Source organism: Molothrus aeneus, chromosome 2 (genome assembly GCF_037042795.1).
Source record: "Molothrus aeneus isolate 106 chromosome 2, BPBGC_Maene_1.0, whole genome shotgun sequence".
In the NCBI taxonomy this organism is placed as follows: Eukaryota; Metazoa; Chordata; class Aves; order Passeriformes; family Icteridae; genus Molothrus; species Molothrus aeneus.
In genome coordinates, this window is record NC_089647.1 from 91341344 (window position 1) to 91629701 (window position 288358).

The following is a 288358-nucleotide window of genomic DNA, read 5'->3' on the forward strand; positions in this document are numbered from 1 at the left end:
GAGCTTAAAAAAATTAAAATTGAAATAATTAATGGAGTTCACTGTGCTCATTCCCAGTAAATTAGATAGTAAATACAATGCAAATTGTATTTACTTACAGTAATACATGCAAACAAATACAATAAATACAATACATACTAAAGTACTTGGGCTGAATGTCATGATTAAAAACATGTTGCAGGTACTATTTGTTTTTATTTCATCCAACAGGAAATCTCCTGCTGGCTGTAATGAGAGCTTAGACACCTGCATTTAACACAAACAGCTGTAAGTACCTGTACCTGAACCTGAATTTGGCTTCTTGGATGATATTTTGAAGTTGAGTTTCCAAATACACAACTCCCACTTAATTCTGCTTATGCAGAGAAGAGGCAGAGAGGGAGAGGGGACTGGAAAAGTTCCTGGGACTAGAAACATGGTGTGCTTTGGTTTGCAGTATGTGAAGCAGGAATTTCAGTCATAGGTGCTCTGTGGGAAACACGATTCTCTAGGACAGAATTTTGGGCTGGGCACCAAGAAACAACTGAAATGAAACAATGAAGACTCACAGTAAAGGAAAGAAATTGTTTGGGATTGAAAAAAAAACCATCGACGTTCTTTAAAAATATTATTAGAGCATGTTAGTTTTGAGTACATCTGATGTGGTGGTAGAGAGAATAAATGGATTTGCAACCCATGAACACTATAAGAAGAGTGGTGTGACATGGCAGAAAGATGAAATGTCTGTGAACAGTAATGTAAAAGGTGAGGTGCAGGCAAATGTTCAAATGAACATTCATCAGATTTATAGGTCAATCCACATGAGAGGATGCCTGAACTCTATTGTGGATCAGTGAAATTTATTTTTATGCCACTCTAATTAACTTTCCTAACTCCCAAGCTGACATACTTTCATGTAACACCTGTAGTGTTCACATAGAGATGAGAAAACACATCAGTGACGAGTATTGTGGGATTTATAGTGCGTGCCAGCAGTAGCTTGGGCTTTCTGCACAACATCCATTTTTCTCCCTAAATCAGTAGAATTCCAAACTTAGTGTCTTGGCTCAATACCTGGATATAAAATTAATTACATCAGGATTGCTAAGTGTGCATCTCTGTGAAATGTAAGGGGAATGTAAATCTTCATAGACTGAAACAGTTAAAAGGTTAATAGTGTGGTTGGCAATTAACCTCATGGAAAACACAAGTAGCTTCTAGCAACAACTCTTAAACAATGAGTCAGGGTGGAGCCTCCTTGAATGAGAGGACTAGTTGCCAGTGAAATTAAGATGTATCTCAGCTTTCTGTATTTCAGTGTTCATACACATTTGGAAATAAAGTGTTGACAGATGGTTCTCACGAACTACCTCTGGATATATAAGATGCCAAAGTTAAGTGCATTATTCAGATAGGATAAGGAATAGTAATAGCAATAATAATAATAACAGATATGGAATTCAGATAGGATATAGAATATCCAGATACTCATAAACTCAGGATAATGGCGTATTTCCCAAAGTTGATTGAAGGCTATAATTATGGTTGATGCAGAACCAGTTCAGGAGGAGGTCAGAGTGAAATTTATCTTTTGAATATGGATAAGAATTTCCTTGGTGGCAGTGGTATTAGAATTTGAATAGCCATTCCCTTTCTATTTTAGCTTAAAATCTTTGGGTATGTATGAAAAAAGACCTTTTATCTTGTCAAGCCAAATTTTAGGACACAGGTAGTTTGCAATAAATTAACTGGGTTAAAAATTCCTTTTTTCCCCAATACCTTCAAATCACAATTTTTTATGAGAAAAACAAAATTTAGTGAGTCCCATGAGACCATGTACCCTTTTGAGACAGTTTGCATGAATGGATGTAGTAGGGAGAAGGTTAAATTCCCACACATGCCCAATTTCAGTAAAGAAAAGGATGGATGAGCTTACTTAGAGAGTAATTTGCTGAGAAAGAGGCCTGGGAAAAGCAGGATGAAGATGAGTGATTACGTCCTACACGAGATGGGGACACACAGAGTTTGTGTGTTTATGTACACATGATCAAGTACTTTTTGTGTAAAAGCAACCAAGGCACATAACCATTGTGGTGGTGACCACATTACTTCAGATCTGCTGGTTTGCCTGCTGAATATTCCTCTGAGAGAGTATGAAAAAGAGAGATCACTCTTGTTAAAATGCATGGAACTAAGTCTGCCCAATCATAAAAGGAATGGGGTTCTTTCCTTTCGGAATTAAGTATGGTATGTTACACAGACTTCTAGGGGAAAGGGAGGTACCCCAGTGTCACAGACACATTTTATGAAAAATCCTTTCCTTAGGATTTTTTCTCCTGAGAAGCTGAGAGGCCACAGGAACAAAATGTAAATAATAATTATCTGCTGCTGTGGAATGCAACAGGTGGATCTGTGATTGGTCTCATGTGGTTGTTTCTAATTGATGGCCAATCACAGTCCAGCTGTATTGGACTGTCTGGTCAGTCACAGGATTTTATTATGATTCCTTTCCTTTCCTTGCCAGCCTTCTGATGAAATCCCTTCTTCTATTCTTTTAGTATAGTTTTAATATATATCATAAAATAATAAACTAGCCTTCTGAAGCATGGAGTCAGATTCTCGTCTTTTCCCTTGTCCTGGGACCCCTGCAAACCGCCACACCCCAGCATGCCAGGTAAGAGGCAAGGGGAAATGTAAACGTGTATGCCATTTTCACCTATAGGGAGAACAAGAGTTGAATGGACAATAAAGTTTGAAATTTTAAAAGTTAAACTCCAGATGGACAATTCAAGAAAGGTGGATTCCAAATCATCTGCTGTGTGTGCCGCATTTGAGAAGAGAGAGAAGCCTGACTCATGTTCCAGTACAATCTACAGTCGAAGGATCTTCAGCTTTTTTCCATCTGGACCAGTTCCTTTCAGCACAATGATGCATGCATGCACAAACATGGCTTTTGTGCTAAACAAATGCAAAATTTGGACTTTCTAAGAAGACTTAAAAGCCAAGTGAATCCCAACTGTTACTGAGCTCTATCACTGCATCAGTGTTAAGCTTTGTGATGTTGTGCCTGAAAGCACACAGGAGGAGAAATATTTATTTCTGGGCTATAACTTAGAATGAAATTATACACACTACCTCCTCATAGCTGGCAATAAACAATTAGATTTCAACCTCATTAATACCACTTTCTCTAGCAATTTTGTTCATCCTAGAAGCAGCCTGTTCAGTACTTCCTAGAAAAATACTCTTATAGGCTGGCTACTTAGTTGAAAGTATTACCTGAAATAAAAATCAGCATACCATTTGATGGCTTGATCCATGGACCAGGATTTGTTTTCCTTCTCTTCTAGAGCCCAGTGTTTATTAGATAGCAAGATTCCAAGCTTTCAGATTTGGTTAACATTTCACCATGAAGAATCTTTACAAAAGATGTCTGAAATCTCAAGGTAAGTTGTTGATCTACTTTTAAAAAAAATATTTAAATTCCTTTGTTAGGAAGAAAAACAGACCAGTTTTTCTACATTAAATAAGAAACTCAGCAGTTCTCCCTGAAATAGGAAGCCTCTGAACCTAGCAGGACACTGCATCCTATGTATTTTTAAAAGCATAATGCACCATGAGATTTCTTAACCAGAATGAATAATGGAAAACAACAAGCTTTTGGTGGTTTAAAACTGAATACTGTTTGTCACTTTTAAATGGAAAACCAACAGTTAAATGATTAAGACTCAACATTATTAATTTACTGCAGACTTGACAGTTAACAAAGAAATGGCACATAGTGCCATTTTCTTTTAAAAAACCTTTTAAACCTAGATTGGGACATTAGGCACCTGATAAACTGATCTGTATAATGAAGGAAGTTAATGGATATATTTGGTTTTATCCCTATCTTATCACTTCCTAGTGTAAATGAAGCCTTTAAATGGGTATGGGTTTTGCTTTAGCATTTGAATAACATGAAAATTAATACACCTGTATGTGCAGTGGAAACACACAACAACAAAGCTTTTATAGAATAGTCAAATACTGTTTCTAAATTCCTGTAGAGTATCACTTGAGGAAATCAGAATATTTGAAAAACAAAACCAAGGAACTTCAGTCTGTCTCCAACCTACCTCACTTCACATCAAGATAACCTTCAGGAAAGATTTTATAGAGCACTGTTGCATGTATTGCAGAAAATATTGAGCCTTATAAAAGTCAATTTTCAATCAATTCTATAATGTAGCTTACTAAAAGAGCATATCTTAAAAGATAATGGAAAACACATGGTATTTGATTGAGAATGCTGTTTGTCACTTAAATTATTTTCTATCCTTTTTTCCTTTAAATAGGTAAACGTAATTTTATGTGCAAAATGAAGTTGTGTGGTAACATGTCTGTATGGGTATTGTGCTCTTCCTGAAATCCAGATACATCATCACTTTTTTTTTTTTTCAAAAACAGTTTCAATGTAATATTATATCTAATTCCAATCTATGCATTTTTTTCTTCTTTGCATGAATAAAGGGAAAAACATCTTCCATATTTACACAGCCCCTTCAAACTATCTTCTCTATGAGTTTATTGATAGAAACACAAAATTTCTTGATGAACAAAAGGGAGATGGGTACAACATTCTTGCATTGTTTAGATAAGAATCTCATATAAATACAAACCCATTCCTCTGAAACCTTTATTATGGGAAGTGCAAAATTAATATAGAAACTAAGGCCTAAGCATTCTACATATGCTCAGAGCAGCAGAAGGAGGGACCAAACCCGACACCCTGAACTGCTTTGTGGAGGCTGTCTGGGATACCTTCACCCTGATGGAGCCAATGTACTTTGGAGCCTATAATGGTTTTGAAACTGAAGGAAGTTGTGTAAAATTGTATCACCACATGAAATAAAATCATGGTCTTTCCATGCACTCAGCCTCTTCTGCAAGAATATATGAACACTGCTACCTAATCAGACGTCAGAACACATTGTTTTTTACTTTAGCTTCTTTAAATTCACAACATTGCAAAAGAAAAGAGAAATAGCTCTGTGTACCTTAACAGCAGAACTGCAAGGAAATGTAGCAGACTTTCTCATGTATAGCTTATGAGTTTACTTTGGAAAGAACTTTAGCACTTAATCTGTGCAGGAGAAACAAAGCTCTCCTGGACTAGCACCAATTTCTATTAGTTTTGGAACAACCCCCCATCCCCCAGCTCATGTTCCAGCCTTCTTTGAATTTCTTTTTGTTAATTTGCTGTTTTAGCTGGCTACACACACTCTGAAAATCATAGAATTACAGAACTGGTAAGGCTGGAAGGGACCTCTGGAGATCACCCAGTCCAACCCTTCTACCAAGGCAGTGTCACCTACACAAGGTGACACAGGAATGTGTCCAGGTGGGTTTTGAATGTCTCCAAAAAGAGAAACTCCACAAGCCCCTTGGCAGCCTGTTTAGTGCTCTGCCACTCTCAATGTAAAGAAGTTTTTCCCCATTCCCCATGTTGAAGAGAAACTTCTGCTGTTTCAGTTTAAGGCCACTGCACCTCATCCTGTCGCTGGGCACTGCTGAAAAGAGCCTGGCACCATCCTCTTGACATCCATCTTTGAGATATTTATATTGATGAGATCCCCTCTCAGTCTTCTCTTCTCTAGACTTCTCTTCTCTAGTCTAAACTTCTTCTTCTCTAGACTAACAGGCCCAGCTCCTGCAGTCTCTCATAAGAGAGATGCTCCAAGTCCCCTTTGTCATTTTTGTGGTGCTCTGCTGGACCCACTCCAGTATGAGAAATGAGCGTGAGAACAAACATATTCAATAACCAAATCAAACACTCATTCTGTTTTCTTTATATACTTACATTTTATTACAGACTAATATGAAACCATCTCATATTCATACTAGAATTACTGTAATTACTTGTGAGCAAACTTAAACCAGTCTTGAATGTTTATATTTATTGCAAGCAGATTTGTATCTCCTGCTTATATATTCTACATAAGGATCCAAAATGTGGCTGAATAGAAACAAGTTATATTTGTTTGTCTACAGAAATAAAAGTTAAAAACAGCACTGAAAAGAAACTTTACAGTAATGTATTCACACATTGACTCTTCAAATCAAATAAATGAAGTAGTATCGGATAATCTGAACATTAGATTTGAAGGCTGATTTATTTTCAAATAAATGCACCTAAAATTGTTCAATTAAAATGTGTCAGTACTTGGTGCTGATGACTACAGACATCTTTAATGTTTAAAGCACAGATAACTACCCCAGCCCCATACAGCAGCTTCCGCAGATTCTACTTTACATTAGATCGTGAAAGAACCTCTAAAATGCAAAGTGTACATAGCACAGAATTTATGTCCAAGACAATGCAGATTGAAATCCTGTGAATTTTCATAAGGTAAAAAATTAAAGCTATATAAACTGATTTTTTTGATTATTCTGCAAAGTAGAATCATGTAAGTTTTCACTTTTGTAGTACTTTCACAAATTTCCATTAAAGCTTTTTTAACAGAGACAGTAGCATGAGCACAAGGATCCCACTGGCTTCCAAAAGAAAAGTAGTGCAGTTCCTCAATTACGCTATTTTTTTCCTCTTATTTTTGCAAGCCAGTTGGTTCAAGACACACAGGCTAATGAAAGCAAGAAAGTAAACTGTAGCTTTTACATTAAGTGGCTGAACAAACAATTATTGTACATGGTAAAACAAAAAAGATCTTTTGCCACAAGCCACTGCAGGAATATATGAGCTTCTGTGGCCAAAAAGCTTGAAATACTTTCTAAGTCTTCACATACATTTGGTTAGTGCTTACCAGTTTCAAGACATTTATAGAAGCAGTTATGGAGACATTATGCTGTTAAAGCTGCAACAATTTAAATGAGGCAAGTTAGAAGGTTACATACATTTTTAGACTTTTCCTCTTTCTTTTTTTTCTTCATACATAAAAATCTGTCTCCTTTCAGTGTCCCACCCATAATAAAACACTCTAATGCATTTTGATCTAATTTCTACTTTTTCATCTTTTATATCTTTTGCAGTAAAACTCCCAAGTTAACATCTGCTGCAGTGGACTAGGTATACATGGCAATAGTAACAGGGACTGAAGCAAAAACACATCAAGTGAAGCCAAGTTGATGTTTTATGTTCATTTCATTAAACAGTCTATTTTAACAAACAAACAGCACCAACTTTTAAAGGTAAAAGTATTGCTAAATCAAAGCAGAAACTTCCATTTAAATTCAAGCATTCTTTCTCCTCCAAAAAATGACATGTTTAACTAAAATTTCTCAAATGTATACAGGTGTTTCAGCCTGAACAATGTTGTCAACAATATCTAAGTGCAGGGCTACATGAAGTTAGCAATGAACTGCTTTGTTAGTAGGCAGAACAGGAATGCAGCATTTTCAAAAATATCAAGCAAAATTTTCCTTATTTAAGGCTAAAAGATAGAACTCACAAAGTAAAAAAGCAGGAGGCTTTATAGAGTAAAAAAGCTAGCAGTTATAATATAGCACTGCAAGTACAGCGCTCTAATCGCTGCTACCAGAAATCCCAACAAAACATCAATAACTTGGGTGAGACTCATAGAGCAACTGACCTGTATTCTAATTTGACATTCATTAGAATTTCAACATTCAGCCACAACTCCATTCTAAGCTAAATTTAAGTGGCCAAAACTTATAGTTATAAAAAAAGCCTTCAAAACATATACTTAAAAAAAATAGAAATGGTGTGTTAACAAATGTATGCGTAAAACAGATTTATAAATAGCTACAGTATGAAAAATATTTCAGTGCAAAGGCAATTTTAAGATTTCTAAAAAATACATTACAAATAATTTGTTAACTACACACAAGAAATTTGTCACTGCTACTGGTATAAAATGTATACCCATATTAACTTCTTAAAAATATATACACCAGTGTTTTATGTAGGGGACGGTTTTAACTGACCAACATTCAAGTCTGCAATGGCAAGTATATGTACACACACACACATGTGTATGTATTTCAAAATGCTACTGCTATAAGGATGTTCTTTGAAACTTAAAAGTGCTATATGTCAAATGATAAAAAACCTTTATCTGTGGTGCTCACTGTTAGACTTTGTAAAATTCTGTTATCTTTGGTATACTGAAGATTTCATAACTCACTTTACAATCTCTGCTTGACCCAGGGCATTTTAATAATAAATCATTGTTTAATATGAAAACTACTCAGAATACTGCGAAGGACATTTCCTAGTAAGTTGATTTTTCATTTATTAAAAAAGTAAAGTAGTAAGTAAACTTACTTTGCCTCTGTTTTTTTCTTGTTAAAACACAAAAAGGGAAATTATTTTTCTCTGCCACCCTTGTCCACATGAAACACAACTAACAATGTCTTGGCCAGGTCTTCCAATAAATGCTGCAGGTCTGATTCCAAGTATTTTGTTTTCACACTGAAATACATTTTTAGTAATGTCCTCACAGAGGTATTGAATGAGGATGGCCATTAACCAGCTGTAACCACCAAGCTGAAATTGACTGAAATCGGATTACTGCTTCAGATATTTTTGCACCCCAAAATAAAACACTGGACTAACGAAACAACACAAGGATGCAGCTAAGAGTTGAATTACTGCAAGGTAACATAAATGTAGCAGAGAAAAGAGAAGTGCAAGTTGGCTGTCATTCTTAAGGGAATTCAAACAGAATCCTTGCAGTCATACTAGTTTCTCTATCCCACCTGTGGTTCAACTGTTTGTCAACAGTTGTGTGCCACCTCGTGGTTTGCCTGAAGAGCTAACAGCTGTGTGCTTTGTACTACATCTACCAAGCCCATTAGCCAGAATCTAACCATACACGCAGACAAAAAAAATCAAAATTAAGAGTATGAATCAAGATGGCAAAAGATACTCATCCAGAAAAACAGCTTTTCTTGTTTTAAGAAAAAAACCCAACAAACTGTCAAAAAAAGCTTAATATGTAATACTTTCTGCTATATGTATTTTACAATCATAGGGACAGGAAGTGAGAACACCAGGTAATGTGCATCTTTGACAAATTCAAAGATGTTTTGGGCAAAATGCTTACATTCAGTTTGTAAGTAAATACCAACACTGGCAATATTTACCTGTTTAACAGCCAACTTGACTTCATATTGTGTGTGCATACTCTACACAAGGATTGTTTTGCCTATCTTTCTACAGGGGAAAACTAACAGAAACCATACATAGCCCTGATTTGGCCACTTACAAGGAAGTGAACATTAGAGAGTGTTTCTTGAAAGCAGATTTGCACAGAGGAAACACCAGTTTGTTCTAAAGAAAGAGCAAAGAAAGAAAAAAGGACAGGGGAAAATCAGAAACAGCACTTGTTAAATATGCTTTAGGAGAATTTCATTTGAGATAACTGAGACAATTGCTCCTGGCTTAAAATTAAAACTGTTGATTTCAAAATGTAGGTCACTGACTAAAACTGCACTTCAAGTAACAAAGAAAATCACTAAAGATGACAGAAGTAGTAAATACACAGAAGTCTTGACACAGGACGAAGAGAATTTTTAGTGCTACCAGTCTCACAGTACCAGACTGTGCAGATTGTTCATTGCTCCAGTAGTTCAAAACATAAAAATAGGCCTATTGGCCTGGAAGGGTTCATACTTCTAGCTCTTGATCCTGTTTTCTCAACACTACCTCAGACAGCAAAAGCCACATATAGTTTAATATGTCTCTGTGACATGTCTGTTTCCTGAAAAAATAAATAAACAAAACCACAGTTTTTAAAGGCTTGACTTGGTGTTCTGTCATATGGACGTTTCCAAACCTGACCCACCGTAGTGGTAGCCTGCACTGGAACGCCAATGCTTATTTGAATAGCCAAAGACAGATGGAAGTACTGAATAATCAATGCCTTTCCACTGCGTAAACATCACTTTTTTAGAATGAGAATTAGACCTTCTTGCTGGGGAATTGCTGCAGTCACTGCTCCTGTATCTTGGGCTTTTCAGACAGGCAAGAGGTGTGAATTCTGAGATGTGCTCCCGACAGTGCCTTGATGCCTTCTGTTAAAGGGAAATAAAGAAACAAATACACAGTAAATAGACAATCTAGGAATCAAAAGTATGTAATTGTTTTCTTTTATAGGACCACTGTCCCCTTGGTATACTAACACCTTTCCCTAGATCACCACTCTGGTTATTTGATTCATGTCAAAGTATAATCCCTCATGTTGCTTTGCAATCAACCAGTTTCAACATGATTAGTTTTATACTAAGACTACAGAACCAGGCATGATTCTACACTTAACTTCTAAACCTGATAATGGGCTCTTCAGAGAAGACATGAAGACACAGAGGCCTGCCTTCAAAAGAAAGTGTTTTAGATCAAGGTTACGTTTCATTTTGGAATTTCTCCCGGTACATCTTTTTATCCCTGAACTTCTTATGTGTAATTTTAAGACAGGACAGATTCAAGCACTTTGCCTGGTAATTCCAAAGGGAGGAAATTCTTTACAGTCAGTTTGTGCTAACAGATGAAGTTTCCAGAGTTTAACGCACTTGCTTTCTACTTCTAAGCAGTGCTGAATTTTAGACTTGCTTAGGTTACGTGTAGCATCTATACAGGCAATTTATACTGTACATCTCAGTACTACCTTGGTCTAATTGCCCATTAAAATTTATCTTTCTCACATAATCACTCCACACTCTGGCAGAATCGGCACTTCCACTCAGGAAATGCTCAGGACTACAGAACACCACAGCTGCGTGACAAGAGCCTGGACGTGTGCACAAACTGAAATAAAACTAGCAAAGGCCTTTCCCCAATGAGTTTATTAAATTCTTTTCACTAAATGCACATATAATTTCCAGGTGTGGAGGTATGGAGGTTTTGTAATGGTATCTAACATATAAATGCATTATAAACATGGTTCAAAGCAATATTATTAATCAATCTCTCCATGAATGCTATATAAATCAATTAATCCTCTATCATTCCCTTCTTCCCTGTTAATCAGAACACAGTGATTTTGTCCTTTTGAACACCAAAAGAACAAAATCACAAAGTAAATATTAATGATATAGCTTACAGAACTTTGGCTGCAATGTAACATGACACTTTAATGACAATCACAAGCTTGAAACACTACTCTTGCATAACCTGGAGTAATCTGAAAGCTCTCTTAAAAACACTCTCTTGGAAAGGTGACAAACCTATCCTAAACTGCTCACCACAGTGAGGCCTGGGTTCTTTTAAACACATAGACCAAATAGCAACATTATTACATAAAAATCAGGTAACACATCAGCAGATTTGCTTTGGAAATGTAAGAGGGAGTAGTCATACAGTTTGGTAACTAATTTTCCTTTTCTTTGAGCTAGAAAGTAAAGCATTTTAGTTACCACAGATAGTTCTAAAAATAAAATGCTTTTTTCTACCCGTGGCTCCGAGACAAGAGCCTTTACCAAGCCTGAAGTTAGTCAAGAAGTTGGTTTTTTCTACTACTACTTGTGCAACAGTCATTTAAAGCAAATCAGCTACTTTAGCTACCTTCAGTTGCTTTAAAATCCTACAGCACACAGAGCACATGACATTTGTCCTTTTCACATACTGCTAACTTTGCACCTTCACTTAGCTCCTCGTGCTGCTTCTGGGGTCAGGAGAGCATGAAGGGACTGGAACAGTCATGGCATCCAGGTGAGAATCATTACAGTAAAGAGTCTGCCTTCTTACTTGTTTGTGTCATCAGTGGCATAGCAAGGAGATGACATAAAGCAGAGAACTTCATTCTGCTGGCCTTATGTTTGGGGAATTTAGTTCACCGCTTATGCTGCTGTCTCAGACATTCAGCTTAACTATCACACTTCTCTCTTCATCTGAGGCAGCAGCACAGCAATGCCCTGGTCTGTACAGAACACAGCACTGTGACACTGTGACACTGCCACATGCACAGCCCTGCTCTTCTGACCCAAGGTCCTATTCACAAGTGACTTGCTATGGTTATCTCCACATGTTACCATCTGCATTTAGTCTATATACGTACTCAAGAACATGAAAGATGATGGAGAAACTCCTCCTGGGTAAGAATTGCCTCTGACTTTATGTATTCTACACTGTGGTGCAATGTGAGTACACACTGCAATAATGAATGCAGCTCTTACAGAAGAAATGTCACACAACACCTATACATAATACAATGTATTTATATAGGACATGAATATGGGTATATTGATTTATTGGTTTGCTTTACATGATTAACTTTCTGAGACAAAAAGATCTTACCTGTGGCACGGAACATCTCTTGCAAGAACTAGGCTCTCCAAGTAAAACATAATGATTTTTTATCAATACTGATAAAGTACATCAAAAACTCTGGAGGAAACAGTTGATTTGTAAATAGCACCAAAAGAAATTAATCCAAATTGGCAACACGTACAGTACTTTTACCTAGCTTTGATCTAATTATGGCTCGGAAGGTGAAAGATTTCCTTCAAGAAGTGGCCCATCGCAGCTCGGCAGTGCATTTTGGCCTGTTTTATGTCTCATACTCTTCTGCAAGGATGAGGAAAAACAGTGAGACTCTTGATGAATACAAGAAATGTGAATGAATTGTACCATTTGGTAACTGTTATAGCAAAGTCCTGTAAAAGTGTTGGATTTTCTGACAGTCTTAAAAAGGAAAGGTTATCCAGTGTAAAACAAGGTTTCTATTTCTGGATCTTGAGATTAATCATTTGAGGGTGTTTTTAATTCCATTTCAAACTCTGTTAAAAATTTCTCTCAAAAGCACTAAACTGACTAAGTACTGTGTGCTCTGTGTCCTGCCCCTCTAACAATAACCTGCAGTGAATGGGAGAGGTGCCTGTGGTACAAATTGATCCTACACTAAGGAGTGGACATCCTGCTTCCCTACTCCCCAGAACAACTGGCCCACCAAGGGAGTGCCCCACATGGAGGTGATGGGGTGCTGCTCATCAAGGCTGACTTACAGCTTCATCATTACACTGTGGGCAGAGTGGGCCAGGGAGCTGCCAAGGAAACTTCTTCCACAGCATTCAAATATTGCAACAGCAAGATCCATTGCTTTGTTCCCTCAGAGGAGGAGCCTGACACGTGACAAGGCAGCAGTTTGCTGGTGAACACTTGTCTGAGCACCCAGGGCAGTTGTTCTACAGCAGCTAAGGCCATTGAGGAACAGAAGAATGATGAATCCCCAGAGAAGCTTCCCCAGGCAAAAGGACCACTTTGGGTTTCCCCAGGTGCAGCAAAGGGTCAAGATCTCATAACATGGCTGATGGCCCATGCTTGTGACTGAGTGAAAGCACAGTAAAAAATCATCAGTCAAAAACAAAGAGAAAAAGAAAAATATTTCTTTAAAAGGAATGAAAGTACAGGAGTCATTTACAGCTCAGAAACTAAACACCTGGTATTTCAGCTACCAAATACTTGGAATTGCTGAAATACTGTCAATCAAAATGAAAATTATAAAAATAGAAATAGGATCATTTAAATTGAATTTATATTTTCCCTAACAGAGTGCCTAAAATTCTGCTACTAATGAAAGAAGAATAAAGAAAAAATAACCAATGTAGATTGGCTATATAAAAAAAAATACCCTATTGCTTTTTAAAAGTAAAAGCTGAAAGAAACCTTGCAGCTGCACAGTCACCAGTTAAAGCACAAAATTCAGTTTGTGTCATTGAGCCAGAGTTGCAGAGACCACACGTATAAGAAATAAGCAGATTTTGACCAAAATTACCAAAAGGCAACAGATTCCTCCAAAGCTTTTGCAGAAATAATGTTGTAGCCCAAGAAAGACAACAGTTCCTATGTATATAATATTTATATCAATATCCATATACATGCACATATATATATATACACATATACTTGTAGGCACATATATGTATCTGTATGCACATATATGTCTGTATGTATGTATATATATATATATATTTATATTATATCACAGAAAAGCTCTCTGAAAAAACCCCAGAGCTATATGTGGAATGTTTAAAAACATCCAAATGTAATGATGGTAAACAATCGCTCACCATACACTGGAGTGACTCTCAAATGACTGAAAAATCTGGAAGTATAAGAACTGCTTCAAAGGCTTTATGCATTCTTATTGCCTGAGTAGAACCAATTTAGTAACCTGGGAAATGGTCACTAGTCCTATGTTTATCTTTTCAGTTGTTCCCAAAGCCCTTTTGTTATAAAGAAAGCAGTACATTTTAGGAATGCAGTACATTTTAAAATGGTTTTTTATAAGCTCAGTTCAAACCAATCCTAAGACACTTAAGAGACAATTTTAGTCAGAATTCTCAATAGTGAAAAAACCTCTATTTTCCCTCTGATTTATATTATTACAGTAAATTTTATTGACCATCTATTTTTGAGGGGGAACAAAGGAGAAAATACATTTTTATATCTTAACCACTTAAGAAAGAAAGATCTAAAATCTGCAATGGAAACTGACAGTCTCTGAATATTAAGTAAAAAACAGTTTTCTTGCAGACTGTAGGGGAAACAAGATTTACTAGCATTTCTTCTACTTTTATATTAAATAATGTCATGAACTTTCAGGCCTTGAGTTGTTTTCTTTCTAGAAAGAGCACAGAATTTCATAAAAGGGAACATAAGGAAAGCTCAGTTTCAAAATGCATGCTTGAAAAAGAAAAAAGCTGCATTTTCTAGCAGCAGAGAAGATACATTAATATATTCCAATGACTGCTTAAGTGTCACATTTCCAGTACCACATTTTCTGTATGATGCTAGCAACATCAGCCTAATCAGAATTATCACTTGTTTGTGTGGCCACTATTCTACTTATTCAGGTACAATGGAAACACAACAGGCATTCATCTACAGACAGACCAATGATTAAAATGGGGATATAAGAATTGTAGATTCCTGAGGCAGAAACATTCTGTAAAATGCAGCAAGAACAGTGACAAAAATTGATAGTGACAGTGATGGACTGTGACAACAATTCATACAATCTTTGAGATACTCAGAAAGAAAAAACTGTACTAAATTGTATTCCTCAAAATATAGTTGACGTGAATCACAAATGGAGATAATGAGTATGGTAAATAACTTCTGATGATTAACTTTATAAAGTCCTTTGAATGAAATGGCCAAGCATGCAGAAAGGCAGAAAAAAGTCACCTTTTGTTCCATTAGAAACTTAGACTGCTTGAAGTCTGAGAAAGCATAAAGATGGTGGACTGCTCAACAGAAAGGCACTGATGTTTAGTCTGATTTCCCCAGAAGATTGTAGGAAGCAACCGAGCACATCATTTATGTTTAAAGCAAGGTAGCAGTTATTTAGACATAGTGGATTGGAAGACAGGAAGAAACAAAGAGAGGGAAGAAGAAACACAAGCGATATAACTGGTTAAAAGTCACAGATCTTTGACTAAATATTAAAAAATGAATATTGTCAGTGTCGAGCCCAAAATCTGCTTTACTACTGATTCATTTTCCAGTACTAATATACAATGTCTGTAAGAAATGCTACAAAAACCTTTGGTAGGGGTTTTTATTTTCCTAGCTTGTTTCTTTACCTTAACCCTCACTCATTCTGTCTCTTTAGACTTTCAAATTAACTATTCAGAATCTGTCACAGACATCTTTTGTGAAAATCTTTTTCTTTAAGATTTTTTCCCTTCTGAGAAGTTGAAGCCTCAGAAACAAAATGTAAACAATGGTTATCTGCTGCTGTAGAATGCAACAGGTCCATCTGTGATTGGCCCATCTTGGATGTTTATAATTAATAGCCAATCAAGGCCAAGCTATCTCGGACAGAGTCTGGGAGAGCTGCCTTTTGTTTCATATCTTTGCTATTCTATTCTTAGCTAGCCTGCTGAAGAAACCTTTCCTTCTATTTTTCATTTTAGTATAGTTATAATGTAATATATATATATATATATATCATAAAATAATAAATCAAGCCTTCTAAACACAGAGTCAACATTCTCGTCTCTTGCCTCATCCAAGAACCCCTGTGAACACTGTCACAAGAATCTATACTGAGGTCAACTCCTTCCACAGGTAGTACATATGACATGTAAGATCTCTGAATGAAAAAACATTTTAAGTACTGATCTGCCTGGGAATGCTTTCCTGCTATTCTCTATTCTTTCCTGAAGTAAGGCACTATTACACCTGTATATTCTAGGAATACAAAACAGTGGCAGAGGGTTTTATATTTGCCACCGGGTATTTTATTTTCCTTGGTAGCGAAGCTCCTTTATTCCTTTCCTCTTAATGCAAAGAACCTTCTCAATTAAAGATCAAAATGGTACCTAATCCCTTTTGCTACTAGTAACTCATTCTTTTAACCTACTGGTGGCAGCTCAGGGGCTGAAAAAGTCAAGGGCAGTAACATTAAGTTTAAAGCTCAGCACACCTCTACTGTCCTTCACATTCTAACATATATAATATATAAAAGTTTACTGGGGTTAAAATACAGGAAACATTTTCTATTCATGTCCCCAGCATGGCACCATGGTTCCCACAGAACCTGGCTTCCACTTCACCCTTAGAAGAGATTGTCTATATTTACACAGTCATTTCTCCTTTTGGGCTGATCAGATGAAAGGAGAAAATAGATTTTAAAATACTCTTCCCATGGGTACAGCAAGGCATGTTTAAGTACAAATAATGGATCAGAACAGGCAAAATGTAAGTCAAAATATAAAAGAGGAAAAAACTATAAATAGGATATGAGTCAGTTTTAATACATGTGTTTTTGTAGCAGGCATCAGCATGTTATCAGATGTAAGTGCCTCTTATCTACCCTTTTGGAGATCCCAATCCCCTTGCCCTTCTTATCTCCTCAAATCAGAAATCTTGTTGAGCCATGTAGCTATTTCCCACCATCCTCATCAGCTGCTTTCCTTGTGGTTGCTGGTATGGAGGCACAAGTGTTGCTCCAGGATTTAGGTTAATGCCACCATGTAAATAACTGGCAGCATTTTTCACCATATTGCTCAGACACCACAGATGGGAGGGGAACCTCTGCTTTAATCTTATCTCTGACCTTGGCCTAGGTGATTAGACACTTGTAATACAAAAAATACCTAACTTCACAATGAAAAAGATTATTTACCTGGATTCTTTCTGTTGCTGTAGGCCACAACTCCCTGCATAAGACCTTCTTCAGAACATCTGGAAGAAGGCTGACAGTTATGAGCAGAATTATACCCAGCCACGCAGGACCACTGGACAGCATTTGCATGAACACGTAATACATCCTCTGATAATTGAGAAAAGGCCTGGGAGGAAAAAAGATAAAATAATGATTACATTTCAATACACAAAATAAAGGCTGACAGTATTAAATACAAGAATTATGCCAGTGGTGAAATACTTCAGGTTCAGTTTCCCAGTTTGTGGGAGTTCATCCATCCCAGTCTTCTCAATGGGAGCTGGTGCTAACCATGCACCATCTGGAGGTAACTACCTTCCTTTTGTCTTCCAGACTGCAGGAAATATCATGCTGTCCCCTCCCTGCCATAGTGTCTCTCCCTTGCAAAGATAAATTAAGTTCATTCTTAACATGTTTATTATTTTCCATGTACCCTTATCTTGCCCCAGGTATTTTCCACCTTTCTTCTTAGTGTCCCACCCACCATTGCCCTGATCTTTGCTAAGGCACACGCCTTTGTGTGTATCCTCAGACTAATCTTGTTAACCACACTTATTTTCATACCTCTCAGGCTCTCATAAGTATCTCTAATACTTTCATGTTATGCTCCCCTCCTATTCACCACGTACTTATCTAACCACACTATTAATACCTTCTCTTCCCAACCTCCTTGTATCCCATGCAGTTGGATGATCATTAAAATGCCAGCACTGTATGGTACTGGGAACCAGAGGCCACAATCACCGAGCCAAGATCAAGGGACAGTTTGGAGCAACACTGCAGTGTAAAACCAGTTGGGCAGTTTCCTGACGGTTTTCAAAATGTGATAGTATTTGCATACTAAAAAGCTAACTAAGCTGAAATTCATTTTTATCTACACACAGTCACATCTTTAACACATAGCAATGCTGGTTGGAAAACCATTGGGAAAATGTCACTTCTGCAAACTGACGCTGAAGAAACTGAGATCTGATATTACTAGAAAAAAGAGGCAGCTAAATATCCAAGGAGTTAAGAAGTAGTTACTCATTTGCAAAAGCCACACTAAATACAAATCCATTCTCTAAATTAAATGGCATCTTAATCACCAAGCAATAGTTTGCCCCCTCCTTCTCTAGTCCATCAAAATACTGTGAATACAAAGTAGAATTGTAGTTAACTACTAGCAGTAGTTAAAAAGATGGCCTTGTAACTGAGAGCGCTGCAAGTGTGAAGCAAAATTTCCATCTCCTGATGGCAATCAGGCACAATAAGGAACTGAACTTGTTCCAACTTATTTCCTTTCCAAAAATTTCAGTTTCAAGTCCTCAGAACTTTTAATAGCAAAACCCCCCAACACTTTAAATTGGGTATGCCCAAGAGTTATACTAATCCCTACAAAGCTTCTTACCAACACGAATAAGTAGGTGATCAGACACCTACAGTAACTCCACTTTGCTAAGTAAGGAGGCAAAACAATGAGCTCAAACACAGGACTCTTGGACATGCACATGACTTGGATATTGAGTTCTGCTCCCTGTCTCTAGTTTGACTGCTACAGCTAGCTTCCAAGCCCAGCAGGTAGGTGGGTAGTCATCTACTGCACAGACATGACCTATTTTGTGACATTTTGACTCAGAAAGGCAATGTCAGCTCCTTGAACCAATGCTTGGTTGGTTCAAGAAGCTTCTTGAAGCTTCTTGAAGCTTCAAGCAGCCCTTGGACTGCTTCTGACTGACACTACGAGATAAAACCCAGTGGTAGTCTGGGGTCTGATATTCTCCATGCGTTCTTCTTTAAGAAGATTTTAGCAGACATGCATTGATTGAAGAGCTGAGCAATCTAGTTAGCAATTATGATGTGTTTAAAATAGAGTTCTGCATTATATAAAGGCTAAATTTAATTCTGTGACAAGAAGGTGAAATATAACAACTTTATGTTTCTGAAACAACTTTTGCAATGCAATTAATATTACGGGTCATACCAAATAATTCCTCCCCAGAGTAGAGAAAAGACAATGTAGAATACCAGTGATCCCCAGATCACGAAGTGATTTATCCACGTCCAATAGTGTGTATCTATTGCAAGCTGAAAAAAAGATAATATATCATGTTATTACTATCTAGACACAACTGGAATTCCCAGCAGAAGATAAAAGAGAATTATACCCTTTGAAAATAGGGGAGAATTCTACACAGAAGTAGTTAAAAACATCTTTCAAGTTTGAGCACAGTTAAGAAGGCACAGATAGCAAACTCTCTATTCAAAGTAATAAAACAATGCATGATAATATAAACTAATATAAATAAGCAACAATTAAAAAACAAGTTTTAAGAAAGTTTCAGTGGATAAAATACAGCATACCTTACCTTAAATGTAACCGTGAATACAAGCACAGTAAACACCACTGTTCCAAAGGTCCAAGTTCCAAATATCTATAAAAAATAGTCCAAAGCAGTTATAGCCAATATTGTTCACTATGTTGTCAATTGTTCAGAGTAAACATCTTAAAGCTTAGTATTGCTTTGTACTATGACCTGACACTTGAGCAAAATGACTTCCTACATGATCTATCCAGTGCAAAGTGCTCTGGTTTCTTGCTCTGTGTGTACACACCTCAGATTTCAGACAGACAGAAAAAGACCACAACCAACATTCTGCTCTGAACTTGAAGTTCACACATATGTTTCCTAATAAAAATCAAGGGTAGCACAATTAACAAATTATTGAGATTGAAAAACAAACTGCAGTCATTTCATCAATCTTCTTGGATGCCATCTTTTTCCTGATTTCCCTTCTCTGTTGGATGTCCTTTGCATCCAACAATTTCTTGGAGATTCAACAGCGTGTTATACAGATAAGCATAAGAATATTATAACCATACAAGTACAAAAATGTCCACATATGTTTTAAGACGTTACCCTTTTAACTTGTGTTTGATTTTCTCCCCACTTGCATAATGACATAAAAACATCTCTGCTTTTCAGGTGGGCAGAAACGACCATTAATGCTGACAAGGGAAGAACTAGTGGTGAATATTGTCACAGAGGATTGCCTGGACTTCAGTAGCTACCAGATGACCAGGTTCAGGATCCAGAGAAATACTGGGAAAGTAAGCAACAGTTAGGATGCTGTATTTTAGAAGAGACTGTGTTTGATTCAGGGTATTGCACCCATGAAAGAGAAGTGTCCAAGAGATTCAAATTGCTTTGAAAGATAACTCTTGAGATCTCATGAACTCCCTTCTGCAGTTACAACTTCAGCAATGAGACAACTTCCACGCAGGCATGGAATTTCAGCAGAAGATCCACCTGGCAAAGCAGGATGTTACTACATGGATAAAAAGGCAAAATGGGAGCATTCAAGAGATGACAATGTGGGCAGGCAGCAAACAGCATAAAAGCAGAAGAACAAATCACATCTAAAACTCAGCTCTAACTAGGATTACTGAGGGGTGTTTAGTGGGACAGAAAAGATATTTACAGATATCCTTGCTTCAAAGGAAGAATGGAAGTCTGCTGATGGAGTGGTAGGACAACCTAGTGGAAAGTTTCAAAGAAAATGCTGAATTACTCAATACTCTGGATAATAGTCTTCACTAACAAACCTCCTCCTTGCATTTAGCAGCAAAGCTTGGGAATAAAGGAGCAGGCAACAGTGTGGGACCAACAGGTTGAGTTGTTTTTAAGAAGGAAAAGCAGTGGATGCAATGTATTTTGAATTTAACAAGGCATTTGACACTTGGACAGTAACGAAGCAGGGGTTGGCTAAATGGACTACTACTACAGTTTAAAACTGGTTGAACCACTGGACTCAAAAGTCCTTGATGGATGGTTAGCTTCTGGTAATCAGTCAACCACACTAGGAACAGCAACTGGGCTGGAAAATCATGGAATATCCCTGTCAGTAGCTGGATGGTGACAGAATATCATGAGCAAACTACCAGGTGGCATAAAAATAGAGAACAGCTGAAATAATGAATAACAGAGTTTCAATCCAGAGGGACCTGTGCTGATTTGAGAAGCAGGCTAACAGATACCTTATGGAATTAAATAAGGAGAAGTGCAAAGATTTACACCTATGATGGAGCAGTGACTGGCTGTGCAATGGCCCTGCTGAAAAGGAAGTTGCAGTGGGGTTATGTGGACTACAGGCTGAATACAAGCCTATACTGTGCTCTCTCTATAAATAAGGTAAACTGCACAGCAACTGGAAGGATCATGGCCCTTGATGAAAGGTTATTATTCCCATCTACTCAGCTACACTGAGGTTCAACCTGGAACACTGTGCTTGGTTTTGGGCCCCTCAGTTCATGAGTAATGTGAAAAAAATAAGAGATGATCAGTAGCCTGCAACTAAGGTGTTTACCAGCCTATGGCTCTTCTGCAAAGAGGGGTGGAGGAGCTTAGTCTGGTGAAGGGAAGGTTGAGAAACAATCTAGCAGCTGCCCACAAATGCCTGAAGAACTACAAAAATGAAGAACTGGAACAAATTCCTCTTCAGCAACAAGAAATATTCTGCTTAGGTATTGTGAGAAATTTTTCCACCATGAAGACAGAAGAACATTGGAATAGGTTGCCCTGGAAGGTTATGGAATCTGTATCTTCTTCAGAGATACTGAAATCCTGAAAAAGACTAGACAAAGCCTTCAGCAAATTAATTTTAATTAGCCCTGCACAGAGCAGTGAGTTGAACTGGATTATGTCCAATCTACACTTTTCTGTATGAGCTCACCCAATATTACATGGCAGGGTATCCATGTGGGAAGATGATCACATAAATATGCTCTATGTGAAAAACTTTGAATGAAGACTACAGCCAGCCACAGGACATAAATCAGTAGGAAGCTAGGCTAAGATAACGCAATCAACCAGGAATAGAAAAAAAATTAAAACAAACAAATGACTGGCCAAAAGATTCATTATTTTCAGTAACCATTTCACTCTTTTAAAACTACTGACTGTGTCACCAAGTCTATTGAACACTAGATAAAATTCAGAAAACCTTCATCATTTGGATCTTTTACTTTGATATGTAATAGGGTCATGCCATCATTATATTTTCTGTGATCTAAAAAGCCTGTGCAGTTAACACCAGACAGGAATCTGGATCAGCAACTTCCAATCATTCCATTTACCAACTTTCTTCTTGCAGATTCTCTTGTCATATGTAGCATCTCTCAGAGAACCTAATGTCAGTCTAAATTTCTGCACACTGAACAGATTTATCCATATTTGCAATAAAAGTTGCTAGATTAAATAAAGCATTTGAAACAACCTTCCCCTGTCTGTTTGTTAGGCTAGATAGAAAGCATTGCTCTGCAGTCAAATCCCTTATCCACCCATCTTACTGACTCAGAAAGTGAGGTCCCAGCACAGGGACAAGATCCATAAAACTGCTACTTTGGCACAGAGAAAGGTAAGCAAAGCAATACGGGAAGGTGTGAGTTACAAAGATTCACAATGTCTGTTAAACCCTGAATGTCTCAAGATACTACTCATGCCTTCAGGCAATGAATTGTTCTTCTGTAAGTCTGTTTATTAACATCTAGTTTATTAATAAGTATTTTCCTACGTTCTGCTCCCAGCCTATCCAAGACTTCACTTCCTCCTACTGTGATTTTATTTGTTGATCTTCCATGATCCAGTTCAGCATACTGCTCACCTATCTTCCTTCCTGTTGTTTTGTATTTCTCATTCAGTTATTCCTTTTAACTTAGCCTCTCTCAACCCAGCTTAATTGCATTTAATGTACTCTGTATTAAATGTGAAAATAAAGAAAATCACCCAGGAAATACATTTTATTATATGGGTAAACTAAGATGACATTTGCAATCTGCCACAACTTCTACAGTTCCTCCCTTTCTTCTTACCTTTCTTCTGTAGCTGGTTTCTGACTGTATGTTTTTGCAACACCAACCATGATGTCCTATCCATAGTGGAACACCATACACACAAAGCAGTATCACAAATTATTAACAATTTATAGGAGATAAATCTTTGGCATCTTAGTTTTGCTTACCAGAAAATGACCAAGGGAGGCATTTATGAAGTAGATCTCAGTGATTAGAAGTACACTTTTCCATTATTCTAGTAATATCATACTACAGGAAGAAAATAGTTTCAAACTAATTTCTAAACACTGAGAAACATTTTAGGGGGAATTGTGTTTGGAAGCAAGCTTAATGGTACGTTCATTTTAGTTTGACATTGTATGGGAAAGATCTTGACTTTAGTAATTTTTTACTAGTTTTGTAATAACAGTGATTAGTTCATTTGTGGGGGAAAAAAAATTCTAAATTTTTGCTTCAGTACCCATTTTAACAATCTGGAACCTGACTTGTATCACTACGTATCATTTAAGGCATTAGTGTTTCTGTCAGCTCTTTTATGTTCTTCACTGCTTTCCACCTTTCCCCTGTTCAATAATAACATTTGCAGTAGCAAACCTTTCAAACCTTCAAATTCTTCACTGACTTTTTCCAGATGTAGCATAATTAAAAAACTGGGAAATAACTATCAACACCTATTAGTATTCATTTGTGCATGAACTCATGTAAGTGTCTCTGACTATTCCTGAACACTAGAAATTTTCAAGCCTTTAAATCTAAAATTGCAGTTCAATATCTCTCAAGTTTTATACATAAACATAGGCATGCATCCTCAAAATAATGAAAAATTTTCTATCACAGACATTCAAGATTCAGAATGTCCCCTGAAGCAACACATTATCTTCAAGTGTTAACATGGGTATCTAGTTGTAGACTTCAACATTTGAAATTTGAGAATTAGGCATTAATCTGGCTTTAGAGCCTTAGAATTAGACTGAATGTGTGCAATGGAAGACAACTAGAATTTCAGAAAGGAACTGAGTCAGAATATTTGCAATACAAACTGTTTACAAAATTGGTACATGTATGGTAACTCTAATTTTCAGCACCATAAGTATATGGTGATGAAGAATTTTGAACATCTAACAGAGAGCATAATGGTACCACCAAAAAAAGCTATGGTGCAGTGTGTAGTTCTGTCTAGTGGAAGTTCACTGTGTCCTTAGGAAAAATGCTTTTTGACAAGTGTTCTCTCTCACACTAGAAGTTCATTTCCCTGACAGATGTCACAAAGGTGGTTTTTAATGGTATGTGAACACTCCATTTCTAGCAAATGTGCATGTTTCATACAGGCAACAAAATTGTGTTGAGTTTATTTTCTCTCTCACTTTGAGGACATTTCCTAAAGCCATTAAAGCACATTATAGCATAAACTGTAAAATATTTCTGTAGCAGAGAGCCAGCAACAAAACATAGGTTACAGAAAAGCATACAACAGAATAACAAAATGCAAGCAAGCAAAAAGCTTTTTTAAAGTTCATGGTTCTTTACCACACCTCATACACCTCAATACACATTGTATGAAGTTCCTTTTATTTTAAGTACTTATAGAGTAGCTATAAAGAACATTTCTAACTGTAGGCTTAAATGATATTTTACTGCTCTTTAACAGTTTAATTTAAGAACAGTGAAAGATGAAATGGATATCATGACAAATCCACAGTAGTCTTACCATGTGAGTGCTGGTTGTCATTAGCTGAGGATAGGAAGAGAAGCAAGTAGCAAAAAGAAAAAAGCACACAAATAAAATAGACCAAAATATCAATGGATAAAATAAATAAAATGCAAAAGTTCATAAAATTTGCATTCATGTGACTGCAAAGCAAGTAGAGATAGATTACTTTAAGCTGCTATATGTCAAAAAAATTAAACTATTAAAAAGCTTGTTACATTTAAGATCTTTTATGATCATTCATAACTACTCTACTAAGAGTGTTTTGATATGTTAAATAGATTATCATCAGATGCATGTTAAGTAAGAAATGGAAAAGTTACTGTATAAATTCAGAAGTAATACGTGGAATTTATGTTATATATTCCTCCTAATTAGTATACAATCCTATGTCTCTGCTTACTAATACACAGTATGGTTTATTGCATAGTTCAGATTTTACTAAACAGATAACCCATATATCCCACAGTAACTCACAAAAAAGTTATAATGAAATTTCTTTCATGAAATACCGAAGAAAACAATTAAAACTATGTTCATTTTGCAATTGGCATTAAAAAAATTACCACTGACAGATGAAATCCAACACTAACCTGTCCATTGCTGGTCACAACTGTGTTGTCTAACAAAAAATAGGCACCAAAGAAAAATACCACAGCATCAAACACTCCTAGGAATGTCCAATAAATAAATGCACGCCAGCGCAGCAAAGCATTCTTGGCAACATCTCTGTGTGAGACAAGAAACGTATTTATTATCAGCAGGTTTGAAAATCCCAGATAAATGGGATAATTCATACTGTTTCTTGAAAACCACAACATTTCCACATTACAACTGTCTACCACTTCAAATCTAACTCCTTCCTCAAAATGTCCTCTTTATTTATTTTTATTTAATTCCTACTAAACCCTTTTTACTGCTCCCTGTAATTCTGCTTATTTCAACAATGGCAAACTCCCTGTGCTGTACTCATTTACTTTTCAGTCTTTTTAGAGAAGGTATCTCTTTTCCAGTGCTTGCTGTGTATGTCATGATCCACTGCAGATATTAAATGGAAACACTAGAGGTCTCTGGAGACTTTGCTTTATTTCCCCTAGGATACTTTTACATGGACTATTGCAACAAAATAAAAAATTAACTTTATGTGGAATGTGAAACAAGGGGGTTGCAGTTGACTTGAAGCTTCAGGTCAAATAGAGTTTCTTGAATGTTTTTCCACAAAAAGGGAGGGATTTGTCAACAACAGAACTCTTCACTAGCATGCATTTTCTTACTACAAAAAATTTTAAATGTTACAACTTGAGTTCTTCTCCACAGAATGGGTATGTATCAACTTGGCATATAGTATAGAACACATCAGAGTAAATCAGGACATAGTTAAATGAAAACCCTGAGTTACAGAAACATTTACTACCAACCACTGCTTCCACCATATGAAATTTATAAAGACTGTCTGATGACCTTATAAAGTAATTTCTCCCCAGAAATTAACAATACAGACTGTAAACCCATATGTGGTCAACAATAGCCTCACCTGGCCCAGAAGAACTACTATTGCCCAAAACAGCTTAGCAATAGGCTCTCTTAGGTATCCAAACCCAGAAGTTTCTCACAAATAAGCTCTGCTAGCTTTCATAAACCAAAAAAAGGCTTCTGAACTACCATTTCTAAATTAAAAACATTCAAAACATCAAAGAGAAAATAAAAACATTACTGTTGAAGCTCAACATTTCTTGTATTCCTCTTCAATTTCATTGTTAAAAACATATCACTACATTGATTAACGTTTGGGCAGCTAATATTGCTTCTTTCAAAGAATGTTTTTTCTTTGATTATCTACTGTTACCCCTCCCTGAAATATACTGGCTTTGCAGCTACAAGGATCTAACTGGACACAGTTCTGTTCCTAATTTAGATGGCCAAATGCAGTTAATAAGCAAGAACTGTATTTCAAGTGGCTAAAAACCTAAACAAGTCAATCCCAATGCCCAGAAGTGAGTTAACAATGCAGAGGATAATGCTGGACACCTGCACAGGATACATACTCTGATACACTCTAACAATCTTTCAGAATAAAACATGTAAACGAGAAAAAAACAGCATGTTTTCTTTTTTAAAAATACTTCTGTTCTGCATGCTTCCTCCCCATGGTTGGAGGAAATAAAGAATTCTAAAATAAATCTCCTAACTTGATTTTGTTAAAGAGTGATTTCTGTTTTGCTCTCACTCCCTTTGTAGCAAATGCATGGTGTGGTTTGTAAATGTGCATATAAAACTACATGTTTATCTACTGTACTTTGTAGGCCATGCATGTGATCTTCAACCCTTCTGTTGCACTGTATCTGATGTTGATGTATCCTTGTGGTACAGAAATCCTGAGGACTTCCACTGTAACAGACACAGATCCCACAACCGAACAGTCAAACTTTGGAATACAAGTGTTTTAATTTTACCTGTACAAGGAAGGCTCTCTCTTGAGTGTCTCTGGACTGACATGTTGTTCCATTAGACTGTACAAGAGGATAGGAAGGGAGGTGAAGCTGATATTGTACAGTGTTAGATACGCAGTATCATATAAAGTCTGTAGATGGAAAAGAATTAAATCAACTACTTTTAATTTAAAATTATATCTTACTTTAAAATTAAATCCTCTGCATGAGACTTGATTTAAATGAATACATGAACTTCTGCAGGCAACCAAACCATTCCTTCAGAATGGAGGTAAATATCCCTGAACAGCTGCTAACTGATATAGGATAACTCTTCACTTGTATTCCTTTTACCTGGAGAAAAAAGATCAGCAGAAAAATCCATTTCATGGACCAGTCTGGTCCATATACTGGCCCCTCCTATTGTATCAGCTGTTAATACCAACTCCAAAGTACCCAAACTGAAGAGCACATTCCTTTAGAGGCAGAAATTCTTCTCTGACACCACATCCATGTATCTCACTTCTCTTTTATCTCCTCAATGTATATAAAACATGGAGATATTCAGAGAAGAAGGAAGAGCACTCCAGATGTTTTCCAGCTGTGTATGACTGCAATGAGCTTCGCAAACATCCCAAAGATGAAACATTCCACCAATGCGTCTTTGATGCTTCTTCTCACTGAGATGCTTTTTCACATATGTATCATCAGTGGTACCTTCAAACCTCCCATGCCACCCCACAAAGAGAGCTGTTTATTTCTCAAAACCTATTTGGTAATAATTTATTCTGGAAAAATTGCTATCAAAACCCCCTTTATAATTCAAAATTTTATTTATCACTTAAAAAGATAAAAATTGAGCTAAATTTTCATAACACATGCTTTCATATCCAAATCATAATAATGCTTTATAAAAACCTACAAAGCTTTCAGTGGTTGTTTGAAATGGAAACCAAAACAGAAGAAACAGTTTTGTCATTTTAACTCCTCCTGGGGCTTTCTTTCAACAAATTCAAAGCAATAGTACTATTTTCTCCCAATTAAAGCCAACTCTCACTCAATTTAATACTGAAAACATAAACCCTTTTCATCTAAATTCAGTCATTCATTCCTTTGTTTTTTGCTCCCTCATTCAGAAGAAGGAAGAGGTAGATCTTTTCTACACAAATTAGATGAGAGCAAGGGAGAAAGAAACAAAAATTTAGGAAGGCAAATACTGATCATCTCCTGAATGATGGCACTTTTCTGGTGAGCAACAGTTCACTTTTCCTCTATTTTTCAGTTTTTATATTTTCTTTTCAACTAATTGAATGCTGCTATTCATCTGAAATTTGTAATGCATAGCTGTTCGTACTAGAGAAGTTTATTGTTTATTGTACTAGTTTATTGTTTCATTTTCATTCTGGATTCTAAAAATGAGCAACTGATTCAATTACTCATCTTTCAGGATTTCCTCTATTCACATCCAGTAGGCTTAAATCTAACTGATTGTACATTTCCCACAGACATTTCACTTTGCACTGCCATTTCCAAATACTGTATTTCTGTATTCCTTGACTTTAACATTGCTTTTATGATAATTCATATAACTGACTTCTGTATCTTAAATGCAATTGCCACTGAATACCATAAGAACCAGAAGTGATGTTGTTCTTTGTAAATTAACACTAAATTCTCAGGAAGATCCTTTTTTTGTTACAAAAAAAAGCAAAAAAGATAATATTACATTGATGGAAAAAGATCAACTAACCTGTTGTGAAAACCCACAGAAGAACTGATATAAAAACTGAGGAAAAATGAAGCAGACATTCTGAAAAACAAAGTGACTGCTGTCAAGTGAAATGCAAGCACCAATTTATATACAAGGCTATAGATTTGTATATCATAGTTTTATAATGCTAACAATAGTAAGCATTGCAGGAACAGTAGACAAAACTACATATGTTAAATCCCAACAGTCACATCTTGCAGTAGTACTATTAGAAAAAAACCCACTTAAAATATTTTCAAGACAATCCTACAAGGCTACAGTTTGAAAATTGAAGGGCAGTAAAATTTGGGATCCAGGAATACAGTTCAGTTAAAGCAAAGCAAAAAAGGGACAATCTGCAGGAGGAGATAAACCATGAGAAGCAAGCATGGATGCTCATGGATTAGCATGGTTACCAGCAAAGCAACTGTAAGATGTTTCTAGCTGTAACCTCAAATGCCATCTTCTCCCAATTATACCTACAGTCAAACACCAGAACTCTGAATTACTTTGTGACAGTTCCTTTCTATAATCTTTCATTGCTTACCAAAAGAACTTGGACTGGATACCAACATTTTGAAATAACAAAACTCTCTAAATAGGTGGATGCTCACTATGAACTTTCTCCCCCTACACTATCCTAATGAATTTAGCATAACTTAATCTGCAGTGATGTCTAAGTTGTCAAATACTATTTCCAATGTGCTTTAAAAGTTCACTATAGAGACAACCTGGAAGGTACTGGAAATAAGCAAAACAGTCTGAGCTGGAATTTGCAGGATATGAAAAAATAAGTTAAGAATTTTGGTTTTAAATGTAACATCAATTACAGAATCTATCTATATAAAAGCTATTTCACTTCATGTTCAGAATAAAACCAATAATCCCACTTCAGCACTGCATCTGGTATTCAAGAAAATCTCTTTCTGGAACTGTTGCTGGTTTGTACCATTAGCTGGAAAAACTGTATATAGTCAGATATTACGATATAAGTTTTTGAGGTTTATGTAATTGGAATAAGCATTCTCCTACCTTATAAAAGAAGTATTGCACAAGTTCAGATATCCTAATGTAATAAAAATGCCCATGAACAAGCAACATTTTTTTCAAATGTTTAAATTTAGGTATTGCATAGTCACTGTTTCTTGCTGCTTGACGACCTTCTTTGCCAATGACTCCTTTAAAAAACAAAAAAGAGGTGAAGCTATTTACTAACTAAAGAACTATTAAAAAGATACAATTAATTGCAAAAGTATGTAATAATGCTATGGTACTGATGTAATGGGAGATCACGACTGTATCTCATACAATTCCTAGGATAAATGCACTAAAAGTTGTCTATAACACATATAAGCTGATTCTTTGAGATTGCCTAGTTTTAAGAAATGTATGGGTTTTGTAATTTCCCTTGAAATAATATTCTAATCAGCAGGCTTACCTATACCAACATGTGCTTCTAGAATCATACTGACATCATTGGCTCCATCACCAATTGCTAATGTGATAGGACGTTCTTTTGATAACTTAATCAACTTTACAATCTGGAAAAAAAATAGTGTTAGAAATTCTCCTCTGTAATGGTTTGCTTATTTTGCATAAGTATAACATTAAAAAAAATTTACCAAGATGGTTTAATAAGAAATTCTCTGAAGGAACACAAAAGCAACATTACTCAATGCAACAGTTAGGCATAAAGATCACCATTTCTTCATGTTACAAAGTATTTGCTCCCAACATTTTTAAATACTTCCAAACTACTTTGAGAGAGATGGGACAGGACAAAGGAAGAGCCAAAGAATGAAAGCCGTTGTTGAGATTGCTTAATGTTGTGTCAGTGCATCAATAAATTAAGAGGGTTCCAGAGACAGAGTGCATCATTTCAAACAAATCCTGAAATGAAAGACTAAAAACTTCTCTTTCTCATCTGTGTTGAACTTTTTTCCTACATTTAAGAAAATGTATTGGACTCTGTATACATATAAAAACTATTGACGTAAAAATTATCCAAAAATTTGACTCCAAATGTCTCCATTACAAGTTATCACCTCTGTAAATTTGGTACCAAGTAAGATGCAACTAAAAACTTCTACAAACCTCCAGATAGTTATAGTGCTGGCTAAATACATCTGTTAATGTGAATAAGGGTTACATATGCTGTACCTGCACACTGAGAAAAAGATATGACAAACTCAGAGAAAAAAGGAATGCATATTCCAGTACTTCTTTCCTTTAAAAGTTCTTCACCTATCTTGAGAGGTTTCAGTAATGGAAGGATATATTTTTACTTCATACAAACAACAAATGCAATATTCAGGTATACTTAAACATGGTAACGCACACACTTTTTGTCTGGATTCTTCTTGGCTTTCCACTTAGGTTAAAAACAGAGAAAAAATATCACTCTGCATTAATAAATAGGTTCTTATAGTGTCAAAAGAGTAGACCATACAAAGATTGTTAGGTTAAAAAGAGAGCAGTTAGTTCATTTATTAAATATGTTCATACTAGCATATACCAACCATAAAATTTGAATAATATGTAGCTAAATCAAATTCAGATGCACAGCTGGGTGCTGTTTTAGCAATACCATTATCTAAATTGCTTGCCAGCAGAAATTCTCCTCTCCATTTTTTTTTTTACATTTTTCCATTTTAGAAGATACAAAAATGAATGGTAGCATCTTAAGTTATCACAGTAAGTCATACAGTGTATTAACTTTCAGTATTTACGTATGTGCATCACCAACAAGCAATTACGAAACTAAACACAAACCTGTGCTTTTTGCAGAGGTGCCATTCGACAGCATAACACTGCAGTGCAGTTCCTGCAAATATTAAGAAAGATCTCTCTGTAGTTACCAGAGCTCCCATCGTGTCTTGGTTTCATTATTAATGATAATGCTGCTCCATCAATAATTAAACCATAATCTTGAGTATCAGCTGAAAGTCTGTTCGGAGATAAAATATAAACTAAGTGTCACTATAAAATTCTCAGACACATTTAAAATCTGGCAATAAGAATTATGTGAAAATCAATTAATGAAAAAATAATGAGTATAGAATACTGCAAAGTTAATACATTTCCAAAGGAAATTCCTAGTATAAGACTGATATTTACAACATCTTAAAAGTCTGGATTATGTTGAAAATACTCAGTGCTTCACCAGTTTGAATGCATAAATCTGATACCTCAGTGACTTGACCAGTGAGTGTAAGTGTATAATAAACGACTTTTCAGTTTGGTTTGAAAAGGTTCCAAGAACTGCAGTGAGGTAAACCAAGCTGCAGGAATGAATAAAGTTGATTTTGCAGCACACTCCATAACACAGAGGAAAAATAAGTTAAAGGCCTTTGTAACTCTGATGAGGAAATATTTTTTATTTACAGAAGTAAATGGTGCCTTGAAGGAAATGCCTAAAAGAAACCTGTTGGCCCAGATGGATAAAGCCAGCATCTACATCTAGAGTATAGATATTTTGCCTTTAGAGTAGTGGCTTAGTCAAATACAGGTTTACTTTTATTTGTAACACTAAAATAATTATTTAAGTTTCCTATAATATTACAATATATTCTCACCCATAAAATTCTATTAGCAGTATGCCTGTAGTTATTTGAGCATTGTTAGAAGTGTAACCACACTCACAGGAAGTAGTTTATTCACTACTTCATCATACACTGAACAATGGGGAAGATAAGATGATCTGAACTGCAAGAACCATTTCTCTGGCATCCAGACAAGTTATTTCAGAGCACCCTTGCATCTGCCTGCAGTACACAGCAGCCTCAGGCTCCAGGTCAACAGTGAATGTTGTATAAATGTACACTGCGGTTTATTTTTACTCTCTTTTCAGTGTTCCAAGGTTATATACGACCGTGCATGGGATTTCAACAACCATGGTTTCACCAACACCAGTGTTTGTGAGAAAAACACATATTTATTATTAGGTATTTTAGGCATCTCCATCTTTTTTTACTAGAACAGAAGCTATTTTTGACAAGTAAGATAAAATTCTGTAAACTACGTTTAATAACAGTTCCCAGATATTTTCACCACTTTGCTACCGTTGGCACAAATAGGGCAATGCCATTGAGGTACAATGATATCAAATGTAAAGGTATCATTATGAAGTTCAAGCAATGTACTGAATGTTTGGTGTATTATAGTGAAATATTTTTAGCCTGAATTTGAGCATATAGGTAGAATCCTGCTTTTACTATCTTAGTACTATTCTCTACCTCTGGAGATAAAGGCAAAAAAAATAAATCCAAAGAGCTTTAACATGTAGAATTTGGCATTGCACAAAAAGTTAAACAAACATGTTTGACCACACCTTGTAAGACCTGTGCTACTTAAACAAAATGGTACAGATGACATGGAGAAAAATTAGTTATTTAACTGAATATACAAATGTTCTTGATTAGATCAATGGGGTATAAATTGTAAGGAGAACTAAGAAAAATTACCTGGTCTAGAGATTTAAGCTGTAAGGCTATGAGTTATAGAAAATCTCTGCTAAAATAGTATCACAAATGCTTGTTAACTCATTGCTAATAGTTTTATGGTGGAAAAATTATTACAGTATCAGTTGTGATTTTTCTTTTAATAGTCAAAGTAGCACCAGAAATAAGATAAAGAACCATGACTGAAACCCTAAATTTATCTAAACAAGCTTATACTTAATTGCCGTACAATAATCCACACATTAGCAACAGAAACTGAAACATACTGTGGCTCTTAAGGTAATTGGTCATAATTTCATTGTTTGCAAAATGCCCAGAAGCCCATTTCTGGCATGAAAATCCAAGTTTTTCCTTACCCTGAGAAGGTATCCCTGGTTAAGCTGCCATTTTGTCTTATGACAGTTTTATTTAGGTCAAAAAGCACATCGTGTAAACTCTGCTCCTCAATTTTCTTTGTGGTTAGCTCAAGTATTTGTGTATTTCTTCTGAAGAGTTTGCAAGCGTAGCAAGTAGCTGCAGCAGTCTCCATTTTGTCTCCTGTCAGAACCCAAACTTTAATTCCTGCTTTCTGGAGTGCTTCAATAGTATCAGCAGCTTTTTCTTGTAGCCTGTAAAGCCAATTGACAACATACATTGATGGATAGCTTGGAAATGACAAAGGCCTTTATTGAAAGATTTTCATAAACAAATTAAAAGTTTCAATAGAAATTATCAGATCTAAGAATTTTCCCCAAAGTAGGACTCTAAAAATGTTCGGTGGACTACTGTTTGTTTTTGAATCTTTTTAAGACGTAAAGATTCTTCCTTCATTTCCTCAATACCCATTTTGTAGTTCTTCCCTCTGGAACTTTTGCCTATTAACTTGATCAATAAATTATTACACAGTTCAAATACACTGATTTTTGTACACTCAACTATTATTAGTTGCTCACTAGGTTATAAAGTTACCATGTGTAACTTTAGTAAGCTAAGTGTGTGGAATCAATTAAAATAAGGGGTTTCCCAAAAATTATCTAATGCAGAAAAAAAGTCTTCAATTACTTTGTCATCATCACTGAAGATAAGAAACAACGAAACTAACCGATCTTCAACAGCTGTAGCACCAAGTAATATAAAATCTGTTTCTATCTTCTCATACACTTCTGCCAATTTCTTATCCCGCTCCTGAAGGGCCAGCTTTGCACTCTGAAGCAGCTTCTGTACATCGCGATATTCTTCTGCTGAGAGCTTCTTATATGCAACACACAACGTTCGCAGTCCCTCCTAAAGAACGCAATCAAAAGAAACAAAATGCATTTTACAAAACTCTTCTTAGACTTCTTGCTGGTGTTTATGCTGGAGGATTTGAAAAAGGAACATCGTGAAGTGACTAAGTATAGACTAGTACAGTATAGTGTAGACTAGGATATGGTTCAGCTTACTTAATTCTGTTCTGCTCTAGAAGCAGTTACAACCTGATTGACCAACCTCAATCTCCAGAAGGTAAACAGCTCAGTGATCCAACTGGATATATGAGATTACAAGGGAAGGCAAACTCAAGATAAAGGTTTCTTTCCCTATGTGTATAATTAGGCAGGATGAGTTAGAATAAATAATAGTAATATAAATAGTAGCTCTGCAGAGTCTGATTTTGATGTTGTGCTGCAGCAGATCCACAGACAGGGAGCAAACATCACAAAGAGAACTGAAAGTGAAAATCCAACTGTACCATTTCAATCAAGTGAAAACTAGAATTTAGCTGTGGGTGTTGCAGACTGCATCAAACTTCTAGACTGAGTGATGAATAAGAAAGCAAGTATATAGATTGTGTAAGGTGAGGAGAAACCCATAAGGTTTTGCCACCTGAGTTATATATTGCTTCTCACAACACCATTTAACTGGCATTTCAGCTTCCTTAACTTTAATTCATCTGGTAAGTCTTTGTATAGTTACTTATTACCAAACCAAGAAGGACAATTATTAAAATATCTCCCTGCCTCTTGAAACTTAAAAAAGCAGGTGCCAGATATTTTCTTTGAGAGGCTTCTGTATATAGGAGCCAGTCCTATTTCCAATTATGCAGGATGAAAAAATAGGTGCTGGTCTGGATTTATTTCTTGACAGACACTGAATGGATATTATATGTAAATACTTTTCAATTTCATTAGCCTCTTTTACTTGCAATTGTCAGACAGCTGTCCCATAAAATGAAGCTTGGTAAAGCACTTTGAGAGCTTTTTGCTTCAAAACAAAAGCAGGTGACGCTGTAGCAGGTTTTTTTTTCACGTATCTGTAATAATACTTTGTTTTCAGTTTGAGTACTGGATGCCAGCAAATTATATTCTATGTAAGACTGGCAGTTGTCCTGCATTGCAATGAGTTCTGCATATTTTTAGATACAACAAAATTCAATACTTGACTACTCCAAATACTACTTTCAGGTAAAACCAAGTTCTAAATTTCTTTTGAAGATGATCAGCCAGTTCATAGCTGATTTTTAGCGAGCAAAAATATAAGATATTGATGATCACTCCACTGTCTCAGAGCTTGTAAAGCAATCAAAGGCAGCAAATCACAGTTGCTAAGGCTGGGGGCTGAAACTAGCAATAGTTTTTACAGAGATTTACTGTTTTTCACTTCTCTTCTATCCAAAAATTAATTCAAACCACATTAGTGAAATTGCCATACTAATGAGCTAACTGATGACCTCTGGTTTAACATACAGTTGGGCATATCTAATGTATTCATATTGCACCACAACTGACATTTGGAAGATGAGCTAGAGGACAGATGCAAATAAGGGAGTTACACAGACTGCTAGCCACAAAGCCTGAGTGAACCTTGGCATAGAATAACCTTGGTGCCTGTAAAAACAAATCTGTTAGCAGAAAATGCAGGAGGTCAGGACACTTAATTTCTTTTGGACACTGATATCATGTGAACAGATCAATAAAATGGAATCTTACCACTGCATTGCGTTGTACTCGGGATCGTACTTGGTCAATTTTACCTTCTTTAACCCTAGGAAATATGGAGGAATCTGCTCCCTTACAAAACAGAAATATATCACCTAAAAGAGACAGCATATGGAATTCAAAATGACCAAATATAATTTCTTCAAAAACCATCCAAATTAATAACTCTTCAAAATGTTTTCTTCCAACTTTTTGGTAACATTGTACTTATGCTAGTACCTGGTCCCTTATTTTACAAAGAAGGGCATACAGACTGTGTTTAATGCTTAACTCTGATAAATCTGAAACAAATTCAAGTGAGACAAAGAAATCAAACAGAATGTGACAGCCCTACCTGTTGGAGATTTAACAATTACACTCATTCGCCGTCTCACAGAATCAAAACTGAAAACCTCCAGTAATTCAAACCTGAAACAGAAACAGAAATATTTTTTACACAACTCTATTTTTTCCTATTCCTAAAGTGGTTGTTATGACTTCAAACACATAAATTAAACATTTCTTCTAACATGGAAGATTATGTTGAGTAACATGGAATATGAAACTAGTACAGAATGAAACAGCAGGCTGTAAATAATAAGTAAGGAAAGCCCTCAGCTCCCAGTTACTTGAAACAACTTGTGATGTCCCTAAGTACCCTCAGATGTATATATATGTATATGTCACTCAAATATAAGTAGAAGACTAGAAGCCTTGCAGCAGAGCACTGTACTGATTATAAAGTATGTTTCTATGTATAATACTTAGACATAGACTTAGAACTTGAAATGCATGCTTACACCCAAGTCTTTATTTTATATTTTTCTAGTTTTTATTATTCCTAATCTCCCAAAAGTGCTAACCTAATTCCATAATCTTGCTCAAATGTTTATAGATAATTTATTCAAGTGAAAAGAAAAATATTTCTTTTTACTGGTTTTATACTTGCCATTATTTCTATATTTGATTTTATCACATGTTCCTTTCCTTTTTAAGAGGAAAAATGAACACAAGCTCCTGCTGCACTGTTTTGGTTTAATCAGTTTACTTCTATCATTTACTCTCTTATCTATTTCTCCTAACTTAAGAGAGCCTCCCTTTTCCAGAGCAAACATAAACAATCCCATCATAAATCCCAACTTTTTCAGGATTCGTCTCTGTCCAAATCTGCATGTTTAATTAAATCACTCAGTCCTAAGTCTTTTTAACACCCTAGAACTCAGACCTGTGCAAAGCTACATCAGGCCTATGTCTACAAACTGTGATGCATTTGGGAGAAAATTCTCAATGATTACAGTGATTTCTTCTGAGTCACCAAATGATACTGACTCCAGTTCTTATGAGCTGAGCCTAAAAAGTCTCCATATTATCCTAAGAGGAGGTAAAGTTACAGCAGGGTTCCTATATTTGTGTCCAAGAGTCCCTGTGCAGTTGGCAGAGTACCCAAGCAGGAAGATTTGGATATACCAGAGACTTAACCAGCAGACATCTAGAGATGTGTAAGGTAAATTTTCAAGGGTATGCACATACCACAAAACAACTGTACTATTTCAATGTTATTGAAAATTTGACTCATATTTATGTTCCACAAAATTTATTCTACAGATATTACCCTCCTGTAAATTCCATGGATTATCTGTGAACAGCAAACTGGGTACACAGCATTTTCTATTAAGAATATACAAAACCATCAGGAACTATTAGATTAGGTCATGAATCTCACACCACACCTTCCTTGTCATACCAATATTTTATACTGCATATAATGTCAAAAAAGTGAAGGTAATTAAAATTACTTAATTTTCTTAATTTGTCTACTAAAATGCAAGGTTCTTGGCTTTCCTGACTTAGAAATTCATCTGTAAGGAAACAATGGTTTATTAAACGCATCAACAAAAACTCATCAGTCTATTTTGTTATCTTTTTAACCACTCACTTTTCTATGTTATTTTCCCGATTTAAGATCTCCATGTAATTTTCTTTCAGCCTTAGATAGGTGTAACCAAGTCTGTAAAATGAAACACAGAATAAGAGAATGAATGTAACAAATATATAATTATCCAGTTTAAGCATTGTCATAAGGATTTAAAACTAAGCCCACAACAAACCAACACCAAAATCCCAAATTGTTTTTAGTTTATTTTAGGCTATGAATATTCATGAATTCATGTTAAGAAAACAATCAGCTGTAGATTGGTGTTTGTTATTATGATTTTTGTTCTGAAAACAAATTTGAGATTCAGTGATTAGATCTGTAGTTTAGAAAAATATAATACCTAAGTACACACATACCTCTGTATTCCTTCAACTAAAGCAACTTCATCAGGTGATGATGATATATATATACAGGGTTTTCTTGGTACCTGGCTTTTCTTCAAACCATCTACGCTATCATCATCCTTTACCTGAACAGTGTGGCAGAGACAAAGAGCTCGGAAAAATAGTTCCTCTCTCTCCTGAGAAATAAAAGGAACGGCTGTCATTATGTGTTATCGCTTGAAAACTCTTCTTTCTCTTCTTTTTGGAGGTGATCCATATCACTGATTACTGCTGATTATTAATCAAACAAAGGCAGGCTCCTTGAGGGGGAGCCAGGTCTTTCTCTGTGGTAACCACACAATTGTGTCACAGCTGTTTGTACCCTTAGCATTTCCACACCAGTCAAGCTAATGATGCAAAAAACCCCCAGCGTGCATCTTCTACCTCCTCTGAATGCCTACATGCAGCTGAAGGTGTTTTTTCTTTACTTTTGCTTAAACTTTAACAACTTGTATTAATTACATACTAGTCAAGGTACCATTTAGAACTCCTGACCTCACACAGAAGGATGTAGTACCTGGAGCACAGGTCTTAGCAGGGCTTACAGATTTCAATCTCTTGAGCAGCTTGAACACCCTTCAGAACTAAATAAATTACTGAAGTGCACATACTTTGGCAGCCAAACACTTCTTATAAAATTTCAGATAGTTTAGTAATGACAGCTGCCACCAGAAAGAGATTTCTATTTCATGGATACCTGGGTGTGTTTTATCTTTATCTTTGTGCCTGAAACCTATTCTTCTGTGCTGTTAAATGCAAACTGTCTGTGACATTGTGATTCCAAGATAAAAACTCACCATACCTCGGGACCACATTCTGAGGGCCATGGGTGAGAGACATAAGGCTGCTAACCTACACCAACATATTTTAAGAGACCTCATTTTGTCACAGTGAAGGGTATGATATGAAGTGAGTGTGACTATGATACTGTACTGATGTAATAAAAAATACATTGTACTTTGGCTGTGATTATCCTGCCCATATACACCCTGCTCACCTGTTGGCATGTGAACACTCCCGAACTTTCAACTAATTTTCAACTTTCAACACAGCAAATAACCACAATACATACATGCTGTAGGTAGCACACTTCAGATGTGGCTAAATTAAGTCACATTTTAAAGTAATTTAATCTGATCATAAACCATTCTCTGGCCACATTTTCACTCAGTGATGACTAAGTAAGTGATTGCACGAAGCCCCCATTTTCCCCTTCGAGGATTTTCCTGTCTTGCTTTCTCTGTTGTAGCTAAGGTTAAATGGAAACCAGTTATCTGTGTCTGTAGCTATTAACCAGAGAAAGCTCTATATTTAGGTTTTGACTCAGCTTTACAAGTGCATTAAAATGAGAACCTTCCCATTAAGCCTTTAAATCTTACTCTTAACTAGGAAATTAAAATGTCTATGCAGTTATCTACTTTGATTAATAAAATTCAAGAATGTTGGATTTCTAACATTCCCTTTATCAGTACAGTTCCATTTTCATGTTTCATTGTAAAAAACCAAGAACATATAGAGAGTTATCATACCTTTCCACTACTTCCTGGAGATGAATCAATCATATCAATGCCTGTACAATCATGGAGGATTTGGCCATTGCAGATAACATGTGGTACGTAAACATGCCCTTCAATGCAACATTCTACAAATTCCATATTGTTCTCAGTTAATGTTCCTGTTTTATCTGTGAAGACATACTCAATCTGCAAACGAGCACAAAATAAAAACCGCAGGAATGTGAACAGAATTTTCCAATGTCTCCGAACAAAAACTCAGTTTATTACTGGGCTACACCTTCCTTTGAAAATCCTTATGCTCTTTCAGAAAAGGAAGACAACAATTTCTTTTGGCTGTTATCTTCATAGAAATATAGGCCCTGAAAGATTTTATCCTGTAAGAGTATCAAACAATCCTATCTTTTGCCTCATAACGGATGTAAATGATGTTTTTAACCTACTCCCACTCTCTCTCTAGGTCCTTTTTAGTTTTTAATGTCTTTCTTGCTGCAAGACAGATATTTATAGAAACAAAATGCATACAAATTTCATTTCCCAGGGATTATTATTTAATGCACATGCCTGGATGTGGATCAGTTACTGTCAGAACAGTCTTTAGGGTAGTATCAGAATTCCCCACTACAATTATGTTAGTTTAAATCAGGATTGTGGACACATACTGTTATACGCCTGGGCACTGTAATTGCCCTGGAAACACTCATTTTGTCTCAATATTGAATTTTTTATTAACTTCATCTTTTACAATGATCCCCAGTGCTTAAGTCTAACAAAATTAAAACTGAAACCAAAATCTGAACTATCAACTAGAAGAACTAGATTGGCTCAATTTTGGATCCTGGATGTAGGTATTGCATACATACTGCATGTCATATTTGATAAACTAAAAAATGAAGTAAGGTAAGGAACTAAACACTGAAAATAAGGCTATTATTTAGAATTTATCAGATTGTTTATGAAACTTCACCATTTATGCAGTGCACCGAGCAAACTAAAAACCAAATAAATTTTTGCTTAGTCTTCAAAAACATCATTAATTATGCACACTTTCCACTGAGATTGACTTTTATAATATGCACTAATCTGAAAAGGCAAATGCCAAATTTTATGGTGGCTTGTTATCTGTAGACAAAATTCCTGCAATTAAACTTTTTTCTGAGTGGATAGGATTTATATGGATTTTTTTCATCTCAACCCCTACATTCAGTTTCATCATTAAATTTACAAAATGCTATCAATCAAGTCATTCAGTGTGTTGCTTTGTCACTGTGTTTCCTCATGTTCAGACAGACCCTCCAGATTCAGGTTGTGCCCACTGCCTCTGGTCACCACTGAGAAAATCCTGGCTCTATCCTCTTAGTACCCTCCTGTTCAGGTATTTGTATAGATTGGTAAGATCTTCCCTGAACCTTCTTTCCTCCAGGCTGGACAGTCCCAGCTCTCTCTACCTGTCTTTGCATGAGCCATGGAAAGTCCAGTCCCTTGTCTGTCTTTGTGGTCCTTCACTAGGCTCCCTCCAGTACACTCCTGTGTCAGTACTGGGGAGCCCAGAGCTGGACACAGCACTCCAGGTGAGCCCTGCAGAGGGGTAGGATCACCTCCCCTGACCTGCTGGCAACACTTTGCCTAATGCAGCTCATGATACCCCTGGCCCTCTCTGCCATAGAGACACACTGCTGGCTCATGCTGAACTTGATTTCCATCAGGAGACACAGGTCCTTTCCTGCAAAGCTGCTTTCCAGCTGGATGGCCCCCAGTCACCCAAATCATTCATGATCAGGATGGGAGCCATACTGACCCCAGTGTACACTGCTAGATGCTGGCCTCCCACTGTGCACCCCTCTGAGCCTGGCTGTTCACCCCCTGCTCAATCCACCTCACTGTCTGCTCATCCAGGCTGTAAATGCTCTTTGAGGATCTTATTGGAGGCAATGTCAATTGTCTGCCATAATCATGAAATACCTGGTACCACCCTTAATTCAAATAGATATGTATCCTTAAAACCTTTATTACCTGTTTGACTAGAAAGAAATAAAACATCTTATTTATTTATTTGAAAAGCTTATGAAAGTATTTTTAACTGAGATCTTAAATATTTTCTCAAACAACATTTATCTGTATCTGTCTCAAGTTGATGATTTTCTTAAGACAGAACAGAATTTCTCTTCAAAAATGAGGCTGCCCATTGATCATTTTAATGGATGAAACTTGTGTCTGGAGATGCAGTGTCAGTCTAGTCAGACAAAAAGGGATTTTTTTTTTTTTGCATCTAACTTTTAATCTAAGGAAGCTAGATGCTTATATAATTTCCCTCTATAATCAATGGAGAAGAAGTGTTTATTCCTTAATACTACAGTAATACTGATTGAATTTCACTGACTGGGTGAGAAATCAGAATTTTTGATTCTGAAAACAAAAATATCTCCGATTTTATATTTAAATTTAATCAGCACTAAAGAAAATGCACATGTAGTTGCAAAAAACCTCAAAATAAAACAAAACTAAAAAACCTTGAAGCAGCAATCTTAAAATAAAAAATTACAGTAGAAACAGTTGGAAAAAAATATAATTCAATGAAATTTACCTGTCCCAACTCTTCATTGAGGTCAGAAGTGTTCACCAGTGGTCCTTCACCTGTACCCTCATCAAACATTTCCTCATCCCATGCAAGGAAATAAGAACCAAGAAATTTCTGCATTTCCACAGTGACATACATGGAGACAGGAATAATGTAGTTGAAAAGAACCATGAATGCAAGGAAATCTGTAAAAGCTTGAAGAAACTGACAAAGAAACAAGATGGAAATATTGATTTTTCATGTACCATTAAACACTGCAAGATTACTACACGTATTTACAAATCAGTTTTTTCAAATAACTTTTGAACAATAAGCAATGTCTTTCAAAGCTTGCAGTTCACAGCACAGGATGTAAACCTTCATGATTTTTAACATCACAACTGGCATGCAATAGAGTTTTTTCTTTGAAATTTGCATTTTTCTTTACAGATATACAGGTGCAGAATGCCATAACATAGCATTATTGTAAAGTTCTAGAGCAACTAATGAGCATGGTGAAGACTTTTTGGGGAACAAGGGAAACATTAACATGTACAATAAAAAAATACAAAAAAAATAGCATAGTTCCATAGCAACTCCTTCAAGGATTACCAAATTACATAACTTTCAGGCAGCATTTCATAAATAAATAAAGGGTTTCCCTTCCCTCTCTCAACACAAGCAAAATGTATGCACATAACCTGGCTCAATTTTTCAGTGGTGGAGACTTGGTGGAGTTACAGTCAACCTGCTGAGCAAGCTGAGACAGTGCTACTGGTGCTAATGGGAACTCTAGAAAGCCTGCCTAGCATGTGCTCCTCATGCATTTAGGATAAGGAAGCAAATTTTCCCTTAGTCTGACTGGGAGGATTTAGTGAAATAAATATTGTGCTTTCTGTAGGGCAGGGTTCAGCTCATTGCCTGGGATGCTCTGGGTATCCATTCAGGACAATGTCCTTTTTCCTGTAAGAACACCTGGCACTGGTGACTGATGCTCTCTGATGCCTCGAGCCCTCATAACAGAATAATATGAAACTAAGCTTATGAGGGGCATTTTCATGGAGATTCCCACAGTGGATTATTTTGACCATGTCTCTTACAGAACTGCCAATAGCTGTGGGATTCCTTCCAGCCCTTGTATTTCTCAGTGAGAGGTCAATTCTTTAGTAATTTATATAAATAACAGGCAGCTCCAAAACACTTTCATGAAGCTTTTTATATTAAACTAGAGATTTTCTCATCAGTTAAATTCACACATACAACTTAAGGGCAAAAATTTAACATACAAGCTTTCTACAAGTACACTATCACCACTGTCAGCAAAAAAGCATGACTGGTAAGTAAGCAGGCTGTATATACTTTTCAGCAGAATCTCTATTAAATAAGAGTTTTGGGAAACTTTCTTGGTATTATCATTTATTTCCATACCAAATTTCTTTTCTTTTCAGGCTCTGTTTTCTGATTGTACCATGGCTCATCACGAAATGGTTCACTCTGCCAGGCATACTTCAGAACAGTATTTATTACTGCTTTACTGACGAGAATACAGAGGTATACAACAAGAAATACATTCATTGATCTAAAAAAAAAAAAGGGCAAAATAAGAACCCCATTAGCATATAAACAACAGAGTTTATTAGAAAATGTTATACTCAGTCTGTTATACATCAATCTAATATTTGCTGCAAGTCTAACAATGCTAAGATGTTAAATAACTCTTCCAAAGTACTTTTCCAAAGAGGAATAATATTACTGCATTAAAATTTACAACTGCAGTATTTCCTATTTTTAAATTTCTATTTTTCCATTTTTATAGTTGTTTCCAAAATGTGTGTGACAAATTATCAAAACTAGAATATTAGTGAAAACAACAGTATAGACAGAATCATAACAGAACAACTCGGCTTGAATCTGCAGACCTTTTCATGCCACTTGGCTGAATCATTATAAGATCACTCACATAAGTACTTTTATAGAAATAAAAAAACTAAAAAAGAACATTTTGCTACACAGCTTTAATGTTATAACTCTAGGCAGATCTAAAAAAAGAGCAAGAACACTTTGCATTTAGGATTATATTTTCATTAGTGATGGGCATGAACTAAAAGCCATGGGTTTTACACCAATACCAATAGAAAGAGACACAACACCATTGCTCAGTCACTGTGTAAGAGAAAGGCTGTCAGCTGGTCAGTACATCTTGCCTCAATCAAAGACATCTTGTTTTTCACAAGGCTGGACACTTTACTCAGAGCTGATGATTTCAGATAGAGTAGGAATAGAAAATAGTAAGCAATCAATGTCAGCTCACTCCTTAAGGATAGCACTGTCATACTTTCCCGCCATGTATGTCTGTATGGAACTTGTTAATTTTAGCTATACCATGGAAAACATGTCACAGACAAGCACTGATACTGCAGCTGATCCAAAGTGAAGTGCATTAAAAAAGTTAATTTTACTGAATTCAAGACTTAATTGCAATGAAAAGCATTGAATGCTAGGATAATAAAAATTACAACCTTGGAAAACTGTCAGTACATGTACTCTAAACAGTGAAAGAAAAGTGAACAACAAAAAGTTATAGAACAACAAAACAGCATACATTACAGATCTAAGCATTAAATCAAAATGGCTTTATTTTTTGAACATCTAACAAGAATAATTTGGTATTGAGAACCTCATTTATACGGTGTTATGAGACTTGCATTATAAGTAAAAAAATAGTTAAAAATAAGCAAATTTAAAATCCCTCTACCTCTTTTCTTTCATTTAAATCAATGAAATATACACTTTCAGAGAAAAAAAATCTGATTTGCACCATTTAAACATGCAGCTTTCAAACCCCAAAATAAGTATTACATATTTTACTTCTCTACAGCAGAACGCTTCTGTGATTTTGATTGGTAATTTAATGCCATCTTGGTTTCCATGCCAGTGTAGATAGCAACACCTGAAATTAGACAATTTGTTTTACTAAAGATTGCACAGTGCAGTAACTTCAAAAGAGCACAATTCATAAGATTATTATACTCTGTCATTTCTTTAATTCTTTTGTCTGAAGTAAGAAACCACAGATTTGGATGACAACCCAAAATTAGAAATGGCTTAATTATCTTGGTACTTAGAAATTTTAAGCAGCATTTACATCCCATTCCAGTCACAATTTCCAATTGCTAAAGTAGTTCTACGTAACAATATTAAACACTATTAAAAAGTTGTAAAACAAGTGATGCAACAGAAATCATAAGCTCAGTAGTAACTGTAAGCTTGTAACCTTGTTTGGCGTTTGCTTATTACTTCAGGGTCCATTAAAGTAGTCAACAGAAATATTTACCAAAGATTTTTTCTGTGTTCTTTAAAGTGGCTCCTCTAAGAAGCAGATTTTCAGATCCTAATGGCCTGCAAAAGGTAAGTATTAGAAAATTTAAACATTTTGAGAAAACCATCAGGCCTTAGTGGAAGTTACATAAAACAGGAAATTTGTTTTACTAAAAACCTTTTAACAAATTACAAGGCATATTTAAATTTTTTAAGTGAAAATTAAAAATAGATAAATATATGCCTAAAATTAAGATCACAATTTCACAATTCAAGTCTTAAACCAATGCACCTAAACCCCATATATGTAGGTACCCAAATAAAGACTCACCATCCTAATTGCACAGTACTTATTTTTAAAAATATTAATTCAATTTTTTAGTCTTATATAAAATATAGTGTCCTGTGTGTTAGAACTTCTTAAGGACAATACAATCCTCCATTTTATTTTAAATAGCACACAAGATATTTTTGATACTTGCTGTAAACCTTTTTCAAAATGCCAATAAATATAGGTAAAATAATTTATTGAAGAGTACAGGAATTAATGTAAGGACCGGAATGAAGTTTAAATAATATTTTGGAACATGATATGTACACTAATCATCATATGAGTTCAAAGCCAAGGACTACTTTACAGACAGACTGCATGCTGAATTATCATTCTACCTATACAGCAATAAAAAAACCCAAGAAGTACATTCAGCGTTTCCCAATGTTATTTGAAGTGCACTTGTGGTACGAAACTCCCCCAAAAAATCAAGAAACTCCAAACAAACAGGGCCACAATGCTGATGTAAAACCTGAAACTACCTTCAAGAAACTAGGGGAACAATGTTACATGAATGACCCAGATCAATCAACAGTTTCCATAGCAGACTGAGACAGAAAATAACACATCTAAAGACACACTGAGGATAGGAAGGCACTTAGCCAGCATAGCACTGCCTAACTCCCCACATGCTGGGATCTAGGATACCACCCCAGCAAGCAGCTTTTCTCTCCTATTGCTTTGCCTCTTTGTGACCAGAATCAGAATAAAATCAGGTACAGCAAGGTGGATGTTGTCTCCCTTGAACACACAGAATTATGGACACTTTACACAGAAGTACAAACACACTCAGTAAAATTACAGTAAAAAAAATGACATGTTCAAACCCTTCAAAATTTAAGAAAAATGAAAAACACAAGTGATACTATTTATATTGTTTACTGCACTACCAAGATCTCACACTAATGGGGCAGTGTTGTACAAGTGCTGTCAAAATCCTATCAACATCATTTACAAACTAAGTACATTTCAGATAAAACTGAAGTTGAATAAAGACATTAAAATACTAAAGAGAAATATGATTAGAAGACAAAATATCAATTATTTATGAAACAGCAGTCTGGAATTTTCAAAGAGAAAAATATTTTATCATTGAAACATAGCAGCACAATGTTGGTGAACCAAAGGTAATTCTCATTATTAATACTTATTGAACTGTGAAATATTTAAATGTGTAGAAACTCTGGATTTCCCCACCTTGCAATAGGCTCATTCCTATCATGGTAAACATTTATTCGACCAACAAATCTGAAAGGGAAATATACAAGTAGTTTAACAGTACTGCTAATAGATTATTTAAGAAATATTTTCTAGAAAGTATGTATCACAGAGAACACTTTCCAACTGAACAGGCTCCAATTATCCAGAACATGAACAAGAATGTAAGAGATACATATAGATATACACTTAAAACAAGCGAATACAAAAATACATAGAATGGTAACTTGACATAAATTTTGCAAATAAAGAGGTGTAAAAAAAAGGGATAAATCTTCTAAGTAGACCCATGAAAAAGAAATAAAAAGTCTTATTCCCTAAACTACCTGAGATAAGTCAGTGCAATTACTATATTTTACAACAGCTAAAGCCTACAGCTAAATTAAAACCAAAGCAAACCAAAGCATATAGCCAGTAAGTAATTCTTCCCCATAGTATTTGTCAGTACATTTTATCTGTATGTGGTGGCTTGACCCTGAATAGCAGCTAAGCACCCATCAGCCTCTGCTCCTTCCCTCCCCAGCAGGATAGGGAACAGAATTGGAAGAGCAAAAGTAAGATCTTGACAGTTTAATAAGTGAAGGGAAAAAAACAAGTGACACAAAGGCAACTACTGACCACCTCCCATCAGCCTGCCAATGTCCAGTCAGTCTCCAGCTGCTTTGGAAGACTAACCCCTGGCCCTGGTTCTATTGCTGAGCATGACACTATATAGCACAGACCTCTGGTCATGGCACCAGACCCTCTGGTCAACTGAGGTCAGCTATCCTGGCTGTGTCCATCCCCAGCCTCTTGCCCACCCCCAGCCTATTTTCTGGAGGGGCAAAATGAGGAACAAAAAGTTCGACACTATAAAAATTTGGCAACGATAGCTAAAACCATGGTGTGCAATTAATGCTGTTGTGGTCTCAGAGCAACAACACTACATTACTCTGGCTGCTACGAAGGGAACTGACTTCATTCCAGCCATAATCAGTACACTGCATTTGCAATATACCACTGTCCAAGTGGATAACCTAATGCAAAGGGGATTAAGCTGGACATTAGGATTCTCAATTGTAGAGGAAACTCTGGGGAGCTGGTGAGCCTGCTACCCCAAAATGGAACCTCTGAGGGTCACAAGAGTGGTAACCTGTCTGCTGAGAGAACATACAACATGGTAGGACCACATCTGAAGACAATAATGTACAGTTGGTTACGATGCATCATGATACAAAATAACCTCGTGCCTTTGGAAAAGAAGATCCACCAGTGTGTTTTGTTGAGAAGTAAAATTTCAAGTTAAAATCAGCAGAGATACAAGCTGACTACCAATAAACATTTTCAGTATTTTGTGTCAACAGCTATCCCAAAGAATTTCACCACCTATAGTAGCATGAATTTCAACTTGCAGTCATTCACTTTGAGAACCAAGTATTTTAAAAAAGGATCCAGTAAGTGATAGACTTGATACTCTGAAGAACCAGTTCTCAAGCAGATTTCTAAACCAGCTTCTTAATCACCAAGATCACAGAAAAGAGATGCCTTCACACCTCAGAAATAAGCAATGTTTTTTCTGCATCTTCCAACAGTATTTGCTGCCAAAAGAGTGTATTTCAGCTTGACACCATATTGTTTTCTTTGTATTATTTCAGCTATTTTTTACTGTGGTAGAAAAAATAAGTGCTTTCCCAATGGCACAGGACTTCTTGTATTACTATTAAGAAACTTCAAAAGGGGCTTCTCAAGATTTCTCATTAGGTTTAGTAGAATTGTGTACAGTTCTTTTTGTAAAATACTGAGTGTTGTATGACTTTATGCAACTGTAGATATTTTTCTTCATGTTCTGCATTAAAGTGTTTTCCTAATCGTGATGGCTTCATGCTGTCATTAGCCAGTATTTCAAAGCCTGTGGTATGAGGCTCATGGTTAACAACAGCAGATGAAAATCTGTATTTCAAATAGTCTTGACAATTTAAATTTTTTGTTTGACATCCTTTCAGATCTGATTAGATTGACAGTGGCTTTACTTTGTAATGTGACTGATGAAGTTCTGTACCAGGACTACAAGTGCTTGTTATTTACTTACTGTGCATTTCTGCTAGACTGTTACTATTATCTTCAATCTGCAATATCTTTGCAAGAGTCTTTTTAAGCCACTTCAGCATTTTGTGAGTGTTATTTTAGTTAAAACTAGGTAATATAATCTCTAAATCCATTTAACTGGGTACACATAAATGACAATACTTTGCAATATGCTGAAAGCAAAGGAGTGAGTGCCACAGGCAACTTCTCCATATTGTGGAACACCCTCTTCCTCTGGAGAACCTCAAAATTGTGTGTGTGACACACAGAGGGGGTATGGGTGCCAATATCAAGACATGTACTAAGTATTAGTAAATCTTAACTTCTTCCTTATTTTTGTATTAAAAAAAAGAAACTGAAGTTCTAAAATTTTCACTACATTCCTCAGTGGACTGCTTTGTGCCATTCCCCTTTGGAAATCACTACCCCAGAGCACACCTAGGGAGCTACCTCCACAAAAGGAGTATGAATGGAAGACCTACCTGACTTCAAGCTCACTCTGGGGCTCACTCTAACCAGAGAGATGCAGCCAGTATCCTTTAATTATGACTTTTTATGATTTATTGCTCAGGTACCTTAAATGAAACAGGTAAGAATTATTGTCTTACTTATAAAGGTCAGGCTGAGGTTGTTCACATTCAATGGTAGCATGTAGTGCATCGATTTCCTGTTCATTGTGAAATGCCTTTGTGTCTTGAACAGCATAGTAAGTCTGGAATCAATAAAAACATGTAAATAAAATAAAAAAAGAACAGATATACAAGACATTAATCTGTACATACACTGCAGCTCAGCATGAAATCTACTAACTTATGTAAGAGCTCATAATTCAAATACAAAGCATCTCTAAATGCTCCTATTTTCTTAGATGGTCTTTTTACATGGTCTTTTTACATGGTCTTCTTACATGGTCTTTTCCAACGTTTTTTTTTAATGATTATACAGAAATGTGAAAGTACCTTGCAGTGTATTCATATATCAGGTCACTATGAAAGCATATAAGTACAAAACATTAGTGTATTACCACTGTAATCTGCATGCCTATATTGGACACAAACAAAATCACAAATTAATGTCTTAAAACTTTTCATAAAATAATATTACTTTAAGAGAAATGAAGTCAGATGGTAGAAACATAAATTACACAAATCAGTGTACCTGCTTACACATATAAGCATGAAGTCATATTGTTGTCTGTGTCAAAAAATAAAAGCAAACTTTGCCTTAGAAAGAAATAGAACATTTAATTACTTTCTGACTGGATTCACCATCCAAACTAGTTGTTGTAACAAAACATGTTCCATCTCCTCTACTACTCGATAGGAATATTAAATCACATGGGAATGTTTCATTTTCTTTTACCATTACAATATCTCCAACCTAAGGAAAAAACACAAGAAAATAAAATGCATGTATGTAGCAGCCCCAATTTCATATTTCCTAGATTAACATAAATATTTTGAAAATTCAGCAGTTTTTATTTACACCACCATTTTACTACAAGAGTAAAGAACTACAGAGATATCTCTGAAAAACTGAATTATACCTTGTAGAATTACTGATATCTACTGTTTCTGGCTTTCCTCTCAGGATAACCACCCTGCTAGTACTATCTTATTAAGTTTTGCAACATTATTTGAGAGATGGAAGATATTATACTTGTTTTAAGACTAAATGCAACAAAACTGTTTCAAAAACAGCAGGGGAAATGGACTACTCTTAGACACAGCTGAAAAAGTGTCAGAAAAAGCCAGCAATTTAATCTGCTGCTGAAAACAGGATCCATTTTTTAGCAGAATTTTTGACTAGAAGTCCATCCTATTTTTATCCATGTTTAAAGGTGAGAAAAATAATTTTTATTCATGGAAACATAGGCAATATTTTACAGCACATTGGAATGTTACAACAGAACAGCCAACCAATTACAAGTTCAAAATATTCATGCAAATCATTCAAGAAAAATTAGTTTTCTACATTTCTAGAGATTAAACAAGTGGCAAAGACATATTCCATGTTCTAAGAATATCAGGGATTTAGTAAAAATCCCATAAAAAATACATAATTTTTGCAATTTTTCATGTAGGACAACATCTGTTCAATATACTTCTATGTCATAATTTATTATAATAAGAACCAGCTTAATCATTGCTTGTTATATCCCTATAAAGCTAAACTCCCCTATTCTTGCAGTTCGCAGGAGTCACTTAATCCCAGTTAAGCAAAACAGTCTGATAAAAATCAGCAATAGCAACATCTAAAAATAAAATTTCAGCATTATAAAAAATGAGATTTATTTAATTGTAGATATGAAAAAGGCTTTTTTTTTCTTAACCAATAGCAATGAAAAATTGCAGATTGTACACATGGCACAGGAGAACACAAACTCTAAGCATATCTGCAACAATCAGGTATGAAATTCTCATTTTCCTCAATCCAAACCAAATACAAGTACTAGTACATAGCATCTTAATACAATTGAAAAGCTGTTCCAGTATTTGCCAGTATGTCAGCTAAGGATGCAAAGGGGACAGGGACAGCTTCATTCTGGTGGAAAGCGACAGGACCGGAGGCAGTGGGCACAACCTGGAAGGTGGGAGGGTCCACCTCCTTCTCATCGTGGCTGAGCACTGGAACAGCTGCCCAAGGGAGGCAGTGGAGTCCCCATCCTTGGAGAGACTTGAAACCTGTCTGGAGAGGATCCCGAGCAAACAGCTCTTGGTGGCCCTGCTGGAGCTGGGGGCTGGACCAGAAAACCTCCAGTAAAATGAAGTAGAGCCACTGTCAATGCCAACCTCAACCATTCTCTGATTGTGTGAAAAAGAACTCCTCTTTTAGCAATCCTTTTTTTCCTTCTTTATAATGAAGTGTCCTCAGGCTTTAGGTGCAGAGGGGCCTACTTTTTACAACCTAGTCTGTTTTCTCATGTAACATAGATCTGAGAATTTCACCCATTTACAAATAGACACAGATATCCCTTTCTATGCAAATGTTTTCAAGGTCTGTCTCTCCTATCATTTAGTCACTCAATATACACCCTTATGAAAGGTAATAAACAGGGGAGAAATAAGGAAAATATGGGTGACATATTAACCACTAAAATTCAAAATCTAGTTGCATGGTGCTTGACTGTTTTTGTTTGGTATATTTAACCGGTTAGTTAACATACCTGAAATTCTCAAGCATGTGATGTCCTAATTTTTTTTTATTACTAGGAAGCCCCAGGCAGAAGCTATCACACTCAAATGGAAGGTCACAGCAGAAAGGCTGTGAACACTGTTGATACACTTATGCCCAAAAACAGCAGAGCAGAAAAAGACGTCCAAACAAACATATTAAAAAAAAAATTCCAAACAAATATCTATCAAATTTTTTGAATTCCAAAGAAAATAATGTTAAGAGGTTAATCTGCTCTCAAAAAAAAAAAAAAAAACAAGCAGCAAAAAATAATTTCTGAAAATATGCTAAAAGGGGAATGTAGCAGCATTCACAAGATCAATGGAGAGATTGTGATTTGATGGGTTTTGAGAAAATATTTCGAATGTGTTTTGTCTGCACATATGCATATCTCTATACATAGCACTGACCATCACAATCTGAATTAAATAAATTATTAATGTGCATAATAGTAATTATAGCCCATCCCAAAGAGTGTTAAGGCCAGGTGAAATAAGGCTCTGAACAACCTGGTCTAGGGCAATGTGTCCCTGCCCATGGCACAGGGATTGGAACTAGGTGATCTTTAAGGGCCCTACCAACCCAAAGCATCCTATGATTCTGTGATAATCACAGTGGACAGAAAATAGAGAAAAGATAAATCATGACAGAAATTCCAAGTTAAAAATGGAAAATAAAAGTAACATTTATGGAAGGAGTTAGTTAATGCCAGTTAAGCAAAATAGCCTGATAAAAACCAGTAATAGTAGCATCTAAAAATAAAATTTTAGAATTATGTTAATAAATGAGATTTATCTAATCTCATTCGGAATTTAATTTTGTAATTTTATAAAAATATTAATTAATTTTATAAAAATATTTTATTCAGAAACATAAAAGTAAAAATTAGTATGCAGTATCTAATCATTAAATGCAATAAATGCTGCATCATCACAGTACATATTTGCATAACTTGTTTTATGTGTGAAGTGTACAAGAAGGGTGAAGTAAAATCTGACTCACAAAACCTGTTAAGTCATAGTTACTTACTCTTAATTTTCGGCTTTGCTTTCTAACCAGTTTTCCATGCTGAATGAAATGAACAGGGCAATGATTTATTGCATTGTCAGCTTTATGTCTCAGCCAATCTTCATAACCCTATAAAAGAGTGAAATGGAATGATACAGTGATGCACATTTGGCTATAAAGACACAGAATAGCTCTAGCTTGTAAGAAAAATTTTAAGAATTATTCTTGATCACTGTAAGGGAAAAAATATTCTCACTAGAACAAATGAAATTGTGATCCATTTCAGTACTAGAGCTGTGCTGGATATGTATGAAAAAGAGCATTCATGGTTACAATTAGTCAAACAAAACCATGTATTTCAATAAAGACATCTGGATGAATAAGGGTTTCAAAAGTGTACAACAGTTTCTGTATGTAAGTGATTATCTCCTGCTCATGCTCTCTTGACTGAAGTAAGTGCACAGTACTCATAAAAGCAGTTGTCAAGAAGGTGGTAGTGTATATAATATATATTTTGGAAGTAATATATTTTGGTAGTAAGAGATTTTGGAAGAATGGGACTTCATACTGTAAGATGATAGACATGACATGACAAAAGGTTATCGTATTTGATGACTGTCTTACATTTAAGCCAAACCTTTTAACCCTATATACAATATACAGTTATGAACAATTTTGTTTTGAGAAACTTTGCAGAGTACCCTATTTTAGTGCACAATTACCCTATGAATTTGTGTTTTATACAAGCAGACAAACTAAAGGATAGGGAATCTGCAACTTTCTATTGAAAAGGTCCTGCCACCATACAACAAAGATGGCATTGACAAAGTCATCAGTGGTTAAGAGACGGAAAATACCACTTGTAGTCCACAGCATTTTTAGATCTAACTCCCTTGAGCACATTTGAAAATTCAATGCAGAACAAAAGTATCACTACCTTGGATGCTCTCAAAAATAATTTGGGAATGTATAGAGACTTTATAACTTTAGTGTAATATACTTCCAGGGGTTGGTACAGCTTCTCAAGAAGGTCCCAAAATGTACACAAGTTGTTGGGAAGAAAAATCAAGGAAATACACAGAACTGCAGTACCAGGCACAGCCTGTCATAACCCAGGCTTTGGTAGGTCCCTACTTAAAAGTGTAACATCTAAAATCTTAAGAGTGGGAAAGTCACACTAGACTTGCATACTTGCATGTATCACAACTTTTGCTCAACAAGAAGTGCTGAATTTAAGTATAGAATATACTCAATTATGCATAGTTACCACTGTAAAGAAAGAGAAACAGAACTCTCTATAGCTTCTTTGAAGACTCATGAAGTCTGCATTTAGCATAAAGAATGTGAAGGCAGTAAGTTATCTATTAAGGGACAACTGAAACTATCCTCTGTTTTGGGACCTTCTGGGGTGGCGTTAGCTTTCTTCACAACAGTCCTGTGCTGCTGTGCTTTGTACTTGGGGCTAACCCAGTCTTTTTCACACCCCAGTGTTTTGGCTACTACTGAAGAGTGTCAACATCAAGGCTTTCTCTTTAACCTTCTCCCAGAGCAGACCAGCAGGCTATGGCGGGTAAGAGGCTGGGAGGGGGCACTGCTTGGGCAGCAAACCCAAACTGACCTAACTCTCTCTTTGGTTTTACTTTGCTCCCTCCATTGCTCACCTGTTTGATAGCTGTGACAGTGATGACAAACAGAAGTGGAAGTCCACTTGTAACTGGACTAGTAGGTGTATCAATAATTAACTGCAACAAAAAGAACAAGTATTTTCTGGTTATATTTTTGTGAATGTTAGCAGTCAATCTTCCAATTAAGATCTTTCAAGCAATTCCCTCAATATGTTAAAAGACATCAAGGAATTTTAATCGAAAAAAACAGTACTTCAATAAAATTTTAAAAATGTGTACTATACTGGTAAATATTTGAAAACTGGATTCTGTGAGAAGATACAATACTGTAGTTAGATCACATTAATAGCAGATGTTAATGCCTTGTAAAAATATTTGCCAGCAAGACTTTAGAGAAGTATTAGACTGGAAAGCTGCAGCTTTGGAAGCAAAATTATGGAGCACCATTAGAAATTAGCATGGCATTGGCTTTACATGTTATACAATAGAACTGTTCTTATGCACACAAAAAGTAAATTCTGAAATATTGAGCTAGGGCTTCTGCAAATATAAACAAAGAGGCAGAATTCACAGAGGGAGTGCAAATGACAAAATCTAAGTTGTGCTGAGAATCTGCACTGCTTTTTTTCTACAGAATCTGGTCTGCAAAGTAATACAGCTCTTCACTTAGTAAGATTTTTATTATTTAACACAATAAGTGACTGTGACAGGTTCAGAATTAAGACACCTATAAAGCAGCACACTAGATATTCATGGAACTCATTTCAAAAGCAAGTATTTATGTACCTCCCTAAGCAAGCATCATATCAATACCTATTATAATAGTTCTGACAAGCTTTGATCACAGTACACTTGGAAAACTGTGATCAAGACATTATTTTGTTATAAAATATAGTATTTTTGCAGAACAAAGAAAACTTTGTCATCAACAGAATTTATAGTAACAGTTTTACTGATCTGGATGTTTATTACAAAATAAAAACTACAGACATTCTTTTCAATTTTTCAAGACATAGGTCTTGCCGTCCAGCTAGTGTGGCTGTCGAATTCTCTTCAGATTAATTTCACATTGACAACCTGGAAGTTAAATAAAACCCCTTTTGTCACATCATCAGTGTATAAAAGGCTTTCTAGGTGCAACCATTTACCTCCATGGTCATCAAAATCAGGTAATTTTAAAACTTTTTTCAACTTCTTCCTATTTTAGAAAGAGCACAGAACTTACTGTGAAATGGGGAGCACTTACCTGAACAAGGAAAATGATGAGAAAATAGAAGTTAGCTATTCTTCTGAATTGCTCAAACAAATTTTTTGGTATAAAGTTCCAAAACGTGTACTGAAAACAAATGCACAGATTATGAACGTTTGTGAAGTAAATATTATTCACATTCAATTTTATAATTCGCATTTCAAGATTAAACTAAAGAAGCAGGAGTGGTTTTGTTACTTCGTTCAATAATTTACTGAATTTTAATCTTAATCGACAATCATGCATTCTTACAATAGTATTGTTTTCCTGAACTGTGATAATCTTTGTACTAGGGATTGTAATAATTTTTTAACTAGCAACAATACTTGTCCAGAGTATGCTAGTTATGGAATGGTTTATTTAAAGCTGTTAATGCATTTTAAAAGCACCTTAATAATTTCAAAGAGCACTTTTAATTCACTTTTATGTTGTGTTCATGACCCGAGATAGGTGGCACTGAGAGCTAACTACACAGTAATAGCAAGACAACCAAATAAAAGCCGTCAGCTCTTTTCTTCCTTGGCAGGGACTAAAATACTCCTCAAGATAAACTACAGTGGTGAATAAGAGTAAGTGGCTGCATATTTCTGTACTGATCTTCCAAATTACCCTAAGTGTTGCAAAATGACATAGGAAACAGTACATAAAGCTGCAAACAGTAAATGTGAAAACTTCAAATGTAAAAAGTTATGTAAAAGTGATAAAGGACCTTAACATCATCTAGTCCCCATCCCCTGCCCTGCAGCAGGTTCAACTAAAGTGCTTTTACACAGCTCACTTTGTAGCTCCAGCAAAACATTGCAAGGATTGCTTATTGGAACACATGTTAAAAAATGTCAGCTAAAATTGTGTGAAAAGGTTTGAAAAATGGCTTGAGAAAAGTAGCATTGCATCATCTTATTATCTAAATTATCCTTTGACACATAATAAAATGACAACTCCAATAAAACTTTCATTTCAAACAAGATGGGGTAAGAAGCTTATCCTAATTTATTTGCTCTGTTACAAATGTGCCTTGTCTCCTCTTGGCAGATTGCACTTATACTTGCTGATAACCAAATTATTCCATGAGCTAGACATCTTCTGAATTTGGCCCTGAAGGCAAAGACAGAGCTCCAGAAGTAAAGTACTCTTATTACATCTACAGACAAAAAGTATCCAGGATAAATATGCTTTAAACGTACATGAAATCCCATCATATACAGCAATCTTTGTACTTCTTGGGTGTTAAAGCCTGAACGTGTGCAAGACATAGGAATGAAATGTTCTTCTCCTATTGTGTGCCAAAAATTGGTATCTATCTTAAATATGCCCTAAGTTACCACTTAATCCTGCATAATAGCTAGTTCAGTATTAAATCACCTGTGAGCAAGCCAAAACTCAGGCATGCAGACATGCAACAGCTAGAAAATCAAGTGTTCTAGTCTTGCAATCAGAACACTTTTCATCAGACAGGAATGTAGTTTGCACTATTCATTATCCAGCTACATGGAATTTTCGGAGACAATGAGTTAGACTTGATTATTTTTCCTTGCACTACCAATGCTGATCATTCAAAACTACTATTATGATAGATGACCGTATGGATTCTATTCAATGACAATAATTGCATATTTTCATCATTATCAGGTAAGTTAGCTCTGTTTTTTAATTATATCCATTTATTTTTTTAAGAATGCCTGCCTGCTGGGAAAGAAAAGTGAAAAACAGTTGTTTCCATTTTTCTGTTTAGCTCCCTTGATAGAGCTACTTTGATAGAAATACTATTTTTTCCATGGTAAAGGGTCTTCTGACCATTAAAAGTTAAATGATTTACACAAGTCCCCCAAATCACCATTCATTAAATAAAAATGTAATCTCTTATGTAATAACTTCTACTTCAAATCTCCTAGAGGGTTTTTGATGAAACATCTGGTAATAGCATTTTACTGTTGGACTAGCTATTTAAAGTATCTGATTGAGAAATCAAGTAAATCAATTAAATCAACAATCCATAAAAAGGTTGATCACCTTTAGCCTTAGTATCCAATTCTCCTCATATTCCAACCTTAGTTCACTCCTTTCCCTGCAAGCTGTGGTCTACCACAGCTCCACCTTTGATCAGAAACTCTCTTAGATTAATAAAAGTGAATTACATGGGAACAAATCACTTTAATGGTTGAGAAGTGCTTCCTGAAATGGATGCTTCTTTAACACAGACTACTTCTTAAAACTTTATTTTCAATCTGACAAATTTTTAGCACTTTGCGACTCTGGGTTTCAGGCATACTAAGTATGTCATTATTCTGCCCATTCATCTTCAACAGAGAAGTAATGATTTTTGCAGTTTAGGCAAGAAAGAACACTAAGATGTCTAGACAGACCTTCCCCTACCCAAGCCATCAGTAGCTCAGAGCAGTATTTACAGATGGGCAAGTAATGTTTAATCAACATAATCAATCCTCAGAGAAGCAACCGAGAGGCTGCCACTCAGAACAAGATTTATCTCATGACTGCTGCATTCAAGGCAGTTTCTCTACCCTAGCTAGGCAGGAACAAAACAAAAAAATTTAAAGCAAAGTCATTCAAACTGACCTTATTAAATCCATCAGATTACTCTGCTGAGAGTCAGTACTATCATCTCTCTCCTTCAGATAATTTCTAGTCATGTTCTTTGTAAACTCTTAAAAAGTGGTTTGTGTATATTTACTTTTTTTTCCACTATAATTCACTTGAATGATATAAGTTTATCCAAACAGTTAAACACTATTTAGATGAGCTTTCGAGTTGGAGATGGCTTAAATGATCTTTTCCAAATGCTACAGAAGACCCACAGGCCAGAGCGCATGGGTGTTTTGTGCTTACAGGAGGTAACACATCAGACACAAAGTAGTAGTAGTAGTAGTTATGCATCCAGCCAAAAGGAGAACACATGGTGCCAACAGATGCATCTGAAGCACTGTGCAAGAGTCTGTAAGATAAATCTGGTGTCAAAACAGCATCATGCGAGTAGATTTTCTTCCCATTTATAATTGCAGTAGCTGCAGTGCTGATGTATTTCTGCACTCATGAGCACATCCATAGTATTCCCGCCCATGCCCCTGGCTCCATCTTGCTCTTTACTGATACCATCTTGCTTTCAGCACCTCCAAAGTCAGCCACACAAATTCCAAAATGTAAAATACAGTGTTCTTGACACCATACTTTGACCTTTCCATTTGGTATCCACATGCCAGAATTTTGGCTCGTATTCAAGCTTCTCTTTCCACCCTAAGAGGTAGATATTTTCTTAAGTAAAAGGAGAGTTTCTTAAGTAATCACTTTACATCAAAAGCTGAAGCTGTAAGAAAAAGCACTTCATACTGAGTTTTGTCAACACCTCAGTTTCTTACAGATTATTTGTTTTAAATAGTCACCACCTCTCTTCTAACATACCCTGATTTCACTCTTTTCACTGCTTCTTGTAAATGTTTAAAACTACTACAATAAAAACATCTACTATATTGGTTTAGCCCTGGTTTGTAGACATCTTCCTATGATAATTCTCATCCCTTCTACAAAACAAAATCTATCCTGAGGATAATAAAATCAGGGTAGTATAAAGAAAAGCTGATCTTGCATTGATTTGTGTCCATGGTGACTTCAGTATTTTTAATGAACATATTTTTATATCAATTACCAATAAACAAGACATGCTTAAAGCTGCAGTTTAAAAATTAGATTGCAGGCATGTGTGCATACCATGGAATGGTTTCGGTGGAAAAGGACATTGAAGATCTTCTCAAGCATCCAGCCCCAATCCCCCTGCCATGGGCAGAGACACGTTCCACTTGACCAGGCCGCTCCAAGCCCCATCCAAACCAACCTTGAACGCTTCCAGAGATGCAGCATCTACAACTTCTCTGGATAACCTGTTCCAGTGCCTCACCTTCTTCAAGGTAAATCTAAACCAGCCCTCTATTAAGCTTCAAGCCCTTCTCCCTTGTCCTGTCACTTAACAGCCTTGTAAAAAGTCCCTCTGCAGCTTTTTTGTAGTCTTCTTTTAGTACTGAAAATAACACTTTGTATATAACACCACCTTACAAAGTATTATATTACTAAAATGACATAAATATTACATATATTATATATGTATAGGTAACCCTCTTCAATAGAATGGCTGAAAAAGGTCTGATCAAAAGTTTCATAGCTTCTTTAAAGTTAATTTTATTTATTGAAAAATTACTTTTTTTTTTTTTTTGAAACATGATTTGTCTATCTATATAGAGAATTGCTACAGAAAACTACTGCAAAAGGTATAAAAAAACCCAGGAAATCAGTAATTATCTGAAATCATATGAAGTGAGCTGAGAGTATGCCTTGTCCAACTCAAGTGACTTGCTTATAAACACACAGGAAGTCTACAGCATAACTCACCTGTGTTCTTTAATGTATTAAATTAATATGAAGACTTTGACTCAAAGCAAAAAAGAATACAGACTTCTGTGCTTATATGCTACGCAACAGAACTGGAATATTTTGAAAAGTGTTGTGCCGTATTTATGACAATTTGGAACGAATGCAGAAAGACACAGCAATAGTATTAAGACACAACAAAAGTATTAACATATGCACCATCTGCACAGTGTTTATCACTCCACTGAGAGAGGGACTCCAGTTTCTCCACATCACAAGGTCATTCACAACACAAGGATCAGTGAAAGCTCTGCTACATGTAGGGCTTTTACAAGGGAATAACAACCACCAGTACGTTAGAGACAGTGCAAAAATGAAACTGATTTAGGGAAGTTATATCAAATGGCACACTTGATAAACCAAGATACATATTTTGGCATAGCATTCCTTAAAACCAGTTGCTGATAAAACAGGATTTTTATTACAAACTAGTCTATCTTTAGTAGTCTCTGTTCAGCAACTCCTAGTCTTATCAAATAGAGGCTATTAACTCCAGGAACTCCTCTGACAAAGAAATCCTCCAGCATTTGTAATTATGTAATTGTAATTTTAAAAATGAAAAAAAAAAAAACCTTACAGCAAGGATGACTGACTGAAAACAGAAATCACAGAGAAGAATACTAGGAAAACAGAATAAAGAGCATGTGAGACTAAGGAAGCTTGACTTTCTCACTTGTAAAGAGAGAAGAATTACACCTGTTTCCCCTGGCATTAGGTTTGGATCTGTTGTTTTCCTTCCTTCTTCTGCTTCTCTTTTGCAACATGAACACTCCACACTGTTATAAAAACTTAAAAAGCTCTGTTAGGAGCAGTACCAGAGCCAAAGATAAAATATTGCTAATAACCCTGGACTGAGCCATGGGAAGGGTAAATGGCTTCTCCTGGGAACATAAGAGAGGTTGCAAAGAGCCTCTGACCTGGAAATCCCATGCTGAGCAGCATCATCAAGAGCAAAGAAGAGTTTTTCCTTGCTCTCTCTAGGCACTGACAGTTATCCCCAGAAGGAAATTGTATTATTGTGCCTGGAAGAAGTGCACACTCATCCACTCCCATCACAGCTCAGGTACTGAAATCCCTCAGCTGGCCCCTTGGAGAGTACAACTGATTCAGAGGCATTTCAGCTTTACTGCCAGCCAAGTCCATTTACTCTTCTCATCTCTAACAGCTCCTGCCCTGCTCAGTGTTTGGCAGGGCTGGGCACACCTAACCCTTCAGCCCTTGCAGCATGGGATCTGACCTCCTGCTTCCCCCAGTGTGGCTGGGAGGCAGGGCATTACCCAGGCAGAAATGGAGAGCTCTGTGTTCCAGCTGCATTCAGGGCAGATCAGTAAAAGGCACACACGACACTCCCTGCTTCAGTCCCTGTCCCATACACATCTCTGCCTACCCACCCTCTCTGCCCCCCCAGGGTATGCTACACAATCATTTATTGGCTTCACAAACACATGACCATGCCTCTATCCACTGTGGGTTTTGGACACTCTTCTGGCTTTCAAATATTGCTCAGGGCTGTGTTTGAACTCCCCATTTTGAAACTGCTATGTCATGGCCCTAGAGAGGGCAGACAAAGGCTTCCAGTTGCGAAGCAGCACCTTGGAAAGTGTGGGACAGTCTAGGTTTCTGCTGGGTTCCAAGTGGCTCATCTTGATAGAGGTGGTTTAGTATTTCCTTAAGCTTCAATAAGTATTAATATTTGTTCTAAATGTGGCAACAAAATGAAAAATCATACCAGACCCAGTCTTTGTGTGTTTTTACGAGTAAGTGCTGCAGGGAAGAGGTACAGTACAAGGGCATGAATTTCTGCTGAAAGAAAGGAATATTTCAACATCATCTGCTGAAACATGTCAGAATTACTTAACTTGATTAAACTATTAGTCACTGTGATTAATTGTGAGTCATCTCAATCAGATTAGCACTGAAGGTAGCTAAGTTTTGCCTTGCAATGTATAGGATTCCCAAAACACAGCATTATTGTCTCAGGGCACTATCACAGAAATCAATGTTTGGATCAGTATTTAATGAAAAGTCCTCAAGAAACAGACAGACAACTGAAGACTGTATTATTTGTGCAGCAATACCAGTATCACTTCTGATCCATGAATACATCATACAGCATTACAAAGTAGGAAATAACAGTGGTCCAGGTGTCCCACCTGAGTTCAACTGATTGCTTTTCTATAAAGAAGAACAGGAAATAAAGCTACAGCACAAATGAGCACTTTGTAATTTCATGTATAATTTAATTAGAGTGACATCACTTTAGGGCAAATTCTCCAAGTAATAGTTCTGCATACATTGTAGAGTCAATCTTGCATTTCATGCAAGAGTCATATCCCACTACTCTTCAGTATCATCTTCCAGGAGCATAAGCCCTCCTGCCTCCAGCTCTGTTGGTGACCCAGGCATAAGTGGGTTCTGTAGCTGCAAAATTTCTCTTTATTACATTATGACAGTAAAAGTCTGCAGCTGGACAGGACCACCGAGGCAAAATACTGTGTGTTGATTATCCACAGACTGAAATGAAGAGTAAAAGCCTTTGTAAGTCTCCTTAACCCAACTGCTCTATGGGTGGTATGGGGGGAAATCTGTTCTCTTACCTAAACTTCGTGGAATTTCTAATTTTGCCAGGTGTCTCTGACACACAAAGTTCTCTTGGCTCTCATTAAACAGGTTACTCCTATCCAGGAATTTTTGAAATCTTTGGCTCTTTCTTGTGGTTCTTCCTTTATGGGTTTGGTTTTTTTTTTTGGAGGGGGTTGGTGGGTTTTTTTTTCCAAAAGTGATAAGCAGCTATAATTAAACATGTTCTTCTGAACTCCATATTGTTGGTTCAAAAAAGATGTTATTTTCAATACAATTTTTCCCTCTGTTCAAGAGAAATGTATGCATTCAATCAGTCTTCAATTCATTGTTTCCAGTAGAACAAGAAATGCAAATCCCTACTTTGTCAACAAATTAGGTCCTTGAAGCATAGCAATTCTAGAAAAGTATTAGATTAACTTCAGGAAAAGGGAATTTGGATATTGAAATCTAAAGCTAAAAAAATCATCATGTCACTACATAAATCCATAGTTTGTTATGTACTGAATGGTCTGTGTGTGATTCTACTGGTTTGGGAAAAGGGACAGACCAAATCAGTGGAGTAGCTTTTACATAAACAGTTATTGAACAGGCTCAGGCTCTTCCTCCTGGAAAGGAAATATGGTGGAAGACCACCAAGAGAAACAAGATTATAAACAGGGGATAACTGTAATCCAAATCCTTGAATCTGAAAATTACTAACTCAAATTAGCAGGAAGTTTGAAAATGAAGGCTCATAGTTTCTTTTGGCAAACATTTCTACAGTTGAACTGTTCTTCATTCTGAGAATTCACATGGGCTTAAAAGGTATTGAAGGGATTCACAGAGAAGAAATTAGACCACTAAATACACAATCATATTCTCAGCACAATAACCTGAAGCCTGAACCTTAAGGAAGTTTTGTACTAAAACTTTTATAATTTATCATTTTGTTTTTCAAAAAGTAAAATCATGTTTCAGAAGTAAAATAGGTTGTTTCACACCAAGTTTTGGTAGCTGCTACGCCTCCCTAGTTTAACTTAGTTTCCATTTAATTTGTAAATTCACCAAAAAAGTAAATAGTATCAAAATATGAATATTTTTTTCTGAAAAAGGCAAGCCACCTCCCTGCAAATTCAATTACTTTCTTTCTTCTACGTTTGAAACATTGGAATTTTTCTACTAGCTGATATTTTTCCACACTGCAGCACTGTCATGTGACAAATTCAATCAAGGGTACGTAACAGCCACTTCAAAGGCCAGCACCCAAGGCAGCTGAAGCAGCTGAAAGTTAAATCAACAAAAGGATACATGTTATAAAGGTCACTGCCTGTAGAAGGTAAAAGGAACAGCATGCACAATCCAAAAGACATGAGTTTTTGTCTTTTACTACTTCAGCATACACCTTTTGCAATACATTGTTAATATCGCAATTGAATTAACACATCAAACCAGTAGAACGCTTTTGTCTAGGCAAGGTCTTCCCTGTATCATTTTCCATCATCAGGAATGTATCATTAGGCAGACAGAGCATTAACCACATTCCACAGTGACACTGCAATCACACAGAATCACACACACTGCAATGTACATGAACTATCCCTCTGCACTTGAATCAAAGCATTACCTTGCTGACACCAGGAAGCCTCTGGTGAAGCATAGCAAAGTGTACCTTTGGAAGGACCAGTAAAGTCTAAGGTTCACACTACTGAAGGTGATGTCTTTTTCAGGGCATTATGACATGACATTTTTAGTAAAGCAGCATACAGACAGACAAATTGATGCCATTTCCTCATGCTTTTCAACTATCCTTTTTAGAAACTCAGCTTGTCTTAAATTGGTAAAGTCTGTACTTGGAAGTTTAGAGTTTCTCATCCTTGAAGAGCAATCACAGACCTTCTTACATAAGCACTAAACACCTATAAAAGCCCAGCTGAAAGTTACTGTCTTTCTTGCTGATGAAAGGGGAAGGAAGTATCCTTCATGGTTGAGGTAACGCTATACAGTGTGCTTGTGAGCATGTACCTTTACTCTAACAATTATGGATTTGTCATCTTAATTTTGCACATTTGAGCATTTAATAGAAATGTAATGTCTGGATTCCCCACACTGTAAGAGGTGCCCCCTCTGAGGGTTCATAAGCAAGGGACAAGGACAGGTGAAAGAGGAAGAGGAAGCAGCTCACAGAACCAGAATGAATGCTAGTCAAGCCACAACAGTGCCTTATTCAGCTTGTCTGGGATGGAGCGTGGGAATAACAGAGTTCACTTGAAAGGGACAGCACAGGAAGGACTCATATACAGGCAACAGCTTTCATCAAACAGCTTTCAGCAGTCTGAGGAACTCTTCAATATTACAAAGCATTTACATGAATCCTGTTCCCTCCTGAAATATCACCACTGTATTTACTTCCACAAAGACAACCTACATTTTATTTTTTAAATGAGGCCAGTTTAATCAATAAACAGAAAATTTGAGAAACATCTTATATATATAAAATGTACTTCCACTAATACTTTTTGTTTATGAAAGGTTATTTACAGATACAGTTCACAGCTAAATAGTTTAACATTTAAATATTTAACTGAATATGCTGTAAATCCAAATAAAAATATAGTAAAGTCTCTGGCCTGAACTGGTTGAAGTCATATATGTTCACTAATTGTTGGCAAGGATTCCTTAGTTCAACACATGTTTAAGTCATACTTTAAAAATCTCACTCTGCAAAGCAAAGCAACTTTTTACTTCCACTAACTTAATATGTCAAAACATAGTTGAACAGGATGTTTTTATTTCAATACAACTATCAGCAGTAACTTCAATGGCTTTATTTACCTACATCTCAAATGCAATTTAAAAAATATCACAGGAATACAAAAATTTGCATTAAGTGTGTTTACTCTTCCATAATTCAAAAGACAATACAAACCAATGTGTAGAGCACAGGATTTGCCACTGTACCAGTCTGACTGTACTTCATCTGCCTTAGCATTCAAGCATTCTATCTAAAGATGCCTAAATACTACACTCTGCTTAGTACACTTTCTTTGAATGAAGTATGGTAAGAAGGTAGCAAATAGAAAATCTCACATGAGAACTGACACACCATTTGTGAAAAGTCTGGCTTTCATGATGTTAATGGCTGGCAAGTGTTCAGGTCCACAAGGGTAATCATTCAGTTCCTTGAAATCACAATGCTACCAAGGTTCTGAAAACTGCTGAGGATTTGAGACACTACTCAAAAACAAATTCTGAGTAATGGAGATATAATTTTGATTATTTTGTATTAGCTGAAGGTGTGAGCTCATGAAGATTAAAATCTAAGTATATTGCAAACTTGGGAGTTCTTGAGTTGTTAGCCATACATCACCTGCAAGCATTCAAATTTCTATAATTTCTATGCCGCTGCAGTAAAAACCTTTGGCTAAAGAAAGCCAGCTGGAAAGCACCAACATGCCAACTGCTCACAAAAAGCTGCTGGAGCTTATGGAAGTTAAAACTTACTAATTGAGTTAAGGGACAACTAGAAGATTTCTAAACAGCACAAATGTATTACACTGCCAAGACTTTAAGTATGATGCACTTTCATGTGAATGAAGAAGACTGTTGACAAAATCCCACAGGAACATTAGGAGCTTTTGAAAGGAATGACACGGTAGAGAGAGTATGATGAATCTAAGTGCTCAACAAATTAAATTATTTCTAGTACTTTGAGGTATTGCTTTTGAGTACAAAGGATGCAGTCTTTCTTTAGGAAGATTTTATTTACTCCAGGATTGCCTCAAATGAGAATTGTTGTTTTTCTTTGCTGAAAAGCTCATTATTACTCAAAGACTGTACTATACTAGGTACTACAGTAAACATGGGAGAAATTATTCTATTTCTATTCATTTTAGAGACAAATTAGCAATTAGGTTTTCCAGAAGAAATCTGAGACATCTTCATTTTACCTTTGCTGGTTGTGGAAAGGAAAAATATACAGGAAGCCTAGGAAAAATCTTGAAAAAAATAAACAGAAATAATAACTTCAGCTGATTTATCTAAATGAGTGAAAGAAAATATTGGTACCTTTGATGAGACTATTCTATTATCTGGAAACCTCTGTGGAATGTATGCTTCAGCGCCTGGAGGTGGCTCACGATGCCCAACATAAATAGTCCGACTGTCCACCCAATTCTCTTCTCCAGCACACTAGGGGAGAAACAAAGAGTTACTGTGTCAGTTCACTCAGGATTTCTGCAGTAACATGAGTCACACATTGAAACTAACCACATGCCTGACCCTCTACACATACACAGCCAGCAGCACATGACCCCTCACACTTTTCTGTATCAGCTCAAGATCACCAGAAGACCCAAAGCCAAGTCAAATGTCAAAACTCTGCCTTAACTGCACTTCACTGTCCCACAATGCAGTGAAAGAGCATCCATGAAAATCACTGTTCTGACTCTGTTTATAACTGAAAAAAGGGTGAATTGTTTAAGACCCTCAGTCAAATTAGGTACTTAGTATTTATACATTTTTTACTCTTTTCACCACTAATAAAAATCTGTGTTAATCAAAATATTTTAATATATGACAAATTCTTCACATTTTTGAGACTAGCCAGCCATAGCTCAGAATTTCATTTGCAGCAAAGTGAAACTGTTCTCCTGAAATACTAGTAGTAATCATTTCTCCACACATGAACAAGTTTAGATACTCTTAAGTTGCCAGGAAAAGACCTCAGCTTGTCAACTCAGAGCACTTCCTCTTCTATGAAAGCTGTAGGAAAAAAAAGTAGGTGTGCCAAATTTTCACATTCACATCCAACTCTACTGCACCTACAGCTTCCCCAAAATTACTATTTCTGTGTTCTATTAACTGTAAAAAAAGTACTTACACAAAACCAAAATAACCAATTTTTAAAATTTAGAAGTAAATTTTTTGAGGACATAGATTATAAAACTACCATCCCTTAGTCAACAGTCTAATTCACACCTACCTTATGAAAAACATTTTTGAAGCACAGAACACATCCCTAACACTTGGAGAGGCCCTGGCATCAGCAACTTTAACATCATCCATCATATGGTAAAATCTGGAGTAATTTAAATATGTCATAAATTAAGCTCAAAACCTCTGCTCTATTTTGCACTGAGGCATTTACACATTATTTCATTAAGCATATTAGAGAGAAGCTTCTTTTCTGCAACCTCAACAGCTACATGGTACTTAGTACATTAAATACGTCCTGAAAGTGCTCCTGGGCACCGGTGCTTGTCTGCCTCTAGAGGTGACCTGTCAGACTGACACTGAGCAAACTAACTCCAAACAAACAGTGTGACTTCAGCAGTTTACACAGCCAAGGCATCATTCTCCACAGCAGCTGGATGCTCCTGTGCAGTTCTTGACAGAGTTTAGTCATACAGACAAGGTTCCTTCTTTTCTAGCTAGTCTTCATGTCAAGAGGTCCATTTACTTTACTAGTACGCACTTGGCCATTAAGCCTAAAACAAAATTTAGTTCTCAAACTTGAACATTCACCCTAACATTTTTTTCATCAATTCACATCTGTGATTTTTTCACTGCCCTTAAGTGCAACACAGCCAAAGATCATTTTCTACATAATTTATTGGGAATAGACATATAAAATCTTGCAATACTCTGCAGGTTTGGAGCAGTTAAGCTAATAAAACAATTATCTCTGTGATGTGCATGACTTTCTCGAGGTTGGAGAGAACATCAAAAATATAAAAAGAAAACCTATTGGACACAGACTATTAACCACAAAATAGCTGAGTAGAAGTCATCAAGTAAAATGTAAAGTGAAGTAGAAGGATTAAAGAAAAGTAACTTCTGCCATCCCAGAAGTAGATACTAGAAGCAGACACAAAGGACCCAAAATCATTACTTGATTCTTACACAACAGAAAAATGAAGGCATTATGTTCAGAAGACACCAAAGGACAAATTTCAATACTAGGCATAAAATTAAAGCCAAAAGTAAACCCCACTTCTTTCTTATGTGTTATTCAACTTCCAGTAACTTGAAAGAGTCACTTAATACATTATATGAAGCTGTTCACAAAGGAAGTAAAGATGACAGCCCCTCCTAAGACATACCAATAGCCCAGGCAGGACTTGTGCTAAGCCCTGTAACTGCCCCTAGCTCAGTGGGAGTGCACACACATTTCTCCCATGCCACAGCTAGCACAGGCTCAAAACTAGGACGTGGGTCAGTATAAAAATTGCATTGATTTTCCAGTCAGACAACTTCTCCCTTACCACCAAGTGGACTTGTCAAAAGTCAAGTGTCATTCAGCCCATTCCTGAAGGCCAGATAACATGCTTTGAGCAAGCCAAAGCATTTTGGAAGGAAGTAAAGCATGTTTCTATATTCCACCTTACTTCTATGGCAATAACAAAACATGGTATCTTTACCATTTTATCAGTACACAGTCCTTTTTTTAGCTTGTCAGTGCACTAAATGTACAATGCACAGAAATTATCTACTGACACTTGCATCACTTAATACTCCTAGAAATACAAGGGAATGTGAGATATTCCTGTAAAATACATCAAATTGTACATTTTTTCATTAGGAAGGACATGCTAGAATAAACACAGCACAAAGATCACTCCTGATAAGTGAAGTGCCTAAGTACAGAGATGATTACCTAAACTGCTAATGGGAATGCCACATATACTTCAAAAACCAAGAAGAAATCCCTCAGCTTCTGCTTTCCTCTACAGAGGCCCAGATTGAAAATTTATCTCACAATTATTATGAATCAGTCCAAACAGCATGACAACACTCTTAGCTCAAAAAAGCACTTTTTAAAGTTTCACCGCATACATTGAGTCTTCATCATGACTCGGTTAAAACAGGCCTCCAAAATTACCTATGGACCTGGGAAGATGGAGCTCTAAACAGCACCCTCCTGCCATTACTGCCAGTATTTACAGGTCTGATAGCCCTGGAGTACTGTGTCAACACTAAGGAAGCCAACAGCTCTGGAGTTTGTGTCCCTAAAGCAAGGCATTACTTTAAGCATCAATATAAAATAAAAGACAATCTCTTTATTAGCTTAATTTCATCTGGTTTTATCACAGATTATTGATAAATTTACCACAAATGTATAAAACCATATCTAACTTAAATTATCTGCTAGCACAGAACATTTTTTCTATTTCACTATCTTAATACGTTACAGAAAATAAATGCACTTTACCAACCTAATTCAACAACTTTAAACTTCCAAGACCACACCTAGTACAAGTGTAAAAAACTAAGCATGGGAGAGTAAGGCTCTCTTTGCCAGTGAAGCAGAACTGCAATACACAAAATCAGATGCACTGCTCAATATGGCAAGACTTGTGTGAAGCAGAAAAAGATACCTTTAGAAAAACAGCACTTGAAGCCAGGACATGGGCCACATAGAGAAATCAAACTACAGCAACTGAATGTCCTGTAATGCCAACCTCCAAAGCCAAACACCCTGATCTGACAGTTTTTAGTGTTCTGGCATTACAACTTAGAGAATGTCACCAGAGTCACTGAAAAAAGCAGTCTGATGCCACTGCCAGAAGAACAAACTACAAACCACATTAACTTCTTTTGTTAAGTTCCACTGCTTAAGCCCATTAAGAATATGTCCAAGAAACCATAAATATACCTTAGCATTATCTGCTTCTATTTATAGTATAAAGCTCAATGTACTGAGACCTAGTTTTAGTGGCACATCAATGAAATGTTACATAGCTTTCACTCTTTCAAGCAGTGTCAGCAACCATGAAAGCAAAGACCAGCAAAAGACGAAGGCACAGAGACAGAAACAGTTAAACTCTTAAGGTAAAAATCCTGTTAAGTATTTCTGCAGCTTATTTTTTTCTTCTTTAGAAAAATCAAACTGAAACTAGCTTGAGATTCATCTTCATGCTAGTTTCAGTAATTTTTATCTAGATTTCATTTAAACAAATGTATTGCCTGAAAAGACAAGGGGCTTGGTATTTAAGGGGTGACAGCAAAAAGATGATAGAAGATGCTAGTGGTATCTGGAAAAGTAACTTGACTTTGAAAGATCCCAAGTCTTTCCCCCTATTTTTAGTAAAGAGATTTAACATATGATTTTGAAATCGGTGGAAACACTGAGTGACACTTCCTGACTCTCCACCTGAACTATTAACTCAGGTATAATTAACAGCAACAATCTTCAGTATTTTATTTTCTCTCCAAATAACATAAATACAAACACTATTCAAATAAGTTAATATGCACTAAGTATAGCTAAAAACTCAATCAATCTGCCCTGGCCAAGCTCAAAGTACATTTCATTGAACAGTATTCTCTTCTACTGTTTTCTAAAAGCTTTTTGATTAAAAGGTATAGTGCACTCTAAGCACAGATTTGACAGCAACAAATTCTAAGCATCAGCTATAGCCTTGCTCATCCAGGCTGTGACTCCTTTCCTCCACACAGAAGTACTTGACACCAATAGAGGCAGACTTTCCTAACAGCCTGGTGTTTTACTGAATCGCGAATATTTGATGTCAATTAAGCAATTAGCACCACTGTTAAAGCTGCACACTGAACACACAGCTGCTCAACCACTTTGGAGTTTTAGGATAACAGATACTTCCAAGCCATTATCACTCAGAATCTCCAGGAAGAACTGATAGTGCACAGTGTGAAAAAACATTCACGCATTACAACAGCTCTGCACTAAAGGCTCTCAGTTTCCAATTTTTCATTCAGTGAAGAGAAACAACTTCAATATCTCAAAGCTGTAATTCACTAAAGTGAAGAGAAAAAAAAATTGTTTTCCTTTTGAATACTGTAAGGAACCTATCCTCATCATGCAGTATTTACCAAGCCATGAGACCATGTAATCTCATCTTTGTCTCTGTCAAAAGTTCTGAGTACCTGCTCTTTTACTCTTGACACCTTCTGCAGGAATAGGTGCAGCCATCTTCTTTCACAAACAATGGCACAGAGTACAGATTGAAAAGTACACATCTTTCCTAATCCAGTCCTTTTAAGTGTAGATTTGATCTATAGATAACAAAAATCTATCTAAAGAAATAATAATTTTAAATAATCTACATTTCCTAAAGTTGCTAACCAGTAAAATAGATTAAGTTTTAAGTAGTCCACTTTTGCAAAAAAAAAATCTCTAATTTGTATGTATGTATTTGTGGAGATAAAGGGTGAAATTCTCATCCATTTAAAGGATCTCAATTAAATTTCAAATGATAGGCCAACTCACAAACACCTATAGAGAGAGCACTTAAGCTCTATATTTTGTGCACAGCATTATACCACCCCTTCCTATGAATTTGCCAAGCTCAGAATGAAGAGTATAACGTTGAAAGCTGTTCACAATATGTTTTGCATGAATATAGAGTAGCGCAGATAAAAGAACCATTATAATGATCTGATAAATACCCTATCAGGTTTTATATTTGGAAAAAGGACTACCTCAATATGAGACATTGTAAACAGAAGGGAAATTATTTCATTCACTTACAAGTCATGGACATTTGCCACTAAATAACTAATTTAATGGAACACCGAAATGCAGCTCTTCAGATGCAACCACAAAAAGAAACGCCCAAAAACCCAACCAAACAAAAAAAAAACCCAGAACAACTCTCTCCCAGAAACTTCTATAACTAATTAACACATTTCCTATGGGTCACCCAAAATAGCATCTGTTGCCACAGAATATTATTTAATTTGAGCAAATGAATTTTAAAACCTTGGATGAGGATTTTTGTCAGAAATAACATTTGAAATTAAAACTCTCGCCAATCAATTGCCTACAAGTCACAGAATATTGGACCTAAGTATATGCAGAGGAAAAAGAAATAAGATATTAACATTCTTTAACTGCAAATATGTTATTTTATTTATGACTCTCAGGGAGAAGATGTGATTAGAAGCATAGGCAGGTACTTCTTTACTACAGAAAATGGTGCCAGGCCCACAAGTTTCCCAACCAAGCCATATTCTCCACTACTTGGTGCATCCTGGTTTTCTGATCTTTCTTTCCACCTCCTGCAAGGGTCTTGTGTATGCAGACAGAAGGGGAAATGGATTTTAGTAATAGGCTGAAATAAGTTTTTGTGACATTTTTGAAGAGGAAATGGAAAAGTATGATGACAAAATGAGGCAAAGTTCTGTAAATCACATCTGTTAGAACAGACATTGTCACAACAGAAAACATTCCAGTTTCCGTAAAACACCTAACATTTCTATGTGTGTCCCTAATAAAAATTTTATTTCAGCCTTCCAGTTCATGTCTCCTTGAGCATCATACTTAGAGTAAAACATTTCTGAAGCTATCCTCATAAAACTATATTCCAGTTGTGTCACATGAGCTGGCACTGGGACACTGCAATATAGCACTCTGAAGACAGTCTAATTCTCCTTTCTGATTTCCAGTTTGGAACATAATTTTTATCTAAATTCCCCATACTCTGTACTTTGAATGGGTGAATAATTTGACCTCCTGGATGACAAAGCCAGTGATCTGTGTTCCTCCTAAAAAGGGTTACAATAATTCTTTGTTTCACATACATAAAAACTCACCTCAGCTACTCAAAGACAGATTTTTTTCTAAGCAGTCAATTTAATTTCCAAATGCTGCTGACATATTGGCTGGTTAGGTATAGCTATTTCTGATGCCTGTGCTTTCTCTGCAGGTGAATCTGTAGTTTCCCTGTTTCTTTCCATGGAAAGTAACAATAAAAGTGAGAGAGACAGAAGTCTCCTATTCCATCCTAATATACAATCTTCATCTTGTTTCATGGAATCACTTCAATAATGGTAAGAAAGGAGATCTGTGATGTACATGAGTTACTGGGCATCAGGAAAAATGCTTTTTTTCCTGCACTTTTCCTTCCTGTCAATGTACCAGTTTTGACACATTTTTACCCTTGCTGCCAGTGGGACAGGGACACTGTGTGCTTCCTGCTCCTCTGCCCAGGTCCGCTCAAGGACTGCCTCTACATGGAAATCCTTTCAAGGGTCTCACTTGCAATTAGAAAGGCAAATGAGAAAAAAACTACACTACAAAGTGCAATGGTAAGAGAAACTAGAAGGCAAAGTGTCACGTAAGACACAGTATATTTGACAGCCTTAGTACTTAAATTAATTAAAAATCAAGTTTATTTCTAAGTAGTTCCAGACAAACATCTGAAATTAAGCTTTGCAGAGGAAATTTACAGCTTCCTTAGGTGCCAAGAAAAGCCGTAAAAGAAGAGCAATTTCATTTTTTTAAGGCAAGTGAAGGCCACTAAGTTCTATATGCAGTGCCAGTCACTCAGAGTATCCACAAAGATGTTTTCAAGAGAGTTGTATAGATACTTCAGAATGCAGATTTTTTTCTTTTACTCTTTGTTGCCAATAGTTCCTTCTGTTTGCAGTAATCCAACAAGAAAAAGAATCTAAAGCAATCAAATTTTCAGGGCAGAACATGTTAATTTTTTTTACATCATATTTACAGATTCTAAAGAAACAGGATGATGGAGGGAAGGAAGCAGCAGATTGCTTTCATTCATTCAAAAATAAGTAATAAACCTACAGATATGCCACACCAGTTCTTTTCTTTTAAATTAACATTTTTAATTATTAAGTAACTAAGTTATTAAGAAAAATCAAGCAAGAATACCTGTTTTGATTTTTTTCCAAGGAACAACATAATGCATATGGAGATGGTATGCATCAGCAAGATTTACAAGATCAGATGCAATGAAATCCATTCCTAAACAGTATTCTTACAGGAGCTTCAGATGATTCAAAAAGAAATTGTACCCTAAAAATATGCTTTATATCTAGAACAGTAAATTACCATCAGACATGGTCAGAACTAGCCAGAGAGACACCACCTTCCACTAGGATTTTACCAAACAAAAGGGGAAGGGTCAAATTTCCCATCTGAATTCCATGACAAAGATAATTAAATATAGTCCACATATTTTACCATATATTTGACCCTTCCCCTTTTGTTTGCTAAAATCCTTCTGCATTCTTCTTTATACTTAGTAAAAGGGCTGTGAAAATGCCTCATCTACATGTTTACTTCAACAATTTAAAGACCAGCAAACTGTGGATGAAAAAATAAAAAGGATAGTTAATCATTGCACTCTGCATTCTACTGACACACAGCTGAGCAGCAGACCTCTACTCCTATTTTTACTACAAAAATATAATGTAGTTTTGATGTCAAGAAAACACCTCCTCCCATTGTTAACCTTTGTCATCACATTTAAATCCGTAAAACATGCTCACTGCCAAGTAGCAACTACTCACTACCTTAATGGTCAGTGCCTGTTAGACTTCAAAATTATTTTCATTCCTAAATGGATATAGAGCTAGTGAAGCTATGATTCTAGTAGACAGAAGATCTTGTATTATATTATGATTATGACAGCTGTCCTGGGTTGTAAGATATGTATTCTATTTGCCATCTGTTAGAGGTGGGGCAGTTATCTTCTGTTAATTGGGCAGTTCTCTTAATCTCTTCCACAAACCAATCCTCCTTCCAGGAGATATCTTCTGTTAATGGACCATTGAGTGTCACTGCATGACTGATAAAATTACATAATCTCATTGTGAGATGCCCAGGGGGAGAAGCCAAGCATTCCTTCCTGGATACAATCCCAGATTTGGAACACCAGAGCAACCTTTTCCCCCTGGATTGCCAGAGGGGCAGCTGTCTTCTCCACTGGATTCCCAAAACAAGATCAGGCCCATCTACACCACCACAGGACCTCCAGAGGAAAACTCCACCCTTCTACAGGATCACTGCTTCAACAGAACCACACCTGGAACTGCAGGAGCACTGCAGCCACCATTTAATCAGACTGCTGCCACCACCCTGACCCAGGGAGTCAGGTGATACTCTGATCCTGTTCCTTCATTTCCACGCTTTTTGTTGCACATCAGCACCAAATCTGATGTTATGCAAGTTCAGCTTGGTGAACACACAGACACTTTGATAGAAGGAAGGACCCTAATTACAGATGGCTATAAGGTTAATGAAACATTTATTTGGAGCTATTTCAAACACTTTCAATGTACTTCTAACTCTTACATATACAACAGTGTTCAAGTACAGCTCACTTTTATATTCAAGGAATATACAATTTTAGGCTATTACTTCTACCTATATTGCAAAGCAATGCCACATGTTGAAGTACTTCAGGGGAAAAAACATAAGTTGATTCAGGTAAGAGGTCACAAACTATTTTACAATTTTACCTCCTAACACATAGGTGTTATTGATGAAATGCCACATTCATCCTCATGCATAATAGTGAAGATCTTTTAAATTTTCCCAAAATTAGCAGGCATCAGGATCATAAATCTGACTTCAGATAAAGTCTACATAGATGAAAGACAAAAATTTTAAACTTATAAAATGACACAAAGGACATTCAGTAGCTTTGAGTGTTCACATCAGGAGTATGAGTAAACCTACTTATGATGCATAAGCACTTTATGACACCAATAGCCACAAGATTTTAGAACCCCTTTTGTTTTCACTGCACTTAAGGAATGTGAATTCCACTAAGATTAAACATTACTTTACAACTCTTTTGATGCAGTGAACTCTTTAATATTTACTTTTACTCTCAAAGAATGGATTTAAAGACTTGCAACTGAACAATCTGAAGTACAATAAACATTTCACAACGCTGTACTTTTACAAACATCAAAAGACTTCAAGAAATTCTACAGTAATCAGTCAAATATTTACAAAAAATAAACTTTACTAGCATTTGCTATTAGCTGTGTTTTAGAAGTTAGATATTAATAAAAAATATTTTTACATTAGAGCTATTTCTTTTGTCATATATAGTCACATATAGAATAAGATATATATAACATGTAAAAATTCATTACAATATTGACTGCTTAGTTAGAAGCTAGTTGCCAATTGCTAGTTAAAAAAAAACCTAACTAGAAAGTCCAGAATATCTGTTATACAAGTAATTAAATCACAAACTTGACAAATCAAAATAGTGAATGCTTAGCATTTAAAACAGTGAAAATGAAGGTTTATAACTAAACACTTTGGGAACTGAAGTCAGAGCAACTCCAGTATCTAACTAATCCCTGAACAAGCAGGACACCAGAACTCAAGGACAGACTTTCAGTTTTTATCATCTTAAACAGTTCAGTGGAGACAGGGTGAATTTTAAACCAGGATATCATTAATAATTCAGAGGAAATTTGTGATACAGCAAAGGTGAGGAACATTTAAAAAAAAACACTTTCTCAACAAATAGTCAATCAGCTGTAAGTTACAACAAGTTGATCTATAATGAACAGCCACCCTGAGTAAACATTTCATACCTATAAAATACTACTAATTACAGCATTAATAATAGCCAGAGAACTCAAAGTATTGCCAACACAGTACACCCAACACATCTAAGTCAAGCTCCAGTATACTAAGCACAATATGCAAGACCATCTTGGTCAGAAGCAAAGGTGGTTCAAATTGTTTTATTTTAGCAAAACTATAGCTACTTCCCACTTTAAAATGTTACTATGAGACTTTTATCAGTATAATTATACAATAAGGGAGATGTTATTTTAAGCTTTCAGTGATGCATACACCTCCTTTTATTTATATGTGGAAGACAAAATGTCCACACTGCACTTCAATATATCAAAACTGCTCTGTGTCCGTCATGCAGAAAAGGAAAGGGATTTGTAAAGAAAGATTTTTCTATCAAGTCTAGAACTGTACTGTAGGTTGAGATAATATATTTTGACTTGCAACGCTTGTGATAATAAAGGCAAAGGAGGTTATGCAGGTTTGTCTGGGATGAGAAGTGTAATCTCAACCTCCACATGTCTGTCATTCAGTGATACAGAGAAGAGGTTTAACAACCTTTTGGTGCTGCTGGTTACTACACAGCAGCAAAAGCATACATAAAAACCTAAGAGAAGTCACTGACTTTTAGGCTTTGATTTACTGCTGTGACTTCTTTGATGTAGGAAGGGATGGAGGCGAATAGTTACAATACATCATCCCCTAAAAACAACTTGTGATGGGATAGTTGCTTTTTGCCATAAAACTACCTCAGGACTCTAGAATCTAAGAACAATCACCATTTTTTCCTCCTAGACAAACATACTCCACAACATCAACTAATATCTTGAATAATCTTCCTGAAGAAATGTTTCTCAGACTTCAAAGGCTGACCTGCCATTCCTTTGCTTTTCAATGATGAGCAAAAGAAAAAAGCCAAGAAAAAAACCTAAATAAATTTTCTTCTCAGTAAAAGGAGTCTCTGTACCCCACATTTTGGGAAATGCAAACAGAAATAAGCTCCCAGTACAAGCTGGCTGGAATGACTTCCATTTAGCAAATTTGAAAAAGCATACGTATACCTAAGGGCATCACAGGCCCTACAGCTCCTTCAGAAACCAAGCTGAATAAAGCCAGCTCTTGGATAGCCTGTATGACAGATTATCTTAGAGGAAAAACCCAAAAAATTAATAATTCACCTTTATAATAGAAGAATAACACCTGAGAGATATTACTTCAAGTATCTGAAAAAGTATCAAAAAAGTACTGAACCAGAATCATCAGGATTATCTATTTTGATCTGCTGTGTATGACAGGCAGAACCTGCAAAGTGAAATAGCTAAATAATCATAAAAAGCATATTTGCTAACAATTATTTTTGTTTCAAATGAATACACATACTTAAGAAATGGAGATACTACAACAGCAAAGGAAATATTTTTAATAGATTTTCCCTAGTGCTCTTTTTGAAAACAGTCCAATAGACAAATGCTCTTTTAAAGTTTCAGCTTTCATGCTTAATAAAACTAATTCCCAGAAAACAGCATGCCCCCTCATGTGTCTTTTCCTGTTGGACTAGAAATTCCTGTAATCAGTCCAAGTGAAAAAAAACCCCAAAGTGAAAACTCTCAGTTGCTGCAAAATTAGGCTGGGAAAAAGAATGGGGACTATTAAACTAGCTTGTCATACTGTGGTGGTTTTTTTTTACATTAGTGTGGAGGAAATAAGAATTATAAAGTGAATATCCAATGCTGTTATTATACTGGAACATATATGCCAAATATTGCTTCTTTCAAAAGTATACAGCAGTTCTATACTTTGTAATCATTTGATACTATCTACAAATACGGATGTGTGAATCAGATTTGACTGACTCCAAAGTTCAATGAACCATAAAACTGCCCATATTCTGAGCAGAGGTTTAGATCAAATAACTTCCAGGTATCAGCTGGTTGCATAAACTGAAAGACAAATGCTTAGAATTCAGTGATTTTAGGAAAGGCAATTCTATGCTCTCTCTAAACTGGCTAACATGAGGTCATTGATTACCTGGCCAATTTCAGTCCCAACTGTGTTTGTAAACAAAAGTCTGTTTCAGGCTGTTTTTGTAAAAAAAAGCCTAACCGTTCATGACATTTATTCTATTAGGTAATTCTTTACCTTAAACCTTTAAAAATGCTGAAAGCCAAAGGCAATCCCTAAATCAAATCAGAAATCCTTGTTCTAGACTAACTTCTTTGTTCCCCCCAAAATGCAGTAAAATGACAAGATTCTAGAAATCCTACGTCACCCATAGACAGAAATACAGACTGTTAATGAATGAGGCATGTTTGATTTCTGCAGAAGAGCACGTGACCAGTTTTGTAAAATCCACATTTCCAAATGTGTTTTGACATGAGGCACTCTTCAGGACATGTATCCTACAGGCAGGATCGGCTGTCCTGTAGGCAACAAAAATGGGGCAAGACACCAAAAGGATAGTGCCAGAAATAAAACTTCAGGTGATAGCCCAAGGAGCATTACTACAAACGAGATAAGTAATCCTTGGCAGTGCCCTGGTTGGCAGTACAATGTCTTACAGGAGTTATTTCTGTCCACTTCCTAATACTTTCCTTTTTTCCCCTCCTCTAAAAATAAGAACAAACAATCCATAAGTAAGAGAATTTCAGGAGGGGAAAGTAATTTACTTTTGCCATCTAGAAACAATTAATCTTTCTTGGTTATAGAAGGCATGCCATTAGACAATTCCTTAGAAATAAAATACAACCACATTTAATAAAGACAGAGGGAATATCAGGCATAGACCACAACTTGAATCATCATAGAAGACACAGTACAAACAGAAAAGGAAACTCAACATTTTTTCCTATAAATAAGCAGTTATGACTAAAATCAAGGAAAGCAGAAAATATTTTCACATTTATTTTACTTTTTAGAATATGACTGCATCTGAGGTCTTGCCACAGCAGCCATATCAGTTACCATATCCTACAAGAACACCCCTGGAAGCAAATAGCTACTGTAAGTCTAGTGCAGAGCAAGATTGGGAGCCTACCAGTTAATCTGTTCGTTTTTTTCGAGTACACATGGCTCCTAACAGGTCAATTATACACTGTACATTGAATTCAAATGGACCAAGTGTTCTGATAAGAGGAGATAATGACTTACTTTGTTTCTTAATGTAAGTTGATTATGTGCTTATGCAAGAGGCTATCCAGTGGCAGATGGAACGTTTTACTTCAGCTGAGCCACAACTTCTCCTCTGTGAGGGCACTGTGAGGTGGAAATGGCACTGGACCCACCATTAGAAGGAAAGCAATGTTGACACCAGTTTGACAAGCTCTGGCACATGCAAGGAGTAAAGATATTATGCTTCTAATTCTTCACAAGTGAGTCAAATCTGCTATTGTTAAGAAAGCTTGTAACTTTTAAGGAGATCTATTATGGACAATATTCAAATAGTCAAGGACCCTGGGGTTTAAATGGGGGTTTTTGTTGTTGGTTTTTGTTTGGATTTTCTTTTTTCAGTGAAGATACAACATTACAAAAGGAAGAAAACTGAGTTCAACTGCAAACTTCTAGCAACAAAAGCTCCAGATGCCTTTGTGAGGACACTAGCAGAAAGCTATTAAACAGATAATGGTTTCGTTTGCAGTTTGGGTAAATTTTTACATTTAGAGAAAGAGTAAAAGGCAAGTATAGAAGCTATGCCAAAATGTATTTGCACTTAACATAAATCCTTTCCAATGAGAAGTGCTGAAGTCCTATGAAAAAATCCCATCAGAAAACTACAGCTCCAAATCATCTTAATATACTATAAAAATACTTCCTGGAGACAAATTCAGATTTCATTTGCACACACACCATACACATACTCAGCATCCTCTCTTGACTCATAGTTCTAAGCTCTATTTCAAAGGTACAAACAGCCACAACCACCATGATGTTATTCATATACAATAATTGAAATCTTGAGTGAAAACAAAGCAAGTACTGTAAAATCTGAGTACATACATTAAATCATCTGTATTAGAACCTATATCATCCCTCCCATATACTCTATACCATAAAATGATGCCTCAGCTCTACATAAAACCAAAAGTGTGTCCTTGTAACAAGTAATGCTAACATTGCACTGTTAATGGAGAGGAAAAACAAAACAATAAATTGCATGTTTTCACTTGTTCCAATGAAGCTATTGTGAAAAGAAAGGCTTGCTAACTCACAAAAAGTGAGTTGTAACTCACAAAAAAAGTTACAATGATCTAGTGTCCCTGTAAGGACTGTACTAATACTCTTTGTAAGCTGCTTAGATTTTCTTAGTAGTAATTATTTTTACAAGGCACTTTGCTATAAGTCTGTAAACACAGTATCAAACTTAGCTGGTTTAGAAAACCTTGACTTTGGTACTTGGGGAGTAACTAGTGTTTCACTCAAGACCAACAAAAAAAAAATACAATGTCTCTAAAACAGCACTGCGTCCAACTGATGAAGCTGCTTACTTCAGCTCTACTAAGAGCACAGAGGTTATAATCACATTTTCTACTTTGCCTTATTGCAGAAAAAAACCCTACAGTACCACCTTCTCAGAGAGCTCTTCTACACTTGTTCAGGGAATTAAATACAATGAACTTCAGAAAGTGTTTTCTCTTTGTATGTGTGTGCAAAGGGAAGTGAGCTAGACCATGGAGGTGAGAGGGACAAATGCCATAAAGCTGGAAAATTTCTATCACCTAACAAATACTCATGCCTTCCAATTAATGCTTAAGTAAGTAATTCTCCCTCTCCTTGTCTTTGTTTGTCAGTGTTGGAGAGAGAGCAATAAAAAACCAGATTTCTTACAATGTAGATAGCAGAACAAGGAAGAAATAGCATACTGGTTTTGTTCTTAGTGGTGTATAGTAATCTGCCTAATCCTAATGTTTCCATTTTAATTTTACATACTTGCAGTAAGTGAAATATTATTTATACATATTTTTGTGCTTTATTTATACACAGATATGAAACTGGACACATGGAAAAGGATTTTCCTTAAATGTGATGTTAGCTGGAAACCTTATAGGTAAAACAAAAATTCCAGTTCTTAAATGTTTTGGTTTCAGCTCTGTTTCCTTTTTAATCCCTCACTTGAGTATCAACATCCTCATTGATGTCTCTACTGTGGAAGTCTAGGCATTTCTAAATATTATAAAGTCTAATTCAACATTAGATTTAACAAATATTCAATAGTTAGGAATACTCATGAAAAAACATGGTTTTGTCTTGATGTTTTATGAGGTACAAGCTTGGTGTACCTCAGGTAGATCCTAGAGAGGAAGGGACACCAAAGGCCACACCACAACCCTTCCAGCCCTCCAGAAAATACCTACACTTCATATTTCTTTCTTAATTATTCATAATGGGTTTTGTTAAGCAAATTAAACAGAAGACTGTCTGGTAAAATAGGTGAATAGCCAGCAAGCAGAGGGGTACGTACTGAAGGGGTTAGGCTTACTTAATAGGGGGCAAAACCTTTGTGATCTGTAAAGATACTGGAATCCATAAGGCTCTTTCGTACTTACAATATAAAAATGAAAGCAATTGTAGATGATAGGAACTGCTAAAAAAAGAAAAATTAAAAAAGGGAAGGAGCATGGAGGAAGTCCGTACAGGCCAAAGGAGTGGAAAACAAGCAGCACACTACGGCACTGGCCCAAGGAGGCCGGGATGAACCCACCTGGGGATGAAGCTCCAGGCACGGGGCACGAAGGGAGCCACTCATCATGGCACCGCCGGGCCGGCCCCTCGGGGACCGCCGCGAGGCCCTGTCCCTGAGGGACATGGTGGCAGCACCAGAGGGAAGGCAGAGCTGGCTGGAAGCGCAGGGCAGGAGCCGCGGGCACTGCCAGGCCTGCGCAGGAGGGTCCCCAGAGGCCGGGCAGCACTGAGAGAGGGCAGGCTCTGCCCAACAGCAGAGGCACACACAGGTAAAGCTGCTATGGTTTGCTCCCAAATGGCTGCAGAGCCCCCGCTGCAAGGCCGAGCAGACCAACCTCACAAGGGACCATCCACACACCCTAAGCGTTCACATTCCACTGACAGAAGTTTTTGAAGTGCACGCACGTGGTTGAAGGAATTTGATTCACATAATACTCACATTTCATATTTTCTTACATTAAACATATTTTTCCAAACAACTTATTTTGAAAGTCTAGCAAAACCAAACCCTGCCGTACCCACACAGCTGCCACCACACTTAGCAGAGCTCCTAAAATCGGGTCTGACAGACAAAGTGGAACATCACTGACGTTTCCAGTCCCCAGGGCCACCACAGTGGCCACTACTTTACAGTGTCAGAATGCCATGATTTGGCAGAGTCTGCTGAAATCCTGGCCTTGACCCCACTTAAGGAGGAGCTAATCCTTGTTTGGTAGCCCCAAGCACACAAGTAACTTAGTCACCATTGCCTCAAACATATGACAGATACCAGTGTACAAGCACATTCATTTCATAAAGTCTCTCTCAGGGAAAAAAAAAAAGACATGGAAAAATTGCATCTTCAGTACAAAACTGCTGGCACACAATAAAATTCACCCGTGTCACAGCAGAGCCACCTTAGTGGCCTTTCTGTGGCTTCTGGCCATATGGTAATGCTATCACCACCAGAAGGGTTGAGCAACACAAATCAAGCTGCTTACTCCATACTTTGCAAGATTAAGATAAGTATCAGCTAAGAAAGCGTCTTCGCCACATCTCCATAAGATGCAAACAAGGAATTTCTAAAAAAAAAAATACAGCACTGAAGAGAATGAATTTCAGATTTTATTTATAGGCATGGAGATAGCAAATTCATCTACCAGAGAACGTCTCATCTAGTGAAGCACCAAAAAAATCCCAGTGAGACAACCCGTACAAAAACACTGATTTGCAGTCAGTGGGGATGCAGTCTTGTAGAATGATTGTCACAACAACCTCTTGCTGCTGAGAGACACAGAAGTATCTTCCCCTTTGCTATTCTGATCTTCTGAACACAGGTATTTTCCTGTATTCAATTCCTGGTATGACTTCATCTCAGGGATATTTTCTCTAAATTATGTATTCTGTTAAAACTGAGTTTATACAGAGTTATACAGGATAGACTAAAAACAATCTAGTCCCTTAATGCTACCCTGTTAACCTCTTTATCAGTGTTTTCAGTTCCAAGTTTTTTCAATACTGTGGATCAGTTCACACCACTGAATCAGTTAAACTATCAGTACTGTATAAGAGAACAGGAAACAATGCAGCCCCTTCTCAGCACCTGAAAAAGACAATGCCAATACTAGCTGTTGCACTGATTTAACCATTTTTTATTTCCTATCCTAAAACTGAGGGAAAATCAGCACCTACTAAACTTGGAAAAGTCCTTTCCTTTAAGGAGAATCACAGTTAAGGCAACTGACAACTGTACAATTTGGTTTGCATCTTTAAAGCAATACATTTAAACTGTACTTATAGCCATTTAAAAATTCTTTGCACTACTCTTCAACCACCTTTGTTTTTTGTACTGGTACTCAAATTTCCACAAGCAAATGAACTCCCTTGATTAAGGCTTGAAGGTGGTCTGGAATTGTGTTAAGTACTACGCAGCTAACTGTGAATAACATCTTTGATCATATTGCAAGAATCTCGTCTCTCTCCCATTTTATACAGAGCCAACATATGGCCAGCTTTCTGATTTGGTCTCTTCAACATTAGCTAAGTAGTTCCAGTGTCTCTGAAATGATCACACATCAGAAGATCTAAGAACACATTTATTCTTTTGAAATGCCTCCAAAAAGGCTATTCCTCCTTTATTGCTATCTTGTCATTATTGGTTCGTGCCATTTCCTTTAAAAATGAGTGGCTCTAATGTTATTGATTTAACAAGTTCCACTCCAGGGAGCTTACATTAAATTCAGTCAAATGACGTAATGTATTGGATTGTCCCATCATCTTAGTTCAAAAATTCTCTAGGTTATAGAACAAAGCTAGGCTAAGAAAAGAAATCACCTTGGCAATTCCTTGGAATTAATAAATAAATTAGAAGGTCCATACTTTCCCTTCAAGTTACAGCAAGTAATAAGTCAATACACATCAAATCTATTACTTTAATTATTTTTCCCATTCTCCTGTATGTCAATAAGAGAGCAGATCACAGCTCTAATTACAGCAATTACTTCCAGTGATGCCAATAAGATCAAATCAAAGTTATGTGAAGCTGTTTTAAGGATGTTATTACTACTTTTCCAAGACCCAAATTTGAAAAATCAATTTGGAGACATCTGTTTTGCAACATTTTAAAACTCACATCCTCTCCTGACACTTGCTTTGTTCCAGCTCTCTAAAAATGGTCAGCTTTTTCTTTAAACATCTCTAGAATGACATTCAATACCAATATCCCAGGATAACAGGTCAGCACTGTGTCTTGTGGGCCAAATACAATAACAAAGGTGCTTTCACACACAAGCTGTTGCTTTTTCCTTTCAGAAAAATAGAACAGAAGAAAAAAAAGCACTATAAGGTATTTCACTTTGCTAGGAATGACATTAATACACAAGGTAATTCTTTACAGGTGTTTTCTATGATCATTTAACACATCAATTCTGAGCTCTAGTAATTACTGTGAGAGTGGCAAACACATGGTACCTTGTTTAATCCTAGGAAAAAACCAATTTCATCATCACTTAGGTCTGCCAAAGTGAACTTTCCTGTGTTACTCCCAGACAGAGCCAAGAACCAACACTACATGTCAGTTTCTGGCATTTAAAAAAAATAATTTGTTGAGCTCAGCCTATTACAAATGCTTCCTTCAATATAAAACCAAACTATCAACTGAAGTGAAATGAAAAGTCAAAACAAAACAGGAAGAGAACTATACATGCTGAGCAAGTAAACCTCAGAGCAAGATCTAAAGGTTCCTGAGCTCGGGCTCTAGAGAATTTGAGTAGATCAATTTCCAAGGTCAGAAGACCTTCAATATCCAACTTTCAAGCATAAACAGAAATCCATCAGAAAAACGCAAAGGGGGAAAGGTCGTCTGGTCACAGATTTCTACAAAAACACTGCTAACCTTGTAAATTTCAGAAGAGTGACGGATTTTGTTAAACTATGTCTTATGCTGCCTGGTAAATCCTGTCTGCTCAATGTGTCTATTTCTACACAAAGCTTTGAAGGTTGTGAACACATTAGGCATAACAAACATATTTGAAGTTGACAAAACGTGGGTAATCTTTATAATCCATTGAGAATTAAGACCTACCATACATAGGGAGAAGGGCACGTTAGGTCATGCTTCCCTAAGCCCTATTTGGCTTGTTCCTATAAGCTGGAAAAGAGGAACAACAAAGAAAAGCCCAAGGCACAAAAAGCCTCAAGCACAGAAGAAATGTTTGCCTTCCACTTACCAGCATCACTTCTGACTTCTACTAGGAATTATATACTACTAGACAAAATTAAATCTGATATTGTTCTTCACTGAAACTTACTGTAAAGCCAGTCAATGACACAATATTCATCCTCATTCCTCCCCGGACCAGAAGTCATCGGAATGACTTACCTATGTAACACCATTTCCACAAATCAAATCTGCATAGGCAACTTTCCAGTGCACATCGCCAAAGGCATAAAACAAGCCATCTAACTGATATGTTTTCTGTGCCACATCTAAGTTATCAAGCTAAACAGACAAAAATCAAGTAATTTTAGGATAAACAGTGACTTGACAGCCACTTTATCATCACCAAAACCTTCCTTTTATGTAGGACACATACCAATCAGCAAAACTACTTCACTCTAGAAGTCAGGTATTCAAGGCCTTCAGAAATCCTACCCATCTCAATTTGCTTACATAAAATAAACAATTACCACATCAGCTTCCCTCCATCATTACTTTTCTCTACACAACATGTGGTTACTCCTAACTAACAATCTTCATTTAAACATGGCATAAACAAGCAAAAAAAAAAAGTCCTATAAGATTCTCTCAATATGCCTAACCCAACCCATACTGATACAAAGCAATCTGCATCTCCGATTTTTCCTGCTATATACATGAATAAATTCCTCCCTCCCTCAGTTAAACTACTAACTCTGAAGCAGTAGACATAGCCAGTAATCAAAAATTTTTACACTGTAGCAACTGACGTTGATATATTTGTGATACTATAGAAAAAGCAATGTTCCTTCTGAGAAGCTTTGCTACCATTCCATGCCCCACCATCCTTCACTCACAACACTGTAGCTTGCTTTATGAGTCCAAAAGGCACAAGACTGTCCTATTTCAAGATACGTGCAACTGTTATTTTATTGTGTATACAGTATTTCTGAAATATTGCTCCAATTAGAAAACTAAGCAAGTTTCTACCCCTACACTCTATGTTGACACAAAATAAAAATGCTTAGTTATAAAACTATGCTGGCTTTCTTTTTCTTGGGAAAGCAAAGTACTTCCAATTACAAACTTCAGTTTCTGTGTTCTGCTAACAAGAGATTAGAAGTTAACAATGCACCAAATGTTACAGAAAGTAAGATTTACTTACTGGAACAAACAAGACATCTACTAATATCCACTAATATTAAAGCCTCAAAAAAAATCTGCAAAAAGAAGAGAAGCAATCTACTGATCTGCAAATTCCAAATACTGCAGGTTTTACTCTAGGCATCACAAAGGAAAACTTGAACCAGATTATCATATTGCATATAGTGCTGTCAAGTTAAAAAAAAAAAAGAAAATCAGGGTTTCAGTTTCCTATACAGTTTTATTCCTAACTGCATTCAAAACAACTCGATCTAAACAACTATGATGGGAATGATACAGAATTATTCTAGAAGAAAATGCCTTTGTTAATTGAAATGGTTCCTCTTCCACGAAGGAAAATTAAGTCATAGCATAAGCTGTTATGTCACCCAGATATAATAAAACAAGCAGCATCCTCTTATGCAATGTGTCTCCTGCTCCACCTTTCACACAGTTTACATTGCCACAACCTGGATATATGGAAGGGGAAATAAAACAAACACCATAACCTAATAGAAAAGTAGTTTCTTTTAAGACTGTAAGACATATGCCAAGATCTTTAAATACTTCTTGTAGTTCCAGCTCTGTTTTCTCAAGGCTGCCATACGTGAGAACTCTTTTTCCCTAAAATGTATCAACATTTTAATAAGATCCTTCTCTGCTGATCCACTCTTTATGTTACCCATTTCAGCCATGAAAAGTTGCTTTCTGTTGTCTTCCTCCTGGGAAAACATTTTTCACATTCATACTGACAAAATACTTCCATCAAAAAATCAAGTCTCACACTGTGCTCTTGAAACTAAGCTGGCTCATCCTGTTCTTTGCTGACATGCAATTCTAACAAAAGGAAAAAAGATCTGATCATAAACACGCCTTACCTTGAGAACCTTCCCAACTGAGATCGGCGTGAGTCAACACAAAAGTAGCTTTTAGGCTATTCTGTATTAAAGAATAACACAACCATGGTCTAGGTCCAAGATCAACCCAGCAGCAGGACCACACACTGCAATGCAGCTCAACGTGTTATTTCTGTAACAGGCCCCCAAAAATGATGAATAATGTTACATGGCCTAGTGTGTAGGGAAATGTGTGTATGTAGGCAGGGTGGTGTTGATACTCACAGAGATTCTGAAGTCTGGTATCTTTTCCTTTGAACCAGAACAAAAGACATACATATATACAATATCATGCAGTGCTGGGTTAGGGTTGGACTTGACAATCTCGGCTACCATTTTCAACCTAACCCATTTTATGATTCCATTGTCCTACACTGTACTACAGGGAACCAAATAAAATTCAGAGTAGAACGACAAATCTGCTTTTTTGTGGGGAAGTGCCAGATAATGAAAGCATGGAAGCTGCAACGTGCCTGGATGACACTCAGCACAGCAAGCACGCAGCCTGGCCAGTAAAGCAAAGCAAACCTGCAGCTTGGACAGGTCTAAGGCCTGGGCAAAGTGAGGATCACCCACACCATTGTACAGAAACAACCCCAAGAGAGTTTTACAGAACAGTGGTAAATTTTGATGACAACACAAAACTGGACACCAAAAGAGGACTGGGATATTGTACTAGAACACCTTGAGAACGGTAGTAAAAAAAGCAGTAGAATTTAATCAGAGTACAAGCTGAAGCACCTCTAAGGACTAAAAGCAAAAGCTGTGGCTATAAACTGGCAGCTGGGAGAGGGCCAGAGGATGGGTCTGTAGAGAAAGAAATGTACTGATAACATTTTACAGGGCATGGGTGGCATCTAAAAAAAAAAAGTACTATTCTGGCCTTCCTTATTTTATAAAAGATCAATCTAAATCAAACCAGGCACACAGCAGGTCTGTATCAATAATCAGAGACCCATTGTGATGAGAAGAACCTAACCCTTCTTTGTCTAGGAAAACCTAGGAATACATTACATTTAAGTGTGAAAAATGAGTTTTCCTCTAAAATACAAATTAATAAAAAGGAATCAGTACTAACCAAATGTTTGGCTCATGAAGAGATATCCACCAATTATCTGTTAAGTTTGATTGAAAATGAAGATTCCAAATAAAGCAGTGAAATTTTGATTGTTTGTAGAGGTGGTTTTTGGAAGCCAAGTAAGAAAAATTTTCCAATGGGAAAAAAGTTCTAACAACTCTTCAACTTGGCAAACTGATGACACAAATGCTGGCAGGCTGCCTGGCATATGGAACTTTATATGAAAGAGTAAAAGCCAAAAGGCATCTGGGAGAGGGAAGGTACTGCTCATCATTTGCTCACAAAAACATGATCTCTCATTGAGATTTTTTTTAAGTCACCACCAATCTGCATATTTCTTCCACTGTTAAATGTGTTAACATTCCAAAAAAAGTTAAATCCTAAGATATTGTTCATTATAGAAACATACTCACTTAAAATAATACAAGACTTTATTTTACCAAGTCTACACAGAGTATTTCAGAACAGGGCTTAGAAAAACATCACCTGCCATCTGCTCTACTGGAAAGTTTCTAACAACCTAACATTGCTAATTGCTTATCTAGTCTACACTTAAAATGTTCTTCCACTCCAGAAAACTTTCTGCTGACAAACATGACAAGACAGATGACTACACCTGTACATGTGTATTTATTGGACATATATATATAGTGCAGCCAACAGAACTGGCAATAGTCAGAACTGAAAACTAATGCAGTTGCCAAACAAATGGAAGAAGCTCAGACTTTGCTTATTTCAATTATCTAAGGCTAGCAGCCTGTAGCCTCAAAGCTGAAGATCACTACACCTACGTTAACAAAACCTCAACACTAAGAAATAGAATAGCCTTTTCTAATTGCTATGGATCAGCTCTGGAAACAAAACTAGCAAAATACTTTAGGGGAACAGTACAATCCTAAAATGCTCAAGCCTTCAACCTGCAGTACAATAACTACAGTCATTAAAATATCACTGCCTACCATTGAGGATACTCCACTGGGATAAGAGCCACCACAGCTAAATTTAACCTTTTTATAGAGATTATTTTTAAGCTTCTGGGTAAGTGGCAGTATTTAACTGAACAACAGAGCACCAAGTAAAAAAATCAAGTCCAAATGGCATGGCCATTCTTTGCTTAAACAAAAACCTGTCCATAAGGTATCAGCAGACTCCTGTGCAAGAAAACAGTGCCTGAAACTGGGAGTATCCCCATAGTATTATATGGGGATGACTTATGATGTCAGAAGTCTCATGAACATCCTCTTTAATTACACTTACACTGTAATTATCTTAGTTTTGCAATAAGATTTCTACAAAACATATTTAGGGCTAAAAAGGTGATGAACTAGAAGCAACATGCAATCAATCATCACTGTCTGTAAGGCAATCTGTTCTTCCCTCCCAATTCCCTGTTAATAGCATCCATAGCCTACAACACAGGTAAGTGAAGCAACTTCTGTTCTCACTTCACTATCATCAAGTCAACATTATGTCATAGTGTCAGCACAGACAAAGTCATCTTGCTGCTGACTACAGAGCTGCTGCCCCAAGATACAGAAAAGGAATAAGAAGCTGAGACCAATTCCATAGAAGTATCTTCTGCCTCAGAAGGTGATGGTGCTTCTTGAAAGTACTTTGTGTGTGCTGTACTCACTGAATTTTTTAAGTATAACAGATCATTCTGATGAAGGAAACCACAGCAAAAAAATGGTACAGCTGTCTAAACTTCCTAAGCTATGGCTAATGGACAGCCATCTACTTCAGCCTTGGAATGACCCATAATATTGTATGACAACCCCCCAAATACTATTTAACATATTCAACTTCCCACGAAAGTCTCCACTATAATAATGGCCTAACGGTAAGCAAGAGATATAACCAGTGTGCTAGAAATATTTATAGCTGGCTTCGAATAACAGAATCCCTACAGCTGAAAAGGACCTCCAAGATCAGAGTCCAACACCTTTGAGCACCATCTTGTCAACCAGACCACAGCACTAAGTGCCACATCAAGTTGTTTCATGGCTTCTAACAGTGTTTGACTCACAGACCAAACAGCAGCTATCTAGTGGCTGCAGGTAGTTAGAGCTGAAGTTTTAGTGAGGCCTAAACTTCAGAACCACACTTGGTAACTGCTAACAGAATCACAGCTAAGCATCCTTGATGGCTCCCTGGGTATAAGGAGCCCCAGACTGCCAAAGCTGACCTGTGTTCAACAGTGCAAGGCAGACAACTCTTGGGTCATAGGAAATGAGGGACAAAAGGGACAGGAGATGAAGAAATGTGAGTTTACACCAAAGGATTACCTAACATGAGGTTGACTGCACACAGTCTCTGTAAAGCAGCTGTGTCAGAATTTGTCTTGATGTAAAAATGAGGTTTTAAACTCTAGCTTAACTGCAAACACATGTATGAAGGCACCCAGACTCCTGGCACAGTACTAACACATATGACAAAGGCAGCTGGGAAGAGAGCAAAACTACACAATTTACTGTGAGGACATGGCAATAAATATAAAAATTATCTCAACACATTTCTACAGAAGCTTATTTAGTACTCAGACAAAGTTCACAAAATCTTGCCTGATATAGGCACTGTAAAGCACTCTTCAGACATGACTGTTCACCAGAGACAGACATCAGAGGAAAGAATTTCACTCTTCTGAAACAAGAAGAAATAGATGTGACATTCAAATCTAACTTCAACAAAATACATTCTGAGCAAAGAAAATAGGTTAGCATGTGCACAGGAACAAAAATACATCATGTGTAGAAAGACAAAAGAATTAATATCGAGGAAGAGAATAATCTCAGGAGGTCCCGAGCATAAGAAGATCAGTATATTCTCATTTTCCACACAACTCCTGAGCCCTTCCAGGCAACACTAATATCTGCAAGACAGCACCATATAGCTGAGTACAAGAAGCAAGAGAGGCTGGAAGGAAGAGGGAAAAAAATTATAAAGGAAAAGAGGAGCCATGAAAATGAAAACAGCAAGTAGGCAGAAGTCCTCTGAAAAGACATGTTTTTTCTGAAACAAATCTGACACACTTCCATGTCACTAAAATGAAGTTCCTGGTAAATATGATTCCACATTCAAAAGGGAGCTACACACAAAACAAATAGAGAAGCTATTCTATTCCTGACAGAAATCCATTTAAGAAAGATGTGCTCTACCAGCAAATTGCTAAGCGGCATTGACACTCAAACAATACACAGATCAGGCACTTATTTCATACTTCATCAGCATCTCTAAGATGATCTGTCATTTTCCATAGGCATTTTCTGTTTTGTGGAAATAAGGATGTAACATGATTTTTGCCACAACTGGAGAGCTTTTTCTTTTCTAAGCACTGATACGAATACTGCAATCCACTTGTACAGATTTTTCTGTACCTACTTTTAAAAACAAGCCCTATAAGTTCCCCAAATAATCTGAAACCATGTTCTTTTCACACATTAGAGAATAATGATTTTAGCTTTGAGATTATATTCTCTAACTGGGAAATACTAATCCTTCTATGAACTACACAATTCTCCAGACAATTTCTGCTGCACTAGAATGAGCAAAACATCATGCAAACCTCCTTCCTCCAATAATAGAGCCACCTAAACTTGACAGAATCACCAAGACTTAGTCATAAAAAGAAAAAAAGGGAAATCTGAACCTTGTCCTTACAGGAAGATATTTCAGGTTTAAATCTCAACTGTTCAATGTATCTAGAGTCTTCAGGAAAAAAATCCCAAACATTAAGAAAGCAAAAACTGACAAACCCCAACTTTTCAGGAAGTATATCAGACTTCACCTCCTCATACTAGTCCTTCTGTTCAAATAATTGAGTAGCCAGTGACCCACATTACACAGCATCAGCTGGTTTAACAATACTTAAGTAGAAAAAGGGTTTAAGTAGCTTAGTATGTAAACCACAAAAAAGATAGATAAAATGAACAGAAGCAATTTAGTGGTCATGTTTCAGTACATGGTCAGACTTAGAATTCATATTTTTTTTATTTTGCTGAGTTTTATGTTTTATTTGCTAAGTATTTAAACAGATTTGGGCATTTCCAAAAAAATGAGGCATTATCAGGGGTTGATTAAATCAAGTATTTTGCCTAGAGACAACACTGGCATGTGCAAACAAATTGCAAATGAAGTCAAATATTTTTACCTTTAGAGAAATTATTTTCAATGGTCATAGTCCCTAAAGGAGAACCTGTTCCATCCCTCTGCAGACCTAATCCTGTCATAGCTCATTTCCACATGAATTCTTGCACAAACTAACATCTTCCTATAAGAATAATTTTTGAAGCTGTAATTGCAGAATAACAATGAGCTCTTGAACTTACACCCAGAAATACCCGTAAATCTTTTCTGCAATATAAACAACCAAGACTAACATTGCAAAACTTCATCCGAAAAAATCTGGATCTGGTATGAATTAGACTGTTTTAAACTGGAGCTTAAAAATTCCTTTCTACAGGAAGCCTTGAAGAAATTCTGTAAGCTCAAAGTCTTAAGAGCAGTGCTGTGGCAGTACTGTTCTTCAAAACGCTCCAGAAGCCCAATCATGACTACTAACAGGAAACCTTTGACAGGCTTTTATAAAAGCTGATCTTCACAAGAGTCCACAAAAAGTTTTACTTGAGATGGCTTCATTTTTAGTTTGCTTAATATTCAGGTGACTTTCACTATTAAGATATAGAGTCCAGTACATCAGTCATTAAGAGGAGAGAGTAGTCAATTCTCTTCTCCATACACAAAATTTGACTCTTCTCTCTGTTCAACAAAAATTTAAGTGAAGAAAACAGGTATACAACATTAACAGACATCCAATTTAACAACATTAGGTCAGAAAATTATACTACCATTTAAAAAAAATGCAAGATCAAAAGTCCAGGTTTTACTGCTAGATGTTTTATTCTACATGGAGAAAAACTAGTATTTCACAGAATTTCAGATGATCCTCAGTTCTAGTAGATTCAAGGATACCAGAAGTCTCAGCTACAATTTTTTCTCCTGTTTTTGAGGACAAAACCCACAATCTTTCAAAAGCAGTTGTCTTATGATACAATTTATAACTCAGTAAATAAAAAAAATTCTCAATTTCTATCTATCTATTTCCCTTTGTAATTCTGTAGTATGTGTCTCAGCATAAAGTTTTGCAATAACCAAAAAACCCACCACCACCACCACCCACTGTGCAAAACCAGAGTAATGTTATAGCTAGACTGTCTCTGACACGGTAAAACTTCAGAGCTTTTTCCCCCCTCCCCCCTCACTTAAAAGTGACCCCCATTTTATCTCCCTTTCTACACTTCACTAAAAACTGTTGAGAAATTTCTATTAGCGATTTGGGGAAATGAAAGGCAGGGTTAATAACCTCAGTCCTTTACATCAAATTTAAAATGAAAATTAGTCCTAGCAGCTTACACTGGATGATCAGTTTTTTTCTTCTACTACCCATAATACCTGACAGCAATTTAAGTAGGTGGTCATCAACCACCACAGCTCACAAGGAGGCAGCTATTCTGCTAGTCCATTAGGTGAGTCACTCAGGGGTGACACACAGGAATATTCTGGTAACTGAATTTTTAACACCTGCATTCTTCACAAAAGCAGCAGTGCTTCAGCCATCAACCTGACCCAGAAACACTCACCAAGGTCTCTGAAGAGGAGACCAGAGCTGCTACTTTGGGCCTGGAGGAAGGTGAGTAAATTAAAGCTGCTCCTGTTTTAAAGAGTCACTACTGCTTCTCCTGAAGTAGATAATCAGGGCTGTAGGTGATTAATACCTCTATTAACAAAGTTGTTTTTCAGGTTTCAAAGTTCACATGCCCAAGTTAGTCGACATTTGTATTCCCATATGTAGTTAATAGAAACCCAAATTTCCTAAGTTTTACACAGGACACAATCACTCAGAGACAGCAGAATTACAGGCATTCCACATGACAGCCTTGAAGAGTCAGCTGTATTTGCAGTGCTTTATTTTTTTATATTTAGCATTAATTCTTAAACTGATCAGGACTCTTCTCTAAGGTCTTCTGTGATCTTTTCTATAAAATCTCCTCTGCAAAGCATCTTTTAGTATCATACAGTAATCCATATAATGGAAATTATCTTGCAATAAAGTGGTGGGACTTGCTAGAGAACAGGGAAAAAAAAAAGGCAGAGAGACACATCCTTTGGGTCCCTTTTCCAGAAGAAGCTCATGTTTCATTTTCACCCACAAACTCTCCTCTTACTGCTCAATCCTGTTTAGCCTTCTCTCAAACAGAAGCCAGGCCACGGTGATTATCCCAGTCACCGTTAGGAGTTTTACTCATGGACAGGAACCACAGACAGATACAGCATACCAAGGAAGAACAATAATGACCTTTTCTGTTCTACTTCCTATCCCTTTCCTAAACACTTCTGCCTTCAACGTTTATACCTTGAAAGAATTGACCAAAAAACCAATAACATTTCTGCCAAAAGTTCACAACTAACTAGGATTCTGTTAAAGCAGACATAGAACCAGAACTGTGTTCATCCTCTTCCTGCAGTAGGTATTACATTACAATTAGCAGATACGAAATCCCAGCAGCTATTTATTTTCCAGTATCTGTTTATTTTGAAATTCTTCTGTAACATCTCACAACTAACTTTGGACTGTGTCATTTTTATTCCTAGCTGAATGTCAGCACACTTTGTTCCTTTGTCTAGAATATGTATGAATTTGCTGAGGGCACGTATCCTTGAAGATCCCATTGGAAAGACCTCTGTGGAAATTGATCATTTAGTCTTACATTTTTCTCATCTTCTGGTCAGTTATTAATACAACAGGAGGTAGTTTCTCTTAATCCACAGCAGCTGATTTCCTTTAAAAGCCTTTGGCAGGAGGTCTTGTCAAAAGCTTTTTATAAATCGAAGTGCATTACACCAGCAATATACTTACTGCTCTCCCTCCCTGCACCCTCCAAAGATTCTAACTGCTTCATGATGCATGACTTCTAGCTAAAAAGGGCCTTTTTTTCTTTTCAACTTGATGTGTTTAAAAATTTTTTATGGTACTCTACTTTCTTAAAGCAGTCAGTTCCTAGGTCACTGTGGTATCATGTCTGCAGCTTCCATTCTTCTGGTACACACAGCCTGTTGTAAGTGATGGATTACATACTTCTAACAAAAAAACTAGATACTTACATGTCTGAGATATTTTACACCTTGACTAAGTTTTAAATGGTTTGCATGATATACTATTCATTTATACTGATTTCCTCTCAACACATTAATTAAAAAGATCTTGTTGACCCATGCCTGTAAGAAATTCTTCAATCTGAGAATTCATGTAGAGTCTTCTAATAGTGAACACTTTGCAAAAAACTCTTGTGGCTTGTCTGCTGTAACTGCACCTTCTGTAAGAATTCCCTGATGTGCTGGCCACTGAACAGACTACAGCCTTCCTCACATTCTCCCCACTGTCAGTGATGTCAGTAAGGATCTTGGGCTTTTAATTTTAAACCTGCCATTCTTCAAATAGTTCTGCTCTTTGAAGGATTACTACCATTAGCTTTTTTCGTTCTATTTAACCTGTTGAGTTTGGGTTTTATTTAATTTCCTGAAAATTATGTTACTTCCAAATCTCCTATCTGCTGTCCTGACATGCAAGCCTCACCTTCACAGCTCTGCCTCTTCATTTCTCCTTACTTGGCTTCACTGAGTTGGAGGCTTGACTTAGGTTTTGGAAGGAGAAGAATCAGGCCTATTAAAAATTTGGGAGCACTTTTGTTTATACAGGAATGCCACTTACCAATACAACACAGGTAATTTTCTCAAGATAACTGCCAAGTAACATCTCAGATCAGACTTCCTCCATTGCCTAAGATAAACATTGCCTCTTAGTGCATTAAGGTAGATGATCAAAAACCATCCTCAACAGCTGAAATAAGTATTGTCTCCATCACATTCAGTAGTAAGATTTGTTTCTCCACGGTTCTGAGTAAATGAACTGTACTACTTTTACCAAAACTTCTGCCTTTTGTTTTTTTTTTCCATGCCTTCTAGCATTTTTGTAATTTTCAGTGTTCTGATTAAGTGCCTAAACAGCACAGCTACACTATCAGTCAACAAAATAGCAACCGTATTAACCCCCTTCTCCCTTTAAGATGTATTTCAATCCATTTAAACTAATATATCTTACTTTATCCCATTTTCCTTAATAATATAGCATCTTTCTACTAAAGCAACTCATCTGTAATGCAATTCCTACATATTCACACCTGGATACTGCAGTCTCTTTGCTTATCTCTCTTCCATCAAATTTCTCAAAGCACTTCTAGCATGAGTAAGCTCATTTTAAAATAGTTATTTCAGTCTACTACATTCTTCAAAAGGCACACAGCACTTCAGTAAAGGCACACAAGATCCCATGCTTTATCAACCTGTCTGTTTTTATATATCATTTCACATACCATTGAAGAGGACTTAATTTGGTAGCACGTTAAAATTCAGAAAAGACGCAACAAGAAAAAAGGGACAGAAGTACTTTCCTTGGCCCTTCATCACTCAGTGAAATACTATCCAAATAAAACCCTTTTCTTCTACAGCTTTCAGTTCAAGAAATGATAAAAAATTTATTACAATAAAGCTAGTATACTTTTTAAATTTCACTACAGATTGACAACAGGCAGTGTGCATCTCCAAGGCCAGGGACTAAAAAGGAACCCTTGCATTTTTAATTCACCTGCCCATTCCTACACATCCCAGTAGTTCTCCACTGAAAAACCTTTTAGCCCCTCTGCCAGTTCCTGGGAGGTCTAACAGCTCACCACCATCACACAGCAATCCTGCTTCTCAAATACTGCCCTATGAGAGCCCCTTCTCAGGCACATCCTTCATGAACTATTGCAGTGCCACCACCAGCTCACTACACCCAAGCACTCTGCATTCATCTTCTCTGACACTACCAGACTGAGAATGAGAATGCCTAAAAAGCTTGCTGCCCACCTGAAGCATATCTTTTGCTCAGAATTGGCTTCTTTCAGCTTCCCTTTTCTATCATCATTACTTAACCCTTCTCACTGGCAAGTGAGACACCTGCCTGCACATTGGTCTGTATGAACTTCTTGGGCTCTGGAAATTACTTAACAGCATGGCAATAATACAACCTGACTACTACAGTTCAGCAGTGGATTTGGCAGTGTAAGGTTCATCACTGGACTCTGTGATCTTTTCCAGCCTAAATGATTCTGTCATCTCACATCTTATCATAATAGTCCTGAGAAAACCAGACTTGGCTGAAACAAAACAGCAGACAAAGCTACCTACACTGCCAGTAGGTGTTAACAAATGCCCCAAGTTCAGCAAGAATACAGCAGCTGGCAACCCTCACTTATGGTCTCAAACTGATTTTGGTTCAGATGCTCTCTGGGTGGGAGAGGCTTTCTACATATTTAAATATATGCTGCCAATAAAAATGTTACCACACAGCCAATTACTGGCATTCTATTTATTAACACATCAAATTGAACTACAGTGCAACCTTTACATTCTGTTAGACATTTCTGATGTAGCTCCTAGCTGTCAAAGTCTGATGCCTTTTGTTGCCTCCTCTTGAAATGTCAAAGTTTCATAACCTGCAGCTATTCTGTCACTTCATCTGACTTTGTATATGAAATAAATGTAGTGGGCATCAGATCACTGAATTTGGCCTGCTTGAAGGGTGAAAAATTTAAGTCACAGCTTAGGAACAAAGTAATATAATGTGGCAGCCTCTTATTAATAGCATGAAAGGAAGTAGAGCATGGAATAGCTTTCTTATTACACCAAAAAATGACATATTAGATTACAGTATGCTCATTTTATGTCAGATTATATAGTCATTGCTCCTAGAAGGACACAGAATTAGAGTCTTTGTCTAGTTTTTTAAGCATGATAATTTCTCCAAGAGTTTGGAGGCTTCTTGGTTTTATTGTTTTCAAAACTATCATGACTAGCAAACTACCTTTAATAAAAATGCTGTTAAAAAAAAGTACATAAGTACATTTTTTACTCACAGTTTTTAATTTTTGTTCTATTTCAACTCTCTTGGGATTAGAAGAAATACTAGAGTATCTAAAGGTACAGAAAGCAATCAAACAAACCCTCAACCTCAAAATTAGAGGAGTTTCTTTGCTATTCTGACGCTGTTCAACCCTGCCAGTCTCTGCTTTGCTCAAAGCAACATCTTCGCTCCTCTCTTCTATGGGAAAAACACCTTTGTAAGCATAGCTGGTGATACACACACTTCATCATGCCCCAGCATGTAAAACCTGCATTTGAGCTAGTGAAATCATGAAGTCACAAGAAAAGAAGTGAAGTCTTAGCACTACCTAAAAGATGAGTAAAGCCAGAGAGACTGCTCACCAGCCCTGCACAGTACCCACACAGAAGCAGCAGAGGACTGCTCCCCCACCCAGGGCAGACTCCTTTCCTGTAGGCACTACAATTAAAACAACAAATCGGATGACTCAGGTGCTCACCTAGTAGGGAGGTGTCTTAAGGAAATCCAGAAGCCCAAAGATATGCTGCTCCCCCAAATAAAAACAGCTAAAAAGTAGTAGCTTGAATTTGCTTTCATTTGTTAGTTAAAATCAACTACTTGATTTTGAAGGAGGAAAAACTTAGTTATTATCCATACCAGCATTCTCTGCTTTTACCAGTTTTTTTCCACATGACATTACAACTGAGCTGTGCATTACCTTCTCCCCAACCCCAAACAGGTATCACATGCAGGTCTCTGAGTATAGTTGAAGAAGACAGACAAATAATGAGTGAGATTAGAATGGTGTAGTAACGTTGATACACTGATGCAAATGCAATAACAATTAGAGTATCACATCACTTACCTTTGCAAACCTTGGGAGTCAAAGCTAGACATCCTATGCCTGAACTGTGTTACATGCCTGAGCCTTTCAAAGAAAGTGACAGCAGTAAACATGAGAAATGAGGATACTTGCAGCTGATCTGAGATCTCAACCCAAACACACTAAGTAATTTTACAACATTATGTAAAGATGTGTCTTTTCTTAACTTGTCTTTTAAGTACAGACTTCTCAAAACCAACATCTGGATAATTGCTGAATGGAAATCAGGTAGGGAGAAATTGTTAGCAGGCAAATAACTGCATAGAGCTTTTCACTGCCACCAGAGCTCCACCCACCCTGCAGCACACCAGCCACTTGTGCCAGTCCTCTCCATAGGGAGACCACCTGCTGCTGCCCTGCACAACAGATGGTGCTGAAAGATTAAAACCTCCATTTTAGGTTATCAGTTCTATCAGAAAGCCTAGTCTTACTGAGAGCATTCACTAGATAAATTCTAGTTTTCACTGTCACCACTATGTTTGAGGGACCCTGGCTAGGCTGTTTATCCTATCTAGGACTCTCTGTACACATTGCATATGAAAAAAACTCCTCCAGCTCAACCAGATCTGGAAACAGAGACAGCAATTCTCTGGCCTTTATTTCCTTGCTAAGTTGTCAAGCATGCCCAGTGCTGACCTAGCTAATCTCCCAAGGTCAAAATTACAAGAATTCTTGAATGTATTAAATGATTTACATATTGAACTGGGGTGGGGCACTACACATGTCTGTTTGTACAAAGCTTTTAATTCATCTGATATCAACTGTATAATGGCTGGTCCTCCTACAAACCCAGCACAAAGAGCTAAATAGCTGCCTTCTTATAACTCAGGCTACGAACTTTGACACAGTCAGAACGCCAAAATAAAGTTTAATAACCTTGTTTTGTAACAAAATTACAATTGCTACCTAAATATCTAACAATTTTATTCTCTTAGTTCCTCTATTCTTCAAGGTCTCTTGGAAAAATAAAGTTAGTTAGTTGCATGCCATTTTCAGCTCTAAGATGCCCAGGTGACCTGATGTAATAACTCAATCTTTGCCTTTGTCATTTACTCTCAAGATTTAAACCAGTATAAAACTTGTTCTTGAGAAGTATACCTGCATGCTGCCTCATTGAATGTCCTTCCTTCATTTTTGGTTTCTTAGATTTGTCTTAGACCAAAAAAGAAAAATTGAGAACAACTCAGACAGACCCAAAAATTTCAATGAACAAATGTTTACTTGCCACTGGGAGACACTCCTCAAGCTCCACTTTCTCAGTAACAGGCCTGATGACTGGAGAAATGAGAGCAAGACTTTTCCCTGGAAGCAGACCCAGCTGGTGTATAACAGCAGTTAAAAGGAAGGATGCTTCACAGACAGCATCGCTGCTGGGGAACACAAATGCAAGGCCATTCCATAGGACATTAGAAAGCTGTGCCAGTAATGGAGAGAGTGAAGCTGCTTTCCACAATGCATAACAGCAGCACACAGGATGCTTTACAATATGAAAGCTTCAAACATGCACACACAAGAAGCAGACTTGATATCAGAGGCACATCCTGAAATGTCAAAAGGGATTTCTTTTTATTTTTTTTTAAATACACAGAAGCAGGGTAACATCTATATGTACCATCACAATACATTTTGAGGGATTTATCCTCTAAGATTAAAACACAGCGGCTTTTTTCCTAAGTGTACTAAAAGGGCGGTAACTGCCAAGGAAGGAAGTCACCAAAACTCCATTCTAAGCTCAAATAATTTACTTAACCATACTTGAGCAACTTTATACCTCTTACTAAATGACATGGTAGTTCACAATGCTAGCAGATTTGGAAAATACAAAGGAGTAGAAAACTTGTATCGATTTTAGAAAATATTTTCTTTACAAAGGCAATGCTTTCTTCCTTCCTTCCTAATTTATATCCATGTCTACTGTAGCAATATCAGTCCAAGAATCACATTACTCCAGGTCATCAATGTTATAAATATGGCACTGTAGCAAGGAGTCATTAATATCTGAGCCCCTACTGATTGGGCTTTTATCATATATTGCTGTAGTAGTAGAGGAGCCTAATGTTAGCACTGCGGTAAATGGCAATATTGCTAATCAAGAGAACAAAACACACAACATCAGGGAGGCATCCTCCAGACTGTGCTGCAACAGGAGCCTTCATGGACTTCTCCAGAAACAACAAGAAAAACAATCCTTACTTTTCTTAGTTTCTCACACTTCCTGGTGCCCCAATACTCTCCTGACTCCTCAGTTTCAGAAAGAGTTCTCTTCATGCAGGGAACAGCACCTCTCACTAAGGGTCCTAACAAGCAACCCATGGAAATGGGTCCAAGCATTCTCTTGGGTTTAGCTCTTAAATGTCCACTTAAGCTGATTAACACTGCCAAGTATTTAATTCTTCCACCATTTTAAATAGGTGAAGTACAAAATTGAAGTCCAAGTCCATATGCTCCGATAAACAACTCTTTTGCACCATTTGTAACATTTTGCTCCCTCCCTGCTTCCCTTCCATACTCAAGGGTAAGTCTTCACTTACCTACCACTTTTCCATGACTGTTTTTATTATATCAGAACTGGTAAATGCATGACCCACAGCAGAACACAGAAAGCATGCAGAGCTGTCAAGGACAACACAAGTCTGCATGCACCTGCAACTAGTCAAAAATATTCAAGAGTACTAAGAAGTACAACAGCATTTGCTAAATGGACAATACTCTTTATAGCTTGAAAGCATGCCTTGCTGATTATTAACCATTTTGGAACAATCTACCTTATTACCCTTTCTCTAGGATACTCTTTTAATCAGAAAGCTATCTAAACTGGTAACTTTAACTCCTTGAAATAAGAAGGGGGGAAACATAGCAAGAACAGTACTTTATTTCAGTGTTCCTTTCTTACCATCACCTTACACAAAAAAGAAAACTCGTAAAACCCCGCACTAACAAAAACCACAAATAAACAATCAAACAAAAAACCAACAAACGCCCAACAAAAAACCCCCAAAGGTTCCACTGAAAGAAGAGCATATTCTGAAGTTATTCTATACATAAGTAGAAAACCTAGTGGGATTTATGTTTGGCTCAATATCATGAGAGTTTCAACACTTCATTCTCTACAAGCAAACCCATTTTGGCGCTCTGAAGAACCACAAGCATACACCAAGTTATGCTTTAACAAAAACAACCCACTTAAGGTCTTAAGTCAGATAATTTCTGACTTAGTTTACCAGGTGATAAATAGGCTTTGAGGCAGTCCTGAACAGAAAGGCTCTTACAGAAGAGATAAGGCTTTTCCCCCAAACTAAAGGAAATAACCAGCCTTCCTACAAAAGCACCAAACTAATACAGTATGCTAAAAGCCAGGAAGAGGTCCCAAAATTCAGACAAGGACAGCAGAGAACTGCAAACATTTGCCTATAAAAGACTCTTCAGCATGAAATCCAGGAAAGAAACAGGTTCCTCAGAAGCACAGACACAGAAGCAGAAAAACCCAAATGTGGATTCAACCAGACATGAGTGAGCTCTGTGGCTCATTGCAAAACAGCCAAAATTGGCTGTTTCTTTGTTAAAGCCATTTGCTTTTTCTGCAGGAGACATGGGAAGCAACATTAAAAAAAATGCATGCAAAGCAAAACCAAACATTTTAGCATTTGGGAAAGGGAGAAATTATTTCAGAATCAAAACTGGTGAATTCAAATAAGACACATGGAAAGGGCTACTTAGAGGAATATGGAGACTTTGAACAGCTCTCACATTTCATTTTCTCCTCTGAACACCTACATCCTTGGTATCTGCAATATACAATTTGTTTCCACAAGAAGTTTTATATATTTATATACACATACATGAACTCACAGTATTCAATTACATCTCTATTGCCCCAAAAAGAATCAGCTTAAAATAAATTGTCTAATTCATGAATGTTTTAGAACACAAAAAGCCCGCTTACTCTCTCCAGGCCCACTAGTATTAACCTGCACACATCTACTAGCATGTCTTTCACTAGAGGTACAGCATGCACAACTGCAGAAAGTTAACTCACAGGCTCCATTTCAATCCCCCCAAAGACATCAAGGCATTTTAAAGCAAACCACAGTAGATTTACGCCAAACACTAGTGCTTTTAAAAATCCCAATCATTAAAGCCTTTTTAATGTTGCAATAGCATATTTGGTAACATTTAGAAACATTTATAAAGACCACCTTATACTCTAAAATTAAAAAAATAAATCAGTAGCAAGGATTCATCTATCTTGCCCAAACTAAAAAAATAACATGCTCATAAAAAAAACCAGAGTAATTATCAGCATTTTCAGGGATGGCATTATTTGAACACAAATATGTTTGTGCCTTGAACTACTTTTTTAAAAGCTCACCTTCTACAGAAGTGGAATACAGCTAGCCAGATATAAGCACACAAAAAGGGCTTTAGAATGGGTTTATTTTAACAGAAAACAGAGGAAGAGAGAACTGCAAACCCACTGTGATGCAATATAAAAGTAGGACCTGCTTTTTTTATGAAGCATAACTTCAATGGGTTCTACTTTGAATCTCTTCCCTCATTTTTAAAGAAGTGAGTTTGGATAATTTATATTAAAAGTTGCTTAAGATACTCATATGTTTTTAAATATAACAATGTGTTTTCACTCCAGAAACACTCAAGCTTATAAAACACAACTTAGTTTCTAGTTTGGAGCATAATAAGCAAAAAATAAAAGTAATACTAGGAAGTAAAAGAAAATCCCAACATCAAAAGTAAACTGCAAAGTTGAGGTATGTTAAAAAGCACGTTTGAACTTTTCACTTTAAAGAAGTATTATTCCTCTCATGCACAGCCCTTATTTGTTTGCCAGGCAATCTTGCTCTTTTTTTTTTTTTAATGCTCTAAAACCTACAGGAGCTTCTCACCAGATCAGCATTACATTTAAAGGTCTACAGTGAGCTGGGTAAAGGCCATCTCAGCACATGTCTCCCATCATTAGCACAGACTCAGTTTTGAAATAAATATTTATTATCTCTGAAAAGAGCTGTGGTCCCCAGGGAAAACAAACAAACAAAAAACCCAACAACCAAACACTCACAATGAAACCAAACACCTGTGAAAATGACAATGCTGAAAGAAAGCTCCCTCTTTCCAGAGAGCTAACTCCTCAAATAGTGCCCCCTTACTGTGAAATCCCAGTAAGCCCCTACTTCAGAATATTCAGAAATTTTTCACATTTCTCCTCTATTTTAACACTCATTCCACACATCAGAAATCAAACAGTGATAGTGAGGGAGGGGAGAAGGGACAGATACAGGGTGTCTCAACTGACTGAACACACCATGACTTGCACTTGAAGTTTTATGCACAGAGGGATACCACACTGGGTTCTTCTTTTTTTCCTTGTGTAACAACTTCAGTCTCCTTTACCTTCAACACCTCACTACTTCTGTTCACTTCTTCCCTAGTCATTTTTGCATTTCAACAAAGAGGAAAGGATACTTCTTGCATGTTTCCTTAGATGCTCAAAGCATCAACCAGAGCTGCTTCACTTTCTTTCCTCTTACACTGAAGTTACAGATATACCAATAGTAATTTCTCTTGTGATACTAGTAAAACACAAGGGAAATTCACGTTCCCATGAGAGTTGATAGACATGTCTGCCATCTTAAAAAATATTTTTTAGCACATGTGACAGTGCCATTATTAAGACTTTAAAACAAACAGTTCATGCTTTTCAGATAAAGGGTTACAAAGCAAGGTCTCCAAAAATCAAGTTAGCTGAAGTATGGAGTGACAGGATAATTTCCATCATCCAACCTGTAGTAGAGCTACCATCTTGGATGAGGATATATACCTCACAGTCATAAAAGTAGGATTACTTAGGTTTTTATCATGCTTAAAACCCACCCCTGTAATTTATGTCTTAACTAAACTGAGTCCTTTACTCCTGCCATCTACATATAATAAAGCAAACAAACCATATCTCCTTATGTGCAGCATTTCATAAATAATTTAAAATGGCAACTTCACTTCCTTTAGATCAGAACTTAGCCCACTGAGAGCAAGAAATCTTTACTATTCTTATTAAATATTTACTATATGGCTGTTCTGGCATCCTCACAAAAACCACCGCATACAAATGTTATGCATTAGAAAAATACAAAAGCTACATTTAAAACATTTAAAAGATGCTGGCAAGTGCACAATAGCTGGGAAATGCAAACAAAGCTGACAGCCTAACTTTCACTGCTGATTCTTTCCAGGACAAAAAGCAGCCTCATGAGACAGCTTAACCCTTTGCTTTAAGGTCAACAATGCATGTTTTCCACAAAATGGTCATTTGTCACCACCTGAAAAAAAAAATTAAGAAAACATTTCCAGTGAGGCAAAAAGACAGCCAATGCTTTTGCAAGCTTTCCACTGGTGTGTGTTACAGACCTAGAAAGGTCACAACTGTTTACCAGCTCCATGCATGCAATGAAAGTATCCATCCTCCTCTGCCAGCAACAGTTCTATCTTCAGAACAGCAAACCTAACAAACCAAACTAGGTGTGTTACATCTACAAAAAAAGCCCTAAGATGAAGAATGCAGGAGCCTTAACATAACACAGCTTCCTCAAAAGCCCATCCCCTGTCACCCAAGGAACCTTTCAGCTTACACTAAATCTGTTTTTTCACCATTGCCTTGGTCATAGTCGCATGTGTCAAGACAACAGGCACACAGAGCAATAATGAGACCCAGCAATCCCACTGCAACTTCCAGATTTATTGCAATCAAGGAGATGCATCTTGCACTGCAGCAACAACCACAATTCCTGGGGTCTGGCAGGCCTCAGCACACACTGCAATGCAACCATTTTTCCCCCTGAGTCTCTAGTAAGAGGAGAAAGGAACAAGCTTCCCTCAGGCTCTTGCTGTCTCTATAAAACTGCAACCAGACAGCTTTATGTATCACTGCTCCTGCAAACCATGTGCCTGTAAGAACAAAATTCCAGATTTTATTTGAAGTGACCCAACAGCAACCAGTGTCCTCACAAAAGCTTCCCAGCCTAAGCATCAGATCATTATTTAGATAACCCAGCCTAAGCATCAGATCATTATTTAGATAACCCAAAATGTAAACCAGACCTGGACTGACCAAAATAATGCTGGTTGGGAATGTTTTCAGGTGGTTCTCCCAGGTACAGAACTTGCTTCACAGCTAGGAGGCCAGTCAAAGCTCCAAAGCCTCAAGACAACAAGGCACCTATTTCAAAAGACACCTTTATTTTCCAACTCCTTCTAGCAACAAGCAGCCAGACTGCAACACTGACCATCCTGCAATCCATTTCTCTGAAGGCACAGGGTGAGCACCCTAACATTTCCCCTTCGTACAGAATGAAGTAGCCCTGAGCTACCATAAGCTAAACCCTACTGTGCTCTGCACCAGCTTTCAATCCTCTTGTGCTGCCAGGCTGAATTGCCACTTTCAAATGCATCAATCAGATACACACTAAATTAGGAACTGCACTTCTTCCTAGCACAGCCTGCCAAGACAGCTGCAGCACTGTTTTCTGTACTAATGACTTGGAAGGTACTAAAATAAAGTTCTGGCACTGATGTCCACTAAAAGAAGGTACTCCTGTCATTACAGGAGATAGCTATCATTGTTTTTCTTTTTAATGTAAGAGTATCATGCAAAAATATATTTAGTAACCTAGTGTGGCATAATCCTTTCAGTCATACACTAGCTCAGTTTGAGGGAGATAACAAAAGCAGGCTTTGTTGGCTGTAGTTTTCCAAACACCCAAAGCAGTGGGATCTTCAAAGGAAGCAAGGGTCAATTAATCCTTCCTGTGTAAGGCCCCACAGTGCAGCAGCTGATCTGGTCAGCTGGGGATCACATGAGCCAGAGCAGACTGTGGGAAGGGGGAGCCCCTGTTCCTGTTAGGCCATGAGAACTCATCTGGAGTTCACTGTGTTCCTTCCTGTAACCTCTCAGTAGGGATGCACACAAGGAGACAGACAAGGTGGGCAAAGAACTGCAGAGAGACACTCCTGGCACAATCTGAGATCAAGGAGGATAATAACTGTGGAACAATGAACCAGGAAATCTGAGCAGAAAAGGACCTTGAAGAAAGCCTTTATAGAAGAAATAGGAATCATAGTAAGATTACCTGAAACAGTACCAAAGGGAAATTGAGCTACTGGACTAAAATGCATCTGGACAAAGATTAATTCACTATTCTGACACAGTACATGGAGAAACAGAGCATCCTGAACCATCTGCAGAGGAAGCAAAAGCTGGACAAACAGAGCTTTAGCAAGCCAAGTGAGGCTGTTAGATGCCTTCCAGAGCAAGGGCTGTATACTTTCTGGAATCTATTCTGAGCTTAGGCTCAGTATTAACCCTTTTCGGGAATGCCTCCAGCATTTTAAGGCTAATGGAAACATCCATAAACTGTGCAAAATAAGACCAGATGTTTTAACACAATTGCTAATAATAATAAACATTTTTAGCAAAAACGGTTTTATGTAAACAGATTGTGCTGGAGTCAGCCTTTCCAGGGAGTGACACGAATTCTTCAAAAGTCTACTCCAAAGAGGGGAAGAAAAATCTTCTTCCTGGAACAGTCTACCAAAACTTCCAGATCCTCTTTTAGAACATGCCTCTTAAGAATGCATCCCAATTCAAAACACTTCACAGGAGCAGGTAGATTCATTATGCCCTTTTTTTTAAAGAGTAAACTCAAATCAGAAGCAGGAAAGCTGGCCTAATTTGCCAATTTAGTGGTCAATTTCTAAATGAAAGTTCAATAAAGCTTCAACTGACCACATAAGTGGAGAAGAGAGAAGTATTTATAGCCTGGTCTCTGTCAGCCACCAGCTCAGAAACCACAGAAGGACACATTGCAACACGTGACTTCAAGCACATGATATCAAGTCAGGATGCTCAAGTTTCTCTTTCAGTCAAGGACTCCCACTCTTCTATGGAATATTCTTTTGCCATTCTTATCTCTTTAATATTTTAAAGCAGACATAGAAACCCACTGCATTAACCCAAATTATTTTAAGAGAATATGTCAACTGCACTGAAATCAAGGAGGTTTTACATTCATATTTTCCTTCCTAATAGTCAAATACTCTTCACCACCTTTTCCTCAATTTAAGGCCTGAGACCCTTTCCAAAACTTGTAATCTCTTAACCCAGTAAGAAGTCTTTCAAGAACAGCTTACTGCTACATGCCCATTACCACAATCCAGTATTTTTTTCTATATTAATGGCATTGCATAAGTAACTCCATAACAAGGTCTAGAGTTGATGCCATTTTCTATCTTCTTTTTACCATTCCCACACTCCCAAAACTAAACACATGTAGTTTCAGCACCTAAATGGAGCTCCAGAGTAACTCCTCAGAGCACATGCACCCATCAAGTGCTCCATGGTGACAACGATCTTGTCATGAAAGCTGAGACAGGCCAGCTTAAGTCTCAAGGGCACAAGCATTTTCACACTATTTGTTACTAATTAAAGTCTAGTAGCTTTTCTTTTCCAGCCTCTCAGGTCACACTTACACAACAGCAGCTTCCAAATTAAGTTATAGGCATGTAGCTCTCAAAGGGCTTCCCATCCACAGCTCCCTCTCCACTCAGCTACTCACCATCATCCTTTTTCAGGCTAGAACTTCTTAGATATTATGAGCATCTGAATTAAGGTGCATGAATCAGACAGCTTAACACTTAGTACTCTGAGAAAAATCCATTTTGTAAGGAAAAAGCTTTTGTAATAGGCACATGAGTTAAAGAGAATAGGGAAGGAGGACAACCATGTACAGGCTGACTGCAATAATTTTTCTTTGACTAGAAGAATAGGAACCAGGAGAAATACCTCAGCCTGGTCAGGTGCACAGCTATGAAAGCCTCAGTTCCACCTACAGTCGTTTTCCCTGAGCAGATAAACACAGTGAAGTTGTAGTGATCTTAAAGCACAAATGCACCACACAGTCCAATTGCTGCTGTGGAGCCTCTGGGTTATCACTTAAGGGTGTTATGCAGCTTTATCCACAAAGCCTGTTTTAAACTTTAGGGTGTCCTATTCCTACCACAGGCTCAGAGATTAAAACCAAGATGGCTGCAAAAGAGGCAAGAGTATTTTTTCATTTAAATTAAGCAGAAGTCGCTAGTTCTTGTTTTAGAATTAGAGCAATGCAGGTTAGAAGGGATGTCTCCAGATCATCTTGTCACTTTTTATTGAAAGAGAGTTAGAAAGCATGAAGCCTTTTCAGACTAGCCTGATACTAACAATTTTTTTGTTGCTTGTTTCAGCAATGCCGAGTTTAAGTAAATATTTTCAGAATTAATTCATTCCAAATATTGTTAGTGAAATAGATTGTGTACACCTTGTCTTCATGCAAAGAAAACCTTGATTTTTAAGCATCTGACACTGGTCTTCATATTAAACCAAAGATACCAGTCTCCCACAGCTGCCTGTGCTATAGATTCTCATAATCTTGAAGTATTCCTGCACTGGCATCCTTATTTCTATAAAACATCTTCTCATAAACACAGGAGGAAACATTAGGCATTTCAGGGCTGTTCCATTTCCCCCACACATCATCATATGTTTTGACTGCACTTAAAACTTAAGGAAGGTCAAACCACATGACACAAGTGCTGCAAGACCATACACATCAGCAAGTTAGTCTGGGGAGAAAAAGGTGGAGTTATTTCCCAGTTGGTTTAATTTTCAGTAACATTCTCTCCAGTATGTAGTCCCCCACATACTTCTCCTCATTCTATAAGTCCTCAAGCTTCTTGACATTTACACAAACTGTTAACTCCCACCCCTCTCCCAATTACTTCTTTTCTGATGCCAGCTGCTACTCACAAAACAAGGCAGCATTCCATGGATGTCAGCATCTTGCCAAATCAGCCCCTGACTCATCAGTCAGCACTCAGGGATGTCACCCAGTCAGAAGCACTACTAGAACTCTGGCACTTGGCACACTCCTTCCCTCCCAGCCAAACTTGCTACTGCTTCACCCATTTCAGCTTCAAACCCAGAGGAACAGGAATGCCTCTCCAGGAATGCACCCACACACAGTCACGGCCCAGTGGTTTGTCACTCAGCAAAGTGAAACAGATGTCTCTATGAACGAGCCAACAGCACATCCCAAGAGGAAAAAAAAGCACAGACCTGTGTGTGCAGCCAGAGTCCCTTCTGTCAGCTCTTGCAAGGCTCCAGGAGCTATACACCACTGCCTCAGCTTGCTTAATGCTTCTGCTTTGGTCTTTTCCACATACTGCAGGAAACTGAAGGAAAGTGCAGACCACACCTTTAATCAGTTTTAGGAAGAAGTGACAAGATGCAGCTGCCTGCAGCCAGCAGCCCCACAAACATGCTTCTTCACTCCTGTACTGACCTAAGTGCCCAGTGCCAGGTGAGAAGCTCCCTGTGCTCCAGTCCACAGCGCTGCAAAGACCACATTGCTCCTTTTCCACTCCACACCTCTGAGACATAACTATGAATTTGACAGTGCAGTAGCACTTTTCCCCTTTATTATAGGCTGTCAAAGATCAGCTACAAACCACATAACCAAGCAGCTGCTATTCTGCAGCAAGAAATAGTCATTATAAGCAGAATTAAGTGGTCTGACTGTGGGCAGAGGGAGAAAGCAAGAAAAGCCACTGTAGCCACAGCTCTCTTCATAGAAAGCAGGCAGGCACAACTTCCCAAGGATATTTCCTAGGAACTGCAGCCAGGAACCTCAGAGAAAGAGAAAACAATTCTTATCTCTATTCTATGCTCCTGTTGTTTTTGCACATGTAGAATGTGTTAGCAAGATCACCTGCAGTGATTTGTCAATTGGATTCTGCTGAGGATTGTTTTGTTTCCTTGGCCAATCACTCAAAGCTGGGTCCTGGCTGTCTTGAGACAGTCACAAGTTTTCTTTAGTATGTAATTTAGTATAGTATAGTGTCTCTTTAATATAGTATAGTATAATGTAATATAATATAGTTTAATAAAGCAATTGTTCAGCATTCTGGATCAATGGAGTCAGATGCCAATCATTCCCTATGTTGGGGGCACCCTGTTTTTACTATATGCCACTGCCTTACCAGCCTTAAAGATCTGCAAGTATTTGCAGTTCTCTCAGAGACTCAACCATTACCACAACTCAAGCAAACATTGCTTGGCTTTTGTCACCATTTTTAACATTTAAGGAAGCAAATGCCTGTGTAAAAGCATTATTATTTTAATCTTAAAATACCTTAGAGTTTGCAAGAAAATAGCAAAGGAATACTGATATTTTAATTCTACATGCCCAGCAGAAATCTAGTCTCAAGTAATTTTTTTAAACTTCTTATATATATATATGTTGCCATAAAAGGGCTTTAAACAAGTTACAGCAACTATCACTAGCAGAATAAAAATGCTCAAGGTAACCTCTCCACTTCTTAGGAAGCAAGTCAGAGGCTTAAGAACCTTCCTTTAAGACAAAAAGACAAGCCTTCTAAATTTGAGACCTCCTGGGCTCAAAGAGGCAGGACATGCAAAACCACAATCCAGACTGCCCTTTATTAAGCTGTCTTTATACCTGCCTGTGTTCACTGTGCACTGCTTCACAAAAGCATGTGAAGCTCTCCTATTGCTTCTGTGTCATTACAGCCAACAGCATGGAAACATAACCTCCTTATGTCAGAGAAAAGCTTACAGCATCAAGAAGTCAACATATTCATATTCATGAATCAGCTTAAAGCCATCATGCCATTCTGGGCTAAGCAGAGAGCTTTTTTTCCCATTTTTCTCTTCATTTCTTCCCTCTTAGTGCCAATACACAGGCACCTCCTATCAAATTAGGCCATCTGGTCACTTGACAGCTGTAAATAGCAAGCAGTCAGTTAACATTGTTCAGGAGATTAACAATACCACAGCATTTGCAGGTGAAGTTAAAACAACCCTGTGGGTTAGTTTTGTGCTGTCTTTTTGGTTTTTAATCTTAGAAGATGAAAGAATTGTGTACTTGTGCTCAATAATTGCCATTAAACAAATTTCTTAGCCTAGCTTTAGCCCACCTGCCCCCATCCTCCCCACTATGGTATTAACAACCAACAATATATTCAACTAGATATGTATCTGCTGTACCAACAGCATAGAAAGAGCTTAAAGTCAAAAATAAAGGGGATTTGTTTAGAACTCTGAAAATTGCTTGTTTAAGGTAGTCAGGAATTGAAAATCTGATTACTTCTAGTTAAAAAGCATAAAAACACTAAATATTTTTTAAAAAGAATCAGTATAAGAAATTTTAAAATCTATATACTATATTTCAAACATTAAATTAACTTGATAATTTTTTAATACTTAAGGTTACCCAAGAAATCTTTTCTTTATTACTACTTTTTTTCTTGGCCTATGTGAGCAAGAAGTTTGATTTATCAGAGCCAAGCTTTCCAAAGTTCATACTGATGGTGAGGAGACTAGAATATGAAAGATTAAGGTAACTCTGAACATCATGGTTACTATTAGTGTAACTCCACAGGAAAAAAAAAACAAAAAGGAACTACACAATTTAATAGAAAGATGTTTACTGTAACACACACATAACACACCAATAAATAAAAGCTATGTCAGTGTATTCAATGTTTGCAGAAAAAGTGTTGAGTACTAAACTAAAGAACTAACATTAATCTATCAAAATCTGATTAGAGTCTAAGGAGTCTTTTCAACCAAAGCACAGTCTCTAGCCTGAACTTACAGTACACTTCTGCAAATATCAGCATAAAAGTTTACTTTTTTAGCCACGAGTCAGTCAATAAACTGGTTTAAGCCTACATATACTGTAACCTCTTTCATACTTATTGTATTTCACATAATAAGAGTGTATATCTACACAGGCACATTTTATAGTAAGATTAAATTGAAACCTGGTTTTTAAGAACTTTCATGCAGTTAAATTTTAAATAATGTCTTCCCCCTCTGAAAAAGTACTCACTGAATAAGCAGATGTCAAATTCCCCAACAGCATTTCCTCCACATTCCCAAAATTCATCCAGCAACTGGCATGCCCTCTATGATTACAGCCTCAAGCCCAAGCCATAGGCAAAGACACCAGATACATTTCAAGAGAACCCAATTCTCCTTGAAGTGAGCTTTGGGATCCCAGAGCCCAACACTCCTCTCATTCCTGAACCATGGATAATGCCAGCCTGGGAAATTAGAGTTTATTCCACTCACAGTCACCTCAAGAATAAAGACCAAGTAAATAGACTTCAGCTTTTTCTCAACAACCCTTCTTCAGATATATTACCAACCCAAAAAATAGGATTAGATTTGAGTCTCTGGTGTTCTGCAGGAAATAATCATTAAGAACCTATGAGTTTCAGTAACCTACCTACAACTACTATTAATGAAATTAAGACTTCAAGTGCAATTTCTCAGAGACAGTGTCATTCAACTGCCTTCTTTGTAGCTTCACAGGATACTATCCATGTTTCATGGAAGGCAACCAGTTCCATCATTTACAGTATAAAATTACAAGCCAAACTTCTCAAAAATACACACAGACATTTTTCCTTCACATTAATCCTTATACTGTCTTAGGCACATCATATATGTTCCAGTAACAGTAGCTTTTTTCAGTTTTATTTTCTAATGACCTCTTGACAAATATAGAAGTGTCTTGCTAGCCATCAAATGCCACTGCTGATTCAGATTCATCTCAAGAGATGCTACTTACAATGAATATAACCAGCATAAATAATTTCTGCAAACAGCTCATTAATAGGACTTTGAAAAGAAGGGAATAACTATGTAAAATGCTAAGCATGAACTACAAGTTACTAATGCAATTCAGATAACAAAAAATCCATTTTGGTTCATCTGCATGTCTACTCCACAGTGTAAATTTGAAAAAAATTTAGAGAGACAAAAAAATCTACTGGGCAAACAGCTCAGTATTCCCTCCCTCTCCCCAGTCCATCCATACAATTATCTCCCAACAAGTACTTCATACACAAGGTTTGTTTTCTGCATACAACTATTTTGATTATTAACATTAATTTTGCAAAACTTTAAGGGCACAACAGCAGATGTTCTTTTCAGAGGATTTCACAACATCCCATCTTAATGGTGAAGCAGAGGAAGAGCCTAATTGTCCTTAATCCTCTATTCAAAATAGGTTAGATGAAATCCTCTTTGGACTGAAGCAAAGAGATTAGAGAGTGTCACCAGGAAAAAGAAACACTATTCCCCCTCACCGTGGCCTGTATCTAGATGAGCTTAATGATTAATGAAGGAAACAGATTCTCCTATTTCAAAAAGGGAAATTAGTCTACAGGGAAGAGCAAAAAGAAAAGGAAAAATGTTTCTATGAAATCTTCAAATTGTTATGCTTCCATGCTAGTAGTAACAACACGGATGCTGTAAGTAAGAAGCACACCAAAACATACTTTCCCAGTATGCCCCAGTAATCAGAAAAGAGCACATAGGAAGACCTTTTTTTTTAATACCAATATACATCTGTATCCCTGGAAAATCCTGGCATAATTTTTGACATTGCTAAATGAATAGCACGCGATTTAAGGAAGCACATGTACACCCATCTGCACATGAATGCATACAAATGCAGATGGAGAAATAAAGAGGGAAATAGATGGTATCATGAGAAGCAATGCAGAACACGTGGGTAACAAGACAGAAACAACGCCAAAACACAGTCATTACAAGCTTGTGTTCACACCCAGTTTTCTTCTGGTGACACAGTAATTTTGTTACCTGGAAGCACTAAACTACCCTTACAACTTCTTGCTACAGGAAAGGTGGACTATACTCTTATCCCTGTCCCAAGAAAGGATGAATGCACATAGAAATTAACATCCAGAAGCAGAAAGATATCTAGGTGATTTATCATTTATCTTCTGTGATGTTCCAAACAAAAAACTACCGGGCCACCAGCCCATCTCCTCAGTCTCCTAGAACAATCCAAGCTAGGCTGCCAGTTTATTCCTAAAAAGAGGGCATTTTTTAATATAGTATCACAAATACTCAATACTTTCACAATTACAATCAAAGTTAAATTGAAAAAAAAAAACCAACAAATGAAACAGTTCTAATGACAACTCAAGAGTCTGTGCCACAGGCTTCTCAGAGTCATTACTGAGAGGGAAGAAAAACAGCTTGTATACATATGATATAGAATAAGAATTCCTGGTTTGCCTTGTCTACCTGCAGCTGTTGCCATGGTAATTATAGCAGAGAAGATAATAGCATTCCAGTGTCATTTTACTTCACAGCTCAGGATGAACTTCTGCTGAAATGTTCCTCAACAACTATAAAAATAATACATTATCCTGTGTAATGGCAAGCCACTTGAATAACCAGAATTATTCTGGAAAAAATATCATCTGTCTAAAAGACTTGTAGGAGCAGAGGTATGTTACCTTGCTCAAACAACAACAACAAAAAAAAGCCCAACAAAAAACCAAAGAAAAAAACCAGTAAAGTTGAATCCAGTTGCATAACAGGTTCTAAAACATCTGCTCAGTCTTCTCTGTGACAGTTTTCTCTTGTTTCTGCTCCCTGACACACCTGCACATGACATGCAGCAGGCATCCCACAGTAAATCCTGCTGGAGCACCTCAGAAACCACAATGGGTTTCCAGTCATACTTCAACCTAGTTAAATGGACTAAGTTTTATTACATCCATCTCAAGACCACAAAAGTAGCTGGCCATGATATTTGTGGAATACTTCACTTGTCAGCCCAGTCACCATTTTCTGAGTGCTGTATGACCACTACTGTAGGACAGAAGAAAAAGAATCAATGAGAAATGGTGATCTGAGATGTTAAGCTATAAACATGTTACTTTGGTACTTTGTCCTCTTCCATTCCCAAAAATAATTTTCAAAAGGCTTCCTGCTTGCAGAACTGATACTCAGTGGTGCTTGAGAAAACACAAAAAAGCAGAACAATACTAAACTTTTTTTAAGCCAAACAACATGTTATCAAGAGACAAAAGCAACTATATGGTTCTCATTTCAGGATTTTTGATGCTAAAGAAAGATCAAAACTTCTTGATCTATTTTAAGTCACTGAAACAGTTCTACAATTTAGATGCTCCAAAAGCAGTGTTTTCTACTATCATAGAACATCTGATGAGTGCAGATGAGTAATATTTTGTAGTCAATAGCAACCAGCATGTAATATGTACACTGACTTCCTGTAAGTTAACTGTTTTACATACACAATGTCCTACTTTCATTTGTTTATTCTCAAAAGAAAAAGGAAATTATGTTTTTCTTGTGTAAATTAGTGAATTGATGGAGTGGAGGGGGAGGGGAAAAAACAAAGCTCATGCAATTCTCCATGTTTATTGCCCTTCAGCAATAAATAACTGATGGGGGAAGGGAGGGAAGGGAGAATATCTGGGTGCTTTTTGAGCATCAGATAATACTGATACATCTCTAGAGTACATTACAAGCCAGAATGAACACAAGACTCACTACCAGTCTGAAGAGCGAAATTTGCAGGAGTGCTGAATTCTGTCAGCCACATTCAACAAAATTAACTTAAGTAAAGCTTTGAAACTTTGCCCTTTTTAAATAAATTGCTGAAAAGTCAGCAGGAAGCATTCCATACAGATAACCACCCCCCCAAAAAAATAAGAGAAAAAGGCAATTAGGCAAATAAAGCAATGGTGCTTAGGGAAACAGGGATTCAAAAGTTACTTGTGCTGTTTGATGCCCTCTGTTGAACCTTCCACAGCAGGAAGAACTGGTACCTGCAGTGAAGCAGAGCTGAGAGATGGGAAGCATCTCAAGTTTCAAAAAAACATTGTGACACACAGACTTGCACAAGAGATAACAAAAATGGATTACATACCAGGAATAGACACAAACCCCTAAGAGCTGCAAGTTACAACTGCTGACCCATGAATACATATATAGATCCTACAGAGAGCTTCTTTTGTACACTCAACACAGCCAGCAGACAAAGTCTGTCATATATATGTGTTTATATACAGCTTAAAACAGCTTCAGATTTTGTCAAATTATATCTCTGAACTTACAAACAAAACATAACAATGCTTTTGACTTACTTGCCTAGGAAGAAAACTGCTTAACAGGAACGTTGACTAAGAACAGCACCAGTTTAATACTCATCTGCAAGACTGCAAAGGAGGCTGAATAAACTCAGAAGCAAAAGCAAGAACCAAACACCCTCAAATGAATTAACTAAATTTAGACTAAATTTAAAGAACAATAGGTGATCTGAAACACTTGACAAATGGACTGTCCTTTAAGACACAAATGACTATAAAGCACCATGGCTTACAATTTCACCAACTTTCCAGTCAAAGCAGTTATCAACCTCTACTGCAAAGTAAGATAAATAAATAAACTCAAGTTCAATATTAATTTATATCTACCAAGACTACATACACAAGTAAAAGACTTAGGAAATCCAATTAGAAAACAGTTTTAGAGTTATAATGCAAATCAAAGGCAACAAAATCATCTAAGTCAATGACAAAAAGTCACAGGCTGTCATGAAACTTAGTTAAGAACTTGCTAAAAATCCCTACCATAACTTCCTGGCTAGTCAAGTGTCTTTTCAAACTACAATTAAAGTTGACCCACTTCTACAAAAGTGAAAAATAGAGCATCCACTTGTACACTCAATTTGTTCCAGCCTCCCAAAAAAAGAGATTTTTTGCACAACTAATAGGCCAGCAGCTCCCCAGAGACCAAAGCTGTAGTAAATCCCTGCTCCTTCTGGAAACGCATCTTACCTGCTACTACCTTCATTTAGAGATACTTACACAGGTAACAAATACTTAAAATCCAGATTTGTAATCCTAAAGTAACAGGAGAACCTGAAAGGGGAGAAGCAGTAACGTAGCAAGATCTCTAAATATACTACATAACACAGGCAAAACTCATCAGTAATACAGACCTCTGACCCAGCAGCATTTACTGTACAACCTAAAGCCATCAACCTGGGCAGGGGCTTTTAGTGTCCAGGGCCAGCTGTCTTACAGATACAGAACAGACTGTCACCATAGGCAGCAAGATGTTCAGCAACCATTTAGTGTCCAAAAGGCATATGCTAAAGGGCAACATCTTCCCAGATTGCCCAGATACAGTCAAATCAACAGTATTCAGGAATATCCAAATCCATGTTCAGCTATGAACAGCTACAAAAGACATATGCCCATGTTTTATTAAGGAAAGGGTTCATTTGGTGAAAGATGTCACCAAAATTTAAAATAATTTAAATATTATTAACCAACTTTTGACTGTGATGGGGAGAGACTGCAGAAGTCATATCATCAGCAAAAAATAAGTGATCAGAGAAAACTAAAGCAGCTGCATTAACACAGGCAGAACAGATCACCTAATGATATCCACAGTGTCCCAAATAATTTAACTACAAAACAGAAGCTAATCTTGTATGGAGGCAGTTTTAATTGCCATCATATGCTTGCTTTTTCCCCTAAATGTGTATTAAGTGTACTGCTTAATATTAAGCTAACAAGTTTCTCTTGTTACTAAGCAGGTTCTGCATGACACTTACAAGATACCCCGTGCTAATTCTGTATTCTCTGGCTGTGCAGCTGCCCTCCCTGGGGTAGCACATATCCTCTGGGGAATCCAGGGAGAAGACAGCAAAGTGTTTTGTCTGATGCAAAAGCAACATCCACAAAAAAGGTTCTATTTTTATAAAGTATGTGACAAAAAGTATAGTCCCACCTAGTAATGTTCATATTATCCACACACAGTCATTATTTCCATTATTTGGGAAATAATTTTTTGGTGTTAAAATTTATCTTATTTATCTTAAAGTAGAAGACTTACTTATTCAGGTCCTATGATTCCATGTAGAAGCAAAGCTGTAAATTAGGGTGTTTCTATTTTGTTACTTAAAGATGCCTCTAATATAGATCATACACATTCTAAAGCAGTAAAATATACAGATTTACCTCAATAGACACAAATAAGAAAATTACAATGCTGCTTATCAGCTTCCAAAGGATTTGGAAAACTGAACTTCATGTCAGCTGTACTGCAGTGAAACAAACACTTTTTCCATAACAAAGTTATTTTCCACCATCAGTCCTGTAAATTGAGTAAGGCTGCAGTCATGGTTACAGGAAGCAAAAGGTGAAGTGAAAAGAACCCAAAATTTGCAGGATGAACCCAAAATTTGCAGGATGATCTTAAGAGGCAGAACAAAAGAATGCCAATTTAAAAATTTAGTAAGATAAAGACAATTCCCTCTGTCCTTCTAGGAGACTACAACATCTCCTGGTGAAGAGATATGAAGTACAATATGACTAGCATGCTGAACATATACCTTATTCAACCCCCATCACTAAACTCTTCAATGCCTTGAAGATATAAAAAGGACACTCAATGCAGGTAAAACAGCAAATACTTGAAAATGCTAACCAGGAAGCTGACAGCACCCAGTCATTGCTACTCTTCCACAGGGCCTTGGAAATTTGTGCACTGATTTTGTACTGCTTCAGGACAGAAACTGTCCAGTAAAGGAAAGAGAAATGGGAGGGAACTTCCCAATCACAACAAACCCATACTTTTATGTCCTACAACAAACAGGACCAAGAAAGAAAATTAATGACACAGAACTATTGGAAACCATCCTATTAGCAGTCTCCATTAGTACATCACATCCCAACTGTTTGTTTTCCTGAGATCATACCATAAAAGCTCCCAGCTAACCCGGCTGCAGCAGCCAAGGTTTTCAGCATAATCCAGAGACCAGTCTTTCTCGAGGAAGGACCTGAAGCTGAACAAGTCCAGGAGACTTGCAGAACAAAGATTCATAGTTCTAAGACCCTGATCATGAAACAGTTTTTGTATTGACTTTAACCAAAGCTAACTTTGGAATAAACACAAGATGTAACTATCCACTCCAGCTCTCCCACAGAAGTCTCTGCCTTGTCTCCCTTATTAAAAGCAGTCTGGAAAGTGGCAAGCACATCTACATCTGTGTGCCTGGCTGGTGCACATGGAGCTTTGGTGAACAGCTCTGGAGTGATGCACCTGACATGTACATCTGCTACTCATGCAGAGCAGTCAGTTTCAGGCCCAGTAGTCAAACTAGTACTTTTCATTTTCACTGCTGAAGATGCACAAAAGTAGTTGAACCATGGAGGTACAAAAGAAAAATAGACAAGAAAAACCATGCAACACAAACATAAGGTTGCCAGACCTCAACAGTCTTATTGAAATGAACACAAATTTACTTAGAGCACTGTTGCGGTGTGAAGCAATATCCTGTTTCATCTTTCCCAGTCCCTCAGGTGTGCCAACCTCTCCCTTCCCCTCCCCCTTGCCCCCTTGCTAAGTGCTGTCCATCAATCTTAACATTCCAGCAAGGGCGGTGTCTGGTTGGTGAAGTTCAAAAGATGCCTCTCAGCCCTGGGGTCATTGGCCAGTCCAGGTGTCATTGTCCCCTGAGACTCCTACCCTTCCACCTGGTTGGTGGCACACCTACCCCTTCCCCTCCCCCTTTCCCCGGGCTTAAAAAGACAGGGACCATGCGGTCTTTATTCTGTTGGAGCTGTTACAAGATTCAGAGATCTGTGACCCTGGAATAAAACTCTGGATTAAATCCTACAGCAGAATCCGTCTCCTTTTCCTTTACCTCGCCTAAAGCCTTTCCACCAGAGGTAAACCTGAGTTCCTGCTCGCCTGGACTTGTTCCAAGTGCCAGCTGCAACATACAGCCAGCCAGGGGTGTCTCTGGGGTGAAACCACCTCAGCTGCCGCCTCTGGTCAGGCAGCAAGGGCCAGGCACGTTCCATCCGGTAATATTGGGATCATATTCCAATAGAGCACCTTTTCCTTAAAATTACCCTTCAGTGGAAGAAAGGTTTCAAAGTTAAGACACTGAGCAAAAGCAAAATAACAAGAAGCAACAGGTGAAAATAGACAAGGCAGCATGGACCATCCTAGGCAATTACCCAGGCACAGCCTGTCAGCATACTCACAGTACAGAAGGTAGTGTGACCAAGGCAATAGGAAGCCTTCTTCACATGGGATATAATAATGTTTCATTTATCTTTTAGACTGCTGCCTTAGTCTCATCAGCAGTGCAGGAGAGTAGTGACAGTCCACAACTCAAGAGCTCAAGCCCCTTACTTTCAACATACTGTCTTCTCTTCCATATTTGATGCTTAAGCCCACCTTGGAAGAGGTCACCAACAACGCTATGCACAAGAGATTTAACAGTGTGCTTGCTCTGTGCAAAACGACCATGCCATTTGTACAGGCTCCAAAAGTGAGCAAACACAAAGGAAGAAATCTTAAACTAAATCCAACAGTCATATCAGCACTGACAGATCTCTACACCCAAAGTGATCCTCCCTCTTTCCAAAGAGACCTCAGTACAACTCACCTGGTCTTTACATCCATAGAGACCATTCTCTTATACCTCATCATTATTGTTGCTACATATTATTTGGAGTATTCTCTTCCTTTTCTTAGGACCACTTTCTAAAGATCCATACACACATAGCTGATTTTAATATTCTTCTCTCTACTCTCTCCTCATCCCACCGATATCCTACTGCAAACCGGAAGAAAAAAGAGCAACAATTTTCATCTCTGCTACTTTTCTTCATTTATACTTCAAAAAGACAGACTTCAGCCAGTATTAGGTGGACACAGCTCTTGTCACACACAAAACTAAGTGCACTTACTCTAAGTGAAAAAACTCGAGTGCTCTGACCAAGGCAAAAGTACTTCTGGCATAGGAAGAAAAGTTATTTGTACTTGAAAATTCGTATTCTATCTCCCTGTCTTTTAAAAATTACTTCTATGCCCAAAAGCAGGAATTTGCCATGTCCTAGTACAAGGTCCCCATGCCTTGTACAACCCCACACTTACAGGCATCCTGCTAATCTACTTAAACCATTATCCTGAGCACTTATTAGGGTTGCATGGAACTGGAGCAGCACTCAGTGACGCACCTGAGCCTACACTTGGACCCCACTCTAACGCGCTGCCCAGTTGCTCTCTCGGGCGATGCGGATGGGTTTTCACACTCTGACCAACAAGCCACATCTGCCCTCTTTCCCCGGAGCACTCTCAAGTCTGACGTGTTTGAATCTTACTACGCACACCTAAAAAAACTTGGGACCGTTCGTCATATATACCATTCGTCAGTATACTTAAACTGGACAATTCCACCAAAAAAAAAGTCGCTTGACGGAAACAATATAAGGAAGAGAAAGGTAATAAACAAACCAAAAGAAAACACATTAAAAGAAAAAAGCAGCTGGAGAGCGGGAGGTTTTATTTGCCCTGCCAACTACGTATCGCAGTAGCCTGTGAATTACAGCGCTCTGAACTCAGGTCAAGCACTGAGGTTCAGCGAAGGACAGTCCCGTGGGGCGGGCGGGCTGCGGGGAGCGCACGGCACCCGCCGCCGCTGCATCCCCGTTTGCACCGGGCATCACGTGCGGCGGCCCCGAGGCTCCCCGGCCGCCGAGCCGGTCACGAGACCGCCCAACTCCTGGACCGAGCCCTTCCTGCGAGCCCGGGGCCACGGCGGGGGCTGCCGCCCGCGCCCGGGGTGGAGCGGCACCGGCGGTACTCACGTATCGGCTCACGAGGGTCCGCAGGAGGCTGCAATCCATGGCGGGCGGGCGGCTCAGGACGGCGCCGCCGAGTGCTCGCCGGTGCCGCCGGGCTCCCTGGCTCGCCTCCTCACTCGCCACATGCAGAGAGCCGCGCTCGCCCCGCCGGACCCGCTGTGACGCCGGCCCGGCGCTCGCCGCCGTCCCCCGGCTATGCCATGTGCTCGCCGCCGCCGCTGCGGCGCGTCGCCCCGCGGCCCCGCATGCCCCCCGTCGCTGCTGCTGCCGCCGCCACTGGAGTCCCGCCGAGGGCAGGCGGAGGGGACTGCCGGTAAAGCTCTCCCTCTCCCGCCCCCGCCCGCTGCACTCTGCCCGCTGCACTCTGCCCGCCGCGCGCGCCGCCCAGGGCTTTATCCGGCGGGCGGGGCCGGGGCCGCCCCCGCGCCGCTCCCCCCGCCCTTCCCCGCTCCCGGCGCGCGCGCGCGGGCCCGCCTGGTACCGGCCCGGCCCCCGCCCGGCGCGCGCCGCTCTGATCGCGCCGGGCGGCCGCGGCGGCGCGCACGTCACGCGCGCGGGCGCGCGCGCCGGCGGCCGTGCCCGCTCCCCGTCCCGTCCAGTCCCGCGCGCGGCTCCCGGAGCGGCCGGTACCGGCTCCGGGCGGGGGGAGGCGGGAAACCTGCCCATGCCTGGGAATGGGCTGGGAACACTGGGGTGAGCCAGTGCATTGTACTGGGAGCACCGGAGGGAGTGAAACTGGGCGGGAGGGGAAAACACAGGGAGAAGCCAAAGAGTAGCATTGGGTGCGCTGGGAGGAAACTGGGAGCACTGGTGGAGAGCGAGGGAGTGGCACTTGGGTAGTGGGAGTGGCACTGGGGGCGCTGGGGGTAGCCACGAAGCGATACTGGAAGAACTGGGATGGCATGAGAGCACGGAATGGAAACCAGGAATGATGCTGGGAGCGAATTGGGAACACTAAGGGGAGTTAGTGAATGATGCTGGGAGTACTCGTAACTGTAGAATGGATTGGGTTGGATTGGAAAGGACCTTAAAGATGGATCTCATTCCAACCCCTCCGCTATGGGCACGGGAACCTGGGGGGACGGGGGTGGAGCCGGGGAATGTTGCTGGGGCCACTAGGGCGAGTCGGGAAATGACACTGGGACTACTGGGAGGAAACTGGGAGCAGTGGAGGGAGACGATGAGCGATACTGGGCGGGCACGGGAGCGCTGCGGAGCGACAGGCAGGGCCAGTGGGTGCTCCCTGCGCCCCGCCTTCACCCGCGCCGCCCCGGGCAGCGGGGAGCGGCCGCCGCGCCCTTCCGGGGCGGGGGTGCCCGCGGCAGGACGGCGCCGACCCCCGCCCGCCCCGGCGCCTCCCGGGGACGCTGCCCCGCCGCGCCTGCTCCCGCTCGGCCGCGGGACCGAGCTGTGCCGGAGGCGAGCCCCGCTCCGGCCCCAGGGGCGGCAGCGCTGGGGCGCAGCACGGCGCGAACAGCCGGGACCGGCCCCGCTTGCAGAGCGCGGCAGGAGCAGATTAGGAAACCTCTGTGCGGTACAACGCACACATCACAGCCCTGCTGAGCCCGCAAACTGTAGAAACTACTTGGGGATAGGTAAAGGGAGAAGCAGAACTCGGCAAAAAACGCACACGAAGGAGAAGTAGAAGCGTATCATTATTCCCTTTTTTTTTTTTTATCTAGATGCCTAAGACAACACCTTTTAGGTATTTAGGCCTTTGTTTTCTTCAGCTGTTGTTTGTTCATGCCATTCATACCGAGGAACTCACTCAAGTTAGCAGGAATTTTGTACGCAGTCTCAGATTACAACTTCATATAAAACAAAGGCTCTAAACCAAATACTCTCTCAATAACTAAATGAAACTTACTAATTTTATAAAAGTCAATCTTTTACTAAAAAAGTCGATTTTAACAAAATCAGAATTGTATGCTTATGAAAATCCGTTCCTTTCTTTGGCAGCAATCACATAAGCTGTCCCTTATTGTCTAGTTCACGGCTGAAACAATGAAGTTTTTGCTTATTTTGGCTTTTGTTTTGTCACTATTACATAGCTCTCTGGACACCATCAAATATTTTACCACAAAGAACGCACAAATTTCTAGTACAACAAACACATAGAAAAAATAGAAACTGAACTATTTGAGATCATTACATAAATACTAACAGAAAGAACATATGACTGTTTCTTTACAGGTCACCTTTAATGTAGGTGCATTTTATAAATTCAGCAGTTTTTATTGCTGGTTAGATTGCAAAATGTATCATTTAATGCACACTAAGTGCAGTGTGGTCAAACTAATGTTGCTGTTAAAACTCTAAAGGGACGGTCTAAACCCCAATTTTCATCTTGGTTACGACTAATAATTTATATTTATTTTGCGGCACCTCCCATTTTCATGCTCCTATTTACAGACCTAACACTTCTGTGACATAGGTTTCTGTACTTGCATTTCAGCTTCAAGAACTCATCACTGAAATTGAAAGGTGAAAATAAAAAAAAGATCCATTAAATAACAGGAGTTTTTCTCAAAATTAGCAATTCTGCATGAATTAACACAAAACTTCTTTATTTTCTGTTTATTTACAAGAACACTTACATATTAAAATAATATTATGTGTGCATGTCATCGGTCTTCAGGAAACTAGTTTATTATCAAGTAAAAACTACAGAAGAACTTCATGAACATAAAGTGATAGTTTCAAAACAAACAGATTGCAAAGCTGTAACAGGAAATTGTTTCCATTTAATGTACTTCTCTGTCTAGCTATTCCAATTTCAAAGAACTTACAGAATATTCATATTTTGTAATATTTTCTCAAGTTATTCAGCTTTTATTCAAACAGTACTATTTAGTCAATCCAGTCTTTTTAATGACATTGCTTCTTGCCTGGGTTTGGAGCGAAAGCAAATTTTCAAATTATGCAGAAAGTTGTTTTCTAAAGCTTTCTTTTAATACTCTCAGTAGTTTCTTTCATCCAGGTGCCACAATCTTTTTTTTTTCCATTTCATTGAGTGTCCCTGTGTGCCATGCCCACATTACTTGGTGCACCTCACAGAGCATCTCTGAAGGGAAGGAATGTCACCTGCTGAGCTGGGAACAGTTGACAATGGTTCACTTCTGAGCATGAGCATCATGGAGATATTTCTGAGCTCCTTGCTGTCTCCTCAGCTTAGGTAACCAAGGTGGGGCTGCAAGAAGCATTTTCCTCAGATCCACAGTCTGGAAGCAACTCATAGGTGTAGGCTGGCTGCATTCCCTGAGGTGAAAAGGGGACCAAAAAGCTCCTGTCCTCACTGAGTCTTTCAGTCCAGGGCAGAGGACACACAGACACAGCCATTTCCAGGCTGCTGCTCAAGCAAAGCTGAGCCATTTTTCTGCCTTCCCTACACTGCCAGGAAAAAGAGAGAAAATGAGCACATCTGGGTTCTGGGCACATGAAATCCCATCCTATATTTGTGCCCATCTGGGCACAAAAGGCACCTAATTGTGCAGCCCAGAGGCCAGCACTGGTAGGACACTGAAAGTTGGCACAGGACCTTGCCAACTGAGCTGTGGTTGTGCAGGGAGGGCTGCACAGCACACACATTTGACTTTTGGAGTGGCAAGCATCTCCAGGGTCAGTGGGCAACTGAGGAGGGTGTTGAGGTCACACTTTTAGACTTAGGTACATCAAATCTGCCTAAGTCAGGCTTAAGGTGCCTGAGTCCTTTATTGGATCTATCCTAAAGTGACCTGCTGAAGGTCACGTTGTGACTTAGCAGTCAAGCCAAATGAGGAGCCTTGATCTTATTGGTCATGGATCTGTTCTGCCTGTTATGCAATGTTTCACTTTTAAGCAATTTATTAAACTAATCATCTTTGTCTTTGAATATGCCATCACATTTATTTCACTCCTCATTTCTCATTTTAAAAATTCCTAAAATTACCTGTATGATGTATTTTCTAAATTTCTTATGTCTTTTCTGACTGCAGATTTGACGTCCTATTCCATTGCTCTCTGTTTCTCCTACCTATTCTTCTGATGGATTCCTTGTGATCTGTTACTGGCCTTTCAGGATTTTCCTACCTTCCCAGCTGAATTACCACATTGTCTAGATATTACTACTTAACACAGAATCTCACACCTCTTCTGATTTACTTACTGTGTCAGTACAGCTCTGCTTGAAACATCCCACTCATTGTATAATAGCATTAGAAATCAAGGTGAATACATTAGTGTGCAATAGATGTACTTTTCTTATGTACAGATGTATCTTCTGTTACTTTTAAACCCTTATTAAGTCACTCCATTTCATCATTGCAGTGAAAATGTTGAGACTGGTCCAAGGGCAGCAGCTCACTACATGCTGGATTCTCTTCTTGAGGCAGTAATAGATATTTTGCAGTTTAGTCCACCTTGATTTTGGAAGGTGGGAAGGCAGGATTTAAAGCTGGGCTCCAATAATGTGCCACAGTTCTCACAAGCATGCTGGTGATACAATATAAATGGGTAACACGGTAGACATCAGAATTTTTGTTCTAGATTTTAGTTTAACATCTGTTTAGGCTCCTGCTTCCTACTATGGTAGTGACTATTTACCTCTAGTAGTTCTGGCCAAAGTTACTAAATACTTCCTGGAAAAACTGTGTGTCGGTGATAAGAGATAACTCGGGCATGTGTGAGAATAGTGTGAGGAGTGGGAAATGGCAGAGATTGAAAAGCTGTTAATTGTATGCAGCTTACCTGCTTGAGAAACTGGTATGTGCTCTGAGTGAAATTGTTTATCCTGCAGTGTTCCTGGCTTTTCCCCTATATCACTTTGTAATTGTGTCTCTCCATCTATTATATTTCTGAAGAGTTAATGAAAAGAACAATTTCTCATTTTTGGGTCACCATATATTTAAACTAGTAAATTGGTACTAAAAAGAGAAATTATTCCCTCAATGAACAGATGTTTATGTTTTGATCTACTGAAATAATATTTTTTCAGATCCTTCTAAATATTGTTTGTGAAAACAGATACCAACAATAATTCTGAAATATGCTTTATGTTAAAAACATTTCACAGCCTGGAGTTTGTGACAGATGTACTTCATTTGAAGAATATAATTAACAGTTACAATGGTATTCTGACAACTTACCTGCCCAGGACAGATAACAAATTGAAGGTAAAGACAAAGCAAGTAAAATGACCAGCATCAAACTGCTCTGATAATGATTTTAGTAGAAGTAGAGTAGCCCAAAGGACAGAGGGAGACTCAAAAAAGTGCTGGACATTGAAGATCACTTCACTCTTGCTTGACTTTGTTTGTCTAGATCTTTTTTTTTGTTTGTTTTTCCAGAAAACATGTATGTGAAAAAGAGACACATTTCTGGCTCTTTGACCTATCTGTTTCTAACCTCTGGCAATAATGCATAACTTCTCTTCTAAAACCTAAATGCACTGTCATTGTGACAACATATAATTCCCACATCCTTGCTAACAAAGGTGACCTTTGTTAAATAGTTTCTTAACAAAATCCTCTAAAAGAACAGAGGGTTCTAAACAGATGCAATCAAACAAATGCACATCAGTTGAAATAATTTGGCTGCCATCTTCTGCCAGCTCAGGCAGTCAATTGCAGTTACAACCAAGATTTGTTCATCTGCTTTACCTGATGCAAGAGATCCAGTCCCTGGCTGCTGCAAAGTTATCCTCTTCATCAGGAAAGGCACAGGAATCAGGAATATCTTACTATTCCTGAGACAGAGCAGTCACATGGACCATTTGGAAGACTTGCCCCATCACTGTGGAACTGTATGAAACTCATTAAGAGGAAGCCCAGCCTCCAGCAGAGGAAGCTTCTCCTGGGATGCAGTGCTGTTGGCTGCTATGGTTACTAATGTGATTTTCCATTTACTTCCTTGTTCACTCACCTGCTTTCTCATTCAAACACCACGCACAAGTACCTCCAGAGATATTTGTTGTTGGAATAGTGACAAACCTCATTAGTGGCAGCCATGCGCAATCAAAGAGGAAAAAGATACAAGTGATCAGCAAATAAACAGAAGAAAGGAAAGTGCTGGAATCTATGGGTATTGTGAATAATATTCTGTCCTTGCTGCTTTGTGAACTTTGTGTTCTCTTCACTTTGGATTTGCATTAATGTTAGTCTTGCCTTATGTCTCTATTTTACACCTCAGTGCTTCGATCCAGCAGAAGCTCCCCACAGTCAGACTCCTGTGACTGTAGAGCTGAGTGCAGCATCAGGATTTAGAGGAGCAAAACACTGTGGTTTATTTTTGGTATCTTAAAGGGACAAGCACATTATTTTGCTGTTTTATTTTGGTAGCACTTCACAGGTCTTCCCAAAGGTGTTCCCACCTTTACATACATTTTTTCCACCTTTTACACTTTTCTGTTCAGACAGTCCAACTGTATAGTAGTCCTACACTATGAAACTGTCAAATTGCAAATAAATTGAATGTCTTGAGGCTATTTCCCCCTGCCCTCCTACCCAAGTATCAAGAAAAAAAAAAGATAACTTTTTTTAAAGTGTGAAAATTCCTGTCATTTTCCATGGTAATCACCAGATAGACTAGGTACTACTAATATTTATCAGAACGCACTTCCAGGTTAGAAAATACTTTTTGAAAATTCTTTAAAGCCTAAAAGCAAGCAGCTGGTCCTCCAAAAGGGTAGTAAATAACAATAATAACAATAATAACAATAATAACAATAATAACAATATCACTTTCTGACTACTTTAATGTCATCTGTAAAATTACTTTTGTTTTGATGTAGCATTCAATCGAAGCTGGAAGAAATCGTTTAGTGGTTTGCTCTTTCCCACCAAATAAGGCACTAAATATAGCAATATCAGCATTCTGGGCTTCAAAAAAAGCTGTGGTTCATGTTTCTCAAGAATATCTGCTTTTTCTCCTGACTGTGTTCAATTTGTTTTATAACTGTTTATTTAGGAAGCATGAGTAACTGCAAATCAATACATAAAGTACCAGAAATATTAAACATTACAAAAACGAGCTTTTCACTTAGATAATAATGATGCAGTCATACAGTCATCAGATTTTCCAGTTTGAGAGTTACTGCTAGCTGGAGGACAAATTCTTAAGAAAGGGACACAGCACTGCAGCCTAGGGCATTCTGACTTGTCCCACTGCCCATGTACCTTTGTATCATTCTCTCTTCCCTTCCCTTTTTGTTATTCTTGGAAGCTGCATGCTCAAAGGCTGGGAGTGGACACGGTGGTGGAGTGGTGGTGGCAGGAGAATGTCCAAAATAGAGTCCTTTCTTCACCCCTTCATGCCTCCTGATGACCCCCCAGGCAGTAGGGATGGAAGTAGGATGTCTGCAGTCCATTATTTTTCCTGTAGGTAAATCCCAGGTGACAGTGACACAGACTGCACCTCTTTCATTTCCATTGTCCAAAAAGCATCAGCATTTCCTCTCAGATTAGCAAAAATATTAAGTATTCCAATATATATTTTCAAAGTAATTTTTGGCCATGTGTTCAGTATTAATGGTCTATACATGGTTTTTTCATCTGCTTGTAGCAAGTATCAAAAGTGCTTTTATGGTGACAGCTTATTCAATTGAGAAATAGTTCTTTAAGATGCTGCTAAAAGTAAGTTTTCCCTTACTGCAGCTCTGTCTCATCTCCTTGAGCACTGCAGAGGCTGAGCATGATGAGCATTTGGTGGACTGGGAATCTTGCTGTGAGGGAACATAGTGGGACTTAGCATTTTGTAGATGGATTCAATGAAGTGTGTGAGATCCCCGAAGCTTTCAACCATGGCAACATTCAATTCCATCATGTCACTTGCTGTGAAACGTGTAATGGCCACAGCCATTGCTCTTTTTTTCATGTAAGAGTTTGCCTGTAATTTTTAATATAGTTGCTGTTACAAGTTTGTTCCAATTGACATTTATATATTAAGAAAAATTGCTTTAGTTAAGCAGGTAATAATTCCAGGAAGAATGTTTCCTCCTGACAGAGATGTATTATCACAAACCTTTACATCTTTACCAAAGGGCTCATAAAGATATAAATTAGTTGCATAAAAGAGCAAAAATAAAAATTATATTAGCATTTTCATTGTCTTATCTTTCCAGAACATAGCCTATTATATTGTAAAATACCTCTATATTATATGTAATTACAGAAGTTTCAATTCCATATTCTCCTTTAACATTCCACACATTTAAATCCTCTAGAGGGAAGCGGGAAAGGGAGCCACACTTTTATAGAGACTGGTATTCTCTGTGGACAGATGTATAAATTGGCAAATTTGACTCTGGTCTGCGTAAGTTTTGTAAGCATGACAAAATTTCTGTAGCTTGCTGAGTGTGGAGGCAGATTTTGGTGACTATGAAAGTAGCTTGCCCACTGACACTGTGTGCTTTTGCTCTACTGCAAGTTTGGTTTTTTCCTGTGTCTTTATTTCATGTAATGGCCCTAAGGATTGCTTGCTGCACAGAAAAGGAGTAATAAGCAATAGTGATGGCATCCATGCCTTGCCATGATGCTTCCCAAAGCTGTCAGTTCTGAAAGGAAGCCCACCTGACTTACAGCAGAGTAGGAAGGAAAGGGAATCAACATCTACACAGGGTAAAAAGGCTGGTGGGGAAAAGATTTTATCAAGAGTCTGTAGTTTGCAAAGCAGCAGTCTTTCCTGAGATGTTCAGTCTGTGCACACTGAGGTGGCTTGTTCTGAGGAAGCTCATGTTTCCATGTAAGTGGTCCCAAGTTCTGGTCAGGCAAATCAAAGCTCTTCCTGGCTTTGTGTTCTCACCTGAAAAGCCTGTTTGCTGGAGTAGGCTGTCGTGGCAAGGGACATCAGTTACCACCTTGTCAACAGGTCCAGCCTCTGCTGGACCCAGGCACAAGCTGCTAACAGAGGGTTTGACTGACTTTCTAGTGTCCAGAAATGTGGGACAGAAAAAAATATCCTTAGCTGGGAATTAATCCAGGGGAACCAAAGTTTAGTAGTAGTGAACTTACAGTGGAGATGGATAATACACCAGAAACCATTTAAGAGGGATCTATGAGTAGTAAGCTAACTACTAGGAGTAAGTGCCACCAACACTATTTGGTACTCTATAAATAGACATGACTACTAGGGCAGTCCTGCAGCAGCCATTCAGTGTTGACTGATTTTAAGACAGTTAAAGCTGCTGTTGCTTTGCCCCATTTTGATGCTACAGGTTCTGCAAAGCTGGCTGGTGCTGGAAAGGAAGGGCCAAAAATATGTGACAAGTGCATGGTTGGGATCTTCTACAACTAATGCTTTATTATCCCCAGGTGAAAGGAGAGAATAAAAACTGACCTTTTGAGTATGCCTCTTCCCTTTGCTTCCTAAAATAATTGTTTACTGCCTAAAATTAGGCCACCATTACAAATGATCTTCAGTGTTACTGCAGAAAGATCAATATGCTGAATTTTCCTATACATGGAGATGGAGCTGTGATTCAAAGCCACGTAAAGCAGGAGTTTTGTCCCAAGTGGCACAGGCCTGCCCTGATGCATCTGAACTGGGGAGTGCATGTGCCTGTGTGACATTTTTAGAATGAGTCCTATAATGGGAATTGATTTATAGCTGGATAGGGGAGAGTTTGTTTGTTTTCATTGTGCTGTTGAAATTGAGTTCTACAATTAGCAACTACTTTGCCTCCTCTATACTGAGAAGCACATGAGCAAAGGGGAATTTCAAATTTTTGCCTTAGTTTTCCATACTGCTCAGAGAGGGGAGTAAGGGAAATGTCAGTTTTTCCACTCCTCCTTGCTGTGGGTGTAAGGGAAATGTCAGTTTTTCCACTCTTCCCTGCTATGCCCTTCCTCCTGCTTTGGAAAGAGAAGGTGGCTCGGGTTAATCATCAAAGGCAAGATATTAAGAGCCCAGTAAAGGGAGAAGAGATTTATGAAGGCTTCCATGCTTTAAGGTCACGAGTCAGGGATTCATTCCTTGAAATACTTAGCCCTTAGACTGCCTTCCCATCTTTGCTGGCTACTGTGCAGTTCCATTGACATTGGTGGGCTGGCACGCGGCTAACAGATGAATTTGCTCCTAATGACCATCACACTGAATCAATCTGAATGGCTTCTTGCATTTCTGCAGAGCTCTTTTGAGCTTGAGGGGTGGTGACAGTGAAGACAGAAACAAAGTCTTATGAAAACATTTGACCAAGTCTTGGGCAACTGCTAGCCAGAAAGAAGAGAGATGAGGGAAAGGGAGTAGAGACCAAAGGTGGGTAGCTCTTATCAATTAATTTCTGACATAATTATTTATAAATATGTACATGGCCACATGCACACAAACTCCTTTTTTCTGTTTAACAGCATGACTACAGTGAGGCCTTTTAGTACCAGTCACTGTATACACACACTCACACACACACACACACACACACACACACACACACACACACACACAGAGTAATACAAAATCATGGTACCTTTCTAATAATGGATAGCATTTCTAATATGACACATGACATATTTGTATATATAGCACATACACAGGATGATGCAATGCAGATACGTATGAATTACACTCTTTGTAGAGATGAACTTGCTGCTAAAAAAGAATTGGAATACAGAAGCTGAAACTGCATTACTACAGTGTATTACATATCCCTTAAGTGTTACAGTTATGGGACATAAAAGCTAATTTTAGTGAAGAAGCAGCATATGTTGTCTGAGTTCCATGAGTAGATTGCTGCCAGTATGCTTTATGCTAGTGAGCCTAAAGAGAATTTGGATGGTCCCATTACAGCTCTGTAGTTTTAGAAAAGCTCTTAATGGCACTGAAACCCTGGATAATAAAAGCATTTGTTAAGTCATAGACTTTCTATTCAGTCTCATACCCAGCGAGCAAAAGAAGGCTGTGGGAATACTATGTTACACTCAGAAAAATTTTAAAAGCAAACAAACAACATTTTATCTCACAATTGTGCATCTGCTGGTATCAGGATATATTTAGCTGTGTTTATGCAGAAAGTAAACAGGTAATTGGACTTCAATGAGAATCATTGATGCGATTTTTTTTAAGAAACTTTATTTTACAGTGAAAGCCTTGTTGGGCATTTTTTACTGCATGAAATTGGAAACTGCTTGAAATATGAGTATTGACTTGGTTTATTCCTGTGTTCATCACATAAACAAAATGCTATAAAATAACTTTACTAAATAATGCAAGAAAAGAACATTTCGTAATAAAACTCATCTTCAAAGACCTACAGAACTACTGAGGTGCTGCATATGCATATAATGTTTTAGAAATGCACTAGAAAGCCTTGTCTAGAAGCCTGGATGTTTATTTAATATTAATTGGTGGAAAAATATGAAAGAGTAGATAGTGAGATCCCCCCCTACTTCCATTACACATTCATGGTGCTCTTATTCCAATACACAAACATTACTTGAAATAGATACTACTTATTGCAGCCTTTACTCAAGTATTCTTTTTGCTGAGAAGAACATAATTGCGCTTCCTTTTTGCCCAGCAATTTTCCTTTTGTGATATAATGATATGGTTCTGCATAGTGTCCTGCACTGTACAGGGTTTCCAGGTGTTTCAGTCACTGCTGACAAAACCTGTCTCTTTTTTATACAGCCTCTTATGTTGGTCAGGAAAAGGTGAAGACAATGAACTTTCTGCCATGACTAAGGTTAAAAAAGTGCTTTCTGATGAAACATCCTTTCCTTTTTCAATAAGCTTAAATGTTACTCTTCCTATGCTGATAGGCTGCCAAGGCTTTTATTAAAAGCTGGAAAATTTGGCATGTTTTCCCCTTAGACCTGAGTGGATTGCTCATACATCTGATGCAGGCACATATGAGGCAATTGATTGATCGTGCTTGAGGTTTTTGTGCCCTTGACATTTATATCTTAAAAATCAAAGCAGCCTGGAACTGCACAGCACATTGCAAACAGGAGGAGTATCCCTGCAGCCTTCAGCTACTTAGCATTGGTTCCCTGGTAAGGAGTGTAGAAAGTAGCTGTAAAGCAGAATAATAGTGCTCTTTTCACTAAGATGTCATATTTAGAACCCTGAACGTGTGTTCTTTGTAATAAGTAGGTATCAACAATATAATAATTTGATGTCTGTAACACTTGCGTTACTTTTGTTGTGATTTGAATCCAGGGCAGGATTCAGCACCAGCCTGACAAGGGTGAGGTAGGGGGCTCCAGTTGTAGCAGCTACAGAATATACCCAATACCATGCTAATTATTTTTTAGCTTCTGTTCAACAGGTGAAGAAATTTTTAGACTGTCCTGAACTACAATGGTAGACTGAAATGGCAGGGGGAGGGGAAGTTAGGGGCAATCAGATGTGTCAAAATGGCTTGTTTCCTCTAATTCTATCCAGTAAAAGTTGTCTTTTGTATCAGCAAAATAATCTGAAATGTTAAGTAACAAGAAAGGAGACCCCAGAAATTCCTCAAAACATTATTTTGGTCCTATTTGTGGAAAAGGGCTATAAAAAATCTGTCTCCACAGTAGACAGAGGAATGGAATAACTTTCTAGGATGCTCTTAGTGCTTACAGCTCTTAGAAGCATTACAGAGCCAGGAATGCAAGCTCAATGAAACTTTTGGACAGATTTAGAGAATCACTTAGCAAATGTAAATCTCTGATGAAAGGAAACAATAAGAAGGGAAGAACAGTTTTCTGGCATCTAGGAGGCACTTCATTCCCTGGAAAAATGATTCTTTGTGTTAATATGATTTATAGGATGCTATCATGATTGATTATGCTGGAAAATCTGATACTAAAGTTGTGAAGATTCTCATGTGAAAGGAAGAGGCCAAAATGAATCTCTATATTGGGGATAATAAAAAATGCAAGAGTCAGCTCAAGCACGATCAATCTAGGAATACTGATGGAATTTTATTAATCCTGCATGGTGTTGCCAGTGCAGAAAGAGCATGGCTGGAAAGCTGCCCAGTGGAAAAGGACCTGGGGGTGCTGGTGGCAGCAGCTGAACATGAGCCAGCAGTGCCCAGGTGGCCAAGAAAGCCAATGGCATCCTGGCCTGTGTCAGCAATAGTGATCCCAGCAGGAGCAGGGCAGGGATTGTCCCCCTGTACTCAGCACTGCTGAGGCCACACCAAAAATCCTGTGCTCAGTTCTGGCCCCCCCCTGCAGGAAAGACACTGAGGGGCTGGAGAGTGTCCAGAGAAGGGCAATGGAGCTGGGGAAGGGTCTGGAGCACAAGGCTGGTGAGGAACATCTGAGGGAGCTGAGGTTGTTCAGCCTGGAGAAAAGGAGGCTCAGAGGGGACCTTATCACTCTCTACAACAACTGATAGGAGGCTGTAGCCAGGTGGGGGTCACCCTCTCCTCCAAGGCAGCCAGCAATAGGACAAGAGGAAATGGCCTCAAGTTGCACCAGGGGAGGTTTAGATTGAATATTAGAAAAAATTCCTTCACTGAAAGGGTTGTCAAGCACTGGAACAGGCTGCCCAGGGTGTTCAAAAGATGTATACAAAAGAGGTACGGATGTGGCACTTGGGACACAGCTTAGTGGGGAAGTTGGCAGTGCTGGGTTAATGGTTGGGCTCAATGATCTTAAAGGGATTTTCCAACACAAATGCCTCTATGCCTCTGAGTATTAAGGGACTGTTTTCTTCAAGGTAACATTTTGTAGTGTTTCATGTGGGGTCCACAAGTCCAGATGTACCAAACCCACAAATTTTGGTTGTGCTCCATGTATATAGTTTCAGCTATATCTGACTAAAATTAGATCATTGAATTCAGTTCAGAAATTTCTGCCTGTTCACCCAAACTACAGTGGGTGTCATGAAACCAATTTAAAAATATGCTTGTAGTACCATCAAAATGAGGGTATCTTCCCTGTTCTGCATACTACTGAAGTTTTCCTTTTTTTTTTCCCTGTAATTCAAACTTTTGTTACTTTTCTACATCATTCCTCTCTCAGTTGGGTACGATTTTATATAGTTACCAGTTTTCCATTGATGTCATACAGGACAGAAAGTCTTCAAGAAAGCCAGGGTAATAATCCCTGCCTGGAATTTAATGAGATTTATATGTTCTTTTGCAGTTCGGCTTAAACAAGTAACAATTTTTAAAGTATTCTTTACCATAGCTAAATATGCCTGGTTTAAATAAATAAACCCAAAAAACTACTAATGAAATTACTAGCCTCATTGTGGGTTAATGCTCTTCCAGTTAGTTGCTTTTCTTTGCTGGTTTCCATTGATAGGGAGGCAATTTGTTTATGTGCTAGGAAAGCTGATTGTGTTTCCCAGACAGAGCAGGAGGAGGCTCTGAAAGAGGTAGGAAATGTGTGGACCAGAAGGATCCCCACATGGGAAAATACCTATGACCTGTGCAAGATCTTCATTAGTTTAAATTCTGTCTCTCTAACATACTTCCTTGCCCTCCATTACTTATAAATGCTGAAGGTGGTGTGCACTGCTGTGTTATCATCCAAAGAAAAGGGAACTGGAGGAATGAGATATGTATAGAGAGGCTGGAGTCACTGAGATTGAGCATGGGAACAGCAGCCTGAAGCCTAGCCAGAGAGATGGAGAATCATGGACTGTAGCCAGTGAAGGCTACAGGTACTCAGGAGAGGTCACAGTTGTATTTAACCTAGCACTCGTGAGAGCCAGAATCTCTCCTTTTCTTCATCTGTTCCCTTACAGACAATTCAGAAGGAGTAATTCTGTAAATGAGTGCCTGAACAAGCAGGACCAGGATCTGCTATTTCCTGCAAAGCTCCAGCATAACACAGAAGGAAACCAGACACACCTCTGCACACTAATTCAAGTCCCACTTGAAGAAATTTTTAAAGCAAATCACCTAGACACTCCACCAAGCAGAGGAGGTCTAAAGCATTTATATCCTAGCCATTGCCCTTCTGTGGCTAAGTTTATTCTGTCAGTTCATATCTAGTTAAACTATGAAAGAAAATCAAACACTGTTGCTTCAAAGGCAGAGTGAGCTTGATACTACCTGGTATGTCAAGCCAGAATAGCTGACATGCAAATTAGGATCCAAAGCATTCATTCTTTTATGCTCAGCCAGGTGCTGGCAAGATCAAAGGGACTCCTAAAACCTTTGAATTTGTTGAAGGGAAATTGGGGAATTTGGAGCTTACAGAAGGGCAGAGAGGACCCTAAGTAGCAAATACAGGCATATTTTTTCTCACCCAAATGATATCTCTTGGTCAACATTGCATTAGTGAAATTCTGAAGAATCTCTGATTGACATCTTTGATATGGTGATGAGGTCTCTTACAGTTCATCTTCAAAATTATTCAGAGTATAAAGGACTGGGATAAAAGGGCCTTTGAATACTGTAGGCCATAAGCTTTTTCCTTTGGCTGAGACTAGAAGTCCTAGGGAATCTGAATACTAAGCTTGAAAATTCCCTTAAAGACTATTTTCTAAAATTGATAGCCCATCAAGAAAAATACCCAGGGAAGTAAGATAGATATTTCTGATTATTTGTTTATTTTGTTATTTCTGTAATAGAAAATTAGATTTTTTTAACCACCTCCTCAAGTGACATGGAGCTCAGTACAGGTGTATTTTGCTCAGTTTCCTCTAAACTAACAAGATTTTCAGTTTTTTAATAAACATTGTCTTGAGCAAAAAACTTATACTCTTGGAATTTGGATTTATAAGTAGAACAGTTTCAGGAGTGAAACAGCACTAAATTTCTAACAGACCTTAAACATTAAATCCTAAACCTTAGATGCTAAACCTCAGTGTCTTCCAGTGGGTGTTAAACAAGACAGCAATGACAAAAAGTGCTTTCTCTTCAGTATCTTGTTACAAGCACATGGGCTAAAGGATGTAATTAAAGGTTTAACCACCATTAACACATGGTATCATACTAAAAACACAATCAAGAATGCATTGGAATTGGCTAGCCTGCTTAGCTTTTTCTCTCTTAGCAGTGTCAACAAGAGCATCAGACCTGTTCAGCCTTGGGAAGAGACACCTGAGAGGGGACTCTGTCAGTGTCTGTCAGTGTCTGAAGGGAGGTGTCAGAGGATGGAGCCGGGCTCTGCTCACGGGTGCCAAGCAATGGGACAAGAGGCAGTGAGCAGAAACTGAGGCACAGGAAGTTCCACCTGAACATGAGGAAGAACTTCCTTACTGTGTGGGTGACCATGCACTGGAACAGGTTGCCCAGAGAGGCTGTGGAGTCTCCCTCACTGGAAATAATCTGGATGCAATCCTGTGCTCTGTGCTCTGGGATGATCCTGCTGGAGCAGGGAGGTTGGACCAGGTGACCACTGTGATCCCTTCTAACCAGACCCATTCTGTGACTCTGTGATTCTGTAACATCAGGCTCTTCTGTAGCTGCCTAAGAATAGGCTTTTACTGGAAAAATCGATAAATGGTAACCAATAGTTTTCATCCAAATCTGCATTATATAAATTCTTACATAACGTGCAGGGACTAAAAAAATATAGGAAATTCAACGCCTTCCTAAAATATTTGTCCCTTCTATCTATAAAAAGAAAGTTTAATAGTTCACTCTTTTTTATACCATTGCCTGTAATATATTTTGTCTTTCTTGTCATAAAACAGCACTGTGAGGCAGAAGTACTTTCTCCTTGCTTGCCAAAGGGATCTGAGAACACACATCTGTGGTGCATTTTGTGTGTTGTTTTATGTCTTGATTTTACTTCAGATTTTCCAAATGCAGTGTACACCATGGCATGAAATTTAGGAGTGCTATTTGACTTACATTCCAGTGTCTGCACTGTAAGAATTTTCACTAGAACAAAGTGAGCCCCTGCTGTAGTCAATGAAGACCTAAGCACTGCAGGCAGGGAGTTCAGGGAGGCTGTCAGATGTGTTTCCCTGTGTCCATGTGCAGACATTTCCACTGTAGACACCTACTGGGGGAACCCCAAGTGCTACATAACCCCAGGTTATATCAGCGGGATATGCCGGTACCTCTGCATCCTGGATGATTCCATGACAATATCCAGCAACAGCCCTTCTCACAGACATGTCAGCCAAGGAGTGTGTGACTGGTGTGGAGTTGCAGTGGCCCTGTACCCCATGTGGCATGGACAGCTGGGCTCTGTAGGTCTCTGGAGCCCATGCAGCCTCATCCTTCAATCAAGGTGGTCATGGACCAGCTACTGAGTGAGGCAGATAGGGAACAAAAGTCTGTCAGGAAATATTCTGGCTGTTATCCCACCCTCTGTCCTATGGGATAATACAGATAAAAACAGTATGATTCAGACCAGATCCCATGGGAGTCAGGCACTGAACTCTTGTGGGATTTTATCTCCATGTGAATTATTAAAGGTTATAGAGAAAGTCTTTGAGGCAGAATATAAACAAACTCTGGTATGCCAAATTTTAGGCTAATGTTTTACATCTAAATAATCCATCTTGATATGTCTAATGATTATTTTTATTTTTATTTTTTAAATAATCATATTATTATTTTTTTTCTTAAGTGCATTAATTTAAAACACTTCTATGAGATATAGAAATAAATTTGAACTGGCTGTTAACTCTTTACATCTGTTTTCATTGAACCAGAAATAACTTTGAATTCTGCCATTTTATTAAGGAGCACTGACATGTCACAAAAGAAGAGACAGAGTGGTGTTACATGTACTTTGTGCCTCTGAGGAAAGGTGCTAAATTTGCTCAGTCTAGGAAAACCAGGCAACATATTGTATGCTGGACTTAGCACAGGTAGACAGAAAGAGGGTATGCCTGTGACTCAGGTTGGGAGGGGTATGGAAACATGACTGTGATGGGATGTGTGCATTCAGTGCAGTCAAGGATGACACAGGTGTTTCATGAAGTTTAGTTTATATATGTTAAATCATGAAAGGCAGATGTAAAAAAAGCTTTAGAATGTGCAGGGATGTGTAGATAGATGGTTACTTTATATAATCTGTGTTCCCCAGTGTTTCACAGCACCTTGGGTGCCTTCCCCTCTCTATTACTAAGGGTCTCCTGTTAGCCCTTGTGGACGATGCCCTTCCTCCCAGGGTGTCCCACAGACTCAGGCCTTTTCCCTTGCTGGCCCCACAGGGTTGTTGTCCCGCTGTTACTGCCACAGCCTCACCCCAGCAGGCACAGGGCTGTGGTGGTGGTGGTGGTGGCTCTCCTGAGGAGTGACCAGCAGTGCCAGACCCTTCCCTCTGCTGTCTCCTGTCTCTGCTGACCCGAGGAGACCCCGAGGGAGTGCACAGAGCAGTCAGCTCAGAGCACTCCCTGCCCACCCCAATCACGCTGACATTGTCCACAGCACAGCAAATGTGACGGGCCTGGGCAGGGCCGAGGTCACCCGGGGCATCCCCGCAGGACAGGGGGATGGCGGCAGTACCAGCTGCCCAGGGCACGGGGCTCATCGGACGATCTGCCTTCCCTCCTCTTCTCAGCTGGGTTTTGGTTTTTTTTCTCTTTTTCCTCCTCTCTGCTCTTCCCAAAAAGTAACACAACATGAGAAATACTGTAAGCCACCAGCTGTGAGTAATTGCCCCTGACAACACTACTTTGTGCAGGTGACTCTGTCTCAGCATCTTCTGTGCAACAAATGTAGCCTTGGTCAGAGCTTTTTTCTTTGATCACAATGCATTTAATGATATTGAGGTTGATATTAATGTTATTGATGCCATAATTATTGAGAGTGAAAAATGTTGCTTTTAAATCTCTTAAAATATTCTTTTATTTTTTCCTCCTGCACCTTTACATAAAAGCATCCCTGCTCTCACAATCAAGTCTAACAGATTTTGGTACAGGGGAAAAGACTGTCTTCACTTAACTCTAGGAGCATGGACCTCCCTGTCTTCAATTATGGAAGAGATGTATTTATGGAATATGTAAAATCTGTTATTCCCTGCGTTGTTTGCCTGGCTGATATTAGAAGACCAAGTCTATCATATTTGCATTCCTGGCATTCCTTCAGAAGAAGCTGAATCCCAAATGGGTACAAACCTCCAGGGTAAGTATAGGTTAAAGCCATTTTCAAAGTAACTTCACGCTGTCAGTGCTGATTTTTCTACTTACTTAAGAAGTCAATAGATATTTAGATCACTGAAGATTGTATTTAAAATCAGTGTCATGTGGTGGAAGCTCTATAATATGCATAACAGGAAATTGCCAAAGAGTCTTAGACTAAGGCATCTTGATTTTATCTTCTATGTTAACTGTGATTTTTTAATAGAGAATATTTATATTTTTGCTATAGGAATGTGTAATCTAGGCCATTATAAAGGCTGAAACCAACCATATTTCAGATGGATAAGGTTATTTTCCTAATATTTGAAAATTATTACATTTGAAAATATATAATGTTATATGTAATAGAGTAGAAATAATCACATCTCTTGTTATATAATGTCAGCTAGTTTTGTATCTAATATCAAATACAATTATTCAATAAAGTCACATCAGTCCTGTACTATCAAATATATGCTGACATTTGAGAGAATGGTGGGGTTTTTAAGGACAAATAAACATGATTATTTGGAATATTGTTTTTAGTAAGATAAAAAGATTTAATTCCTCATCCAAGAAAATTTTTCTTTTCTAGGATATATTTTGAGAACTTGTCATACTAATTGAAAAGACAACACAATGACAAAGGCAACAAAAATAATACTTTTATGCAAAAATTTAATAAAATTATTCAAGTTTTTTATTCTGTCCATTACAGCTCATACACCACTGCCTAGCATAAATAATATTTCTTACACATCTGTGTCAGTTAAAAATATCTAAGAATTATGAAAGCTATGTCAAACTGGTGAAACTTTTGGAGCCTGCTAATTCATTTTATATAATGATGCAATGATGATGGACAACTTGACTGTGCATTTTAACTAAATACTCATTTTTACTACTAATTCATATGAATATCCATTTCAGCCTTTAAAGGACACTACTGTGTAGAACAAAATTTCAAATATTTGCTGTACTGTAACTGTCTTTTAAGGAGACTTTTTCATCTTGCATTTTAAATTATGCTAAATGTCAGTGTATAGCTGGTATTTACCACTTCAGCCTTTTTTCCTAATATAAATTTATTTACTATTGTTTAGCTGGTATTTACCACTTTAACTTTTTTCCCTAATATAAATTTTGTTTACCTTTGTTTTATCATACACATATATGTTGTGTATCAAGCTGCATACAATCATACAGGTTTATGATCTAGATATTTGTATGTCACATACATAAAGTTGGTTTACATCACTTCAAGTCACTCCCTGATTTAAGGCATTCTCCATATGCTGTGAGTTACTGCACCTTCATGACATCCCAGGGCAACTTTTATTTCCTTGCACTGAGAAACTCCTCCAATGTTGATCATCTTAAACAGTAACACAATCCAATAAAAATTCTGTAAATCCTTGCACCTCTTAGAGGTAAGACTGTGCTACTCCAGAATGTAATCAAGCCACAGAATCATAGAATATTTTAGGTTAGAAAAGATACTTTTAAAAGTTCATAGATTTCAACCATTAACTCAGCACTGCCAAGTTCATGACTAAACCATGTACCTAAGTGCCATATCTACATGTCCTTTAAGTGCAAGTGATTGCAAGCTTGATTTAAAGTTGAACACAAATCATGCTGGAGTTATAATAGCATACCTGCTCTATACACCTCATGTCACAGAAACATCTGTACTGACTTTTACAATGCCTTTGAGTGAAGGTGAATAGGAAATCATAGATATAATGTAAGAGGAGGAATTAAATTAAATGTTCAAGACATAGCTCTGCTTGAAACCATTTAACACCTGCTACTAATGACAGCCACCACTAATCTTGTTAATTATTTTATATTCACATGATATGGTTCTCTTTTCCCCTCTTACACATTTTCTCTGTTTAGTACATGAATAAATCTGATTAACATAATTTGAGCACTCAAACAGCACTTTTCAGGATCAGAAGCCCTGTGCAAGAAATGTTGACTTTCTATGGCAACAGGGCCAAAAGGGGTTTTCTCTTCTTTGTTAGAACTTTTAGGTGCAAGAGTTACCATAGTAACACTTATGGTCACCTTCATTTCAGTTCAATAAATTCAGTGATGTGCATTCAGTTTGCTGATATGGAATTGTAAAACTATGAAACAACCCTGTAAAATGAATATGTGGTTTTTTTTTTAAAACATGGATGCTTTGCTACTCATAAATTGAGAGTTAAACCCTAGATAAAGAACTGAATTTTAAGATATAATGATGGGCCAACTGGACCCGATTTGCACAAGTGATTAAATGTAGTTTTTCAAAGTCCAAATTATCTCCTTGAATTAATCAGTATTTGGCTAAACTTTTATCATTAGAATATGGTTTTAGAGGAAAAACAGAATGTGTTTTACCTTGTTCCTGGTACAGAGTGGACAGTGGTCTGTAAAATTGCCACATAATGTACTTTTTTCCTTTGAAATATTTTCCACACTGAAAATATTCCAAACTAAGAAGTTTTTAAAAGTATGCAGTTATGCAGATATCTATAGTGGACAGCTGGTACTTTTAACTATGTTTCTAGGTAGGAGTAGATGAGCAACAAGAAGACATCCAGCTCTTATAAAATCTTGCTGGGGTTCCACAGACTCCTGTGGAAGTTGAGAGCTAGAACCTGCAGTTCTGCTATTCCTTCAGAAAAAGGTTAAAAGTATTTAACCTGAGGAAACTCCTGCAGGTAATGACTCCCATGGCAGAATTTTTCCTTTAGTGGAAAAGAACAACCTGGTCCTTTGGGGAATTTCCACCTTGTCTTACAAGTAATCTGTGCTGAGTTGACAACTTCTTTCACCACATTTACAATAATGTTAAATAAGTTCATTCTCAAAGTGGAATTGTACTGGTGTTAAGCTGAGTTAACCTTGATGGAGTACAATATTAAAATATTGCACATTTAGGAATTATTGTTAGCTCACGTTTTAAGACAGAAAATTAAAATCACTGGTAGATTAGAAGAACTATGCAAGATGCATTATATTTTCCTTTAGGTTCTAATAATAAAATACAGTTATTCTCACTGATAGGCTTGTTGTGAGTATTTCTAGACTGAGGTAAGTAGTTCTGAGTAATGTAACTCCCCTAGAGTAGTGTGGGTGTGTGTGTTCACGTGGCCAGGACAGGAAGGAATACATAATTCAGAAAGGGATTTAATGTGTTGTCTTTCAAAATACATAGGATAGATATATGTTCTTTCAAAATCCTGTCATAATAGTCATGTGAAGGTGTTCAAAATTAATTTAATGCAATATTTTTCAATCGGGTTCAGACTTGTAGAAGCTGGAGCAGGACATTTTCATTGTGTATGAGTAATTCTCATTCTAAATGAATGGAATGTGGATCAGTGTTTCCATATTAAGAGATGTCTCTGCCACAGCTCATCTTTTCCATCAATAATAGATACCTGTCACCCCTGGCAGTTAAGAAATCCTAACTGGTACTGACTGTTTCAGATGTATTTCAAAATGAGACTTAAGCAAAGGTTCTTCTGTTGGCAGTTTGAATCATTATTTGACTTTACTCAATTTGCAGATGCAAGTAGGCATGTTATAAATACACATGCATTTTTACATCATGCTTTATTAATTCTTTAAGTTAGAGATTGTCTGTTCATATCTGTCAGAGGTAGATTTATTGGGATGGGCTACAGGACTTTTAAATCTTTTCTTCTCATAGCCTACCCCATTAGTACCATCAGCCTTCATCATGATAGTGGAAAAAATACCTGTACATCATTTCATGGCAGTTAAATCCTATCCATTGCAGTGCCTTGATTTACTCAAATATTTTTAATTTTCAATTAAAACCTAACGGTACTTCACCCAATCTTGTCTTAGCTCTGAAAAGACAAAAGCATGACTGTAGTTTACCAGCTAAGCAGTTTGTAGGAATCCCAGAAATACATTTATATGTGCTTGACATAGTGTGTTGTTGTTTTCACTATGCTGGATGTCTTGCTCCAAGGTTATTTTCTAAAGAATTGCCAGCAATGCAAACATACAATTAACAATCAGTTTTGCAAGCATTTTTGCTGCTCTTGGATCAACCCAGCCCCTAATCAGGGCTGTCAGTGAGCAGCAAGGGCCAAGTTGCAGAAGACAAACATCTGTAAGGACAGGAATGCAAGAGGGGACTCCAGGACACTTGTCTGTCTTAAGAGGTATTCCTTTCAGGAGGACTAGGTCACAGCAGAATTTTAATCAAACATAATGTCCCATATCCATCCTTTGCATAAGGGATAAAAACTATGCTCAAACACATGGAGTTGATGCAGGATTAAATGTAGACTGTGAAACAACACGAGGTAGAGTCCCAGTGCCATAAAATGTTAAAATCAGTTAGTGTGGTATGTAGCTAGAGTCTTTGTGGCAGCAGCTGTACATTCCCAGGAAAATGGCCAAGGACTTTATATAAAGATGGCTCTTGACTATGTGAATCAGATGAGAAGCTCTTCCTAGCAGTAAATAAACTTGCTCATCTTGTGTCTGAGTCATCAAAACTGGTCTGTCCATGACTTCTAATTAAAGGTCTTTTAATTCTTTGTCCATGTTCTTGCCTACTTTTCCTATTAGTGAAACATAACAAGTATATACAAATAGTTAAAATAATGGAGTAATACATATCCAGAAAAAATGTATTTCTATTTTTACAGGGAGAATCTGAAGAAATAATTCCTTCCTGAACTTTTACCTGCAATGGTAATGTTACTATTAAGTTTTTTTGCTTTTTATCCTGCATGCAGACAATGGCTGTTCAGAACATGAAAATTTCAGACCTTAAAATAACATTTCACCTATGTTATTCAGCACAACAGTCTGAAAATTCACATAAGAAGAAGTACATTTCTAGTGATGTGGAATGCTGACACATTTTTGCTATGGGTTAGAATGCGTGTCAAAAGAAAGGTCTGGGAAAGACAAAGGCTGTTGTGCTTTTTGATTTCTGAGAAATTAAATTATTAATCAATCCACACTTTTATATACTGATGTATGTAAAAGATTAACGTACCTCAATTGTAGAGATTAAGGAGAGAGACCATAAATCTTGTGATAGTAGCTGATGAATGTCTAAAAGGACATATTCCCCAAGCACCTTGCAGATCTCAAGACTAAGACAAGGACACAGTCTTTTACGAAAGGGAATTAAAATGTTCCTCTGTTTTCTGCCTGCTTCTCCAATTGGAAGTCAAAGATGTTTTTCAGCCAGAAAGTCTTTGCCTGCAGGGGAATAGAAGATTACAAACCTGTTTTGTTATGAATAGCCTATGCAAAAAACCACATGCATTTGCTAAAATTTCTGAAAATAAATGGGAATGGATTATTGTAACTATCCATTTAAATTTGTTTTGTCACGATCGCATCATGAACAACAGAACATTGCAGCGGAAACATACACACAGCAGATTGCCCAAATTCATAGCAGGTCTAGTTTGGGATGTGAGCAGTGCTCAGCCTGTGGGAAGAGGGAATGTTGCTGCCGAAGCTCCCTGGGATAACTCCTGTGCTGTCAGACAGAGCAGCCACACCCCTGTGAGAGCTCTACTGGTGTGCTTGCAGCTGTTTCTCAGTGCATGCAATGCATTCTCTGCACAGTTCTTCCAGCACAGAGCTACACCTGACATCATCGCCACAGAGGCTTCTTGGGACAGAATTCCTGTCAAGAATCTTAGGAAAGGGTTTACTTGCAATCAGCTGATATGAGAATATAATAAATGATTACTTGCAGCAGGCAAGTAATTCATTATGGAAGTGTAATGGGAAAAGAAAATGGTATTTGTGAAGAGAAACTATGTATTAAATTTTGATGGTTCTTTATTGTCAGATGCTTAAAAATTAAAATATTAAAGTATAAAATCAAAGTATATTAATTAATCATTTTATCAATTAATTACTATTAATTAATTACTATTAAATTATAAAATTAAATTTTTTAATTGGAGGTGTTGCCTTTGACTGTGTTTTTGTGGTTTTTCCAGTTATCGTTAAGCTATGTTTTTTAAGTATAGGAAATATCATTAAAATATTGTTTAAAATTATTATAGATTTAATTTTGTGCATCACTGTGGTGAAAGTGTGGTTCTATCTATACTAACAGGCAGTCTTTTGGTAAAGACTCGGGGTATTAAAATCATTGCTTCTGGATATATACTTTTAAAAAAAGAGCTTGGCAAACCAGGCATCACAAAGAGTTAGATTACGAGTGCATACTGGGGCCTGTCTGTGGTGTGGTCTGGGCTATATGGGAAGCATGTGCCCATAGTGTGGAGCTCTGAGTTCAGACACCACTGGATGTGGGCAGATTTCAGTAAGATAGCTAAATAGTTTCTCCTCCTTTATGTCTGTTCCACTTCTTTGTGGAACAGGGCTTGTATTTCCATGATAAGGGGAAGTAAAGAGCCTAAAAGTGCCTTTAAAATTTCATGGGCTGCAGGTGGAGAAGGTGTCTGAGGTGTCTGTATTCCTTTGTGAAATGTGTGTCACTAGACAAAAGGGAGGAAGCAACTGAAAACCAAATGAGGTCTGGAGTCATGCACAACCTTTGTTCCCCCCTCTGCTACAGGCCAGATAGATCCTATTTCAAATATTATTAAACTCAAACTGAGCTTCTGGAAAGTGATATTGGGGAAGAATATATTTTATGGGTAAAAGTGCTGTAGAATACAAGTAAGGAGAACGTGACTGTGAAGAGCAGTGGGAGTGTTTTTATGTCATCTAAGTTTGAAACAGGAGAACACGATAGACTGCTGAAAGCAACTCCAGCAATGCAATATCCAGTATCTGGAGAACAAAATCCTTTTGTTTCCTGACCTCGGCCTCATCAAACAAACCAAGAGAAGTGTTATTGAGCTGGAGGAATCTGTTTACTGGAACAAATACTGAAGCTCTATGCTGGCATCTTAGAGCACAAAAGATGTTGGAACAGAACAGTACTATTCAGGAAAAGAGAAGCAGCAATCATGCACAGCTGACAACAAAACAGAAAATGAACTACAAAGTAAACTCTGTCAATAGTTTTGTTTCCTTTGTTTAGCTGACAGCTGTACCTAAAATTGATCTCAGTTACACTGACATAAGATGTTTTAAAGACCCTTTAAGTGACATCTACATTTAATTCTGTTTGAAATTTTCAAGTTAAATCTGCTTGTGCCTTCAAAAATGCATGATCAGATTGAGTGAATAAGTGAAAAATATCTATGCAAAATTAATGTCAGTTTTCTGTATTGTAGAGTAAATGAAGCTAACTGTTGTTTAGTGCATTCTTGTAATGAGCTCTGGAAGCTCCTGATCAGCTTGCTGTAATATCAAAGACATTGTTTAGTGTTTGTGCTTTGTTTTCTCTACCAAACAGCATTCAGTATATGAATATTCTTTTACTCTCTATCTTGATGTACATTCTCTGGTATATGTGACTAATCATCTAAACTATGTACTTTACTTCTTGGATGATATGCTTTAAAAATGGGGAAAACATAGTGTATAGCAAACAATGCATTTTTATATTACATTAATTGTATTAATTTCTTTATTTTTATTAAGCTTTATGATTTTCCTGCAATTTATGGCTACTTTTGAATACTTATGGATTACTGTAAGTCATAGCAGACAACTGAATTCTCTATTTTTTTATTTAAAACCACTTCTATTATTAGTAAAAATATAAATATATTAATTTAATTATGATTTTACAAGTTACATTCCAATATATTTTATCAGGATTATTAATGTTTCTAAGAAGTATGTACAAAAAGACATGAGACAGAAAGAAATTTTTTAATAATGGCCCAAAAGTTATAAAATGCACTTCTGGTTTTTATCTTTAGGAAAAAAAAATTGCTATAAATGACAAGATGAAACATCATCTGAAAGCAAAGAGTGAACTACACACACCAAAAAATCACCGACTTCAACAAAACATGTGCAATAACTCCTACGACCCTTCCTCACACCTGCAGAGAAGAGTTGGGTAAGCAGCTGAATCTTGCAGGGTGTCCCGAAGGTCATCGCCTCAACCTCAGGCTCTTGTGCAGCACAGCAGTGAAAGCAGGTGTCCTGAACACCTCCTCTTGTTCTCCCAAGGGTGACATTGTGCCTTTTGGATTTGACTTAGTTCCTCTGGCATGCTTGACAGTGTCATGTCCTCTCATGCACTTGTGGGATTTGTTCATCTAGGATTAAAAACTAAAATTGATTATCTGTAGCTCCTCTGCGGCTCCCCAAAGGACTAGGACATGATATCTAATGGACTCAAGGGATCAAACCAGTCTAAACAGCAAGTCATTTTATCAGGAATCTAAGAAAAGAGATGTAGGTGTACAGTTCTGTGTTTTCTACAGTTAGATCTGACTTCTGCAATCCCATTTTCAGTGTCTGGATCTGAACATCCTCTTGCTACTTAAATTCTGAATGTTATTGTCTCTCCTGACCAGCATTGATATCCCGAGCTGAAATCTCATATATCTGCCGAAACACCCCTGATAATTTGTTGGATTCTGAACAAATTTTAATTCTACAAAATTTATTTTTGTGTTTGTTCTCTTTTCACAACCTCCCCCACTGCTACAGAGTTCTGTTATTCTGGAGTATGCATGGCAAAAGAATGGAATGGCAGATGGGGCTGCTCCATATTTAATGCCTTCAGGGAGAAGAACACAAGGGCATGCAGAGCACATGTGTGGTCCAACAGCAGTCTGTCAAGGCAAACCCTCAGAAATGTGCCCCAAGAGTGAGAGTCACAGAGACAGAACAGCTCAAACCACACTCCTCTGGTGCAAGAAAGCTTCTGCTCTCATATGAATTTATGAAGCACTCAGTCTGATATTTTGTAAGTCAGAGATTTTGCTCAGAAGGCTGGGGAAGTTTTGGATGAGAAAATATGAAGAGGGGTACCATCACCTCCTGTTACTCTGGGACATGATAGAGTGGAGGGCACTAACAGTACAAAAACTAGATCCTAGCTGGTTTGAATCTTAGAAACTGTACCTCATGTGATCTCTGTGCTCATTTACAGAGACACTGAGAGTAGCGCATTTTGTATAATTAACTGCTTTATTATGTTCATGTATTCCTTATTCCCAGGTGGTGTTGTATTGCTTAGTGATCACCACAAAATCTGTCTTTTGCCTTAAAAGCAGTGATTTGGCTGGAAGGACTGGGTAATGCAGAACCCTGAGCAAGCTGTACAGGTGGAAGATCTTCCCTTTTCCAATATACTCCTTTCCAAACTTTGGAGCAGTCTCACTGAACTTGGACCTGGACCTCAGTCTGCTCTGTCTGGCAAGCTTCACTGGCTGTAAGAAATGAATGGGACTTAGCCATGAAGGGATGACGTATTCCTCCCTTAGATGAACAATTGTAGAAAGGAAAGAAAGGCATCTGTCTGCTGCACCACACGTTTTTTTTAACACCTGAAATGATTAAGTGCAAACCTGCAGAACTGAATTGCTGCTGTGGCTTTTGCCCGAGCAAAAGTGGAAAAGCTTAGGGAAGAGCCCATGCCCTGTGGTGTGCATAGGGAAGTCAGTTTGGTTTCTGGGCAAGTCTGGACTGTCTCAAGAGTGTGCACAAACACCACAGTGGGCAGAAAGCAGGAATATGTGTTGAACAATGAATACATCCTGGGACAGCAAGGCAGAACTGAACAGCCCTCTTTTCCCAAGCAAGAGCTGCAGTCTACATTCAAACAAGGATACCATAGAGGTCCTTTATTAACCAGGGGGTACGTGCTCTTCTCTTCGTCCCTGCCGATATGCAGTTATCCCTGCAGTCAGCTGATGAGGTGGCTGATGACGGCGGTCGCAGGGCAGAGCCACCGAGCCCGTGCCCGGCCGGGCTCTCACCCGCAGGGCACCGAGCGAGCGAGCGCGGCCGGGGAGCGGCGGCTGCGGTTCTGAGCCTCTGCAGTGACACCTGCCGCCCGCTCCGGGCACCGCCGCGCCGCGCAAACCCCCCGCTCCACAAAGCGCTCTGATCTTCTGCCTCTAAGTGCTCTGAAGACCCAGAAGAACGGCCTCCGCACTGATAACTTCAGTTGGATATTCCAAATAAATCTGCTTTCATGCTCGTATGCCATTATCCTTATTACAAAACTGATAGCAACACTACCAACTTTACTGTTCTGTGCTGACTAGTAGCAGAAGCAGGTTTATAGCACAGCTTACTGATAAGATGCTGTGTCAAGCAGAGAAAAGGATTCTTTGAGATCAAACCTGAGCTCTGACTTGTTTTACTGTTGTTCTGCTCTTCATAGTAGCAGAATATTAGATTCAGACTCTGGTGCTTGTTTTACTAAATGTCATGTCTCAGCATTTGTGTTTTACTTGTCTCATTTCTGCTGTGGTACTCTTGTGTTCTCAGGTTGCAGTTGTTCAATAGCATCCTCTGAAGCTAACACAGATAGAAATATAACCTGGAGAAATCTCTCTGGGGGAGATTTCTCCCAACAGTCTATAACTTGTTCTTACCATGCAGCCAAATTACCTAATTTTTAAAATTAAACCACATTGTAGAAGACCAACTTAGTCTTATCAGAAGTCCAGAGTTTGCTGATTGTTTTCTCTTTCCATCGTTTTCAGCTGAGAGTTGTAGTTTTAAACATGTTAACTTTCTCTAGACAACTTTTCCCATTTCCAAACAATAAGAAATTTATCTTTGAAATTGAATAGAGGAATAAAATGACAGAAAATTTATGATTACCAGATGCACACAATGTATTAGCTAAGCTGGTACTTATTAACATAGATAGTTCCCTTATTCTATTAATTTTACATGAAGATATGTGGAGTCTGTCATCTGGAATTAGAACTACATTGACATACAACACCCAGAGTCACTTCTGACAAGATTAAGCCTCCAAGTTTCCCAACCCCATACTTGAACAAGCTTTGGGCATCCAATAGCCTCCTCCTTGTGCCCCTCTTTCCATGTAGAGGTAAGCAACATGTGGGGCCTCTCTGTGAGCAGTGCTGCACCCCCAAGTAAACAGTAAAAATTGTGAAGCCCTCTCACAATAAACATGACTACTTTTCCCTTAGGCAAATATAATTAGGCAAATATAAGTAGGCAATAATACTAAGGTGCCCATAACTGAATTTAGATGCCTCACATTATATTAGGCAATTGAGGAAAATTGATGATATTCATCTAACACTGATTTTTCAAGCATTAACTTGTATAAGGTTTGTTGTTGAAATTCTTCCTCTATTCAGTGGAGCAGACTGTGTTGGAATGACTCAGTGTGATGTTTTCCATCTTAATGGTTTGATAAACAGCTCTGTCTGGTTTGTGTTGTGTTTCTGTCCAGCAGAGGAAGTGACTGGGAAATGAAATGAACCTGCACAGTTTCCTGGGCTAGACTCTGCTTTGTTTGCTTATTTGATCACATATTTAGTTGTCTCATAGCGTCCCTATAAAGAAGAGCAATAATGCTCACCATGCAGTTCTCTAAGAAATCAGAAACAATGGAAGGAAAATTTTACTTCTTTAGATTGCCAACAGCTCATTTTGGAAAAAAAGATATTACTAAACAAGATTATTAGAAGACTTTTACACAAAGATTATGCCACTGTTATTATACTCTCTCCCTCATAAAGCAATAATGATAACTGTAATCATAATCCAGTGAATTCCAATTTTCATGAGAAAAAGTATTCTTTCTGAATTATCTGGAACACATTGTTCACTATTTTTTCTTATATTGAGTATAAGTGGTTTTTCTGACTTTTAACTCCATATTGGCTCTAGAAAGATAATAATGACTTCTTTCTTCAGGAGGTTGGAGAATCCTGAACAATCTGTTAACAAATATATGCTGCTGTTGTGCCTTTGAGAGAAGTGCTGAATGTATACCCCTATCTTTAAATAGAAACCAGTCAAAGGATAATTGCAGCATTTAAAAACACTGAGAGCATTCTAAGTAGGAAGGAACAATAGTTCTGTAGTTAAAGTATAAGAAAAAGAGAATATCTGCATTATATTCCTGAACTGGGCAGATTTTTTTCCTTATAACCTTGGGCAAAATGCTTCACCTCTGCCTGTCTACATTTCCATATTTCATTCTGTATAAAATGGGGATTATAACCCTTTTCTGCCTCGGAGAATACTAAAAATATATGTGCGGGGACAGACATCCTGAGATGGAAGGTGTTATCTGACATTATAAATGGAAACACAGGATATGGCTACACAGGCTCTCAGTTTAGAGCTGATCTAATCACACAGAGGAAACCCAAGAAATAGAGTCAACAAACCTCATTCTCAAAGGCTCCAGTTACTACCTGATTGTATCACTCGTGTGTATTTATTTCTGTCCCTGGGAGCCTGATTCTCCTAGAATATGCTTTTAACTTCAGGAGGGAGGAAGTGTTGAGATTAGTTTCTAACCCACTAGATTTTATATTTAAGAAGTCTTTGAACAGTATAACACATAAGAAGTTACCTACATAAAAACTACCCTGCCTCAGGCCAATGAAATGCTTCTGCACACAGGAACCTAATGTGATTCCCCTGCTAAAGTACACACCTAAGAACTGGCAAATCTTTGCAGCTCCAGTGCTGCTCCTTTTGTCCCTCAACTGCTGGCAGTTCAATGCTGGTAGTAATTGGCTGTACTTGGAAATTCTACAGTTTCCTCTAATCCGAGCATCTGGGAGCACGTAATGTAGGCTTGGGTTCACAGACATGATTTACAAGCCTAAAACCCACCAATGCTTTAACAGCAATAGGGGCATATATTCCTACATGCCTTTATAAATTCAAGCCTTAAAAGTCACTTGCTCAGGCCTATTTATTGCACCTCTTAACCTAATCAAATATGGTAGTTTTTTAACCAGGCATAGAAAAATTATTCAACAGTTTAATGCAGGAAACAGAAAAATGCCATATCCACTAATATAGGTATTAGTGGATAATATAGGTAATATAGGTATTAGTGGGATAATACCTATATAGGTATTAGTGGGATAATAACCATCAGGCTAGAATGTGATAGGCAGGAACACTAGGAATTGTTCTTATTTTCTTAAGGAGGCTATGGATTGAAGTTTGCTTGTTTTTCCTTAAAAATATATATAGTTATATACAGACTCCTCCCAATAGTGTGAATGAAGTCAGTAATCTTCAAGAACTGTAATGAAAAAAGTTCAGGCTGGTATGAAGTGGACTTGAGGAGATGGATAATCAGCTTCATAAATACAAAGAGTTCACTAAAGTGAGTTGCAATTTTTCTTCCAATGTTTGTAGGAAGATGAAGTTCAAGATGTATTCTGCAGGGCATATTGTTACCTTGACAGTCATTTTTGTCTGGAAGTATGGTACACATTGTTAAGAAGTGACTAATTGCTGTACTGCAGGAAAGAAAATTAAAATGCTTCCTTCTATTTTTAAAACTTCCTTCTATTTATATTTAATACAGCTAGGGACACAGCTAGTACATCATTTTCTTTACTAGCTCATTGGAAATGAAAAAATGAGCATCAGGATAAACTCTCCAAACACTGAGAGGACAGCAGAAAAATCAATAAACACTCTAAAAAGCATTATAGAGTGAAATCTTCAGACTGACTCCTTAAAGAGTACACCGTCAGAAAACTGCCTAAATACAGCTAGCTCAGGTACAATCACAAGATGACATTTGCTTATCAGTTCATGAATATTTTTGATATTTAAAACAAAAGCACATGGTTGGTTCCTCCGTTGGTTCGTCCTTTGCCAACAGGTTACTTTCTCTTCTTCCTTCTGATGTAAGGAAAAACCCAAATCTTGTCCTTGAGGCTTTCAGCTCACATGGACACGATGAGTTGCTACTGGAATGAGAAATATATGCCTGGGGAAATGAGTAAACAAAGTAAGGTTCTTAAAATAAAATAATACTGTAAAACCCCCAACTCTGACTTTATTGCTTTAAAGTGAAATAAACAGCCACCAAAAAAAAAAAAATCTGAAAATGCCAATTATTTTGTCATTCCTGCTTGTATAGTATCACAATGCTTTGTAGAGCTTTATTATTGACTTATGCTGTATTTAATGAGTTATGCTTGCCTAGTGATATTATCACATTTATAGAAATAATATCCTTACAAATACATTAGCACATCTTTTTTTACTGGTTTGCTACATTCTATTTTTTTATTCTTATTTTGACAGTTTCCCCACACACACCTTTTTCTAGGGCGGATAAAGATAAAAAATTTTTGCTTTAAATACTGAAGCCAGATATGGTCAAAACTCCTATTGAAAAGCTGATGATCTATTAAAAATGAAATATATATATTTAGAAATATTAACTCAGTTTTATTACAGGGCTTCATTCTGGGCTCCCTTCCAAAATTATTGCTCTGATTTTTAAAATTAAATAATTGTCATAAAGTTGCTTTAACTTTCAAAAATATTTTGACAGTATTTTAGGGAGTTTTGACAAAATAGAAGTGTTCTTGCAAAATATTTGTATGGAATCACTTGCTGGCAGAAGATGATTTGATGTGATTTTTTTAATGAAACATCATATATGTAACATGACTGTGATATGACAGCACAGGACTAAGAAAATGTCAGGTAGTTTTACTGAGCTTGTTGGAATCTTTTTGCTGGCTGCAGCTACATGGTTCTTTGGAAAGATGTATAATGGTGTCTACCCCTGTGGGATCAATAGCATTTAATATGTAGTGGGCTTCAATGTGCATCTGTCTATCTTCCTGTTGGAAAGGAATTCTGTTTATGACTAAAGAGTACAGGAAAAAAATGAAACTTCTCAGATAGCCAAAGCACCAGCAGAAGAAAGACAACTGTCCCAAGATGCAAAACATCAATACTACTTCCATTTTATAGGAGAGGAGGATTATTAATCTAGATAATTAATATTATTCATCTAGATCCTGCCCCTCTACTCAGCCCTAGTGAGGCTCATCTGGAGCGCTGTGTCCAGTTCTGGGCTCCTCAGAACTAGAGAGACATGGAGCTCCTGGAGCAGGTCCAGCAGAGGGCTTCAGAGAGGTTACAGACTGGAGTATCTCTCTTGTGAGGAAAGGCTGAGGGAGCTGGGGCTGTTCAGCCTTGGGAAGAGACACCTGAGAGGGGATTCTGTCAATGTCTGTCAGTGTCTGAAGGGAGGTGTCAGAGGATGGAGCCGGGCTCTGCTCACGGGTGCCAAGCAATGGGACAAGAGGCAATGGGCAAAAACTGAGGCACAGGAAGTTCCACCTGAACATGAGCAAGAACTTCCTTACTGTGTGGGTGACCATGCACTGGAGCTGGTGGCTCAGAGAGGATGTGGAGTCTCCCTCACTGGAGATATTGAAGAACTGCCTGGACACAATCCTGTGCCAAATGATCCAGGATGACCCTGCTTGAGCAGGGAGGTTGGACCAGATGACCACTTCCACCCTGACCCATTCTGTGATTCTATGATCGAAAACTGTTATTATAAGTATTGAATAAAAATCCCAAAGAAAAAAATTAAAATGTTCTTTGTTTTGCTCTAATATAGCTTAAATCATAATTTCTGGCCTCTCTTTAAGTATTGGGAAACACAAGTTTCTTTTTTGATAGAATAACACCGATTCAGTAGACTTTCTGTAAGTATATGAAAGTTACATTACATTCCATAATGTACTCAGGCTCCTGAGTCAACAGGGGAACAGCTGAAGTGAAGGATTTGAAAATGGAGAGGTGGTAGTAATATTGTGACAGTCACAACAAATAGGCTGCAATGCAGAACTAACATGAGCAGGAGGGTTAAACTGGATTAAACGCTCTCTTCATCTGAGCCCCACTTGTGCACAGGGACATGCATCTGAAACTGAGTCACAGAACATAATCCTAAAACATATGGCCTTTCAAAAATGAGATCTGTTTAATACCCTTTTAATGCTGCAGACTCAGCATAGCAGGGCTCTAGGCCATTATGAGATTGCCTATGTGGAAAATACATGCTTAGGGGCAGAAGCCACATGGTGCTGGAGCCAGAAGAGGCCCAGCTGCTGTACTTCCAGGGCTGCCATATGCTAACTAAGGCACACACAGTATCCATCCCTATTTCCAGCCACTCTAATTCTTAACATTGGCTACATGACACATAAAGAAGTCTGTCCAGCTCATTGAAATGCTGGAGGTGTAAAAAATTATTCCCTACTGATTTTGGTGTGCCCCATGAACAGCAAGAGCTGTCTAAGGTATTGTGCCCTGTAGGCATAACCAAAGAAGAGTTCACAAAACCAGCACAATTAACCTTTAGGTTTTTTATAAGGATAATTTTTTTTTTGCTTAGTACTGTTGATTAGATTTAGATGATTTAAGATTAAAAGGGACAATGATACCCTGCAGACTGATCTTGTGCAGAATGGAACTGCAACTCAGTAGCTCCCATGTCAGTTCCTATCTGGTCACTAGGCCTGTACCAGAAGGGTGATTTAAAATGTTTCAGATATGAATAAAGTGCCATGATTTTAAACATCTATCTCTAGTGAGTGAATATCCTTATTGAATTAAAACTGTCATTTGTTTCTAGCCTTACTTTGGCAAGCTTCAGCTTCCACCTCCTGCTGGATCTCATTGCATGTTCTTTCATTATAAAGCTATTTACTATCAGAAATACGATCTTTAAGTAGCAGATCTGAAACACAAGTCCCTTTAACCTTCTAAGGATGAACTGATTTTCTTGTAAGACACTATCATAATTTTGAAAGCACACATTTAACTCTGCTAACTGATGAACGTTCTGTACTGTGAGAAATCTGAGCAGCAATATAACTTTTTTTTTATTGTCGAATGCTGAGAGACCAAGCAGCAAGGTGAACCAAGCTTATAGCTATATAGTAAGAAAATAGTTTATATTTTTTCTTTCTCATTGGTAATGAGATTTTTTAAGCTGATTTAAGCAATCATACTTGTACCAGAGTTGGTAAAACCACAATAAGCTGCATGTGCTAGCAACCTGCTTTATCAGAATTAGCATTTCTAAACAGGATTTTAGGATTCATTCTTTCCATTACAAAAAAAAGCAAGGAGGTCTGTGAGGAGTGACACAAACGAAGCTTAGTTTCTCTCCATTTTCCATCCCTCTTGTCTCTTTCTGACTACTTTCCACATTATTTCCAGAGTTCTCTGTCCCTTCAGTTCTTAAATCATCCATCCATCAGGCTGGGCAAGCAAAGCTGGTACTGTAAGTGGCTCAGAGCTAGGATGTGTCTACCTGCCCAGGGTGTGTGCACACCAATGAGCTCCTTTGCTAAGGGCAAACACAGCAGAGAGATCTAAGTTCTTACCTTTCTTTTCAAGGGGGGACTGACTTAGGCCTTAGTACTCTCAGCTGCTGAATTCCATTAAATTTTACTAAAATCCTTAAGAACTCTATCCCTCTGCTGAATTTGTTTAAACTTGATGATGAGATCCAGGAGCTATGAGGAGGCACTGACATACAGAATAACTGCATTAAGCCTCATTTCCTTAGGAAAAAGAGACTAGAAATGAGAGAATACATTGTCAGTAATGTAACAGAATGGCTGGCTATCACACTTCTTCAGAAGCATAACACAGCATGCTGAATTTGAAAAGCTTAGGTTTGTGTTTGTACTGCTGCTTGCAGGAGGCCTGAGTGCACCCATTTCAATGGCACATTCTCATCGTGCTGCTCTGTAATGTGTTCTGATTTCAGACCAGCGACACAATTGCCTTAGTTAAAATGAACTAGTGTGACCAGTAAGTAATATCCACTTAAAAGCAGTAACAGGATATTTGTGAGTGACTGGATTCCCTTGGAATGTTAAGGTTTTATAAAGGAATACCACTTCCAGATATAATTGCCAAAGTTATTTTTTTGCCTCATGTGAGAACCATATTTGCTGCTTGCTAGATTAACACCTTCCATGGTGGAATCTAAATCTGAAGTGACTAGCAGCAGTGGTGAGTCACCAGCCCTTTGTAGCAGAACTGTGTTTGCTTTGGGCAGAAAAATGGAACAGAGACTCTTCTGCTGTTCAGTACAAAAAAAAAAATAAAGCTCACAACATCTTTGAAGTCTTTACTTCAGAACTATGAAAAATTGAGCTTACAACCCATATTTACATGGGATAAAGTTATTAGTTTGGGGTCATATTTTACTTCTCAAAAAAAAAGAAGTAAAAGAATCTAAACAATGTATCACGAAGAACTGAAGAGTTATAGTGTGAGTGATGAGACTATGAAGGTTTCTACTAGAATATTCCAAGCAATGACTTGCCACACATCCTTAATGTGTTTCAGTTCTTGGCTTGTCACTGTGATTTGTTTCTAGCAGTAATGCTAGCAATGAGCTGATGTTTACATCTGTAATGTTCCCATAATGAAAGGCCATGTGTACGTGCCTATAGAAAGCATACAAACAAAATTGTGGCTATGGAGACAATGAAGCCAACTGGAGCTGTCAGAAAACCATGTGCTGCACAGCAGGAATGAATTTGTCCATGGCCAGCAGTGCACCAAGCCCACCCGGCTGCTGCTGCTGCAGCATTTCCAATCACCCCGAACAGGTTATGCAAGGGTAATAACTATTTCCTATGTATGTATTTTGGGCTGGACACAGCATGAATTTACTGAAGAGATGGAACTCAGACACCTGGTAACATCAGAGTCTGTGTTAGGGGTGACAAGCCTGCGGAGCAGTGTGGTCACCAATTGTTGTGGTGTTGTGAGGGTCCCCAGGACGAGGTGAGAGATAAGAATCTGACTCCCAAGTTCTCAGAAGGCTGATTTATTATTATATTATATTATATTATATTATATTATATTATATTATATTATATTATATTATATTATATTATATTATATATTAGAAGAAAATTATATACTAAAACTATACTCAAGAAAAAGGAGACATCAGAAGGCTAGACAAGAATGAATAATAAAAACCCATGCCAGACTCAGAGAGTCCGACACAGCTGGCTGTGATTGGTTATTGAATTAAAACAATTCACATTGAACCAATCAAAGATGCACCTGTTGGTAAACAATCTCCAGACCACATTGTGAAGCAATCAGATAATTATTTACATTTCTTTTCTGAGGCTTCTCAGGAGAAAAATCCTGGCAAAGGGATTTTTCAGAAAATATCATGGTGACAGAGCAGGTCCCAGGCAGCAGCACGGACCAGCTGTGACTGTGCTGTCCCTGGTCCCCAGGCTGCCCCACAGCCAGAGCCCAGGCCCTCTGCAGGGACTGAGGACAGCCAGCTGCACGGCAGGACATGCTCACGTGGGTGCAGCATCCTCACACATTTTTCCAGACCCACCCTGCTTCATCATCACTTCGTGTGGAAAAGCCACAAATGAGCCTTGATCCCCAAGGCAGCACATCACAGAAGTGCAGCCACCCCAGGGCCCGCTCTTCTCTGGGGGCAGTAAGTGAACCTGACCTGCCCATAATTAATTCACCGTGTACAATTACTTCTAGGGAGTTTGGGGGCAAAAGCCTTAGATACCTGTGAGATCTTCAAATTTAGTCAGGAAATTTCTAATAAAAATTCCTAACAAGGTGAAAATCCTCATCTTAAACCATTTGTGTAGTTATCCCGCTTTGAATGTAAAACATAAGGTAGTGATGTAATTGGGCAAAATCAAATGGGTAAATAACAAAAAATAATTGAGTTTCAACAATCTAATGGTTGTTTCTGCATGTATGTTCCCTCAGTTGGTACTTCAGAATTTTTGTTCTTGGCTGTGTTCCTTTTCAGCACTTGTGAGGATGTCTGTACTTACAGCTAATGTGAGATTGTTGCAAAATATGGAATATGTAAATATTTCTGAAGAAAGTGTGTTCTCTGATGTTTGATATTTGTATACTTTCAAGCCTAAACGACAACAAGAAAAGGAGATTTAATCTGTGAAACATAGAGCAACTAAAAAGCTGTAAGTGATGTCCAGGTGTTAGAAAGACAAATTAGTTGTTGGAAGAATTGCTTTGTAAAGGCTTAGGGCTCGATATGTTTCAATGACCTCAGACCAGGGGGACGTTAACAAAACTTGAGACAAAGGATATACCACTGATGGTGGACACAAAGAATGCAGAATTTAGATGTCACAAGGACATCTAGCAGAACTTTCAAGATCAAGAAGTAAATAACAAAGCCAATTCAGCAACTGTGCTGAAATCAGGTCTGACTGGGTTAAAAAGTAATTCTGACAGGACGAGATTGTGACCCGACTCGCGGGCACTGACTCAAAAGAAGATAAAGAATGGGAACGTGGACTAATAACGATGAGAAGCAATGGAATCATTAATAGAAGATAGAATACTAATTAGGAAGAGAACTACATAACTTGTAGCCAATAAATACTAATTCTTTTGTTTACTAAAATGTATAATGAGTAAAAAGTTTTGATAGTTGGGATGCTGGCTTTGTGAATCTGCCACCCAGCACCCCTTTCAGCCGAGAACTGTAAATAAATCAAATACCTCGACTCTGTGCGTATTGTGCTCTAGCACACCAAGGAAAGAACCTATTTTGGCAAGAGAATTACTCTGCATCCGTGTTTACATTGTGCAGCCCCACGTTTGAAGCCCTCTGTCAGCACTCCATCAAGGACTTTTTCGCTCCTGCCCGCCAAGGCCTGAGGAGGCCTCCACCTCCTGCACTCGGCAGAAGAGCCGTGTTGCAGTGAATGTGTGCATTGATGGAACATGATTTCAGAGCCCCTGGGGCTGGCTGAGAGCCGTTCCCGGGCACGGAGGTGCCGGTACCGGGCCAAGTCCCGCCGGCCGCTCCCGCCCCGGGCCTGCCCGCGGGGGCGGTGCCAGCCCCGGAACCGCCGCGCGGGGCATTGTGGGTGGGTGCGCGGCCGCGGCTGCGGCTTTCGGCGGGTCCCGTGAAAATGGCGCCGTAGGCGGGAGCGGGAGGTGCCGCCTGCTCCCTGCGCCGCCGACCGGGCGGCGCGTCCTCGCCCCCTCCTTCCCTCCGCCGTGCTCCGGCTCTGCCGCCCGCTCCCGGCCCCCGCGCCACCTCCTGCCTCCCGCGCGGCGATGGCGACTCCGGACCAAAAATCGCCCAACGTTCTGCTGCAGAGCCTGTGCTGCCGCATCCTGGGCAAGAGCGAAGGTAACGGCGTCCCCCCTCCATTCCCCCGCCGGCAGCGCTCGGAGCCCGCGGGGGCTGCTCCGGCAGGGCTGGAGAGGTGCCGGGCCCCTCGTCAGGGAGCGTCGGGGGCCTCCCGGCCCGGGGGCGGCAGCCCGGGCAGTGCTGAGGGGCCGGCCGGGCACGGCAGCGGCCCTGCGAGCCGGAGCCCTGCGGCGGGAGGCGGCCGGACACGGCTCCGTGCCCTCCTCCTCCGGCTCCCCCGGGGCGTTTGGCCGGCCCCTGAAGGCGCTCTCCTCTTCGGGGAGCGGGGCACCGGTGCCGGGGTGTTTGGGCGAAACGGGGCTCCGTGTACGGGCTGAGGAACCTCCGCCTCCCGCCGGTGCCCGCTCGAGTGGAGCCATTGACGTGCGCCAGGTCCGCTACAGGTCTCGGTGTGTTGGTGCTGCTGTGAGCCTCCAGCAGGGGAATGAATCTCTTGTCTGTTTGCGTAAGTTTCTCCCTTGCAGTCAAGGCGAAGACTGTTTTTAGTAGGTAGTCGGAGGGGTGGAAAGGAAGGCATGCATCTGCTGAGTCTCCTTTTTAAGTTGCTCTGTTTATCAGCATGGCTCACTAGAGAAACTCATGCAGAAGCTCTTAATCCATCTTTTTTCTTGAATGAGAGATTACTTTCTCCCTTACTTGTAATGGCTGTTAAGTCCCTTATTCTTTTCTCTCTCCATGCCCCTTTCTTCTGACAAATCCCTTTAGATATTTCCAGGATAGTACCTAACTTTTGAGCACTACTTGTAAAAAATTTTTAGAACATGGCCTACATGTGGATTATTGCTATCTTAGAAATCTAGAAAGTGTGTAACAAGGTGCAGATATATATGTTGTCTGTTTCTCAGACTTTGTTTCCATCTGTTGCAGACAGCATGTCATGGTCTCACACCCCATCTTTGTCTCTCAGCTGGAGAGCTATGGGTTTAATGGATGAACTGTTTGGTGAATGAGAAACTGAAACTGGCAGCATGGCCACATCCAAAGTTGTAGTCACTGTCTCAATGCCAAAATGAAGATCAGTAGGAAGTGGTGTCCCTCAGAAGTCTGTATTGGGATTGACAATGATCAATATCTTTATTAATAACATAGACAGTGGGCTTGAGAGTGCCTTTGGAAGGTTTGCAGATGACAGCAAGCTGAGCAGTTCAGGTGATGTGCTGAGGGAAGGGAGTGCCATGCAGAGAGACCTTGACAGGCTTGAGAAACACACCTGTGTGAACCTCAAGGTTCTGCCCCTGGGTCAGGGCAATCCCCAATATCTGTAGAGAGTGGGGGATGAGTGGATTGAGTGCAGTCCTGCAGGGAAGGACATGGGGAGTGGATGAAAAATTGGACATAAGGCAGTAATGTGCATCCTGGAAGGTCAGCATATTCTGAGCTCCTTAAAAAGAAGCAAGGACAGCAGGTAGAGAGCAGTGATTCTTCCCTCACTGCTCTGCTTTTGTGAGACCCCATCTGCAGTACTGTATCCAGCTCTGGGGTCCCCAGTTCTGAAAGGATGTGGATGTATTAGAGCAGGTCCAGAGGAGGGCCATGGAAATGGTGAGAGGAATGGAGCACCTCTCCTCCAAAGCCGGTCTGAGAGAGTTGGGGTTGTTGAGCCTGGGGATGGCTCCGCTCAGAGATCTCACTGTGGCCTTCCAGTCCTTAGAGAGGGCTTATAAGAAAGACGTGTTTTACCAAGGCCTAAAGTGACAGAACAAGGGGTAATGGCTTTAAACAATTACAGAGTATGTTTAGATTGGACACAGAGAAGGAAGTTTTTACAGTTGGCGTTGTGAAGCACTGGAACAGGTTGCTCAGAGGAGTTGTGAATCCCATCCCTGGAAGTGTTCAAGACCAGATTTGAATGGGGTTTTGAACAACCTGATCAAGTGAAACATGTCCCTGCCCATGTCAGAAGTGGACTAGATGGTCTTTGAAGGTCCCATCCAGCCCAAACCATTTTGTGATTCTGTGATTCATCTGAGAACCTTGGTAAAGTCGGTAGGAAATTGGAATCTTTGTCTTCACTGAACTGTTGAGTAGGGACTCCTTCACAGAAAACACTCCATGTAACTCTTAAGATATTAAGGGTGTTTTTCAATCCAAATAATTCTATGATCAACAGCTGTTGATTGCTGTGTTTTGTTTCTCAAAATCTTTTCTTTCTCCATTGCATTTTTAAGTCTTCTGCAAGGCAGTATTTTTTTCCAGAATCTATAGTATTTCTGTATCAGAAATTCCTGTTATAAGATTTTATCAGGATATAGCAAATTTCTCCTCTTCTCCTATGTCCACCAAATCAGCAGTAGCTTCTAGACTGTTTAATTCTTCTTGTGTTCTTCTATTACCACGTGTTTCTTGTAGCAGGTGTTTTAACTATTTCAAAGGGTACTTCACGTCAGACTACAATTCTAAGGTGCTCTTCTAGCTCTAGTTTTAAAGCTCTTTCTTGCCTTTAGCATTCTTTGGAAACTTTTTTTTCTGATACAATTGGTGTGTGTTCTTGTTTAAGAGTATTTCAAACATTTGCTACCAGAAATCTCAAATTATTGTATTAGTTACTAGTTCTATTTCCAAAAACAAATTTTAAGAAAATGGGGAAATAAATTACATTGCTATAGTGGATGCATTTTCAAGGACATTATTTCTATAATGTCTAGTCCTGTTTTTTTCATGACTCTTTTTTATATTTGGAATCTAATCTAAACTCAATCTAAGCTTGTTTCTTAGTGTTATCTAGGTCTGTGATACTTTGAAAAGTTAAACAGAGCATGAGAACAGAAATGGAACCTTCTGAGTATCAGCTGAAGTATGAGTATTGAGGTGAGATGGCTCACTTGTAGCAACTTATTATCTAGCTGTTTTTTGAAGTCATAGTGTCGATACCTCTCTGTATCTCCTGACTGGAATAATAATTTTATTTACAAGCAGTATGTGCAAAAACATGGAAGAGATCTGGGTATTTTTATGTTTTTAAAATGTTGAACCTGTTTATGTGTGTTGGGATTCTGATAATGTAACTATAATCCTTTCTGTGTTTAACTAATGAAGGTGGAAATTTTGGCCAAAATCACAGTAAGTTTCTGTGTGCAACCTGTAGTCTGCTCGTCTGCGCACTTGAGGATTATCTGAGGACTTCTTTGAAGTGACAGCTAAAAAAAACCTGGGTTGTCTGCCACATTTATCACCCATGTTTTTATGCATATGACAGATGGGAAGCCTGTTCTTACCCTGCTCTTTATTCCTTTGTTAGGAGGGATGCTAGCACTGAAACTTCAGCCTTCTGAGACAGGATTTCCCTTGGAGCAGTCAACTGAAATACATGTGTTAGCTCAGCTATAGACTTCAAATGCAGAGACTGATAAATCAAAAATTCTGTCGAAGTCTCAGTCATGAAACCTGTGTAGTGGTTTTTTCCCCCACCCCCTTGATATCTATGTCCAAGGAATACATAAAAGGCAATGAAAGATTTTTGTTAGCATTAGCATCCTCTGTGTTGAGGAAGATGCATGTATCTGAAGGCGGTAAGGAACCCACTGGACAAGCTGTTTAGCATCTTGTTGTTTTTCAGTGTAATTCCTGTTCCTTTCAGCACAGGATAAGTTTGAAGTCATGTATTAGTGTGTGGTTAGTGGTTCATGTGCAGCTTCTCTGCCCCTTGTGTATGGTAAAGTTAGGCTGCTTTGTATATGCACATTCTCTTTTTTGAAGCAAACTTTGCAAGTGTTATTAGTTTAGTCTTTGGAAAGTAATTTATGATGTTAAAGTACTCCTACGGAGTTTAGGGACAAAAAACCTTAGACACTTAAGAGATCTTTAAATTTAGTAGAGAAATCTCTACTAGCAATTCAAAACAGGAAGCTGAAAACATCCATCTTAAACCACTTGTGTAGTTAACCTGCTGTGAATGTGAAATAAAGGTGCTGATGAAATTAAGTGAAATTTAATTGGTAAATAATGAAGGGATTGATGTTCGATGATTTAATGGTTGTTCCTGCCTGTGCATTCCCTGAGTTTCTACTTGAGAATTTTTGTTCTCCCTTTGTTCCTTGCCAGCACTTATGTGTTGCTTTGTTTGTGAGGAAGCTGCAGCTGGAGGAGGAGATGAAGGGTTCTGTTTTTATAACGTTTATGTGGTAATTGTTCACTTTAGGCTAAGGTGGGCTTACTCTCCTTCCAAGTCTACATTGTGCAGTCCCTGGCCTGAAGTCTTGCATAAACTCTCATCAAGGAATTTTTTGCTTCTGCCTGTGATGGCCTTAGAAGACTTCCACCTTCTCTGCTAGTTAAAGATTTATGTTGAAGTGAATTTGTGGTTTGATGGACTATGACTTCAGGCTCTCAGTGGTGGAGCCATCTTCTCTCTCTTCTCCCTTTTGGGATCATCCCCTAAGTGGAGGTCTTGCTTTGTTTCCAGAATCACTCAGCTGCATAGGCCTAGTTACTGGGATTTGTTTTGCAAAAGAGTTCTGCCTCTGAGAAATTCATTACAAGGTCTGCTGAGTTATGTGGAAGAGCTGTTTAGGTGTTTGTTTGTTTTGGTTTTTTAAAAATTATCTGCCTGAACTTTTCTTTTCCTAAAACTAGTGTTTGAAAGCTTTCTGTTGCTGTGCTCTAGCCAGTCCTCAAGGAGAGGCATCAAGTTTTGTGTGGTGCTGTGGTTCTGCAGTCAGCCACTGGGATTAGTTTGGAGTCTCTGCCCCTGCAGGTGGAGCTGCTGCTGACCTCTCTCTTCCACATGTTCTCATAATGTCTAAGAATTACTGCATGGCTTTATATTATCTTCTGTGTTTTTCCAGGCTATCCACTCATTTTTATACTTACACCTGATCTTGCAGGGGGCTTGCTCACCTGTGCAGTAGTTTCTATAATTTTCTTTTCCTCCCCTGTGTATGCTCCAGCAGTTATACAGGGTCACATGCCCCTGTTTGGACAGTGATTTTAGTCCTTCTGACAAAGAACTTCTTGCTCTTAGCTGTCTTTCACAAACCTCCTGGTAATCTTAAAACTCTAAGAACTCTTAGTGCCTCCAATGGAAACAAATGGTATTGCTGTAAATATTCAAGCTAAATCTATTTGAGTTTGAAAGCTAAGCAGATATTTGTGTGCCAAAGTACTATTGGAGGTGTGCATGCTCTAGAAAGTTAAGTAGTATTTCAGTCATTGGGGAGCAGTTTGCTACCTGAAGTCCATACTGTGGCCTCAATTTAATCTCTAGAGTGTCAGGGGCAGTTTGTTATTGCTATTTGATTTTGGTGTTTTAAACTCTGAATTATTGGAGTAGATGTTAAAATTTCATGTCTGGGGAAAAGCATAGTCTTCATTCAAAAGGTCATATGGAGGGAGTTTTACCTATGCTGATAACAGAGCAGATGGGAGTTTGCAAAAGAGGCAAAAATTCCCAGTGAAGGAAAGTTCTGAAAAGATTATGACAGAGTTGTTGATAGTCCAGTGGGACAGTAGTCAAATCTGTTTACTAGCAATGCAACAAGAGCCAGCCATATTAACAGAATTTAAAAATACTTATGTTTCCTGTGCTGTGCATCAAAGTTTGTGGACAACTTCTAAGTAAGGAAAGATAAGGGAGTGTGTGTGGCTTGGGCTTTATTTTGTGCTTTGTTGATTTATTTTCCTTTGTGGGAAAGGAGTCTGGAGAGTAGCAAAACAATTCATTAACAATAAATTTAAAATGCTTCAACTAAAAATTTTCATCAACAGAAGAGAAGTTTAAGATAGTTGACTAAATCAGAAGACTGATGTAAAATTAATTTTTTTCAGTAATACTTTATAGAGTCATAGAAAGGCTTCATTTGGAAGGTACCCTAAAGGTCATCTAGTTCCAACCCTGCTGCCATGGGATGGGACACCTGCCACTATACCAGGTTGCTCAGAACCCATCCAACATGGCCTTGAACACTTTCAGGACAGGACATCCACAACTTCTCTTGGCAGTCTGCTGTAGTGTCTCACCATCCTCACTGTAAAAAAATTTCTACCTAGCATGGTGTCTAAATGTCTCCTTTTTTATTTTAAAATTGTTTCTTCTCCTTGTCCTATTACTATCTGTCTATGCAAGAAGTTGCTCTCCCTCTTTTTTATAATCCCCTTTAAGTACTGGAAGGCCACAATAAGGTCTCTGCACAGAGCTTTCTCTTCTCCTGGCTGAACAACCCCAGCTCTCTCAGCCTGGCTCCACAGGAGAGGTGCTCCAGCCCTTTGACCATCTTTGTGACCTCCAGCGGACCTGCTCCTAACAGGTCCAAGTCTTTTTGTGCTGGGCACCCCCAAGCTGGATGCAGCACTGCAGGTGGGATCTCATGAGGCCACAGTAAAAGAGAGAATCACCTCCCTTGACCTCCTGGCCACCTTTCTTCTGATGCAAGCCAAGATGGGTATCAGGCCTTCTGGGCTGCAAGCGCACATTGCTGCCTCATGTCCAGCTTTGCATCCATGAGAACTCCCAAGTCCTTCCACAGGGCTGCTCTCAATGGCTTCTGCCTGTCTGCAGTTGTGTCTGGGATTGCCTCAACCCAGTGCAGCACCTTGCATGTTATAACCAGGCTGGGCCTAGAACTGCACATTTCAAACCCCGTGTTTTCTACTGGAACAGGCAGTTTTGCTCACAATGCTCATAGATTCTCCTCAAGAACAAAACAGTAGTGCTAATGGCTTTTGAGATGAGTCTTCTAGTTTATCATTATATGCAGTGTTACTGCAATTGCCCTTTTCCCCAGGTAATATTTCATAGTAGTGTAGAACATCTGATATGAGTAAAACAGAGGAGATACAGCAGCGTTGCTGTCTTGGCAAACATCCTATGTACTCATGGTATGTCTGAGAAGGTGAAAAGTTTTACAGCTTTTCTTCCTGGCTCAATTTTGCAACAAACACTGTTAGAGGAAAGAAATTTGTTGTTTGGGTTTTTTTTTCTTTAATATGTGTTTTTTGGCAGCATCTGTATCTGAAGTAGTTTGCAGCAATAATTTTTCCCTGGTTGGCACCATTCCTACAGCACTGAATGCAGTTTAGAGTGTAATTGTTTCATAATAATTTTGTATTTGTGTTTAAGGAAAATGGTTGTCTGGGATCATGGACAGCTGTCTGGAGAGTTTGCTAATCTTTGAACTCATTCAAGGAGGAAAGAAACTGGTTTAGCTAAACTTTGTTTAGCATGATCCTATAGTTTAGAAGTTGTTTATAGATATATTTAAATAACCAAATGTCTTCTTTTCAGGAAACAATTTCTCACAATGATTTGGAAAAACAGTTTCAATTACTACTTAGGTTTTTCAGGATTTCTCCCTGCCTGCTTTTGGAAACTTAACTGACCAATAACCAACCTTATGTAAAGAAATATGTAAGACTATAAAGTGAATTTCAATTCACTTCCCTGAAATTATAGGTAATGCTAGAAGCTTCTTTATAGCAAAACCTTGCTGAATTTCAGCAGGTCCTCTGAAATGCTGCCTTCTTGCAAGTAATAATTGGCTAATTATCTCTTTGTCTTGTGAACTTTTCCTTGAAATTTTATCGTTAGTCCAATTTCTCCTTGCTTTCTTTACAACCAGACTCTTTCTATGCATTGCTTCTGTGTATCTTTTTTCATGTGCTATGCTTGTATTTTCTTCAGCTTTAAAGTGCTGTTACCTGGCTTTTGAAGTAATTCAATTCTAATTCTGCATTGTAGGAAAGTTTGAATGGCTGTGTGGAATATAGATCTTTGAAGGATTGATGGGTTGCTTTGTTCAAAGGAGACAGTTTTAAAATTTTCATATTTTTTCTTGTGATTCACAAGTGACAGTTCTCTGTTCAGCTGTGTGGCTGCTTATCAGTCATTAATTGTGTGTGTATTCCTTAAGGGATCTAGTCTGAGGAGAAGTGGCTGTCTCTGTCTGCTCTGATCAGACCTCTGAAAATCAATGATCAATGTTGTTTTACCCCTTTAGCCTTCAGACAGCTGCATCAGATATATTGAGCTTGCTGTTATGTAACAGAGTCATGCTGTAATCATTTTCTGACGAAGGATGTTCAAATAGATAGATGGCTGTATATTTAAAGTATGTCTGCTGTCATAATGAGGATTCTTTGAGGAGGGAAGCAATTAGATGTGCCTGGTAGTTATAAGCTGTGTGAAATTTTATTGTACTGACACATCTGCATTTAGTTATGTTTAATCACTTTAGGTACTGAAGTTATTTTATGAATTTATGAGAAATAATCTGCTGAAGAAACACCCACAGCAGGGAATTTTGTTTGTAAAAAGGAAGCTGGACTTAATATGAATAAAACATGAAAATCTGAATTAAATAAAATAGAAAACCAGTCTTGCTACAGAGCTGTTGAATTGCTGGTGCAAATCAGCAATGTATAAAGAACAGACAATTTTCCATGTTTTCAGTAGTGCAACAGGTTAAAAAGCAGGATTTGTTGGATGGAATTGTAGTCTTTCAACTAGAGATCTTTCTCAGATGCCTTGTTAGGGCAGTATGGAAAAGGCTATACTAAGTTTCAGTGCTTTAACTAGTCTTGCTATGGTTGCTGTTGAAATAGAAGGTTGTTACAGAAGGTAACAGATTTTCCTTAAAACTTCCCCATTACAGGAAAAACTTACCCTTTTCCTATCTGCTGCCAAGTACATAGTTGAGGAATTAATGGAACATATGCTGTTTGGGATAACTTAGTGCCAGTATTTGACTTTAATTCGCCATGCAGAATACTTTTTGAAATCTTGGGTTCTGTTATGACATGCATTAAACTTAAGAATTACACAGAAATGCTTCCTCATACTTAACTCTTCACACCTAGTTCATTGGTAACTGGACTATTAAATTTTTCTATTTGTCTTTTCAAAACCTTATTGCAGTTGAAAGGTTGCTTAGGCTAACAGTAGAGGAGGCATTTGTCATGGACATTTGTGACCTTACAGTAATAGTGGCATTTTCTTCTCTGACAATAGAACAATACTCTTGTTCCTTCTGTAGGCCAGTATTGTCAAATACTGTTAAATGTTAATGATTTTGTCTGAGCAGACTTTTCCTGATTGTGTGAGGTATTTCTTTGTGTGAATTGGTTAATGCTTGCTGTTCTATAGTTACATTCTGATGGAGTTGGACCAGTGGATGACATTTACAGTACATGACAGTATAAAATGGACATTCAGGAAGAATGTAGAGCATTCAAACACAATCTAGTACATTGTGATTTTCAAATCTCAAACCTCTTTCCCTAAGTTTTTGAAGATTTTAATGCAATTAATCAATATTTGACTCCTAGTATCTCCAAGGCGACTTTTTTTCTAATTGCAGACATTAGTTAATTAGTTAAGAGATGATAAATGCTTAAAATATTCTAATCTTCTAGTGGTACTTTACCTTACTGCATTTTTCTGTTCCTTTTCTACATATTTGTCCTGACCAGCATCCTTGGCTGAACCTTTGCTGCATTACTTGGCAGTTTTCCCTGAGAGCTGATTGCTGAACTGACTATATAAAACACAGGAGGATGTGATGCATTTGCCCACTTGATTGTTATGTACAGAACAGACAACATCCAGCATTGCTTAGATGGGTTTCTTTCCCAAAGTAAAAAGATTCAAGTGTGGCAAGCACACTTGGACATATTCTTGTGTTATTACCTTTTTTCTTGTGTTATTACAGTTGTTTCTAGATAAGGATTAAAAATCTGTCTGACCTTTTATGAGGGCACTTGACGTGTCTGTAGGCTTCTTGTTTGATTTTCAGGTTGATAAATGGGAATATGACTATGCTGTAGAAGCATTAATACTGACCTGGCCCTGTCTTGGTGTTACCAGACTGTTAGTTTTCCCAGAAAGCAAGATACTTGCACTAAAACAGTGCTGTTTAACAACAAGATTAAAACCAGAATTACTGCATTGGGAAGAAGCAGTGGAAGGAGGTCACTGATTTGTGACCTCTGTGTTAGTATACACATTATTCATGAGGGTGTGATGCTGATATCTCTGAGCTGGCTTTGAACCAAATGGTGAAGCCATTCAAACTGTTTTAAACAAAACCAAACCTAGATGCAAACTGGTAAAAGCACTGTTGTGGATATCTGAGTGAAGATCCACGGGTAGGTGATGAACATGAGTGTATTGCTGTGGTGTGTGAGCTGAACTGTGTGTCTGTGCCAGGTCCCACAGCATTTCTGTCCATGGGGAGGGGCAGAGCCAGTTAAATGTGCACATGCTCTCTAGTAACTGGGTAGACCTCCTAAGTGTCTCTTTCAGCTCAGAATAGGAAGGGCTTACTTACAAAGTTTGGTGCAGTTATTTGTGGAGTGTGTACAGGTGAGTGGGTTTGAAATATCACATTAATACTATGATAAACTGGACTTTACTGCCCTCTGGTTAGAAGTGGGCCTGAGAATTGCAGCACAACGTTATCAGATCTAAGCCGGGTATGTTTTTGCTGCTTTCAGACGTAGCAATTCAATCTCATGTCTCACTTTTTTTAAAATTAGTTTTAATAGAACTGTAGCATTCTACTTAACTGACAGAATTTTCTTTTTCTTTCAGCTGATGCAGCCCAACAGTTTCAGTATGCCGTGAGAGTTATTGGAAGCAATTTTGCTCCCACTGTTGAGCGTGATGAATTTCTTGTAGCGGAGAAAATCAAGAAAGAACGTAAGTGCATCTTGTTCCTTTCTTAGAAACACAAAGTTCTTTTTGAAGTTAATCAGGTTATTTCTGTTGAAAGGGGACAACTCTGCCTCACAGATAGTTATCTAATCTATTATTAATGCTTTCTTCCTGAAAATCTCATGATGTAAATGCCATTAATTTCCTAGTAAATATTCCTGAGTGGCTATTTGTATTCACAGCTCAGATTTTTCTGAATACTCAACTTAAACTTTCCTTGCTGCTTTGTATCTTAGCCACTGTGAAGACAAAGAGCAATTAATACTGCACTCCATTCACCTCAATAGTACTTGGAAATTATGAATTCATAGTTCTTCTTAGAAGAGTAAAAGACTGATATTTTTGAGATGTGCACTTCAGGAATATTGCATGTTGGCACAATTAACTTCATGAGCACCTGTGTGAAACTTGCTGAATGAGCATCCTGGGATGGAATGGCTTGTGACTTACCTGACTTGCCTTCAGTTTCTCTACAAGTTTTCTGCCACCACCTTCTTAAATCAAAATCAGACCATGACTTTGTAAGGGATGTTGCATTTCCATTCCATTGTGCTCTCTGCTGCTCTGAGTCATGTGTTGCACTGTGTGTATCCAAAGGGGGTGTGATGAATTCTTCTTGAAAAGCCCAATACTGCTTTCAGCAGATTCTGCTGCGCAGTAGCATGTCCAGAAACAATTACTTGAATTGTACTAATGAAATTAAAACTTGATATTTGAGCTTTGAATATTCAGAGATTGAATTAGGGTAACTGACGTCAGTGGTTATAACTGGTTTAAGGTCCATGTGTATTTTTTGCTAATGCAGAGCTTCCGTGACTTGCTGACAGACAAATAAGCCTTTTAGAATTCCTCTAGCTACAACTCCAAAACACTGAAATCTGCAATATATACTTTCTGCCATACTTTGGCTACTTTGTAGACAGCACAGCATGTATTCCTTGGGCCTGTTGCCAATTTTCTGAAGAGGGCTGTCTCTCTCATCCTCCTCCCCAACTTCAGCTGGATACATGTCCATCCAATTTTACATTTATTTTGGAGATACTATACAAGTAATGCCTTTCTTGGCAAAGTGTACTTACCAGTGACATTTGATGCTAATTAACATTTCTAACACTTAATACCTATTTTTCTTATCGCTGAAGTTTCTTCAGATGTCTTTGTCCCGGTTTTCTTTTAACATGACTCTTGCTGATGCAACATAGCTTTTTAAGAATTCTTAGTTGGAAGATGTGTCTCCTCTGAGAAGGTACATCTGTAACTGGCATTGATTTGAGACTATTATTTTTGTAATACATGAGAGTTGTGTGACCCTCGAATTCTGCCTGACTTGCAGTAAATGGCATTACTACTTTTTTCCTTGATTTTATTGCCTAAAATAGAAACAATTACACTCTAGTTTTGGAGCAATCACATGTAGTTTTTATAACATTCTTTAATGATTATCTACTTTTAATTGTGTCTTCAGTCCCTTAGGTCCCTAAATCTACTGAATGGCAGACTAGACTTTAGCAGGACAAAAAATGTATATTTTGATTGAGTTAAGAAAAGCAGGTACTTGTATTGAATCACTTGCATTGCAAGAATTCTTAGGGCTGGAATGCAGATAAGATGAAAACAGTGTTTAAGTAAATACAATGAAACAGTCCAGCATCATGAAGCTTTCTTGTTTGCATTTTATAATTTACCTCAAGTATATGTTAAGACATGACTGTTACACTTCTTTCAAATTTTTAATCTACTTTTTCTTTTTTAATAGTTGTGCGACAAAGAAGGGAAGCAGATGCTGCTTTGTTTTCAGAACTCTACAGAAAGCTCGGTTCACAGGTAGTTTAATAAATGTGTAAAGAGTAAAGAAACTGAAAGCACTCATAAGCATCCTTCTCATGTTAGAGTTGTTTTGGAGAGTGCTCAGGTCATGAACAGTATTTTTTCTGGGAGGATGGTTAAATATTTGAACAGCTTGCCTTGGAAAGTTGTGGAGTCTTCATCCTTAGAGACAAATCAAAACCTGACTGGACATAGTCATGGGCAACCTGCTGTAGATGACCCAGCTTTGAACAGGGGGTTTGGACCAGACAACTTCTAGAGATGCCTCTCAACCCTAGCTCTGTTTTTAGTATTTGATTCAAGTTATTATGAAGAGGTACTTCATATGAAGAAAGGGACTCTATAAAAATAAAGGGATCATTTTATATGTAAAACTGATGAATTTTCTCATAATTTATTTTAAAGAAATGCCTTGCAGTGTATTGATTTTACTAATCTAATATTCTCACACATCTGAATATTTAAGTGTTCCAGGTCTTTTAATGTTGAAGGTTAAGTGTTTGCTGACTTGGATGGCTCTAACACCAGTGTTAATCAAAGAACACTGCGTGCCAATATTCTGACTAAAGATGTTAGTGTGTGGAAAACCTTTAACATGATAATGCTAAGAATAAGATTACAAAAAAGGTATTCTGTGGGGAGTATGACTAGACAGAACTTGGTTTTCTTCCTCCCCTCTTCCATACTTGACTCACCCTTTACTTTGTTAGTGTTTGGACTCGTTACTGAGTAAGTTGTCCTGGTTTCAGTATCCTGTGGGTTTGTGTATGAATTGCACTGCTTTGTACAGCAGAGCACTGATCTGCAGACAGCTCTTAATACAGACTTTGTGTAACGTGTCTGTAGCTTATGTACTGTATTGCCATTTGGCAAGCAAAGTGATGCAGAGCATGATGACTAATCTTTGGAACAAAATGCCTTGCCTGTGTTATATGTTTGCTTATTCTTCTGAATGTAATGCAAGCTATCTCCTGGTATTTTACTCCCTCCTCAAACATTTAAGATTCTTCTAACCTTTTTTTTTTTCCTCTGCTAGCATCTTGTGTATGTGAAATAGTATAATGGCTTCTTTAAAATTCACACAACCAATTATTATTCAGTCTGCTGTTAGGTTTATTACTAATGGTGTACAATCATTTCCTTTTCCTATAAGCATAGGGAAGGGCTTAAAAGGATATATGTTTTCTGAATCAATGAGGCTCTTCTTCCAACATTTATCTTGAAAGCAATTGGGAGGGAAAAAAAGTGCAGGTGAATCTGTTTTAACTTTGTTTCATCTATTACTCCAAACAGGAAAGGAGGTCAGTGCTTATTTTTATGGCAGCCTGCCAGTTGAGCAAACCACTTTTCTTGAAGCACTTGGATTTATTCTATCCTGGCCAGTAGAAGAAGCAGTTGCTGCTCCTTTTTCACCACTTGTTTATCGGTTGCTGTATTAGTTACTTGCAGCAGATGCAGTACCTCTACTTGTTGCTTGTTCTTGAGATTAAAGCAGAAGATAATACAAGTGTGCTCTACATAATAATATAGAATGTCTCCTTTTATATAAAAATATAGAGCTTTAGTAAATTGTGTTGCTTCGTAAGGGATGGAATCTGTGTTGAATCTTGATATGACTCAAGTTTGCTTTATATTCAGCATTGCTCAGTATTGTAGATCATAGGCTGATCAATATTGTGAGGGAATTTGTATAATTTTCTTTGACTCAGCCTAATGTCCATTATAAGGTTCTATGTCCCTGGTAAATTCAGGTGCAAGTGTTAGTGTCATAGGACTATGGAGTAGCATATCTAGGAACATGCATATTTAAAATAAATCATTTTAGTGCTTGCTTTCATTTTAAAGTACTCTGTAGCTTGGGCTTTAGCTGAAGTTGGACAGCTTTCTGCTGAGATCTAAAACTGCAGACAGTCTTATTCTAAAAGTCTGTGTGTGTCTGTTTGCTAAAGACTATATTGTGTATTCCTCAAGTTTCATATTAACAATATCTCTGTCTTAAGTTATTAAAAAATTGGTACCTATCTTAAATGGCATTTAAAGTAACAGAAATCAAAACCCTCACTTTTGAGGCCACCCTGTAAAGGAGAGTGGAGGGGAGAAAGGAGAAAAGATAGTTCCTTGCTTAGAACTTCACTAAGAGTTTTCCTTTTTCACATTTAGGTTAAATTAATGGCTGCATCTGAGATGTTTTAAGTGGTGAGAGTGTGTGGGAATGCTGGTAACAGTTCAACTCTGTATAAGCATCATTCTTAGTAGCTATGAATTTTAAATTCAGCCTGCTTGCTGATCTCAGAGCAGGTGAGAATTCATGATTTGAACACAGTGGAAAAAATTCATAAAATTAGCAATACAGAGGCTGCACTGCACATTGCCAATTTATTAAAAATATGGCTCTGAGTTAGTCTTATTTATCTGGAAAGTTTATTTACATGCATAGTTGGATAATTAAGAAGAGTTTTGTTCTTATCAAGAGTTGAACTTTATGTTTGTCTTCATTTTTCTTTGAAGGGCATTTTGAAAAACAAATGGTCAATACTCTACCTCCTGCTTAGCCTTAGTGAAGATCCACGTAAACAGTCTAACAAGGTAGGTGAGGATACTTTTGTTGCTTCTGAGAAAGAGGAAATGTATGTCACTTGTTTTAGATGTCTTCAAGAATCATTATCCAGACTTGAGCAATACTTCAAGGTTGTTTTCATGATACCTGTATGTGAGGCTGAAAGGAAGAAAACACTTGTTAAGTATCTGTAATATTTGGTGTAGTTTTCTGACACTACATAAATATAAAAATATGAGCTGTCCAACATGTGCAACTGAAGCTGTCCAAAGGAGCATCCAGTGCATTAGATGGGTGGTGTTTATGTTTACTTTCTGCTTGGTGGTGTGATGTCTGCTCATGTGATAATGAGTTTTAAATGGAGTAGGGAAAGCAAAATGCAGTTGCAGTGCTGCTGGCACCAAAGTGCTTTTTGCAGCTATTGCTAATGATGATTTGCAGGCAAAAAGAAGTTGTGTTGCTAAAATACTGTTGCTCACTGTAAGGCACTTTTTTGTCATGATAATTGCATCAGCAAATTTTTCTTTGCGCAAACATGGTCTTCAAATATTTCTTGTGTTGTTGATATTACACTTCTATTAACTGAAGATGTAACTTAAAGCAATTCCCACATCTTTTTTTTTTTTATTATTCCTCCCTTTTCAAATCCTTTTTTTTTTCAGGTGTCAAGTTATCCCACGCTTTTTGCTCAAGCATTGCCACGGGATGCTCACTCAACCCCTTATTACTATGCCAGGCCTCAGACCCTTCCACTGAATTACCAAGACCGCAGTGCTCAGTCTGCCCAGAGTTCCTGCAGCATGGGGAGCAGTGGGATCAGCAGCATCAGCCTCTATGCCCTAAATGGGCCAACTCCAACTCCACAGTCACTCATTCCAGGGTAAATTTCACCTTACAGATAGGTTTGGAGAAGACTTGCATTTTTTCTTTCCTTCATCCTCTGTTTTTGTATGCCATTGGAAATTCCACTTTGGGTGAAGAGAAACTAAGTTCTGAGCTGAGCAGTTCAGAATATCAGGTGCTGGCATATGACCATATGAAGCCATAAATGGCTGTCCAAATGTGTCCATTTTTAATCACTGTCTTCTTGTCTCCTAATTTTCTTTCCCGCCCCCAACAGTTGTGAAACAAACATGAAATCACAAGATGCATTTTCAGAAAGGATCAAAGCTTTTTTTTTTGAGTTGAAGACATATTTTTTTAGTAGAGTGTGTTTGACAGGAATTATTAAATTCATATTATGGAATTAGTGCTGTCAGAACTGAATTTTATTGTTATTAATAGGCTTTACAAATACAAGTACTGCAGGAGTGATAAGATGATGTAGTTCAACATTCTGGAAGTGGAGGCATGGTAAAAAGCAGTATTTCATCCCTGGACTTTAGATAGGAGACTTGGGGCTCTTGTGGGATCTTGGAAAGATCCCCTGAGAGGCTGCCCTGGAGGAAAGAGGGATTAAGGAGAGAACAGACTAGGATACTTCTGTTTGAAGGGAGCTACAATGATCATCGGGTTCAATGCTGGACTAGAATGAAGGTTGGTATTCAAGGATCACCTCCCTCAAGCTTAAGAAAGAAATGGGCAAGGAGGAATTAAAAGTAGCAGGAGCCCTACATGGAGAAACAAGTTGTTTCTGACAAAACTCAGATATAAAAAAGTGTACAAAATATGGAAGCAGGGCCAGGTGCAAAGGAGCACCAGGGGCAGAGTGGCTGCAATGAAATCCTAAACTGACCTAGAGGTTCATCTGTCAAGGTGCATGAAGGGAAACAGCAGCTGTTTCTGCAACTACATAAGCAGTTAAGGAAGGCTAGAGAAAACACAGGCCCCTATTCAAGGGGCATGGACTTAGGTGGCAGATATGGAAAAGGTGGAGGTACTTGGTGCTTGCTTTGTCTTTGTGCTGGTAAAGTCAGTGCAGGACACTGAGACCCTTGGGAAAGTCTTTGTTCTGAAAGCATGTCCAGACATGTGATGGACAAGAAGGGGGGGACTAGGAGTAGTCAGCACAGAATTCAGAAAGGCATGCTTGACCAGTCTTGCAGCTTTCTATGATGAGATGACTGACTTGATGAACAAGGGGAAAGCATGCCTTTGGTTGCTTATGGTTGCTTATTTCAACCTTGCTAAGACTTTTAATGCTGTCTACCTGTGACAGCCTTATTGACAGACTTAATAAAATATGGACTAGGTAAGGTGACAGTGAGGTGAACTGAACCTGCTAGACTCAAAAGGATTATCATCAGTGGCACAAAAGTCCAGTTGGAACCCCAGTCCCTAATGGTATAACCAGAAGCTGCATCCTTCATCCCACCTGATGGCACAGAGTGGGTCTTTGGCATCTTTGCAGATGATATAAAGCTGAGAGGAGTGGTTGTTAAAGGAGGTTGTTAACCTGCTTCTCAGAGGGATTCAGTGGGCTGCAGAAACAGGCTCACAGGAACCTGCTGAAGTTCAGAGTCCTGTACCTGGGAAGGAATAAGTCCATGCATCAGTACATACTGTATGCTGACTGACTGCAAAGCAGCTTTGCAGAAAATGTCCTGGGATTCCTGGTAGGCACCAAGTTGAACATGAGAGTGCAATGTGTGGTGAAGAAGACTAAGAGCCTCCTGGGTTGTATTGTGAGGGACATCACCAGAAGGGTGAGAGAAATAAAACTTCTCACTGCTCAGTACTGATGAGGACATCTGAAATGCTGGGTCCAGTTATAGTACAAAGAAAAGATATAGACAGGCTGGAAGAAGGAGTCTGGGGAAAGAAGCCCAAAACTATTTAAGGGGTTGAGGCATCTGTCATGTGAGGGGAAGCTGAGTCAGACCTGGAGTTGTTCAGCCTGGAGAAGAAAATTCTTGATTACATCTTACCTATGTAATGGTATGACAAGGGGCATAAGAAGACTGAGCTAGACTGTATTGGGTCAGGGAAAGAACAAGTGGTAACTGGCATAATATATGAGTTGTGAATCACAGATAATCAAAAAGGAAAAAAGCCCACATTTTTGCATTAAGATGGGGATGTATGTTTGAGTAGGGGCATATTGTGAAACACTGACATGGGTTGCCCAGAGAGGTTGTGTAGTCTCTGTGCTTGAAAATATTAAAAATATGACTTGAGCAATGTACCAGCTAGCCTTCTGTAGTTGATCTGCTTTGATCAGAAGGCTTGTAGGAGGTGATCTCCAGAGGTCACTTCTAGCCTCAATCATTGTGTAATACTGATACAATATAGAAAGATATGTCAGTGAGGTTATTTCTTATATCTGCTTGCTTAAAAATATCAGCAGAACCTACCCTCTTTTTGGCATATTCTTGTTCTGACCTGCTCATACTGTTCCATTTTATTGCAATTTCACTGTGCTCTTTAGTCCTGTAGTCTGTGAGCTGAAGAACCCAAATAAAATCTTTCTATAGGTTTCATTCCTCCTGAACTTCTCTTTGTACCCGTTTTTCTTTTTTTCTAGAGTTATGTTCTTTTGAACAGCCAAAATTCAGTGCTATACTCTGAGGCCTTACTAATGCTAAACAAAGCAGAGCTCAGTCTTCAGCACTGAGGCCAGTTGTTCTCAGGATAGGTGGCCTCCTGGGCTGGCAGATGTGGACAGGGAGCAGGATGGATCTACTGTAATCTAGGAGGGAGAAGTTACTGACCTGTTGACCCACTTAGATGCTCACAAGTGTGTGGGACTAGATGGCTCTCCAAGATCCTGTCCATCATTTAATCAGCCCTGGCTAACCAGGGAGGTCCTGGACAACTGGAGCTTGACCAATGTGACGTTTTTTCACAGTTAAGACTTTCTTTGTGAGAAAAATTGACAAGTTTGAAAGGCAGTGAAATTGGAACTTGCCTGGATAGTCCCTCCTTGATTACATCTTCAGGCACTTGGTACAAACTATCCAAAAGAGTAGAGTAGCTGGAAAATGAGCTTTCTTCTCTTTCTCTATTTTCTTTTAGTTCTTTGACGTGTAACTACATCTTCAGTTAATAATAAAACTTAAATATTTAGGTTCCTCTTCTATGACTATGTTTATTATGTTTATAGTACCTTTACTTTTAACCTATTTCAGTATAATTACACATTTCATCACAGTTCATCTTTGATATAAAATCATGTATGTCAAACTTACACTTCCCTTTTCTACAATTGGGGGCCTTTTTTGAAAGTGTAGGCTTACAGGAAAAAATAAATTGCTTTTGTGTTCTCTACCCTTTTTTAAGGTTCTGTTATTAAATCACCACTACCCCTCTCCAACAAAACATCTGCAAAAAACTTGGGGCATCTTTCAAAATTGATGTCATTCCACTCTATGTAATGGGTATAGAATGAAAGTTTTTAAAGGTGTTTTTCCCTTTTATCCTTGTAGACAATCCTATCAAGCTGCAGGTGTTGGAGATTGCCTCCGTCAGCAGCTGGGTTCACGTCTTGCATGGACTTTAACTGCAAGCCAGCCTTCCTTACAAAGCACTACCTCAAAAGGCTTTCCAAATGCTGTCTCTCGTGGTGTGCCAAGGTCAAGGCGAGAAGGGGACACAAGTGGTGAGCAAAGATGTATTTGTTAAAGAGAAGGTTTTTTACAGTTGTTATCTATATCCTCCATTATCTTTTTAATTATTTTGGAATCACAGCATGCTGGTTTTTTGAAGAGTGTTTTTCTAGAATGTACTTAACAGAAGGATAGAAGCAAATATGCAAGACTAGTGTATTTGACCACAGTCTCTTTGGCTGGTTGTTCATTTCTTTTTGCACTGGTTAGTTGGATTGTGTTCTGGTCCTCTTAAAATACTGAGCTCATTCCAGTGTTTGTCATAGTTAAGTGATTGTGATATGTGAGCAATGATCATTCTTTTGATGATCAGAAGATCATCATTTTGTGTTCTGGTCCTCTTAAAATACTGAGCTCATTCCAGTGTTTGTCATAGTTAAGTGATTGTGATATGTGAGCAATGATCATTCTTTTGATGATCAGAAGATACTACTGTTTTTAGAGTCAGAAAGAGAGATCAGTAAACAGAACTTGTTGAAATTCTCATCTGTTTGTGGATCTGTGTCTTTCAGAACTTGGAAATGTGAACTGGAATATAGAGCTCTTAAACCTCTTTCTTCTTTAGATTAGCATACTGTTTACAGTGGTTGTATTTAGAACAAATGACATAAAATATTGTCAATAAAATAAAAAAAATATAAATATAGACTTGTGAAATCACAGAATGGTTTGAGTTGGAAGGTACCTTAAAGATCATCTTGCTCCAGCTCTCCTGCTGTGGGCAGGGACACCTTCCACTAGACCGGTTGCTCAAGAGCCTTCCAGAGAGTATCCTTGAACACTTCCAGGGATGGGGCATCCACACCTTCTCTGGGCAACATGTTCCAGTGCCTTATCAGCCCTCACAGTAAAGAATTTCTTCCTAAATTCCTAATATTGCTCATTTACATCCATGATTAAGTGTGTGTAAACCTGAAGCTGGTGTCTAGAGGATCTATTCTCAATTTACACAAGTGCAGCTAAGGAGGAATTGTTTAACAGGTGATCTCTGTGGCAACTTTTACTGTAAAAGTAAGTTCTGAATAAGTGAGCTGATGGCAGATGTTGTTATCCCATAGCACCATTATTCTGTGACAAAGGAAGATAAGAGATGCAGACTTTTGTTTGTGATGTTTTGTTTTTGTTTGTTTTTAACTTCTCTACAAGTAAGTGTGGATATTAAGGAACTATAATGTAGCCTGTCTGCCAGCCTCTGCATCTTTGAGTAGCAGTTTACAAAGCAGTGGCTTATAGATCAGAGTTGTACTGGTGTGTCTGAGGGCAATATTTGACATTTAGAACCTAATTAACAAGACTGTTATATGCAAGAAGTTTTGTGTGTGTGTATATCTGTATAATGTAAATATGTGTTTTATATATGTAGTAGATTTAATATATACAAAAATACAAAAAAGAAAAAGTAGAAAAAGGAGTAGGAAAAAGCATAGGAAAGAAAAATAGAAAAACATAAAATCTAGCACTGCCTCTTAATATATTATACTGATTGCTATAAAAAGCAATACTTCTTCTGTTGAGTCAGCCAGCAGCTGTGACTTTGGTTCCTGTGTGGGATGGGTATAAGGACTGACAGTTGTCTTAAATGTATTCACTTGCTGGTGTAGGAATAGAAGTAGGACTGCATTCAGAATATAGAAGTCTATTGTCAAGATGATACATTTCTATGAATATTAAATTCCTGTAATTAATTTTTTCTCCTCAAGTTGCTTGTTTTTATTTTTTCATTTTGAATTTTTCTTACTCTTACATCCACACACAGAGTATAAAAAGGCACATTGTATGGATGATGTTAATACCTGTCGTATTATTTATCAATTAAAGAAATGTGCACTTGAATATTTCACCATTTCTCTACAAGTTCCTATGAAGGACAACCTACAGTCATGCACATCTTATTGTTATGTGGGGAGACTCATTCAATTTAAGATACCATTTTTAAATGGTATCTTAAATTGAAGACTACTTACACTGAAATAAGAGTAGAATTTAATTTTTCTTGGTTTTTTTCTGGGAAAGTGGATTGTTGGGGAGGCAAACTGACAAGAGTAAGAGTACTGTCTAAATCGGGAGAAGCATGTTGTAGCATCTCAGTTTCTGGATAGTTGTTGTTAAAATTGTTTAATTCTTGAAATCGTAAATAAATTTACAAAAGCAAGTGGTGACAGTTTGCCCAGAAAAGGTGGGGATAGCTTCAGTGATCTACACAATGCCTTTTTTGATTTTATGTTGTCTTTAAATTCATAAATATCTTGCATCTCTAACACAATCTACCCTCTGACTAGAGATAAGAACCAGAAGCAAACTTCACACTTAAATATTTTCTAGCTCCATGGCTGTTATGCAGTCTGATTTGATCAGTCTTCTCACTGAGCAGTGGCATATGTAATTGAAAGCCATTATGAAACAAGCAGTTCTTCCTTCTGGATTAACTGTTCTTTTTCTAGGTGAATGTAGAAGAGATTATTCTAGAAGTCTATTACAACTTGAACTGTTTGTTCAAAGAAAGATAAAGTTACTGTGGTGCTTGCCTCAGAACTTGCACTGGTGCTGTATCAAGAGATTACCAAGTTTAAAAACTGGCCAGTGTGTCAGTTAAAATAGGACATGCCCTGTGCTGTACAGACTGACTGCTCTGGGAGAACCACAGGTAGCATTAGAGGCAGGTAAGGCCAATCTTGGGCTTTCCTGTCAGACTAAGAGGACCTGAAATGTTTCTTTACCAGTTACAAGCCCAGCATAGTTTTTTATAGTTTTGTGTTTTTTGACTATGCATCTAAATAGTTCTTCAAAGTTATAATCAAAACTTATTGTCTCAACAAATCTAAATACTTGTTTTATTTTTGGTTTTTTTTTTCTTTTCTAGGTTCTGTTGAAATAACGGAAGCAAATCTTGTAAGAGATGTTTTATATGTCTTCCAGGGAATAGATGGCAAAAACATCAAAATGTGCAATTCTGAAAATTGCTATAAAGTGGAGGGAAAGGTACTGTATGATGACTTGTATTTCATATGTGAACAGAAAAGTATATAGGGGAAAAATAGCTGTGAGAAACATGTAAAAAAGTTAAAATATTATTGCAAGTCCATATTCCCTCTACCAGCTGTTTTGTTTTGTTTTGTGCTGGTTTTGTTTGTTTTGTTTTGGGGGGTTCTCTTTTGTTAATACAACAGAGTAGTTTCAACATTAGTAGTTGAAAATTGATTGGGTAGATTAGGTGCCAGGCAGAAAATGTAGCATTTCACAAGATGTGAATACTCTCCCAACTCTTAATCCAATAGAAGGACTTGTAAATTATGGCTTTGAGGACTTCTGTCAACATTTTTCCTCTCCAGTGTATAAGAATTAACATAAAGCAGATGCAGGCATTTTACTGCATTCTTATTAGATTAAATTTAACAGCCTGAGATGTGGAATAGGTGCTAGCCACTTGTTGTTATGGGCCTGATTACAGTTATAAGTGATCAGATGCAGGTGACCTAGAAAAGAAAGGACTGGTGGTAGAACTGAAGAAAGGTCTGATGTGAATTTGAATGAAGACATTGAATAAGGGACGAACGAATAGGAGAGATGCCTGAGAGACTTTGCTTTAAGGTGGTGAGATCTTATGCCTGCCTGCAATTCAGAAAAACCCTGAGAGTGTGATTGGGTCATCTGACCAAAGAACAGAAAATTGTGCTAATTGCTTTAGCATCTTCACATTTAGTATTTAGACAGTGCAGCTTCAGAGTTCAGTTTCTGCTAATTGGTTTTCATATTCTTGTTCAGATGGAAAGACAACACTTGCAATTTTTACTTATATTAAAAACTTTCTACTATGACAATATTACATAGTCCTTAAATGGTGGGGAAATTAATTCTGGGCCATTTCATGTGCCAGGAGCATGGTAGACAGGTCTTAATGTTGATACCTGACCTAATTTCCTTTTCTCCTTCATGATAGTAGCAAAAAGTGAAATGTTGTAGTTGTTCACCATTACTTTACAATGACATTTACAGCTGCTTAATGGAGGGATAAATGGAAAAACTTAAATCCTGTTAAATCTTACTATTAACAGATTCTTCATAAACATCCACCTGTAGATGATGCAAAGTTTGTAATTCCTTAGCACCTTCACTGAGTAAATTATATTCTATATATGAGATTATATATAGCAAAAGAAGGGTAGCATAATATATTTTTCTAGAGGAATGTGGAGAAAACTTTGCCAATTTTGTAATCACTGACTATGGGTTTTGTTGGTTTTCTGTGTAGCTTTCATATCCAATTGGCTGGTTTGAGGTCAGAAGCTGTTTTACTTGGAACTTGTAATTCAGGGAATTTAATTACTGACCACAAGCCAGCTGAATAATCTTTGCCTGAGAGCCCTGTCTTCAGTTATTTTTGTGAAGTCAGTCGTCTTCCATTCTTCCTTACTTGTACTTGGTCTGATCTACTGGACCCAGTGAAGGTGAGATTATCTGACCCACCGGAGCTGCAGCTGGAACTTCTGACAAGCAAGGAGGACCAATATCATACCTCCTCTAGCTGTATTGGTGCACACTAGGCAAAATAGTAGTCAGAGCATGTAGCTCTCCCTCAGATGACAATCTCATTGTACACAGTCTGGATTGTTGGGGTTTTTTTTCCAGAAAGAAGCACACTTTCTAAGGTGCTATTCCTGCTGAAATGTTTCCTAATCTTAGTGTTAATATTAGGTCTGGTGGTGACATTCAACACTGTATAAGATAGCAGCTTCTGATTTGATCTAAGGCATACAAATGTAATAACACCAAGCCAATTTTGCTTGTTCCTCATTTAATTCCAGCGGATGTGTGTTGTGCTCAATGTTTGCCAAGCACTCTGTACTTGCAGAATTTTAAATAGTTCGTATGTCATCTCTTTGGTTTTAGCTGTGGGCAGGATTTCTGTGTCCAATTATATTTGTTTGGGCTGGAATTTACTCTACAGAAGTTGTTCAAGAAGTTAAAGCTGTACCTCTGTGGGTAAACAGGAGGGCTAGGGACTGAACTGCGGTCTTACAACCAAATGCTGCAGCCTGTTTCAAGCCCACACTGGTGTGGATAACGCGCTCTGACACTAATTGTTATCTTGGAGAATGCCTGTACTGTTAACTAAAAGGTTTAATGAAGGGGATTGATGACTAGTTCTTTGGCAGTTTAACTTCTTGGAACAATTCCTTGCTTTGGTTTTGACTGTTCCAGCTGGCTGTCAAAGTTTAAAATTGTTTGTAGAGGTGGGATAGGCCCAGTTGCTGTGGGCAAAAGTCAGTCGCTGTCTCATGGTTTGTATTATCAGTCAGATTGTTTGGGATTTTTTATTGAATGAAATTTTGAATGCTTGGTGGTAGTGTTCTTGAGTAATACGATGAAATGTGGAAGAAGAAAATCTCAAGTGGGAAGTGTCTTATCTGTTGGTAAATTAGAGGAAGAAATGTGCTAATTCAGATTAAAGTAGTAGTGGTAGCTAAATAAGATGTTGGGACTAAGGTGAGTGAGATACTAGAAGACAACCAGAAACAGACTAGAAGAGTTCAGAAGGACATATGATTAAATAACTTATAAAATCTGGACTTAATCTTAGAAGTTGGGTTCTACAAGTTTGTGTTCCTGATGCCTAGTAAGGCATCGGGTCATTTATTTTCTAGTGAAGATTTCTTTCACGTGTAGCAATTACTAATTATTTTGTCCAAGCTTTTTCATTAGTTTCAGTCATTAACACCTCTGCTACAACACTCGTATTTCCAGTCTTGCTGGTTATCAGGATAAGATAAAGAGTCTGATATTGCAACATGAAAATGTAGATTTCTTCCTTTTTTCTGTAGTCCATTTTGTTGTTGCCATAATTGCCTAATGTAAAAAGAGTGTATGAATACTGTTACATTAAGATTTCCAAAAGAGAAGGGCTCAGAGTTGCCAGTAGTTTGTTGCTGCTGCCTTTTGCCTGCATGTGTGTATAAATATAATGCTAATTACATGGTTGTCTGCTTTTCTGCAGTATCTGTAGAAGGTAAAATGAATTGTTTCTGAAAATGGCTTTTTTTATGACAAAGGGGACCTTTGTGAAGAAACCAGTATTGGTGTGGCAGATTTGACTTAATTGCAAACTTGTTTCTGTTAACTTTATAGGTGAGCTTGTCGAAATCTCTCCGAGATACTACAAGCAGACTTGCAGAGTTGGGGTGGCTCCATAACAAAATAAGGAAATACACAGACCAGAGGAGTTTGGATCGTGCATTTGGACTGGTGGGACAGGTGGGTCAGCTAGATAAAACAGTCCAACTACAATATTTGTTCTTGTTTGGCTAAGAAACTACTGAGTAAATGCAGTGCTAGAATGATGCATTACCTGTGGAGCTTGAATCATTTATTGTTTGATTTATTCCTTTTGTGGATGCTGCATTTGATATGGGGTCACAGTCAGAAGGCAAGGAAAAGGCATTTGCCCTTTCTGGTCTTAGGGATTTGCCCCTGTAATTTGTAGCTGGAAATGTTCATAAATTCCTTTTTTAATCTCCATTAAAAAAAAAAAAACCCAATATTTTAAAATTATTCATGCATGTTCATAAACACAAACATTTCTTAAATGGGATGATGTCATCCCTGAGGTAATTAATCACCAATTCAGTTGTTAGTGACCTGTGCAGGAGACATTCTTGTCAGCTATTGTTGATGTTCATGTGTTAGTACTGCACTAGCTTACATAAAATGCAAGTAGTCCATTATCTTCTGCCCTTTCTGTTGAATACAGCATCAAAAGAATATTAATTTTTGTTTTCATAGGTTTCATCATCATGATTTATAGTCTACAGTAACTTGACTGCTGCTGTAATACCCAAAACCACATTTACTGCTAAGACATTCCCGTTTCCTCTCACTTGCTCCCTCTGTAAAACTGGATATTATCCCTTCTGAGTCGACAGAAATGTTATCCTTGCCTCTAGCCATAACATCCTACCTAATCTGCCAAGAAATTGAAGTGCTTCTCCCTTCAATCTAATTTTTCTTAAGAGGTCAGTAGAGACACTGTAGTGCTTCCTACTTTTCTAATGTTTTATTCTGTTCCATTCTGTCTCTTATTCTAAGTAACCCTTCTAGTTACATATAAATAATTATTTTTCTACTGATCCAATGCTGATTTCCATGTTTTATATGGCAGTGCTACTTTGTATGCATTTTCTTTGGACTCTCCCCCTTATATCTGGGTGAAGTTTTATTCTTTATCTAGCAGCTTCCTGCTTGTGATTATTTTTACTGTCTCTGGCTTTAATCTTCAAGTTTACAGAAAGGGGAGAACTTTAATTCTTCAGTGAATTTAAATGTGCCGTACCTTGGCTTCTGTATGCAGGTTTCAGATCCTGTGCAGAAGGCTGTGCAGTTAAATTACCTGAATCTGCATAGCTCTAATGCTGCTAATTTTGCTTGAGGCAAGCACTTGTGTATATTTCTAGGACATCAGTGTACAAATAAAAACTTATATTCTGCTCTTGCTGTCAGTATCTGGGCACAGAGAGTATGCCTTCATGCTCATCATAGCTTTCATAGTTGAGAATTTCAGGTGCTGTGCCCTGTGCATTAAGGAATTTAGCACAACAGTGTATATTGATATAAACATTTTTCACTTAATGTTCTGAAAGGATGATTGTGTAAACCCCTGTTTAAACCAGGTATACAATAAGATGTCGGTCACCTCTTCTAGTATGATTCTGGTGACTGATTTTACCACACAAAATGTCAGGCGTTAACATTAGAAGTAGAGATGTAACAATATATTACACTTAATATTTTCCTACCATTGCTGATTAATATCTAAATTTTACTTTGTCCTCAGAAAATAAAGAGAATAATTGGCATTTAACTATAATTTAGCTTGTACTTTGACATTTCGCCCATTTAGATCCAGTTGAGTTAATGGGCATTTGAATTTTTTTTCTCTTGAACAAACATTCTGTTTCTTTCCTCAATTCTCTTTTGCAGCAGACTAAATCAGAATTCTAGGGTAATGTCCAGTTTTTCTGTAACAGTTTGGGAAGCAAAAGTTTGTGGTTTGTGATGCAGGAATTGGTACTGGATGTAAATTTTAATTTGTAAAGCTTCTCTGAAAAATTGGTAACCAGTTATAGTCTAAATCCTTTTGGCTACTAAATCATTAAAGTCAGTGATTACTGTTCTCCTTTTTGACCAGAACAGTGTCTTTGATTGTTTTCTTAGAGGGTCTGCTCTGCCCTCTATCTTGGCAAGTGCCACTTTAATAGGTTCAAAAATTTCCTGGAGAAGCAAGTGAGAAGAAATGAAAAGTGGAGTTACACATAAGGGGATTTCTTTTTGCCCTTCAGTATCCTCTGGAATAAAAAAGAATGTCAAATTTCTTTGCAATTTACAATGTTGAGTTGAAGAAAGGAACCTCCTTTCCTTAATAAAGATACAATGGCAAGATTAATGACTTTTTTTTTCTAGGCTTCTTAGCTGCTTAAGAGGAAAGAAGATTTATTTTCTCTTTGTGCTTCTAGAAATTATTTCTGCCTTTTACATACTCTAGTGAATAAATACTTTAAGTTCTGGGGTTCTTTCTATGGGTTTTTCTTTTTTCAAAATTCTTTTGACTGTAATTTTAAAAGGTCTTGAAGGGAAAATTCTGGGAAATCTCCCATTTAAAAAAATCCATCAGAATAGATATTGAATTCATTAGCTGAGAATTGGTTACAAAGTTCTGAAGAATTTGTGTGTGTGCATGAGAGTATTCTTTCAAGAAACCAAACAAATAAAAAACTTTGGGCACTTCTTGGGGGGTTTTCAAGTCTTTTTCAGTTATTCCCAAATGAATGAGCCATATTTTTAGTTCTGTTTTGAAAAATGTGTTGCAGGCATTTTTTTAGTTTGTATGTTAGGTTAAGACCATTACAAAAGTAAAACAAGACCTCCCCCAAACCCTAAACTATGGAAAGTATTTATCACTAAACAAGTATTATTTCAGGAATTGTTTTTAAAATTTATCTTGGTTTTTAAACAACCTAAAGTAGCTGTGCTTAGAATTGTTTTACAAAGAAGAGTTTTTGCTTTAGTTCCAGCCTGAATTAACTTCTGCACATTTTACAGATTTCTGAAGATAGACTTTGTGTTGTTCATTTCTTCCATGTCAAGTGAAGAATCACATATAACTGTGAATTGATAAAAGGTCAAAATTTTATAGTTCTTGATCTGGCAGCACTTATTTGGAGTATTTTTTGAGCATTGTGATTTCTTGTTCATGTAATATAGTCTATACTGTAAATATAATGGTAATTGCCTAATTTTTGTGTTCTGTTGTTAGAGGCCTTCCTGAAATTTAAACTCAGTTACTTCACTGCATGCTGTATCTTACATGATTATAAAAAAAAAAATCTTCAACTGGGTCATGTTATAATTTGTACATCCCTGTGCTAATTATTGTTTCCATTACTGAGATGATATATCTACTTGAAGAGTTACACTTGTCATAATTAAATGTTGATAGAGTTAAGGTAGCAAGAAACAAGGTCACTTGATAATGTGTAGAAATTCCTGGAAAAGGTATATGCAGCTCTTAGGGAAGCACTTATACTTTGGCCATTACTCTAAGAATTGGCTTTCATGCTGAAACTTGTAGGAAGATTCCCTTCAGGTAATTTCTGACTATGTTGGAATAGTGGTGATAGAATTAAATCAGAAAGATTTCTCCTGATGACTTTTCCTTTTATTTTTTCCCCTATTTTTCCCTTCTCTTTCTCTTACAGAGTTTTTGTGCAGCCTTACATCAGGAACTTAAAGAATACTACCGACTTCTGTCTGTTTTACATTCTCAGGTGAGTTAGGTGGTACATATTCAACTTCACTATTTTGTTCTGTGTTATCTAAATATCTCCTAAAAAGGTAATACCTACCTATTCTGTTAGAATGTAAAGGATGTACAGCAGTTTTTGTTGACAGTGAACACAATTCTGTATACATTTCTTGGTCTTCAAGTGTGTGTGCCCTTGAATGTTCTTCTCTTAAGAATTCACTGATGTGTTACATAAGCAAAGAATACAATGTGTATTTCTCAGTCTCTGTCCCTGTTTTGCATCCTTTTTGTCAGTGTCACCTTGCATAATATCTTTATCATTCAAATCCTGAACAATGTCACACATTCTTGAGTGGAGAAGAAACCAGTCCATCTTCCCAGCAGTGCACAATATAGCAGCTAGTAATAACAGTTCCAACTTCTTTCCTGTGTGGGGCAGTTTGTACATTTTTCTTGTCCTTTTGTTTTCTGAGAGTAAAGACATCTGTTCTGCAGATATTTGGATGTTTTACTGTTTTCCTGTTAAATACAGACCAACTCAGTGCTGATAATGTTGCAGGTTTTCCACAAATGTTTGTAGGTATGTGCATCTAGATGTTGTCTCTAAAATAAAATAAACATTCTTCTGCTGGCCTTTCTTTGAAAGAGGTTTTCAAGGGGCTCATTACTTGTAATGGTGAGAAATTTATTTGGAGAATTGACCTAAAGCTAAATTATACTGCCTTTTAAAACTCTAACTTCAGTAAAATCTTTATTGTTTGTCATAGGCTTTTGTTAATGTTTTCAAAGCATCTGTTCTTTTAACTCGCAGTTCTTGAATGTCCTTGACTTTTGGAATGCTTGTTATATATACTTTTTGCTTGATTTTCCTGGCTATTATCCAGTTATTTTTTTGTAATTACGTCTTGCTCTGTCCAAAATGTGTTTTCTCTCTTGGTTTGCGGGTGCTTTGATTTTTTTTTTTTTTTTTCTAACTTCTAAAACCATTAAAATATTAGACTATTTTGAGATGCAGTTTTGTCTACCTTTCCTGCCCCACCAAACCTTGCAACAGAAGAGATGAGTAGGGTGGGAGGGAAAGCCTGTAAGGCAAAGACAAAAGTTCTGGGGTTACTTATTTTCAAACTGCATTTCCCTTTGTGGGGCGTTGACCCTGGGCAGCAGCCAGGCACCCACCCAGCCTCTTGCTCCCCCCTGTCTCTTGAGGAATGGGGAGAAAATAGAAGGAGGACAAAAAGACAAGTCAATCAAGTTAGTGAGTGTAGAAGGGGAAGCAAAAGCTGTGCGTGCAAGCAAAGCAAAGTAGGGAATTCATTCACTTTTTCCTTCAGCAGGCAGATGTCCAGCTGCTCCTGGCAAGCTGGGCCTCAGGGCACTTAACACTTGCTTGGGAAGACAGACTCCATCACCACAAGTGTTCCTATTTCCTTCTCCTTTCCCTAAGCTTTTATTCCTGAGAAAGCTTTTTGTCCTCCATAAGCTTAGAAATGGTTTTCCAGGATTAGTTGCTATCCCAAGGAATGTAGTGAGTCTCACTGGTGTGTAGTTTTATGGCTTCTCCTTCTTGAGGAGAGGCATGACATTTGCTTTCTCAGGGTTGTCAGAAACTGCCTCTAATTGCTGTGTTGCAAAAATAATGGAGAGTGGCCTTGCAGTGACATTGGGCAACTCCTTCCCTCAACACTTGGTGCATCCCATCAGGATCCACAGACTTAAGCATATCCCATCTGTTTGGTGTACCCTAGCCTTATCCTTCTGAGCTCAGTCTTCCTTGTTCCAGACTTACCTCTCTTGTTATCTTGACATCTGGTATCCCTAGCAGCAAATCTTACTGAAATACCAAGGCAAAAAAGGCATTCAGTACCTCAGCATTTTCCATTTTTTTGTGTCACCCCTCATGTAGCATCATTCAAACAATTTTTCCCAGTCTTACTTTTACTGCTGGTCTTATTGTTACTCTTCATGCTCCTTGCCAGATTCATCTTCAGTGTTAGAGTTCATGAGTGCATTGAGCATGCTGATTAAATGCCTTTTCATAGGGAGCAGTCAGTACAGTGTCAGCAATGCTTTGCTGCAGCAGCAGACTGAAGTTTCTGGGGAATCTAGGTCCCTCAGCACCTAACTGAAAGGGTTCCCAGAGTCATGTTATGTTCAGCTTTTCAGAAGCTTCTGGCAACATTTCTTCCCAAAGACATGAAAGGAAGGAGATCCAGCAGTGGAGGAGAGATTCTTTTGTGACTTGAAAGGTGGAAGGGCTTGAAGGTGACACTGCAGAATGGACAAAAAGCCTGTACCTTTTAGCTTCTTGAAAACATGTGGAAAATTGACTTGAAATTGTGTGTATGTGACATTTTTTGATCCAGGAGTTCATACAGGCTGCCAGCTTAGGAGTTGTTAACAGCAGTTCTAGAGAGCAGTATGGTCATAGAAAAACAAGAATCTTGTCAAAGGGTTCTATACTCTCTTTATAAATTTTATTTTGTCTTTAGAGCTTCTCCTGAGCATGTTTCTGCCCTTGAGTGAGTAATCCTGAACATACTGTCTACTATTCCATAAGCATCTCTGGTCTTTTTCTTGCAGGTTGTTTTCACATTGTCAGCTAATTTAAAAATGCAGTTCCATGATGAAGATGTACCATGTCTTCCTTAAAGTCAAAGGGTGGCTCATGTATCTCTCTTGTCATTGCTGATTTCCAAAAACACCAAAGAAAAACCCCAGGCATGGACCCAGGAGAATTTGGAAGCAAATGAATTTAACTGGCTCTAAGGCTGAGCTTAATGTGGATGACACTAGCCTTAAATTTAACTAGTATGTTGCATTTGACTAAAAAAAGGTGCTAGATGGGAAAGCACAGAGTGGGGTGGTTGTCATAGAAAAGATGCTGCTTCTGATATAAGAGATTCTCCTTGTACTGCTCCAGGAACTTGCTTCTGTAATCTTAATTTGTGTTCTTGTCCTGCTTATTCCATCTATTTTTGTATAAGATTTGCATTTGCACCTTGCATATACTTGGCTTTTATTTTCCATGGTGTTGGAAGATTCATGGAAGTCACATTATGATAGAGTTTTCTTATTGTAGCTTTTAAGGTTTGGTGTTTTTCTTTCAATGTAGCAATTCCTTAATCTCACTATAAGGCTAACTTAAGTTCTGATGGCTTCTGGAGGAAGGCATTGAACAGAATTTGTTACATATTGACTAAAATAAGCTGCATGTGCAGTAATGAAAAGTTTACTTCTCACAGCCTGCCTGTTCTTTAGATGTTTTTCTTTACTCTTTGTCGGGGCTGTCTTTCAGGCTTTCTTCTCTCTTTGCTCTTCTCTCCTTTCATGATTATTACCTTGCTGTCTTTAACTTTCTTGGTCTTTGTGCTTTGTCTACCTCATTGTAGCTTATGCTTGTCTCTGTTCTTTCACCTGTGCTCAAGTCTGTTTCCACTAAAAATTGGCTCTCAGGTTATGGCCCAGTGACTTGATGAGAGAATACATAACACTGGGTATTTCAAGTCTATTAGTAAAAGTCTGACTTCAGAACAAGCTATGAAACCTGAGTTCTTCCTCAGTTTTGTTCTTTGACGTGTGTTTCTGTTTCTAACTTGATCAGTTACAACTGGAAGATGATCAGGGCGTGAATTTGGGACTTGAGAGCAGTTTAACACTTCGCCGTCTTCTAGTCTGGACATACGACCCCAAAATAAGGTTAAAGACCCTTGCAGCACTTGTTGATCACTGTCAAGGTCTGTTTAACATTAATTTAATATTTCTGGGGATTTTATATAAGTGAGTAGTTGTGCATGCTAGAGGTGGGTATCAATAATATTAGTGCTTGTTTGGACTTCTTTTTTTTTAGAAAATTTCAAGTAGGTAGTTCAGATTCTCCCTCTTTTAGTTTAAACAAATGATGACAAATTATAGTGCTGTGTTGATACATTCAGACTTCTTACTTTTTTAAGACTAGAATGTGCTCAAAAAATTCAATTTTAAGCATGCACTTTTTATGCTATTTTCAGTTACTTAATATTTTTCAGAGAATGGTACAGGGAAAAAGCCCTACTAATATGTTATGAAATGGTTGACTTTGTTTCTTCACTATATATGAGTATTATGCAATTTCTCTATATACGATGGCATAGAGGAGTCATTAGTAACTTGTCTTCAGACTCATGTGAAACAACAAAACTTTGCAAATCTGCAAATACTGTGATTTTGTTGGCAATCCACAAGAAGATGCTGGGGAGAGTCATGTTGGAGTTTACCAGAACTTTGACCAGTAGGTGACTAAGCTGACCAGTAATTGATGTTTCTCCCTAATTGTACTTCAGATTTAAGATTATAGCCCTTCAGAAAGAGCATCTTAGCCAAAAAAAAGCCTACAATACTTGCTTTACCTTAATTATTGGAATTGTTAACAATTTTTTTTTAATGGGCTTTATTTTTAAGACATTCATGAAAATCTTGAGCTGCATGGCCTCTGCTGCAAGGAAGTGGTAAGCTGTGGAGCATAGCAGCAAAATCAAATATTCAGTCTATTTTTTAACTTTATTTTTCACAGCCTCTTACTTTACAATTACAAGAAGACAGGAGATATTCCCTAATGGGGCTATGAGGGCAACTATAATCAAGAATCATGAAAACCCTGTTTGTGTGCATGTATGCACACAGAATATCTGAGAGTGTCAAGTACAGGAGAGAAGGAAAACATTCTAGGGCTCCTTTAATGCTTCTCTGGAAGCGTAACATCAACTTCTGTGTGTGATCTAATGCCTTGAATTTTGCATTCCTCTAAGCTGCCATAAAGTAGACAGATAACTCTGCTTAATGCTTTAGTGAGATTAATAATTCATGCCCTAAAACCTAGGAATTCCCTGTTAGCAATAAAAAAATCTACTTTTGCTACATTTCAGAGTTGCTCTGTAGCAAGCTCAATGTGACAAAGGGGTATCTAAAATCAGTGGCTGCTAAATTTAAATGGGGTGCATATAGTTTTCATTCAAATGTTTCTGTTCCTTTCTTCTTACAGGGAGAAAAGGTGGTGAACTAGCCTCAGCAGTTCATGCCTATACTAAAACAGGAGATCCCTACATGAGATCTCTGGTTCAGCACATTCTTGGCCTAGTATCCCATCCTGTCCTGAACTTCCTGTATCGCTGGATTTATGATGGAGAGCTGGAGGATACATACCATGAGGTAATGTATATGCTACAGTAAATACTTCATCTCTTTGCATTGTGGTGTGATAACCTGTGGGAAGCTTAGAGGAGAATTTGAAAAGTAGAGTGTGATGAAAATGTATAACATGAGTAAGCAATACACACAATAACCTGAAATCCCATTCTCTTAATGAATTCTTCATGAATTTAATATCTGCAGTTGCAATGTGTTGTCTTCAACTAATCATATGCTGGGTCTGGTTAGTAGAGTCAGAATGGTGTACTGACAGTAAGTCCTTGTTTCTGAAGACAAAATAATTCCTTGGTATCTTTTCTTGCTTACCGTAACAACAGTAATGTATCCAGAGTTCTTTGTAACTGTTCAGAATGCAAGCCTTGTATTTGGAATGAAGCTCAGAATATTTTTCTCAGACCGCATACTGTTATCTTTGATAAATAAGCTCAGTCTGTCAAACTGGGTAGAAGTGGTTTATAGCTCCAGAATTGAAACTCTGCAAAGTTATTTGTTGTGACTTCTGTAACATCAAGTTCCAGTAATTGTCCTTTTTCTTCTTGGAAATACTTTGTATGCTTTTCTGAATTCTCTCAACACTTTCCTATCTCCAATCAGCACAGTCTGTTTAAAGTGATTATATTTTTTTCTTAATTTTTTTTTGTTACAAGAAGCCAAATAATCATTTTTTAAAATTATTCGAGCGCTTCTGAGACAAATCTGAGTAATTTTACTTGAGAGTCAAATATGCTGTCTGTTTTCTTGGAATGTCCTTATTTTGGTCAAAATTTAAGTGAGTGACAGTGGCAGCTGATCTTTAAGGTCAGAATTGTGTAAAATGTATATGAATATATTTTTAGAAGTGTAAAATACTTTTTTTTCCAGCTATTCCCCAGATATGAGGTTTTGTCTTTTTTGAATCTTAGGTAGTTTGTAAGCTCTAACCTCTGCATGTGCACTGGAAGAGTGTTCTTAATATTGAAAATTATTGTTGAATGTATTGTACTGAAAGCTATACATTTCATATGATAGACAGTTTTGAACAAAGACAATTGGCAATTCTTGGGGGAAATGGTAATTGGAGGCAGTGAAAAGAGTTTGTGTCCAGAAGATAGGTATATTGTTTGACAAGATGAGGACATAATCCATCCAAACTTCACTTCAACAAAACTAAAAGTCGTTTTAGTTTTTTACAAATGAGGGGATTCTCTTGGGTGGAGTTGAGAGACTGGAACATTTGACCATATCAATTGCAAAATTATTTTGGGTTTTTGCTTTTCTTGTATTTTTTTTTCCCCTCTGCATCTGTTAAAATGGGAGAAATAATATTTGAAACTATAGGTTAGAGTTTACATTAATCTTTTGCTTTAAATATTTATTTCAATCTTCAGTTTTTTGTAGCTTCAGATCCTACAGTTAAAACTGATCGGTTGTGGCATGACAAATACACTTTGAGGAAATCAATGATCCCATCTTTTATTACAATGGAGCAGTCAAAAAAGGTATGAATCTAAAAGTTCATCTTCTGATGATTTGTTTACCCTGTGCTGCTGCTTAGATTTCTTTGAGAAAATAGAGGCCAAATTTGACAAAAAATAATCTTAAGAATTTTAGAATTGTTTGCTGAGGAAGGCTATAGGACTGTTTCTCCTTTCCATTCTCTAACTGTTAAACTTGGAGGATCTCAGGTAGGGGGAAAAGAAGTTTAAAAATGTATTTAAAACCTTTTCATATTAGCACTGCTATTCTAAAATGCTGTGGTTGGGATTGTGCAACTAGGAGCACAGAAAGATGACAAAATATCTTGTCCTGGTGGTTGTGGATGGCTTCTTTGTTTGGTATTTTATTTTTTTTCTTATAAGCAAATATTTTTTTTTAAAAATCCTGTTTTGTTCAGGTCCTTTTAATAGGAAAATCCATAAACTTCTTGCATCAAGTTTGTCATGACCAAACTCCATCCACAAAGATGATTGCTGTTGCAAAATCTGCAGAGTCTTCAAAAGATGGTACAGTATTAATGTTATTCAGTATTTCCCCTTTGGACTGACCTCCCATACTCTATGTGGTTTAGACTGTAAGCTGGATGGCGGGGTGGAAAGGAGTACAGAAATCCCATCTGCCTTAAAGTATAGATAAATTAATGTATACTTGTTTTTTACAAAAGATGTATGTTGATGCATGTGTATAATTTTGTTAATTTGATAGGTTTGCTGGATGATTGTTTATGTACTGAATTAGTGAATGAAACAATTTTAAAAAGTTTGCCTTTAGCTGCCTCGGCTGGGCTGGGAGCAGGGATATTCTTGAGTGCTGCAATAAGGATTTAGTATGTTTACGTCTCATCAAATATACTCCATCATACAATTCCATAATATTCAGTTAATTCTGTGGTCGAAAAATAAAGATACTCAGTTAGTTGTAAATAATGGAATAAGCAGTAAAAACAGAACAGAAGCCTTTCTAGCCTTTCTGTAAATGCACTATATCAATATGTCAGAAAGTAGGTGGAAGGTTAGTAAAATTCTTTTTGAAGATTACCTAAAAATGGGATTGCCATTCATCCAACTGATGGACATGGAACCAAAACTTAACTGTTAAATTCTTTCAGGTAATTTTGTTTTATTTAGAATAGAACTCAGTGAATGAGAACTTCTATACCATTTGTGGTTATTTTTTGGTGGCATATTTGTTGCAATGAAATCAACATTATTATGATGAAAGGTAGCAAATAGTAAACATCTAAACCAAGGACACTTGGTCTAAATACTAAGCAAAGAATGTGTAGGATGCTGCTACATCTCCAAGAAAGAGCAGATTGCTGCCTTCTGGTGGAAGGGGTATTTTGCTACTGTAACTTCTTTTGATAACTTGTTTAATATACCAAAGATAGTCTAACTGTTGAGATATAGCTCGCTGAGATAAATGTTCTGATGCTAATTTAAATATTTTTCTGTCAAATTATTGTTTTCAAAGAACATACTTAACATTTTATAACATAATAATACTTATATATGACTTCAAAGCTTGTGTATATGGGGTTGTTAGGTTTAGATTTGTTGGGCTTTTTTCACCTCCAAATAACCTTGGATTAGTTTTAGTATTAACTCTTCATAGTGTGGGCTTCTGGCATGAGTACCTCCGTGAAAAACGTTCTAGTGATAAAATCCCATTCATATCTGGAAGAATATGTCTTCTAATGTGATTTTTGTACCATGTTCAGTGCTTGCTAGTCAAAGATAAGCCTAAAGTGCAGAAAGGGGTCAGGGTTAAGTGAATAAGGGCTGTAAATGCATTTGAACAATCATCTTGCCAGCTACTCCTGGAAAAAAGGAAAAAACCATTCTTTAGCTGCACTACTTTCACCACTTTATACAGCATTTATGACCACGCTTTTCCAATATTTCTTTAAGTTTGCACTTGTTTCTCTCTCTCCTTGATTGAATGGAAGATCTGCACAAATAAAGGCTTCCTATTATGTAGGGGATGAGAGCTTCAAAGCACACCTACATTATCCTAAGTGCTGAGAATAACTGTTTGAGACAGAAATGTAGTTTTAGAAATATATTACTCTATCTGCAGTGTGCTGAAGGCGTGCTGAGCTTGCAGGTGGCAGCCTAATACCTCATGGTATTGCACTGCTTTAATTCTGCATGAAACTGCATTTTTGTTTAGGGTATTTTACCCATTAATCCTGAAAGATCATTCTAAGTCAGGGATGTTGGGAATGCTTCCTTTTGTGCTTGTTTGTGCCATCTAACAGTATCCTGAAAGTCCCTTTAGATAATTACTTATTATTAAGATAATGGAAAGCTAGGATGCCAGCCTGAGTTCTGGATGCTTTTTCTCATTTTAAATCTGAACATTTCATGGGTTTGGCTGTATTATTTATTTCTTTCATTTGCTTTGGAACCTTAACTATCATCTTTCCCCAGTTTCCTTTTGATGCTGAAATAATTGTGGTGTGGAAAACTGTCTGAACATGTATTAAAACAAGAAGTCTGACATAACTGTGTAGAAGTTGGTCATCCTGCCTGGCAGAGAATTGTAGCATTTGGGAAAGAGGAACAGTAAAAAAGGCCAATAAAGTGACCTCAGCTCTAACATGTAGCTGTCTGTAGTTTGGGGACTTCTGGACCATGAATGACACTATATCCACTATGACCTGCCTGTCAGTGATTTTAGTCTGACCCTTTCTTTATCCACTTCTGGCTCTTCACTGTTCTGAGATAATTTTGCACAGTTTTCAAAACTTGTGCCTAAGCCTTGTGTTTGTTGATGTAAACAACCTTTTTAGCAGTTTTGTATGTCAGACAGGAATGCTGTGTTTTGCCTGTGCTGGGGGCTGTGTGTGTATGCAGAGGTGGTGCATTACAGCTACAGATGTAAACTTGACTTTCCAGTCTGAGGTAAAGGGCTGTGGCCAGATCACTACCTTCAAGGCAATAGGATCAGTACTAAGGAGAGGGGAAAGACTGCTTTTTCTGCTTGAGATAGTAAGAAATTGAGACTGGTGTGTGTATCCCAGAGCTACTGCTTAGACACACACACCTCTGTGTGAGTGGAGACAGGCCCAGCATGCCTCACATGCTGGGCTGGCTATAGACAAGCCAGGGAGTTGCCTGCTGGCTTTGCTTGTGCCTTGAGCCAGTGCTAGGCCCAGCCTCTGTATCCAGAGGCTGAAGAGATCAACTGGTGACTCTTTCTGGCTTGGCCTTTTCCTTCTCTTGTTTTGCCTGCAAAGCTTGCAGCACCTTGAGCAAAGACACTTGCACTTACTGCAGGCTGTATTAATTCTCACATCCCTAAGGTTGATATGTGCTGCTTGACTAAGTAGTATTTCTCTAGTCAAAGGATTTTAAGCACAGCAATGTATTATAAAAGTGTCATCTCTTTGACATCTCTTGAACTTTTTGTGTCTTACGGAGAGTTTCACTGGTTACTGAATGATAGTTTGGAAATTTCCAAGAATGTCAGTGAACCAGACTTTTAGACTTCCCTTCTTAGAGAGTGAATTCTTTATTAGAGCCACTGGTTATTTTTTTCTATTCATAAGCCTTTTATTAATTGGGTAGTTCAAGTGGGAGTATATTCTTTAATGCTAAAGAAGGTCTGAATCTTATGATAGCTGGCAATCCAGTGTTTGGAGTATTGCTCCATATTGCCTGAAGAGGCCACAGTTGCTATCTCATAACAATTTTACTGGAGTTCCTTTCTTGATGAGCTTGTCGTTGTAGAAAACAGTGAAATAAGCTTCCTACTACTTTCTACTGCTTCCTGCTTTCTGTCCCCAAACTGCCATGCATAAAAGATGGAGAGAAAATGTCAGGTTGCTGGCTGTCCCCCACATAACTCCAGCACATTCCCTTTTCTCTCATTCTCTTATCTATGGAAGCTCTCTTCTGTTGAGTGTTTTAACAGTCTGATTCTTTGATTTATTTTTCCCCACACCCTTAGAAGTGCCTTCTGATTTAGATTCCGCCCATCAAAGGTTTTTCCTAATTCTGGGCTTTTAGAGTTCGATAAATGATTTGATTTGTAAACTGCAGTATTTCAGCAAGCTTGAAAATCCCCAACTTCTTGTATACATAACATGAGCTTCAACTGGCAAGTACAATCTGGGCACAGATTAAAAGTAATATTGTTGAAGTGCTTTAGACTTGCTTTCACTTTGGCTATGGCAAATGTATAACACAGTGGGTCAGAAGAAATGGCAGTTTTTCTGTTTGTGTGTTTCAACTCCAAAGCTTGTTTGCTTCAGTTTTTGAAAAATACTAACTTAATTTTTATTTTTATTTTCTTTTAGCTGCTGATTTGTTCACAGATCTGGAAAACGCATTTCAAGAGAAAATTGATGCAGCTTATTTTGAAACCAGCAAATACCTGCTGGATGTTCTCAATAAGAAGTACAATTTGCTGGAACACATGCAGGCCATGAGGCGCTACTTGTTACTTGGTCAAGGAGACTTTATCAGGCATTTAATGGACTTGCTCAAGTAAGACAATAGGAAGGGTAATTATGTTCAATTTCTGATAATTCTGTGCATGATCAGCACAGAAACTGTTTTGCTTTTTGAAGAGGACCCTCTAAGTACCTTGTTCAATCAAATCTTAGAGTAATAACTTTAAAATTCAATTTTGGGTTTCGTTTCTTTGACCCTGAGGATTAAAACTTGTTCTTCCTTTTTGATAAGTGGTACATACAGTACCATTTGACAAAGTCTTGAAAAGTTGTACTAATACAGATATCTTTATGTTGGCCCTGTGACAGCTTCGAGGATGTTGGCACTTCTCTTGGTCCTGTCAGCAAATTTCAGCAGAAACATTCTGCTTCTGATGCTGCTGATGAGCTTGGCTGGAATTATTAGGCCTCTATATTTTGGAGGTGTTTGGTCTAAAACATAGTGTCAAAACCTTCAGAGTAATTTGAAAAATCTATTTGATTCCTCACCAGCTTCTGTTTCAAGCATCCGGTGCACCCACAGCTACTGAATCCAATTCTTTAGGATTATTTGCAAGTTCATTTTTACATGCTGGTGCTACTGATGAAACTTCTTCCATCAAAAGCATTGGCTTGCAAAGCTTTTCTTTGATCCAGAAGGCAGGCTTTGTAATAAGGCTTTCATTAACTTGTTTGTAAATCAAAATCAACAGTATATGACCATGCTTTTTAATGTGAAGCCGAGTGAGGTTGATTTGTGGAGTCAGTATTACATTTGAGACAGAAGGAGTGAGAAGTTTTCCAGTCTTCTCATTTTTTTAGGGACAGAGAGTATTACAAGAGTTGCCTGTTGCAACTCTTTGGAAAGTTGAAGTTACATAGATGGGGTGGGTTTCTGTCTTCCTGCCAGCACTTCTGAGCCTGTGAGATGGCTATCAGTAAGTTTCTCAAAACTGAAGTGAAATTATTGGTTTGATGTGCTAATGATGTAATCTGCCTCATTTAAGATTTGAATGCAACTCAAATTACAGACTAGCTAAACTAGCAATCCTAGTAACTTCAAATTACTGGCATTAAATGAGGATTAAGTTGCTCCTCATGCTCATATTCAGGAGTGTAGCTGCATGTGAATAGGCATATTCTGCTCATACTCTGTGCAAATATCTTGCTCACTGATTTTCTTCATGATGAAGTCTGAAAGAGTAATAGTTTTGAATTTCGGTTAGAAAAGGGTTTTGCTGTATGCTGCAGTTACTGCTGAATTGCTGCTGCAGAGTATTTCAGTAATGTGCTATGGCTGTTCCATAACCACAGGCCAGAGCTTGCACGTCCAGCTACAACCTTATATCAGCATAATCTGACTGGAATCCTGGAAACAGCGGTGAGGGCCACGAATGCCCAGTTCGATAATCCCGAGATTCTCAAGCGATTGGATGTTCGACTTCTGGAGGTCTGTTGTGTCATGGTGACTCTGGTCTGAAAGATGCCTTTGTTTGTGTGTATACATGCAGACATCTGTATGAAACAGTTTGCATATGTGAATACATTTCCCCCTTCCTTTCCACTGAAGTTTACTTTGAGTAATATAAAGGTCATTTAATAAGTCATCATCTTTTTGCCTTCCCTGTCTATTGTCTATTTGTTTTTCAAGATGTGGATTTACAGCCGTTGACAATATAAGGCTGAGTATTTGAGGCCTAACAGAAATTGATGCTGGTGGTGCTAATTTGAGGTTTTCCAGACAGCTCTTAATGCTGTTGCTCTTAAAAGAATTTGGGCAGGAAAGGGCAGGGTGGGTTGTGTGCCTCCTTCTTGCCTCTAGTTAAGAAAAAGAGAAGCAATGAAAGCACATTTCATGGAAGAGGCCTGTGGTAAGAAACTTGAGTTAATTTGAAATCTTCTATCCCTGAGGTGAGACTTCAGTGATGAACTGTAGCATCTGAAATAAATCTATTTCAGATGCCAAAGAAATTTGTCCTTACTGGTATTTTCATTTACTAGGTTCAGTATTGCAAACATCAGTATTTGTGTGAGATCAGCCTCACCCTTGTATCACACAGTTTGATCCATTTTTGCCTAATCTGCTACTTTCAACAAGAAACTCCTGTATCTCTTGTTGGTGTGGATCCTTGTTTGCTCATAGGCCCTTCAGAATGAAAGAGTAAGCAAGTGATGCTCATCTTCAGCTTTAGTATGCTCTGATTGTACACTGACAGTACCATATCTTTTTAATACAGGTCTCTCCTGGGGACACTGGATGGGATGTCTTCAGCTTGGACTATCATGTTGATGGGCCAATAGCAACGGTAATATCATACACTGCTGGCTGTGAATGTGTTTTGGGTGCTGAATTAAATTGCTATGGGTTTTGTTATTTAAGTAACCTTTTTTTGTTCTGGAGTGTGAAATCAGTTTTTTTTTTTTTTTTCATCTAGGATGTACCCACTGTATCAACAGTTAAGCAAAAATCTCAGTTCTTACCAGTTAGTGTGAGTGCTGAAAAGCTACATTTAAAACAATCATTACTGAAAATCAGTAATTAATTTGTTCCAGCACAGTTTTTAGCAAGGACTTAATAAATTGAGTGCTCCTATTCTTTTATAATTACTCATCTGTAGATACTAATTTGGGAAAATTTGAAAGGAACTGAGGAATGTATTTGTGGAGAACTTACTTATGCTGTCTAAATGGCATTTGATAGGTAGTTGCATTGTTTATCTGAATGTATTTAGCCTCTATAAAGAACTTTTTTTTTAAGCAGGACAAACTGTGAGTTTGACCAGCAGAAGGAATTTTCTTATGCAGTTTCAAAACAGGCTTAGGCTTAGTTTTGTTCACCCCTTCTTACACTTCCAGCAGTGCCCTGTTCAGTCCTCAAGGAGGGATCTTTCCAAAAGCTCTGGGATTTCCTGGAAACTTTTTTTTTACAATATTTACCAATAAACTGCATAGATCAGATAAGATGAACTGTGAAGTTGTTCTTGGTACTTCAGGACATACAGTGCGTCTATTAATTTGTACTGGGATTTTCTTTGTTTTGTAGGTATTTACACGTGAGTGCATGAGCCACTATCTAAGGGTATTTAATTTCCTTTGGAGAGCAAAGAGAATGGAGTATATTCTTACTGATATATGGAAAGGGCACATGTGCAATGCAAAGCTTCTGAAAAGTATGCCAGGTGAGAGGTGTCCAGATGGATGACATGCTTGTAAAATGGATACAGATGACTGCATCTTATTTTAAACTGCATGTTAAGAGGGAAAAGAGTGTCTGATGAATTATGTACAGATTAATTTTGCATTTTAGTGCTCCTCTTGACTGGCTGTTTAATGGTAGATGGTGGTAAGGATGATCAAAGTAAAATAACATAATTGTAAATAGAAGTTTCCTATCTGTTGTTTTACTTAATCATTGATTCCTGTCTTGAAAAGCTGCACTAATCAAAGTATTTTTATGCTGGCCTGGTTGTGAGACTGTAAGTCTTCCATCCCTTTGTATTCATCTTCCTTGATGCCTTCTTATTTGTACCCCGTGTCTCCCTCTTTCTTATGCTGTCTGTTAACTATTAAGTCTCATGCATGCACAGTTCTGAGTTTACTAGTTTTACCTTTACTTATTCCCTCTGCTTTTGTTTAGCTAAGAACAGAAGAGGCTAAGAAGAGAAAGATGTTTGAGAAGAAATAGGAAAGCTCTGAAATGTAGTGGCTCCTGGTATATGTTTCATGGACCAGGACTTTTTGATCCTATTTCTCAGCTAGAGAATATAGCCATATTTGTGAGCATCTGTACTGGCTCACTCTTGAAATTTTTTTTTACATCTATCTACATGTCTTTCAGTAAAAAATAACTATTGAGAGTTACCCTTTATTATGGCATAGTAATACATAAAAATTTATTGTTTTATAATTAAGAATTTCTGGTGGGTGGGAGAGGACACCTGGCCTCAGAATGTCACTGCTGCTACCATCTAAGATTAGTGGCTGTGTTATGCAGTATTCAATATGGTGAAAAGAATTTACCAAGCTGATTTGTTGTTGGCTCTGCTTGTCCTTGCAGTCTTTAACATGCTGTCTCTTTGGATTTTTTACAGAGCTTTCTGGTGTGCTGCATCAGTGTCACGTTCTGGCATCAGAAATGGTCCATTTCATTCATCAAATGCAGTATTACATTACATTTGAGGTATACTCTACCCACACAATTAATTACTTAGAAAATGAAGTACTTGCAATAGTCTGTGTGTGTTGTGTGTCTTAAATTTCAACGAGCTTGTCATCTAGCAAATCAAAAGAGCCCAATCCTGTATCATTGCTCCAGGTGCTTGAATGTTCATGGGATGAACTCTGGAACAAGGTCCAACAAGCACAGGACTTGGATCACATCATTGCAGCTCATGAAGTTTTTCTGGACACAATCATAGCTCGGTGCTTGCTGGATAGTGATTCCAGGGTGAGTCTTCTCCTTTGCATGTAATTGTAACTTTATGATCTTGGCATATATGTCAGGAACAACCTTCTTTAACATTGTAGGGGCAAAGGGAAAAGTCATTTTTATTCCACTGATGTAAGATTTTATAATGGTGGTTCAGTACCTACTGCCCAGACATAGGAACACATGTTGATAATAAAGCTTGCTGTAGTGTGGGCCAGTTCTTTTTCATCCTGAGAAGCTGTGTGAGCATGGAACAACTGGCTTAGGGCTTTGCAGAACATTCTCTCCAGCTGTGTAAAAAAGATTTTTTTTCTTTTAGGTTTTTTTTTTTTTTTACTTTTTTCTTTGCTCCTTTTCTGGAGAAGGGTGGTAACTTAAAACTCTTGTGCTGTACAGCTGTTTAATTATTTTGTTACCTATCTCACAGGTACTTCTCAATCAGCTTCGAGCAGTTTTTGACCAGATCATTGAGCTCCAGAATGCCCAAGATGCAATGTACAGAGCTGCTCTGGAGGAGCTGCAGCTGAGGTTGCAGTTTGAAGAGAGGAAAAAACAGCGTGAGCTTGAGGTACAAGAAGGACATTTCTAGAAAGTGAAAATGAATGGAGGCTTTTGATATATGGAGGATTTTAGATACCATTTAGCAGTGCAGTAAAAATGAGAAATGTAGTTGGCACAGATGTAAAAGTCATCAGAAATTGCTGGTGACTTCAGGCAAAACAGCTGAGTGGTGTTTTTGATTTCTGTCTTGCCCAAAATCTGAGTTGATTTTTCTAGTGGACTTTGGAGGATGAGAAATTTTGGGCTCTTTTAGATGAAGTAAATGGAACCCAAAAAATGCTGTAGCTCCATGTCTGCCTCCTTGCTGCAAGACTGACATGCAGTGTTGGTGTGAGACTTGCCTTGCTAATAAACCTCTTATTTCTTTTATGTGCTGTATAACCACTAAGGGGGGGTCTCATAGTTTCCATTTTGGAGGCTCTGTGTTTGTCTTTCTGTGGCAATGGTTGGTTTTTATAAACCTGATGTAGCTGGGCAGAAGGTGGCCCAGTTAGCAACTTGAATCATGTGATGCTTCACCTCTCAGCTTGTTTGGTTTCTGTGTAGGGCAAGTGGGGTGTAACTGCATCAGAAGAGGAAGAAGAGAACAAGAGGATCAAAGAATTTCAAGACTCAATACCTAAAATGTGCTCACAGCTGCGAATACTCACTCACTTTTACCAGGTGCCTCTTAAATTATATTTTTCTAAAATATGCTGAGCTTTGTGTGGAAATGAATTTCAAATATTGAGTAGATGGAACTTCTGTATTCGTGTGTGTGCAGTTTGTGGAGCTAGGTCTTTGTTTTTTCCTTCTCTGCTTATAAGCCTGTGTTCACTGTTGGTTAGTAGTCAAAGGTTTTGTGATCATTTATATTCCCCAAAGGAGAAGAGTCTTTTCATGTAAGTTGTCTTCTTCCTCCAGTAGCAAAAGTAATAGCTATCTTTTGGTGTAGTCTGAGGGGTAAAAAATAGAGTTCCTTCTGCATTCCTTTTTTTTCCTCACAGTCTTTGCAAGTCATTGCTATTAAAGACTGCAGAAAGTTTCTTATTAAGGACCTGACACTTAAAATTAAGCTCACTGGGGGTGGGGGGCAATGGATAAGATGTTTGGGGTAACATGTTCAGGCTTTCTTCTGTAAGTAATTTATTCTGGCTTTGTCTTTATTTGTTGTGTCTGATGCTAAAGCTACCATTCCCCAGAAAAATGAGCGTAGGCCTTTAAATGTAGGTTGTAAATAAATTATGGTTTATGTGCCCTACAAGATTGCTACAATTTGGCAATGTAGGTTTTGCCTCCTTGGACTGTATTCATTCTGAGCCCTATTATGGATTTTCCAAACAGGATTTCCAGCTTTGGTCACCTTTGGAAGTAATGGAGTGCTCTAGTTATGAGCATGTTCATGTTACTATTTACTGGAGATTAGGAATGAGCTCTTCCAATGAGTCTTCCCATCCTCCCAGAGTCCTCTCCTTTCCTGTGTCCTGTGGGGCTCCTGCAGTGGCGTGTCTAAAGCTGAATGGGAAGATGGGATGCGGAAGTGTACCTCCCACCTGCCAAGTGCAAATCCCCCTTCAAATTGCTCCAAATGCTCAGTGTAGTTGGGTCTGCAGCACTGACTGCCCTCCTGGGCATATGTTTGCTGTTCTGGGTGCCCTGTGCTGCTGTGCAAGCCATATCAAATGGGTGTGTTTGAAGCCAGCAGTGCCCGAATGCTGGCCTGGATGGCATTGTGCCTGCAACATGGACTCAAGGTGGGGTCTCCTGTTGGCACAGGTTGGATCCTGAATGCTGTCCTGAGGCACTGGCACACAGAGGCAGCTGCTCTGCAGCCTGGGAGCCTTCAGACAGATGGAGTGTGCCAGCAGGGCACAGGGAGTGGGGAACACACTTTAACAGACCAAGCTGTTTGTACTGAAGACTCTGGCCAGGCTGTTTGCACTGGAGACTCTGGCATGCATAGAAGTTATTTGAAGAGTAAAAGCAAAGCTCTGGGTTTTTGCAGAAAGAGTGAATCCACCATAACTGTTGGATATGAACCCTTGTGCTTGCCTTTTCTCAGATTCTGTCTGTCTGTTTACCTGATCTGTGCACTGCCTGATATTCCTGTTCAAAACACACTGGGGATGCTTCCTTAACTGTCTCTTGGGTTTTTCTTTCCTCTTCAGGGAATCGTCCAGCAGTTCTTGGTCCTGCTGACAACCAGTTCAGACGAGAGCCTTCGGTTCCTGAGCTTCAGGCTGGACTTCAACGAGCACTACAAGGCCCGGGAGCCGCGGCTGCGGGTGTCGCTGGGCACGCGGGGCAGGCGGAGCTCGCACATGTGACACCACTGCCAGGGCCACCACGGCCACCAGCAGTGACACAGTGCAGCCAGACTGTGGCATCGGTGTCTCCACTGCTGCAGACAACACGTTCTCAGCCAGTGCTGGTGTGACACTGCATAGCAGGAAGCAAAAAAAGCAGGGTTTTTTACACTGATGTTTCTAGAATTACCAGACTGTATGGGCTGATTGAACCTCATCCAAACAACTGGTTAAACCATCCTTTTAAATAAATGCCAATTTTATTTGAAGCTTTCTGAGCTTTTTCCACTGTAACTTATATCTGTGTCAAAAAAAATCACATGTTCTTTTGTTTATAGAAAGCACCATTTCCTTTTTTAATAAGAAAATAAGAAGGTTATTTTTTCTATATGTACTTGTTCTATTTGAAGAGAGCTTTTGTTAAAGCCAACAGATCAGGACCCAGACCTATTGTCCTTGTTAAGAAGCTATACAGCATTTCGTTATGCTGATTTTCAGTGTTGTGATGTGTTTGACTGTGTGAGAAACTTTGTATCAGGAGACATAAAGTTATATTTAATTTTTTTGTTGTTTTCAAAGTTAAAAACCTGGAATAAAAATTTAGTGGGGAAATTCTATGGTTACTGTACAGGAGCAAACTATAAAAGCAGAGTCAGGAGTGTGTCTGTTGCACATAAGAGCTAAAAATGAGGTTAAAGCCTCAGTGAAGGAAAGTGTTGGTCAATCTTGAGTACTTAATGTTCAAAATCAGATATGTAGAAACAAACTGACTTGGCTAATGTTGACTTCATTCTCTTCACTTTCCTATTTTTTTCATTGTAAATATTTATATATTGCTGTCCAGATGTTGGGGAGAGGGGGATTCTTCTTTTGCAAAGTTGTCATTATATCAGGTCATTTATTATGTTCCACAAGTGCGAGCTTAGAAAAATAAAAACACAATTATCTTTCACACAAGTGTGTTGCTTTTTGTAATTGAAAGTTTATAATTTTTTTCACAGGTTAAGAAAGGAGAACCTTCCAGTTAGAACAATACTGATTTATATAACCCTTCCCATTGCAGGATTTTGGTACTAGTCTTATATTTACTGAGAGTTGTGTGCAGTTAATAAACAATTACCCTCAGATCAACCAGGTCTGGGGCCTTTTTTGCCTTTTGCCCTTACTCTGCTGGAACCCTTGGGAGTCAGAGACACCTGCCAGCCATGCAGGTAAGGCTGCTGTGAATCATCATGGCAGTGAGCTCTGATGGGGACTGTGCTGACTTGCAGCCCTGGACTAGCTGGTTTGCTCTCTGGACCCCAGGATTCCTGTTGTGCAGGCCTCAGAATCCTTGCTTTTATTAAAAGGTGAAAGGCTTTTTCACCTTGTGCCCTGCTGGTGCAGGTGCTGTCACTGGGTGTAGTGTGCAGGCAGCATTTCAGCTGTGAGCAAGGATAGCCTCTGTGAGCCAAGGGAAAGCTGGAGGATGCTGAGCTTGGCATCATAAGGTCATGGATCACTGATAGGCAGGAGTAACTCAGTTTTTGCCAGTGTGGTGGGAGCATATTGTGGAAAAGTCTGGAAGAACAGCAAAGATTATTTGGTTGTGTTTTGACCAGAACTTAGAAAAATATTAGCTTCATGAGTGCTCATTTGGCCATGTCTTGCATAATGACATCACTAGACAAGTCAGAGGCCAGAGAGGCAGCACCAGTGTTGGAACTAGAGGACAAGTTCCAGAGGAAGGTTAAACTCTCTTTGCTCCTAGAATGAATCCAGCAGTACCCAGGAAACTCACAGTACTGGCCATGCTGGGAATGTTCATTTTGGTGTGATTCTACAGCAACCTGTTGATCTGGGAAAGGTCTTCACTGCTGCAGGAGTTGCTCTGACTGCCAGGCTGAGGGGACCAGTGGGGACCTGCCATTGTCCCATGCTTCTGTGTGGGTGGACGCCTGTCTCTTATCCTCTAACCTGGCAGCTGATATGTTTATTTCAATTTACATGGGTTTTCTTGTGACAACCTCACCTGTCTCAACAGTTCTAACAAGTGTGAGAGGAATGATCTTATATTTCATTTGTGCCCAAAGACCAATATTGAATTCTACATAAATGCACATAGTGACGGGCTCCTGCTGCTGCACAAGTGGCTTTCCTTGTAGTGGGTGGCAGCAGCACCATGAAGGTACATTTCTGAGGAGAAATGTGAGAGATTTTGACCACTTTATTTTTCAAAAGTGAAGTTACATGCTGCAGTCAATGTTAAAGAATAATTCTTAGCAACACATTTACTATACAAGGATGTTCTTTATTTTTTAATGCACACTTCTGACTGGTAATTTCAGTATTTCTTTCTTAGAGTTACAGTGTCTGAAAATACAAATACAGCTGTGTGTCTGTGTCTCCAGCCTGGAGACACATGTTTCCAGGCTGGAACAAGCCCACCTCCTGCTCACTGTGTCCTGTCCCAGGGCCATTGCTAACTGAGCCTGCACACTTGGACCCTTCCTTTTCAGGGTTGCAAAGGCCTAAAGAAATTTTGAAAAACTGCAGTAAAATAGAAGTGCATAAACCAAGAATAAAACTGTCACCCAATTTCAGGTGTTATACAATATGCAACACTCTTCTGGGTGAAGGGCTATCCATGTGGTGCTACCAATATCATAAATGCTTTAAAAGAAAAAGAGCTGGAAAATACGTTTTTTTCTTTTAAACTACAAGGGATATTGTTCTGGTAGCTGAAGGGAAATAATATCTTAACCAATATGACCTCTGAAGAAGAAAAAGTTAAAAAACAACCCCTGAAAGTTTCATCTCCCTCTGTAAATTCTAACAGCTTGACTGTACCAGGGTACAGTATGATGCAGTTTAGTATTTTAGCAACATCCACTAGGACATGGAGAAGCTCATGATATAATGTCTCTTCCAGTGAATTAGTTATAAGCTTATGGTAGGAGATCAAGGACAGAATATAATCATAATCCAGTTTTATTTAAGTGATTCTACTCAGTCAAGGCCCTGTGTATTTTCTCCTCTTACACCACAGACAGTGAATAAACACCAAGGTCTCTCAGCCTTGCACAGGAGCAAACTGTTTATTTAAAAAGCCTAAATCTACGTGATTTGTTTTGTTAAAATTAGTTGTGGAAGGATTTTATCTTCCTCCTGTCACATATGTAAGGTGTTCATGTTTTGGACAAGAACTTTTTCAACCTTTTAAAATAGCATTCTTTTCAAGAATGGCCAATTATCTTTGGTCAATGTGAAGCTGTAACTTGCAGCATGCTACATCTAACAATGACTTTCAGTATTGAGCACATTCTTCATGTACATATATAACTTTTTAAACAGACTAAGAGTTGCAAGGTAATAAATGGTAGGGGAAAGGGAGGTATTTGGACAGAAAATTGAAGCTTTATTTTAAACATTTAGACTAAAAGATAGGAGTTGTCTGTGATCTTGCATGAATGTTTCCTAATGCTGACCTTAGAAACAAACCGTGGCTGTGTACATTTGTATTCATTTCAATTTTCACCTGAATGAGCAGCCTCAGACATGACAGAATGTATTTCACACTCACATAAGGGTGCTCAGGGAGTTCTCCAAAGTGCCTCATTAATTTTGAAAATCATCTGTTGATTACTTGAAATCTAAAATGCCACTTTAGCCTCTAATAAGATTCTGCTCATTGAAGAGAGGAAAAAGTTGGGAGAGCTGCATGAGATGTGCAAATATTGGCAAGTAGAGCAGGGACAGGTACAAGAACCTGTTTCAGAAGTCAGGAAATAGTTCTATCTAGTCTCTACAAGGGCATTGTAACCATTGCCTGCTCTACCCTATTTAACAAAACAAAATTACTTACTTAAGGATGATAATTATAAACAATTACAAGTAAAATACTCTTTCTTAATTTGCAGTTGTTCAGAGTATAAAGTTTCTGCTGCCATTGATTTAGCATGTATCATTCTGAGGGCTTGCTAAACCACAATTTTAAAATATAAGGAAACATTTTATTTTTATGTTGACAAGGGATACTATGACTTTAAGGTATGAACCACTCAGACTCCCTAAAGTAAAAGGCTCCCTGATGTAGTACTTTATTTTTGTTAGCTTGATGCAATGCAGTCCTTAAGGTGTGAAAATCACACATAAGGATTAACTTGATGCTTGCTCTCTTTCACCAGAAGAGCAGCAAAGGTACCTCAGTCAGTATTTATTTTCTTTCTTTTTGTTCCAAAGTTATCTTTTTGCTAATACTCTCTGACAGCCCAGTACTGTCCATTCTTTCATGTCATCATTGGATTAAAACCTGAGTGCCATATGAGTGGAAATAAGAAACTCAAGTGCAGCTGGAAAGCCAAAGCTGACCAGAGGGGTATGGGGTCAGAGAGAACACAAAGGTCACAAGAGTTAAAGAAACCAAACTGGTGGATATTCATTCACAAAAGGAGAGAATGGCAGAGAAGAGAGCAGGAGCCCTGAAAGGCATCAAATGATGGCCAAAGAGATGCTCAGGAAATAGTAGAGAAAGAAAAACATACCAAGAAAAACCTGAGGAGTGTAGGAGGTGAAATTTCTATCACTGCACAGTTAATTCACTTTAGCTCTTTGTGGAGCAAATTATGTTGAATGTTTTCCTTCAGAAGTTATCAGAACAGCAATTAAGTTGGCTAAATATTTGGGTATAGAAAATGCAATTGGAGAGATTATTATCATCAGTCTGAATATTATAACATATGATAGGAAAAGGCTGTCACAAGGTGATTACCCCATGTATGAATTCTTCCAGTGCTGCAGAAAATGAAAATGAATTATTTGCATTTGAGTTACCTGCCTCAAGAACAAGGTAGTTAGGCATCCAGGATGCATCTCAATTCTACCATGGGGACATTCCCAAAGCTGCTCAAGGCCACTTCATCACCCTTTAAAGTTTTTCCAAAAAATTACCAAGAGAGAGGTAAAGAACACTCTTCTGCCTTGTTTTTTAAGAAGGCACTGCATTCACTCCTTAAAAAAGGATATTTGTACTGAGTTTTACCTCTTGCTTTTGTTGAACCTGCAGAAGAGCATAAAGAAACAGAGGGAAATTACATACAGACTTGCAACAGTAACTAAAAAGCTAGCTGGGAGCTTTCCTTTAACAACCTGATGTGTAAAATAAGGTATAAAGCATATTATGACGGGTAGAAAAGGAAGAAACTAAAATTCTTTAGGAAACAGCAATTGAACCATCAGATGGAGAGAAGTGAAATTGCGCCATTTAGTGGTGAACAGGAAGCATAAAGAGAACTCAAAATGTGGCGTGGAAATGGTATTTGATGAATGAGAAAAGCATAACTTCCACTCATTGCCACTTTATTAACACAACTGAAGTTTAAGACAAAACTGGAATCAGATCCTGACTTATCCCAGAGTTAGAACACATGCACAGGTTCCAGTATTTCACAGGCAAATTGTTCAGGAAATCTAAAGAAATTACCTTCAAATAAAAAGATCTAAATAGACATTAATAACAGAATAGGAAATAATTACAAAAAACGGTAACTGGATGGTAGCCAGGAAGCAGAATAAAATAATAAATGTTACCACTTCCTTGATTAGGACTGTAAAAGGGCAATACTGTAAATGACTCAGAAGAAATAGCTGTGTAGAAGAAGTTTACAGCTGTTTGTGGCTGGAACTAGAAGGTTTCTTACTGGAAAATTGTATAATTGCAGGCTTATTTTAAGTTTGACCTTTCTCCTTTATAAAAAAAAGAACTTCTCAAAATCACCTTCAGAGGGGTAGGAAGGCACCAAACAAGACCAACTTTTTTGGTTCAGGTTTGGCAAGCTGATTTGGATGCACATTACTACTTGTAGCAGGCACCTGGCCATGCTGAGGGACTTCCAAACCTCACCAGCAAAATGAAATGTATCAGGATGCAGAACAGAAATCCTGCTGATCCCATACCTTGCCAGAGCCAGTGTTGCTGCCAGTGCAGTGTCACACGTCACAGATGAGGTGACTCTGTGTCCCTGGTCAGACCAATCTTGTGCAGTGGCTTGCAGAGCTCCAGCTGAAGCTCTTCATAAACCTCTCACATTTCCTGGACCCACTGGCTCGTGCTCTAGTACGTGGATACAGAGTTTGCTTTTCGAACTCAGGGACTGAAATTCCTGAAGCAACCTTTAGAGGACAGCGGAGAATTGCAAATGGTGCATTTTCAGCTGTGGCCTCTTAATGTGGGATACTTTGGTTTTTACATGAATTAGGAGTTCTGATTCAAGGTGCAGACAAAGTAATAATGTGTGCTATATTTTTTCAAGACAAGGCTGTGACTTGTAACAGAAGTGTATTTTTATTTATATTGTAGCCTTTTCTACCAATAAGAATTTCACTTTCCATCTGGCTAAGCTGTGGCCTCACTAAATAAACAGCTGCAATGCCAAAAGGAACTCACTTCTTCAGGTTGAGGTCTCATGGAAAAGGTAACAGTGTCCCACAATAAAAATACTGGTGACCTTTTCTGGAGGCTGTGATGATCCTAACCTTTGGCATCAGGGCTTTAAATCTGTAAGCAATTTGCTGGGTGGGACACAATGTTGCGTATCTCCCTCCATGGGAAATCTTGGGTCAAATTTTAGGACAGCTTCTAGCAATAATTATACTGTAATTAGGTTTTGCTTGCAATGGCTAGAAGCTGGCTGGGGCACTTGGGCAGAGTCTCTGCTGTTGTGGGGTGCCCTGTGCTGCTGCATGGCCCCCACCATATGGGTGTTCTTGAGCTGGGTGTGATGGCATTGTGCCTGCAACACGGACTCAAAGTGAGGTCTCCATTGCTGCAGGCAACATGTTGTCAGCCAGTGCTGGTGTGACTCTGCATAGCAGGAAGCAAAAAAAGCAGGGTTTTTTACACTGATGTTTCTAGAATTACCACACTGTACGGGCTGATTGAATCTCATCCAATCAGCTGGTTAAACCATCCTTTTAAATAAACGCCAATTTTATTGGAAGCTTTCTGAGCTTTTTCCACTGTAGCTTATACCTGTGTCAAAGAAATCACATGTTCTTTTGTTTCTAGAAAGCACCATTTCCCTTCTTAAAAATAAAATAGAAATAACTTTAAATACATACTTGTTCTATTTTAAATCACTTTGGTTATAGCCAGGAGTTTTGGATTCAGACCAAATGTTCTTGTTAAGAAGTTATATAAAACACTTAGTTATGGTAATTTTCAATACTGTGACATATTTATAACAACTTTAGATACTTAGATTTTCTTCTGTGTTGATTTTCAAGGTTGGTATTACAAATAGTAGTCATTTAGTAGAAAAATCTTCTGGTTACTTTACAGGAGTGAACTGTAGAAGCAGATCAGGAGTGACCTTACTGCTTATAAAATATCCTAAGAACTTAAATTAAAACCCCAATGGTGTCAAAGGAAAGTACAGTTCCTTTTCAAAAACTGATGTTAGAAAATATCTTGAGTAATCAAGATCTACTTTATTTCTCTTTCCTTATTTTCCTTATTTTCCTGCTGTATATTTAAATATTCCTATCCAGATATTGGAGGAGGGAATGTTTCTGGAGTTGTTTGCAAAAAAGCCATTATGTCAGATAATTGAAGTAACCATATATTATGTTTCACAAGTACAAATTTTGAAAAAAACAGTTATCTCTCAAACAATATTTGCCTTTTGCAGTAGAAAGACATTAATTTTTGGGCAGGGTAAGCAAGGAGAAGGCTCCAGTTCAGAGTGCAGGTGGTTTGCAGATCTCTCTAGCAAGCAAACCCATTACAAGGCCTTGGTACTGGTATTGACTGAAGTTACAGTTGTGTGGAATTCGTTAATTAAATTTGCTCTCAAATGAACCACATCTGTGACTTTTTCTGCACTTTGCCCTTACTTTGCTTGACCCCCTGGGATGCAGAGGCCCCTCCCAGGCCATGGAGGCAAAGCTGCTCTGATTCATGAGGAAGATGCTTCAAACCTGCAGGTCCAGACTGAGAGGTTTGTCCCCTGGCCATGCAGACACTGCTGACAGTGTAAGCAGAGCTTCCCAGAGGGTGATCCTGCAGGATAACCTGCCTTTCCCAGCTGGGATGGACACTGACCTTTCAATTGCACTTGCTGGTGTAAGAGGAATGGAGCTGTGGAGAAGAGGGAATGTTCAGGTAGAGAGACAGTCCCAGGAGGGGATTGGGCACAGGGCATGAGAGGTGGGGATTCAGCCCATGATGTCATTTTCTGTCTGGGCAATCAGACATATCACTCTCAAGAGAAAGCCTTTTAAATCAAAATCAAAAGGGGTAGATTAACTTCTTAGCCGGCTGCCAATCCTTTGAAAAAGATTTGCTGACAAGACATCACAAATTCTGTAGCTGAGGCAAAGATATTCTTTCTCCTTCTCCCTGCTCCAATATAATGTGCACAGTGTTTTTCCCCAGAATAACCTGGGTTATAGAACCTGCAACTTACACTGCTAATCTGACTGTACTACACAGTTTGACTGTAGTGCATGTTTGGCTGTATTAAAGTACTGTCATGACCAGTAAATGACCAACTCCACTGTTGTGAGGCAGGCACTGTGGTTAAGTTTTCATTTCTGAACAGCAGCTGTGGATAACTGGATATTTGTGATAGCTGCTTATGATTTGGGGATACAGCAGAATTACAGAAATTCTAGTATTTTTATCATTTGCTTTTGGTGCTGAGTTAGTATATGGTGTTTTATGATCAGACTGCTCTTCTGAAATGAGTGAATCCATACCATTGCCCCAGGACTTCTCTCCTAGAAGTCGTGGATAGGTGACTGCAGCTATTGTTGAGATTGTATTTTGTACAGTAATCACATTCTCTTTTTGCTTATATTCCTGAGTTTTGTCTGTGTTCTTCTGATTTTGACTCTTTTCTTTTTTAGGCATTATCAGTATTAGTTAATATTCTTCTTCTATAAGAGAAAAAATGTTTCAGAAAAGGACAACAGTTGGACCCAACAGTCTGAGAGGTCTTTTCTGCCCTTTTCAATTCTATGATACTCACTGATATGAGTTAAGAGGCCAATTAAAATAAAATTACATCGAAGATCTCAGTATTGTTACCAGCTAATGCCATACTCCAAAGTTCAGTGGTGAATCCTGGGACTGCAAGCACTTAATTGCACTTAATCAACCATCTAATAAAGAATTATGTGGGGTGGGGAGGGGATCAGCTGTTTTCTCCATCACTGAAGTAACTACTGAAGCCAGCACTGCTCCAAATAGTATGAAATCAGAGACTGCCACAGAGACTGTAATATGATGTTTTCATACATCCCTGCAGCCTTTGTGTTCCTCATGCCTGGAGGGAATCGTGCAATCTGTGTGTTAGAGGGCAAGACCCCACATTGCTGATAATCCTCTGGAGTGTTTGACATTGTTGTGTAATCTTGGGTAATTTGTCTTGACACTGACAGGAAGTTTTCTTTTTCACTTTGTTAGTGTCTCTGAATGAGTGGAAATCCTGCAACAGCAACATTTTCTTGATTTCAGTAGCAACGAAGGTATCACCAAATTGTACCCCTTGCTAGCAGGCAAGTAGACTTGACTGGGTTTACCTTGTGAAATCCTTACTCTGACCAGTGAAATGCAAGGAATATTTCAAGCAGAAAGAACTTGAAAACAGAAATAAGATTAGTAACATTAGTATTTCGGTTGGGGTGAACTGGACTTGGAGGTGACTGTATTCCACACTTACTTGAATGGTGTCTCTGGTGACCACTCACCTTGGATAACACAGCTGAAAACCTAAAATGAGTTGTGATATCACAGTGGCCAAGAACAATGATGGGAAGGAGGTTCCTGTCATTATGCCAGGGCTCCAGAGTTGCTAGATTGTTGTACTGGAACTGACAATCATAAATTGACCTTTTTTGTATGTGTTTGGGTGCTACTGCTGCTTGCTTAAGTGATCTAAGTGATTGCCTTTGTTTAGGACTAGGCAGAGCTGGTGGAAGCTCCTGGCAGCCCAATTCTTCCCCCTGAGCCATAGGAAGATAGACAGTGAGCAAGAGAAAGGAATTCTCCCTGTTCAAAATGCCTGAAGAACCAATGGGTAGATCTCTTATCTCAGGCCTGTCAGGGGAATATGAAACAGAAAGCATAGATTGCCCTTGTTTTTTCTCCTCCTTTTTACACCAGACCACTGCTTTGTCAGGCATCACATGCCCATGTACATCTTACTGCCATTTTCTTGGCTGAGAAGATTAATTTGGAAATATTTTATCTGTACAAATTACCTGACACCAGGGTGGGGATGCTTTCAGAATGTAAATTATTATTACTTTCCTGTATGCAATGATGCTTTAAAACACAAATCAAAAGACCAAAAATCACTTGTGCAAAAGATGTTGCTTCTGCTAGTACTCTTTTAAACAAGTGTGTAGTATTCAGTCTGCTCAGCAAACACAACTTGCTCTGAAATCCAGCTCAAATTGGAATAAATAACACAAGACCATACAGTTGCAGTAGATCACAAATCATGCTTCAAGACTGCACTAGACTTTGCTTTCAAATGGACATTAAAAAACAATCCCCAAGGGCACCGTAGCCATCACCTGTGCCACAAACAGTGGTGTCAGAGTGACATCTCTCCCCCAGATGCTGACAAGTGAGGGAAGTGGTCTCTCTGCACCTAAGAGCCAATGTTTTAATAGCTCTGGACTTGGAATTGATTTTAGCAGATTTTTTCAGGTGTGATAGAAAGAAAGACAATCTTGATACGAATGTCTGACTTGCCTCTGTACCTCTTGAAATAAAGAAATAGTTGAAAGTAATGGAAAATTTCTTCATGCTTATTGTTTTAACTTTGGAAACCAAGATGGAAAAATATTTCTTGTTGGCGACAGGTCTCAGTAGTCAAGAATCACTGCAATTCCATGCTCACTAAAACTTTCCTGCTTGTCAACAAGAATTTTTTAGGAGATGCTGTCAAATGACTTGCTAAAATCAAGGTAACATTTTCTCCACAGTTATCTCCTCATCTACTAAGCAAGTTGTTTCATCAGAGAAGGCTACCATCCAATATGGTTTGCCTTAGTCACCTTTTTGACCTAAATTTGCTTGGACATGCTTTTCCTGGGAAAAGTGTGAGCTTGACTGGTGTGTAGTTTCCCAGATCTTTCTTTGGTAGATGATCATAAATTAGACTTTTCCTACTTGTCTGGTGCTCTGACCTGCATGATTTTTCAAAGATGATAGAAAGCAGTTTTGCATTGAGGTTAACCAACTTTTTCAGCTCCTTCAGCTGCATCTTATGAGGTACTGTTATAAATGATCAAATCGAGAGCCAAATTTATAAGAAAATTTAGCAATGATTTATTAGATTTTCAGCAAAACAGAGTTTCGATCAGAAAAAAACCACCACAGCCTCGGGCAGCGTCAAACCTGGGATCGGTGCTGGGTGAACCTGGATCTGACCTGCAAAATGTCAGAGTCTCCCCCTTGGTTCACCCCGACTGCTTCATGCAGTGAGCATATATACAGTTTATTCTGCCTGAGGCAGAGATGACCGAATGTTCCTCTGTGTCCCTTCACATGTAGAACTGGGGCCATACATGTGCAGGGATAGACAAAAGTGGTTCCAGGTGTTTAGATGTTGTCAGAACACTTCGGAGAAGTTGGCATTCAGATGTAACAGGGTGGCACCGGTGCTTGAGTGCAGTAGATGCAATCTTCGAGGTACAGAGCACTCCTACACTCCAGGGAAGTCGTTGATCATCGCCCAGGAAGGTCCCATTCATACGTTAACAGGCTTGATATTATCTGAATGTCCTAGGGGAACTAATTGAATAAAAATTAGGCTCTGCTCCCGGCTGGGGTGGTCAAAAGACATAGCTTGGATTTTACAATATTTTATACATAAACAGCATAAATTATCTCTACCATATACTACAGTCCCATAGCCTTGTATATACTGGGTTTGTATAGATGGTCTCTAACTCAGCTCTCCTGCACTTCTGGTAAGAATTGCATATCTACATTTTCTGTTTTTCTAAACCTCCTGATACATAGCTAGTTGTTAAAATGAACATTCCCTGTCATTGAGCTATTTTATAAAAATGTAGCTTTTATTTTAACCTTCCTTTTTTTCTTATTATGATTATAGTTCTCTTGTTAAAGACAGAAGAATTTATGCCACTGACACAATGCAGCTGCAAATCAAAATACTTTATTTTTTCACATAGAAGTCATTAAAATAGTTTTTGTGGACAAGTGAATCCAGGCTCTGCACCAAGAGCTTGGGATACCTGGGTAAGAACTGCTGAAAAGCCACAGAGGGAACATTAAATAACTCTGTGAAGATGATAGAAAAGGAAAGTGGCCTTTATTTTCCGGAACACCGTTTCTCACTCATGGCTGAAATTCAATAGTAAGAACAAAGCAGAAGGCTCTGCCCTGAGTGTGTGTGAAGTTTGGATGTGCTGGGCTGATGGGGAGGGTTCAGTGCTGGTGCAGGCAGCGCTGGTAGCTGCAGAGCTGTGCTGCCTGCTGGAAAGGCAGGACCAGCTCCGGGGCTGACACGTCTCCCAAGGAGATCAGGAAAAAGTTTTGCAGACTTTAGGAGCGCACTGAGGCAAAATACAACCCAATAAAAGAAGGGGGACGAGGTAAAAGCACAGGCACTGATATGGCCACACGCAGCCTGTGTGGTTTGCAAAGTGAGGGTGAGGCAAGCAGAGGACTTCAGTTCGCAGACTTGTCCCCAGGGAAAAATTCCCACGATTTCACTGGAAGTTCTGCCAATGTGAAAGCGAGGAGTGGTCCCATGTGAGGTTCCACAACCACCTCACGGCACCAGAGCAGAACCACACATTATATTCAGGAAGGGTATGCAGGCTCCTCGCTAAACCCACAACAAAGCTGATTTTGAAACGGTTTTAATGATAGACAATCTGCATACCAATTGACTCATTTGCGTATACAATAGCTTGGAACAATACCAGAGAAATATGTAAAAAGTCTGCAATGCTGTATGACAATAGCTTCCAAGTATGCTGACCTTCGGCAAACGAAACAAACGAAAAGTACAGTACTCTTCTGATGAGGCATTAATGACGGATTAAGAGCGGATACAGCTGCATCACACGAGCACTGTTTTCACTCCACGCCTTCTCCGTAATTACAGCAGAAGCGCTGTGTGCGGCAGGCAGCGAGCACAGCCTGGAGCACACCCGTGGTTTACAGCGCCCAGGGGCGCCGTGTGGCGGTGTGCCCCGGCCCCGCTGTCCCCAGCCCGGCTGGGCTGGTGTGGCCCGGCCCCGCTGTCCCCAGCGCCGTGTGGCGGTGTGCCCCGGCCCCGCTGTCCCCAGCCCGGCTGGGCTGGTGTGGCCCGGCCCCCGCTGTCCCCAGCCCCGTGTGGCGGTGTGGCCCGGCCCCGCTGTCCCCAGCCCCCTGTGGCGGTGTGGCCTGGCCCCCGCTGTCCCCAGCCCCCTGTGGCGGTGTGGCCTGGGCCCCGCTGTCCCCAGCCCCGTGTGGCGGTGTGGCCCGGCCCCGCTGTCCCCAGCGCCGTGTGGCGGTGTGGCCCGGCCCCGCTGTCCCCAGCCCGGCTGTGCTGGTGTGGCCCGGCCCCGCTGTCCCCAGCCCCGTGTGCAGCCGCGCCACCGCCCTGCCGGAGGTTAAACAGACGGCAAGGATGTGACACCTAGAGAAAAACATTATTAAAAAGTGAACAGAAAGGACAGAGAAACTTGTGCAGCTGCTTAGTCACCAGTGTTAGGAAAATTAATCCACAAACACCAGAGGTTTGTGTCCAAAAAGGAGACAGAAATGCGTCCTTTTTTGGCTTTATTCGAATTAAGAGAGAGGCCATGGGGCGTTCCCCTGGGATCTCTCGAATTTTTGGAGGATGCAGCCTTCTTTTTATCCTAATTTCCCTTCTCTCTTTCCCCATTGGCTGAGGTACTTGAGAGGTACAGACTCCCTGATACCAAAGATTTCCCTCTAATGTATAACCTTTCCTTTTAATTTTTAATTCTTACAGAACTTAGGGGTTTTTCTTCCTCATTGTTTCTTTCATCTTTTAATGTCTAATTTCATTTATCAGCAAACCTAAGTTTATTTGTAAAAGCAAATATCTTTTTCCATTCATCAATCCGTAGAATCCTTCCCATTGTTACTTTTATCTCCTGGTGCTAGTTTTGTCTACCAGCAGACCCACTGCTTGTTTGTAAAGACAAATCTGCTATTCCTCTCACCGGGGATCTGACATTGCCTGTAACAGCGGCCTCCAGAGAGCAGGGCTGGTAGAAGAGTTTGTAGGCTGGACCACAGTGTTTCTCTGTGCAAGACAATCTTCATGTGTGCCACTGCCCCCATTCATTTCAAGAGACTGGAGCTGCTTGAAGTGGTGCTCAAACCCTCAGTGACTCCTTATGGTTTTGCTCTTACCCTGCTGTCCTCCCTGGGTATCTGCCTCCAGAGCAGGGAGCCATACCATGCATTTATGGAACATAAAAGTATATATGCATATACTTCCTTTTTCAGGTCAATACACCAAACAATGTGAATAAAAATTTATTCAGTTGAATAAGACTGAACTTGCAAACATGCCAGGAGACTTCCTGGTTTAATTAACTGACTTTGAGTGGTTCAGTTCAGACACAACCTGGATCTGCTTCCTGACTCTTCCCCCATGACACATATCTAGGGTAACTCCCATGGAGCAGTTTTCCAGACAAAATGTTGCTCTCATTTTTTTTTCCCCCCTTCTGCAGAGGCTTATGCTCTGATTTGGCCCCAAGTATGCCTCTAGAATATGCCTTCCAGATCAATGATTACTTCTACTTTTCAATTCAGTTAGTATTTGGTACTTCTGATCCCATGCCTTAATGCCATTGTTTTTCAAAGATGATTAGGGGTCCAGCTGGGAGCATTATTCTCATTGGCATTACTATTTCCTCAGTACCAAGTGTGGATAGTGCTTGCTCCAGCTTCAAGTGCAAACTTTGGTAGCTTTATGTTTCTTCTACATTTGTGATGGAGCAATGTTCTTGCCGTTCCCTCCACAGAGTCCTGACAAAGATCACAGGGGTGGTATGTTTTAATTTATTTGTTATTTTCAATGCAGGTCATTTCAGTCATCTGCCTTAGAGCTTATCCAGGCTGCCAGCAATGCTGGGACAAGCACAAGTGAGTGCAGCAAAGAGGCAAGTGTCACAGACATCTTTCTATGAAAATCCTTTCCTTGGGATTTTTTTCCTCCTGAGAAGCTGTGAGGCCTCAGGGACAAAATGTAAACAATCATTGTCTGCTGCTGTGGAATGCATCAGGTGGATTTTTGACTGGCCCATCTTGGATGTTTATAAGTCATGGCCAATCACAGCAGCTGGCTCAGACAGAGAGTCTGGGACAGCTGCCTTTGTTATTCATTTTTTTCTATTCTTAGCTTAGCTAGCCTTCTGAAATGAAACCTTTTCTTCTATTCTTTTAGTATAGTTTTAATGTAATATATATAATAAAATAATAAATCAAGCCTTCTGAAATATGGAGTCAAATCCTCATCTCTTCCCTCATCTGAAAACCCCTGTGAACATTGTCACAGGCAAGAACAAAAAGATATACTTCTTAAAGGTGTATTTCAATGTTAGTCTTTAGGTAGAAGAAAACTTTAGTAGCAACATCAGGAGCCATTGGAGCCACAAGCACAACAATATGCTTTGAACAGGTCTTAAGTACCAGTGCTTGAGACAACATGCTTTACTAGACCTGTGTAGGAAATTATTTCCTGTAGAGTACAGACTTGCCCTGAGTGAGCAATTTAACCTTTCCACAGCTATTATTTAACAACCTCCTGGTGATTTTTTTTTCCTGTGGAGGTTGTTAACACACATCTTATCTGTGTCATTGACTACTAATTAGTCCAAATCAAAAAACACTAGAATTTGCTGATAATGGTCAGGACAACAAAGTGTTTCATACAGACAGATACACATTGCAGCCTTTCCTGTGCTCAAGTCATTAACATTTTTTTAACTGTCCAGTTATTGTATTCACAGCCAATATTGATGCAATTGTAGAATAATAGTATCACAGAATATCCTGAATTGTAAGGGACCCAACAAGGAGCATTGAAGTCCAGCTCCTGACCCTACACAGAACACCTCAAAAGTCACACCATGCACCTGAAAGCATTGTCCAAACACTTCTTGAACTCTGTCAGGCTTGGGGCTGTGACCGCTTCCCTGAGGAGCCCATTACCATGGGCAGCCACCCTCTGGTGAAGAGCCTTTTCCTGATATCCAGCCTAAAGCTCCTCTGACTCAGCTTCAGGCCATTCCCTCGGGTCCTCTCACTGGTCACCAGAGTGAAGAGATCAGTGCCTGCCCCTCTGCTTTCCCCTGCGAGGAAGCTGTAGACTGTGATGAGGCCTTCCCTCAGCCTCCTTTACATCAACTGCCTTGATGAGTATATGAGTATAAAATTTTCATGAGATGAAATTTGGGGCAGTCTGTCAAGCACATTGGAGGACGGATTCATAACTCAGAATGGTTTTAGTACACTGAAGAGATGGCCTGATATTAAAAAAAAAGGAGAAAAAATGAATGCACACTACATATAAGAGGAAGAAATCAATGCACAAATGTGGAGAATTTTTCTTTCCAAGTGTCAGCACCATGGGTTCCCAGGATTAACAGCTTAATCTGAACCAGTGAAACAATCCTGTTTCAGAAATATCTTAGAAGAAACATCAAATGTAAGACATAGGAAGACTCTGGTAAAACTTACAGTGGAATCCTATGACTGGCTTTGCACACTGGACTTCAAGAAAGAGGCAAGCAAGGAAGACTGCCATGATATCGGTCTTGCAGTACCTGAGAGGACAGATGATTATCCTGGCCTGTGGAAGTTGTCAAGAAGCTTAATGGGCCATTAAAAAAAAAAAAAGTAGCCTAATTGCAAAGCCAAAATTCCTAAAATAATTTAGCCAAGTTGATTTTCTAAGACTGGTCTGGCAAAATGCAGTCTGATGGTGATGGCAGCTGAGTTGAGCTCTAGAGTGGCATAGGTTACTTGGTCTCAAACTCCTGCTGCTGTCACTTCATTTGTATATGCTATGGATATGCCTGAGCAATTTCCACCTGGAAGACCAATCTTGATCTTACAGCAGGTCATGGGAAATTGACTAAATGACTTTCTGAGGAACCCTCCAGCCCAACACTGACATTTCAGAAACACCCTTTTCCAGCCCTCAGTTACTGCCTTAAGTCAGATGTCCGTTCGTTGTCATAAGGTCTGTGCTTATCATGAGAAGTGCCAGGGTGGTCACAGTCAGCATAAGTTCATCCAGAACCTTTGAGAGAAATGTGAAGCTTAAAACAGTTCTCAGCTGATCAGGGAGCAAAGGGTGAACAAAATTTTACTTTTCATTGGATTCTGTAGCTATAAATGTCTCATCTTTCTGTCCACCTCTATTAAGAGTAACAGCAATAAAAGACACTCCCAACCTACTAATCTAGAGCACCTACAAGTTTTTTTTGCAGATGAGCTTTCCAGCAGTGTAAGATCTTCTTGTCATCTTATTGCAGGGGTTCCATACTGTCACCTCCTTATCACAAAAATTTCATACCTTCTTGGTGTTTCTTGTGGGCAGGTCTCCCAAGCACTGTCTCTTTCTTCTTCATAAAGTAGCCAACCAACACCAGTTCCCTTCTCAAGCAACCAATCCACTCTTTTATACCACTCTTCTTCTCACTGGTTACAGCTGTGGCCTGTTAAAATCAGGCCTGTTCCTAATCTTTGATAATTGGTCCAGCTGCAACTCCTTAGGGGTAAGATTACTTTCATCACTATCTTTATTTTCTTATATTCTATCCCCCCACAAGGTCTCAGTTACCTATTGTTCTTACTCTTGAGATATGTGCTGGGTGAGAGGTTACACCAGGTTCTCCTACTTTTTCAGTTGGGATTTTTTTGTCTTCAATTAGTTTTACCTGCTTTTCATTTCTAACACTGTATTTGTACAGACCCACAGTTCTGCACAAGAAAAAAGGTATGCAAAATAAGAGTGGAGGAAAACTAGCTAATCTGTCTCCTTTAGCAGTTATCCTCATTCCTGTTGAGGTGGTAGAAGTGGACTAGAGCCAATTCCTTTTTGCATGCCACCAAAATGTGCTAAATTCACATGTGTATCTGCCAACATTTATTTTTATTTTCTTTTTTTAATTTTCTTTTTTTTTCCCCAGCTTTATCTCCAAGGCACCTTACTCCTATAGAGCTTTTTAGCTCACTAAGCGTTCTTTGGCAAGAGAGGTGTAGGGATGCTATCAGAATAACATTGCATAATCCACCCCAAGAGATTGTCTAGGAGAGATGATCACTAGAAACTGTAGTGTTAATTTCTGATTATGTCTCAGTCATAAGAGCAGTTTAACAATAACTTGTTGTGAAACCCATAGGCATAATAGTGGGTAGATTGACTATAAAGATCATTCAAATTGTAACCTTCTAGGAGTCAAAAAAGCAAAAGGAAAAATTGTGACCAATTTGAACTTTCTTGGTTGGGAACTTAGAAATAGCTGTATTAGTTATGAAGACTGGTCCTAAATTTCCTTGCTCTTAGTAAATAACCAGTATCTAATGGTTTAGAAGATAATGGAAAAATCTTAAAATACTGTCTTGCCTCTATGATGGTGAATAAACTATCACCACGATTTTATATGCTTCAACAGTTGGAGTAAAAAATCAGGAAGAAAAGAGAAAGTAATTATCTGAAAAGAAGTCCACTCTCCTGGGCTTTTCTTAACAGATATATCCATCTAGGCTACCTTTTCCAAATGAGTATCACCTCTGTTCAAAACTCAGCCTTTAAAAAGACTGGGCTGATTTTCTCCTTGTTTTGAACACTCTCTGAAGCACGTAAATTGCCGTACTAGCTCAGTCCCAGTCTTTATTTACCACAGATCTTTATGCTCTAAAGGAATCATGCAAATGCAGTAGGTGATGGAGTCTCACCTGGTGCATTAAAACAGAATGGAGCATACCCAAACTGTTCCTGAGAGATTTTTGTTTATCCTGTCCTTTAAGAGCTTCAGCAATAAAAATGCTACAGGGCACTGTGCTGGAGTTTTCCAGCATTCTGCCATTAGGTTGGAAAGTTTTTTACTCACTTAAATCTCCAAGGGTTCTCTTTTCTTGCCTGACTTGGAGGATTTTCAAACCAGCTAGGGATTTCTAAGTAATTCAAGCAGGAGGGAGGCCTGAAGGCCAGTAAATTACAGTTGGTTGAATGTCCAGGCAAAAAGAGACAGTGAATTGCATAGCTGGAAGTGCATGAAAAATAGAAAGGGATGAAAGTGATTGATTAGAGAAGGTGGTAAACTGAGATTGTTGTGACTGAAACCAGAGGTTTTTTCCCTCCACATTTTTTTTTCAAGACACCCACACACTTTTCAAGTCAACTGAGCAGAGGCCAAACACAGCTGTATGGATGTGGATGTGGGCAGACTCATGGATTTTGGTAAATGTGGGCATGCTGCTGTTAGGTACAATAAGAAAAGGGAAGAAGACCAGGAAAAAGTGTCCAGTGTGACAAGAAGTGTCTGTGGGAATTTAAACACTTTTTAGAAGTGCCATGGAAAGCCAAGTTAAAGATAACTTGCTCTGCCAATTACTGATTTTATTAACTTTGAGAGTATCTTTAGATATATGGAGAAAGAGACCTGCAATTTGGCAATATACACCACATACAACGTAATAGCTTGTTTTAAAACACAAATGATGCTGACTATTATAATGTGAACTGTTTTCCAGATGAAAAGAATGAAAGGGATGTAATTGGAGAAGTATGCAACAGTGGCTAATATGCTATTATTTGCAGAGATATTACAACTTATAATCTTCTTTCATGGGTTTACGTTGTTAGTGTTTAATCAGGCGTGTGAGTGTATTCAGGTGTTAAACCATTCTATTAGCTAGGAAAATTGCACTATTATTTACTGAACTGTTTGTGATATATTGTTGTTGGTTTTTTTACTTTCTATTTCTCGGCTTTGTGCAGTTTATGCTATTGTCCTTTCTACTTTTGTCTTGTATGGTGGCTTGTAAAGTGTCACTAGGGCAAATGAGACAGGTAATAATCATGGGTTTTGAGTTTTGCTCTTAATAAGTTATATGAGCTAATTTTATGTCCCATCTTGTGTTTTGGAAGGCACCAAGCTACAAGATGGTGCTTTTGATCTGTTATCGCTTTCCATAAAGTATTTAAAAATATGTAACAAAACACATAATACAGAAGTGAAAACACATGGTCCTCTCCATTCTTCTAGCAAAGAGTGAAACATAGAAGACTGGTCATGGACCAACCCTGCATGGGTGGAAGTGCTAGCAGAGCAATCTGACTGTGGAACTAGCCTACCTTAGCTGGGGTTTTGTGGAGACAGTCTTGGACAGGCCAGTTCCAGGAGTGCTGTCAAGAAGAGGTCAGGATCAGTGTACCTGTACAGAAACAGACCCAGGAGACCATAACCTTTCTGTGGGGGTACTGGGAGGTAGGGCTGCAGTACCCATGAAAGCTTAGCAGCATCCACAAAGGCAACATGGATAGAGCTCATCTCCTCTGCCCTTGTTTCAGATCTTGCCTTGCACAAGGAAGGACGCAATTAAGGAAAGCCTCTAGTACTGAATTATTAGGTGTTGCCACCAACTACTCTGAGGCCAGAAAATTCACTTCCCTTCTTGTATTACCCATTTATACTTGTAAGCTCTAGTGCTGCTGGAGGTGGAAATCCACAGGACATGGGTGACAGAAGAAGCAGTCTGTGGACACAAGAGTGTACAACTTGTTTACACAACATATAAATATGGGATAGTCCCATTGTATGACAAAGAAAAGAAAAGTGGTGCTACACCCTATGGTTAGCATGACAACATGTAGTTAGAGTATTTAATGATTACCAGTTTAGAGATCACTTGTTTAATACACAGCACTGAAGACTAAAAGGAACTTCCCTCTAAAATTATTTGGTAGGATGATTTAAAATCTGATAGAAAATTTAGGGAGATCTTGATAAATTCAGTATAGGGACATTGAGACATATACACTAAAATTAATTTTCACTTGAAAAGGGGAATTCACTGAAAGAGATGGAAAGACTCTTGTTACTTTTGGTGAAGTGAGGAATTCACCCAAAGGGACCATATGCTTTTGAAGGGTACACCCATCTGAAGTGAATGCTGAACCCCAGGAAATCTTGTGAAAGTGCACTGAGAGCATTGCTGGACAGATCCTTGTGTTCACATCTCAAGACTTGGTGTAGAACATGTCTTCTGGGTTGACCTAACATCTTTGTTAAATTAAAACCTTTCAGGGGAGAACAGGATCTTGATATTTCACCTATCACATGATTTCAGATCAGGTTCTGGATCTGGATTCTGGACAGAATAAGTAAAATGTGTTGGATTGGCTGGATCACATGAATTCTGAGGATATGGCTCAGTAGATGAAGTCAAGATGCCCCAGTACAGAGCCTCGGGGCAAATACAGTCATGTTCTGACCATAGTGGAAAGAAATCTTCAAGACTATGAGTTTTGGCTAGCAATTTCTGTCTGAAAGGGCAATATTTTGAGAAAAAGAGAAGTGTGGTAAAGTACAGTATGGGAGGTGTTTTAATGGACTGAGATTAAAACAATCTCAAAAATTACCTTGTATGAATTTCAAAATTGCCTTTGCTGGCAGAGCTCTGTCTTCATCTGCTTTACTAAAAATATCTACTGAAATGCAGATATTTCCAGAAGCTACTGCACTATTCTTTATAAACTTTAGGTTTCTTTGCTAAACCTCTGTTCTGTCAAAAGTGATCCTAATTATCTGATGTTTAATGTCATTCATCAGACCAATTTTTCATTCTTCACATGCTGTTTCAAGAACTCTGATCCCTAATTTAATTAATGAATCATTGTTTCCTGAGTTATTAGCTGCATCTGTTCTTCTTCACTTTTTAAAACAATTGCAATATTTTTTCACTTGTCTCCTTAAAAATAAATGCTGAGAATTGGTTGAGATATTCAAAAGAGCTGTTGCTTTCAAGCCATTCTCCCTTCCCTTCCCTTCCCTTCCCTTCCCTTCCCTTCCCTTCCCTTCCCTTCCCTTCCCTTCCCTTCCCTTCCCTTCCCTTCCCTTCCCTTCCCTTCCCTTCCCTTCCCCATGGGGATGAATGTGACCCCCCTGAAAGCTTCTATGGGGTCAGCTGCAAGCTATTTCATCTGTGGTCTGTCTTCTAATGGCATCTGTGCCCCAGTGAAATCCGGGAACATTTTGATATCCAGTGTTTTATCTCACATTACAGCTAATTAATGCATGCCTGTGAAGCACTTTGAAATTACAAAAACACTTACTTAATATTGTTCTTTTTAATGGTTTACTCATCTTAACTCACATGAACTTTGAATTAGAGGGTTTCTGTCTTTGTATTCTAAAATCCATCTTATCAAAGATTGACAAGTTGTTTCCACTTTTCAGAACATGCCTTTTCAGTTTTGGCTTAACTCTGCTATTCACTGAATGAAACACCATGAAAACGTGAGCTCACCAAAGTCAGCAGGGACCATGAGTCCATACAGAAAACGTCACCTCAGCCATGACTAGACTCCTAAAGTGGATGCAAGGAAGATTTTAGGAAGTTGCATGAAGGACCCAGGCTTAACTTCCCACTTGTGGGATCTGCTCTGGTTTCCTGCTATGCCTGATCAGCCTCGTTGTGCAGCATCGTGGGGTGAGAGCGCAGCCCAGCCCCTCAGGCTCTGGCATGAGTCAGGGGGTATGGGCTGGGATTTACACCTGCTCTAACTCTGCCTAGAAAATAACACTACAGTGTGGCTTGGGCAAATGGTGTTTTCATCCAGAACTTCCAAACACTCTATTTCTGCTGAGGGCTTAAGGGTGCTACAGATCACCATATCTGCAAAAAAATTATTTTGTAGGAGTAAGGCTGAGCTTTTGATTAAAGTAGGACAGGGACTTAAAACCAGATTAACTTTCATCTAAAAGCTGTGGCTTCCTTTCAAACTGAGCTGTGGTCTTAGGGGATATCAAAGTGCAGGTGGTGGGATGAAGGAGGACCTTGTGCTTATTACCCCTGACATAGAACAGGACATGGTTATGCTGGCACTTAAGATCATGTGAGCATTCATTGCTGGCTCAGGAAAGGCTGCAATGAACAGACACTTCCCAAAAAACATGTTGAGAAATCATCTTAATTGTGTCCATTGTTAAAATAGGTGGTTTTACCTTAAGCAGTGATATTATTATTATTATTTGTTATGCATATTATCATACTGCCTACTTGCACTTGTATGTTATTTGAAAGTTAATTATACCTCTCATCCTTTCATCGTCTCCACTAATTTTCAATTTTAATGCATTAATGTGTTATTCTTGTATGACATGTATCCTAGATTCAGGAATAAAAATTAAATTGAAATCTTAAGGTAAAAAGAAGGTTCATCTCAGTTAATTAATATTTACCTCCAGCAGAACACTGACTAATTACACTGGTGCTGTAGTGGGGAGAGACCTGTATGAAGCTGGTTACCCATTATCTGCCCAGCCTAAGGAGCAATCCCAGCCCCTGTGAGCTGATGAGAGTCCTTGAGAGGCTCCCAGCTGCAGGGAAAGCACAGATGCTTTCTCCCTCTGTACTGTGCTGCTGAGGGACCAGAACAGAGATGTCACCAGCAGCTGGAGGCAAACAGCCCAGGCTGGTGAACAGGCAGAATTTGTGTGGTGCCCTGCAGCACCAGGGAAGGGTGAGCACCTTTCTGCTCCTGCCTGTCCCCCTCCTGGGCTGCAGTGTGCACTGGTGCTGGGGAGGGGCACGTGGCATCTCAGCTCTGGAGATCCACAGCATCACTTCTCTTGGAGGGACTGTGTGCCCTGGATCCCAGGGAGTGTCTACCAATCCACTTTCCTCTTAGGCTGAGGATGGCTGTGTCACGCTGGCTCCTTTCAACAGGTTACTGAGGAATCATAATAAATGGCACTTGCCAGCATGTCCTGGAGTCCCCCTTAGTTCACCTTAAGCTAAATGGGGTTCTCTTATCATTGGAAGGAGTGGTGGGATAGGGAGTGCTGGTGCCACAGGCTGCATGGCAGCTCTGCTTGTCTGTCTGCTGTGATCCTCCAGCACCACAGCACAGCAGCCCTGTGGTCCAGCAGAGACAGTAACCTGAGCTTGGGAAGGTGGGGCTTAATCCTCAGTGAAATTTCTTCCCTGCTGACTTCATTTTGGGCAAACTTTTCCAATTTCTCCTACACCAACAGACCTTGCCAGGTCAAACACTCACTGGTCTTACCAAGGTCTGTGGATAAGCAGCTCAATGGTATTCCTGGGAACAGGGTGTTCCTTGTGCAGATGGTCCTGTGACTGCTGCTGAGAAGCTGGCTGGCATTAGGAGAAGACCTGAGTCCATAGCTATGAGATTCCCACAGCCAGAACAGGAGGAAATGGCTGCACTCCTAAGCTACATTCTGTTGGCAGTGCTAGGCTGGGAATTCCTTACCCCATGCATGTGCCCCCACTAGAACCAGGGGGCCATGTAAAACAAACAAAATCACCCAATTTTCCATGCAAAGGACCATTTTATATCTACCTCAAGTATGTCTTCTGTCTTGATGGCCTAACAAACTCACAGGACTGAGTAGGCATCTTTTCTCTAAATCACTTTTGTCAGATCTTTTCATTAATCATTGCTGATCTGAACAGTTTGATTCCACTTAAGTATGTAAAGCATGTGCTCAGTGACTGACTTAGTTATGGAGCCACCATTTAGTCCAGAGGTTAAATGCAAAGTTGTATTACACACAGAGTATTGCTAAAATAACCCCAGGCTTTTAGTTTTGATTTCCACTTTATTGATTTGCACTAGGTAAATTTAATTCCAAATATTAGAGATGGCTGAGATAGTCATTCAATTTTGTTATTGTAGTGAAGAAACCATTAGGAAAATGGAGTAGTAAAGGTCACAGTAATCTTTTCTGGAATGAAGAACCAATTTTATTCAGAGGTCAGATTTGTACCAAAAACTCTACGGCACTCTCACTGTATTATTATTTAAGCATTTACACTGTTTCATTGATATACAACAACTGTGAAACATGACATTGCTCAACAGAAAATGAAAACGTGTGAAAGAGCTTCTTTCCTTCCACACATGGGCTGTGAATTTCCCATGTTATGCAAGCAATTTCCTATGTTATCTTGCTTGCACTCCTGAATTTACTCGGCTGTGGCTCTTGACAACAGCAAGCTTCTCTTTGATCTCAGACATACTTCTAGGCATGGTGTCAACATCAGTGTGTTAAAAGAAGGGGACTGGGTCTCGTCCTGGCTTTACTGCAGACTCCTTGCATAACTCCAGGTAAGTCCTGTGGAGGCTTTGTTCCTTCATTAGCCAAAACAGGACTAGCAAGGCACCCATGTTTCCTGAGGTTAAGGTAAATATAATCCATTTCTAAATAGAAATATGTGTGAGCTGCAAACACAAAATAAATATCTGTAACTATACTTCTTCCTCCTTTTCATACAGTGAGTTATCACTAAGTCTATAATTTTAATTCTTATGTGTCTTTATTGTCATGGGTGAGCATCAGAAATAATGCTTATTTACATAATGTAAAATTACATATGTTGAGGATTTCACTTTCTGCTTATCATCCTGTCCACTAAGGGTCCCTTCCACCCTTATATCCCACAGGACTGTTCCTGTTTGATCCATATACTGTATCTTTCCCAAAGGGAAAAATGGGCATAAAAGCAAATATTCTACAAAGGTCTGATAAGCAATTTTCCCATGATTTGTATGAGTGCCAAGATCAATTGCATAAAGTGTGTGAAGAAATATGCTTTCCTAAAATTTCCTCAGAAGTGGACTAAACCTATGGCATAATTTATATGCTCTTTTCTTCAGTTGTTCTACTGAATAAAAATAAAAATATTTTTATTATATCAACACATTTTAGTTAATAAAACATTGTATTAAATTTTCTGGTTTAGATTTTAAGCCCTTTTGTGCCATTGGTGCGCCAGTGATTTTCAAGCATTACTTTGTCTGAAACACACAGTAACATGGAAAATGGCTTCAGAATCCTGGATTAGCTGTCACTGATGGCATAAGTCTGTCAATAGCAGCCGGTAAATGCAGGAGACCGACTTTCTCCTCTTATATTTATTTATAACTGCCATTTCAGAATAGCAATAAGACACTGCAGGCCACGCATTTTGAAGGGATTATTGCACTTCTCTTATGACTAAAGTCACCTGCCCTTTAGCCTTGTGTCTTATAACACCTCCTGAGGAGTTCAGTAGCAGTCCAGAAATGACAGCATGCTGTGTCCTATCGCTTCAATGTATTTAGCTTGATCATATGGAAAAATAATGACAAAGTAAGGGAATGTGCAAGAAACCCACCCCAGCTATTCCATTCTTTTCCCATTCTTTTTAAACCAACTTACAAGTGAAATAATTTGCAGGTTGCCAACTGTTTGTTAAAATGTACATGAAATGTGGAATTGTTTCCCTGTTACAATTAGGGTATCTTGCAGTATATATGAAATACCAACCTTTTAATACAGTTTGGATTGTTGTGTAATATAGAAATAATGCTAAATTCTTAAAAGGGTTAAACAGTTCCATTCTGCCTTAAATTACCACTGTCATTCAATTCATTAGATGAGTTTATGGAGTTACAATATGTCTGTAATTTATAGCCTGCTTACTGACAAAGCTTAATGCTAACATATGCCTAATTTGCCAAGGTTATCTCAAGCCCCATTCATCTCCCCCACTAACAATATGCTGCTGATTCCATGCTTCATGGATGAGGTACATGCGGTTTCATATTTAGTGCTATCAATCACAAGTAATTGCCTCCAGCTCCCCGCCTCAGTGTTCAAAGTGATTTCTCTTCAGCCTCCGAGGCTTGATGAGAAGGGAGTGTGTGTAGCCAGAGGAGGGCATCCTCCTCCAGCCTTAGCAACTGCGGGCCTCAGGCAGCTGCAAATCGGAGAGCAGCGGCAGCGGGCATTCCCAAACTTTCCTCTTCTGGAGCACTTGGCAGTCAGGAAAGTGCATTCCTGGCTATGTGACTGTGCAGCAGCAGCAATTGTCTATGGGAAGTGAGTCGGCTTCTGGAGTGCTGCCCTTGGGATTTCCCCGTTCATGCAGCTGGACTGATCTGGGACACCTCCAGCCCAGGTCCCTGCGGCCCAGATCTCAGTTTGTCATGCACCACCCCAGTCCTCAGCCCTGGGTCTGGTTGCACTGGCATGTGAGATGTGGTAGGACCAGAGGCTGCCGGAGGAGATTACAGTACACACTTTATTTTCAGTATCAACTGAGTCTTCTCAGTGGGATTGCCATTCCAACAACCAGCTGTACCTTATGTAGCATAACAGCTTTAAATCAAGACAGTCCCTGTCTACCACTTCATAAACCTGTGCCCAGCTTTGTTTCTGGGAAGAGTCCCTTTGGTTTGTCTTGCAGAAGTGTGTGCTATATCCAGGTCTGAGAGTGACTAACTCACAATTCCCTGTTCTCTTCCTCTTTGCCTGCTTGCTGTTATTTTCTGCAACCTCACATTAAATTATAAGGGCCTCTTTTATCTGCATGTACCTACCCCTCTCCCTCTTCAGTTAAGCTTTTGTGGTATGCCTGTGGTCACCCTTGAAGGTGGACACTGACTGGAAAATTCAGCTGCAGTGTCTGTTCCTGAGCTGTTTATGCATAATCTTATTGGAAGTCATGGGCATTGCTCACAGTCTCGTATGACTACTAAAATTTGTATTTATAGCACGTGGATAAAAATTTCAATTTTATGAATGCAAGCAAACACACACCACACACATTGTCTGTCGAATGAGCTGCTGAGCCATGCAGTTATGTAGGCTCCTGAGCCTTCAGATACATTCCACATAGCTCTTAGATCACCTTAGAAAACACATAGAATGAGTTAACAAATATGTTTTGCCTAAAATATATCTCCCACTTCACTCTGGGATCCAACAAAAGAGAATATCAAGGGAAAATGTTTCCTCTTGGATGCTCTGCTATCAACTAGCTGGAATCTCAGATTTGTTGAAGATGTTTTGTGCTTGATATTCTGAAACTTCCCCAGAATAATGGAGATTGTTTGGCAGACCCAGTGAAACTCTCTGTTCATGTTAATTGACTGTGATCTGCAGTACTGAAAGAAATGACTGCAGCTAAAACAATCCTGAATGAATGAACAGCTGTATAGGATTTAAAACTAGAGTGATGTTCATTAGTTTCACTGCATAGAAACACCATAAATTTCAAGTCCACTAGGAAAAAAAAAGCATTCTGGGGGGGAAAAAAGTTTATTTAAAGAAATAGCTGATGCTGATTTTGGTTGTTTTGTTTTTGGGGTGGTTTTTTTAAGAATGAAAAATCATTGTCCTGTATGGAAGTGAAGCTGAAAAACAGTGTTAGCTTCTGTTAGGGATTTGGGGTTTTTTCTTTGTTCCTGTGCTGGGCCAGAACCCAGGGGCATGCCATGAAAGGATAGCAGTCATGGACTTCACATATGTTTACTTCAAAAAGAGCTAACTCCCATAGCAATCAGAAAAACTATTGCACTTGCAGAAGAAAAGCCCAGCTCCGTGGCTGTGTGGTTCATTGCTGCTATGCTTGTTATGAACTAACATTTGGGTGGAATTTAAAACTGTGGTCCTCGCTTGTACTTACAAAAGATTTTATTTCTTAAGAGTCTGATGGGATAAAGTCAAAGAATCTGCTAAAAATTTGTATCCATTTTACTGCCTGGCCTCAGATAAAAGGTCAACAATTTTGTTTTTGTAGTACAGGTCTAAATTTTTAGGTGTGCTTTTTAGTGAAATTGGGTGAGTAACAGAAATACATGTAACACTGTTTTCCATGTAATTTATTAATATGCTTTACAATTTAAGAGGGCTGCACTGTATGGATACAAAACAAATTCCATTCAGAGAATTCAGTATATTCAATAGCTATTAATTACCAGATGGGTTGGATTTTTTTTTCTATTAGGAATATCTGAAATAAACATCAAAACAAATTAGAGAACTCAGAGAAAACATGTCTGAAATGGAAGTTTTTTAACGCAAGCATTGTGAGGTTTCAATAAGATACACATTTATCAAACACAACTTAAGCAGTACCAGCCAATAAATAAAGTATTCAGAAAACTTATCTTTTTGTTTTAAATATTGTTTCTTAAATCAGTGGCTGGAAGGAAATGTCTTTGTGAATCTTTGCATACATTCCAAAGGGCTCTGAGGCTAAGTGGCTGCACTTTGCATAGCGTCTGCTGACTTCCCATTCAGAGCCCCTCGGGCAGGCGGGGGGTGGAGGGGTGCTGTGCTGTGGTTTGTGGGAATAGGCTCTTTCAGTTCTGGTTTATTACATGGCTAATTAACCAAGGTCACCGAGCTCTTTTATAAGCCTGCCAATAGAGACATCACTGGTGCTTTAACAGATCTGTTTATTATATTGCATGCCCTGATAATATGACATTGATTAAAAAAATATATGGGGCAGCATTTACCTGGAGCATTGTATAAGCCTGCAAATATGGGAAACAAACAAAAAAAAATCCCTGAAATAATAGGCAATACAATATTTTTACATGTTTAATCTTAAAACCATTTCCTTTCTATATTGTTGCACAATGGCTTGATGAAGCAAATATAAACAACTGGGATTTATAAGCTGTTACATTAATGTGTCACAGTAATAACCTGACTTAACCTGTGACAAAGGATCTTCAGGAGATTGCCACTCTATGTACAAATCACCATGGAATCGCCTGGCAGTGAACAATTGGTGAGTAAAACAAGGGACTGCACCTCAGGATTATACACCAGGCTAAAATCAACCTGTTTCCCTGAAAGTGATGTGAATGCAGAATAGATCTCCTTACTGCTGGCTCTGCACAGAGCCATCTTGCAGGGTGTTGTCACCCTCATTTAAGTAGCGAAGGACTCTCAAAACTAGTGAGAGCACTGCTGTTCTCTGCTCCAAAATGTCAGGTGAGAGTCCTCCTCAGGCTGTTCTTGGCATGCCCAGTGTCCTCATTGCCGCTCCAGCCCTGCCTGTGAACACAGGTGTGTGTGACATTGTCCCTGTATGAATGACAAGTGCAGCACTTCCCAGGGGAGCTTTGGCAACAGCTCATCAGCCCCACAACACCCAGCTTGTACCTTCCTCTGAATGACCCCCAGCAGCTGTGCACTGCTCCTTTCTCATCTGCCAAGAGGAGCTCATGGGAGCACTGCTGCTGCACGGCAGTACCCTGAACATCAGCAGGGATACACACACCCTGCTGTGTGCCAGCCTCTCCTCAGACATGGGATGAGCTGCAGCTCCCATGTCTGACACTGGCAGTGGGGGTCTCTGCAGGTTACTGATCCTGCGTATGAGGTGATCCATAATGGAACATGTTTGTCCATGACTATGTGGATATGGCAATGTGTCTCAAAAGTTCCAGTTGGAGGTTGCCGGGTGTGGTTTGACCCCCACAATGCTACAGACTTGAACTGGAATGATTTCAATATGATCTGCAGAAAGGTGAGGAATATCCATTCCAGTCTTGAGTGATGGTATGGGGAGCAGTCTGAACAGCCTTATCTGGAGATGCCAACCTGCACTTCACAGAATCAGATTCACAAAATCACAGGGTATGTTAGCTTGGAAGGACAGTGATTCATCTGGTCCAACCTCCTTGCTTAAACCAAGTCCCTAGATGGTTCTTTAATATCTCCAGTGTTCAGTCACCTGCACAGTAAAGTTCTTCCTCAAATGCAGGTAGAGCTTCCTGTGCATCAGTTTCTTCCTGTTCTCTCTTCTCCTATTGCCTGGCACCACAGAGAAGAGCCTGCTGTAATGCTGTATCCCTGTACGGTTTTGCTTTATCCAGGAGAGACAATTCTTCCTATAGTTATCTGGACAGAAGCTTTTGCTCCTTTGAAAGCTGAGCTGCCAGGAGAAGCTACAGAATGGTTATCTGTGCCTTATAATCTGATTAACACCACCCTTGGAGCTGTTGCTGGTCATGGTGGACCACATCTGCAGTAGCCACAACCAGCAACAGTAATTTCTGTTATCTTTAGAAGAATCTAATGCAGAACTAGACAAGATGCAAAGAATGACGAGGCCCTTTCATAGGCTTTTACAGTTCATATGGGAAATTGCATCATTACAAATCACTTCTATATACTTGGTTTCTATTCCTTCCTGTACCATTTCTGGTCTTGTTTCTTGGACACAAATTGTCAGTATGAAAAGAGAAAAAGCTTAGAAACACAAAAAAATTTCCCTGAAACACTCAACCCAAAGAATTACACTCTGCCAGAATGAAGTGTCAGTAGGAATCAGACTTCTGACTCCATGAAGATCAGGCAAAGAGAAGATTTTTGCCGTCTGTCTCCTGTACTTCATCATTCAGTAAATTTAGCAGATGAATCTGGAATTATATTTTGCTCTTTAGCTGTTTAATATCCTGTCACAGTCCTTGGAACATGGGTCAAAATACTGTTCTAGCCATGAGAACATAGGACAGGCTAGTGACCTTGATTAGAAACAGAGAGATACTTGTTTGCAGCTCTTCGGTCACACATAGATTTGCTTTCTCACTCCCAAGAAGGAAATTCAAGCACATCATTCATGTCCTGGGTGAGTGAAAGGATGGAACAACTACCTCTCACCTTTTCAAAAAGGAGAAGAGTGATGGGTTCTCCATTTTTTATGAAACAAAATGATATGCACCCTATTTGGTCTGATTTGATTTCAAATGTAATTCTATTTTTACTCACTGTGGCCTAAGTACTTTCACATGCAGTGACTGCAAACAGGCTGTCCTTTTGAGGTGGGGGTTGCAGACTCACAGAGAAGGTCTCCACAGACTTGTGTCCTGACACATCCATGCAAATCATACAAGAAGTTTAATCCTCTGGAGATGACTGTGGTAAAGAGTAGTTTCTAAATATTTTAAATTGGGAGCAACTTAAGACATTGGCTTGTTCAAACCAGTATAAAATATGTTAGTCTTATCAGGATCTTTTTTTCTGTGATTTGTCTGATTGTGGAGCCTTGGATGTTCAGACTGAATTGGCACAACTTTTTTCATTTCACTCTGAAAGGTCAAACCAAATACATTCTGTTCTTACTCATAAGTACAGTTTGAAAGGGAACCTCGCTGTTGCTGCCACTCCAGGTGTAAGGGCAGTGTATCTGTAAACATTTAATTACCTATTCTGTAAAACCTAAACTAATGTTTTATAGGAAAAATCAAACCACAATGTTTCTGGAGAGGAACATGTTAAGACTTTTATTGCTTTTATTTTCTTCCAGCAGTGCCTAATATCTAAATGACATAGATTTAAACAACTTCCAAAAGCTTTTGACTTGAGTAGGCCATGCCAACCATTTTACCAACAATCTTTTCCTTCCACAACTATATTTTTTCCAGTCATGTGAAATCTGCTATGTTTGGTATTAATATTCTGTAATTCTTTGGGTAAAAAAGGTCAACAATCTTTTTATCCTAGCATCTTTTCTTCTGAACACCATCCTTTGTACCTGGCTAATAACTTGAAGTAGTATAAAAATTTAAGCAGATAATGTCTGTTCCCAATGTTTCTCAAGAGTCCTTTTGGTTTTAGACACCCACACATGGTCTCTTTTTGTAAAAAGAGGTGTTTTTCCTTTAAGCCCCCATACTCTGTTTGCTAAATCCTCAGTGAGCTGAAGGGTTTACACCAGCAGGATGGATACACATGATCCTCTGAAAGCTGCCATTAGAGCAATTCATAAATGTAGCTAACAGAGTGGTAAAGGCACTGTGAGTTCTAAAATACCTTCACATCTTGGATCTTAAAGTTCTCCTAAAACACTCTATTACTGCAGTTTTGACTTCACTATCAGTAACAAAATTACAAGCATTATGTTACCTCAACAAACTGCTGGAAGACCTGTTAGGAAAATTCTTTAAGCTTCTTAGTCTGTAATGCCTGAACCTCACTTCTTTCAGCATAAAATTCTTTGAAAGGCCTCTAAGCCTTCATTGTCCCTCTTATCTGCTGATCCCAAACCCCAGGAGCATTATGTATGTGTATGTATATATATCTCACATGTGTCTGTAGGGGGATAGAATATAAGTAAATAAAGGTAGTATAGAAAATAATCTTACCCCCTAAAGAGTTGCAGCTGGGTTAATTATTAAAGATTAGGAGCAGGCCTGACTTTAACAGGCCACAGCTGTAGCCAATGAGAAGAGTGTTATAAAAGAGTGGATTGGGTGGTTGAGGGAAACTGGAGTCAGTTGGCTGCTGTGAGAAGAAGAATGTGTCTGTGCCTAGAGGAGCTGCCTATGAGAAACATCAAGGAGGTATGAAACCCTTGTAATAAGGAGATAACAATATGAAATCTTTGCAATATAATGACAATACGTGTTATTGTTACATGTCTGAAACTTGCAGCAGTGCTTGGAGAATCACTGCATACCCAAACTGGGCTTCTTGTTGCACAGCCCCACAAAATACTTCTGCCTCCTTTAAAATATCCTTCTGCTGCCTTGCGTAAAGTGGAGGCCAGTAGTCTGCTTGTTGGATGGTCAAAGCCTCACTATATTCATTTTGCTCTTCAAAACACAGAGTTCGCTCCTCCCAAAATTGTTATCAGGTCAGTACAAAAACTTCTTTAAAGGGACCATTCCTGTGGCCAACATCAGGGTTTATTTGTCTTCTTGAAAGAGGATGAAAGTTGAGAAAAACTGCTGAGAACTTTCCTGAGACCCCTTTCAACAAGCCCTTGGAAGAGATGCTTGGAGCGTCTCTGCTTCCAGCTAGAAGAAAGGGGAGCAGGAGGGTCTTTGTGCAGCTTGAGCAACAGAAAGAACATTTGGGCCTTTTTTTTGCTTTGATAGTGAAAGACCAGTTGGTCAGTGGGTTGAGTCAGGAGGATTGGGGGCTGTTGTTTGTCTTTGTCTTGAATGTAGAGCAAGGGAGTTGAGGATTTGGTTGGACTAAAAACATCTCCAAAACCTTTGCTTTTCACACAAACTTCACACAAAAGGAAAGTGGTGGTTAGGAAAGGGGTCTGGCTCAACTTCTGGAGCAGATTTCACTTCATGATGTTGAGATGTCAGCATCAACCATTTTGATTGCCTAATTCTTTCCATTATATGCTAATGTTTTCTTCTGTCTGCAATTCTGCCAAGTTTCTGTGACTTGGGATTAATTTTTTTTGCTTGCTCTCTGCCAGTCCCTGAATAAAGAGAGGCAAGACTTCCCTGAGAATGATGTTCGAAAAGGCTTTTGTGATCCTTTTCAACTTTTTAATATAAATCTTCACTATTTTTATGATTTTGAGTAGGTATTCAATTTGTCATGATCTGGGAATAAGGAGGGGTTCTTTTTGCCCCATGAGACTCTGTGTGGATCAGAGCAAGACAGGAGGAACTTCACTACTTCATTCTGTCATGGGCCTGGTCTATCAAAAGTGGTGATTCATCTTAGGTATCTCAGATTTTGCTTCTCTGATTTGAGATATGTGAAGGAAGTTGGGAATCTGAAAAATTTTTAACAGTGTCACTTACCATTTAAAAAATATTTATTTAAATATTAAAATATACCTAAATTTATTATTTAAATATAAAAATATTTATTTAAGGTATAAGTAAACTCTTCCAAAATATTCTTGCATCCTGCTCAGTATTTCCTTCTCTGCTACAATATTTAAATTCTATTTTTGATGTAGGAATTGACCTATTTAACTTTTTCCCTTAGCTATTTTTATTTTCATATGTATGTATTTTATACTGTGAAAAAAGAACCTGTCTTCACTCCAATTACGTATGAGTACTTATCTCTGTATGTGTGTGCTTACTTAAAATTAAATGTCTTAATGTACTCAACAAGATTGCTTTTCCAAGAATCCTAAGCATGCCTATATTAATATTTGAGGATAAGAATTCTTTTTGAGGTTAAGAATTCTAAATTCTTTTTGTAATGTATTTGCCCTGAAAGTAGAACTTCTCAGAAAGTGAGAGAAATATTGTTGGGCCTGCTAGGGAGTCAGCTTTCCAAATCCCAGCCTGAACTCTGAAAGGAAGAAATAAAAACATAATATATCCTCTACAAGTTGGTCTGAACCAGCATATATATATTTATTTCTGCATAAGAAAACTGATTTTAAAACTAGCATTTTGCCTTTGACTATATCATGTTATTCTTAAACACATCTCTTGACTAGCAAAAGCCATGCTTAGGCTGGGAAAAGAAGGATTGCAATTATGTAAATCTTTCAATCCTATATAAATATAGCCTATCTACAGAGGCTTGTTAAATCTCTCTCAGTTGCAGAAGTGGTTCTCATCAAGCCAGGAAACATTATATATGTTTCCTGGAAATATAACATTATGACCATGCTCAAACTACAACTCACAATTCCAACTCTGATTATTGGATATGAATGCATTAAAAATGTCACAAATTATTTAGGGTAAACATAAACAATATTCAATGTTAATTGTTTGACATTTTTAAATGAATCTGAAGTAGTACAAATATTTACTGGACAGAAAAGATTTCATTGTATAACTAGTAACTTAATTATTTGTCTCCATGAAATAAAAAGAACACCTGAAAATTGTTTTCATGCTCTTTTGCTGATCTTGGGTAAAGGCCCTTCTATGGTTTACAAAACTTTTTAGGGAGGGGGTGTTTTCATAACAAGTAAGATAGACAACTAGTTCTGAGACTTTCATTACCCCACCATGTTGAGAGATGCTCAAAAGATGTGCATGGGGTATTTGAATTGCACCATTTTGTACATCACCTCCCTTCTGGGTACTTCACAGCTTCACTTCAGGCTCTCTCTCTCTCTCTGGCTGCTGACCTGACAGAAATGTTTATACTTTAGATGCTTCAGAGCTGCCATTCTTCAAAATTGCCTGCAGCTCTATTTGCTCAGTTCTGCATGCAAGGGGAAGACAGACTAATTTTCACCCTGTTATGTGTACATTTGCTTGTTGTTTGTATTTGTTGTACTTCTATTCTGGGCTTTCATCCAATACCTTTTATTAACATTTTTTCTTGGCTGTCTTTCCCATTCCACATCCTATTTTTAATTTATTCTTATTTTTAACTAATTTCAACACTTGTATTTTTTTTAGCACATCCTGCAGTCTTTTTCACTGTTTACTGGAGCTGTTTCCTTCACAACATTCCTCAGCAAAGTCTCCATGTCTCAATAACAATGTTCCATTTAAGCTCTCTAAAGAAATTTTTTTGCATCATCATTCACTGACATAGGATCTCCCTGTCCTAGAACTCTGAAATGGAGTGTATTCAGCTTAAAAGCTGGTTTATTGGCCAGGGATTTATTTTGCATTGAACAGAAATAAGGTGCTAAGCTTCTTCAGTGGAGTCCTTTTCCACCTTCTGACAGAATACCAGGAAAATATTGCAGCTGAGCCTGGGACACTGGTGATAGATTTTTGTATTTGTACTACTGGTCTGAAAAGTCTAGTCTGGTTTGCCTTCAGATTTAGAGAGCTGGAGAGACAGATCAGTCCAACATCTACACTTTTAACCATCTCTGGTTAATCTCCATCTTCTGTTAGGGTCATGTTCCATTTCCTCATGGACTAGGAAGAAGCCATAGAGATTTGAAACCCTGAGAACTAGAAGATGTTGTCAAACAGGCACAGAAAGATATAAGGTCCCTGTGCACTGGGGGCTATCTCATCCTGGCATCTGTCTAACAAACCCTTCTTCACAGAAATGGTCTTCTTGAGAGGTAGCAACCGTGGAGATTGCTGTCCTCCACAGAAGCATTGTCCTTGTGACCTGACTGGCTCAGCCACCTTTTTATGCTCTGGAGACATTTCTATGGATGGGAACGTACACATACTAGAGGAGATCCCCCTTCTGTCCCTGCTGTGGCTGGCATGGGATTCTGACTTGCAGAAGCTGTGTCAGATGCCTGGCCAAACCCAGGTCCACATAATTCCAGCTCTACTGAAGCTTTTGATGTTGATTGACTGTTTAATTTGGGCCACCAAATCACCTTGGTGTTCATCTCCTGCTGCATGAATGGATCAACCATGTCTGCTTCAGTCTGGTGGGAGCCACTCTGTGCACTAGGGAGCACTAGGTAACAAGGGTGCTCTTCATTCACTCTCTGTCTCTTCAAGTAACAAAGGTAAAAAAAAAAAAGGACACAGGAGCGAGTCAAGGCAAGGCTCTCTGGAGCACGTCAAGTAGAAAGAGTTGCACAATGTGTTCAGTAACCACAAGCAACTAAAGCATGCGATAACTGAGCTGGTAACAAACCCACGGTTTCCAGTCACTAAAATGTATGTGCGAAAGGTAAAGATACATGTTTTAAAGAAAATTCTATAGTTGTGCCATGGGAATTGTAGGGTATTGCCAGGGCAGTGGCTGAGGAAAATGCACAGTATGCTAGAGATCTAATATTTGATAGTCAATGAGGAAACCAAGATGTAGCAGGGCAAATCATCATCCCAGGTATGTTTCTTCACCTTTCTCTTTATTTTATGATTCCATGTGTCTTGCTTCTGGTAGGGGAGATGTTGAAACAGTTTGGGCCACCATGGCAACATGGTTCTGCTTAGCAGTTGTTTGTTCAGTCCAGGAGGAACATCATTGTTCCCCATCAAAAGCCTGACCAAGCTTAAGATGAAGGTATGAACAAACTCACTAAGTTTTAATCTGAGCAAGATCAGAGCTGGTGGTGAAGAAGGAATCTGCAGGAACATGTACATCCTGGGAGAAGAGATTTGATGTCTTGGTGAGCATTTGCCTGTCTTTCCACGAAGTGCTGGCGGTAAAGAAGTGTTTCTTACCCTATGTGAATTGTGAGTGAGGTGTGGTGAGATAGGCATTGCCTTACCAATTTCTGGAGTGGAGTATTTCCTCTTGCTGGGTGTATCCTTGGGGCTGACAGGGAAACCACTAGAAGGTATTCCAGCTGAGATGTGCCATACCGGGACAAGGCACTTCCCAGGGCTGTGTCTACACTAGCACAGCTCAACAGTACTGTTGTGTGGAGTGCAGCAGCTAAATGGTTTGAAATCTACCTCCTTCATTTCTTCTTCCTCCCCAAGACAGAAGAGGCCAACAGGCACTTGAAGAGGGATTCCCCAGGTTTAATTGTTCAGCAGTTTCTAGCAAGACGCTTTCAGTGGAAAACTCTTGACTCTGAGTTTCTCTTCCAAGGAAGCCCAGAATGGGTTCATTGACCTGTGGGGTACCCACAGGCTTTCACCTGAAGCAGAAATGGATAAGTTGGTTTTGTTTTGGAATTACACACAGAGAAAGGAGAAAACCATTGAGAAGCAGTGATTTGGTGAACTTTGTGCCTCAATTCTGGGCTAAGCATGTTATACATGAAATGGAAATTTAATGACAGGTAACAGAAACTGCATATTAGCTCCTCACCTCCATCATCTAGGTTTTTTTTTGAGCACACACTTTTTAAAGATGGGATCTTGTGGTACTACCACCCCTAAAGACTCAGCCTCTCAAAAATGGAACAAAAAGCAACGGAACGTCTTATCCCCACTGGCCATTCCATTAGATTGTGTTTTGAACAATGGTATTAAAAATCACTGTACAGTATAAATGTTGGCAGACAAATATGTTTTCATAGCCTGGGTGACCATGATGTCCCAATTTGAATAGACCATTCTGAAATCCACTCATATTTCATGGACTCCAAATGCCAAAGAGCATCAGAAAATCCACTCCTTCTCTTCTCCCTCATATTTTTCGTTGGCTCAGCTTACCCATAGAAGAATCATGCAGTGTAATTTACTCTGTGATAGATATTCTGCACAAATCTAGTAGCATGCTCTTCTGCTGTGGATCATTACTGAATTAGACTTGCAGGCAGAAGAATCTGAATGTCAAGCAATGCCAGAATTTATGATCTATCATTTCATCTTGCTTTGCACTTTACAACCCAAGCTTGTAAGTAGGTGTATCTCCAGTGACTTCATTAATTTCTGACTTCACAATAGATTTGTCAAAGAGAAATCCTGCTCTTTCACACTGGCAGGAGCTTACAAACTGCAGGAGAGAACAATCTCATGGTAATACCAATGATCAAGAATTGGAATCTAATGGAAAATAATCCATGCATGTGCCAAAAATGAAGTAGAAAATTTTACTTTCTACAAAGGCAGAAATCTATGTGGAACACAGAAGTAAGCTGGAGATTTTTTAATTTATTTTTTATTTTATCTGAATTTTTTTTTAGATTATTTCAACTGGCTTTTGTATAGAGTACAGACCCTTTGAGAACTCCTGGGCTAGAGTTGAATTGGAGAGCTAAATAGTTTTTCCAGGCTCCTAGGCTGGGATGCAAACTCTACCTGCATTTTAAGTCTGTGTTGGAGTGAGATGTATGAGCCCATTGTAACACTGCTTCTTCTCTAGCAAAGCAACTCTTGTGTATGGGCTAAAGAGGAGCTACATCACGTTCTGTGAGATGCCCTCTGCAGACAAGAGGTATCCAGCCAGGATGCAGACTTTGCCAAGGCAAACAACTGCAAAGATGCAAGTTGTGGCTGCATTATTCATGGTAAGGAGAAAATTAAGTTATTTTCAAACCCAGTAACCTGAAGCAGCTTGAGAGGTGGACTTAAGAAAGAGTTAGGAAGGGAGAGAACACTTTGAATTAATTAATTATTTGAGATTAGGAGATACTGCCAAGTATCATGCTGGTAATGTTGCTTCACATTTATAAAATAGTTCAGACTTTACATGTCACAATACAAAGATGTACAGGGAGGGCCTCTGACAATTTATGCAGGAAAAGTCATGGAATGTACAGGCCAGAATACCCCCAAATTGCTTGTGTCTGTAAATTTCCTTTTGCACTGAAAGTCCAACTTGCCAAGATTCCCCCAAAGCTTCGTGAAGGAATGAGGCTACGGAGGTTTCGTTCTGGATTTCAGCAGCTCCTTGCTCTGTAATCTCTACTGCTGCCTGTTCTTGGAGAAATTTGCATTCCTAAGTGATTAAGGGATGCTTTGTCCTTCAGGTTTTTTAGGTCATTTCATTATGAGAAGCTTGCAATATTTTTGCCCGAGTTTCTATCTCTTTCTTTCTCTCTTTCTCAAAAACAAAAAACCCAACTAAAACCAAACCTGATCTTTTTATCTAGTACCTTAGAAGAGTCATTGGTGAGATCAGAAGCTTTAATGGCACTGTTTATTGTAGTTCAAATAATCTCTAGCAGCATCTTCCTGGAGCTATAACAATGGAGGGGTATTTTATAGCTTTGAGCATAATAGTGTCATATGGAAAAAAAGAAAACCTTGTTATCTCAAACTCTTTATCAGACTTAAAGTGCACACTAGAGAGACATTTTTTATATATATTTAACTCAGTACTTAATATGAAGAGAAATAGACCAAAGAACAATCTTTACCTAAATTACTGAGCCTCCTGGACTTCTTACCTCTTTGTGTTTGAATGCATGCAGACAGTTTGAAAACAAGCCACCACTCCTGACAAGAGTAATTATTTTAATCTTTGTCCTGGAAACATACTGCATTTATTCTTTGGTTGTGGAGGAGCCAATTGGGAAACATTGTCAGCTCAAGTTTTCTTTTCAAGAAAAAGTCCCCATGTCCTGTACCCTGGTCCTTGGCAGGAGCCCATTGGACACCTGTGCTCCCAAACCTGGCCTGCCAGAAGTGCCCACTACAGATGTCAGAGCTCTTTTGTTGACTTCCTATTAGGCGCCACTTAATGGATGTGAGCCGAACACAGCTTTGCCTAAGCACTTATCAATAGACAGCAAACATTCTTCTTTCCATGGGCAAAGGGTCAGACTGTTTTGCCTGGCTATAAAGCTGTGCCAGATAATTGCTGGTGATTAGCAATTTTAATTACCAGGTGCTAGGGGTCGTTTCTTGTGGAGCTTTTTTTGCTGTTGTTGTAATTGGGCAGGCTGTCAATAGGTATGGCTTATGGTACACATGGTGGGTATTTGCAGATACATTGAGCATCCTTTTAAAGCAGGTAAAATAAAGTCAGTAGCAAACTTGTTTCTATTTGCATCTGATCAGCTGCATAGTGCTCCAACAGGTTTTGTGATAAAACTTGTCTGATACGGGAATCTTTAATACAAATTGCTAAAGCAGCCTTTAATCCTCTTGTAAACACTAGTATGTACTATTGTTATTGAAGAGAGGCAATGATTTTAAAGTCTTTTCCTGCTACATTGGTCAAGTTGGAACTAAGCTTGTCAAACATGTTCTACCTCATTGGTTTTGCATGCAGACTTTTAGGGGGTTTTCATAGAATCACAAAACCAATGGCACAATGAGCAGCAAACTAATCTTTTCCCGTATTCGGCAACAAAATAGGTTCAAAATAGAAGTGACACAAAAGACTCTTCTCTGATCTTCCTTTCCAGAGACAAAGTAAGCAACTACAATACTTCTGTATCCGTTTTTATGAAAATTTCCGTGTATTTCCTTTTACCTGCATTATTCTACATCACAAGTCTTGCAGACACATTGAAGGTCTCTGAAAGATGAATGTACTGTTTAGTAATCTGTTAGAAGAATAGGCTTGTTCTTTGAGGCAATAAAAAAGGATGAATACCTCTGCAGTACAGAGTTCTAGCTATGTTTTAATTTGTTCTGCAGTAGTATCTTGTCATCTCCCAGCTCCCATCATGGCTTTGTTTTTTCCAGCAATAGCTAGGCTGCTTGAAGGAGAAAGGAGAAGCTTACAAGGAGGTGTGAAACTGTAGTGCCAGGCCTCTTTTGTATCAAAAATTGAAGGTGTCTTAATGCTTGAGATTGCTATATTGGTGCTTATGAAGTTCTTCAATGTGGCAGATTGTGCAGATACAGATTATCCATACTGATTCACATTCTGCCACTAGTAAATCAGAGCTTTGATACATTTGAAACCTGCACTAAAAAAAATAAAAGAAAAAATAAATTAAAAAGTAGTTAAATAGTGCATGTAGAAAGATGCCTCTGGAGAAAGATGCCCCTGGGGAGGAGGATGCCATTTCCAGGGTGCTCTCATCCCATGTTTTGTGACACAGCTACACCCTGTGAAAAACATAGTTTTTCCTTTCTGCTAACTCCAAAAATCTGCTGCAAAACCCTAGTCCTGACAGTACTATAAAGAAAGCTGCAAAAAATTAAGATTCCTGAGAAGTGGGACAGCCTGGAGCAGAATTTGATTTCCTGAAATCAGACTTTGAGCACTGGGACATGTAAGACCCTGGTAGCAGATGCATCTATCAGGGGCAAAAAATGTTGGCCATAGGACTAACACGTAGTCGTGATGGGTCAGTTTTCACGAACAACCTTGTTGTGGTTCGTTTTATGTTTGTTCAGTCCCCCCCATTGTTCTCTTAGAAGGTTGTGCCCAGTTTCCAGTTTATGTCAATCCCCAAACCCCTCCCCAGTTGTCTTGGTTATGAAATGTATCTTTCTTGTTCCCCTCCCCTGGCTGCCTGCCTGTCACTTGGCACCCCTGCCTCTTTTTCCAGAAGCTTCTGGCTAGGGTGTCGGGTGATTGGGTTAGGAGCCAGGGTCCCACCCACAACTGTTTTCTATTGGTTCCCCGGTTATGTCAGTTTCCAATGTATCTTTCTCTTCCCTTCTCTGATTCGTTGTCCCTCACCCCTCCCATTCCCTTTAAAACCTGAGGCTTTCCCCGCCTCGGGGCTCTCGGTTTCTTCTTCCTCCCCTGCTCCTACCCTCCATGTCCCCTACCAATAAAACCTCCTACCCCGAAGAGACTGAGAGTCGCCTCTTCCTTCTGTCCTGCGACCTTGGAGTCTTACAGCGGCCAACGTCCACAAGGCCTGTCATCGCCTTGGGCACACGTCCCCGGCTTCGTGTTGGGGAAGTGCCCTATTGGCTGGAGGTGGGCTGGACATTCGCTAGCCAGGGCGTTCCGATTCTCCACCGGCCACCGCTCCAAACCTTTGTTTCCAAGCCTGACATCTGATATTTATTATATAAACAAATTTCTTAGCTCAGGTATGAAGACATTGGTTATACTTCCCTCTGTATCATCTACTGGAAATAGACCATTTTTCTTCCTCCATTGCATTCTTGTTTGCTTAAAATCATAGGCTGAAGAGAAAGGTTCTTAATACTGAAAACCACTGATGCCAGTTTATTTTGGTTTCAACGTGGACTTATATTCCCTCTTTTTCCATTTTCCTGATATTGGCAGTTCAAAAAGATGCAGAAATCATCGCAAGGCTATCTACTCCTGTTGCCACAAGAAGTTCACAAAACAGGTGTTTTCCTACCTCTATGTATTGGTTGACTCTGGCTGGATGCCAGACACTCATTAAAGCTCCTCTATCCCTTCCCTCTACAGCTGGATGGGGCAGAGAAAATACAATGAAGGAAAAGGGCCAGGAGAGATCACTCACCAAATGCTGACACAGGCAAAACAGACTCAGAATGAGGATAGGTACTGAATTTACTACTAACAAAATCAGAGAAGGATAAAGAGAAGTAACATAAATCTTAAAAACATCCTTCCCCCACCTTTCCCTCCTTCCAGCTCTAGCTCCTCCCCACCAGCAGGGTAGGCAGACAGGGAAGAGAAGGTTACTGTCTGTCCATCACAAGTTGTTCCTGATGTTGCTCAGGGAGAGGAGTCCTTCCACTCTCCAGCATGGGGTCCTTCCCATGGGACACAGATCTCCATTAGCTTCTCCAGTGTGAATCCATCCCACAGACAGTGGTTTTTCACAAACTGATGCAGTGTGGGTCACCCTTCCACAGGGTGCAGTCCTTGAGGCACAGCCTGCTCCAGTGTGGGTCCCCCCACAGTGTCACCAGTCCTACAAGGAAACCTGCTCCAGCATGGGCTTCTCTCTATGGATCTGCAGGTCCCTGCCAGGAGCCTGCTTCAGCCTGGGTGTCCCATGGGCTCACAGCCTCTTCCCAGGCATCCAGCTCTGGCATAGGGCTTCTCCATGGGCTGCAGGTGGGTCTCTGTGGGGTTTCATGGGCTGCAGGGACAGAGCTGTCTCACCATGGGCTGCACCACAGACTGCAGTAGTATCTCAGCTCCAGCTCCTGGAGCACCTCCTGCCCCTCCTTCTGTACCTTGGTGTCTGCAGGGATGTTCTTCTCACATATTCTCTCTCTGCTCTTCTCTGAGCACAATTACAACTGCCCAATAACTTTTTTTTCTTCTCAAATATATTATTACAGAGGTGTTACCACCATCTCTGATGGGTTCAGCCTTGACCAGCAGCACATCCTTCATAGAGCTGGCTGGCATTGGCTCTGCTGGACATGAAGGAGGCTTCTGGCAGCTTCTCTCAGTAGCCACTTTTATAGCCCCCTTGTTATGAAAACCTGGCCATGCAAACCCAAAACTCCAGTATGCCCCAGCAAGCAAAGGGAAATACTTAGTTACTTAAACTCATTCATCCCAAACACGTTATGTGATGATCATAGCCTGTCTCCAAAACCTCAGGTTTTGGCCTCAAGTGAATACAAATGTCAGTAGATAGTATCCTTACCAGTTATAAAGCAATTGATAGGAATCTGCATGTAACTGTAACAGTAGGTTTGCTTTCTCTCACTGTTTGTTTGGCAACATGGAGCTGCAAAGGCCTGAGATGAGAATTCAGCTGCATTCACAAGGCAATTCCTGAAGAGAGTGGATTATGGATAGAATTTACCCTTAACTTTGAATTGCCTTGCTTTTGTAGATTGAAGTTAGACCCATACAACAGTATTTGAACATAGACTGGTGGTACTTTGTTGATATTAGTTACCTACTGTGACACACAGCACATGGCAGTTGCAGTTTTGTGCTCTGTAAAATGCAGGTATTGTACACCTGAATTATAATCTTGCTGTGATAATATGCCTCTATTGGTTCAACAAAACAAGTTGTCTATTTTGTCTTCACTCAGACATCTCTGTGAAGGAAAGACTGACAATCAGAATGGTAAATATTTTGGACTTCACAACCTGTGGCATGACAAAAAGGATAAAAGCACAATAATTTTGAAATGAGACCTTGCAGACAATGCCACTCCATTTGAACCAGTGAGATGAACTTTCTGTAAGATATGTTTATTATACAGCCATGTTAAAATGTAGTGAACAATCATTTTTAAAAGTATAAAGTGAAAAATGATCTATTTAGTATAAAACAGTATGTTTTATACTGTTAAAAGATACTGTTTGAAGTATAAATATGAAGGTAGAGAAATGTAAAATGAAGCTGAATTTTGAACTTTTACAAAATGGATGGTGTCTTAATCAATGAACAACAATGCTTTACTTTTTATGAGGTTTTTGTATTTATTACTTAAATCAGATAATGTACAGGTTTTGAAGATAGAATTGTATTCATAGAACACTAAATTTAGGGTCTTCCTTGCAAATTAAAGTTTTTTAAAAAGTAGCTTTCTTATAAAATATTTCAGTCTCATTTTACATCGACTTAATTTTAAAATTTTATTTCTGTACCTTCACAGTAAACATGTTGCAATCCTAATGGAGCTATACCCAATAGCATGCCTGGGGAAATGATAACCTTTGGCAGGACATAGGAGGTATTTTATTTTTATTTTTCATTGCTCAGTGCATCTTTTACACCACCTCAAAAAGAAAGATAGTTCCAGTGGAACATGAATGCTACTTATTTTCACTACTTTATATCCCCCTCATATGCAAGTTATTCACTGCAGTGCTCATGAAATAAAGTTGGGGAAAAGACCATGTACCAGAAACTTAGGTGCTTGTACAGGGGATTGTACTGCAATTCCTGGCCTGAAGGAAGTACTCAGCAGGATGGCAGGACTGTACTTTGAATGATTAATGTGCTCTGGGTCCTGAAAGTGTGCTGAAGGAAAAAAAGCTGTCACTCATCATGCCAAAGGAAGATAAAAGCATCCAAACACAGCAATGTAGTGAGGTGTTCAGGAGAAGACCACGTTGTAGTGAGTCCAGTTGTGGGGTAGAGGAAAGGGAGATGTCTTCTCTCTCATTCCTTATGATGAAGGGAATGATGTTTTGTGGCTGATGAGAATACCAGCCACTGAAGTCAAGTCATTTGAGAACGATGCCTGGGTCCACAGCAATGGAAAACCGACAGAAATTTGTTCATGTATTAACAGGGCTTTCAGGGATTGGAGGAGGAAGGACAGTGTGTGGCATGCAAGGATGAAAGAGGTTAATGTGGTAGATGGTGGTGAGAAAGAAGAAAGGAAGCAAGTCTAAAATAACTAAAAGATGAAGTGATCAATGTCCTACAAATGACATCTACTTTTCTAGTCAAAGTTTTTCCTGAAACAGAGAGCACAAATTTTTATATACAAAAGTAATATATCAGTGACTTTTTAGAACCTTTTGCTATTTGTGAGCCACAGTAACTACAAGACAGATAAGTGGTCTGTAAAAGCTGCTTTAAGATGTATATGCCTTTTATATTGAAGAGAGAGTTGCAATTGTCTGTTGCCCTCCTTATTGCCCTGGATTTTACATTTTTGAAGACTGTTGATCAGTTCCCTCAATCTTCCTTTTCTGGCCATTCCATTTCCTCCAACTGCTCTTTTGGTATGTCCTGATTAGGGCTCATGCTTCATATCAACTTGAGTGCAAATCAGTCCCTCTATCGACTCAGTGCTGTAGTTGAGGCTTTATCAGCCTCAAGTAAAGCAGAAGGATTGCTCTGTATGTCTTACAGGTGACCCTCCTGTTTACACATTCCAACATGTTGGGATTTTTTTATTTTTGCTGCCACATGATGTCTTTGGCTGACGTTCAGCTTGTGACAACTCCAGATCCTGCAAAGCTCTTAAGCAGTCAATCATTTCCCACTCTGTATTTAAGCAGCTGAAATGCAGAAATGAATGTGGAACTTTTAATCTGTTTTTTTCAGACAATTCCAGTTTCCTGAAGTTTATTCAGAGTCTGATTCCTGACCTCCAAATCATTTCCACCTCCTACTTGGTTAGAGTCAGATGTAAATATACAATCTCTATTCCACCATCTGAGTTAATAATGAAAATACTGAATAGAGCCAGACAGAGGACAGACTCCTGGGAAATCCTTCTCAATACATCCTTTTAATTTGATAACTAATTTCCTGGCACAGCTTTCTGGCCAGTTTTGCCTCCACCCTATGGCTGCTATTTTACCCCAGTCCTGCAACTGGGGCTAGTTCCTGTGAGCACCTGGTATTTTGTCAAAAATGCTTCTTTTTTTGCCGTCTGTTGTACTTGCACACTGGTTACCCCAGGAAAGAGTAGCAAGCACACAGTGTCTGAGGAGCTTCTCTGGGCTCTCAGCCAGCCAATTAGTACACTTGGGGTGCCTGTGGGCAATTTGTCTTTGCATTTTGCCACTTAAATTTAATTTGGCATTCCAAAGAAATGCCCTCAGTGTTTAGGCAGTTTTTTTTCATATACTGCTGTCCTCCTCAAAGGAAGGAAAGTATTTGTGTGAGAGTGAGCTAGTGATAAACACAAGGATTTTTTTTCTCTTCTTAGTCCTTGATGTTTTTTTCCTTAATATCGATATTCTGTTAATGGATTTACTATCCAAAAAAGAATGTAAAGAAGGGCTATGTGAACCCAGATAAACAGGTTTTGGTTTTGAAGCCTCAAATACATGTTTTTAACACTGCTCAGGTAAAAAATTAATTCTGTGGAAAATTAGAAGAAAGCTTTTTGCTTGGAAAAATAATAAGCCAGGTGTAATACTAGATTTTTTTGCTCTTCAGCTCTTTTTTAACAAACTTGTCAATAATTTCTCCAGACATTTTAAAGTTCTGAATTGAGTCCTTCATGAAATTAATGTACCCTGTAAGTTAAGGACGGCGCTTATCAGTGAGGACTGATAAAAAATCATCAAAAGTGGATATGGTTATGGATGTGGTTCAGGGGTAATGGGCATTACCAAAGGTCAGAATGTTGCTGTAAACATTCAGAGCAAGTGGAAACAAAAAGTCAAAACCTTTTAGATATTCAAAGATATACTCCCAAAGATATACTCCCCTGAAGGTTGGATCGAGGCATTTTAATTCCTCATCTTTCACAAGAGGAGAAGATGTGAGCTGAAGAGAAATGTTCTGAGATATAGTTCAGGAGTCATTCAAATTTGTAGAGCAGTGTGTATGAACACAGCCTGCTCCGTGTCCCACCTTCAGAAAATAAGTGTTTGTGAAATGACTTTTTATTTAGAAGCACCTCAGATCTTGCAATTACATAATTTTAGATGTCAAAAGCCTGGATGTGGATAAGTGTGAAGAACATTTTAAAAAAGGAATCTTTCAGATACTGAAGTTTAAATCCCATATTGAATGAATAATCCACTCTAGAAATGTGGAAAATACTTAGTGAGCAGCTGGAGTGACTGCAGTCAATTCATCGCTCTTTTAACATGGGATAGAGGTCAGCAAATGCTAACTATGTTTAAGTGGGGATATGAAAATGAGTATAATCAAGAATTTTTAAAAATATAAACCATCTGATTAAAGGAAGAGAATTAGAGGATAATTTTCCAATATCAGAAGCTAAGCTAAGGGATAATTAGGAGAGCAAAAATATGAATTTTGAACTGCAGAGAACATTTCAGCTATCAGCAGAACACACAATGAGGCTAACACAAGCCTTAACTCCACTTTTAGCGGAGTGGGGACTGACATATCCATTTTCACCCCAGGCAGTACAGTCCTTCTCTGCAGCCAGGGAAGAGGCTGCTGTATTCCCACTGCTGGAGAAGTGGCATGCTGCAAACATCCTACTGCATGTTGCTGCAAAAAGGAACAGCACTGGGGCTTTAAGGCTTGAACCTTCAGCTGGGTTGTGAACACCAGAAGGATACACTTGCCTGGCTGAAACAGATTCCTCTCTGACATTTTTACTGTATTTTATTATGGGCTTTCCTGTTCTGTCTCCACAGTAATTTGGCCCTAAGTGAGTAATAGAGAGGTTTGCACAAAATAGTAGAGTTGTAGATCATCATCAACAAAAATAATAAAAGCACTTCTATCATCTTTAGTTTCCAATCAATGAACAAATGAGGTTATTGGCTGAATAAGGGGTAGAGGATTGTCAGGCTTTTTAATTCAACCATTTTTCTGGTCTGACTCAGCTGTCAGAGCTGACTTGAAGGAAATGGTTGAGACAACACACAATCTGAGTTGTTAGAGGGCAAGGAAATCTATAGAATGAAAGCAATGATTATGACTTCCTAGGAACATTGATATGCTAAATCTGCGAGTGAGAAAGATATCTTGGTTAAAACTTTTAAATAAATTCAAGATTTTTGTAGAGAAATTAGCTTTTCAGGCCCACAAGAAAGCTTGCATTTTAAATGTTGGCTGCTTGGATACACCTCACGTAAAGGAATTGTCTTGTGTGATTTTTTGGTTGCTAAGGATGTTATTGCAAACAGACAGAATTTCAATTGGAGCCTAGAGCAGGCAGCTAGCATGCTATTTCTGGTGGAGTGTGGAGTAGGCTGTTCTTGGTTATTTATTATTACTTTCATAGCAAGGTATGAATTCCTGGAACTGGCAAAGTAATCTGTCTTGGATGAAGTGTCTTCCATTTCAGGTGAGGAGATTTGGGATAGCACTGCACAAGTTGATTTATTTACCAGATTTATCTAAAAAATAAAAACAGAGAGAATTTTCCAGGGTGAAGATTTTTAGGTTTAGTGCTCAGAAGCTTAAGGCGGCATATTCAGACATAGCAGATTACTACTGACAGTGAAATTGGGGCAGCATGAAGCTCAGCAACAGTGTGCCCAGCAGGATGAAGGCAGCAATCATCCCCCTGTACCTGGCACTGCTGAGGCCACACCCCAAATTCTCTGTTCAGTTTTGGGCCCCTCACTGTTGTGTGGGACATTGAGGTGCTGCAATTGAAGTGTCCAGAGGAGAGCAATGGAGATGGTAGAGGGTCTGGAGAACAAATTCTATGAGGAGCAGCTGAGGGAGTTTGGGTTGTTTAGCCTGGAGAAAATGAGGCTCAGGGAAGGTCTTATTGCTCTTTACAATTACCTGGAAGGAAGCAGTAGTGAGCTGGGTGTTGGTCTCTTCTCCCAAGAAACAAGCAATAGGACAAGAGGAAATGGCCCTGTGTTGTTCCAGTGGAGGTATAGACTGGCTATTAGGAAAATCATCTTCACTGAAAGGCTGATCAGGCACTGAAACAGGCTGCCAAGGTGTACTGGTTTTGCATGGTCTGTTTTTTGGTGCAGGGGGGATCCACAGACATGGCTCCTATGAGAAGATGCTGGAAGCTTCCATTGTGTTCAGCAGAGCCAGCTTCTGATGGCTCTGAAGATGGACATGTTGCTGGCCAAAACTGGGCCCATGAGAGAGGTTGGTAATGCCTCTGGTCAGAGGAGAGGAGGAAGTGAGAAGGACATGTGAGGGCAAACAACATGGTGGCACCAAGGTCAGTGGAGAAGGAGGGGAGGAGGTGCTCCAGGTGTTGGAGCTGAGATTCCTCTGCAGGATGTGGTGAGACCATGGTGAAGCACCTGTGCCCCTGCAGCCTGTGGAGATCCATGGGGGATGCAGGGATCCACCTGCAGCCCATAGGGGAGGTGCCCATGTAGGTGCAGGTGGATGCCTGCAGGAAGCTGTGATCCAGTGGGAGTCCTGGTGGAGATAGGGGACCTTTGCTTAGAGGCTGGAGCAGCCTGTCCTTGAAGGACTGCACCCCGTGGCAGAGAGGCCCATGCCACAGCAGTTTTTTGGGGACTGTGTGCCCATGGGGGAGCTCACACTGCAGCAGGTGTGGTTTGGCTGCTGCCCAAGAGAGTGGACCCAGGCTGGGGCAGTTCATGGAGAGCTGTCTCCAGTGGGAGGGACCCCATGGTGTCACAGGGGAAAGACTCCTCTCCCAGAGCAGCAGAAGAAAGTCTCAGTGATGAACTGACCAAAGCTCCCATGCCCTGTTGTCCTGGCTTTGAGATCACCCCAGGACACCTGTCTCCCTGCACTGTTGGTGGGAAGGAGGGAGGGGCTGGGAGGAAAAAGGATTTAAAGGGTCTATTTTACTTCTCATTATCCTCCTCTGATTCTGTTAGTAGTAAATTCACTTTGCAACTTTAATTGAGCCTGTTGTGCCCTTGGAGTGTTTTCTCCCAGTCCTCATCTCAACTCATGAACCCTTTGTTGTTTTTTTTCTCTCCTTTACAGCTCTGGCAGGGCAGGGTGAGTGAGCAAATCTCTGGGTGCCTGGCATTGGGCCAGTATCAAACCACAACAGTGGGGTAGTGGTGGAGTTACCATCACTGGAGGTGTTGAAAAGACGTGTAAGTGTGGCACTTGGGGACATGGTTTAATTGTGGACTTGGCAGTTCTTGGTTAACAGTTGGACTTGACCTTAGATGTCTTTCCTAGCATAAATAATTCTATGATTCTGAGGTCACAGGTGGGAGAAAAATCCCAGTAAACACACTGAAATCAGTTACATTAAGTGGTATGATGTCATAGTTATACAGCCATCAAAACCCAGCCAGTTTTAAGCTAACTGCAATATTAGCCTAACCTTAGTGGGGATTTGCAGTGCAGGAATAATCTCAATCCTTTTTTCCAGAAGATGTGAGAATAGATGTTGCCTAAGTTACTGTTGTTCACAGAGACATAAAGATGTCTGTAAGCTCCAGGCTCCCATGGAGGCTTTGAAATTTTTCGTCAACATCGCTGTCACTGAAGAAGAGCAGGCTTGTTCTGTCAGCAGCTGTTAAAAAGTCCCATTAAAGCAGTTCCCAGTACCTGCTCTGCTTCTGTTGCCCTAATATCCTAAAGTCAGGCAGTACATTTAGGTAAAAAAGTACTCTCCTTGCCTATGGTTTGGCGACAAGTCTTAAAAGACATCTTTAAATAAACCTATTTAGGAGACTATATCCAAACAGATGGTTACTCACACAGTGGCAATTCTCTCCATTTCCAAAGGCCTTTCTGAATGGAAGGAGGAGGGAAAGAGGGCACCTGGCCAGCTGTCAGAAGCTGTGAGCTCCTGGCTGCTCGTGTGTCATTTTGCACTGCTTTGCCTCCCACCTGCCCCCAGATTATGCTCTGGCAGTGACTGACAGCAAGGCACACATAGGCTATCATTGCTTTTAAATGTGAGATTCACTGTGAATTTTAAGAGTCAGCCTATGGTTGGTCACTGTGTATTTTTCTGCTCCTACCTCTTTTTCCCCATCCTCTTCTGGATATGCTGTTGAAAGTCATTCTTAAAGGAAGTTTGTTGCAGTGACTAACCACTGTGACTCCAGAGACATGGAATTACTTTTATTTTTTAAAAAATCCAGGTAAGCTTTTCTTTTCTTATATGGCAATAGATAGCCCTTCTTATTAATTTGAAATGTATGTAATTCAGCTTAAGTGGGGGGAAGGGAAATCAGAAGGAAAGGATGCATCCTGTTAGAAAATGGAAAATACTGTATTTATCATCTTAAAAAGAACAAAAAGATCTGCAAGTTATGTGGGTTTCTGTGACAGTAATTATCCTTCTATTCAAGAATGAGTAATTACATTATTCTGCATGCTATCTTCCCCCCTCCCCAGTTATGTGGCATGTGCAAGCAGGTGCACACACACATGCAATGTGCTTGTACCCTGAAAAATAAAACCAGGGTGCACTAGAAAAGGTAGCTCCATTTTCTTGGTTTTTTTTTTTTTGAATAATGGTGATTATGCTAGTTCTTTAATTATGCTAAAGATAATGTTTAGCATAGGAAGGGGAAGGCAAGCTGAATTTCCTTATTTCTTTTAAGGAAGCTGAGTACTGCTTTGCCTTGGCACTAGCCTGTGCAAAGGGTTCACGCCCTTCTGCCTATAGTGAGAATATATTAAATATTGATTAAAGTAGAAGACAGTTTGTGGAATGTGTGTTGAAAGAGAGAGCTTTTGGAGCTCATTGCAGAATGACTATCTGCTACAAATATTATTTCTGTGTTCGTTCTAATTAAAATGTGAAAAGATAACATTTGAATGCATCGTTATATCCCAAGTATTTTTCTGCCAATTGTTTTTTTCAAATTATTCTTACTGACTTACTAATTGACAGAATCATTTAGGTTGGAGGAGATGTTCAAGATCATCAAGCCCAACTGTTAACCCAGGACTGCAAAGTCCATGATTAAACTGTGTCCCCAAGTGCCACATTTACACATCTTTTCAACACCTCCAGTGATGGGGACTCCACCACTTCCCTGAGCAGCCCCTTCCAGTGATTGACAACCCTTTCCATGAAGATATTTTTCCTAATATCCAACCCAATCCCTGGCACAACTTGGGGCCCTCTCCTCTTGTCCTACTGCTTGTTTCTTGGGAGAAGAGAGCAACACCCAGCTGATTACTGCTTCCTTTCAGGTACTTATAGAGAGGGATGAGGTTGCCCCTGAACCTCCTTTTCTCCAGGCTAAACAACCCCAGCTCCCTCAGGCACTCCTCAGAGCATTTGTGCTCCAGACCCTCCTCCATCTCCATCGCCCTTCTCTGGACATGCTCCAGCACCTCAATGTCTTTGAGGTGCTGTTGACTCACAGATCAGCAAAGAGCAAGGGCAGATTCTTAGGAACATGGAAAATGAAAAAGGAAAAAGGGAAAGAAGGAAGGAGAGGAGAGGTGAGGAGAAGAAAAGGAAATGGAGAAGGAGAAGAGATCTAACACAGTAATCTAACACAGTGATCAGTGAATGCAAGGCTTAAAAGAACCCGAAGACTGGTCACAGGAAAAGCACAAAGCAGGTACAGCTTTATGGAGGAGATACAGTCACAAACAAGACACTCAACTCATCAAAAGACATTTCTGCATTTCTTTGTGCTTACATTTCTGAAGTACCATCTCCAGAAGAAAACAAAGTTTTCCTTTTAGTGAGTACACAGCACACCAAGGCTGAACAATTTGTTAATGTGAACATTGGAGAGAAGAGCGATTGCAGCAATCAAGGTTCTGACACATCAATTAAAGTAGTTGGGTTAGACTAAAAATTCTGTCAAACACCCATGTGCCCAACTTTGTGGACAAAATTTATATGACTGGAGGGAGTGTGTGGCTTTGTGCTCACATATTCAAGGACAGTGAGGGTGGGAGCACACCTGGGTTAGTGTGAGTTTTGTTGCTGGCTTTGTGGATGCAGGTTTAACTGCACACACAGCCCCAGGAAGCCCCTGTTCCCGGGGAGACTGGAGACAGGAGCTTCACTGCTATGTAGGTTTTAACAGTTTTGTTAAGAAAATCTAGTGAGAGTTTTTGGACAGAAAAATTGCAGGATTTAGCTGGAATGTGAGGAATCTTTGGGTCCCTAGTTAATTATGATTTGCTTTGTTATAGTAACAGAAATAGTTAGCGAAAAGAAGACAGTTCTTGTAATAATAAGCGTAGGCACTCTTACTCATTTTTTTTTATTTGTATTCTTCCTTCTCAAAAGAAGCTGCTGTAAAGAACTCCAGTTCTCTCAGCCACTCCTCATAAGACTTGTTCTCTTGTTCTCTAGAACCTTCCCCATCTCTTCATCTTCCCCATTCTTCTATGAACATGCTCCAGCACCTGAATGTGAAGTTTACCTTTAACTTGTCTTGTTTTTTTCACATGCTGGCTGTGTAAAGCATATGAATCTTTGCCAGACTTGGTAGCTACTCACAGATTAGAGCTCCCCAAGGAACTTTTGCCGGCTTTTACAGAGCCATCCTTGCTTTATGCAATGCTGTGCTTCTGAGCAGCCTCTTGTTTAATCAGTAATACTCATTTCTCTATCCTACTTATGATGCACCCACAGCAACAGTCATAAAACCTCGGTAGAGCCATGGATGCAACCTCAGGTCTTCCCAAAGCAGAATCATCTACACACTCCAATTGCTTAGGGAGTCTCACCCAACTTGTTCTTAAGCAAGCAACCTGAAGTTAGAGGTCCCATTTTCCCCTCTGACCTTCTGTCCAACTGTTTCTCTATTTCTCCTTTCATTTGTCACTCCTAACCTGAAGTTTTCCTGCTGCTCTTAAATCTGTGCTTTCCAGCCCTCACAGATCACATATCAATAAAGAAGTGTGGACAAGATGTATCAATAAAAAATGAGTACTTACAATAGCCCTCTACATATTTGAAAACTGTTGCTGTATCTTCTCTAGGATAAATCTTACTTCATTAGGAAGTGTGTTTAGACCTCAAAGACCCCTGTTTCAGGGCAACATGCAAATGTAGCTCATTTTTGCCTGTAGCCAAGGACCCAGAACCTGACACTGCTCTAGGCATGTCTTCACCAGTCCATCTAACCTACTCACCCACTCTGAACCTAAATTTTTCCTGGCAAAGGCAGCATTCTTTAAATAATGCCCTACATTTCTAAAATTCTATCTCAGAGAAAAGTGAAGCCTAAGACAGGGTTTCCAATGTAGACTGAGAGATTTCCCCTCTCTAGATCATCAAATCTGTCTATCTATCACTTGGAAAAGTCTTTCTCCACTGCTCAGGCCTCCTCCTCCCTAAAACAGTCAAGTCACATCCATGTGTGGTGGGACACTGGGTCTCATGTGGTGCCCCTTTAGACCTACTTACTATTTTTCATGTGATCCTTCAGTTCCAGACTTGAGAAGTGATGAGAGGGCTGTGCCACAGTCCCCTAGAGCAGTGGTTTTCCAGCACAAACCCCAGGCCTGTGGCAGTATGTGGGGTGAGGGTTGGCAGGGGTGGGTGAAGGAGGCTGGGGCTGCGTTTGGGAGCCAGGCAGGTTGCAGCAGTGTCACCCAGCCTGTCTGCTGTCACCACTCTGTCCCCTCATGCTGTACCTGGATGCTGTTTCATGCCAAAAAAGAGAGTTTAGGAGCATGATAACACAAGTACAGGACCAAGGATTTGTCTGGGGAGTGAGGTCAGTTGACAGCATGGGTGTGCATTGTGTTAGGAGAAGGTGGTTCTGTTCATAACATTTTTAGATACATACTTGAAAAAAAAATGACTGCAGGAACAATCATGAGTCATGGTCACAGTAAAAAAAAAACTGTCTTAACTTTTGTTTATCTGTCTCAACAGCTTAAGCCCACTTCAGAGCACTTCAGAGAAGAAGTCATCAGCCTCCTTTATTTTTGTGGGACATCTGACATTTAACCATCTGACATTTAACTATGTCAGAAAAAACCATGGCATAAGGAATTGAGATGATCAATGAAATTTCTTAGGCAAATGTTTGTTAATGCTCTGCATTTAAGCCCCAACTGTATTTAAATGCCACCCCTGCATTTAAACCTAACCCAGATTTATTCAAACATTTATTTGCCCTACAAATAATTTTGTTATGTCAGATTTCTTCCCAAGCAGTTATTTGAATTATTAGAGAATTAATCTTCTCTCATAGTTAGCAGAAGAATAATGTTGAGGTATTTTTCCTTTTTTATAGTATTTGCTCTCCTGCCCAGCTATTGCATATAGTATCCTGGTAGAATAGGTTGCTTATTCCTAGCCTTGAACTTATTTACCAAGAAAACATTAGTTTTAACAAGAAATTTTCAAGTGTCTTGTAACAAGTCATTATTTCACCTTGGTGACTATTTCCTTTGATCGTATTCATTCTGTGCTGAGAAAAAACAAAGTGAAACAAAGAGTGGAAAAAAATCTCAAACCACTCTGAAACAAAAGCCAGATTTCAAGTGTATATGCATGAACTTTGATAAAGTTCTTGAAATAAAAAAAATGCAGGCTTTGTGTAGGTTGTCCCATTACAAACAACAGTACCAAAACATGCATACTCAGAGATTAAAAAAGAAAATAATATTTTGTGTGTTTTGAGAGGGGATGCTGGCATGCTGGTCCAGGAATAGAATTCCAATGTTCCTGGCAAATAGGAGACAAACTGGAAAGGCTGGGAGTATAAATAGCAATAAAAAAACTGGACATGTCGTGTCCAGTTCTCTTCTTCTGCTCTGCATTAGCAAAGCCTTGTATGAAATGTGTCCAGTTTGGGGTGCCACATTTTGGGAGGAGTAATTGGAGGAGGAGCAGTGAAAATGATCAGAGCTCCAGCAAACAGCATCTCAATCCTGCTTGCACTAGCTGAGTGAACACTGAGGTGCGACATGCCGGGTTTTTCAGTACGTGAAAAGCTGCAGTAGGGATGGACTGAACTGTTCTTGTCTAAGGTGAATGGGAGAGAAACCACAGACTTATACTGCAACAAATACAAATTCAGGTCAGACACAGAAAAAACCTGCCAACTCTGGAAGCAGAAATATTGGAATAACACTGGGAGATTTCATTATTACTGAAGGTATTAAAAACATGTTAGACTGACATCTGTTAAAAAGGAATCGGAATGTTTGAGCTTCTTTGGGCATAGAGGACAGGGGTATAACCAGGATTTCAGCAGTCCTGTGGTTTTACAACTGTATGAGTAGTCCATCAAGATAAGGGAATCAACATCAGAGTAGAAGGTAGATCCAATCACTTTGTCATCTACCTGCAAAGAAAAAGCTGCTTTCTTTCTTCTTCCTGCCCCCCAAAAGGCACTGGTGACTGGAGAATTTGAAAGATCTCCTAGAACTTGCAAATGCAGATTTTACTTTCCTGCTACTTTCACAGACACTCTGTGATGGTGCAAATATATTTCTGAGTTTCCATGTAAAACCATACAGGATAAAAATAAAATTACATTATATCTGGATCCATGAAAGCTGTGGGTGGGTGGGAGGGCTGCTGCCAAAGCTGTGATTTTAAGCTTCATGAATTGGGGAGAAATTGCAGCTCCTCAGTGAGATTGATTCCATGACTGCTCAGCTTGATAAGCTCAGCAGAAGGTCGGCAGGAAAAAAAAATCCTAAAACCTGTGGGGATTTTTTGTTTGAATAAAAGCCCCTGTTATGAAACTGTAGTACTGCTTGTTAGTAGCTTTTGCTGTTTGACAAAAATGCTACCCATCAGCTGATAGCATTAGTGATTATTTATTATTTCAGCCTCTAGTTAACAAATATAATAATAAATTTCTGCTGAAAATACCATTGTACTTGGCAATGGATACTTTTTAAAACTTATTTTATATCTTCTACTGAGACACATAAATAGAATTCAGCAATAGAAATGTTTTTCTGCACAGTTGGGGTAGAAAAAATGGTTGTGTACATTTACTTCCTAGTTTGAGAATTAAGGACACAGAGGAGCTTTTGGATTTTACATCTTGGCTTTAAAGGGAGCTGGGAAATCTACACCAGGCTTCGTTGTATTTTTCCTGTAGATCTCCATTCCCTTTGCCATCTCTCCTCCCTCTTTTTAAACAGGCTTTGAAAGTCCTTATGGACCAGATAGAGCATTGCTCTAGGAGTTTCCTCATAACCAAATCCTGTCACATGAGGATACTGCTAAGAGAAGAAAAAGCACTAACAAGTTCTAGCAATGCCAAATTACATTCAGTTCTTGTATTTCCACTTGGCATGGTAACACTTCCAAAGAGCAATTGTTTCACAATCAGAACTTCTGCAGCCTGTTCATTTCCTTTCTCTTACTTAGCTGTTCAGAGACCATCAGACACCAGGCAAGCCAATAAATGTCCATCTGAGTAATTATGTAGCTTAAACATCAAGTGAGACAAACTATTTTTTTCTTGCAAGTACAATTTAAAGGGACAAACCTGATAGTATCACTAGAAATAATTCATTTGCATAGCAATTCTTTTCTCTTTAGTGATCTTCAGGTGTTGATTAAATTAAAGGTCCTGACTTTTAAGAAAGCTCTTCTCCTAAAACAGTCCCTCTGTCATGACAGACATGGAAGACAATTCTCTTAAACAAAACTCAGTATTTGCACCATGACTTGTTTGACATTTTCAGCAAAGTACTCAAGAATATGCTAGCTTTTCCTAGGCTATTTGGACTTAAATTTACACTGAAAGTTATATTTATAAATAAGGAGCTTGGCCTGCAAAATTGGAAATAGAAGAAAGTCTCTTTTTAGACTTGTCACTAGAAGAAACACTGCTATGCATAGGGATTTCAATGGCTCTTCTAGGAAGGACGACTGGCAACATAATTTAAAATGTTTTTAATAAAGAGATTGAGAGATTTTCAGCCCTTCCCTCTCATAAGCATTTAAAGACAAGAAATTCCTTTACACAGCACAGCAGATGTGCAAAAAAGATGATTGATGCTTACTATCCATGCTGATAGCCATGTTGCCCAAAGGGAAGACCTGAGCAAGAGGGATTTCTGAACTGAACACTCTGAGGGAGGAGGAAACCTGATTTGCTAATTGGTTTTGGTGGGATACTTGTTAAAGAGGTCAAAACCAGATGAGTCTGGTTAATATGTCCTGCAGTGAATTACAGATATCTGCTGGCTCCATCCTTTGTTTCAGGGTCTGTGTGCAATGTGGAAGTAAATAATTGACATTAAGTCTATGTTATTTGGAGTCTCAGATTAATTGTTGTCCTTAACAGGACAATGACTTTAAATCACTTTCATCCCAGTAAACTCCAGGTGTTCAGCGAAGGGGGCCATGCTGCAGAGTCACCAGGACTAAAACTTGTATCTGCTAGCTTTAGATATCCACAGAATAAATTTCTGTGTGCATTCATGTCCCTGACTGCCTTTATATTAATTGGAAGAGAGTTTGACCATATTTTTGGCATCTGCTTTAAGATGGCATGAATCACACCTTCAAAGTGCTTCTTTCTCTTTTCTGAGCAAGCAACCAGTTGTGGCCAGCTTAGGGACAGACATTTAACTATCAAATCTATTAGGTTAGGACAGATGAATCCCAAACAAAAGTGCAAATATACACAGTGTGCCTGGACACACATCCCTTGTGTTGTGGTACTCTGCTGATGCCAAATGACATCTGTCTGGGCAGTGCCATGGGGCACTGCTGGGTGCATGTCTGCCTTTCACCAGGAAAGTGGACAAGAGGGAGGGAGGAGAGGGTCTGGCTGCTGCCAAGTTTTCATCCCAGTGTGGTATGGCAAAGTGGCTGCAAAAGCCACCCAGACCAAGAACTGACATACTCTGGGGTCCCAGTGTGTAGAAATAGCCCATGTGCCAGCTATAAAACAGATGTAGTTCAATTCACAAGACATCCCTTGGGCATTAGATTAGGACCTCTCAGCTGGTGGCTTCACTCCCTCCTTACATGACACTTGTCATAGAAAAAAGAAGTCAAAGGCACTAAGGCTGAAAATAATAGCATCAGCTTTCCTCTGTTTTAATTTTCAGATATAGGAAATTATTGCTCAGCAAGAGAGGCAGTGTTAAAGCAAAACCTCTGCCTAAAGGCCCAGGTGTCTTCTCTGGCTGCAGAGCTATTGCTGTTTCAACACCAGCAGTCTGGCACTGCATGGGGCATTGCTCCAGCTGAGGATGGCTGGTGGGAGCAGCACTAGTGAGGCAGGTCACCCTCCCTCATTGTTCTTTGACTTTGCTTTCAGGTAATTTCAGAGAGAGGTTAATAAAGACTGTTTTTCTTTGAGCAAGGCTTGCTTTCTGTGATCATTTTCTGATAATATCATTTGTTTTCAGCTTGGCAGTAGGTTTGTGGAATGAGATCCCCCTGGACCTCCATGACTTTGTGTTTTACCTGGCAGCAAACATCTCAGTTCTTTCTCTTGTCACTTGATCTGGGATAAAAGAAACCTATGCTTTTCTTAAGGAGGGAAAAAAAAATTAAAAATCCCAGAGGGAAAGAATGATTAGAGGAAACATGGGATGTTCACTGTAGTGGGTGGCCATTTTCTGCCAAAGCCCTGAACTCAAACTCTGTTTATCAAATAAATGAAACATTTCAGCATGTGCAGTGTGCCTGATTCTGCAGCAAGCAGCAGAAACAACCCCATGTGCCAGGCAAGGGGTGAGATAGCATTACACTTCTTCAAGCTCTAAAAAGAAACCTTTGTGCCAGCTTTGGTGCAATATTTGGTTTGCTTGTAAAAATTCAGCCTTCTGTAATTTATAGTAGGTGTAATGAAATATGTGTAATTTGATGGAAAGTCCTTGATAAGATACCAGCAGTGGCAGCATGGGGTTATTTCCTAACTGGCATTTGAGAGAGCCAACATGATTAAATCAGGGCTCATTTTAAGTTGACTTGTAATTGCCTGCACAGGAAAGGTAAAAAGTGAGTTCCTCTGTAACTATGAGATTTTGTTCTCCACATCCAGATGGAATATAATATTGCTGCTGTAGCTTGTAGGCTTTTGGGGTTTAAATAGTGCCTGCAATCTGGTGCCATGCTGATTTACTAATCCTTGATCTTAGTTGAACATGATCACAGTCCCTGCTTCTGTTCATAAGGGATAGGCTTACTGTTAATTGACAGGCTTTGGCGTCCTACCAAAAGAGCTGCTATGGAGAGAAGGAACTAAAACTGAGCAGAGGATGTGTTGGACAAGCCAGTTTGGTGGGGGAGAAATCTATTCAGTAGATCTTTATGCCAAAAATTATTTTCTATTTTATTGTGTCATTAAAACTACAGTATGCGATTTGCATTTTAAGATAAAACTAATAAAAACAGAATAATCTGAAATGTGTTTGCAGAGTGATTAAGTAAATAAGACGTGGTGTTTGGAATCTTCCCAGCTACTCTGCTTTCTGTTTATTTAATTATTGTGTGAACTTCCATGTTCGTGTCTGCTCACAAAACTTGTGTGCAATGGTACATGCATACCCAATCTCATATTTGTAATATTGCCCACAGGTTTCAAAGAGGTTGTATCCCAGGGCTGGGGACTGCATGACATTTTATCCAGAATTTTTGAAATTTGATGGGAAGATGTTAGCAAGCTGTAATTTCTTTTCCAGTAACTCCCCAGAAGTTTCAGACTTTCTTCTTTTTATTTAGAACTTTGTTTGCCCCAAGTTTTGATCCCTTTCTATAGCTTTCTAAACCTGGCAAAACCTGAGAGAAAAATAATTTTGTGGGGAAGGCTGAAATTCTTTAATGTCTATCTTCAAGACTTCTGCACTGCTGGCCTTGCAGGCCTCAGGTATGTTAAATTGAAGGACAATATTTAGATGTCAATGGTACTCTAGGAGTATACAACCTTCCACCAAATAGTTTTATACCCTGCAGTCTTTTATAGCCTTCATTGGCTATAAAATTGTCAATGTAGATGTGTTTATTTGTGGACAACTTTGAACCTATCTTGTGTTCTGTATCTGCCACTCCTGCTAACTTTGAGCCCACTTACCTACAGGCTAGTATAAGTGCTTTGAAATCCCTGGAATACAGTTTTTACCCTGGGTGCTAAACTTTGGGGGATTTCCTGCCTAGTTTCAATATTTCATTTAACCAATGGAAAAAGGCAGGGTAACTCTGAAAACTGAACAAATTATTTTGTGCTGAGCCAGGGCTACACTGTGGAGCAGGGCAGTGCAGTGGCATATCTGAAGGTCTCACACCAAACTTAAGCCAGTGAGTTGAAGTCAGCTCTGAGCCTTCCCAGCTCTCAATTGTTTGAGATGCTCAGATGGTGCATTTTCCATGATGGTGTAGAGAATATGCCTTCAAAGTGGCCAAATAGGTGTTCCCTGACTATGTTCTCACATAGGGTACTTGGAGGGGAGGGTTGTGATGTCAACAGTCATCTTGCATGGATGTAAACCCACCCGTGAAGTCTGTCCATATTAGGCAGACATGTCTACATCAACATGGGGTTTTTGTTCTCAGGATACATCAGTTCAATAGAAAAACAACCCTTCCTGCAAGCCAGTCCATGGCCTCTGGGACGGTACTAGGCCTCCAAAGCCACATCAGAGCTATTGCCATATATCTGTAGGTCTGTATAAACCTTTGTCTTAGAGGCAAGGTCATAGTTTGGAGTGTGGCACATGAGAAAAGAGTTCATGTTCACTCTCATCTATGTTCCTGAGCTGTGTCAAATTCTTCCAAACTCTGAGATCAAAAACTCTCTACCTCAGGCTTAGTCAGCAGTGCCAATCATCATCTGACCAGTTGGGGGATATCAGTATTTTGGTTCCTGTGAGGTCATGGTGTGCAACCTTTCTATTGTCCTGGCTGGTTTTAGCAAAATCTCTTTCTCATCCCTGCATATTTCTCATCTCTGCCAGCCATATCATTATGGAAAGAATGGTTGTCTTCATCTACCTCCTGTGAAGGGTTTTTATAAAACTGCTCTCATGCCTGGGGCCTTGGTCTTCTATGGAACCTGACTTGGCATCAATGAGATTTAGAGAAATCCTGCTTCAGCCTACCTGTGGTGGTGTCTATGATTTTGCCTCAATAATTCTGCAACATATCCTCTTCTCTGGCACCCCAACTGGCTGGATTATGCTGAGATATGGCCCAGCTCTTTCCAGTCTGTGGTCCTTGGTTTTGTCCATGAAGACAAGAGAACTAGAGTGAGGAACTGAGCTAAAGGGGCTGCTGTAAGCCAGATCCTCCCCTGTCCTGGATTTGGACACAGCTGGGGTGCACAGCTAAATGTGGGAGCTGGGAGACATTCCTGGGTTCAACAAGAGAAAAATGAGCTGGAGTATTTTCTTACTCTCTAATTATTCTTAAGCAGGTTAAAACCAGCAAAGGCATTGCCAGTCTTGACAGATCAATTCACACTTTATGACTTCATGAACTCATATTGAGGTGTCACTGGAACTTCAAGGCAAAAAACTGTAATATTTTTGTATCAGACAATTGTCAGTGAATCATTGAGTGTCCTGATTTGGAAGGGATCTACAAGGATCCTTGAGTCCAACTTCTGGCCCTGCACAGGATAACCCCAAGGACCACACCATATGCCTGAGAGCACTGTCCAAACATCTCTTGATGCTCAAGCAGACTTGGTGGTTTTCATTGCTGGCTCCTTTGCCTCCTGTGGCTGCAACAATTCAAATATTGAAAGACTTTTGGCTTCTAACCAGAGAGGCATGGAGGCATGTACTGTATGGAAATACCAATTGGGCTGTTTCTGGAGCTGTAAGAGAAGTTGAAGCTTCTCACCTTGTCTTAAGGCTACTGAACTTTCTTTTCAACTCTGAACTGGTACTAATAGTTGATAATTTTTTAACAATCTAAGAATAATCTTGTTGTGATCACTCAGAAGATATCTTGTGAATTAATAGAGGTATGATATTAAGTTAAATCATATTAAAAAACTTACCTATACATTCTCATTCAAAATTCAAAAGGTTTTCGTTCTTGGTTTAATTTATTTCCTGCTGTGATGGTTTAAAATTTTTTAGGTCAGGGCAATTTTAATTCTGAAGAGAAAAGCACACAGGCAAGCTGAATATGATTTACCTAAAATGCATTAAAAATTTAATTTGAATTAACTTTAAGAAATTCTCTTACCTTGAGTGAGTAGAAAACATATTTGAAAGTTGAAAAAATCAACTTTGTCATGAGAGGAACTTAAAAATGGGAGGTGGAAAACAAGGTCTAGTCTCAAAAAAGTTATTTTTTACAAATGTCTATATAATTTAGGAGAGTTTCTGATAAAACTAATTACCTGGAAAATTCAACTATTCCCTAAAGAGTCATTGTGTTCAATTTGGAGACACCACTCAGCCATTACAGTGTGAAACATCTTTGTTTTAATTGAAAATCTCAGAGCAGTCTCCTCCAGGAAGTTGTTTCCCACCTTTCATTAGTAAGACTTGATGGTGAGGGGCACCTGCAAACAGCTGAAAACTGCCTTATTACAAATATTTTATTCAAAATATTTAATTCAATATTTTATTCAAAGTACTTTTTTTTATAAATAGCTTTCTGTATTGGCAGGGATTTTGAGTAATGTTAGAAAATGTTAGCTACAATTAAGTAGTTCACTAATAATTCAAAGCTAGAGAAAGTTATCAGAAGGATGCTAAAAAAAATCTCAGGGTAGAAATGAGGGCATGTATGTTTAAAGACAGTCCTAGGGGGAAAAAAAGTATTGTGGTGAGAATGTAATGTATTTATAGAGCTCAAAAGGGTGTGCTCTGTGAAGGTATTGATAGGCAGTCTGTCCTTTTTTCAAGTCTTATCTTCAGGGTAGCAGAGCTCAAATGTGCCAAACACTTCTCGTGTTCAACTCTGATTGCATCTGTGCAATTTTCTCTGAGATTTATGTCTGGTGCCAATGAAAGCAGTGGGCATTGTCTCACTATATTTAACATATTTGTTAGATTAACTGATTGCTTAAATGTTTTTATTCTTATCACATCTGCAGTGCCAAAACTTCACTGATCAACAAAAGGATGCTGGCTGGACAGATAGCAAAGTGACTGCTGTTCCAGGCAAGAAATGCAGGCTCAGAAGTGTGACTGCTGCAGCCAGGGGAGAACAGAGCTCATGTGCCTGCTGAAGTTGTATTCCTGGTATTATATTGGGATTTTCCTAAGCGTTCTTGGGAATGCACCCTCTCACACATGTGCTTGGCTTCTTCATTTAGGAGAGACTGTAGAAAAGACAAAGGCATCCGGAGCAGGAAAGTCAGAAGATGCAGTAACAGGGCAAAAATATTCACACTGTGACTTTTACTGGTGTCCTTTCAGTTATAATATTCTTGCAGAATATTTAATACCCCAGCACATGCTCTACTACCCCAGCACGTGCTCTACTACCCCAGCACACATCTGAGTTAACTGAATGTGGCTACTGACCATGGATATAGGAAATCAATTGTTGTTGCTGTGATTGTGTCACAATTTTTAATTACAGAAGTAAGTAGCTGGTTGGCTTGAATTTGGGCTTCTTTAGCTTTCTGATGTGACTTGTGGGGTCTGGAGTTCTCAAGGCACACATCTAGGTGCAAAGAAATCATGCCTGCTGTTCACTGGTGTTCCTCTCTCTGTTGCAAGTGGGTGCTCTAGAACATTGTGCTGCTGGTCTTTCAGAAGAGGTGAGTAATTTACTCCAGGACTATGCTTGGTCATAAAAAAACTTCCAGCATTGCATAGCATGATTATATATATGCCATCAGTAGCCTCTGTGTGGGTAATTGAAGTAACCTTTATTGGTGTATTTGCTGTATTGCACTTGCCAGTGTACTCTGGGACTGGATGAAGTACTATGTTTAATCTTTAATTTCTGCTCTGAGAAGTGGGCTGTAAATGGTAGATATGGGAGAAAGAAACCAGCAATGTACCATCTGACACACTTTAGTTCATCTGGTTTCATTTCATCAAATGCCCTTTATCCCTACCATTTATCACTGGTTCATTTCTTGTAACTGCTGTGGCAGAGAGGGGCTTGGGAGGTGATTTAAGAGAGAAATAAATAAAAACCTTACAAATCAGCTCACTTGGAGACTGCCTAGAGGAAAAAGCAGCTACTGTGGTAGGAGATCAAACCAAGGCTGACATCCCAGCCAGCAAGGGGACAAAATCACTGGGGTGAGAGGGGCAAGAGAAACAGAAGAAGACATAAGGTTAATTAGGAAGGATAAAATAAAAGCATTGAGCTTGAGAGAGTGAAAGAGAGGAAACTGTTAAACAGGTCATGGAACAGAACATCAGATAAGGGAAAGGACATTTGCCATTTTAGCTGCAAAACTACAGTGTGAGCCAACTATTCTACCTTCTGGTTTAGTCATTTGAGAAAAATTTTTTGCCTGGGTTGTTCCAGAGTTTTCACTACCCTTTCCATGTTCAGCGTGACCTGGACCATTTTCTCTAGATTTTTATGTCTGCCTTTCTATTCACATTAGCCAAAGGAGTTCATGGAGACTTAGCAGGTATCAATATCACAGTGGCACAGAAGTAGAAGTTATCTGAGCCCATATCAGGCCTTGTGTGGCTGATACTGAGATTCATGGCTGCATCCTTCAGTGCCCCAGCAGTGCTTCTCTCAAAACACATGAGCAGGGTGGAGTATGAGTACTGAAAAGCCACAGTAATTTCAAATTTACTTCTCATTCAAGTTGACTGTCATTGTTTAGATTGTGTAGTTCTCCTTTATGTTCTTGCACAAGATGTGTGCAGGAACATAAAGGAGAACTACAGGAACATTCTCATCCAGAACACAACTTATAAGCTTTGAAACCATATATATTTCACAATGCTCACAAAATCCACACAAAATAGACATCTTATAATGCCCAAATATGCTCATTTAAAAGTTGATGTAGGAATTGTCCAGAATATAGAACATCACAACAAGGTTTTGTACAGAGCAATTTTTTTAATGGGGCTTTTGTTTTGTTGTTGTCGTTGTTTTTGTTTTAAGTCTTTGAAAATAGGATTTGATGCTGATCTGCTGAAAGGCCTTATCCAGCAGTACTGCTGGCACTAAGTCACAGGGTAAACACAGCCTGGCGGTGCAAGTCACAATGGACCACAGCTTGAAAATTACTGGCCTAGCAGCCTGGGAGTGGGAGCTCTCAGAGCCCTGCCTTTGAATCTCTTTTCTATTTCCTTTCTGAATTTCATCATAAATAGTACAAAAACCATCATTTCTGCCTCTTGCTTTTGCCTGTGTAAAGGGAAAAGTGCAAGCACAGAAATACATTGCCTTTTTCCCCCCCATAAATTCTTCATTCAGATGCTCATCAACCTAATTTTTCCTTCCTTCTCTCTGCTCTTTGCTCGTGGGCTTTCAGCTCTCCTTTGCCATATCCCCCTGCTTCTGTTAGCATTGCTCCTTTGTGCCTCATGTTGTTTCTCCTCTCAGCGTGGCCTGCTGATGTGCTGTCATGCTGAGCAGAGGGGCTGGAGCAGGGAACAGTCCTGCCAGCACTGGAGGAGAATGCTGTGCCTCCATTCAGTGCCACATTTATGTTCACTGATTATCAAGAGGTGCTGGATCCAACTGAGCCACTTCAGCTTGGTGTGAGAGCATATCAACAGAGTAAGGAGGGAGCCCCAGGCCCTGGCACACACTGATCCATGAGAGCATCCCACAGCAGACCTGGACTCTCTTCCCCTCTGGCCAGCAGGGACTCCGTCCCTCTGGTGCCTGCCTGGTGAGACTCTTTTGTACCAATGTGTTTGTACTGCATTACCTGTCCACCTGGCAGCACACAAGAGACAGGGCTAAAGATTTGATCTCCTGCATAAGTTCCTTGGATGCTCTCCAAAACACATCTGCTTAGGCTCTTGGCTGAGCACATCAGCCTGCAGCAAGCATGGCCTGTCCTGCTGAAGGCTGGAGCATTTCAGTGTCCTTTGGGGCACTGCAGCAGCTGCTGTGTCTCAGCTGGGGGACACGGGCTGGCTGAGCTGCTGGAACCTTGCTTGCATTTGGCTGTGCTCTCCAGCCTCGAGGGAGATGGTGGCTTGCACTGCCTGTTTCCATCAGCAGGCTGTGGCACTTAGAGGCCATTTGCCATGGGGTTGGCTTCACTGTGCCACCACAGTCCCCTGCCACTGGGGTGACAGTTCCATGTTGGACTTTCAGTCACCCCCATCACTTGTACCCCATTTGTATGACACTTTAGCATCTTGATTGTTCCATGGGTTTGTGCAACATTTATATTCCCACCCAAAATTCAAAAGAAGGTGTTTGTTAGCCTACTGAGCTAGATTTTTTGTTTGAATTTTTTGGGATGAGATGTTGTTAAACATATTTTCCCACAAAGAAAGTAATTTGTTGTAATTTACTGCTTAGGTTGGTTGATCTTTGAATGTTTACTGCCAGGCAGATGTACATAGTTTGTTCTACAGTTGATCATATCCCAAACCTTGTCTCAACTTTTCTGTGGACTGCTTGAACACTTCAAATTCCATGCTGGTCAGAATAACAGGATTATAATTTATTGAATAGTTTCCTGTTGCATAGTATGTTTTACACTTCCATAGATAGCCTCTAACCTTTATGAGAGGCATGTCCTCAGCCTCTGCATCCTTTCCACTGTGATTATTTTTGTTATGATTGGTTCAAAGTCTTTTCACAAAGTCCATCTTTTGAGATGTGGGCATCTTTGACAGTAACTTCAAAGAAACAGTAGAAAAGTCAGATTACTGAAAGGATATTTTTTCTTTGAAGAAAAGAAAAAATAGTCAATGGAAATTTTAAGCCTCCAAGTGTTCCAAAGGATTAGGAGAACTATGACAGAAATGTAAAAAATAGCATGAATAGCAAAAAATTTCAGAGTCTCTTTTCTTGCATGACAGCTTCCTATTTCATCACAAAATCTGTTATGTTGTCTTTCAAAGTCCTGTCTTAGCTTCCACTCCAAATCTAATCCAGTAGACTTTTCTGAGCTAGGTGTACAGATTAAGAACCATTGGTAATACAAAGGTTTGTCTCTTATTCTCACCTCAGATAATTATGGTGTTTGTTTTAATGCATTCCTTTTGTGGCTGGTGAGGTGCCATTTTTATTTACTGGTGATTCTGGAAAACATTTTGTTGGCAACAGAGAGGTCCCAGTGTATGCCTGGGTAATGCCCTGCCTCCCAGCCACACTGGGGGAAGCAGGAGGTCAGATCCCATGCTGCAAGGGCTGAAGGTCAGGTGTGCCCAGCCCTGCCAAACACTGAGCAGGGCAGGAGCTGTTAGAGATGAGAAGAGTAAATGGACTTGGCTGGCAGTAAAGCTGAAATGCCTCTGAATCAGTTGTACTCTCCAAGGGGCCAGCTGAGGGATTTCAGTACCTGAGCTGTGATGGGAGTGGATGAGTGTGCACTTCTTCCAGGCACAATAATACAATTTCCTTCTGGGGATAACTGTCAGTGCCTAGAGAGAGCAAGGAAAAGCTCTTCTTTGCTCTTGATGATCCTGCTCAGCATGGGATTTCCAGGTCAGAGGTTCTCTACAACCTCCCTTGTGCTCCCAGGAGAAGTCATTTACCCTTCCCATGGGTTCTGTTTTACAAGAGGTCATTTTTTTAAAAAAACTCCATAACAAAACACAAATGCTTGTCCATTTATTGTCCATTTATAATAAAATAAATGTATTTTATTTTCTGTATGAATTTATGATCATCTTGATCTGTGCATATGTCTTGGGAATGTAGGCATTAGCTTGGGGGCTTGCTACCCTTGACCTGAAAGATCCCAAGTGTGTAGGTATGCTTTGAACTCTTTCTCTCAAATCAGCTTCATTTTTGCACTCTCTGTGTGCTAAAAGCCCAGCACATAACAACATTGAGCCAAAACCAAGTACTGAGTACCATTTTAATCTGGGCTTCAGGTACATCCATTTTTATGGACTGTAATAATTTTATAAGTTCTTATCTCCATAACTTTATTCATAGTTACCTTGGCATATTGTTTGCTACAGGTTTTGGGCTGCAAAAAACTCTGCTGAAGGGTCTTCCATCAAATTAATCATTATTACATAAATTTTTTGTGCACTTTAATAATTTTTCAGCTGTAATATTTTTCTTATGATGATATGGTTTTCTGATGTGGCAGTTCTGTGGACCATACCTTTTTACATGACCTGGTTGAGCCTTTTTCCCTTTCAGTATTGCTGATTTTTTTTTCTATTTGTTTGGCTGAGTTTTTACTTTTTTTTTCCTAGCACTACAAGTAGAAAATGGTGTCTATCTTATCTTCAGCTTGCACTAATTTTTTTCTTCACATGCTGTGACTCTCTTTCTGCTAGAGCACTGATTTGTCATGGTAAATTATACACAGCTCAGTGTCATGTGGATTTCTGTGCTTTAAGTTGCATCCTTCACTATTTTTCTTAGTCTAGCACCTTCCATCAAACACATTTATTTCTTTTGCAGCTCAAAAAAAAAAAAAAAAGAAAAGGAAAAAAAAAAAGGAGAAGAGTAAATAACCTTCTGCTATTCCTGAGGTGCTTTGTTGCAAACCCTACAGAAGTTTTTGCAAACTACTATTTATGCAGAGTAGGATATGCTAAGGGATACCACAAATCAGTTCTCAAAGAGAAGTGGGAATTTCAGGAGCACTGTTACAGTCTCTTTTTGACTCTTCGCCGTGGCCATATTTCTCACTTGCTCTCTGAGCGTTTTGTGGCATGATTGCTGTTATTTGGTATGATTTATTTTGTCTCTGGCTGGTGAGCTGTGGGCTGCTGGGGTGGCCTGATGCCACTAAAAGCTGGTGTGGTGGGACAGAGCTGCTCACAGGGCTGCTCTCTGCTGCCTTACCACGCTGCGTAAAGGAGCCCACATTGTGTAGAGCAAATGGAGAAAGGATCTTCTCATTGCCTTTGAGATGAAATTGCTTGAGGGGAAATTTGCTGTTGGAGAGGAATGGATGAGGTAGGAAATCATCTTGTCCTGGTTTTTCCATTAGAGTGTGGAAAATACCCTCCCTTCTTTGGCAGGTGGGTCAACCTTTTGGCAGGCCAAGGGAGGAGCCAAGCCCACGGTTGCAGGTGCAGGTACCTGGCAAGGGAGGCTCACAAGGAGCGTTGCCGTGGCCCTTGTGGTGCCAGAGTGGCTCTGGGTATGATCCCAGAAGCTGCTGTAGATACCACTTAAACCCTTGCTGCTACAAGGGGGAGACAGACTCCTGGTCCTTTCCTGCCCGAACCTCGAACGAGGGGAGGCAGAGGGAATGGGGAAGAGGAGGCTGTGTCCATCTCAAGAGAGATGAAGCTCCACCCCCAGGACAGCTGAGTTGCTGAAGAGAGAAATGACATTCCTGCTGAGGTACACCAGCCCTTCACACCTCCCTCCACCTGTCCCCTGACTGCAAAGTAGCCACTTCAAAGGACTATTTTATACATGGAATAATTGAACGGGTGAGCTGAGGAAAATAATTTTTTGTGGACTTCCTAGTTCCAAATTATAAGTGCTGCCTCTTAACCAAGGAATTCTTACAATGGCAGATGAGGAGCAGATAAAAGCCAAGTAAATAGTGTGTACATGTCTGTAGTTTAGCACAGTAGGACAAAACACAAAGTAGGAGCTGCATTCAAAAAGCTGTAGCACCATGACAAAAAGTCTCCAGATTTGCTTTAAAGTGAGGGCATTAGCTCTGGTCCTAACTCTCAGAAGGGGGTGCTATTACCTCATCTGATTTCTTTGTATTTTATAAGTATATCTATATGGTTTGCATGCATATGTATGTATGTATATGTAACACCACTGTAGTTTTAAAAGCAGGCTAAAACCCATATTTCACTTTGCCCACTGCTTTAGTGAATGGATTTTATGAAAAATGATCATAAATTTGCTGGTTTTTTTGTTTTAATTACTCACTAGTGCAGTAGGCAAAAAATGTTTCAGCAATATGGGGTTCTTTTGAAAAGTATGGGAAACCTTGAAAATGGAAAGCCAGTGGAACAAAAGGAAGAAGTGGCAGAAAAAAAGTAGTACCTTTATTTTATATTGCACAGTGCACAGAAAAATTTATTGTCTTGTGCAAGAAGTGAGAACAACATATTCATATTAAGTATGTATGAAAAACACTGGGTTGAAATCAGTGCATTTTACTATGCAAAAATATGATGGTTTAGATTATGAAATCAGATAATTTTAAAAGTCTGGATATTGTTGCAGTATTTCCACTAATTTTTATCTCTTGACATTCATAGCTTGGACATTAAATAATCTTGTTAATTTCTTATCTTGTATGGACATTTATTTATTTAATTTGTGCCTCTAAATTAAAAAATAATAGTTGCATATAAGTGTCTTGAGCACACTGCTGATGAATGTGACTTCTTTTCTTCATGTCTGCCTGCCCCTACTAATTCTTAGAGGCCCATCACACTTCTTCCCTACCATGGCCTTGCTTTGGAAAATACTGTCTGGGTCTGTAGCCTCTCTCTTTGGGCAAGAAAGAGCTCAGGTGCTCAATATCTCAGACCGGGCCCAGTAAGCAGGGAAAGCTGCACAAGCAAAGGATCCTGCTGAATCTGCAAGGCTTCCCCAGCACTGCTGGCATGCTCCCTGCTATTCCTGACCATCCATGAGGTTGGTGGGTTATGGTGTCCATGGTGGGTTATTTAACACCACGGGTTATGGTGTCCAGCTGTACCTTTGGAGAGCAGCTGTGCCCTCAAGCTGCTGGTTTGCAGGGCTTTGAACTCTTACACGACCAGGACATCACCCTGACTTGGAGCCCAAAATACAGCCTTAGCATTAACTGATAATAATTAAATGCCACAACCTGTGACTCTGTAATTAGCAGCAGGATTTCTGTTTATTTGGGATTGCGGCCGTAGTCATGTTCTGGGTTTAATGGGTGAGCCCAGGTGCTCCTAATCATTCTACAGTGTGGAGCATCATTTCCCACAGATGCCTGCAATCCAGACTTGTTGCAGAACCCAACCACTGGCTTCAGTGGGTACTTAGAAAAGAAGAATTTTCAGGATGGTTCCTATTTTGTGTAGGGAACTCCTTTGGCAGATATTTGGCTAGTGTCTCTGAAATATTGTAAAAACAAAATTTTCATTGTCCTGAGGATTGCACTTTCTAGGTTTCTTCTGCCCTATTGTCTCCATTGTGGTAATGTCATGGAAATTATTACATAGAAAGAAGTGTAAACATAGAGTTAAAATGACATTGAGACAATAACCTTGCCTACTATTCCTCACTTATCCAGAGATCACAGCTGGAATTTGGATGCAGAAAAAATTGAATGTGGAGCTTCAGAAGAACAAAAGCAGCTTCTCGTAAATATTTCTCAAATCTTAGTTTTGTAGGTCTATGAATTGTTTATCCTCAACCAGGAATAAGATCCCAATCATAGATACCTACTTTAGGGTGAGATGCCTCTGGATTTGCACATTTCCTTTCAATATGATAAGAGGAACTCTTAATTCCAGACAGATTAATTTAAAATGTTAAAACAGATGAATTCTACTGCACCCAAGACCTTTGTGAGGAGAGTCTGGCAAGTTTCAAGTTTAAGAAGTGTCTTAGTCTGGTCCCAAAGAGCTGGCTAGTGTGACCTTGAGCACTCCATACCTTCATGCCTGGGATTCTGACTGTTTCTAAAAATCCTCAGGATGAACATGAAATTACCTTCTCCAAGGACGAAGTGTCTAGAGAGTGTCAAAGGTGGATTTCACTTCATAACTTCCTTGAATTTCTCCCTGTGGAAAAGGTGGACTTTTAAGGAGCTGAGTAAGAGAAGGCTGTTGTGCATTCAGAATGGCTGCAGGAAGACTGACAGGGAATGAAGAGTAACTGTTCAGTGTGAGAGACTTATTTCACTCTGGGTACACATATATATATTTTGAAATACCATGACCATATTTTTCAGGGTCTAACTTAAAAGATCATCCCGTGATGCCTGTAACAATCTCATCTGGAATTATCCAGTATTAAGATTCATATGTTTACTTTCACAACTAAATACTACGTACTACAATGATCTCATTTGCACTTTGTATTTGTTAGCAACTTCTAAATATAGAATTTCAAATCCTTGGGTATAGTTTTAGAAATTTGCGGGTTTGTTGTCTGAAAGAATCATTCCATCTTGCATAGCAGTAAGCAGTCATCCATAGGAGTTTTAGGGCTCTCTATGCTGGATATTGCAAGCTTCTCTAGGCACTGCTGGCTGGGTAGTCATCATCCTTGGAGCACAGTGTGCGTGCTCCTCTGCCTTGTGCTTTGCGCTGTGATGTAAGATCTCACTTTCTGTTCTCATGTCTGAGACCTAAACACTTGCTTCTGAGCCCAGGAGCTGGCTGAAGATAATCCCTGCTCTTAACCCTGCACAGATACAGGGATGAAGGGCCCCCAGGGATGCTGGGCCAGGCCATGCCTCTTGGAGAGCAGACCTCTGGAGTGTTTTCTTGCTGGGGAACATGCAGTTTATACTTGTGTGGTCCAAAAAACATGAGGTGCAGTCATCTATGTGTGTATGAATGGCAACCTTCTCCTAGTAATAACCTTGATAACCTAGTACCTTGGTTATCAAGGTACTAGCAGGCAGGCTAAGATGAGGCTTTCTGCCAATGAGATATAGTCAATTAATAAAAAGGATATGGTAACATCAATGTGAAGCAGAATGTGCAGTCTGCCTTTTGGTAATGCCAGTGCAGTACACAATAGTTGCTCAACTTGCACACCTCACCACTAACAGCATTGAAGGATACAGGAAGAAAACCTTTCTGGAGGCTCAGACTGCTTAGGTGGCTGTCAGGAAAAGTACATGAGTCCATGTTGGAAAGGACTGATACAAACGTCCTCATGTGTGCAACATGACAATGCCTTCTTATTGATTTTGTCACTTCTTGTAGCTATGCTATAAGAATTCTTGGGTGTAATCACCTTGGTGTTCTGGTTTGGGCCACAAAACTCAGTGCAGAAACCCAGCACAGCATCTGTTTTCAGCTGCACCACCTACTTGTACCTCTCTTCTTGGCTCTGGCTGCAACTCACGTTGTTGTGTGCATGTATCACATATCAGAGGGAAAATCAGGCCCTCCATGTCTAACACCTCTTTGCAGCAGGGCTGAGCTCTCCAGTACCCTCTGATAAGATTGTGCTATAGAACAGTCCATGAAATGCAGTGTAAAGTGATTTCAGATACCTTCCAGCATTTTACCAGCACATAAATAGTTAGCTGCCATTGGAAATCTTAAGCTACAGACAATGGGAGATGGTAACCTCTTGTGCACAGGATTTAAAACTATAGGATCATTGACCTTGAATTGTGCATGTAGCCTGGGAAATCTAGAGTTAAGCAGCTTGCAAAGCCATAAAAGCCAGCCACCAGTCTGAAGAATAGAAGCCTTCTTCTAGTTTTCCTGCTGATATTCAGTGTTGTTTCAATCAAAGTACAGGTAGTACTTGAAGAATGACAGATCTTGTGAGCTTTATATACCAGTAAAATGAGATTATGCTTCATGACCCTGCTGCATTTGACTTTTACATTAGAGAATATGATTCAGGATTTCATTTGAAAATCCACAAAAATATAAATTAAAATATT

At 38.8% G+C, this 288358-nt stretch overlaps 2 protein-coding genes across 2 annotated transcripts; one reads left to right on the forward strand and one right to left on the reverse strand.

The window, feature by feature from the left end:
- Positions 1-5798: 5798 nt before the first annotated feature.
- On the reverse strand, positions 5799-124935 carry ATP11A (ATPase phospholipid transporting 11A). Its single transcript, XM_066545307.1, has 30 exons — positions 124835-124935; positions 67660-67782; positions 56596-56685; positions 55386-55466; positions 53746-53853; positions 50794-50922; positions 50151-50254; positions 47458-47508; positions 45946-46010; positions 45480-45561; positions 44040-44190; positions 42639-42836; positions 40070-40243; positions 38514-38677; positions 38158-38229; positions 36577-36650; positions 36234-36337; positions 34370-34551; positions 33645-33896; positions 31601-31775; positions 30267-30369; positions 29861-30006; positions 28829-28888; positions 27103-27230; positions 25243-25378; positions 24650-24673; positions 19457-19522; positions 19072-19175; positions 17070-17235; positions 5799-10014 (listed from the first exon to the last, which is right to left on the reverse strand). Exons 1-30 carry the CDS (start codon positions 124871-124873, stop codon positions 9757-9759), a joined length of 3609 nt encoding a protein of 1202 aa, XP_066401404.1. The 5' UTR covers positions 124874-124935; the 3' UTR covers positions 5799-9756.
- Positions 124936-164618: 39683 nt separating this feature from the next.
- On the forward strand, positions 164619-213575 carry TUBGCP3 (tubulin gamma complex component 3). Its single transcript, XM_066545308.1, has 22 exons — positions 164619-164858; positions 175402-175509; positions 177281-177348; positions 179860-179937; positions 180571-180788; positions 184273-184445; positions 187313-187431; positions 190576-190701; positions 194199-194267; positions 197847-197979; positions 199263-199429; positions 200797-200907; positions 201303-201411; positions 205209-205398; positions 206658-206793; positions 207581-207649; positions 208387-208522; positions 209435-209523; positions 209659-209790; positions 210200-210340; positions 210880-210996; positions 212481-213575. The coding sequence occupies exons 1-22, from the start codon at positions 164783-164785 to the stop codon at positions 212637-212639; spliced, it is 2724 nt and encodes a 907-aa protein (XP_066401405.1). The 5' UTR covers positions 164619-164782; the 3' UTR covers positions 212640-213575.
- Positions 213576-288358: the final 74783 nt, after the last annotated feature.

Coding starts and splice junctions, on each gene's coding strand:
- ATP11A (XM_066545307.1), bottom strand. CDS start 124,873: ATGGATTGCAGCCTCCTGCGGACCCTCGTGAGCCGATAC. Junction 33,897..34,369: donor GCTACAGCTGTTGAAGATCG/GTTAGTTTCGTT, acceptor TTGGCTTTACAG/GCTACAAGAAAAAGCTGCTG. Junction 30,370..31,600: donor CACCTCTGCAAAAAGCACAG/GTTTGTGTTTAG, acceptor TTTTTTTTCCAG/ATTGTAAAGTTGATTAAGTT.
- TUBGCP3 (XM_066545308.1), top strand. CDS start 164,783: ATGGCGACTCCGGACCAAAAATCGCCCAACGTTCTGCTGCAGAGCCTG. Junction 194,268..197,846: donor TGTCTGTTTTACATTCTCAG/GTGAGTTAGGTG, acceptor TAACTTGATCAG/TTACAACTGGAAGATGATCA. Junction 210,997..212,480: donor TACTCACTCACTTTTACCAG/GTGCCTCTTAAA, acceptor TTTCCTCTTCAG/GGAATCGTCCAGCAGTTCTT.